The 242,606-nt window shown below is 37.9% G+C and overlaps 2 protein-coding genes, 2 non-coding genes and 2 pseudogenes across 21 annotated transcripts; 5 read left to right on the top strand and 1 right to left on the bottom strand.

Moving 5' to 3' along the window:
• Positions 1 to 8,293: 8,293 nt before the first annotated feature.
• Positions 8,294 to 186,762, bottom strand: Acbd6 (acyl-CoA binding domain containing 6). 18 transcript variants are annotated; one of them, XM_074047315.1, is made up of 10 exons: positions 185,973 to 186,762; positions 178,564 to 178,628; positions 174,791 to 174,887; positions 124,324 to 124,406; positions 99,023 to 99,128; positions 88,307 to 88,357; positions 86,338 to 86,427; positions 42,936 to 42,988; positions 25,862 to 25,894; positions 8,476 to 8,580 (listed from the first exon to the last, which is right to left on the bottom strand). In XM_074047315.1, exons 1-9 carry the CDS (start codon positions 186,174 to 186,176, stop codon positions 25,888 to 25,890), a joined length of 756 nt encoding a protein of 251 aa, XP_073903416.1. In that variant the 5' UTR covers positions 186,177 to 186,762; the 3' UTR covers positions 8,476 to 8,580; positions 25,862 to 25,887. The 18 variants fall into 18 exon arrangements, 11 of the variants coding, with proteins under 11 accessions (XP_073903413.1, XP_073903415.1, XP_073903417.1 ...); XM_074047312.1 differs by lacking the exon at positions 42,936 to 42,988 and having other exon boundaries at positions 8,294 to 8,580; positions 25,862 to 25,892; positions 185,973 to 186,759; XR_012438800.1 differs by lacking the exons at positions 42,936 to 42,988; positions 88,307 to 88,357 and adding an exon at positions 96,812 to 96,899 and having other exon boundaries at positions 8,475 to 8,580; positions 25,862 to 25,892; positions 185,973 to 186,759.
• Positions 46,925 to 46,997, top strand: Trnaa-ugc (transfer RNA alanine (anticodon UGC)). Its single transcript has one exon. It is a non-coding gene; the product is annotated as a tRNA-Ala (tRNA).
• On the top strand, positions 95,504 to 96,369 carry LOC109685828 (T-complex protein 1 subunit eta pseudogene; annotated as a pseudogene).
• A 25,147-nt stretch (positions 186,763 to 211,909) lies between the features above and the next one.
• Positions 211,910 to 212,936, top strand: LOC109687246 (mitochondrial carrier homolog 2-like). Its single transcript, XM_074048950.1, has one exon. It carries the CDS (start codon positions 211,925 to 211,927, stop codon positions 212,858 to 212,860), a length of 936 nt encoding a protein of 311 aa, XP_073905051.1. The 5' UTR covers positions 211,910 to 211,924; the 3' UTR covers positions 212,861 to 212,936.
• Positions 212,937 to 234,929: 21,993 nt separating this feature from the next.
• Positions 234,930 to 235,324, top strand: LOC109687247 (small ribosomal subunit protein eS24-like; annotated as a pseudogene).
• Positions 235,325 to 236,093: 769 nt separating this feature from the next.
• Positions 236,094 to 236,277, top strand: LOC141414213 (U2 spliceosomal RNA). The gene has a single exon (XR_012439289.1). It is a non-coding gene; the product is annotated as a U2 spliceosomal RNA (small nuclear RNA).
• Positions 236,278 to 242,606: the final 6,329 nt, after the last annotated feature.

Below are 242,606 nucleotides of genomic sequence, written 5' to 3'. Positions count from 1 at the left end.
GGGGGAAGTACGAGCCTGTAGGGGAGCACAAGGGATGCTGGCCTTAAGAACCATTTCTTTTTGTTAGCCCAGTCTCTTCGGTGGTTGTTAGTCACAATGTGACCGTGAAAGGTTACGTGGATACTCATCTGAGCATTCCTGGGCATTAGTAATGGGGCTAAGAATTCTAGCCAGAGTATACAGCAAATACGGTGTCCTAAGCAGACTAGTTCATGTTCTGTTCTCCTTATCACCCGTCTGTCTGTATTTTTTGCTTTCAAAATATCAATTGTTTTAAGACTAGTAGACTGATGATTATTGGGACAATTTCCACTCTATGCTGTAGTGTACATAGCTCCCACCACAATGTTAATCTAGCAACTTTTTGGAATTACTGAGTATGTCCTCAGCTCACACAAGAGAGAGAATCTGGTCTTTTTTTTTTTTGGTTTGGTCACTGGAAAGCAGCTTCTGAGTTGTCTGGTTTTGTATCTGACAGTGGCTTTCTAGGACAGCTGCTTAAAGAATAATAAAGGAAAGAAATCACTGGCCAGAAAGCATTAAGTAACACCCACTCAAGGGAACAAAGAGAAGTTTAACCATTGCTTCCACATCACATCTGCCCTTCTTTCTTCTTGGACTTGACTTTCTACTCAGCTAAAATCACAAAAGGATAAAACGAAATCAAAGGCAAATGCTGGTAAGTCATGAGAGAGATGATCCTTGATATATCTGAATGTATTTCCTTACATCTGAAACTTGAGACCTGTTTTAATAATTGTTTTTCATGCTGGGCACCAGCAGTTCATTCCTGTAATCCTAGCTATTCAGGAGGCAGAGATCAGGAGGATCACAGTTCGAAGCCAGCCTAAGCAAATAGTTCTTGAGAGTCTATCTAAAACAAAAAAACCAATATAAAACAGGGCTGGTGAAGTGGCTCAATAAGAGTGTCTGCCTAGCAAGCCTAGCAAGCATGAGTCCCTGAGATCAAGCTTTGGTACTTCCAAAAAAAAAAAAAATTATCTTTCATGGTCCAAAAGGAAAACTGTTTGCTCTCTTTGCTACACTGCCTTAGAAAAACACTACCTCAGTTTTATCATTTGGTGTCCCTGGTGCCTTTCTTCATACAGTCCCTCTGCCTGGCTGTGCAGTGAGCAGTGATCAAGCTCAGCCTGGATAATTATTTAGATCATGGCTGCTGAAGGGAGGTAAATAGTGTTCAGTTACTACTCTTGGAAAAGTACTATGAATTAGGAAAGGGGAACACAATGTTTATAAAATGGGCCAAATTGTTAGGAAGAGGGAAATTTTAATCATTCTTCTAAAAGGAGTTAAAAATGAAACCATTTCAACTATTAAATAAAGGTCTTTGAAATGATGAGCCTCTGTCCTAACCTTTCAGAGAAAGCAGGTGGGCTTTTGCATGGAACATTTGTCTATGACCTTTTCATTCACTTTCTTCTCTTATTTTTGCCAATGTGGCTTTCTAGGATTTTTCAGAATTTTCCTTTAGTACCCTTTCCTTTTGGCAATTTTTTTCTTTGGTCATCCCCCCAAACATAAAATTGAATTTAGATATACACAAACTGGTATTCTGTAGTTAAGTGGAACAAGTCAGACTATATTTAATAGGACGCACATTCTCCCTTCTCAAAACGATGATATGGTCAAGAACAAGCTTCCACATGACACTCTGGCTGCTCACAGGTCCACTGGACTGGCCAGCACTTTCAAGGCTGAGTTATCTCTAGAGGTATAAACACACCCACACACAAAGATATACCCGTCTCTCACTTGCCAACCCTGGACCAGTATTTCCTGTGGTTGGGAGGGTCTTGATTTGGGAAAGACCGGAAACTACTTTATGAAAGATAAAATATAGACCAAAAAAAGTGGTCTTGGCACACAAGTTGAGGTTTTTTTTTTTTATAAAAGCCATTAAAATGGTAAATAGGTTTCAACAGATGGCTCCTGCACAACAGTAGAAAGCCCAGGCAAGGACTTTGGGGTTAAATCTCATATTTTAGTCACCTGGGACTAGTTTATTACTGCAGAAAAACAAACATCCATAAACTTGACAGCTCCCTCCCTGCCTCTAAAGTGGAGTCCTTGAAGTTGCCTGCTCACTGGCCAGCTGATGGGTGGCTATAGGCAGATAGAGACCCAGGGAATTAAAGTCTCATTTTCGACACCTGTCAACTGCAGGGCTTAAAACTCACCCAGGTTGAAGGCATATGATAACCAAGAAACCATATCGCTGGAGAGCCAGGACTTTTATACTCAATATGTGTGCTGGCTTTTTTTTTTTTTTAAATCATTTTAACATTTAATGCTTCTCAATTAGAGTGATTTCCTGGAGTGGATGCCAAGCTTCGTTTAGAATGCGCATTAACCACTTTCTGTATCAGTAGTTAAAGGCACTGAGGGATTTAAACAGCAATCCACAAGTCTGTTCAGTCAAGGTTTGGCGGAATAAAGCAGATTATAAACAATAATATATGTCTTTCTCTTCTTTTTTTGGAAGGGTTCCAAACTCACAAACAGAGCTAAAGTGCTATAAACATATCCAGGACTAAGCTTTGGGCTCTGCAAATGTACTCCATGAAAGCCACGGGCACTGGTGGTGCCACTTTTTATCCTGTGTGTGTGCCTGTGGACGTGCTTTAGAAGAGCTTTTTATTACACAAAGTGTCCATCAACTGAACTTACCTTCTAAATATTAAAATGGAAACCAGGATTGCTACACAAGTGAGAGGAAAAATAAATCCTGGCTGCAGTGAAGATGAATTTTTTGCTGCTGGCCTAGGGCAACCCACTGGAAGGTCACCTCTTTACTCCTTAATGCCTTCACAGTCACACATGCTCAGCCACTGCAGTCAGTCGACTTAGGTTCAGTTTCTGCCTCACAGAGAAACCCACACTGAATGCCCAGAAGTCCACCAGGAGGCAGATGTGTACTGTGGGGGCAGCTCCTCCTATGCTCCCACCTGGCTTTTAACCTCTGTTGCTAACTCATGTTCATCCCTTCTAAGACAGGGAGATTCTGTTCTGAATTCAAGCCCACCTATAACCTCCTCTGGTTCTCAGGGCCCAGGAACGTTTGTGTTGCTGGAAGAAGGAACACTGCCCTCAGAAGAGACTTGCCACATGCAGCCCAAAAGAAGAAAGTAACACATGTAAAATAATGACTTTGCTCCACAATTGTGTCGAGAAAAAGTGATGTAACAAAACACAGGCAAGAAAAATATGAAGAATTCATGTATGAAAGTAAAATACTAGAAAATAAACCACAAATTCCTAGTGACTATGCTGATCCGTACAAGGATCATGTCATTAAGTTCTGCTTTTCAGGGAGGAGCATGACAAGAATGTTTCAAGGATAAGTGAATACAGATTAGGTTAGATAGCTTTAACTGTTCAGTCTGTTAATGCAATGCCAATTATTGCATACTTGAAAAACTGATCATACTTGGTGCATAATAAACATCATCTGATAAGTGAGTCTGAAAATCTCTCTGCTTGGATCCAAAAATCTCTCTGGTAAAGAACTGTGAATGTTTATGGAGAACTACAGACGCTTAAGGTAAAGCTCCAACAATGATCATAATAATTTTTCAAGTCTCACAATTACAAAAGACTGCTTTAAGGAATTTTTGTGTTCTAAAGAGAAGTCTCAAGCTCAGGTTTTCTAATACTTTATTGCAAAACATAATAAGTAAGGAGCAAGTTCAGTGGGTGTACATAAAAACCAAGAGGTCCCAGGACCCTGCTTTTTGTTGTCCTTTTTCTGTGGGGGGTGGTGGTGGTACAGGGGTCCTTACACTTGTGAAGCAGGCATTACCATTTGAGCTATACCTCTAGCCTTTTTGTTCTGGTTATTTTGGAGACAGGGTCTTGCTTTTTCCCCATGCCCATCTAAACTGTGATTCTCCTATTTTTTGTCTTCCCCTGTAGCTGGAATGGTAGGCATGTACCACCACACTCAACTTTTCTGTTCAGATGGGATCTAATGAACTTTTTTTTTTTTGCCTGGGCTGGCCTGGAACTGTGATCTTCCTGATCTCATCCTCCTGTGTAGCTGGGATGACAGGCATGAGTCACCACACCCAGCTGTTGCTTTTGCTTATTCTAATTCAGAGAAAAGTTTTGGATTTGGCATCAAAAGGCTTGATAATTTCCCTGATCCTGAATAAATTAGATCATAGATGTTGAACTGCTTTATATATAATAAAGCCTATATAAAAATGGGTATTTTAGTGTTCCTAGTTGTATGACCTTGAACAATTTCTTCAAGAGTTCTGAGCTTCAATAAACAGCAATTATTTCTACTTTTATAATTATTCTCATCCTTGTAGCAAAGCCCTACACACAAGTGTAACTGCTGTTATTATACTGAAGTGAAGATTATCACTGATGGTAAGCTACACTAGTTTATATGTCACTAAGAAAAAAGAAAGCCACCAGTTGAACTATGATGTACCATAGCCTATAAAAGGCATCCAATTTTGGATATGTTAATGTGAAAAATTTGTATCTTGGAATTGATCTAGTATAGTATTCTAAATACTAAATACTATGAAAACATTTGACTCAAATCACCTTAGGAATTGGGATTTTAGTTAATAAATTGGAACTGGTATGTGACTTCAGCAGGTGTGTGACCTAAACATTTATGAAGGGATTTTTTTTTTAGGGGTTTCAATCAATCAATCAATTAAAGATTGATTTTAAAAAACTTCATGCTTCAATTTTAAAAATATAAATGCTTAAAAGTCTTTATGATGCATGTATTTGCTTGGACACTAAACCCTTCTGCAACCCAAGCTCAGGTCTGTCACAGCCACACACCTCATTCATTAATCTCAGGGATGATGTAGTGTACATGGAATAATAACCCATAGCCAAGTAGTTAAACCTGGCAGGAAGCTAAGAAATACTTATTTAATAGAAAGGTTCACTGGATTATAGCAACCTTTTAGCTAGAAAATGCTGAAACATTAAAAAAAGATATAATAGATAACAATTCCAAATATTATGCTTTGGTTGTTACCCTTCTACCTGACAAGCATAAGAGATAACAACATGTGGCCAGCTGGCTGACTCCTTTCATCGTTATTAGAGGTATAGTCATTGTAATACTTTTCCAGCTATCTCATGCAGTATTTTGAGGCATGTTTAGTTAATTCTAAATATTCATGCTAATGAGAAAAATGAGTGCTCTGGCCTACAGCAGTGGCTGTCATTAGGAAGCTCTCAAGACATTTCCACAGGTTGAATGAGAGCCTGAAAACTTTAAGAAGTTTTGTGGCCGAGGAGAAAGGACTGGGATTCAGCAGACTTGATCCTGAATGTGGTTCTATTAACAACTCTGCTATCTTGGATAATTTAATAGAAAATACAACAAATCTTTTCTTTTTTTTGTAAGGACATGAGAAAATGAGGCTAAGTATGTTATGTGTGGATATATATCCACAGAAGAGGCTGCCAGGACAAGACAGTAAAAAAAATGTAGAATTGAGAATGAGTTAAGACTAGAAAGTTAGTATGCACACAATCTAGAAAGTGCAACAGGAATGTAGCACAAATTTCTTTAGTTACCACTTTATAAGTATTCCTGCCAACCAGTTTCTAGGAACAGAAAACTGTGGCAACTCAATTTTTTAAATGCTCACATGCATCTAAAATACTGTATCAGAGAGTTTGAGCAAACAATGAGGTAAACTGAATTCCAACCAAAGTAAGTATTAAAAATCTGAATGATTATTTTAAGGCTCTTGTTGACCTATAATCAGAAATGAGCCTCCAGAGAGGTTCTCTATGATATTTTCTAATAGTAATTGTCTTAAACATTACTAATCTGTTCAGGAAAAAAGTTATACACAGCAGAAACAAGCTTCTATTAAATGAAAGTTTAGCTGGTTTCATCCAGCCAAACTATTTGAAAATATGGTTCACCACATTTTCACCAGTGCTCCCTGTATCAGGAAACTGTGTTCTCTGGTAGTAGGATCTACTGCATCTCTCGGCCATGAACTGACACATCAGGATCTGACTGATGTGTGGAGCTCTAGCATAATTCAGTAATTTAAAGGGAATGAAAACAGCATGACCCAATGTTTTCTCAAGCTTATGGATGAAACCTTCTCTATGTATTTTGGTGGTGAAAATGATCCTAGATTACTATATGATAAAAAGGTTTTTGAAAATTCAGATACTGTTGAAAAAAGAAAAGATATCTGAAATAGACTTTAGATTACACTAGAAAATATTAAGTTAGTTAATTCTATTTATTTATTTATTGATGAGACAGGAGTCTTTCTATGGAGCCCAGGATGGCCTAGAGCTTGTGATTCTCCTTGCCTCAGTCTCCTGAGTGCTGGGAGTAAACCACTACATCTGGCCTCACTGGTGGTGATTTTCAGTCAACTTTGAATGTAAAATTAAAAACTTTAAAATAAAATTAATACAAAGTCATATCCTTTGCTTAAAAATAATCCGCATGGTTTTGAGTGTGGTAACACAGGTAATAAAAAAACTTATTTAATATCAAGCTCAAATTGCAAAAGAGAGGTAGATTTTTTTTTCTGGATAGCATCTTGCTCTGATAACTACTAATAAATTTGAAAAAAAAACTTTTTGATTTACTAAAGTAATATCAATGAAAAACTGCACGCAACATCTTGGTCACTTTTGCCGTAACTAATGTATGTTTCTTAAAACACATTTGATTAATGTGAAGCCTGAAAGAGTTTAGTTAAATCTAGGTTGCAATGCAGGGAGGACCTTGGTGAAAGAACAGATAATGGAGAGAAAGCAACTAGAATTACAGTGACACGTCTGTATCCGCTAACCTACATATCACTTCCCCTGTTAAACTATTTCAGAAATGAATAGTTGTGCTTAGTGGTTTTGCTTTACATCTCAGAAGATATGAAGATAGCTCTATTTAAAAAAAATACAAAACAAGGAGCACTCAGATACCTCATTTCTGATGTGGAAGGGTTCGTTCCAGAAGGTTAGCTCAAGCTAATGAAAATCTTGTCGACTGGTGTGGGCTCCACTATGCAAGTTTATTATTTGTTATCTTAAATAGCAACACTTGTTAGAAAAATTTTTTTAAATGGCTAGGTTGCACCTCAACCTATTTCTTAGTTTCTCTTCTTGCAACAGCTATCTATTTTCCTTAATCTTAAGAATGCCAACAAATTCCCCAGACAAGTTCTTGAGGCTTAACAGGAAAAACGCAGGGAGCCAGGCTCAATAGTAACACACTTGCCTATCTTTTCAATTAAAATAGTGGCATACTTGCCTATTTATCTATGTATCTAATACAAAACAGACACTTTTCTCATATCCAGAAATAACTCCGACAATGACACCTTAGATAGAAGCTAACAGGCCTGAACTTTTAAACAGACTACTGCTGCACATGACAAAGACAATACAGCCAATTAAGAGCCTAGGAGGAAGCCAGGTGCTGGTGGCTCATGCCTTTACTTGGGAGGATGAGAATGAGAGGATAGTGCTTCCAGGCCAGCAAGGGTAAAAAGTTTGTGAGACCCCATGTCAATGGAAAAAAAAGCTGGATGTGGTGGTTCATGCCTGTCATCCTAGGTAGGGTAGGAAGTGTAAAACAGGAGGATTGTGGTCCAGGCTGTAAAGGGCTGAAGGCGTGGCTCAAGTGGTAGAGCACCTGCCTAGCAAGCACAAAGCTGAGTTCAAACCCCAGTATTGCCAGAAGAAAAACAAAAAGCCCTAGGAAAATTTCTCTCCCTTTTTGTGAAGGTAATTTTGAGGCATCCTGACCAAATTGACTAATTCTCCAGAATCTCTGTCTCAATCCTAGGGTAAGGTTGCTGAATATTATTCCAAAATGCCCAAAATTTTAAGGTTTTTCAGTAACTGGTTGTTGAATCCTTATGTGACAAAATTCTGCCCTTTCTCTCTTTTACTTTCTTTTTCTTAATAGCGCATTTCATTCTTATCTTCAAAAGTCTGTCTGTTCTCTATTCGGACTTGCTGTACAAAATGCTGCAAGATCAGTTGCTCTCCACCACACTGGGATTTCCTGAACTTCCCTAATTGCCAGGGTAGTGCTGATGGGCACATTTTGCTTCTGTATGCTTTTTTTTTTAAGGCAGCCATGTTTTTAGTATTGTGAAATATGATCTGTCTGCACCTCTCCCCACCCTCTAGAGCAGTGATAAATTTCAGAGGACAGAATTGGATTATATTATGCACAGTACACATGTTCATCACCAAAACTGTATCCCCAGAATGTATGCATGTAGAATGAATTGCTGAGACTTCAAAATTCCACTTCCTCAGAGCTGATTTTATTAGCCAATGCATACCGAAGATGAGTGGTAAAAGAAGTATTATTTTTGCAGTTTCTTTCGTCCTGAAACCCTTTCCTATCATAGAATGTGGTTTTCCAGACTATTGATTAAGCCTTGAGAGCTGTATGCCGCTGCAGCACCAAAGAAACTGCTTTGCAGCCTGTCACCTCTTCTGGCAGACAGCCGTCTTGGTCTCGGAGAGTGGGGTCAGCGCCAGACTGGAGTAGCAGCTCCACAATGTCCAAAAACTCACAGGCAGCAGCTGAAAGAAAAATTGACAAATATGAAAGCAAGTTTACAGTGAGACAGAGAAACGACTCCACTTGAGCAAGCAGAAAGGCTGAGCAATAAGGAATACTGAACAGTGAGCAACTTCAGTGGCTGAGGACGATCACGCCTTGCAATGAGAACTGTGGCGTGACACTAGATTTCAAGACGGGAAAATCAAGCTTACCTTTCTGGTCGCCTAGGAACACTCAATCAAATGTATTTTTTTTTTTAATTGTGAGGCTTTTTGGCTCTATTTCTTAAGGATAGAATGAAGGCAAAGAATAAAAAACAGTGTTTGGGATGGAGGCGTGGTTTAAATAGTAGAGTGCTTGCCTAGCAAACACAAGGCCCTGAGTTCAAACCTCAGTACTGTCAAAAAATTATTTTTTATCTATATCAGACTAATGATAGGTGTATGCCAAAAGGCTACAAGTACTGTGTCAAAGAAAACATTCTGTTTTTTCTTGGAAGATGGGATACTTATATAACCAACTGAACTTTAAAATTTAGATATGGGAAAAAAGCTGGTCTAGTAATTAGACCACTGCTCTGCAGAATCTTTTAAAAAGAAAGGAAGAAAGGAAGGGAGGAAATAAAGGAGGGATGGAGGGAGAGAACCAAGGGCCTATAAATATTAAGAATTATTACAAAGATCGTATGCTATTGCCCCAGGATGGACAAACGGACCAAAGAGTTCAAGCAGAGAGTTATCTATTCTTTTACCATATATGGAAACTTGATTTCTGACAAAGTTGGCATCACACAATCAATGAGGAAACAAAGGTCTAATAATTAGATGGGCTGAGCAAACTGTGTTGAAGGCAAAAATATGCATTTCACACAAAATGAAACAAATGGTAATAAACAGATGAAAAGATGAGCGATCACATTAACAATCAGAAAACTGAAAATTAAAACCAAGAGATACTACTTTATACCCATTAGATTTGTGAAAATGAAAGCCTTTAACAAAGCTGAGCATTGAGGAGACCCGCAGCCAGGGAAACTCCCTTCAGACTCTCAGAGTATGCATGGTATTACAGGTTAGACCTAAACATACACATACCTCCAACCTGGGGTTACAACTTCCAGTTGTAATCTACAGAAACTTCTGCTTGTGTTCTCTAGTAAATATTTGTAAGAATGTATATATAGTACAGCCCAAATGCTCACAGTTCATAACATAAAACACTGCTCACTTGTAGAGTGAAATCCCACACAACACTGAAAACAATGTTGGAGGAAAAAAATAAACCAGAAGAGTACATTCAGTATGATTCTGAGACATATGAGTATGTAGTGAAACTGTAAAGGAAATCATTAATAAAAAATGTGGGAAAGTGTAATAGTTAGGGGTGCTAGGGAGGGTCATGTGATTAGAGACACAGGGGCCTTCAAAGATGTCATTGGTGATATTCTATTTCTTAAGCTAGATGTTGGGTTCAATTTTTAAAAATTGAGCTATGTTTCAGAGTACTCATCTACATTTTATATACTGTTTTGTAATGTCACACACTATATAACAAAAGGTGTTTAAAAAGGTAAAGAAAGAAGGGTATAGAGCCTGATTCCGTGGCCATTTTTATTGAGCAAATACTGTGCCAGTCATGTCAAGGATACAAGATACTGCTACTCCCATTTTGCTGTGTTGATTAATCAGAAGTTGAATTTTGTCAACAGCCTTTTCTATATATATTGAGGTGGTCATGTTTTGTTTTGATGAGTTGATATGGTGTTATTCAATTATTTTCAATTGCCAAACCAACCTTGCATTTCTATGATATACATATTTGACCATGATTTATTATCTCTTTTCTATCTAGCTGGGTTCTATTTGCTAATATTAAAGGTTTGGTTTTTTTTTTCAGGGCTAAGGGTGTGGTTCAAGTGTTAGAGCATCTTCATAGCAAGTGTGAGGTCCAAAGTCCAAACTCCAGTACTGGGAAAAAAAAAAAAAAAAGCACCTATAAGGGATCTTGACTTATAGTTTTCTTTTTTGCTAAAGTTTTCATCTTGTTTGGTATCAGAGTAATGCTTACAGATTAAGTTGAGAAGTATTCTCTCCTCATTTTCTGGAATAGTCTGTGTGTAGAATTTGCATTTATTTCTTCTTTAAAACATTTAGTAGGAGGGCTGATAGAGTGGCTCAAGTGATACAGTGCTTGCCCAGCAAAACCTAGTAAGCATGAGGCCATGAGTTCAAGCCCCAGTACCACAAAAACAAACAAAAACAAAAACACATTTGGTAGAATTCACTACCAGAAAAAAACTGAGGCCTGGCAATTTTAGTGTGGGAAAGTTTTAAGCTATGTTTAAAGTTTTAAGAGATTCAATCTCTTTTAATAGATATAGGGCTATCCAGGTCCCTTTTTTTTTTTTTTTTTGAGAGAGAGAGAGAGAACTTTAGTAGTCTATTTTCCAAGAAATTTGTCCCATTTCATCTGAGCTATTTGTACAAAGTTGCTCATGCTTCCTTATTCTCTTTACAATATCTGCAGGATACATCTTGATGTCTCCCTTTCATTCCTGACACTGATAGTTTGCTCCTCCTCTTCTTTTTTTTTCCTCTTTGAGTGATATGGCTAGAGTACTATTGATTTCATTAATCTTTGTACAAAGAACCAGTTTTTTTTTTAATTTCACTGGTTTTTGGTTTTGCATTTCAATGAGTTCTCTTGTGATTTTATTTTCTCCATGTGCTTTGTGTTTAATTTGCTCTTCTTTTTATAGTATTTTTAAAAGGTGAAAGCCTAGGTTGCTTATTTGACACTTTTCTTTTCTAATAAAGGCACTTCATTTCCCTCTAAGCACTGCTTAGCGGTATCCCACAAATTGAGTATTTTCATTCAGTTCAAATTTTATAATTAATCTTGGAATTTCTTTGACTTATGAATTATTTAGAATGATGTTGAAGTTTCAAATAATTGGGAATTATTCCAGATAAATGTCTGTCATTGATTTCTAATTTATGTGGTGGTCAGAGAGCAAAGTTTGTATGATTTCTACTAGTTTATATTTATGGAGATTTTTTTTTCTGTTTTTGTTTTTTATGAGACAGGCTCTAACTATTTAGCTTAGGCTGGTCTCAAACTCATCACCTTCCTGGCTCTGCTTCCTGAATGCTGAGATTACTGGTGTACACCACCATGCCTGGCTTGTGGAGGTTTGTGTTTAATGGTGAATGTTCCATGTGTACTTGAAACAATGTATATTCTGTTTATTAGGTAGAGTGTTCTATGTCAATTAAATGAAGGTATTTGATAATATTGTTCAGTTCTACCATATCCTTACTGAATTTTTGTCTACTTGAAGTCTATCAAATACTAATTTATTGTTTGACAAAGGATTTTTCTTACTTTTTTTATCTTATAATTTTTGATTGAATGCAAAACATTGTGTATAGGAGAAAGTAGAGGTTGAGGTAAATCACACAAGCTACATTCAGAAATGGGCATTATCTCTTCTGTCAGGCCATTAGTGGGGCTTTTGGGTCAATTTCGTTAGTACTTGGATTGGGCTTGGGGTTATTGTTGCTGTAAGTAACTTTAGTGCATCAGTCTCCAAATTTCTCTAATGACAGGGTTGCTCAGGCTTAGTGCCCATTTTTGTGTCAGTACTTTTCCTCTAGCTTTGGCTTTAGCAGTCTGCACCAGAACCGCACAAGCTCTGTGCTCTGACCTCTGCTCCATCAGTAGACTGCAATTACTACTCACAGACAGGCTCATGGTAGGGATGAATAGGGAGTTCTTTGTCCTTTTGCACTGGTCTCACTCTCAACCAAGCTTCAGGGGCAGGGATTTCTCAGTACTCCACTCTCTCTCAATTCCTCAAATGTCAGCTGATCTCTGTCTTGTGTATGTGTGTTGGGGGGGAGGGACTGAGGGTATCTTGGGTTGGAGATCTTCCCGCCCTGCCCTAATGGCAGGACGCCTCTGCTTGTGCATCAGTGCTGGGTCCTGGGCCTATGGGGTCCCGTGTCCTTCACCAGAAGTAAGTTTTCCTTTTACTTTTAGCCCAATGGCAATGGCTATCTGCCTAGGCCAAGGGACAGGAGGAAAGGACAAAAGAAGAGTGTTCAGTTCTTCTTTCCCAATAGCTTAAGGATTTTGCTTTGTATGAAATAAGAGTAAACGATTTACGATATGGTGACACTAGTTAATAATTATTATATTCTTGAAAGTCACTGAGAGTTCATTTTAAGTGCTGTCATCACAAAAAAAGTATGTGAGGCAATATATGTTAATTAGCGCAATTTAGGCATTTTACAATGCATACATAATTTAAAACACCATGTTGTATGTGATAAATATGTACAATTTTTGTGTGTCAAAAATTGATTTTTTAAGGCTGGGTGCCAGTGGCATATGCCTATAATCCCAGTATTTGGTTTAAGGATTTCTTTTTTTTTGGTTGTTCTGAGGTTTGAACTCAGGGTCTTGCACTTGCTGGGAGGGTGCGCTACCACTTGAGTCACTCTGCCAGCTAATCCCAGCATTTGGGAGGTGGTGGCATAAGTATCGTGAGTACTAGTACAGCTGGCTACACAGAGAGACATGGTCTCAAAACATACCAAAAATAAATAAGCTAAAAATTTAAATAAATTAAATGTTTAAAAAAGGAAAGAAAGAAATAAGGGTCCAGGGAGGAAGGAGGGTTTTGTGCCATTGTGCCAGTGAGGTGGGCTCCTTCTCAATTCCTCTCATGAGTCCCCAGCTAATGAGGAGAGAATGTGGGTAAGGACTCCTCATCTGGGGCTCCCAGTTAATCTAAAATATCATGGCAGCTCAGTTTGCTACTCAGGAAAAAGTAAAGTAATTTTGCTGGCTCCCCTCACCGTCTAGACCTCAAAGTGAGTGCTTCCAGTTCAGAACCAACAGCAGAAACCAAGTTGTAATGGGCTAAAAATCTAAAAGCTTTGGTGATCTTTTACATTACTTATCCTGACAAACTTGGGCACCATGCTGTAGTCCCTAACTGCATAGGCTCAGAGGTGATTCTAAATGAACCAAAATGGAGGGCAGATCAAATTTGCTTTCAGCAGTGTGGAATTTCTTAGAAGACTACTAGATCTAAAATGTTCAACTAATATATGAAGAATAAATGAATGGAGAACAGAAGAAAATGCAGAGAAGTGAAACTGCCTATTTCAATGTGGGGCAGTTGGTGATTGGCTGAGATAATATATTTGGGGAGCTCAAGAACCATTCTGCATCTTGAGGGATGGTACAGGGAGGAGAGTAGAGACAGGACCATCTTTGTCAAAGCCTAGGATCAAAGAGCAAGTATTTAGGAATTTTTTTTTTTTTGGTGGTGCTGGGGATTGAACCCAGGACCTCACTCATGACAATCACACACTGTATACCACTGAGCTACAATCCCAGCCCACCCTCCTGTAAACTCCAGCTTACATTGAGAATTTAAAGTTGCCTCCTCTCTCCATTTTTTGGGGGTATATTGAGGATTGAACTCAGGGCCTCACTCCAAAGTAATTTTAAATCAACATTTTAATATTAAATTTTTGAAGAGTTTTACCATGCACAGTGCATAACAAATTAGAGTCAAATGGAAGATAGTCTCATAAAATAGAAGAAAGTTAAAGATATACTGTTTAGTATCAAGTAGCTGTGAGACAGTATATTTACCCTGCATAGAACTAACTATATAAATAACATGTGTATTTAGAACAACAATCACTTAACCTTTGTACTACAACTATCAGTCTCAACTTAGTGTGAGGAACACTTGGGTAACTTTAAAAAATAAGACCTTTTTAAAAGCAGTGTCAGAGGAATAAACTCAAAGTATAAATGTGTAACTCAGGATAGTAAGCAACATCCTCTATCAGATCACACTTGGCTCAAACCTAACCCAACGCTTACACATGGGGTCGGGGCTAAGGAAGTGGATGATAAAACTGAAACACTAAAGGCGGCACTCTCAGATCAAGAGACAATGACATAACCTTTTCAGCAATGAGAGATGATATACTCTATGGATACCAACCCAGAAATGGAGCTTAAAATTTAAATTATACATCTAGCGGACTATAGTCAAGCAGCTAACAAAATGCAACCTGAGTTACATAACAATTGTGAATGTAAATAAAATGTGAATAAAATTTTAGCTCAAATCCAAACTATAAAATGAGATTTATATTTTGAATTAAGAGTTGCAAAAACAGTACTTCAGAGCAAGGACTGTGGTATTCATATAAAAGGAATTTTATCAGCGAGTGCCTGGGGTTTAGGCAAAGACAGACTCACATGGAAGTACAAACAAGCAAGATGTTGTAATAGAAAGGAAAAGGAGACCCACCGACTTAAAGGACAGTGTCCTTCCTCTGAAGCCACGCAAGTGAATCTTACCCTGGTATGAAGAGGGCACTTGCAGTACCTGTGTGAGATTGGCCCACGTTGGTGCCCAAAAAATAGCTGTTGAAAAGAAATACTTGGTATCTCTAAGTTGATGGCGAGCTACTTGAGTATGTGCTTTTCTGTATTCCCCATTACATCGAGCACAGTGCTGACAACTTTGTATTTGCTCAAACATCATTAATTGGTTTCTCTGCCTTTGGCATCTTCAGTCAAGCACAAGTCACAAAGTCGAGCTGTATTTCAGAAATGCATAAGCTGCCCACCCCCTCAAGACAAAGGCAAACAAAATGAGAGAGGGATGAGAAGGAAAGAGTGCTAACATTTTACCAAATTAATGAGGGGATATATTGGTGCCCACAATGTGCTGGGAAATACAAAAACAGTCACAAGCCCATCTCGGAAAAGCTTGAGCAAGTCTATAGGGACTAGAGCAGTTGCTAAATTTATGGTACCCTGGAAACCTCTATTTGTTAAGTGCCATAGAGGCAGCCCTGACATTGGCACAGGTGAAGATGAATTTTTATTCTGAGCAGTGAGCCTTCTGACTCCATTAATCCTCAGGGTTTTGATGATGAATTTCTTTCTTTTTTTTTATTTTATTTATTTTCACTCTAATGCCTCCTCCTACTGCCCTGTAACAGTGTGGAAGGAATAGAACAGATGGTGCTTTACGTGGAAGACCCAGAGCTCATGAGGATACAGAGCCTGCCCACTCTGCAATCACATGACTACACGTGCAAGGAAAAGCCTTGATTTCCCCTGGGAGACACAGATGCAATGATATTAGTACTCCCAGTGGAGGAAGGGGGGGGACCGCTAACAGGCTATTTATAAGGAAGACCTCACTTACACCAATATATTCTTCAGCAAAGACCATTGTTTAATCACAAAATAACAGAGAACTAACACCTGAAGATTCAAAACACCCAGGCAAAATGTAGGCAAATAAGAGTTTTAATATGCCTCTACATAAAGACCATTTAGAACCAACCAGTAAGGACATACATACAGTAGTACAATACTGGCCTCTAGTTAACCTAGGATTGGCTCTGACCCAGTTTTAATCGGAAGAAGCCAGGATTTACAACCTGCTTAAGGATGGAGTTTGACAACTGCTCTAATCAGAAGGGCTGTCAACACAAGGACAGCTGTCAAGCTCAGCCATAATTCATAAAAAATAATAGCTAAGCCTCCAAAGACCTCCCCAGTACTGTCTGCACTCACTAGATTTAACCATACTTACAGTTTTTTTCCCCCATACTTAAAGTTTCATGAAAGTTTCAATACTAGGTTAAGGGCCCTAAAATCAAATCAACAAATAGCTATTGAGTGTCTACTAAACAAAAAGGGTTGAGTAATATTAACCATGTTATGACATCCTGGTATATAATATTTGCTTAATAAATGGTTATTATTATGATTATTATTATATGTAAAACTGTTTTGGATACCCTAAAAAGTGGCTAAAGTCCAGTGTAAAAAAATAAGAAATTAAAAGTGAATCACTCTAAAAGTGATTACTAATTAAACTTAAAATATTAATTTTTATGAAACATTCCTGAGTTGTCATAATATTTTAGTTTTATATGCTTATAATACCAAAACCTCTGACTAATGAAACTATTTTAACATTTAATTTTCATGATTATAACATATATGGCATTTTGTTTTTTCCACAATGGTTAATATAATGTGAGAGACAGAAATACAGGTTGTTTTAATAGACCAATTTTGGACGAGGTTCTTTAATGAAGGATAATTTTTATTAATGTCTCACCTTTTAGTGAACAGAAATAAGAATATAAAAGCACATAAAACGACAAAGATACTGATACATTTTTACTCACAAATAGTGTCTTGAAAATTAGCTTTGACTTACTGATCAAGGTCACCAAGGATAAAGGATATTCCTTTATTTCTTTAAAAGATTATCTTCCACAAAATAATGTGAGTTTTAAAAGAATCCAGGATTGTAACTATTTATGAAATTATGAAATGAGGAGTGGATATAGAATCAGAAGACCAGCACCAGTGTCTTGGCTCTGCTACCTACAACATAATTACCCAGTTAAGATCACACCACCTTCTGGCTTTCAGCTTTTCATCTGCAAGTGGGGGAAAACAATACCTAAGTTCAGGCATTTGGTGCAAAGATGGAAAAATAGAAAGTAACACTACTACCTCATCTCTATTTAAGGCTTTTTCTTGTATAAACTTTTTATTAGAGTCCAAGAGTACCAAAGTCACACATACAAAATTTCTTAGGATGAACCCATCCATACATGGATCAAAAACCAGATCAGTAGTACAATCTCAGAAACAACACTGCCCAGGTGACCCTTCCAGTTCTACCTGCTCACTTCCTCCAGAATAGTCACTCTCCTGTCTACTAATGCTGGAGATGAGGTTTTCCTGTTTTGGACCTTTATATAGATAGGAAGCATACTGTATGTGTCCAGCACCCTGAATGTCACAGTATGCTTGTGAGATTTCTCCAAGTTGTTGCATGTGGGTATAATTAATTCTCATTGCTACATGGCATTGCACTGGATGAAAACTTTAGATTAACCTCATTAATTCTGGTAATTCCTGAACTTGAAAATTCTAATGTTTTATCAATTCTGAAAATTATCAGTGAATATATTCTCATATATTGATTCATCTCTCATCTCTCCTTCTGTAACACCCATTAAAAATACTGAAACTTTCTCATTTAAAAAAAAATAGCAATGGGATTAAATCCAAGGCTTTATATGTGCTAGACAAGTGCTCTACCACTGAGCCCTTTTAATAGCCTCTGGTTCCACACTTAATGTCTCTAATACATTTTCTATCTCTTTGTTTTTCTGTGCTTTTTTTTTTTTTCCTTTTTTTGGTGATTTCTTTAGAAATAGCTTTCAGTTCACCTTAAAAAAAAAAAAAGTGCCAGTTGTGAACTTTAACCTATCCATTTTAAATTTTCTATATTTTAAAAAAATGTATTGAAGTTCTCTAATTGGATCTTTTTCATATCTGCCTATTATTTTTGAGTTTCTTGTTCTTGTGTTTTGATTCCTTGATTTTATACTATATTATTCTGATAATTTTTATCTAGTAGTTTTACTGAAGTTCCTCAATCTAATTCTGCGGTTTGCCAGGCCTGCTGATATTCACCTAAGTGTATTTTGTACTTTTGGATGATGGGCTTATTCACTTAAAGGTTTCATTCTGTAGGATAATTTTGTACTACTGGGTTGAAGACATGTCCTTTAAGAAACGTTTAGTAAGTTTAGTATTCACTTCTGTCAGGTCCTGGGTTGGGATGGGGTAGATAAACCAGACTAGTACTCTTTATGTTAATTTCTTGACCTGAGGATTTCCCAAACAATCAAAGAGTATAAATTTGAACCCCAAACTTATATGCAATGGGGCATTTTTTCCATTTAGACATTGGTCTCAGGGAGATCATTTTCTTTGTCTTTCTTCCTTGTACTAGTGGGCCAAATCAAATCCCCTTTTCACATTTAAAAATGTATGTATGTATCATCTATCATCTATTTATTTTTGAGATGCAGTCTTGCTTTGTTGCTAGGCTGGCCTTGAAGTCGTGATTCTTCTGCCTCAGGTTCCCAAGTAGCTGGGACTACAAGTGTGCAGCACCCAGCCTGGCTCCTTTAAAAAACAAAATAAAACAAAGCCAATAACTGAGGGAGTAGCCCTTTACAGGCACTAGCTCATGTGCAAACTTTCCTTTCCAACTCCTCATTAATTCTGGCGAAAGGCCTTATATCCAGGCAATACAGGCGTTGTTCTCCCAGATCTGGTGTTAGCTCACACACTTACCACTGTGCTTACTGGGTCCTTCTCTATTGATGGAAGGAAGAGAAATCCAGGGACATCTCTTATTGTAAAAGGATGGCTGGTATATTTTATACAGCAAATAGATACTCAGTAAGTATTTGCTGAATGAACGAAATAAAATTAAGGAGGTAAATACAGGCCAGCTGTGGTGGCACACACCTATAATTGCAGCACTTGGAAAGGCTGAGGCAGGAGGACTGGCAGTATGAGGCCAGCCTCATTATTAGCTTTTTGTATATCTACTCACTGTAGCTCACTATATTTACTGTTCTGTATCTTAATCTTTCACTCAACAGTATATCTTAGAGATTTTTCCGTGTCAGTATATAAGAAAATATAATTTATTTTGAAGCCAGTCAGGTCTTTTGATAAATCCCTATCCTGTTGCTACCCATAAATGCATTTTACATATATCAAATTTAAATGGACATATTCCCATATCTATAAGGGCATTCACCCCTGATGGTTATCTAGCAATGACAGAATAACTCATCTAGATTCTCAAGGGCACATTTAGTCTGGTTTAGTTGTTGGTACAGTTTCTGGAAGGGAGAAATAAAGGGAAAACACAGCCTGTGCCACAGAGAAGGCACTAAGAAATGAAGGAATGAAGGGATGGAAATAAGAACTGATTCAGTACAGCATGTGGCACAAAGTCAAGCTTGTCTTGAGAGCAGAGGAAAGAACGCTAGACCTTAATATTTGGAATAAAAGAAAGTTGAAGACTGGGCTGAGTGCTGGTGGCTCTGCCTGTAATCCTAGCTACTCAGGAAGCAGAGATCAGGAGGATCATGGTTCAAAGCCAGCCCAGGCAAATAGTTCATGAGATGTTATCTTGAAAAACCCTTCATAAAAATAGGGCTGGTGTGGCTCAAGGTGACGGTCCTATACTGCAAAAAAAAAAAAAAAGAAAAAGAAAGAAAGAAGACTGGCACGGTGGCTCACATCTGTACTTCTATATACTTGGGAGTTGGAGATCAAGAGGATCAAAGTTAGAGGCCAGGGGCAGAAGAAGAGGGAGGGGTGGAGGTGGGGATATTTGTAGACCCATCTCAACCATAAAAGCTGGGAGTGGCGAACATGGGCCTGTCATCCAAGATAGGTGGGAAACATAAGTAGGAAGACTGGTCCCAGGCTAGGCATAAATGGGAGACCCTATTTGAAGAACAGCTAAGGCAAGAAGGGCTGGGGGCATGGCTCAAGTAATAGAGCACCTGCCTAGCAAGCACAAGGTCCTGAGTTCAACTCCTAGTACTATAAAAAAAAAGTTGACGTCTTAAAGCAAGCCATCAGGAAAAAGGAGTAGCTCTGATTTTGTGCTAAAGACCTCACAATCATTGTGAAAAGTTTCTTCTTTCTCTTTTCTGCCTCTGTGACTGTTTGATTTATACCTAGTTATCACAGACTGTCATCACAGCTGTGGGGGTGGGGGTGGGAGAAATGTTTTTTTTTTTGACTTAAAAGTTAGGGTTTAGAACAGTCAGCTTTTGAAAAGGTTAGAGGAACCGTATGACAGAAATACTACATAAACAAGTCTGAAGAGTGAGTTCTGTGGAAGGAAGTTTAGAAGGCACTCATTTTTAGTAAATTTAGAGACATGGGTTTGAACTTCTGGTTCCCCCAGGCAAGTTTATTAACTCCTTTGAGTTTTTTTTTCCTCATTTATAAAATGGGGGAAAACAATACTTTATAGATAGCTGTTTATAGACCAAAGAGTCTATGGATTAGTCTACACTGTACTGTATATACACATTTTTGTTACTGTGTGTGTATGTGTGTGTGTGTGTGTGTGTGTGTATGTCCTGGGAATAGAATCCTGGATCTCATGCATGCTAGGGAAACACTGCCACTGAACTACATGCCTAACGCTGCACATATACATTTTACTGGTTCTTTCCAAGGTATGTATATATGTATATTTGCATGTAATTTGAATTTACAAACACTTGAAGCACAGCATACAGAGGAATATAGGGCCAATAAAACAAAATCTTGCCTGTTACAAAGAATGCTGCAATAAATGTTCTTAACCATATTTCATTACTTATATGCTTGGGAGTTTTTCTAGGGTGTATGTCTAGAAGTGGAATAGCTGAGTTGTAAGGTATGTGTGCCTTTAACTTTACTAGGTTTTGCCAAACTGATCTCATAGTGGTTATAAAGTTGATACCCCCATCAGCAGTGGGTGAACGGTCTTGTTGCTTCACATCTCAATACGAACACTTGTAGATGTTTACATGTTGCCAGTGGACCACAGTGAAAGTGCCCATCGTGTAAATATTTTAGTATGAATTTTCTTGGTAATTGTTAGGAGACAGTTCTCCAAGAATCTTACGTTTCTACATGTCTTAGAACAAAGGTACTGACAGTGTTTATTCCAGAGTACCTTTTCAAAGATGCTTCTAAACAGAACAACCTTGGACAGTAAGGGATAGTCTTTGCTTCCACAGCAGAAGGCTGCCCAGAATAATAAAAATAACAATCTTCCGGGTAAAAGTCAGGCAGATTTGCTTGTAGCTCATTATAAAATCTTAGCATTGCCTAGCTTAGGATTCCAAAGTTATGGCACACTGTGTGTATAGTTTACCTGGGTTTCTCTGCATTACTCCTGTGGGAATCTGGAGGCAGTGTAAATGACGAAAGCATCAGACTTATGCTGATTGCTATGCTATGGATAATAAAGTCTTGTCTCTGATCCAAAATTTTTGTGTCTTTTGTCAACAACCATGAAGCAGTGTGGGGCTAACTTGTTAGAATGCAAGTAGGGGAGAATCTCAAACCAGTCACAATTCTTGACAGCTATTAGTGAAGTTGGACATCTTTCCCTGTTGTTTTTGGAATATCTGGGTCTTTTCATTTATGAACTGACAACTTATGTTTTTAGGTCTATTTCTCTATTTGGGTTGTCTTTGTCATCGACTGAGTAGATGTTCTTTATATATTCTGAGTACTGATCCTATGTAGGTTATTTGCATTTTAAATATATTCTCTCAGTCTTTAGCTTGTATTTTATTTTACTTATATTACATTTCAAGTTACCACAATTTATAGTGTGTACTTTGTGTTTTGTTAAGAAACCGTTTCCTAGCTGATATTTTAAAAGTTTAAACTTTTGCTTTACCCTATTTATGTCTTCAACCCTTCTCCAGTTGACTTATGTGTGTGGTATGTTGTTCTGGTTTATCTACTGTTGCACAACCAACTACTCAAAATCTAGACACTTAACTACAAGAATGTAGTATTCTTTACAATTTTATGAGTTGAGCAGTTGTTAAAAAACCTATTTTTGGTTTTGCTGCTCTTCTGTATTGTTTTTCTATTCCGAATTTCATTTGTTTCTACTGTAGTCTTTATTATTTCCTTCTTTCTGCTTTACTTAGGTTTAGTTTGCTATTCTTTTTCTAATGTCTTAGCATGGAAGGTTGACTTATCGATTTAAGCTTTTTCTTCTTTCTTAAATAGGATACCAGCTATCTATTTCCAAATAAGTACTGCTTAAGCTAAATCCCGTAAGCTTTTGTACATCTTCATTTTGATTCAGCTTCAACTATTTCATAATTTCTTTTTGATTTTTTCTTTGGTCCATTGTTTAAGAGCATGTTTGCTTAATTTTTATATACTTGTGAGTTTCCAAATTTTCTTCCTGCTCCTGATATCAAATTTCATTCACTGTGGTTGAAAAACATACTCTGCATTACTTCTTTCATTTTAAATTTATTGTGGTTTGCTTTATGGCCTAGTATATAGTCTATCCAGACAGACATTCTAGGTGTACTTGATAAGAATTATATATTCTGTTGTTGGGGGAAATGTTTTAAAGATATGTTAGGTCTGGGTGGTTTATAGTGTTGTTCTATCTTCTTGTTTTCTTCTGTTTAGTTGTCCCATTCATTATTGAAAGTGGGATACACTGACACCTCCCACTAGTATTTTTGAATTATCTATTTTTCTCTTCATTTGTTTCATATATTAAGATGCTATTACTAGATGCATATGCTTATAATTGTTATTTTCTTGATGTTTTGATTCATTTGGCATTATAAAATATTCTTCTGTACCTATGGCAATATTTGTTCATCTATTTTGTGTGGTATCAGCATAGTCACAGCACTTTTCTTACTTTTCTTGTGATCTTTGTTTATAGAACTCTATTTGTATCTTTGAATCTAAAGGGTACTCCTAGAAACAACATATAGTTGGATCATGAAAATCTCTACCTATTATTCCTATAGCTGAATTTACATCTGCCATTTGCTTTTCCTTTCCTTCCTTCCTTTGTACTGGTGATTGAACCTAGAGTCTTGAACTTGAGCTACACCTCAACTCTTTTGTTTTTGACATAAGTTCTTCTAGTCTTCCTTTACTGCTTTGTTTTTGCATTAAGTAAACAGTGCTCTACATTGTTAATGTAGTATTTTAATTTTGTTAATGATTTTTTTCAGGTTTTTAAAAAAAGTATTTTCCTGCTGGTAGAGTGGCTCAAGTGGTAATAGTGCCTGTCTAGTAGGCATGAGGCCCTGAGTTTCAAACCCCAGTGCTGCCTGCCACCCCCCACCACGCCAAAAAAAAAAAGAAGTAAAAAGTTTTTTCTCTTTAGTAGTGTTTACCACCCTGATTTTATCAGAATCAACTTCAAATTTAAACTAGCTTAATTCCAATGATATAAGGACACATTACTCCTATATAGCTCTCTTTCACTGATCCTCTTTTTTGGTGGTGGTATTTTACATATATAATACCTACTATGAACTTAATGCTACATGTCTAGATTGTTAGAATTTATATCATAAAAGTAAAATCAGCTAACATATATATATATATATATCAGGTGTCAGACATTGTTCTAAGTACTTCACATGGATTAACTTACTATACTCTCATAATAAACCTCTGAGACTCTTTTTCCCTATATCATCGTGAGTAAACTGGAACACAATGAATTACATAATCTGTCTGAAGTTCAGCAGTAGAACTAGAATTTAATCTAGAAGTTTGTCTTAATTTTTCTGTACTGATTCTAAGGATGAGTGATGAATTTCCTCAAAGTCCTTCTCTTCCTTTGGTTTCACCATACAGTTTTTCACCTAACTTGCAAAAAATTATATTAATTAATAAGTTTTTAAATGTTATAGCATTTTTTACATTCTGAGATGAACTCAACTTTGTTACGAGTTATCTTGCTTTTTAAAATACACTGACAGACTTCTTTCTTGCTTGCTTGTGATTCTGGGACTTAAACTCAGGGTCTTGTGTTTTGCTAGGCAGGTGCTCTATCACTTGAGCCATGCCTCCAGTCTCTTTTTGTTTTAGGTTATTTTTCAGATAAGGTCTCACATTTTGTCTAGACTGGTCTCAGACCATGATCATTCTACCTATGCTTCCTGTGTGGCTAGGACTATAATTATGTACCATCATACCTGGCTTGTTTGTTGTGATGAGGTCTCACTAGCTTTTTTTGCCCTGACTGGCCTCAAATCATGATCCTCCCAATCTCTACCTCCTGAGTACCTGGGATTACAGCTGTCAGCCATTGCAGCTAACATTTATATTGAAGGATTTCATCTGCAAATATTATCCTTAGGTTTTTTGTTATCTATGTTCAAAAGTGAAATTGACTCACATATTTTCTACATCCCTGCTGCTTTTATTGGCCAGGTTATACTCGGTAAACTCATAAATGAGTTGGGGCAGACATTTCAATCTTCACTGGCAGGCTGATTATATGGATAGCATATGACTAGTCCAACAGTTTAGGCTCCTAAGTAACTCAGTGAGGTTCCTGATACCCAAACAAATGCTAAGCAGTGGACAAGGTGTTCCAGGGTCTATGAGCCACTTGTTACTAACTGGCAGTGTAAGAATGCCAAAACTGGCAAAATGACCTAATGCATTCCTTCCCAAAATGTCTGGTGGTGGTTCATTCTTAATCTGGCTTAAATATTGATGGCTTCCTTTTATTCAACCATATTTACACCCAAACAGAATCTCTGGGTTATATTTACTAGTACTCAACAATTTATGAAATAATTTAATATCTTTTATTTCACAGAATTTATTCAATAATTAAGAGTTATAGCATTAGTTCTACCTTATGGATTACTTGTACTGTTTTACTGATTATTTAAATAAAGATTACTTAACTAGGCTAATCAGTTAGTAGGGGGAAAAGAGTTAAAAATCAGATTTATTTTTCAGCTCTAGTAGCTCCCCTTTATCTGAGGGAATATATTCCAAGACCTTCAGTGGATTCCTGAAACCTCAGATAGAACCAAACCCCATATATACTATATATTTTCTCCCTATGCATAAATACCTATGTACAGTTTAATTTATAAACTGGGCATAACATAACTGATAAGAAAGTAGAATGATTATAACCACGTACTGTAATAAAAGTTATATGAATGTGGTCTCTCTCAAATTATTTTATGGTGCTATATTTGCCACTCTTCTTGTGATGATGTGAGATGATATAATGCCTACGTGATGAGATGCAGTGAGGTGAATGACACAGACATTGTGACATAGTGTTAGAATACTACCAAAGTGTCAACTGAACAGAAGTACTACGATGATTCATGTCCCAGGCAGGTGGAGCAGAATGGTGTGAAATTTCATTCAGAAAAGCATGTTATTTAACATCTATTAATCATTTATTTATGGAATTCTCAGCACATTTAATATCTTTGGGCTGCAATTAAACATGGGTAACTGAAACTGCAGAAAACAAACTCACAGATAAAGTATTTCTTATAGGAGAGATACTAGAGTCTATAGTGACAATGATTAGCATCATATGTGTCACTGACAGTACCAAGAATGAAATGATGAACCCTCAACAGAGGGTGGAAGGACTCTCCATCTCTGATGACAATAGAGAAATGCTTAATTTACTAGAAGTGTGTCTGTAAGAATTTTAACTAATCTCCAATAAATGTAATTGTATTTCTGCTAGGTGCTGGGTACTTTGGTAAATACTGCCTACAACCAGACAGGCAAAACTGAGATAAAGAGACAATGTTCAAGTATGATTATTTTATAATTTTGAAACCATCTTACCATAATGAAGAGCTGTCTGGCCTTCATTATCCTATAAAAGAAATAAATAATACATTTTAGAAGTCTATTTAATTACAAAAGTATGAAAACATATGAGCTATAGCAAATATTTCTGATATAAAGTTTTGTAGGGGATGTGAGGGTATCTGGTTGCGACATCTGTCACCCCATTGATTGCCAGGATTGATTCGGCTGATCTGGCTGGTAGGCAGGTGTCCTCTTCCTCCCCCACTGCTCCATGTGCGTCCCTCCTGAAGCTGCATGCTCGGTTGAAGAGGACGACTGTAGAGGAGGACTGTTCTTCCATCAAGGGTGTACGAGTAGCTGCGGTCCCCTGCTAGAACCTCCAAACAAGCTCTCAAGAAATTTCATAGGTTTATCAGACACAGGAAAAAAAAGATCATTTTTTTTTTTTGTCACTCACAGTAGCTCTGACCAAGCTATCTGTCTTGGAGAATGGCAACTAGTGCATTTCAGCAGCTACAGTAGGAGAGGATAAAGAGATCTATAGAGACAATAATCCAAAGAGAAACCCTTAAAATGAGGCAGTTTGGTTACCCAATTAGTGGCAAAAAATTGATACTACATTAATTATCTTGGGCAGTATTACAATGCTCAAACTTAGGTAAGTTTGGTCCTCAAATCTAAGGAATCTGTGATTTACAGTAAGAATTAACAGCTTTTTAGTCTTTTCAAAGACAAATTCTAGGTTAATGGTACTAGCCTACCCAGATCAAATATCCTAAGATGTATGACTTTAAGTGTGCAAGTTCCAGAAGTTAAGAAGGCTAAGAGTTCCCATAGGTGACTCAGGAAATGCCAACATTTTTTTTTCTTTTAAAACCAAGATGTTCTAACAAAATATATTAGTTATAATAGCACAGAAGAGTAGTTTTTAGCAATGGTACCTCTTAAATTGAGAGCAGCTGATCACAGTACACAACAAATAATCAGGTAAAGCGCAGGGGAAAACTAGAATTTAGTAATTAACTTGATATGCAGCTCCTAATATGTATGGCCACTATTATGCCCCTGGTAATGAAGAATAAATGCTGTTTATGAGTCCATGGGAGAAGGTGATATTCTGACTTGAGCCAAACTATTTTTTAGTACCCCATGTCTGTCTTTTCCCCTTCCTAAAAGCTGAGTGTGGGGGTGGGGTTGGCTCCAGAATCTTTGGCTAAGGGTCTCCCTATTTAATCTCCTAGGATGATAAGCAAAAAACTGCCACAGGGAATTTATTTTCTGATTCAGATACATAGTAAGAAATAAGTCATCTCTACGAACTTTTAGCACCTAGAGAAGCCTGGCAGCTGGTGGGGCAAGGGAATAAGCTTGATGCAATGCAGTTTTCCTACTAGGGAATGGAGATTCTGGATGGATTTAGAGGTGAGATGTATATGTGTGTGTGAGAGGAGACAGAAAAGAAGTAATTTAGAGGGCGCAGATAGGGTACACTTGTAGAGGTGCCTCAATGGCTAAGTTTGGGAGGTCTGTCAAACATCATAAGGATAATAAACTATGGAAAGTAAAAGATGGGAAACAATACCAAGAAGTCAGGAAACATTAGAGATGATTTTTGCTTACTTTTTTTTTTGTGGTACTGGGGTTTGAACTAAGGGCCTCACACTTCATAGGCAGGTACTCTACCACTTGAGCCACACCCCCAGCCCTTTCTGTTTTAGTTATTTTTCAGATAGGTCTTATGTTTTTGCTCATTCCAGCCTGGATCATGATCCTCCCACTTATGACTCCTGTATACCTGAGATAACAGAGGAGTAATCCATGCTCAGCTTTGTTGTGATGGAGTGTCACTAACTTTTTGCCTGGGCAGGCCTTGAACCAGCTGCCTACATTTTTGTCTTTTTAGAAACAGCCTCTACATTGCTCCCATTTACCTTACCCTGGCCTTGAGATTAAGGATAGGTAGGGAAAGAGAGCTGAGGCAGCCACAGTGAACAGGATCTGAGTGATGGCAATACAGAGCAGCATGTCTTGCTTAGAGATAGCTAAAGGCAACCTTGAAAGACCAGAACTGATCCTAATGGTTTAAGACACAAATTTACTTTTGCTAGTTTCCATTATTAGTCAGTAAAAGTTTATGTATGTACATATGTATGCATGTATGTATATATGCATCTGATGGGTTTATACAAGTTATAGCTTAAGTACAAGCATCGAGCAAAAGAAAGCAATTCCAGAAAGGGCTTAGTCTACTACAATTTCAGGACTCTATTTATGGATCCATCATGAAAGGTTGTATTTATTATCCATCTTTTAAAAGTGTAGTTCTCTTGCTATTTGGGCAAAACTTCCATGTTTAATCACTGTGTTCTAATATATTCAAAGTTCAGTCCCTCTCAATTTCTAATTCCTTATCTTCACTTGGGAGTTGGTAGAAAGTATAATTAATTTCTTCAAATTGCTTTTACCAATGAATACTTAGTACATACCTCCAGTCTAATTTCTAACTAGTTAATTAAAAATATTTGCTGAGTTCCTATAATGTCCAGTCACTGTTCTAGACACTAGGAACACAGAGGTGAAGGAGACAGAGAAGCCCTCTTATGTTATAAATCTTATATTCTAATAGTGGGGGAAGCTATAAGCAAATAAACATACTTAATAATAGGCAGGGAGCTGGGCATGGTAGTTGCATGCCTATAATCCTAGCTACTTTGAGGGCTGAGACAAGAGGCTCACTTGAGCCCATGAGTTTAGGACCAGCCTAGACAACATAGGAGACCTCATCTCAAAACAAACAAACAAACTGGACTCAGTTATCTTTTCTCTCTAAATTGCATGCCTTGTCAAAGAAAAACTTTATTTTACCATAGAAAGTATTGATGAAAATATCAGTATTTGGTTCAGAATTAATTCATAGGAAATAACACTAATTTTAAACCTTTTACTAAACCACTGATTGTATTGCTATCTCCTATGCACAAAAACCTGTAGCCAGTTCTGATTTTCTACTGGTAAATGTATTTTAGTAAACTGAACCAAAAGCCTTATCTCCATGACCATATATAAGTGGAAATAAAATGCTTCCAAACTGACTTCTGTGAGCAGAAAAGTCTCTTGAGTGTTACTGGGTTTCTTTCTCTTCATCTTAATGATTCTGATCCTCCAATTCACCATCTCTACTAATGCCAGTTCTGAAGGTAAGAGTATTTGTGCAGTATAAAGAGAAACAGTGCTACATAGAGGGTTTGGAGCTTTCCATGGCATGGCTAATGAGAAAATTTTTTCTATCCAGTAATTTGATACTTAAAATATAAATTTTACTTAAAAACAGTGCTTCAAGTGAATATAAAATAAGGGAGGCACTCAGGCAAATTGGTTGTAAGGAATTGTAGTGATAAAATTTTTGAGTTACTAATATAGTTTAAGGTAATTTTTAATATTATTTCTAAGCCTGGAATGTAGCCTCTCTGGGATCTGTGATTAAAACAGAAGATAATTAATTTAGAAGTTTGGAAATACATTTTATGGTATTTTTCTAAGAAGTTTTTCAGATACATAAGCTTTCAGTTTTAATTTTGGGCATACTCCTTTCTTCACTGGAAAAAAAAAGGGTTCTTTTGAATTTCCATTTTGAGTTGTATCTTTAAGAGAATGAGGCAGTTTATGTTAGTAGGTTTTTCAAATAATTGGAACATTACCCTCTAAGCTCCAAACATTAAAAATACCACCTTTATGAACTTTCTTAAATATAATTCTTCCCAAAGCATGTTATTCACTTATCACTATACATGGAGAAAAAAGAAGATGATTTAGTCCTTTCTTGGAGACTTAGCATCATAAACTGACGGTGCCCCTCAATGAATGGCACCAAGTAAATGTCTGAGTACAACTGAGCAAAAACATCATTTACTATAATGCTACTTGACCTTCACTAAACAGCCCCAAGCTGGTTTTGTTCTGGGTTGAGTGTGATTTCATTTTTTTTCCAAAGTAGTTTTCACCAGCCACAAGATTATTAATTACCAATTATCCTTTATTGTTGTCAGTGAGTGTGAACCCTTTACATTTTCTATTTCTCATCGGCTGAGGACTGGACATTAGACAAGCAAGTTCCTCAAGTTGTGTCTCAAAATAAGAAACAGTTTCTGCATGACAGTTTGGTAATGGTCTCACAACAAGATCTGTAGTTAGTTTTATCCTGGATCTTTTCATGTTAGTTTTAGCCTATATCCTAATATGGCTAATTTTACTTATTTATAATTCAGTTTTACTTATTTATTTTATGTCATGGAATAGACTCTGGAGAGACAAATAAATGAAGTGAGTATAAAAGTGGTACTGCCCTGGCTGAGAAAGATACTGACCTGAGCCCCTGCTCACTTGGAATTCCTGCTTCTCTACCAGTTAGCTGCGATGTCAAGCAGAAGGGCCAAAGGCCTTCCCACAGTGCAGAGTGTGAAAATCACTTTTGAGATGTGAGGAGGCTGGGTAACAAATCTTTGGATAAGTTAGATGTTATTTTCACTGGCTCTCTTTCTGTTTTTGGACACCTGTCTAATACTCCAGAGAATGGAAGTAGCTTATTAATAATTTAAGATAATTTTTCTGACTAGCCAATTTATTAGTTTTCTTAATGGCTCTTTCTGAATATAAAATTTTAAAAAGATATATATCCAAAAAAGATGGCAGAATACAGCAAAATACAAAGACTTGATTCTCTGAAAAATTTTCTCATTGGGTAAACAGCAATTCAAGTACGAAAACTTCACTTGAATGCATGAGCACACACCTATGACTATGGAAAGTTGGGTATTTTCAGCCATACTTTATGTCATTATACCTTTAGTGCAGAGAAGAAGTTTGTTTCCCATATGGTCCACACAGTAAGAGTTTCAATAGATGATATGCAAATTGATAAATAACCACTGTAAATAGGACAGGCAAAAAACTGAAAGGAAAACAATCAAAGGTGGCATCTATTGATTACTGATGTCCTCTAAGGCAATGGAACAGTTTCACATCTGTACAAATGTTCTCTCAGGAATAAGTCTGCTTTGGGAATTGCAGTTAACTTGAACTTCATGGGAACATTGCTGGAGAGAGAGGACTGGAGTAAAATGCACACAGTATAAATAAGCAATTGAAACTGAAGAATGGATAGTGTATGTCCTATGTCCACAAGGAGGTCTCTTTAGGTTCATCTTATCATTCAGATTCACCAAGGCTACCACAGCAGCACAGTTAGCATAGTTATTCAGGAAGATTTCATACAGAAACCACTCAGAACTTGCTATGAGGTTGGAGCCAGACTGGAGTCCTTGAGTAATTCACGTGACTGCTCACCCTCACCTGGCCACCCTGGAGCTACCTTCTCTCCAAGAGATATAACTTAGATGTAAAGAGAAGAAATCCCTATCAGTAGGTATGGGGTCTAGCTTGGGTTAGGAGCCCTGCTGCTTCATTTTATCTTCTAACAGTATTTATCAGGTATAGATTCCAAAGGTAGATACCACTCCTTTGCAATTGCTTCCAGTCTGGATTAGTAATTACAAACAATTTTACTTAATATAATTTAAATCCTTGCCTTCAGCAGGTTACTCGGGACATTTTTATCTAAGATAAGGGAAACTGTAGCCAATTTCATCATATATTAAACTTATATAGCCAGAATTTCCATCTAGGAGCTTAATTTGATACACTTATGGTATATAATAGGACTATGCCAATCTTACTATCTGTTCCACTCTGGCTACAATAATTTTTTTCCCATGGCACATATTCTTTGTTCTTTTTTTCCATTTGCCTAAGTATTAGATATCTTAATCTAAGATATTAGATTAAGTTCAAAACCTAAGATAATTAATTGGGCAACAACATATTCTGATTTTTTAAATCAGAAGGATCTTTTAGAATACTGAGACAATACTATTAATATTAAGGTGCATTTGGAACAATAGATGCATGAGGACATTTAAGAAATGGGGGCCTTGCAATTCCACTTTTGGGAATTTAACCCACAAGAAAAATGATACCACCCCTAAATCTTCATGCTAATAAATGCCATGTCATTTGGCTCTAGTATTTACCCAGTGCTCAAGCCAGAAATGTGAGCTCTCTTTAAATTCTCTTCCTCATCCTCTACATCTGATCCATAACCAACACCTACAGGCTAGTCCAAAATACATGTCTAATATCTACTAATTTTTATCCACTTCTTATAGGTTAAGTTGTATCCTTCCAAAACACACTGAAGTCCTAATTCCCAGTACCTTGGAATGTGGCTTTATTTGGAAATAGTTTGGAATAATGAATTTACAAACCAAGAATTGCAACTAACACGAGAAGTCAGAAGAGATAAGGAAGGATTCTCCACTATAGGTTTAAACAATACATTTCTGTTGTTTTAAGCCACCCAGTTTGTGGCATGTTGTCACAGTAGTCCTAGGAAACTCACACCATATCAATACAAAACCCCAGCATTTCGAACCCGGACTAATGCAACGTACTTCTTTTTATTCCCCTCCCTATCCCACTGTGGCCCACTCCAATCCATTTTCAGACAGAAGCCAGAGTGACCTTTTCAAAGGTCAAATTAGAACCTTACCATCTTGCTTTGCAAACCATTCAATGGCTCCCACAGATATTAGATTAAGTTCAAAACTCTTGCTATGGGCTAAGCCAGTAGTTTTTAAGCTTTTTTGGTCTTGGGACCTCTTTAAAACAATTCTTCAAAATTATTGAGGATCTCAAAGAGATCAATATTTTTCACATTAGAAATTAAAGCTGAGAAATTTTTAAAATTACATTTCTTAAGATAAAAATGAGAAAACAAAAACTTAGGAACAATGGCATTTTCAAATCTCTTTATGTCTCACTAAATAGAAAGTATATATATATATATATTTTTTTTAATATTCAATCTGTTGTGATAACATATATGATATAGGGCCTTTGGAAAATGCCACTGTGTGCTCATGGGAGAATGAGTATGGAAAAGGCCAATAGTATTAGAATTATTATAAAATAGTTCTGATCTCATGGACTCCTGTATGCAAAAATTTTACTAGTTAAATCAACACATGAATCCTAGATTTCTATAAATATCTGTAAGGATGTTCACTGCTTAAATTAATTAAACAAATAATTACTATGTCCTAGGCACTATTCTAAAGTTTAATTAACAAAACAGATAAAAATCTCTGCCCTATGGGGAGAGTACAGAAAATGAACAAAGCAAAATAAATAGTATGTTAGATGATGATAATTGTTATAGAGAAAAATGAAGGAGAAAGAAAGACAGAAAACACTGTGAGGCAGGGTAGAATGGGTATGAGCATAAAATAAGGCAGTCAAGAGAGGGTGAAAAAAACCAATGGTGGTCAGGAAATAGCTGTACGAATATCCAGGGGGAAATAATGGAGAAAGATGAGCAAATTCAAAGGCCTTAAAATGGTTATGTGCTTGGCATATTTGAGGAACTGAAAAGAAGCAGGATGGCTAGAGCAGTGAAAACAAGTTAGATCAGCAGGAGGTGAAGTGAGAGAGTTAAGAAAGGACCAGATGGCACAGTACCTTGTACAGGTCAGGTAGTAAAGGCCTTGTAAGCCACTGTAAGGATTTTAACTTTTATTTTAATTCAATGGGAGACCACTGGAAGGTTCTGAGCAAAATAGCCCGATTTCACTGATGGGTTAAGAGCAACACTTTGGCTCCTAGGGTGACTGAAGGGTAGCCAGAGGATCAGGCAGGAAGCCATTTCAGAAGGCAAAGTGAGAAACAGTCAGATTCTGGACCTATTACAAATGCAGAAGGAACACGATTTGCTGATTAATTAGATGTGCATGTAAGAAAAAGAGAAACATTAAGGATTCCACCAAGAATCTGGTCCAAGCAACAAGAACATAATTGCTATTAACTAAGATGGAAAAAACTTGGGAAGAAGCAAGTTTATGGGTAAGATATAGAGCCTGGTGTTAGGTATGTAAAGTTTGGGATGCCTACCAGACATCCTTGGAAAAATGTCAAATAGGTATTAGATACATGAGTCTGAATTTCAGAAGAGGTAGGCACTAGAGATAAAAATCAGATACTGGTGAGCATATATGTAAAGCCCAGTGACTGGTTGAGATCTTCAAAGTGTTGGGCCTAGAGAAAAGAAGCGATCCAAGGACTGGGCTCTGGGCCATTCCAAGGGGTCAGCAAAAGGAATGAGTGAGAGTGTGAGAAAGAACTAAGGAACTACAAAAGTATAATAGGGATGAAGGTCAGAAGACAGCAGAAAAATCAGAGAAGTTAATGTCCTGGAACATTAAGGTGCTTCAAGAGGGGTTAGATATGATAAAATAGAAGCGGTCATTGGATTTAGTAAAGTAGAGACCATCGGTTTCCCTGACAAGAACAGGAGGAACGGTGGAAGTAAACGCCTGATTCAAGTGGGTTCAAGAGTGTTATGCTTTGGATCTGAAATGTCTCCTAAAGCTCATGTACTGAAGGCCTAGTCGCCAGCCTATGGTGATATGTGAGGTGGTGGAAACTTTAGGAGGTATGGTCTAGTAAAAAGAAGGGCGGTCATTAGGGGCCTGTCCTTAAAGGGCATATTGGGATCCTAGCCCCTCCTCTCTCTCTTTGTTTCTTGACTATTTCCTCACTTCAATGGGAAGGAAGGTGATCAGCAGAGAATGAAATGTTTGACTTTTGAGAAAAGTTTCATCTAACATAGTAGGACAGTTAATGGAGTAAGGAAATGTGTGACTGCTGGGCAGAAATGATGGCCTTACTGGAGTCAGTGATTAGAAACTTGAAGTGAGCTTGGTTGTGTATTTTTCTCCAGTCATGCCAGTTGCATGGACAGAAGTATGGAAGAGTAAGAAGATGCATTTAAAAACCTACTTTTTGAAAGCCCATGCCAGGAACACAGTAATAAGCAAGCCAGTTATAGTCTTCACCTTCATGCAGTTTACAATCTGGGTTATACACTGCAAAACAGAAAGAACCTTAACACTGGCATGACTACAGTGTATCTGTCTGAGAGAATACCAGGTGGCTATCAGAAATTATGTTTAAAAAGATTACCTATGACTATAAGAAGACAGTTATACATTAAATAAATAAAGCAGGTTATAAAAGTATGTACAGTATGGTCCCATTTTGGGGATCAAAATGTGTATCTACAGAAAAAAAAGAAAGCAGAATGACAGGAATTTATCAAGGGCAAGATTATGGATGATTAATTTTTTTCTTTATACTTGTTATTTGTAGAAATTTCTAAAGTTATTAATATTTCTTTTGTAATAAAGTTACTATGAGATTCATTTGCACCCTAATTTATTTTTTGGTAGTATTGGGGGTTGAACTCAGGACCTTTTGCTTTCTAGGAAGGTACACTGCTACTTTAACCATTCTGCCAGCCTGTACGCTCTCTAAATTTGAAAACAATCTATGTGTACAAATTATCATTCAGGTATGTAACTATTTTCAAGCTCTTTCTAATAAAAACTAACCAAATCAGTTAAAATCATGGTTACTTAGAAATAAATGACTTTTCACAATACAAGCATAATAGGTTACCTACCGCCTGCCAATCCATTTCTTGCTTGCTATATTCCTTAGATCGCCGTGCCTAATTTGAGGGTTTTGTGTTCAGATGCTGTGGGCTGAAGTGTCCTAGTATTTAATGTGAAATATTGAGATTTTTATCTTTCAACTTAGGGCATGTCCACCTAGAAATCAATTAGTGTAGGGACATGAACATAAGAACCATGACTTCTATCAAAGAATTGATTAGCAAGTGGGGCATAGGAAGACAGAAGGGCAACCAGGCTGCTTTCTAATTCTATTTTCTGTCTTCTAGGAATACTAGAAAAAAGAAGCAATCTTTAAAAATGACATTAAGAATTTTCTTCAACTCTGAGTTATTTGTATGTCTAAACACCTTGATAAGTCTAAAGAATGAGCATTTGGACAAAACAAAGAAAAGACAATTAATTTAAGTTATTCTTTACCTATTTGTAATCTTTTAAGGACTCAAATGTAAACTCTTCTTCTCGAATTTACTCATCTTTTGTATGCCTAACAAATAATAAGCACTCAAGACTATGTTCAATCAGTGAACTATGTATTTGGAATGACTATGATTCACTAAACCCTGTTTAGTTTTTAATCATTATTAATAATTACTTTAAATCAAGTATATCATGATATACTATAATAATTATGATGCTTTAATACAAGACATCATTTTATAACTGTAAAATCTTTACCTCTATTATTTCTCTGTGTGTTAAAATGGAATTTGTATTAAAGCATGAATATAAGTCTAATTGTTTTTTCTCAGTAACCTCAGAATAGGATATAGGAACCCAAACCTTTGTCCTAACAGACATTCTATTTTAAAATATATTATGAAAAATAAATGGAATTGAATGTCAAGAATGAGTAAGTGAAAGCTTTTACTCATCTGGTTTACAACTTATATCAGCTAATTTTTCTAGATTTAAATTGATTAAATTTTTTGGTTGTTTCATTCCAAATGACCACACCACAAGAAGGCTGTTTGTCATGGTTATTTATGCTTTTCCTTTCTGTTTCAGTTTAAAGGAAATGTTCAAATATAATAAATACGGAGTTAGTATAAAGCACAGTCAAATCTATTCCAATAAATTAGAATTGGTCATATGCTTGAAATCTTTGTAAGGAATTATACATTAAGGTAAAATAAAAATATCCAGTTGAATTAAAAATAAACAAAATAACATAATAATGTTAAAATATAGAAAAATTCACCAGTGCTTAAAATTCAAATTACAAAGGTATAAAAACATGGCAGCACCTACACATACCTTCTATATCCTTTGTTTCCAAATAAATAATAAAAGCTTATAAGGAAACTAAATGAATGACAATATGGGAAATTTATATACCCTGACTGTCAAATGAGAAAAGAAAAAGTGTACCCATCATGCTCTCAAATGATTCCTTACATTACTTTTAACATGGCAGAGAATCATGAAAGCTCCATTCTACCTAGCATATTCTCTGTTCTGACTCTACACCCACCGCTCTCAGATTGGGTTCCAAAACAGTCATTCTTCTTTATAATTTAAAATAGAACCTTGAGTCTTCAGGGCCCTTCCCTAAAACACTCTCCCTGCCCCTACTTTCATCTTTTACCTATATTATTTGTGAATATATCTGTCTTCTTCTGCTCCCTTGAAGGCAAGGACTATGGCATTACTTAATGTTACAGACCCTTATTTCTTTCATTCTTTCTAGTCAACACAAAACTCTTCATATAAATAAAGTTAAGTAAGATTAAGGAAAAATAAACTATTGGTAGGAAAATCAAATATGGTTGGTTTTCCTGATTAATGGCATTAAGTATCTGGCATAGAGCCCAGAGTTATGAGGATAAAAGGTTAGTAAGGACCATAGTAAACATATTGTGACTGGTTGCTCACTTCATGGAAGAATGGTAGGTGGGTTGGGAAAGCTATGAAAGGTCAGTCTGTGCCTATGAAAAACATTAGATGCAACAGGAGGTAAAAGAGACATGGAAAGTGAAAAGTGAAGGAAAGCAAGGAATAAAGAGCAAGAATAGTTAAGAGGGGCAGCAGAGCCTAATGGTAATTAGAAGGAATTGGGTAGCAATAATAGCAGGCAGCAGAAATTAGAAGCTATAAGAGAGGTGGCAAGTTGCAGATATTTTAGACCACAGAGAATAGACAGCCATAAAGAGGACTGGGCTACATGCCAACCAGTAGATTTTTGCAATCTCAAGAGAGAAACAGAAGATTTAGCCTTATGTCTCACAGAATCTAAAAATACCCACAGTAAAGAACAAAAGGAAGGAAGCAATGGAGTACAGAATGTGAGGTTTTTACGGAAGCAAGATCTAAGATACTAGTGTGCAAGCAAGTTAAAATGGAGTATAAATGAATGCAACCAAAGTTGAGGTATTTCAAACAGACCAAGACTAGTAGGTGTTAGCATGAATGTTAAACTGCCTGAAATACACAGCATAGGATAGACGACTGGAGAGGGAAACTGTAAGCCTCTGCCTTCCATTAATTAAAAAATTCAATACCAAAATCTATCAATTTAAAAATGGTATAATTTGTGTTTTATGTACAAATGTTGCATATTTATTGTCAGCTGTATTCCACAGCCTTCTAAACATTTGTTTTCTAAATTTATTCTACTTTCACTAAAAATCATAATTATGACAGCCAGGCACTGGTGGCTCACTCCTATAATCCTAACTACTCAGGAGGCAGAGATCAGGAGGATCATGGTTTGAAGCCAGCCCAGGAAAATAGTTCTTGAGACCCTATCTCAAAAAATCCATCACAAAGAAGGGAAGGTGGAGTGGCTCAAGGTGCAGGCCCTGACTTCAAATCCCAGTATAGCAAAAAAAAAAAAAAAAAGATCTTATGAAAGACTTACTGGATAATACGTAACAAATAAAACCCAAATAGGCTTTCTTTTTGCACTTACATTTTTTAAATTTTTTCAGTTCTTGAGTTAATAAAACAAAATTTATTGGGGATCAAAAATACTTTTGTAAATCATGCTTTTTCACTAAAAATCTTATATTGCTTATAAATGAAAAAGCAAAATTTATCTGAGCTTTTTTTTAAACTGTTTTAGGACATTGCAAGAACATAACTTCTGTTTAACAACTTACTTTTTGTCTTTCAATTAATTTTAATTAATTTCTTCTTAAGAAGTTACTGTTTAAAAATGGTTTCAATTCTTCAGTTAACTGATAGAACGTTGTCAGACTAACATGCTAAAAATTTCATCACATTACATACTCACTTTACGTGCACACACAGGCCAGAAAAGTCTGAACTCCTTAAATCTGAGCATTTATGGCTTCCAGTCTGCCTGAGCTGTTTCTGCTACCTACCCCTATCCTCATGCCACTATCTATCAAACATCACCCAGCATTTATAGTTCAGGCCACAATTCACTCTAAAAGATGTCTCAAACTACTGTGGCTACTATTACTCTCCCCCATTTTCTCAATCACCATTCTCAAAGTACCTTCAGAGTATCTCTCATTACATCACTTGATTACAGACTAACTTGTAATAAACTTCATACTGTCTCAATTAGACAGTAAGTGATCTGAGGGCAGAACCCAAGGTTTATACTTCTTTTATGTCTTGTTATATCCAGGTCATGAGGCAGTTAATAAAAATATTTGGACTAAACTTAATAATCTCAGGGCTGTTAATTTTGTTGACTTTGTTTTGTGATAGTGTATATATTAAATTTCTAGTAATTACTCTCCTAACCATCATAAAGAATGCCATGAAATGTAACATAGATGAGTTGTATCTATTCCCATACAAAAATGAAAATAATATAAAGGTTTATTCTTGACTTGGACATCTTTACATCATTCCATAACTTACATCATTTGCTAGCTAGCCCTTGAATATGGGTGCCCTGTCAGTTATCTGCCAGGTATTAATTTTTGATGATATAATGAGATGCCACTTCACACCTGCTAAGAATGCTACTGCCAAAAACATAGAAACTACAAGTGTTGGCAAGGATGTGGCAAGCTGGTGGGAATATAAAATGGCCCAACTGCTGAGGAAACAGTATGAGTTCTCAAATTTTATATGACCCATATGACCCAGTAAATCCACTTTTGGATATTTATTCAAAAGAACCGAAAGCAGGTACTCAAACAGGTGTTTGCACACTGCATTATTTGCTGTATTATTTGTAGCAGCATTATTTACAATAGCCAAAAATGAACCCAAATGTCCATCATTAGATGAATGGATAAACAAAATGTGTTATACACATACAACTGAATATCAAAAAGGAATAAATTTTGACACATTACAGCATGGATGAACACTGATGACATTATGTTAAATGAAGTATGCCAAACACAAACATGGTATGACTCTACTACATGAGGTACACAGAACAGTCAAATTCAGATAGAATGTAGAATGGAACCTTCCAGGAGCTAGTGTAGGTGGAAGATGGAAGGGTAATGGGAGCCACTGTTTCCTAAGTAGAAAGTTTCAGTTTGGCAAGATGAAAAAATTCTGGAGACAAAATGGGGGTCACAGTTGTATAACAATGTGAACATTCTTAAGCCACTGAATTGTTCACTTAAAAATGGTTATAGTGTTAAATTTTATGTACATTTTACCATAATAAAATGCACCTAATAATAGAAACAAACAAATATAAGTCCCTGAAAGAATATGTTTTAAATCTGTAAGGCTACAACCTTATTTTCTTTTATTCTGAAGAGCCATTATTCATTAATTTAAAAGCCTTTTATGTTTATTGATTGATTGTGCAGTGCTGGGGACTGAACCCACAGTTTTCCAGATGCTAGACAAGGATTCTACTAATGAGCTATATTCCAAGCCCTTGGTTTTTTGAGATAGTGTCTTGCTATGCTGCTCAGGCTGGCCTCATACTCTCAATCCTCCTGCCTCTGCCTCCTGTGTGCTGGTATACAGATATTCATCACCATGCCTGTCTTGACTTAGTTCTGAACTGTCTGGTACTAATACAAATACAAACACAAATGGAATCAGATTTTGTGGCCTTGCTGTCTTTTGCTACACAAGATACTAAAAGCTGGGCACCAGTTGCTTACGCCTGTAATCCTATCTAGTTGGTAGGCTGAGATCAGGAAGATCAAAGTTTGAGGCCAGCTCAGGCAAACAGTTCATAAGACCCCATCCCCAAAATAACAAAAGCAAAATAGACTAGAGGTCTGGCTCAGGCAGTACAGCACCTACTTAGCAAGTGTGAAGCACTGAGTTGAAACTCCAGTTCTACCAAAAAAGATGCTCAGGTACTTAAAAATAAGCTGTACTTCAAATCTTTAGGTAATGACTTCAGGCTTATTTTTCATCTGTTTGAATTTATTCTATAATTTCACTAGATTTACTGGAGGAATTTTTATGATTTTTTTGGCTTTAATTTGTCCAACTGTGTGTACACTAGCAGTAAAGCCTTGCTAAAATGGCTTTATTTTTTTTACTTATTCATTAAACTGTCATATATTTGTGAGTACATGTGCAATTGTTTATTTTTGTTCATGATCAAGAGAAAAGACTGATAAAAATTTAGAAAGACAAACTTACATTTTTATAATTTTATGTGTGTCAAGAACTATGTCAAGCATTTCTACAAACATAATTTAATCCACATAGAAACTTTGAAATGTCATTATCCCAATTTTATAAAAGTAGAAATGCGACTCAGAGAGATTATATAATTTGCCTAAGTCACATGATCAATAAGTAGTAGAATCCTAATTTGAACTTATACTTTGATCTTTGAGACCAAAAAATCTATATGAAAATGTGGTATCTATACACAATGGAATTTTATGCAGCCATGAAGAAGAACGAAATGTTATCATTCGCTGGTAAATGGATGGAATTGGAGAACATCATTCTGAGTGAGGTTAGCCTGGCTCAAAAGACCAAAAATCGTATGTTCTCCCTCATATGTGGACATTAGATCAAGGGCAAACACAACAAGGGGATTGGACTATGAGCACATGATAAAAGCGAGAGCACACAAGGGAGGGGTGAGGATAGGTAAGACACCTAAAAAACTAGCTAGCATTTGTTGCCCTTAACGCAGAGAAACTAAAGCAGATACCTTAAAGCAACTGAGGCCAATAGGAAAAGGGGACCAGGAACTAGAGAAAAGGTTAGATCAAAAAGAATTAACCTAGAAGGTAACACCCACACACAGGAAATCAATGTGAGTCAATGCCCTGTATAGCTATCCTTATCTCAACCAGCAAAACCCCTTGTTCCTTCCTATTATTGCTTATACTCTCTCTACAACAAAATTAGAGATAAGGGCAAAATAGTTTCTGCTGGGTATTGAGGGGGGGAGCGGGAGGGGGTGGAGTGGGTGGTAAGGGAGGGGGTGGGGGCAGGGGGGAGAAATGAACCAAGCCTTGTATGCACATATGAATAATAAAAGAAAAATGAAAAAAAAAAAAAAAAAAAAAAGAAAATGTCTAACAGGTCATTAGACATACAGATTTGAGATTCAGGAGGTCTGAACTACAGATACAGATTTGAAAAATATCAGGCCAGAGGGAATAATTAGAACCACAGGTGTTAATGAGGTAAGCTAAAGAGTATATGAATGAGAGGTGTGCTGAAGATGGAACCTGTTGTTTATACAGCAGACAGAAGAAAACGAACCTCATAAGGATTATACAAGTCAGACATGGTGGTGCACACCTGCAATTCCAGCACCTGGGAGGCTGAGGCAGAAGGATTACAAGTTTGAGGTTGGCATAGACCATATGATGAGTTTGAACCTGGGTCACATAGTGAGACGGTGTCTCAAAAATCAAAACGAGTCATACAAAAAGTGAGAGAAGAACCAAAGGAGATGTCACTACTGAAGCCAACAAAGAAAGTGTCAAGGGAACAGTGGCCAGAGCATGAAAAAGTCAAGTAAGGTAAGCCAAAGTACTGCCGCCTGTGAAGCTTCAGTACAAAACAATTTGCTTTCTGGCTTGGCAGCCAAACCACTTTATGTGTATTTCTATTACAGCAATCATCCTTTTGTATCTGTTAAGCATGCTTGTCTTTCATTCCAGGTTAACGTGTAGGTACACAGTGGAAAGGGTTCAGTCTTATTTGTCAAAACCACAAAATAGGTCTAGATCACAGGCCCTCTCTTCCTACCATCTGCTTACTTATCCATCCATCCATCCATTCATCCATCCACACATACTGGGTTTAAATATACACATGCTTAAATACTCAATGAATAAGCTCAAAATATTTAAAAACCCAGTGGGTAGCATTAAACAGGACAGAAAGCAGAGTCCCTGCTCAAAGATCAGAAGCCAATACTCTGGGTGACATACTAAATTCCCCAGTGCGACACTCTATCTGCTCTTAGCCTTGTCACTTTCCTGACAATCTTTTCTGTTAGTAGATTCCTAGCTCCGTCCCAATGGCTTGTCCAACTTTCTCTACAGTTTTTTGAATACTATACAAAAATGCTGAACATTCCAATATTAATAGTTGAATGTTGAATGGACAGGCGGGGAACCAAGTCATTATATTTATACTTAACTTTTGTGTTTCCGGCCTCCTGGTAGGACAAAGATACTTCTCTACAGAATTTGGACTGAAAGACAAAAAAAAAAAAACCAGAATTTGGACTGATACCCACTTTACACACAAACACACACATACACATGCGCACACACACACACACACACACACACACTCTCTTTTCACTGTGTGAACATTAAGGTAGAAATTGCTTTAAATTTTATTGTGTTAGGGGCCAGATAGCAAGAAGTTGTCTGAAAAATGTAACATTCTATGTGCTAGAGATATTTAATGATTAAAGAAACTTCCTTTGGTGAAACACAGCATCTAAAACTAAAATGGTGCGTAGGGGAAGAAGAGGTTTGCCCCATTTTACACAAAAGACTTATTCCTGCAGATTCAGGTGCATATCAAGTCACACTCTAAATGTGCTGGAGAATGACAATGTTCACTGATACATTTTTTAGCATTTTTATAGTGCAAATAATTATCCTTTATCAGTCTGGTAAGGCACTGTTTTTCAACCTTTACATATTTATGCTCCCTTCAGATAAACATAAAAATCTCATGCTTTCCTAATATTTTATATGAAAACTTTCACACATACCCAAAAGAGAATATGAACTATATCACACATTTAACAAGTACAAAAATTTTGCTACATATTTTATTTCTTTTTTCCTTACTAAAATACTTTAAAGCAAATTCCAGATTTTACTATTTGCCCCCACACACACCTCTGAAAGAACCTAGGAATTTACTTATGCATCTACAATGCCAAAAATTTTCTGATTGTGTTTAAAAAAATGTTTTCTTTTGCTTTTTTGAGACAGGGTCTCATATGGTGGCCAAGCTGGCCCCAAACTTACTACGCAGCCCAGGCTGGCCTGCCTCAGCCTCCCAAGTTCTGAGATTACAGGTGTATGCCAATACATTTTCTTATTGATTTTTAGTTGATTAGTAGGAATAAGGATCCAAAGAAAGTCCATGCATTACATTTGGTTGTTAGGTCCCTTAAGCCATTTTCCATCTGAAGCTCACCCCCTATCCAACTTTTAAAAAAAAATACCACTGACTTGTTAATAGAAATAACTTGTTCAGTACAAAGTCTCAGAGCATGGATTTGTCAATTTTCTTTTGACGTCATTTCCATCATTATCACATGTATTTTTAATAGGCTTTATTAGATTTGGATTCAATTTTTTTGTAAGAATATTTTAGAAGTGCTTCCTTCTGAGAAGGAGTCTTGAAGAAAGGATGATATTTGAGAAAGTGGGGATGAAAGAATGAGAGGATAAAGGTGAACATTTTAAGCAAAAGGAAAAATATGAAGAAAGCCATGGATGGAGGTAGGTATGTATGTGATATGTTCAAGGGAAGAAACGCCATGATTTTCAATATTGCCCATAGAACAGGCTTCAACCTACTGAACCAGCTTTATTTTTATAAAGTTCCTAAGAAAATTCAGGTGTTTTGCCAGGCCTGAAACTTACTGGCCTAGGGAACACTGTACATATTTACAAGTAGCTTGTTCTTGGCATCTCAAGCTCATTCCTCTTTTAGGTTAGGGAATTTTAGCATGGCTTCTCTTCATTAAACTTGCAGCTTAACTGTTTTCTACTCAATAAAGTCTTACACTATTACTGTTCAGAATTACCAGCCACTTTATCTGTTTGCACTTATCTGATATTATTTGTTTGCTTTTGTTTGTTTTCTTCACTAGAATGGAAGCATCAAAACACCACGGGCTTTGTCTTGTTCACTGTGGCAATTCCAAGGCCTACAAAGATGCAGGTGTGTAACAGGTGGCAACTAAATATTCACAGAATGAACAGATAAATCTGGTAGATTTATGAAACTGTTTTGAAGTATTCTTATGTAATATATTTTAAAAAATAATGGAATTATTCTTCAAGCTTGTCTTCACTAAGATAGGGACAGTAAATACCTTCCTTGAGAATGCCTCTTTGCCAGTTTGGATATTTTACAGAATATAACTGCAACTCTGAACATCTATCTTAATCAGTTCAATAATAATTTCCAAATGTACTTAATGGACTATTAAATCACTAATTAGAAATCAAATTTTGCTAGGCTGCAAAAGATGTCAAAATTATGTATGCTCAGACTAAAGATTTTAAAATTAAAATTTTATTTAATTAGCATTCCTCAGAGAAAGATATTTAAATTAAAATTTCATTTAATTAGTGTTTCCATAATCTATATTAAAATTTATTTGTACCCTGTGACTTACAAAAATACATTCAGGGTAGGAGAAATATACAGAAAAACTTGTGGTTAACAAAATTCAATGACATAATACAGTAAACAATCAAAAAAAAAAAAAAAAAAAACCCAAAAACCCAACCCAGCAAAGAAAATGATTTAAGGTTTAAGGAGCAGGAAAAAAATACGAATAAAGAGGAAAAACTTTGCTTTGTGGGGTGTTTGGAAACATTCCTTCCTTTCACCCAGTTTTGTTGAGTTCAAGTTAATGGATTTCTATTGCATTCCTGTTGTCATTACTGCCAAATGCTTTCGTATGGATGAGGCAGATACCTGGTTATTTAAGGAGCAGGATAGATGGGCCAAGCCAGCTTTCCCTATCCCCAATTCACCAGGGAACATTTGAGAATTCCACCTGACACGAGGACAGCACAGTGCTCTTAAACAATCTGGAGTTTGATCCGATTGTCCCCCAGTGGGGGAGGCAGGCCACAGCTCACTCAAGAGTCATTGATTGGATTAACAGCCTAATTCCCAACAGATGAATAGAATACTGATGTCTTGTCAGCCCGGATCACAAAAGGAAAACGCAATCTGCGTCTACAGCTCAGAGACTTAACCCTCCACATACCTTCAAGCTACAATTTGTTTTGAGTACGGTAATTTCTTCAGAACTCTTTGCCTACAAATATTATCAAACACAGTTTTATCACCATCTATAAGCATTTTTTAGGGAATTTTTTTTAAATGTTTAAAAATTTAAAATATGTTTACAATTAATTTTTGTGTCCAGTTTAGTAGTCTGGCTGCTGAAATTCTTTCCTGGGCTTCCATAAGAAATGTTAAGTAAGCTGCTTTGTTTGAAGACCTAATAAAGTAAGCCATAATAGCCCATGGAAAAGAAAAGTAATGAACCCCCTACATTCAAAGATAAAATTATTTTTGGGCTATTTTTTTCTGGCATAAGTGACTGATTTTTATTAAACATTGAATGAATGACTGTAAATGTTAGCTTCAGTTATTCCTCCATTCTACCTTTACTTCCCAATCCTGTGTAATTTATTAACTTTTGTATATGGTTGTACAACTAAGAACTAAATAAAAAACTCTTATTTCTGATAAAAGTTTTTAAAAATAAGAATTCTATAAAGATATATGCACTATCTTCTTGACTTAAAACAAGATGCTATATTTCAGGCAACTTGAATAGTACTTTATTTTGTATACTATTTTGTAAACTGTATGCTATCTCCTTATGTAACAAAAAGAAGGGTTTTTTCAGTTGTGAGGAAAAAAAAATGATGGTAGTAACTAATGCTGTCTACTGCAGTAGGCAACTGACAGACACTCTTATTTAATCCACTTGACAATTTCATGAAGTAGGTATATACCTCACTTTACAAATGAAGAAACTGAAGCTCAGTTAGGTTAAGCAACTTGTCCAAGGCCACATGATTTGCAAGTGGCAGAGTGAGAACTTAAAATCAGGTCTCTAGTTCCAAAGCTTACGCTGTTAAACACTACTAGGACATTATGAGTTTCTGTGTGTATCTTTATATTTATGTGGAGATTCTTTAGTATTCTGAGGGGTTAAGATTAAGGTTCATCTTGTTTTGTAGTCTGTCAGTATGCTTTTAGCAAAACACCTCTACAGTACTGGCTTTTCTTTTTCTTTAGAAACTCACAATAGCACTAGAAACTCTTTTTTTTTTTTTTTTTTTTGGTCCATGGCTTTGAAGTCATATTCAATGTCTACCCCCTTTTAAAATTTATCTTTTGGGCTGGTGGCATGGCTCAAGTGGTAGAGCACCTGCTTTGCAAGCATGAGGCCCTGAGTTCAAACCCCAGTACCACCAAAAAATAAAATCTATCTTTCATTAGTGAGGTTGACTGAATTTTTTCATACTATATCTCCGATTCCTTCTTTTTCCAATAGTAATGAACTCTTTCCAGGCTCTAACCTCCTAATCCACTAACTCTTATAAGATCCTCCCTACGAATTTATCTGGTCTTCTGTCCCTCCTGCAAGGATTTTCCTAAATATGACAATCTACTGTTTAAAACTTTGAAGTGGATTCCAATTGTCTTCAGGTCAGATAGGAATTTCTAACTATGGATATCCCTAGATTTGATTAGAATTTAGCACATTGTTAAGATGTTATATTGTATAAGTAACACAGACTATTTACATTAGGTATTATTTTATATTAGACTATAACCTAGTTCTTTACGGTTATATTTCTATAACATCAATTACATAGAAAGATTTAGTTACTTCTCTTTGTGGTACTGGGGATTAAACCCAAGTCCTCATGCATGCGAAGCAAACACTTAACAACTAAGCTACATCGCCAGCTCCAAAAGATATTTTTAAAAACTAACAATTACAGGGGAGAGAGGATTATATTGTTTGGGAACTGATAAAGTTCAGCTAACATGAATTTCAAAATTAATCACAAAATATAGATGGCATAAAAGATATTTCACTATACTATCTAACCTCCCACAGGTTTTTGATACAGATACGCCTTTCTTTGAGAAAATAAAAATGTATATTTGTATATGATTTTATAGAAAACTTTCATATATAATTTTTTTTTTTGTAACTAACATCCTGAAGTAAGTAGGGTAGGTATTCACAGATCCATTTTATGAATAAGGGAACTCAAGGCCAGCAAGTCAAGTAACTTGGCCAAACAATATAGTAAGCCAAACTGCAGAATCAGGACTTAAGCTTATGTTATCTATACATAAGAATAAGCAAAGAAGTGGCAAGTTTTGAGATAGTAATGTCTAATTCCTGCTTATAGAGCAAAAGAAAAAGTTATCATTGAAAATAACACATTAGTTACTAATATTTTACTAATATTAGTTACTAATCAAGAGTCCTTCCCTACCTCTAAGAGGAGAGAGAACAAACTTAGCAACTAAAAAGAGTAACGTCATACTAAAAATGATCTAAAACAAGTGTTGGGAGATACAAGTATCATGAGCACATTCTGAATCAAGACAGGTCCTATTAGAGGTTCCCAGAAGCTGGGAAACCCTCAGACAGATGCTTCCCAAAGTCGTCTTTTTCTCAGTATCTCATACTCTGATGCCAGCAGAGGGCTTTTCATAAGTTCTGGTAATTCTTTGTTCCTTCATACTGAATAAACTCTTACATTCTGAGAAAAATTTTATAGTCCTCAATAAGATAAATTAGGCATACTGAAATCTTTGTTTTGGATACCTTGGTAAGGCATAAAATTACCTAGCAATTCTGGAAAGCACAGTAGGCATATCTACTAACCACTGTTTTAAAAATAATATCCCAAAAAGCATATTCTTTTTAAATAACACTCAAGAGGTTTTCACATTTTATGTGTCCTCAACTTAAGAATTATATCATGTAATACAAAAAACCAGCACTTTAACAGATATTCTAAAATAAGTCATAACAACTTTGGTTATCTTCAAAAAACAGTAACATTAGCAATATCATATAAAAAATCAGTAGCCAAAACAAAACAAACAAAAATTCCAAAATAGGGCTGGGAATGTAACTTAGTGGTAGAATGCTTCCTAGCATACCCAAGGTTCTGGGTTCAATCCCCAGCACGGCAAGAAAACAGAACAGAACAAAAAAGCAAAATAAAAACAAATAGTAATAAGGAAAATCAAATCAACAGAGTATCTTTAGTGGCACCAAAAATACTTGTCTGATTGTGGAAACCAGGTTAAAGATGAAGGCTTAGACAGTTGTCCTGAAACTAGCAGACTGCAGGCTTTATAAATACATACAGAAATAATTAAAATATAAGGGGTTTAGAGGGCTTAATCTTCTTTAAATAATCTCTGCTACAAAGCCTGTAAAGACACTGCTGGCACCAGGCCCACATCAGACCAGCTGTCGGATATCAGAGCAGCAGAGAGATTAACTGCCACCACTGCACTGACCTCCTCTATGCAGTCTTCTCTGGACTCCATCTTCAGTGCTCGCTGCACCAAAGGGAAAGCGCAGCTTAAAAATACTTAGTACAATGTGGGATTATCATTTGACTTGATTTACCTACCCTTAGCTGAGGAAAAAATAAATGAGAAAGGTGGTGCTGGAAGCAAATCACAAGATCTGCTCAAAGGACTCTAGGGAAACGCAAAAGGACTCCAGAGCAGTGATTACCTGATTCCATTCATTTAACCCTTGGCAATTTCAAAGTCACTTTTAATTATTTTCAAGCTGAGTTTTAAGGAATGCAGATAGTACCTTTACTCCCAAAGGAAAAACAATAGGGTAGCTCTTTAAAAGCAACTATTTTGCTTCAAAGCTAGCCATGAATTTAACAAATATTTTAAAAGTTGACAGTGTAAATGAGTAAAACAAGAATATCTATAATGAAAGATATTCTCTCAGAGAGATATACTGATTAGACCCTTATATCTGTTTTGTACAGGAGTTCCATGATTTTAAAAGGAAACCATTAAGAAATAGCTTGGAGCATATCATAAAATCAATGCACGTAAGACCTGTTTAAAAATGTTATGGGGGAGTGTTGGTACACGCCTACAATCCCAGCTTAATGGGGGGAAGGGAATCGAGAGCATCACATTTTGAGGTTAGCAGGGCAAAAGTTAGTGAGATACCACCTCAACCAATATGCCAAGTGTGGTGGCTCAGGCTTGTCATCCCTTATAGGAAGGACGCCATATGTAGGACTGTGGTCTGAGGCCAGCCCTAGGCCAAAAACCAAAAACAACCAAAACAAAACTCCATGAGATCCTACCTTGGAAAAAAAAAAAAAAGGTGGTGGGAGGGGGCTGGGGCAGGTAGCCTAGCAAGCATAAGGGTTCAAACTCCATTACTGCCAAAACACATACATATAGTGTTTATAGCTGGCTGAAGTAGAACAGGCCTATAATCCCAGCACTTAGGAGGCTGAGGTAGGAGGATCATGAGTTGGAACTAGCCTGGGGTTAGAGCAAGTTCCAGGCCAGCCTGGGCTATATATATAGCAAGACCCTGTCTCAAAAAAAGTGTATGTGTGTACAGTGTTATGAGAATATAACATGTCCATATTATTTTACGAAAAGGATTTGTTGGACTGAGAGAAGAAAACAGAAGTGTGAACCAGAAGGACTCTGTGAATCTCCACAAAGCATTTAGACACTGTAGGCACAGAAACACTTGTACTTATCATCATATGTATTCTCTACCAGAAGACAATGAAACTGGCTGCTGGACCAACATCCTTCAGTAGTGGGCTTTCTCCAAGGTTCCTAGACCTCTTTCATTCTACTTTTGCTGCTATGACTTTTGGTTAAGTCAGCAAATTTCTCTTTCATAGTATCTTCTTGTCAAATAATGGTGATTTTTTAAAACTTTTATTTCATAAGTGCATTTCAAGGATAGATGAATAAATAGGACATGTCTAACTCTCTAACTTGAGCGTAAAAGTAGATTATTACATTAATTCTAAGTATTCCAAAATAAATATTACTGATAAAGCTAGAGAATGTACTATTGTATTTTCTACACAAACATGATCAATTTTCAAAGAATGAGAATATCAAAATACTTTTTAAGCTATTTAATAGGTAAGAAGGTGCTTTGGGTTTGTGATGGTTAAGGGCAGAAATTCTTATCTAAAGAGAAATTTTGATATTAGGATAAAAACAATAGCTTCATTCTACCTGTATGCAACTAGTCATAGAAAACAAGTTCAGTTTCTATTCTTTTAAAGAACACATAGAGGCCTATCTTTTCTCTCCTGCACCTTTTCTAAAATGAAAGTTCTCCCTTTTGACTGAGTTCTTAAGACTTGCCAAAGAAGGAACCAGATGTCAAATAAATGCTGTCGTGCAAGACTGTTCTAGTATCTGTACTTTTTCCACACTAAATTAGGCTGTGCTTGGATCTTGATAACTCTTCAGACTAAATGATTTGATTCAAATTTTGAACCACTGATTGATCTAGAGGCAAGTATTACCTTCTCATTCATCTCCAAGGCCAATGGTTCCCAAGTGTGGGCCCCAGACCAGGAGAACCAGTCTCACCTGGGAACTGAAAAGAATTCTTGGGTCCCACTCCAGACCTACCCAATCAGAAATTCTTGGTGGTAGGCCTAGCAATTTGCTTACCAAACTCTAAGGGATTCTAACAAAAACCACTACGCTGTGCTAATAGATTCTCTGTAAATGAGCACCATCTTTTGGACAAACAAAAGTAAATATGAGCCCTGGTGAAGTAATTAAAAATGGCAAAAAGTTTACTAAAACATTATTTTGAATGATTTATCTTATCCCTTAGTTTTTAAATTTAAGCATACTTGACAGGATTTCTTTTCATTTTCAAGTGAAAGGCTGCCCATCAGGGAGACCATTATAGTCTGATGCACTGTTTTTATAGTTTATAACATAAACTGACATTTATTGGAGCTTCACATAAGACTTTTCCATCAACGGATGTGTTGGGAGAGCAATAACCAAGTATGCTGTGTTGAGCAAATACCTACACATCAGGACACTTTTCAAAGCCATCAGGGAAAGGGGGTCAGTTGAATTTTTTTTTACGGCACAGCTAATGCTTTGAGAGTGTCTTGATGGAATAAAGGAAATTGGATTGTCCCCCCATTTGCTGGGCTAAAACAAGCCTTTTTTATTTATCCCATTAGAGGAACACAAGAGAACCCTTTTAAATGTCACTAAAAATTTCCCTGCATTGCAAAACCCAGTCAAAAGGGTTTTAATTTTCTCTGAGAACTCTTAAGTAATGCAGTATGTCAAGGTTTAATAAATTGTAGGTAGGGATAGTTTGCAATGAAGCAACTTTTTTTTTAAACAGGTGCTTAGACATGCTTAGGCTTCTTTATATGGACAAGGTGGTCTGTGCCAGAGAACTCAACTTCAGTTCAAACAAATAAATGAATCATAACAGAATCTTCAAAAAATATCTGAAACAAATATATGGACACTTTTACAAGAGAAAATGATTTAAAATGTATTGAAAGTAATGGTTGGACTTTTTATAAGTGACACGCTGTTGAGATTCTTGAGCAATTTCTTAAGAAATATGGTCTTGAATAAAGCCAAACCCAGAGGACAGCACAGATATTAAGCATTCAACAGTCTTCCAATAGAAAGAGCAACTGCACAACAAAACCAGATACTGTGCATTCCCATCCCATACAGGAAATGACTCCTATTTACTTACAATGGGGTAAAACCCACACATTTTACAACTTTTAAACATCAACTCACAAAGCTGGATTGATTTGTATGTTATATGGATTACATTTATCCTCAGAAACATAATAATGAGGTATTCTGTGTTTATTTCTTATGATTATTTATTTTTGTTTGTGCATTTATTTGCAGTACTAGGGTTTGAACTCAGGGCCTCATACTTGCTAGGTAGGCACTCTACCACTTGAGCCATTTCACCAGCCCTTTTTTTGGTATTGAGTATTTTCAAAATACGGTCTGTGATCCTCCTGATCTCTCCCTCCTGAGTAGCTAGGATTACAGACATGAGCTGCAGGCACTCACCTGGTATATTTTTTGAATAGATACAGACATTAAACATTCTGGGATTTTTATTGTTGATTTTCACCCTTCAATAAAATATTAAGTTATTTCTAGCTACAAAACAAAATATTATGGAGAGAATACTAAAACAGCATTTTTACCCAGACTCACAAGAGAGACATGTACCTTATTCTATTCCCTAATTTTCTTCCCAGAGGTAGGGGAGAAGAGAAGAAACCATGTCAAAGACAGTATTTTGCCAGGCACTGGTGGCTTATGCCTGTAATCCTAGCTACTCAAGAAGTGGAGATAAGGAGGATTGTGGTTCAAAACCAGCCCTGGCAAATAGTTCCATGAGACTCTATCTTGAAAAACCCTTCACAAAAATAGGACTGGTGGAGAGGCTCAAGGTGAAGGTCAAGCCCCAGTACCATAAAAAAAGACAATATTTTTAGTATTATGAAAATAATTAATAATTAAAATGTATCAACTACTTTTCATTATTTCTTTTACAAAATACTTCTATCAGGGCCAGATGGTATACAATTCTATGGGAGATCCTTCAGGTTGCTAGTGCCATGTCACTTTTATTTTATTTTATTTTGAGACAGGGTCTCACTATGTAGTCAGGCTGGCCGAGAAGTTGAAAACCTCCTGCCTCAGCCTCCCTGGTACTGTGATGAAAAGTGTGCACCAAAATGTCCAGCACACTGGCTGTATTTTGAATGTACCCTATGACCACAGCTATTCCAGAGGGAGGCTGAATAAAGTGCCAGCTGACAAAAGAGGTGGAAGCAGGCTGGAAAAAGAAAGATTACCTTTTATCATCAGCTATCAGCTATCTTCATCCTTTAAGAATGCTTTAATAATAATTAGAACTTAAAGATTATCGTCTTTTAAAGAAACTCCAGTTTTATTATTATTATTATTACTACTGCTACTACTAATTTTTTTTGGCAGTTCTACAGTTTTAAACTCAGGGCCTCCCACTTGCTAGGCAAGCACCCTACCATTTGAGCCATGCCCCCAAGTTCCTTTTTGCCTTATTTTTCTAATAGGGTCTTGCATTTTCCTACAGACCCTCCTGGACTGAGATCCTCTTATTGACCCCTCCTACACAGCTGGGATGACAGGTGCACACTACCATGCCCAGCTCATTGGTTGAGATGGCGTCTTGCTAACTTTTTGCCTGGAATGGCCTCAAAGTGCAATCCTCCTGATTTCAGCCTCCCAAGTAGCTGGATTTTAGACACAGCCACCACACTTTGCTTTCAATGTTTTTATTTACACTTGTAACAACTTAATGCATTTCATTATTGATCTTCTATCCTTCATATATAGGAAAAGGTAGTTTTCTTTCTTAGCTGTTAGGAATGACAACTCAGAAGCTCTAGGTGAAATTATGAGTTAAGCCTTTAAAGATGAGGTAATCATGGCTGGCAGAGTGGCTCAAGTATTAGAGCACCTGCCTAGCAAGCATGAGGTCCTGAGTTCAAACCCCAGTACCGCAAAAAAAAAAGGTTGAGATAGTCAAAGTCTTTGAAATCTGTCAACACTTGTAAAAGTATTATCAACTGAAAAAAGAAAGTAATTAGAACCTAGGAGGAAAACAAGTTGAACACAGAAGGTAGGATTTAAAAAAAAAAAATCCTATAATGAATCTTTAAAATATCTGCCATTGAGTTAACTTAGCATCGTTTCCCTGGGAGACCTTCAGTAGTAATCCCATATGCTGATAGGTGAATAGAAAAACAGAGAAAATTTAATACTCTTTCCTAGAAAGCAGATATTCTTACTCTGGATTCTTGGATTCTAGACATCCATGGAAGGGCATGTAAACCTACTAAAACTGTTTGCAAAAACTCTACTCATATGTCCTTTTCCTTTGGTGCTCACAGTCCTCATATTTTCCACAAAAAGGTTAAAGACTACTATTGTACAATAACAGTAAAGATTAAAAGAAGTCTGTTCACAAATTGGCAATTGCTGAAACTGGATGATGGGGTATATGGAGGCTCATGTATAATGACTTTATCTTTACTTTGGCAGGTATTGAAGTTTTTGTAATAAAAAGGTATTCCCTGTGAAGGGAATTCATTATGCACAAACCAAGACTTGATGGAGGATTGTGGAATGACACCTGCCAATCTAAGAGATATAATCCTACACTTCCTATGTCATAAGTCAAAATGAACATTGTGTTAAATAAGGCAAGTTACTTTTCTTTTGAATTCCTTACTATGCTTCACAAACTGTGAAAAGTTGACACAAAAGAAAAAAAAAGGAAGAGAGAAAAGGTGATTGGCAAAGCAAAACTACTACAAAGACAAAGAAGGTGGTTTGGTGCTTAAAGAGGGAGGGGAAGTGAAAGGAATAAAGTGGTGGGTCTAATCAAATCACTTTAAAAAGCTGCAGCCTCTCAGAGTTAACCTTGCCAATCAGAGCAAGCAGGAGCAGGAGTGGGAGCAGGAGCATGTTCGTGCACATTAAACTTCGCGTGTGTCCTTGAACCTATGGTGCACTTCCTCCTCCCACTGCAGCCTGGGAAGCCTTCATAATGCTCACCCTTAGAGAGAACCTTGAATTCCATTAAAAGGCTCCACAGGAAAGAGTGGCAGCTTGGACCACACAGACAGCTCATACCCTTTACTGATATTAGAAGTGAGCTCATGGGATTAAGTCTGCAAGTCCCAGAAAATTAAAAAGTATGAACACACTGACAAATGCCATTATAACAACAAGAACACAAAGTATGTCCAAACATTTTCTTTCTTTTTAAAAAGATGGCAAATGTTTAATTCTATAATAAAGACTGGGTATGAAGTCTACAGAGAAATCTAAAACTGCTCTAGCTAAAAGCAGACTAATCTGTACAATGCTTTGCTATCATTCACCCAGATGACCCAGCATATTGCACAAACAACCTATGTTTTGGATAAGAGCAAGTGTGAAAGTGAGTACTTTGCCTTTGATGTTGCATCTATTACATTATTATAGTTCTAATGAAAAGACCCCTTATATAAAATAGTTTTAGTAGTACATGTTTAAGAAGGGACACTGGTGAAACTACTTAGTTTGGAGAAGATTTAGGAAGAAAATGACTACTGTTTTTAAATACCAGAATGGTAGTCATATGAAAAGGAGATCTGGCTTTTCTTCATAATTTTAAGAGAATTAAAACCAAAGAGTAACTTGTGTAAGAGAAGTTTCTAATAATTAGAGCTCTGTAAAATAGAATAGGCAAATGAAATGTTCAAGCAGAGGCTAGCTGGGTTAATTATTAGGTTGGAAGTGGAACCAGATAATCTTTGAATTTCTTACTACCTTTAAAATTTACCATTATTCAAGGTTACACAGAACAGAAAATGAAATACAGGTAACTTGACTGCAAACCTAGCTTTTCTAAGCACAAGTTTATAAATCCATCAAATATCTTCAGGCAGATACCAGAGTGAGGTCAACTGCGAAAGCAACAGTGGGATTGTGGGAACTGGACAGCTCATGGCCTGTCAACAGAGGGCAGTAGTTACTCAGCTGTAGCTGACTTGGTGCCATGGGGGAATGCACCCAGTACTGCCGTATTTTCAGATTTTTCAAGAGAAGCAAAACCTGTGCTTTTATGTGAAATTAACTGCCAGATAATTACAAATAAACTGTGGGCTAATACTATAGGTGTCAAACAAAAATAGATCTCTGGGTTGCACATGACCCATGCCAGTGTGTGACCATAAGACTTTCCTCAAAAACTCCATATCCAAACTATTGATTTAAAAAAAAATCCTCTAGATTCTTCAAATTTATCAACATTCTTGAAATACAAAAATCTAAATAATCTTTATACCTTATATTAACTACAATCTAATATTTGCTATGCATATAATATTTTGCTGTGGCTTTTGTAAACTATATTCCTATCATTATACTAACTACTGTTACATTGGCTTCTACAAGATCAACACTACACTGCAGTCTCATTACTCACCTACTGTCCACAATGACTCTCAGACTTTCTCCTGATATCTTTGCGCATAATCTCTATACATGTGTACATGAATGTAGTCCATAAGTGTATTTGAATATGGCCATTAATATTCTATAGCATTAATTTTATGGAAAAAGTCATCTTTTCTTTGAAATCATTTTTTCCCTTAGTTACCTTATTCCCATCTTTTAGGCAGTATTAACTACTCTATATCAACATGATTACCAAAACAGCAAGGTTGGTGATTTCTAGAATTTATTGTTACTTAGTGACTAAGCAAGTACTTACTCTCATTTGGGAGTATTTTGTTATTTTGTGCAATTCCTTCATCTTTAATTCCTCTTCATAATGTGACATTTAGAACGGCATTTTAAACTCAGCAGCACTAACCACAGCTAAACAGATTTTATGGCATGAATACATTTAAATACTGAATCTTGGAAATCATCAATAAGCCACCATTTCAACACTGAAACAAGTTAGTTCTTTTAATGTAAGGCAGACAACTGGTCCTTTTCTGAGTTCAATGAGGAAGAATTTCCTGAATTTTTAAAAAGTCATAGAGTTAATATAATCTGAGGGCACTTAACTTTAAACACTACAAAATGTTATGATTGATGTGTAGGAAGCTAAGATATTCAGAAACCTCTAGGTGAAGAAGGGGGGGATTACCTGGAGGTTAAAATAATTCTTTTGTTTTCAAGCTTACAATAATGTAAGATGTCAACAATTTCTGGTTTATAGCAATAGCAAGAAAGAATGTAGCCAGGGGACCATTAAGAAGGAGCAATTTACTATACCAGGTCATAACACTTTGACAGTGTCCTATAATTCAGTTAGATGTAAAAATAAGATGACACTGGGTGTTCTCTGAACTCAAAGTAATTTGAACTTGATTTGCACTGTGCTGTGAGCCAGTTGTTCATTCTCAGATACAAACTTAGCAAAGGAAGTGACTACTCAATATAAAAACGACAGAAAAAATAACTTATCAAAGGGAGAACCTGATGAATAAATAATGTAAACATACAACACTTTCATTGTAAATAAGAAAACATAAAGGACACAAAAAAGCTATTCCTGCACATATGAATAATAAAAGAAAAAAATAAAAATAAAAAAATTTAAAAAAGAAAGGTTAAAAAAAAATAAATTAAATTAAAAAAAAAAAGCTATTCCTATCTTCTCATTGTAAGCATCCAAAGGCTATGAATTCTGAAAGTACTGCATCAGGATGATAGAGCATGATGACAACATGATACAAAGAAAAGCTTGGAATCTGCAGTCAAAATATTGGGGTGAACTCTGCTTATCTCACTTTTAAGTTTGGTGTCCTCGAACCCAGAGTTTTACTTTTATAATTTAAAAATGAAGACAATGCTACCCAAGACTCCAGCAAAGAAAAATGAGCATATATATAATGCACAGACACATTATATATTAGCACTTCGTAGAACAGAAAAATGGCAAAAATGTTCAATATTTAAATATTGTTTTAATAATCTTTGTTTTCAAGTTTCAGACTTCTTTGACATTGGTATTCTTAACCAAGAAAACTCTATGCTTTTGCAAATGTGGAGATTTCTTTATATAACAGAATGAATATTGCTCTCTTCATCTATTTTTTATTTACAAAATGCCTTAAAGGTCTGGAACTTAAGTAATACTAAAGTTATGGCACACAGTAAGGACTAGACTTAATTCCTACCCTCATAATCTCAATAATCTTAATAATAATATAATAATAAATAATTATATTAATATTAATATAATAATTAATTATAATATATTAATATATAATATAATATATTAATATATTATATAATAATATAATAATAATAATCTTCATAATCTCATCTTGGTTAGATGGTGAATCTAACCAAGGTAGGTTGTAAGCATATATGGAAATGTCACAATGAATGTTTTTTTGAAAAAAGAATGTCAATAAAAAAAAGTTCATAATTCATTATGAACAGAATCTTTTCAGAGATCTATCAGACCAACTCGAAGGAAGGAAGAAAAATTTTAGGCACCTTTGTGGGGATTTACAAAGTGCTTCGAAACCATTAAACTGGTAAGGAAGTCACTCCCAACATTTGTGTGGACCTGAAGCAAGAGTACAAAGGAAGGAACCTACCTCTGGCTCCATCTCACATCATAAAAGGCCTCAAATAAATAAGCACAGACACTTCAATTCACACGGCCATGCTTGATACATTCCTGCATTTTTCATCCACTTGCCCCTTCGCCACATTTCAGGCCTATAGAGACACACGTAATAGCAGTCCTTGATGGATCCTGGAAGTAACCTGGGATTGGACTCTATGTAATTTTATAGAGAAGAGATTCTCTATATTTTCTCGAACTTATTTATGGTATTAAAATATTGAAGGAAGATATTGTGTTTCTAAAATTAAGGAAATGTTTGGAAAAAGGCAATTAATAGCTGCAAGAAACAAAGTCAGTCAAGATATTTGTCAAAAACAATACCAATTCATCATGGGTATTGTGGCCATATAATGCATAACCTTTATTTAAGAGTATGTCTAATTTATCTTTAGAACAATGTCTTTAGCATTCACTGCTCAAGAATGTCTGTCTGACATGTGTCACAGTGTATCTGCTTATGTCTGTCACACTCAAATCTCTATAAAACAAATAAGCATACTAACCAGATGAGTCAAGAAATTTGTGAAGTATTCAAATAACCTTAATATCAAGCATTCCAAGTTAAAATTCTTTCCTTTTCCCCACTTTCCACAAATTTCTTTAAAAAGTCATTTCCTTGATGTACTTTTACTCTAAATATTTATTCTTTGTTTATATAAACTACACTAAGTAATATGCCCAGTAAAACATTAGGAGTTAAGAACAGAAAAAATAGCAAAGTCCATATTCTCAATGAGCTCAGAATCTAATAGAGACAATTATTATAAAGAATGATAAATCCCATCACAGATTAAACAAGCATTTTCCAACAGCACCAAAGATACAAAAATAGAATTTGAGTCCTGCACAATATTCCCCTAAACTTCTACTCTGTAGCATTATATGAAGTACATGTGAGTTTTCCTTAGAGCTGAGGTTCCCCTTCCTTAGCTTACTTGGTTAAGAATTTTTCTACCATACTTTCTCAAACTTGGGATAGACAGGATCTGCCTATGTTTGATTTCCAAATGATCCATTTAAAAACTCTACCTTTGTTCCCTCAATTTGCCATAAAAGTGGAGGGTTTTTTTAAATCATTATTATTTTGGTGTGTACATGTACTTATAAAAAATACATGGGTCTCAACTTAAGTAAAAGGCAGCAACTGCTTAAAAAGAAAGCATGCTGGAAAAATGACCTGATGTACTGCTTTGTTTATTTGTTCTGCTTTAAAATATCTTCTTCAATAACCCTTTTTTTTCCATTTTATTTTCATAAACTGAAAATTTCTACAGACAATCTAAGTATCAAAGAACAGATTTGAATGTTGACTCTGCAGTAACTGTGACTTTGGATCACTATAAGGAAGAAAATACATTTCAGATTATTATAAAAAAAAAAGAGACCAAATATGTAGGCACATCTTGAACATTTGAAAAATAACAAGTTCCAAGTTAATACAATCATATCTAAATTTTTGTCCCTCCTTAAAAACGCACTTGTATTTGGAAATTCTAAACAATTGTCAGCAATTCATTATGGGAATGAATTAATTTATTCTGACTGTTTTTTATCCTAATTCCTACTTAGGATGGGCAGCTCTGAAGGACTGGCAGGCAGATATAAGGTTTAGAATTACAAACCTGGTTTTATAGAATGGAATACAGAAGTAATGTAATTTTGAGATTCTCATCTTCCCAACATCCCCTCCTACCCAACCAACCCACTAAGTGGTAATTTCTGGAGCTGGGGCACATTTTTAGGGTATCTACAATTGATTGTGGTTATCCAGGCTTGAGATCTTCTGAGATGTACAAAGGGAATTTATCAATTTCATTCAAGTGAGGAACACTACATAAAAACATTTGGTCATAGGAGGTGGGGACTAGTCAATCACTAAAGTTGAGAACTGATCCATACCAGTAGGGAAAACAATATGGGGGTTCCTCAAAAAGCTAAAACTATAATTACCATATGATCAAGCAATACTACTCCTGAGCATACATTTCAAAGGAATGCACGTCAAGATACAATAAACACACTTGCACACCCATGTTTACTACAGCATTATGCACAACAGCCAAGCTATGGAAATAGCCCAAATGTCCTACAACTGATGAAAAAATTAAGAAAATGTGATACATATATAATATATATGTATATATATGTATGCGTACACACACACAATGGAATATTATTCAGACATAAAAGATGAAATTCAGGTAAACTGATGGAAGTGAAGAACATCATGGTAAGTGAAATAAGACGGGTTCAGAAAGATAAAGGTTGCCTGTTCTCTCTCACATGTGGAAGACAGATCCAAATACACGCACAAGCATTGTCATACACACATATATACACTGAACATGTTTACAATAGTGGGACTATTAGAGCAGACTAGGGGAGGAGGGAAAGAAGAAAATGGTAAGAGTGAATAATACCGAAATATGTCACATCTGTGTAGAAACAAGACACAATGAAATGCACTGAAAACTGCTGAACAACATAAAGTAGGGAGAAAAGGGTGAGGAAGAGTAATAGAGGGCATTAGGCTGATTAAAGTACAATATATTTACAGGTAAAACACCAAGGCAAAACCTCACTGAACATCAGACAAACAAAGAAGGACAGGAATGTAAAACAGGTCATGTAAGGGGAGGGTATGAGGATGAATATGGTTGCTGTATTTTCTACACATGTATGTATAAAGAACATGAAACCTCTTGAAGTCATTTTAAGAAGCAGGAGGGGGAAGAGGGAGAATTATAGAGAGGATGAGCCAAAGCAGGGTTGATTGTACACATATATGGAAATGTCACAACAAAACCCTTTGTACAGTATTACACATTAATAAAAATGTTAAAAAAAGAGAAACTCACTAAAGCTTTTTGATTTCAGAAATCATGTGCATACTAAAATGGTATTTAGATAATAAAGTTTAAGGAAGACTCATCTGTCTTAATTATGTAGGATCAAAAAGTCAAATAAGAAGCTGCCACAAAATATGCATGAAGGAATAAGAGTCTGGACCAGAGAAATAACAATAGGAATAGCATATACACTATGAAGTTCTTATAAGGCCAGCAACTACAGATCTCAAGAGTTCCTCTTCCCACAGTCAGATGGTAAATAGAGCCAGAGTTACAGTAATATTATTAAATGGTAAGTGGAATGTCAAAGTGTTGTACTAATAAAGTAATTAAAATAGTGTTGATGTGATAATGATGACAGAGTATAAATGCAAAAAAGAACAGCCAAGCTTTTGATAATTCAGGAATTGAAAAGTATCAACAAAATGGGGCAGATAGGGTACCCTTTCCTTATAACTAGCCTAATGGTTTTATTATATATGATCCTTTCATTCTTACTTTTTATTAAGAAAATATTTATATATACACAGAAAAGCAAGGGTTCATTTCTCAGACTTTTTTTTGCCATTTCTTTTTGTCTAAGTGGATTAAAAAATTGTAGATATCATGACCTTCTGTTTCAAAAATCAAACAGTATGTACCTAAAAACAGCATAACACTATCATCACATCTAAGAGTTAACACCAACTCCTTGATGTTAATGTAAGATTGTCCTCTTAACTTTTACAATTATATATACATCAAGACAACATAGGCTTGTTATAATCCTCCTGTACACTCTTCTTGAATTATTAGTGGAAAGGTTAGTTCTTAAGATTAATCAACTTTGCAAATCCTTTGGATCTTATTAGCAATGTGACAGAAATCCCCATCGCTTAAAGAAATGCATCATTAGAGATGTTCATTAAATGATGACAGAAGTCACTTGGAATTTCATACACACTGCTTCCATAAGACTTCACAGAGTTCTTGACAGTATTACTTCTTTCCAAGTGTCATGGGTATGGATTGAACATCAGCAAGAACCATGGCATGCTCAAGACTTTGCCCTTAACAGAACCAAGACCTCTGGCCAATGTCAGATAATCTGTCACTATAAGCTACTTGTATCCAAGCCAGATATTTATTGCTATTGATCTGCCTGGTCCTAGAAAAAGACTTTTGTTCTCCCAGACCGGGACTTTGACCTCAATTAAGTTATGAATTTCAATCCGATAGACTGCTCCACTTACCCTACTGCTCTCTCTGACTGGATTAATTAGAATTAGCTAGGCTGAGAGTCACCCCAAGCTCCTCATGGATCATGTTATTTTAATAATAAATAAAGGAATGGCAGCAATGTACAAGAAGTATTTTGAAAGAGTGCTCATCTAGGAACATCATCGTTCAGAACCTGCCAATATCAATTTCTCTGACTTTGATTACCTCATTTACTTTTTATTTCTTTCATTCATTGGAATTTTCCCTTTTATTTCAGCTTTCTAAACATTTCAGCATTTCTAAACATATGTTCTTTGCATAGAGAAATTAAAGTACTTGCCATTTTGGCACTTTGCAGCTAGCTATTTTAGGATTTCATTAGAGAGTAACTCATCAAAGCAATCATTTGCAAAAAAGTAACTTAAAACATTTAATAATCAAAGAGCATCAAGAAAAAACATGCCACCATTTAGGGGAAAGAACACCAGCTGTTAGCTAAGAGTACTTATACAACTGATTAAGGCATAAAAAAGTAGACAAATAGAATATCACTAAGAAGTCTCATAGAAAGGGGCTATGCTCAAATACCAGCTCCCTAAATACATTAGCAATGTAGGAAGAAAGTAAAGCATGAGGACTGGATTCTTCTCAATGTATGAAAGAATCAAGGCTAGAGAAGATAATCTGAAGGGGATGGCTGATCCCACTCATGAGGAAAAGAAGATCAAATAACAAAATACAATGGGTTTTTCGCAATGAGCGCCTATTTTCGCACCTGACTTTCATTAACTTGCTGTATTCTTAGTGGAATAAAAATTCTCTAGCAAATCATACAGGTGATTTAACACATTAGCCCAGACTTTTCAAGCAACTCCTTAATTAGGGTTACAAGGACAATATGTGAGGGAAAACAGGAAATTTTAATATATCTATACTTTCACTTATAGAAGAAATATTTGAAATCCAGATAATGACTTAACATAAATGGTCTTAACTCCATTAAAATCTATAAAGCAGAGATCCAAAAAAATCTCAAACATTATTTCAAAAGCTTACAAATAACAACAAAGATTAAACATTAAATATTTAATATGAATATTTAATAATATCTTAAGTCTAATGAGAAAAGTACAAACCCTATATGAAGAAAAATTTAAATATCCTTAAAATATACAAACATAGATAATAAAATGAAAAGACATTCCCTTCTTGGGTAGAATAATTCAGTATTATAAAGATGTCAGTTTTCTAACTTATAAATTCAATGCAATCTCAATAAAAATATCAATAAGCTTTTTATGGAGTCAAACAAAGTGATACTAAATTTGTGTTTTAAAAATGCAAGAATAGCCAGGAAAACATTTAAAAAGCAAAACTATGAGGAAGAAAACAGCCATTCCAGATATTTATTCCTGACACAAAGACTTTTACTTAAAATAATGTATATCAATAGGCAAAGACACTAGTGAACACTAAAGAGTCCAGAATTAATCCCCAATAAATATGGAAATATAGCATATGACCAGGGTGGCTTCTCAAGCCACTGGAGAATGGATTTCTAAGAAAATGGTGCTGGGACAACTGGGTAGCCATTTAGAAAAAGATAAACTTAGATCCATATTCTGACCCACACATTTAGGGATCTAAAATATATGAAACCATACAAGTGCTAGAAGAAAATGTTGGATTTGTCTCTACTTTTGGTTTAAAATTCAGAGCCATAAAGAGTCTGACAATCTGACTAAAATGAAATAAAAAGTTCTTGCATAGTCAACTCCCTGTATAGCTATCCTTATCTCAACTAGCAAAAACCCTTGTTCCTTCCTATTATTGCTTATACTCTCTCTTCAACAAAATTAGAGATAAGGGCAAAATAGTTTCTGCTGGGTATTGAGGGGTTGGGGGGGAGAGGGAGGGGGTGGAGTGGGTGGTAAGGGAGGGGGTGGGGGCAGTGGGGAGAAATGACCCAAGCATTGTATGCACATATGAATAATAAAACAATAAAAAAAAAAGTTCTTGTATAACAAAAGATATAATAAAAGCCAAAGAGCAAATGAGAAAATGGGGGAAAATACCTGTTTCATATGTCACAAAGGTTAACATTTCTGAAATACAGAGAAGTCTTAAAAATTGAGGCACATGGCAAAAACTTAAGAAATGCAGACAATTCACTGAAAATAGACATTAAAAATGTCCCTTAAACATATAAAAAAATATAACAACTCACTTATAATTAGAGACAAGCAAACTAAAATGTGACTAAGATACCATTTCTCTAACAGATTGTCACAAAAATTAAGAATACAATATGACAATCTATTGATGAGGCTGCAAAGAAACAGGCATTCCCATGCATTGTTAACAAGAGTGTACATCAGTAAACCCTTCTGGAAAGAAGTTTGGCAGTATCTAACAAAACTACATACCCACTTATCTTTTTACCCAGTAATTCCACTTTTAGGAGTCTACCCTGAAGGTATACCTTCACCAACAGAGAATACATGTGCACAGCTTGGTAAGACAGAATATCGGAATACAGAATACAACCAAAGTACCCATATATAGGGGGGTAGGTGAATAAACTAAGGTAATGCACACAAGAAAATGCTATGCAGCTATGAATAAAAGAGAAAGATCACTGTACAAAGGTGTGGAATAACTTCTAGGATATAAAGTTAAATGAGCAAAGTGAAGTGCAAAAGAATACCTATTAGTTTATCTTTCATGTAAGGAAGAAAGAGACAGCCAGGTGTGATAGAGAATACCTGTATTCCCAGCTACTTTGGAGACAGAGGCGTGATGATTGCAAATTTGAGGCTAGCAAGGGCAACCTTAGCAAGACCCTATCTCAAAAACAAAAATACAAACAAGGGGTTGGGGGAAGGGAGGGTGGCTCAAGTAGCAGAGTGTCCGCCTAGTGCACACAGGCTCTGGGCTCAATCCCCTATATGGCAAAAAAAAAAAGGGAGGGAGGTAGTACTATGAAAACGTACGCGCCATGTGCGCCTGCTCATTAGGGCAAAAGAAATACAGGAAGGATATGGCTACCTGTGGGGCACAGGTCAGCAAGGAGTGGCAAAAAAACAGAGAACGGGGGAAAGGGGGGTATGTGCAGGGCAGGAGAAATAAGAAGACAATTCTTTGCATCTTTCTTTTTATATCACTCTGACACATAGAACTACAGTAATGTTTCACATACCCCCAAAGTAAACAAAAAATTAAAACCAATCATGTTTGTGGGCAAACCTAAAATAGCAAACACCTGAATAATGTAACCATTATTGACTTGATACTGTAAAGCTAATGGAAAAACAAACTCTATGTAAATGTTTTAATCTTCAGTAAATGTGTCTCTATCCTAGAAGTATGGCTTAGCAATTCTGAAATTACTTTATGTGTATACTAGAATTGAACAGAATATATACGGTAAATAATAAGAGCTGAGTTCCTCATTCTTGGAAAAAAAGGTTACAAATAAGGAAAAGCTAAACTAAACTTTGGGGTACTGGATTGGAATCAAAGATATCAGTCTAAATACAGAGTATTCAATATACACACAGGTAGATACAGAGATACTGTGTGTATATGTGAATGGATTAGTACACATATATGTATTTCCTATATATACACATATACTTGCTAGCTCTGACTGCTAAGAGAACCAGGAAATGATGCCTTCCAATAGGCAGATTTTGGTTTTTAAATACCATTTACCAATAAAAGGAATCAGGGATCCTTAGAGAAATGGTTGATTTCAGGGCTGGGGTAGAGAAAATACAATATAAACCTGGAATAAGAAAATGTGGTCAGTTCTTTACTGTACATTCCAATTAACAAATGTAGAAGAAAAGAGAAAAGAAGAAATTACCATAATGTAAATACAACAGCAACCGTTGCAGACAGGATCCATGCACTGATGGATACCAAAATTAGTGGGTAGAAGTTTGAGGAGATACAGGATTTTCCTTGTCCCAAAGTATCCCAGCCCCCCCTCCCCCATTTATTAACTTCCAAGGAAAAAGAGTAGCTTTACAGTAGAGAAACTGGGCAGACACCACCAGAACAAAGTGATCAAGGTTAATATCACCAGCAATAAAACATGTTAATTTTTTTTTCTTTTGGCAGTACTGGTGTTTGAACTCAGAGCCTGGTGCTTGCCAGGCGGGTGCTCTAACTCTTGAACTATGCTCCCAGCAACATGTCAATATTATGAACCTCTTTAATATTATAAACTGAAGAGAAGGCAATGTCACTTTTGTAATATTCTTGCCAAAATTACATAACCCATTCTAATCAGGAGAAAACATTAGATAAAATACAAATTGAGGGATACTCTAGAAAATAACTAGTAAGTTAACTAGTAAAAGTGCCAAGACCATGAAAGACAAGGAAAGATAAGGCACTGTTACAGGAAAAACGAAATACAAATTGTAGCTACATTTAACACACGTTGAAATTCAAATAAGGTTTGTAGTTTAAATGATAGTATCATACCAATGTTAATTTCTTGATTTAGAGAATTGCAATAAGTTATTAGGGAAAGCTAGGTAAGGGGTATATAGGTACCCTCACTGCTTTTGCAACTTTTCTGTAGAGTTAAAAATCATTTCACATAAAAACATTTTTGTGTGTGTGGTACTGGGGTTTAAACTCAGGACTTTGATCTTTCTAGGCAAGAGCTCTACTGCTTGAGCCATGCCTGCAGTACTTTTTGCTCCAGTTATTTTAGATATAGGGTCTTGCGTTTTGCCCAGGCTGGCACTTGACATCACTGAGATGACAGGCAGGAAGCAACACCATGCCCAGCTTTCTTCTCCTGAGATGGGGTTTCATAACCTTTTCTGGCCTAGGCTGGCCTAGAACTGTAATCCTCCCAATCTTAGCCTACCATGTTGCATGAGATAACAGGTGTGTACAACTGCACCCTGCTGTTGGTTGAGATGCAGCCTCACTAACTTTTTGCTCAGGTTGGCCTCGAACTGAGAACCTCCAAGCAGCTAGGATTACAGGCCTGAGTCTCAGGCACCTGGCTCCACATGAAAAAACCATTAATGTTGGATTCAAACAGAAATAACTTTTCCTTGAAGAAGTTCTCGCTCTCTAGATCTCTAGATCTCTCTCTCTCTCTCTCTCTCTCTCTCTCTGGAATAATGGTTGGTTATTCCTCTAATGATGAAACTAAAAGGAAAACCCAGAGAAATCACCTAATCTCATTCCTAATCATTCTGCCCTCTTCTTCCAACCTTTTTTTTTTTTCATTTTTCTTTTATTATTCATATGTGCATACAAGATCCTTCCAACCTTTTAAAGTCATCTCACGTTTACCTGTACTAACTAAGTCCAAGGTTTTTCTTGATGGGAAGAACAGGGAGAAATGAGTCTTGTCTGGAACTGAAGACCCCTTATCTTAGCATTAAAGAAATACTTAATAATAATTTTAAACAATGTTTTCAGAGCATAAAGAAGAAAATTTTGGACTGGGCATGATGGTTCACACCTGTAATCATAGCTACTGGGATGGCGAAGATGGCAGAACTGTAGTTTGAGGCTATCACAGGCAAAACTTTGTGAGACCCTATTTCAGCAAACAAGCTGGACATGATGGTACACATCTTCAATCCTAGCTACTTGGGAGGTGGAGTCCGAGGCCAGCCCCAGGCAAAAGCACAAAAGCCTATGAGAAAAATAAACTAAAGGGAAAAGATCTAGGGGCATGGGTCAAGTGGTAGAGCACCTCCCCAGGAATTGCAAGGCCCTGAATTCAATCCCCAAAATGACAGAAAGAGGGACAGAGAGGGAGGAGGAAGGGAAGAAGGACAGAGGGAGGGGGAGGGGGGTGAGAGAGGCAGGGGGAGGGGGGGGGGAGAGAGAGAGAGAGAGTGATTTCTACCTGGTTTTAAGAAACTAATATAACAGTGATAGCAAAACCTGACAAAGCTACAAAATAAGTTAATATTTCTTAAATCTATTAAGGACAGATGCAAAAAATCTAAATAAAACATTACCAAACTGAATTCAGCAAATGAGATTTATTCCAAGAAAGCAAGGCAAGTCAAGTGACTACAAACAAATAAAGCCCAATACTATACTTAATGGTGAAAGATTGAATGCTGTCCCATTAGCTCAGGAACAAGACAACGATGCCTGCTATCATTACTTCTATGAAACACTATACTAGAGGTTTTAGGTAGTGCAGAAGCAATAAAAAGAGGTATGTATGGAAAGCAAAAAGTAAAACTGTATTTGCAGATGACATACTCTTGCATATAGAAAATTATAAGAAAGCACTAACAAACATTACAATTAATAAAAGCATTCAGAAAGGATGCAGGATACAAGATCAGTAAAGAATCAATTGTATTTTTATATACAACAAACAATCAGAAAAAAGAAATAAAATACAAATTTAATTTATAATAGCATCAAAAAATATTTAGCAATATAGTTAACAAAAAAGTGTTGTACACTGAATACTACAAAACACCATTAAAATAAATTCAGACCTAAGTAAAAGGACATTTTATGTCATGGATTTAGTATTTTAAGATGACGCTACTCCTTAAATTTACCTACAGTTAATATAATCCTTACCAAATTTGTGGCTGCCTTTTTTTTTGAGGGGGAGGGGGACAAAAATGGATAAACTGGTCTTAAAATTCCTATGGAAATTCAGGGACCCAGGATAGGCAAAATAACCCTGAAATAAATAGGAGGACTCACAGTTCTCAATTTCAAAGCTTACTATAAAAGTTATGGTAACCAAGACTGTGTGGTCCTGGTATAAAGACAGTTATACTGACCAATGAAATAAAATTCAGACTGTAGAAATAAACTTTCACATATAGCCAACTGTTTTTGACAGTGGTACTACAACAATTTAACAGAGGAAAAAACAGACTTTTCAACAAATGGTAAAGCAACTGGATATCCACATATAAAAGAATGAAGCTGGACTACAACCTCACACTGTGCACAAATAATTCAAAAGGAATCAAAGGCCTAAATGTAAGCTATAATGCTATTAAAAAGTCTTAGACTAAAAGGACTTAATTATCATAATCACTGATGAGAAAATGGTTACTTAGAAATGACACAAGTATAAACAATAAAATGAAGAGTGGGACTGCATCAAAATTTAAAACTTTTATGTTTCAAAGGATACTATCAAACAAGTGAAAAGAAAATACACTAAATGGAAGAAAATATTTCCAAATCATAATCTCAAAGGGGACTAAGATGCAGAATACACAAATAACCCTTTCAACTCTAATAAAGACAATTCAATTTTTAAAATGGGCATAGAATCTAAATAGAAAATTTCCCAATAAATACATAAGTACATGAAAAGATGCTCAATGTAATTAAACATAAAGAACCTGAAATCAGAATAATGACATGACTAGGATGTCAATAATAAAAAAGACAGATGATAACAAGTGTTGGCAGGGATGTAGAGAAATTAGAACTTTCAACATTGCTGGTGGGAATGGAAAATGATGCAACCTTGTATTTCTTACTTTTCTTATCACTGGGACAAAATGCCTGACATAAATGACTGAACAGGAGGGAAAATTTATTTCGGGTCATGGTTTCAAGGGTTCAGTCCATGAACGCTTTAACCAAAGTACTTGGAAAGAAAATTATGGTGGCTAGAGTGGGGAGTAGAGGAGGTTTTTACCTCATGGCAGACATGAAGTAGAGAGGGAGACAAGGGGCCAGGGAAAAGACACTCCCAAGAGCCTGAATCCAGTGGCCTGCTTCCTGCAACCAGGGCCCACCTCCTAAGTTTCCATAACCTCCCAAAATGACACTACAAGCTTGGCACCTAGGCTGAACACATGAGTCTGTGGGGGATGTTTGATATTCAAACCATAACAAGCCTCTTTAAAAACAATAGGAAGTTCCTTAAAAGGTTAAACACAGCGTTGCCATATCACCCAGCAATTCCACTCCTAGGTATGAATACCAAGAAGAATGAAAATGTATCTGTATATATCCACATTCAAGAAAGTTCACATCTTCATTATTTATGATAGCCCAAAACTGGAGGGTAGAAAAGAAAAACCCTGGATGCTCTTAACAAGAAAATGGGTAAGTTATAGTATATGTATACAATAGAATGATACACAGCAATAAAAACAAAGAAACAACTGTTATATGCAACAACATAGATGACTCTCATGAATATTAAATTGAGCACAAGCCTAATCCAAAATCTATATGCTATTTCAAGTGTTTTAACTTCAATAAGAGTTAGAAGTAATCTGTGATCATAAAAATCAGAATAAGAGTCACCTCAGAGTGGTATGTGAGGTTGTATATTAATAGGAAACAGCTTAAGGGAAAAACAGTGGTGGTCAAGGCATGTTGCAAGTTGATATAGGTGGCAGTTACATGGGTGTGTGTGCATATATGTGTAAAATGCACTGACCTGTACCATTAAGATTTGTGTTCTATGTACCTCACTGAATTTATACCTCAATAATTTTAAATGAAGGAAAATACTTTATGTATAAAAATATTATACTACATAGATTTAAAACATGTCACATACACATATGTAGGTGTATATATGGAAAGAGAGAGAGAGAATGAAGTATTTTCAAATTTACCATGCAGAGATTAGAAGCCTGGCCTTTGGAGTCAGAATAGCATGTTTAAATCTAGGCCTTCTCACTGACTTTGTGCTATGACTTCTCTAATCTTCATAAATAAGATGTGGCAGTAATAATGTCTGTTATGGGGCTGGTGTGATGAGTAAGAGACCATGCACTTAGCACACATGGCACATAGCAATACTGAAAAACTATTTAATATTCACTTCCTTCCTTCCCCCCCGCCCCGGCACATGCACATCCTTTAATGGGATTACAGATGGTTTTCTTTACTGCTTTGTACTTTTTCTCATGTTTTAAAACTTTTTTTTATAATACATAGATACCCACACCAAGGTGTTCACTGAGAAGGCATACTACTCTATACTATTTTATAAGCCAAAGCTTATATAATTAGTAAATCATAAAGTACTTAAATATTTCCATCCCACGCAAATAAAGTATTTGTCTTTTGACCTGTGTATCTAGCACATAGAGCAGACATCCACACCACAGGCATTTCTGCCCATCCCTGCCCCAAATGTTACTTTACAACAAATCTGAGTAAACCTATTAATGAATCTTTGGCATCTAAATACCTTTTACTGTACCTTGGGGTTAGTTTTAATCACTCATCAGGAATTGAAAAATCAGTTAATCAAGAAGTAGAAGGGGGTGTGTGTGTGTACCTGTGGGTTGAAGTGATATCCATTTCCCAAATGTGGTATAAATCTAACTTCCACAGTTCAACTAAATATTAAAACTAAGCAGTGCAAGAGACAAAAACTGTGCCCACAATACTGCAAGATAACAAATGAAATCCATAAACATTTTTTTTCTTAGAAATACAATTACAAATTCCAATTCCATCAGAGTCACAGAACATAGAGACTGCAGTACAATAAAAGAATGCATGATATATACTGGAGAGTAAAAATGGCAGGAACACACAGAACAGACTTTGACATATCTCTAATTACTACTTCATTTCAGACTAATGGTAAAAATTATTCTTTGGACAGTTGATAACATCAGCCTGCCTGTGCTGGGTTGGTACCAAGATCCATGGCCAAGCAAATAGTTCTACTAAAATTGATTTTCCTTTTTTGGCAACCAATAGGCCAGTCAATAATAATGTTGTTTAAGAAAGACTGAGTCATGAGGGAGGCAAACCTCTCCTTCCATTTATTACATTTGTATTGTCTATATTTGAAAAGCATTTTTCAATAACGAAACCAAAGAAGAACTTATAAGGGGAAAGCCGCTCTGTGAGCTGATCTCCAGGAGCCCTTTGACTTGGAAGCACGTTATCAACTCAACTGACAAGGCCGAAAGCATTCCCATTAATTTAAGTTAGGGGCTGGAGGTGTGGCGCAAGTGGTAGAGTGCCTTCCCAGCAAGCACAAGGCTCTGAGATCAAACCCCAGTATCACCAAAAACAAACAAAAAACTGTTAATTTAAGTAAGACAGTTGAAAACATGAATATCAATAGCAAAGGAAAACCAAGGCTTGGGCAACAGAAAAGTCATGTAAATGCAAAGGGTGTCAGGAAACACTGTGCCAGGTGGCAAACTATCCTAACTATCCATCCTAAAAAGCTATATGAACATTCACTTTGCAATTAAAGCTGGTGTTCAGGAAAGTGTGTTTAAAGCCATATAAGGTAGTTTTGGGATTGTTTGCCTCATATTATCCAAAGAGAAACAAGACATTGACAACACGAAAACCTCAGGCAATGCCTACCTTGTGAACATTTCATCAAATACACCCCAAAACAATGCAAATCAAATGAAAGACTTGAGTACACCAACAGGTTTTTATTGCTGTTTTTGTTTTAAACTAATGGAGATGAAGGTTCAGGAAAGCAGAGGTTGAAAAGATGACTTCAAAAGTTTACACAGAAAAATAAAGATGCTAAAATAGTAGGAAAGATTCTGAACGAGTAGTGAAGAAATCTGCTAAGCAGATTTAATAAAATGTTTTGAAACCACAATCTTTTAAGGTACATGAACAGAAAAACAGCCAACAGAATGGAAGAACAAGCCGGGAAATAGACTGAGACACAAAGAGGAATTTAGACACTTCAAGGAAAGACACTTCAAACACCAAGAGAAAAAATATCAACTGCTCAATGAACATTTCTGAAAAAATTGGTTAGTTATCCAGACAAAAAGTTTGCAGCATCTGGACAAAAGTAAAACTCCTACTGACATACACAAGACCCAAAGTAATTCTAAATGGATTAAGGAATCCATGAAGTGCTCTCAGTACGAGAAGAAGGCACGGAGAAGCGTTTCAAGATATCACACAGAAAGTATTGGATTTCCATAATATATAAATGATTCCGGTACATTAAGAAAAACCCATCAATCCCATAGTAATGTAGGCAATACACATAAACAGATGGTTCACAAAAAAGATAAGTTGTTCTTAAATATATGAAACGATGCTCAGTATCTCTAAATATGAAAAATGAAAATTTAAAAATGTTTAATTATTTCTCATTCAACAAAAGGAGAATAGAAAGTATGATGGACTATTTTAGTAAGAGTAAACAAAAAAGAATTCTCTCATATATCTCTGGTGAAAGTATATAAGATACTAGCTAATTAAATTATGATATTTCTCCATAAAGGAGTACTATGCAGCCATTAAAAAGACTAAGACAGCACTATTATAGAACACTCTCCATGAAAAACTATTAAATAAACCAAGTTATAAAACAGTATCTATAGTTTGTTATCATGTTGCTATTGTATATGCTTGCACAGGAACAACTCCTGAAAGGATACCTATAAATCTGACAATAGGTATTGCTTCTGGAGAACAGAACTGGGTAGCTGGAAATTAAAGATGTAAGAAAGCTTTTAAATCACAGTCTTTGGTACTTTTTGAGTTTTTTCCTTTGGGTACGTACTACTAGTTAAAAAAACAAAAAAAACTATGTATGTTTCAAGGCAAGGTTATGACCTAAAGCTATCATCTGCCTTTATTGACTCAAGCCAGAGAATTGGCCCAAGAAGGCAAAGCAGTACAATGTGGAAAGAATTATTTCTTCTGAAAACAAGAAAATCCCAAAGATTCTGGTTGATACTTAGGTCTTTTCCAATTCTTGCATTCTATTTTCCTAACATTTTGTCAGCTTCTTCATTAGTTTATGTTACTTTGTTCAGCATTTAGTTACTGAGTCCCTTCTACATGTCAGATATGCAGATATGCTAGACACCAGTGACGGAACCAAACTCTGTTACCTGGATATTATGGATATTATAGCTAATTATAAACCTGTAATCCCAGCACTTGGTAGGCCGAGGCAGGAGAATCAGGAGTTCCAAGGCAGCCTTGACTACACGAAGAGACTGTCTCAAAAAACAAAAATGAAAGCAAAACTAAGACCAAAAATCAAACCAAAACAAAAATGTTCATCAGTTACTCTGATGAACAGCAAGCTATAAGAGACAGTTGGGATATCCAATTGGCTAGAATGCATGAAGCTACCTGAAGGAAATGATGGCTAAGCAAAAGCCTAGGAAGGAGAAAGAGGAGAGAAATAAAAGCCAAGAAGTGATAGCAGGTCATGTTCCTCAGAATGAGTGGTGCTTGTAGTACCCGGAATAAGACATCAGCAAGAAAGTGCTCAGAACAAGTAGAGAAGCTGGCAAGGCCCAGATCATGAAGGACTTAATAGCAAAAAACTGTATTTTGATTTTATCTTAGAAAGCAAGAGAATACTTAGAAATTTTCATTTTAGAAAGCCTCTCTAAATGAAATGTGGGGAATATATTATTGTACAGCGTTGAGATAAGAAATAGAATGTACTTCAGAGTTGTTGAAATAATCTAAATGAAGCTTGAATTAGCATGTCATTAGCATTAAAACAGAGAAGTGGGTTGATTTAAGACTAAAATTATTTAGGAGGCAGAAGCAAAAGGACCTGAATAGGTGTGAAGATGAGAGAAGAATCAAGTACGGCTCCTGGTACCTAGCTGGGAGATGGTGGCAATTACAGTGAGTTGGGGTGGGGAGAGGGGCAGGCAGCTGTTGAGAGGTGGTAGGCTCAGTGTTAGATAGTGTGAGTTTGAAGTGTCTAAGGGACATTGAAGAAGATATATAAATAGGTTGGTGGAGTGGCTTGAGCGGTAAAGTGCCTGCTGAGCAAGTGCAAGGCCCAGTATCACAAAAAAAATGAAGATATATGTATATGTATAGAGCTCTAGCTAAGCTCTGGACTGGTGAAAGATTTCTTCTCTTTTCTCTGTGAAACTGGATATGTCTGGAAAGAAGACAAAGGAGAAGATTTGCCAGTTAAAATTAATGAAAGATACTATGATTTAAAGCAACATCAGGGTTGTATTTTCCAGCTTTTCCCAGAACTCAACTATGGATACATAGAAGGCAGACGACTGGATTGATCATAATTCGAATTTTGCCGGATGGCTATGACAGCTGAAGAACAGAAAATGGAAATGGGGATAATAGTAATGGCATGAATAAACTGAACTGAAATGGGAGAAAATGCTAATGTTTAGATGTGGTTTGTCCCCCAGGGTCAATGTGTTGAATCTGGTCCCCAGTGTGGTAAGGCTAAAAGACAGTAAGGAGGACTTTGCAGGCATAATCACCGAGAAAAGGCATAACTTTGACTCCTCCACATCTCCAGCCGGCGCAGAGAATCTCCACTTCACGTTAAACGGAGAACCGAGGAGGCCCCCGGGCCGCCAGTGGCCGGCGCCCATACGGCTTGGGAAGACGCGGACCAGGTGAGCTTCGCGGTACCGCGGTTCCCCCACAGACAAGCCTGGGCCAGAGCAGCATAGCCCCCTGGACAGACTGACCTCCACCCGGGAAAAAAAGAGAAACTGAGTACTAAGCAATAAGAACAGTTAAGACACGCTGGAAAGAGGGTGGGGCGCCCTGAGCGCTGAAGATTGGGGGAAGGGAATCCTTCCCGGGACTGGAAATAAACGAGCCGGGCGGGCCGGAGAGGCTCTGGCGGGAGCGGGGCGCGCCCAGCAACCAGGAGCGGGGACGCTTGTGAGAGGAGGGAAGACCCACTTCCCACGTGAACTGTAAATAAACACGCAGGCCTGACAACGCGGGGCAGTGTCGCCTTTCCCAGTGCTTGGAAAGGGAAAAGCCTGTAGCAGAGGCCCCCCTCCCCCGCACAGGAGAACTCTGAGCAAACAAAGCCTGTGGGACCAGGTGAGTGCTAAGCTCACCCCAGAGATCTGCATAAATAACGCCGCCAGCTACAGGCTGAGAGCAGCAGGCAGGCAAGCCACAGTTGCAGATACCACTCTCAGAACTGCCTCCGGACGCTTTTTTTTTCTTTTTCTCCCTACCTTTGATGAGAGAACAACCGAATTACAACTGCAAGCCGAAAAACTTACTGAAACTGTATTGCATTTGAACTGGGGACACTTGGTGGGGCTTTTTTTTTTTTTCTTCTGTGTGTGTGTGAGTGTAGTTTTGTTCTACTTTATGCATCCCCTTTGATGAGACAACTACAGAACAACATCTGAGGCACCAACTCCAGGACTGGAGATTGAGACGGACATCCAAATTATTAAGACTGAAATTGCATTGCATATAAACTTGGAAGTTTTTTGGTTTTTTTGTTTTTTTTAATTTTCTAGTTTCCATTTTATTTTAATTCATTTTTATAAATAGATATTACTTTCATATACTTATTTTTTATTTTTTTTATCTTTGATTTTCAATCCTCTCTCTGTCACTCTATTGTCTGTTCAGCTTACTGTCGATTAGTACACTAACACTCCCTGTTTATACCTTTGAAACTCTCTTGTCTGATACCTTGTTCTGCTTTCTCCCTCTTGTCTGTATATTTGTTCTCCCCTTTTCTTTAACTTCTTGCTTTACATCTCAGCTCACTCTTCCATTCTCAATATTACCATTGTTATTATTACAAGCTAGAAAATACTTAATTACACACAGTACAGGGACAGTAACAACACCAAGGACAATGACAGGAAGATAGAAAAAACAAGGAAACCAGTTTCCCCACAGCAAAAAATTAGTACAGGAACCAGAGGGGAATGAAGAGAACAGAAACTCAGAGCCAGACTCCAACAAAATGAAGATAAACTATGCCAAAGGACCCAATGAAGCCTACAAGAATAATTTAAAAGAAGACATACTACAAGTACTCAATGAGAATTTTATAGAGATGATACTGGATAGGGTCAACCAAAATGTACAGGAGACACTCAAGAAATTCCAAGACAATAAAAATAGATAATTTGAAAAAGCAAAAGAAGAAATAAAGGAAACCATAGAAGCACTGTATAAACACCAAAGTGAAAGAGAGAACACAATGAATAAATGGATAAATGAACTCAGGACAAAAATAGACAACAATAAAGAAGAAAACAGCCAGGATATGGAAAACCTCAGAAAAAAGAACGAAACAGAACTGCAAAACAAAACGGAAGGCCAATCCAGCAGAATAGAACAAACAGAAGACAGAATCTCAGAACTTGAAGATGAAATGGTAATTAAAGGAAAAACTGAAGAACTACTAATTAAACAACTCAAGACCTGTGAAAAGAAAATGCAAGAACTCACTGACTCCATCAAAAGACCAAACTTGAGAATCATGGGCATCGAAGAAGGAGAAGAGGTGCAAGCGAAGGGAATGCGTAATATATTCAACAAAATAATAACGGAAAATTTCCCAAATCTAGAGAAAGATATTCCCATACAAATGCAAGAGGCCTCCAGGACACCAAACAGACCAGATCAAAATAGAACTACTCCACGACATATCATCATTAAAACAACAAGTTCAGAAACTAAGGAAAGAATATTGAAGGCTGCAAGAGAGAAAAAACAAGTAACATACAAAGGTAAACCCATCAAAATCATAGCAGACTTCTCAACAGAAACATTAAAAGCAAGAAGAGCGTGGGGTGAGATCTTCCGGGCACTGAATGAAAATAACTTCAACCCCAGGATACTCTACCCAGCAAAGCTATCATTCAAAATAGATGGAGCAATAAAAGTCTTCCATGATAAGCAGAAACTAAAACAATATGTGACCACAAAGCCACCATTACAAAAGATTCTGCAAGGGATCCTGCACACAGAAAGTGACACCCAACTTAACCATGAAAAGGCAGGCAGCACCAAACCACAGGATAAGAAAAAGCAAGACAGTAGAGAGTAACATCAAGTTAGGTACACACAATCAAACCTTCAAACAACTAAGATAACTAAATGGCAGGAATCACCACATACCTATCAGTACTAACACTTAATGTTAATGGACTTAATTCACCCATCAAAAGACACCGTTTGACAAAATGGATTAAAAAAGAAGATCCAACAATTTGTTGCTTACAGGAGACTCATCTCACCGACAGAAATAAGCATAGGCTTAGGATGAAAGGCTGGAAGAAGATTTACCAAGCCAATGGCCCCCGAAAACAAGCAGGAGTAGCAATACTTATCTCTGACAAAGTAGACTTCAAACCTACATTGATCAAACGAGATAAAGAAGGACATTCCATACTAATAAAAGGGGAAATAGACCAAAAGGAAATAATAATCATCAATCTGTACGCACCCAATGTCAACGCACCCAATTTCATCAAACATACCCTGAAAGACCTAAAAGCATATATAAACGCCAACACAGTGGTTGTGGGAGACTTTAACACTCCATTATCATCAATAGATAGGTCATCCAAACAAAAACTCAATAAAGAAATCCAAGATCTAAAATATGCAATAGATCACGTGGACCTAGTAGATGTCTACAGAACATTTCATCCAACCTCTACACAATATACATTCTTCTCAGCAGCCCATGGAACCTTCTCCAAAATAGATCATATCCTAGGGCACAAAGCAAGCCTCAGCAAATATAAGAAAATAGAAATAATACCATGCATACTATCTGACCACAATGCAGTAAAAGTAGAACTCAACAACAAAAGTAAAGACAAAAAACATGCAAACAGCTAGAAACTAAATAACTCATTACTTAATGAACAATGGATCATCGATGCAATAAAAGAGGAAATTAAAAAGTTCCTAGAAGTCAATGAAAATGAAAACACAACCTACCAGAACCTATGGGACACAGCTAAGGCAGTCTTGAGAGGAAAGTTTATAGCCATGAGTGCATATATTAAAAAGACTGAAAGATCCCAAATCAATGACCTAATGATACATCTCAAACTCCTAGAAAAACAAGAACAAGCAAATCCCAAAACAAATAGAAGGAGAGAAATAATAAAAATAAGAGCTGAAATCAACGAAATAGAAACCAAAAAAACCATACAAAGAATTAATGAAACAAAAAGTTGGTTCTTTGAAAAAATAAACAAGATCGATAGACCCTGGCAAACCTGACTAAAATGAGGAGAGAAAAAACCCAAATTAGTAGAATCAGGAATGCAAAAGGGGAGATAACAACAAACACCATGGAAGTCCAGGAAATCATCAGAGACTACTTTGAGAATCTATATTCAAATAAATTTGAAAATCTAAAAGAAATGGACAGATTTCTAGATACATATGATCATCCAAAACTGGACCAAGAGGAAATTAATCACCTGAATAGACCTATAACACAAAATGAAATTGAAGCAGCAATCAAGAGTCTCCCCAAAAAGAAAAGTCCAGGACCTGATGGATTCTCTGCTGAATTCTATCAGACCTTTAAAGAAGAACTGATACCAACCCTCCTTAAACTGTTCCATGAAATAGAAAGGGAAGGAAAACTGCCAAACACATTTTATGAAGCCACTATTACACTTATCCCAAAACCAGGCAAAGACACCTCCAAAAAGGAGAACTATAGGCCAATCTCCTTAATGAACATTGATGCAAAAATCCTCAACAAAATAATGGCAAATCGAATTCAGCAACACATCAAAAAGATTATTCACCACGACCAGGTAGGCTTCATCCCAGGGATGCAGGGGTGGTTCAACATACGAAAATCAATAAACGTAATAAACCACATTAACAGAAGCAAAGACAAAAACCACTTGATCATCTCAATAGATGCAGAAAAAGCCTTTGATAAGATCCAACATCATTTCATGATAAAAGCTCTAAGAAAACTAGGAATAGAAGGAAAGTTCCTCAACATTATAAAAGCTATATATGACAAACCTACAGCCAGCATTATACTTAATGGAGAAAAATTAAAACCATTCCCTCTAAAATCAGGAACCAGACAAGGATGCCCACTATCTCCACTCCTATTCAACATAGTACTGGAATTCCTAGCCAGAGCAATTAGGCAAGAAGAAGGAATAAAAGGAATACAAATAGGTAAAGAAACTGTCAAAATATCCCTATTTGCAGACGACATGATCCTATACCTTAAAGACCCAAAAAACTCTACTCAGAAGCTTCTAGACATCATCAATAGCTATAGCAAGGTAGCAGGATATAAAATCAACATAGAAAAATCATTAGCATTTCTATACACTAACAATGAGCAAACGGAAAAAGAATGTATGAAAACAATTCCATTTACAATAGCCTCAAAAAAAATCAAATACCTAGGTGTAAACCTAACAAAAGATGTGAAAGACCTCTACAAGGAAAACTATATACTTCTGAAGAAAGAGATTGAGGAAGACTATAGAAAGTGGAGAGATCTCCCATGCTCATGGATTGGTAGAATCAACATAGTAAAAATGTCTATACTCCCAAAAGTAATCTACATGTTTAATGCAATTCCCATCAAAATTCCAATGACATTCATCAAAGAGATTGAAAAATCTACTGTGAAATTTATATGGAAACACAAGAGGCCACGAATAGCCAAGGCAATACTCAGTCAAAAGAACAATGCAGGAGGTATCACAATACCTGACTTCAAACTATATTACAAAGCAATAATAATAAAAACAGCATGGTACTGGCACAAAAACAGACATGAAGACCAGTGGAACAGAATAGAGGATCCAGATATGAAGCCACACAACTATAAGCAACTTATCTTTGACAAAGGAGCTAAAAATATACGATGGAGAAATAGCAGCCTCTTCAACAAAAACTGCTGGGAAAACTGGTTAGCAGTCTGCAAAAAACTGAAACTAGATCCATGTATATCACCCTATACCAAGATTAACTCAAAATGGATCAAGGATCTTAATATCAGACCCCAAACTCTTAAGTTGATACAAGAAAGAGTAGGAAATACTCTGGAGTTAGTAGGTATAGGTAAGAACTTTCTCAATGAAACCCCAGCAGCACAGCAACTAAGAGATAGCATAGATAAATGGGACCTCATAAAACTAAAAAGCTTCTGTTCATCAAAAGAAATGGTCTCTAAACTGAACACCCACAGAGTGGGAGAAAATATTTGCCAACTATACATCAGACAAAGGACTGATAACCAGAATATACAGGGAACTTAAAAAACTAAATTCTCCCAAAACTAATGAACCAATAAAGAAATGGGCAGGTGAACTAAACAGAACTTTCTCAAAAGAAGAAATTCAAATGGCCAGAAAACACATGAAAAAATGCTCACCATCTCTAGCAATAAAGGAAATGCAAATTAAAACCACACTAAGATTCCACCTCACCCCTGTTAGAATAGCCATCATCAGCAACACCACTAACAACAGGTGTTGGCGAGGATGCGGGGGAAAAAGGAACCCTCTTACACTGTTGGTGGGAATGTAGACTAGTACAACCACTCTGGAAAAAAATTTGGAGGCTACTTAAAAACTGGACATCGATCTACCATTTGATCCAGCAATACCACTCAAAAGACTGTTACTCCAGAGGCACCTTCATACTCATGTTTATTGCGGCGCTATTCACAATAGCCAAGTTATGGAAACAGCCAAGATGCCCCACCACTGACGAATGGATTAAGAAAATGTGGTATCTATACACAATGGAATTTTATGCAGCCATGAAGAAGAACGAAATGTTATCATTCGCTGGTAAATGGATGGAATTGGAGAACATCATTCTGAGTGAGGTTAGCCTGGCTCAAAAGACCAAAAATCGTATGTTCTCCCTCATATGTGGACATTAGATCAAGGGCAAACACAACAAGGGGATTGGACTATGAGCACATGATAAAAGCGAGAGCACACAAGGGAGGGGTGAGGATAGGTAAGACACCTAAAAAACTAGCTAGCATTTGTTGCCCTTAATGCAGAGAAACTAAAGCAGATACCTTAAAGCAACTGAGGCCAATAGGAAAAGGGGACCAGGAACTAGAGAAAAGGTTAGATTAAAAAGAATTAACCTAGAAGGTAACACCCACGCACAGGAAATCAATGTGAGTCAATGCCCTGTATAGCTATCCTTATCTCAACCAGCAAAACCCCTTGTTCCTTCCTATTATTGCTTATACTCTCTCTACAACAAAATTAGAGATAAGGGCAAAATAGTTTCTGCTGGGTATTGAGGGGGGGAGCGGGAGGGGGTGGAGTGGGTGGTAAGGGAGGGGGTGGGGGCAGGGGGGAGAAATAAACCAAGCCTTGTATGCACATATGAATAATAAAAGAAAAATGAAAAAAATAAATAAATAAAAATAAAAGACAGTTAGGAATTTTAAGAGGTGAGGTCTAGTGGGAAGTAAGTAGGTCACTGACACTGACACTGACACTTTCAAGAGAAAACTGATACTGTTATCGTGGGACCCTGGCTATTTCTCTTCAGAGGGCTGTTATAAAAGTGACCCTGAATTGCTCTCTGGCTCCATGTCTTGCCATGTGATCTCCCTCTTACACACTTTCCTGCCATGATGCCACCTACCATGATACAATGTAGACAGAGATCCTTCAACACAGCAGGTTCCATGCTATTTGGACTTTAAGCCATCAAAACTGTGAACAAAATAAACCTCTTTTCTTTTATGTCACCCACTTTTAGGTATTTTACTGTAGCAATGGAAAAAGGGCTAATACAGTAGATCAGTCAACAGAGGTAACTCCATAGGGTCAAATAAGAGCTTCAGAGTCAGGAATAGTTAGAAGTGAAAATCTCAGACTTGATAAGATACAGGGCAGGCCCCAGGGCCTGGGGAGATTAGTCTGGAATGTATCTATATGGCAATGAATATTATGTAAAGGAAAAGCATTTTATATCTAATGTATTAATTAAAAAGCAAACTTCAGGAATAAGTTAAAGGTCCCCCCCTCCTTTTTTTTCCTTTTATTTAACATGGTGTTGGAAGTCTCAAGAGGTAGAATGCCTGCCTAGAAAGCATAAAGTCCTGGGAGGGAGGGGTGGGGAGGGAGGGAGGGAGGAAGAGAAGAAAGGTGGAAAGGAGGAAAGGTGGCTTAACAAGAATATAGAAAAACTGGAACATGTGTGTATTGCTGGTGGGAATGCAAATTGGTATAACGGCTATGGGAAGTAGTGTAACAATTCCTCAAAAGATTACACATATCACATGACTAGCAATTCCACTTCTAATATATACTCAGAAGAAGTGAAAGTGAAAGCAAATTATGTGTCTATTCTAACTAACAAACTGTGGTAAGTACATTTAATAGAATATTATTTGTCTTTAAAGAGGAAGAAAATTCTGAAAAATGCTACAATAAAAATGAAAGTTGAAGACATTAAGGAACAATATGGTGGGTATAGTGGCTCACTTCTATAATCTCAGCTACTCCACAGGCAGAGATGGGAGGCTCACAGTTAGAGACTAACCTGGGCAAAGAATTTGTAAAATCCCAGTCTCACTAGGTGTGGTGGCGCAAGTCTATCATCCTAGCTATGAGGGAGGCATAGGCAGAAGGATGATAGTCTGAGGCTAGCCCTGAGGCAAAAAGGGCTGGGGGTGTGGCTCAAAGTGGTACAGCACCTGTCTAGCAAGTGGGAGGGCCTGAGTTCAAATCCCAATATGGCAAAAAAAAAGGAACAAATATTATATGAATCCACTTATGTAAGGTACATAAAGTAGCCAGATTCATAGAGATAAAAAGTAGAATGGTGACTGCCAGGAGTTAAGGGAAAGGGGAATGGGGAGTTAAGTGTTTAGTGTGTATAGTTTTCAGTTTGGGAAGATGCAAAAGTTCTGGAGATAAATGGCGGTGGTGATTGCTCACAATATGAATACTCTTAATGCTACTGAATGTACATTTAAAATGGTAAATTTTATGCTATGTATATTTTGTTACAATAAAAAAGAAAGAAAACACAGGAGCAAGTCTTTTTTGTTTGATTTTCTGAAGTAGGGCCTCACTTTATGTATCCCAGGCTAGATATGAACTCATAATTTTCCCACCTCCACCTCTAGCATGCTAAGATTGCAGGTGTGTACTATCATGCCCAGCTTATAGGAGTAAATCTTATTGACCTTAGATATGGCAATGGTTTCTAAGGTATAACATCATAAACATAAGAAAAAAGTAATTAAATTAGATATCATCAAAATTAAAAACTTGTACATTGAAGGACATTATCAAGAAAAAGGGACAATTAATTTAGAAAGTAACACACATGTACAGGAAAGCAATGCAAGTCAACTCCCTATATAGCTATCCTTATCTCAAATAGCAAAAACCCTTGGTCCTTCCTATTATTGCTTATACTCTCTCTTCAACAAAATTAGAGATAAGGGCAAAATAGTTTCTGCTGGGTAGTGAGGGGTAAGGGGGGGTAAGGGAGGGAGCAGGGATGGGGGTAAGGGAAGGGGTGGTGGTAAGGGGGGAGAAATTACCCAAACATTGTTTGCACATATGAATAAAATAAAAATTAAAAAAAAAAAAAAAGAAAAAGGGACAACCCATAGAAAGGGAGAAAACATTCTCAAATAATACACCTGAGAAGGGTCTAGTATATAGAATTTATCAATAACTCTTAGTCAACAACAAAAAGTATCTCACTTTAAAAATGGACAAAAGACTTAAATGGACATCTATCCAAAGAAGTTATCAAATGGTCAACATGTACATGAAAAGATATTCAATGCCATTAGTCATTAGGGAAAGGCAAATCAAAATCATGCCATGATGAGGTACACCTTAACATTCACTAGGATGGCTATTTAAAAAAAAAGAAAAAAAAGTGTTAGTGAGGATATAGTGAAACTGGAAGCATCAAATACAGCTGGTGGGAATGCAAAGTGGTGGAGCTCCTCCAGAAAACAGGTACAAGGTGCTACAAAAAGTTAAACATCAGCTGGGCACCAGAGGTTCATGTCTGTAATCCTAGATACTCAGGCAGAGATCAGGAGGTTCCAGGTTTGAACCCAAAATGGGCAAATAGTTCAACGAGACCCTATCTCAAAAATGCCCAACACAATAAAGGACTGGTGGAGTGGACCAAATGGTAGAGTGCCTGCCTAACAAGCACAAGCCCCTGAGTTCAAACCCTAGTACCTACAAAAAAAAAAAAAGTCAAAAAACAAAGTACTATTCAGCAATTATTCCACTCCTACGTAAATAACAAAAAGAACTGAAAATAGGTGCTAAAACAAACAAAATGTATCAATGTTTACAGCAGCATCAGTCACAACTGTCAATAGGTGGAAACAACACAACCGCCCATCAGAACATACGAACAAAATGTGGGATATCCATACAATACAGCCATGGAAAAGAATGAAGTACTGTTACATGCTCCAACATGGATACCCTTGAAAACATTATGCCAAGTAAAAGAAGTCAGTTAGGAAAGACCACATATTCTATGATTCCATTAAATAAAATACCCAGAATAGGCAAATCCATAGAAAAAAGAAAACAGACTAGTGGTTGCCAAGGTCTGGGGCTAGAGGAAAATAGGAAGTGACTGCTTAATGGGTACAGTTTCCCTTTGGGGTGATAAGAATGTTGTAGAAGTATATTAGTGACTGTATGCTTTATGATGGCTAACCTCATAATTTTCTTATGTTAATTTTACTTTGATTTTAAAAAACATCCCTCTTATCACTCTTACCTGACAATTAATGTCAGCATTATACTGTAGCAAGACTGTGACTAGCTCCTTATGTCCTCGATCACATGCCCAGTGAAGGAGAGCTCGGCCCTAAGAACACAGAAAAAGATAAGTGAATTTGTTAATACAGTTGTGGGGCGACATAAAAATTGTATTACCACAGAAATATATAAAATTGTAGGCTAATTATTGTGAGAATGATTGATATAAAAATACACTATGAGAAAAGCATCAGCTGGATGCCCTGAGTTGTTTCTGGATCCATTACATACTAGTCCCATGACTTCTTTCAGTCTAATCAGTTTCCTCACCTATAGAATGGAGACAATGATAACAAAAACAACAATAATATCAATCTTATTTGCTGAATGAACTACAAGAAAATGCTTTGTAAATTTTAATTTCTTTACAATTAAAATATAGCTTAAAAAAGTTATATTTGCCTCTTCTGGCAACAAAAATCCTGGAATTTTTTTTTGGGGGGGGTGGGACTGGGGTTTTGAACTCAGGGCTTTGCACTTGCAAAGCAGGCACTCTACCACCTGAGTGACACCTCCTGGGAATTTTAGATTAAAAGAAAGAAAAAAAGTACTTAACTTAGGTAGAACTCATGATATAAAAGCCTTAAATCTATTCCTTAAAAAGGAAGGCTAGCCAACCATTTCCAATTAATACTACACATTTACACTTTGATATATCTGAAGAATACTGGTATAATATACTAGTTTATTATCAAATGGTTGGCAATGAAAGGCACTTATAAAACAGAATAGATAATTAGCTATTAGAATAAAGTACTAAATATGATATTAACTTTAACCCTTGTCTATGAAAGACTCCAAGTTACTATTAGTGTTATTTCAACTTTTGACTGTCAAAAAATCTTGGTCTACCTAATGAAAGAAGCCTACTTGGCTCAAAGAACAAACACAACTCTCAACACTCAGTGCTATTCTGGAGAAATGAGTGATGTTTTAATACTACTGTTTAAGGGTGGTAATGATGTTCTCATTTATGTTTTTCACAGTAAGTTGAAATCCTTCCTTTATGTCATCGTAGGAAAGATTTAAATGGATATAAGCTGGGAAGATGCTAACTTTAAAGTGAAAGCACTTCCTCCCCTGATCCCAGTACGGGGGTTTTGAAGTCAGGGTCTCTTGCTTACTAGGCAGGCGTGCTCTCTACCACCTCAGCCAAACCCCCAAACCTTTTTTCTTCTATTTATTTTTCTGATAGGGTCTCTCACTTTTTGCCAAGGGCCAGCCTCAGACCACAATTCTCCTACCTATGCTGTGACTGTGATTATAGCAATGTACCACCATACCTGACCTTCTAAAGGTACCTTTCAAGGAAGCTTCAATAAATCTGCCTAAGCACTTTTTATTATTCAGACTTGCTTCACACAACTATTGGTTCAACTAATTAAGACCAGGATCTATTCTTGAAGCAAAAAACTGAGTAGGAAAAATTCTTTCTTAAAAATTGTCCTTTTGTTGTTTCATTTGCTTTTATTTACTTACCTGTGAATATCTGTTTTTTAATAGACAACTTGGAAATGTGGGTAAACCATTCACAATTTGTTATAGTAGAAAAATTATTTTATTATACTTTATCCAGAGCCCACTAAGGTTTTTTTTTTTTTAAAGGAAGCATTCATAAAAGTTCAGTTTTCAAAAAAAAAAAAAAAGTATTGTTGAGTACTGGAGCATTTGCTGTGTTAGAATTTCTATAGCTGTAATATGTACTGACCTGCTATTACTAGGACACCAGTTAAAAATCCTCTACAACGATGGATATTTTAATTAGACTCTGACTGCATACCAATGTATAAAATATTCTACAGTTCAATGTAATAGTTCCACAGCTTTCATATTAATAAAATCAGATAAAATTTCCAAGTCTATTATTTTTTATTCTAATTTAAAGTATACACTTTATGGCTACTATGCTAATTAACAAAAATTACTACCTGGTTATGATGATGTGTGCTATATGTATGAAGGGCACAATCTAGAAGTACCTAACAGTTAAGTAAGAAAACATAATATTAATACATCTGATACTTTTACTACAAGATATATAGACAATTTCTACTTCTCAACCAGGTTCATGAGTTTTCCTTAGGTTTGACCCACAAGGGTTATGCCAACTAATGTTAAAATATAAATCCTTGGTTGTTTCAATTTGAGAGCAGACAAGCAACACATTTTAGTGTTAATGGGAGTTATATTTTAAATTTGTCATATGTGGTGCCAAAAATTTACTTTAGGGGAAACACCTATGACTGGACCTCAGCGGTGATTTTCATTTTAGATATATTTTCCAGAAGGATGGCACACATATAGCAATGTCTAAAGAAGGATGATGTACTTTCAGACATTTACACTATGCTTCTTAACATATTTTGACCTACAATGTAATTAATTTTTGTAACACATTATTTTAATGGTACACTAATTAACCTTGAATTAGAATGAATTCTTTGACAATGACTTTCTATAGAAGTACTAAAGATATCTACATTAAGACCAGCTATGATTAATACTTTATGCAGTAGTAAAAGGCACACAAACAAGAGTAGGATTAAATATACTTGTAAATAAACAAAGAGAAAACAAATCAGGCTTTGAAATTTTTACCTTCATGATGCTCTGTATTTAAATGAACAAAGTCTAGCACAACAAATTATGAAGTTCCTGAAAACATGCTCTGTTTTAAGATTATTGTTCAACTAGTTAACCAGTGATACACAAAGATGTTATCCTTGTAACTAATTATGACACAATCAGGAAATAAATACCCACGGTTTCTTTCCTTTCTCTTTGTTAATCACAAACATACCTAGACCCCACACTAATAGAATATAATCGTTAAATTATTTTAGGTACAAGATTCCATACTCTCTCCTCCAGAAGGAAAACCATGAATTAGCTACATATTAAAGCTACATTTGCTTAAAAACTTTATCCAAATTTATGAAATATTTTACCTGATTGTACATATAATATCTTACAAATTTTGAAGTTAAATATATTTTTACTGTTACCTCAAAACATGACAATTTTTTGTCTCTAGTTTTTAAAAACCCTTCTGGAAAAATATCCCAGAAGTATTAGGAGATCAGGGGTTATTAAAAGGAAACTGCTAGGCCATCCACAGACTAAAGACATTATTTGGAGAGCTCTGGATAAATTCTGAAATTTAAAAACAGGGGGGAAAATGTTCTCATCTATTAACCAATGGTGTTAATACTGTCCTACCTCAGACAGATGAATAACTCTAAAGTGCTTTCAAAGTGCAAAGTAGCAACTAACCTATTAAGTGATATTACTTTCATACCTTCTAGAAAATATAGACAGTGGTTCTTAATATTTTAAATGCTTCCTTGATATCCTTAATTACTTCTCCTTAAACCATGCACAATTTTTTAAAAATTGAACTTTTTTCCTGGATATCACAAAATTAAATGAGTCTATTATAAAATGAGTTTTGATGTCTTTATGGTACTTTGAGATCAGATGCAAAATATATGTTCCATATAAATACCTGATAAAAGCATGGCAAAGTTATTCTGTTTAAATTTCTGAGAGTTGTCACTTTGTCATTTTATTAAAGCTATGTGGTATGGCACAGTCTAATTAGCAAATGAAATAGTACAAAACGGGTTGGCCTGAATTTCCCTCTGCAAAAACACTTGGGTTACTATTTAGAATTGTAGCAAAGATTGACTGCAGCTGCTAGCAAGGTGGAACATCTCCATATCCTCCCTCTATCCTGTCCCTATCTTCCATTCTTTGTTGCTACTGCTGATAATAACCGCCACAGAAAGAACTCCAACCTGCAACCACCAGAAACTACACAGTGCCTCCAACTTCCACTGCCCTCTCCACAGTGAAGCAACAAAGTTGTTTCAGAAACTAAGAAAGGAGGAAGAGTGGGAGACAGTTTAAAATCTCAAGATATTGCTAGCACAGAAGCCAATGGCTTCCGTTATCTGAAGATCCTAAAAGGCATCAAAAATAGGACAGGTTGAAGAATGGATACAGGGATGAACAGACATGGATAAAGCAAGCATAGTAAATTGTTAGTGGTAGAATGTAGGCAGTGGGGATACAAATGTTCAATGAAAAATGTATGCTTAACATTTTTCATAAGAAATTATTGGAGGAAATCAAACAAAAACGTGTGTACCAATGTTTGTAAAAGCATTATTCCTAAGTCAAAAGGTAAAAACAAACCAAGTAACCACAGGTGGACATTAAAGTAAACAAAACTACAAAAAAAAAAAAAGTTGAATCAAACCATAATAAAAAAGGGCTGGTGGGGCTTCCCAATGGTCAGAGCAACTGCCTAGCAAGCATGAGGCCCTGAGTACAAACTCCAAGGCCACCAAAAGAGAGAGAGAGAGAGTGTGCTAAATTGATAGATTATTAGTCATTTGTAAAAAGGAAGAAAATTCTAACACATGCTACAATATGATGAACCTTGAACATGTCAAGTAAAATAAGCCAGTCAAAAAAGGGCAAATATTTTGTGATCTGATATATGATACGTAGAGCAGTCAAATCACAGAGATAAAAAGTAGAATGGTGGCTGCCACAGGGTGTGAGAAGGGAGCTACTGTTAAATGTGTACAGTTTCAGGTGGAAAATATAAAAGTGTTCCGAAGATAGATGATCGTGATGGCTGCACAGCAATGTGAATGTTCTTACTGCCACAGAACTGTACACTTAAAAATGATTAAAATGGGATGCATGCTTTACTACAACTTAAAAAAAAAGCTGTCAAAGCTCATGAGATTTAAACTACTTTTGCTATCCTCTGGTTCTGTATTAAATATTGGTTTCTGATGCAAAGTAGGACCATACATTGTTTTCTGATGCAAACGTGGCCATTGATTTTTAAATGGTCTTGTTTCCATCCATGCAAATGAGCATAATTAGTTTATAACGTATATCTCAGTAATTAGTGGGAATAAACAAAGTCCTTCAAATTAATACCATAGTCAACTACACAACCAAAATAACATGCACTTTTCTAATGTAGAAAATTATTTAAGGAGATGTATGTCTCTTCCTTTCTCAAATCTTAACTAAAAGCATAAATTTAGCCTCCATATACTGACCCTGACTCTTAAATCTCTTGTTTGTCTCACGTGAATACTATGAGTTTTACTAGAGTCTGCAAACAGTTCCTCAAGCTCCCAAACAAGTAAAATGTATCCTGACATGAGCCACAAATTAAACAGATGGGAGTTAAGAGGAAGGTAACTTTCTTCAGGATGTGTGAAAAAAATCAAAAGACATATGAAAAGGTTGATGACAACAAGTGTGGCTTCAAAAAGATAGAAATAAAAAAACTTAACAAAAGCAGCAGCTCAGTGAAAAGAGCGTCAGAAAGGAATCTACGGAAAAATCAATGAGCTATGTATGAATACTTTTAGGGGTTTACAGTAGATAATTGCATTGCAGTAATATTTTGCTAAAATAATACCCTACTACTTTTGTTCTAAATCAAATTTAAATTATCATAAAGGTATAAAATACTATTTAAATATCATAAATAAGCATGTATTTAGCATCTATTATTTATGGCACTAATCCAAGAAATAATGTGTGTAACAAGAATTATGCAGATACAACTTATACTTGATGATAAGTAAGAAATATTCTGCTTACATCTTAAACATACTTTGTAAATTATTTATATCATCCTTTCCCTTAAAAGATACTTTCTTGGAAGAACAGTAAATACTTGGCATATATGTGTGAAGAACAATAGTGAATTGGCTCAAACATAAAAATCAAACCAACATTTAAAAAATAAATAGGCTTTAAGATCTTCTTCACTTTTCTCTTCATATTTTCTACCTCAATCTCCAAGCACTTGCAAAGAGTTAAAAATATAATAATTTTCATTTGTATAGTGGTGAGAAAAAAAATAACAAAAGTTGTAATGTAAATAGAAAGTCAGTACATATAATTCCATGCTGCTATAAATTTGGACCTCAAATCACCTGATACATTATTTCCTGAATAGTAAGTATAACTACAAAACTTTTTCTATTATATAAAACACCATGTCCTAATTATTATATCAGTAGAAACACCACAAAATTGTCTCAAATTAGAAACATATGCCTTAGTCTGATAATATAGCCCAGTGGTAGAGCACTTGTATAGTATGAGCAAGACCCTGGGTTTGATTTCCAGCACAGAAAAAAAAGATAGTCAGATCCAAATATCTGCATTTCAGATAAAACAATAAATTATAAATTTATAATAATAATGCAATGTTTTATTGCAATGCACGAGAATAAAAATTACCATGCATTCTTATCAACTTTTATGACTATTATTAAATATCTCTATATACTCATAGCAAATTTTAAGTGTAATAAATGTAAGTTTTAGTCATGTAAGAGCAACAGTAAAGCTGTCTGAACCTACTAGATAAACATTTTAAATAAAAACATATTATTCCAAGGAATCCTATGCAATTGATACAGAAATAGCTCAAGTTCAAATATCAGATAAACACAAAGAACTGGATGCCCTTTCAAAACTAAAATTGTTATCCAAGTTATAAAAGGAAATTTCTTTTAACTGATAAGGGACTAAAGGTATTTAGCTAAAAACTTAAATTTGGAGGTTATATACTTTAACTCCACCATCAAGGCTCACCAAATGGATTTATTTGTTAGAACTTTAAATGTCATGAAGCAGTACCATTAATTTTACTTAGAATGTTTGATTCTGATCTTAACCTCCATCTCCCTTATGTTCTTAAATTAATTCATACAAATCTCTGATTAATAATAAAAGGGCTTGACATCAGTATTCAAAGCCCAGCCTGAGTTGTCATGGCTGAGAGGGCAGAAATCTGCTTGGAGCAATGACAGAACCCAACTGAATTCTTGGCGTCTCAGTCTATGAATGTGTAAGCACTTCATCTGTTCATGGAAACACAATGTTCTGGCAGGCTGGGGGTAAAGGTAGCTGCATGGATAACAAACTGGAAGAGCTGGGAAGCAGCACTACATCAAAGTTCTAAATGGTACAAACAAGACACTATATAAGTGCTCCTTTTATTTTCACAAAAAAATTGTATTATTTACAATTTATAAGCTGTTTGTGTTCGAGACACTTACTCCATCCTTATTACTGCTATCCATTCAATGATCATTGCAGAAGTCACATGAGGATCTGACTTTTAGAACTATTTTATGCCAATTATACTTTTTATTTTAGTGGTGCTGGGACTGGAACCCAGGGCCTTGCACATGCTAGGCAAATGCTCTACCACTGAGCTACATCCCCACATCTTTAGAACTATTTTATAAAAGAAAGTTTTGCAAATCAGAGCTTAATACATGCAGGATGAACTGAAAATTGCTTATCCTTCTAAAACTCATTGGTGAGAACACTCTCCCTGACCTGATTTCCACTTTGCAGCTATACAGGTTTGAGGAAGTAAACATATATATCTGAATGTTAGTTCATGTCTGTAAAATGAAGATAGTATTGATTTTAAAGGACAGTGGTGGACAAATATGGTAGCAGTGATAGTACTCTATAAACTACAACACACACTATGTAAAGTATTTTTTGTTACCTGGAAGACAGAACTATTAGTAGAGATCATATAGTACATACACAATACTGTTTTAGTGAAGAAACAGCGACCTTGAAAAGTAAGTAGTTTCTTCTTTCATTTCTTCATTATATTATCATTCTTCATTCTTATTAAGAATAATCAAAACAGCTGAAATTTACTGAGTGCTTACTATGTGTATGTCAAGTACAATTTACATGCTTTATATATATATTAACTCATCGATGCTCAAAATGATCCTGAGGCAAGTACTATGATTACCTCCATTTACATATGAGTCAACTCAACTGAGCCAGAGTCAACTTGACAAAGATCACATAGCTAGGAAACAATAGTACTAGGACTTGAATCCATCTATATAGTCCATATCTTCATCATTATACTACACTTTCTACCTATTCATTAATTCATCAAATATTTAGTAAGCATGTAGTTCATAGCAAGAACTCTAATATTTTGTTGAAATAGTTTCAACAAACATTATCTCAAAACACTTACCTTTTTCAGGAACCTACTAGAGGAAATGATCCACCAAAACAGGGAAATAAGTAGTAAAAGAGAAAGGTATGGGAGAAGATACTCCATTAAAACAGGGAAGTAACAAAAAAAAGAGGAAGACAAGGGATCTAGAAAACAGGAGAATCCAGGCAAAAAGAGAAGAGAATTTCTAGGACAGTAATAAACAGAAATCCCAGGATAACATTTATTAGCAGGCCTAGACAGCAACCAGTAGAGACTAGAGATGAGGAAGGAAGGAATATTCCAGAAGGTATATATTTAAGATAAATGTGGGATTTATTTCTGATGTGTTTGAGTGCACTGAGGAGAGTTTTACAGCTGTGTTGGGTAATTTGAAGAAGGAATTAATAATAGGAACAGTATAAAAACAAAAAAAGAGAGGCAATTATTAACTTTACAAAAAATGAAATATTGTATCATGATAAGTAGATGTTATTTATTCATAATTATATAATTAATCATTCCTTTCCCACTCTAGCCTTGCTTGCTCGTAATCAGAGTGTATGTCCTACTGAAATGATCTGAATCTTGGTTTCATGAATGTTAGTAGATGTAACACATAACAGTTCCAAGTAAAATTTTTAAGTGTTATGTTGTAGTCCTGGCTCTGCCTGCCTTTAGTTCCTGCCCCAGAGTATCTATTCATGGAGAGTGTATCTCAGAATGAGAAGACAGAATGAAATCAAGAGGAACTGAACCGAAACAAGACTAGCAGAACCCTTTTGACACATAAGATAACAGAGCAAGAAATAAAGTAAAAGAATATCAAAATATCTGAGATGTCACCCATGATTGGGTGGTGATATAAGCAACAAATAAATGTTTGTTGTTATAAGCCTCTGAACTTTGGGGATTTTATGGCTGCAGCAAAAGCTAACTAATACACATAGTATAGTCCACAGCTCAGCAATGAGTATTTACATAGTCATAATAACATAAATACTGGTTTAATAAAAATTCAATCAGAAAGCTGAAATAATAAGTTGTGATATAACTGTATTAAGAGGTAGGTCAGAGAAAGATAGAGGGGGAAGGTGATTAAAATAGTTAAATCCAAATGTAACACAGAAGGAAACCAATGACGTCTAATGTTGAAAAATCAAGAGACAAAAGTATATTATTTAAAATTATAGGCTGAGTGATATAGACAGGGAGAACAGAGACCTGCTGAGCTATGAACAAGCTTCCAAAATAATGTCCACACCAGTTATCTTGTTGAAAGAGAGGACTGAAAGCTTCCAAAACATCCCTCAGCTTGTGAGTAATATCAGTGCCTGCCAGGTGATTCCTGAGGCTGTAAGAACCACCATGTGTCCCCATGGCATGGATAAGCTTATTGCTGATGGCCAAGGCAAAGCAACAATTTCTAATGATATGGGGGCATGATTCTGAAACTTCTTGACTGTCATCCATCCTGCAGCAAAGACTTTAGAGAATGATGATAAATCCTAAGACACTGAGGTCAGTGCTGGTATCACCTCAGTGACCCTGCTGGCTGCAGTTTCTAAAGCTTGTGAACTCACAGGTAGAACAAAGTCTATACCTTCAAGTCATCATCCCAGCTTTCTGCACAGCCACACAGTTGGCAATGAACAAGATCAAAGAGACTGCTGTCATCATGAACAAGTAAGATAAAGTGGAACTGAGAAAGCTGCAAGAGAAGTGTGCATGATGGCTCTGAGCTCCAAGCTAACCTCCCAGAAGAAAGCCTTCACTGCTAACATGGTAGTTAATGCTTTGATGATGCTGCATAAATTGCTGCAGCTTAAAATGATCGCAATCAAGAAGGTACAGACTGGAGCCCTAGAGGAGTTTCAGCTGGTGCTAGAGGAGTTTCAGCTGGTGGCTGGTACGGTGTTCAAGAAGACCTCGCAGGGTGCCAGTGGCTCAGGCCTGTAATCCTCACTACTCAGGAGGATCACAGTTCAAAGACACCCCCAGCAAATAGCTCTTAAGACCCTATCTTTAAAAAACCCACCACCAAAATGGGGGGGAGCAGTGGGCTGGTAGAGTGGCTCAAGGTGTAGGCCCTGAGTTCAAACACCAGTACTGCAAAAAAAAAAAAAACAAACTCTTATGCAACCCAAGAAGTACCATAACCCCACGATTGCCCTTTTAAATGTTAAGCCTGAGCTGAAAGCTGAGAAAGATAATGCTGAAATCAAGAGTCCACACAGTGGAGGATTACAGGCAATTGTTCGTGTCAACTGGAATATTCTCTGTGCCAAGTTAGAGAGGATTCATTATTCTGTAACCGAAGTCATCTTGTCCAAACTCCCCACTGGGGATGTGGCCACCCAGTACTTTGCTGATGGGGACAAGTTCTGTGCCAGCTATGTACCTGAGGAAGAACTGAAGAGGTCAACGATGGCCTGTAGAGGCTTGGTCCAGGACATGGTGAATGTTCTGTCTCTGGATGTGTTGGGGCACTGCCAGGTGTTTGGATTGGAGGTAAAAGATACAATTTCTTCACTAGTACCCCAAGGTCATGACTTGCACCTCTATCCTCCATGGATGAGCAGTATATGGAAGACCCAGAACAGTCTGTTCATGATCATCGGGGAGACCATCAAAAATGATTCAGTAGGGGAACAAAAAAAGATTCAGTAGTGGCTGGTGGCAGGGCCATTGAGATGGAGTTCTCCAAGTACCTACAGGACTACTCAGACTATTCCAAGGAAAATAGTAGCTGCTGATTGGGGCATATGCTAAGGCCTTGGAGATTATCCCACACCAGCTAAGTGACAATCCTGGGTCTGAGGCCACAAACATCCTCAACAAGCTTCAGGCTTGGCATACTCATAGTAGCAGACAACTTTGAGGCCTTGTGGGAACAAGTTATGGTGTGGGCCAATGTCTGACAGGGCTCTCTGAGGCTGTGTGTTGTATATGTTGATAAGATCATCAAAGAAGCCTCCCCCTCCACTGTGGTAATGCCCCTGAGCAGTTGGCCAGGGCCAAGGCCGCCTCCACTAAGAAGCATCACATCCTGGCTGGCAGGTTGGCTGCAGGTATGCTTATCTTTCCTGGCTTGGTGACTGGTATAAGGAAGGGGTAGTAATTGGCCCACTCTGTTCTCACCAGAGGTTATTTATTCTTTTTTTTTTTTTTAAGGTACTGGGATTTGAACTCAGGGTCTCATGTTTGCTAGACAGGTGTTCTATCAGTTGAGCCACTCAGCTAGCCCTGACCAGAGGTTATTAAACTAAAACTTAACATTTAGAAAAAAGTAATAAAATAAATAAAAATAAAATTACATATGCAAGTTGTAAAAGAAACAACTAAAATAACTGAAACTTCCCACCTCAAGGGAGTTAGAATCAAATATGGATGTAGGTGAGGAAGTACAGTTTTTGTTATAAAACATAAAAAAAAATACAATCAATCTAAGCAGTCATGTTTGATTATTTTTTTTAAGGATTCTGAAAGACAAAAACAAGCAACACAAAAAATACAAAAATAAACTAAAAACCCTAATTGTAATCAGAAGACCTAAAATAATAATAATTATTATTATTATTTACACTTTGGCTTCTGTTTTTCTACCATATCTTTCTCAGCTTTGTTCATTTCATTACTTAGTGAAGAACAAACAAACAGTATTATTGGCCCCCACGTACTGTAGTGTTATAGCTTCACATTTTCAATTACACATGCTATTGACAATATTATAAGAAAGATACTGCCTAGAAGAAAGATATTATTGAGGGCTAACTTGCATGGGGAGCTCTTAATTATACAAAAGTTGATTAATTGTATAGTTGACAGATTATATATGATCACTGCATATCTTCTTCCTAACAATTGCCATTTCAATAATCTTTAGCAGAATCACAAAAGAATGAGAAAAATGAATGAAGGTGAATCAGAAAATTTTGCTTCTTTCAACAACTATAATTTAGTGACAGTTTAAGCTCGATATGTAAACACTTTTATTCACAAGTAGGAAATAAAATATTCTACAAAATAATTTAGTATAGGGCCCACTTAAATAGAGAGCCAACAATTGAGTTACTGGATTTACTAAAAGTCTGACACAGTTTTCTAGAGACATATTTATTGAGTAAAGGGTAGTATCCCAATAAACCACTTATGATATAATGACAGATGATTGCTATAGCAGTTTATAAATGGGATTTTGCTATCACTTTTAGATTTTACTTACCACATGAGTAGTCTCTTCCTCTTATTTTTAAAAAAATTTTCATTTCTTTATTTTTGGCAGTACTGGGGTTTGCTAGGCACGTGCTCTACTCTTTGAGCCACACTTCTAGTCTCTACCTTTATCATAAAGAAATTAAAGCTATTTGACTGTAGTCAAATTTTAGCTAGTAACAACACGGATATAAATATGATGGATATAGATACATACAGTATCTTCACTGGGTGACATCATCTCATTTTGATATTCTGAAATGCTCCTAACCATCCTATACATTGAACTGGGGCAGATCAGTAAAGCATAAGAAAAAGTAAACTAGCGTATTTTATAACCAACAAGGGTATAGCATTCATTCACCAGAAATCAAAATAATGTGGCATGTTTTCATACCTCTTCATCTTTCATATTCACTTCCACGTTTTTCGATTTGATGGCTTTGGTTATATGGTCAATGTTGTTTTCCCTGCAGTAATCAAATATGTTTTTGTCTTCTTCCCTAATTAAGAGTTAAAAAAAAAAAAGAAGCCGTTTGTCTTAATGGATAATACATATTTTTAACACAACCTGTTTACTGCCAACAGAGTGATTAGTGGAATTTGTTTTTTATTAAAAAATTTACATGAAAATAGATTTCCAATAGATATCCAACTTCCAATAAGACTAAAGTTCTTAGCAACCATAATGATAGGAGAAAACATCATCTGCTTTACCACATCTTTAAGTACCCTTTACCCAGTTACTTTTATATCCTGATAAGCACAAAGTTCTTCTGACATGAGATTTTTCAATTAGAGGACTGGAGGAGTGGCTAAAGTGGTAGAGTGCCTGCCTGTCACTTGTGAGGCCCTGAGTTCAAGCCCCAATACCACAAAAAATAGAAAGAAGAAGAAGAAGGAAGAAGGAAGAAGAAAGAAGAATAATAAAAGGTGAAGAAGAGGAGGAGAGAATTCCAAGATGGCGGCTAGAGGGAGGAAGCAGAAAGCGAGCCTCCTACAGTGAAATCTTGGAGAAACGCTGGAGACACACCTGGCAGGCAAGGCCACCAAAAAGAGGCAAAACATTGACCCCTCCACGCCTCCAGCCTGCGCAGACAATCTCCACTTCATGTTAAAAGGAGAAACCAGGAGGGCCCCTGGCCGCCAGTCGCCCGCACTCAGACGGCTTGGGAAGACGCAGACAAGGTGAGCTTAGCAGTACGCAGTACTTCCACAGACAAGCCTGGGCCAGAGCAGCATAGCCCCCTGGACAGACCAACCCCCACCCAGGGAAAAAGAGAAACTGAGTAATAAGCAATAAGAACAATAAAGACATGTGGCAAAGAGGGTGGGGCGCCCTGAGCTCCAAAGGGGGGATAGAGGGGAATCCTTCCCGGAACTGTAAAAAAACAAGCCAGGCGGGGCTGGAGAGGGCGAGAGAGGGGGCACGCGCCCAGCAACCAGGAGCCGGAAAGCTTGTGAGAGTGGCGCAGGGGGGAAAACTCCACAGGAGAGGGGGGAAGACCCACTTCCTACGTGAACTGTAAATAAACATGCAGGCCTGAGAAAGCAGGTGCAGTGTCACCTCCCGCAGTGCTTGGAAAGGGAAAGCATGTACCAGAGGCTCACGCACAGGAGAAATCTGAGCAACAAAGCCTGCGGTCCAGGTGAGTGCTAAGCTCACCCCAGAGATCTGCATAAATAATGCATCCAGCAACAGCAGGCTGACAGCACTGGGCAGGAAAGCCACAGCTGCAGATAGCCATGCACAGAACTGTCTCCAGACTCTTTTTTTTCTCTCTCCTTACCTTTGATGAGACAACAACCGAACTACACCTGCATGCTGAAAAATTTACAGAAACTGTATTGCATTTGAACTTGGGACAACTGGTGGGTTTTTTTTGTGTATGTGTGCAGTTTTCTTCTACTTTATGCATCCCCTTTCATGAGACAACTACAGAACAACATCTGAGGCACCAACTCCAGGACTGCAGGCTGAGGGACGAACACCAAAATTATTAAGACCGAAACGTCATTGCATTTGAACATGGAGGTTTTTATTTTTTATTTTTTCTTTTCTTTTCTTTTATTTTATATGTATATTTTTTTCATTTACTTATTTTTTTATCTGTACTCTTATCTTTACTCTTTTTATTTTTTATTTTCAATCCTCTCTGTCTCTCTAATGCCTTTTCAGCTTACAGTTGATTAGTACACTGTCTCTCCCTGTTTATATCTTTGAAACTTTTTTTGTTTCTTTGTTTTGTTTTTTTTTCTACTTGATTATTTGTTTTTCCCGTTTCCCTTAACTTCTTTGCTTTCCATCCTCTCTCACCTTTCCATTCTAAATATCACTAGTGCTATTATTACAAGCCAGAAAATACTTAATTGCACACAGTACAGGGACAATAACAACACTAAGGGGCAATGATGGGAAGACAGAAAAAACAGGGAAACCAGTTTCCCCACAGCAAACAATAAGTACAGGAACCAGAGGGAAATGAAGAAAACAGATACTCAGATCCAGACTCCAAAAAAATGAAGATTAAACTATGCCAAAGAACCCAATGAAGCCCACAAGAATAATTTAAAAGAAGACATACTACAGGTACTCAATGAGAATTTTATAGAGATGATACTGAATATGATCAACCAAAATGTACAGAAGACACTCAACATATTCCAAGACAATAAAAATACAGAATTTGAAAAAGTAAAAGAAGAAATAAAGGAAACCATAGAGGCACTGTATAAACACCAAAGTGAAACAGAGAACACAATTAATAACCAGATAAATGAACTCAGGACAAAAATACACAACATTAAAGAGGAAACAACCCAGGATATGGAAGACCTCAGAAAAAAGAACGAAACAGAATTGCAAAACAAAACGGAAAGTCAACCCAGCAGAATAGAACAAACAGAAGACAGAATCTCAGAACTCGAAGATGAAATGGCAATTAAAGGAAAAACCAAAGAACTATTAATTAAACAACTCAAGACCTGTGAAAAGAAAATGCAAGAACTCACCGACTCCATCAAAAGCCCAAACCTGAGATCACGGGCATTGGAGAAGGAGAAGAGGTACAAAAAATGGAATGCGTAATATATTCAACAAAATAATAACAGAAAATTTCCCAAGTCTAGAGAAAGATATTCCCATACAGATACAAGAGGCTTCCAGAACACCAAATAGACCAGATCAAAATAGAACTACCCCAGGACATATCATTAAAACGACAAGTTCAGAAACTAGGGAAAGAATATTGAAGGCTGAAAGAGAGAAAAAATAAATAACATACAAAGGTAAACCCATCAAAATCACAGCAGACTTGTCAACAGAAACATTAAAAGCAAGAAGAGCGTGGGGTGAGAACTTACGGGCACTGAATGAAAATAACTTCAACCCCAGGATACTCTACCCAGCAAAACTATCATTCAAAATAGATGGAGCAATGAAAGTCTTCCATGATAAGCAGAAACTAAAACAATAAGTGACCACAAAGCCACCACTACAAAAGATCCTTCAAAGGATTCTGCACACAGAAAGTGAAACCCAACATAACCATCAAAGGGCAGGCAGCACCAAACTACAGGAAAAGAAAAAGCAAGAAAGTAGAGAGTAACCTCAACTTAGGTACACACAATCAAACCTTCAAACAACTAAGACAACTAAATGACAGGAATCAACACATACCTATCAGTACTAACAATTAATGTTAATCGACTTAATTCACCCATCAAAAGCACTGTTTGACGAAATGGATTAAAAAGGAAGATCCAACAATTTGTTGCTTACAGGAGACCCATCTCACCGACAGAAATAAGCGCAGGCTTAGGATGAAAGGCTGGAAGATTTACCAAGCCAATGGCCCCCTAAAACAGGCAGGAGTAGCAATACTTATTTCTGACAAAGTAGACTTCAACCTATATTGATCAAACGAGATAAAGAAGGACATTCCATACTAATAAAAGGGGAAATACACCAAAAGGAAATAATAATTATCAACCTATGAAAATGAAAACATAACCTACAGGAACCTATGGGACATAGCAAAGGCAGTCCTGAGAGGAAAGTTTATAGCCATGAGTGCATACATTAAAAAGACTGAAAGATCCCAAATCCATGACCTAATGATACATCTCAAACTCCTAGAAAAACAAGAACAAGCAAATCCCAAAACAAATAGAAGGAGAGAAATAATAAAAATTAGAGCTGAAATCAATGAAATAGAAACCAAAAAAACCATACAAGAATTAATGCAAAAAAAAGTTGGTTCTTTGAAAAACTAAACAAGATCGACAGACCCCTGGCAAACCTGACTAAAATGAGGAGAGAAAAAACCCAAATCCGTACAATCAGGAATGCAAAAGGGGAGATAACAACAAATACCATGGAAGTCCAGGAAATCATCAGAGACTACTTCGAGAACCTATATTCAAATAAATTGGAAAATCTTAAAGAAATGCACAGATTTCTAGATACATATGATTGTCCAAAAAATGTACCAAGAGGATATTAATCACCTGAATAGATCTATAACACAAAATGAAATTGAAGCAGCAATCAAGAGTCTCCCCAAAAAGAAAAGTCCAGGACCTGATGGATTCTCTGCTGAATTCTATCAGATCTTTAAAGAAGAACTGATACCAACCCTCCTTAAACTGTTCCATGAAATAGAAAGGGAAGGAAAACTGCCAAACACATTTTATGAAGCCAGTATTACACTTATCCCAAAACCAGGCAAAGACACCTTCAAAAAGGAGAACTATAGGCCAATCTCCTTAATGAACATTGATGCAAAAATCCTCAACAAAATAATGGTAAACCGAATTCAGCAACACATCAAAAAGATTATTCACCACGACCAAGTAGGCTTCATCCCAGGGATGCAGGGGTGGTTTAACATACGAAAATCAATAAATATAATAAACCACATTAACAGATGCAAAGTCAAAAACCACTTGATCATCTCAATAGATGCAGAAAAAGCCTTTGATAAGATCCAACATCATTTCATGATAAAAGCTCTAAGAAAACTAGGAATAGAAGGAAAGTTCCTCAACATTATAAAAGATATATATGACAAACCTACAGCCAGCATTATACTTCACGGAGAAAAACTGAAACCATTCCCTCTAAAATCAGGAACCAGACATGGATGCCCACTATCTCCACTCCTATTCAACATAGTACTGGAATTCCTAGCCAGAGCAATTAGGCAAGAAGAAGGGATAAAAGGAATACAAATAGGTAAAGAAACTGTCAAAATATCCCTATTTGCAGACGACATGATCCTATACCTTAAAGACCCAAAAAACTCTACTCAGAAGCTTCTAGACATCATCAATAGCTATAGCAAGGTAGCAGGATATAAAATCAACATAGAAAAATCATTAGCATTTCTATACACTAATAATGAGCAAACGGAAAAAGAATGTATGAAAACAATTCCATTTACAATAGCCTCAAAAAAAATCAAATACCTAGGTGTAAACCTAACAAAAGATGTGAAAGACCTCTACAAGGAAAACTATACACTTCTGAAGAAAGAGATTGAGGAAGACTATAGAAAGTGGAGAGAATTCCATTGTGTATAGATACCACATTTCCTTAATCCATTCGTCTGTGCTGGGGCATCTTGGCTGTTTCCATAACTTGGCTATTGTGAATAGTGCCGCAATAAACATGGATGTGCAGGTGCCATGAAGAAGAACGAAATGTTATCATTCGCTGGTAAATGGATTGAACTGGAGAACATCATTCTGAGTCAGGTTAGCCTGGCCCAAAAGACCAAAAATCGTATGTTCTCCCTCATATGTGGACATTAGATCAAGGGCAAACACAACAAGGGGATTGGACTATGAGCACATGATAAAGGCGAGAGCACACAAGGAAGGGGTGAGGATAGGTAAGACACCTAAAAAACTAGCTAGCATTTGTTGCCCTTAATGCAGAGAAACTAAAGCAGATACCTTAAAAGCAACTGAGGCCAATAGGAAAAGGGGAACAGGTACTAGAGAAAAGGTTAGATCAAAAAGAATTAACCTAGAAGGTAACACCCACGCACAGGAAATCAATGTGAGTCAATGCCCTGTATATCTATCCTTATCTCAACCAGCAAAACCCCTTGTTCCTTCCTATTAATGCTTATACTGTCTCTACAACAAAATTAGAGATAAGGGGAAAATAGTTTCTGCTGGGTATTGAGGGGGGGAGCGGGAGGGGGTGGAGTGGGTGGTAAGGGAGGGGGTGGGGGCAGGGGGGAGAAATGAACCAAGCCTTGTATGCACATATGAATAATAAAAGAAAAAAAAATAAAAAAAAAGAAAGTGGAGAGATCTCCCATGTTCATGGATTGGTAGAATCAACATAGTAAAAATGCTGATACTCCCAAAAGTAATCTACATGTTTAATGCAATTCCCATCAAAATTCCAATGACATTCATTAAAGACATTGAAAAATCTACTGTTAAATTTATATGGAAACACAAGAGGCCACGAATAGCCAAGGCAATACTCAGGCAAAAGAACAATGCAGGAGGTATCACAATACCTGACTTCAAACTATATTACAAAGCAATAACAATAAAAACAGCATGGTACTGGCACAAAAACAGACATGAAGACCAGTGGAACAGAATAGAGGACCCAAATATGAAGCCAAACAACTATAACCAACTTGTCTTTGACAAAGGAGCTAAAAATATACGATGGAGAAATAGCAGCCTCTTCAACAAAAACTGTTGGGAAAACTGGTTAGCAGTCTGCAAAAAACTGAAACTAGATCCATGTATACCACCCTATACCAAGATTAACTCAAAATGGATCAAGGATCTTAATATCAGACCCCAAACTCTTAAGTTGATACAGGAAAGAGTAGGAAATACTCTGGAGTTAGTAGGTATAGCTAAGAACTTTCTCAATGAAACCCCAGCAGCACAGCAACTAAGAGATAGCATAGATAAATGGGACCTCATAAAACTAAAAAGCTTCTGTTCATCAAAAGAAATAGTCTCTAAACTGAAGAGAACACCCACAGAGTGGGAGAAAATATTTGCCAGCTATATATCAGACAAAGGACTGATAACCAGAATATATAGGGAACTTAAAAAACTAAATTCTCCCAAAACTAATGAACCAATAAAGAAATAGGCAAGTGAACTAAACAGAACTTTCTCAAAAGGAGAAATTCAAATGGCCAGAAAACACATGAAAAAATGCTCACCATCTCTAGCAATAAAGGAAATGCAAATTAAAACCACACTAAGATTCCACCTTACCCCTGTTAGAATAGCCATCATCAGCAACACCACCAACAACAGGTGTTGGTGAGAATGCGGGGAAAAAGGAACCCTCTTACACTGTTGGTGGGAATGTAGACTAGTACAACCACTCTGGAAAAAAATTTGGAGGCTATTTAAAAAGTGAGACATCGATCTACCATTTGATCCAGTAATACCACTCTTGGGGATATACCCAAAAGACTGTTACTCCAGAGGCACCTGCACACCCATGTTTATTGCGGCACTATTCACAATAGCCAAGTTATGGAAACAGCCAAGATGCCCCACCACTGACAAATGGATTAGGAAAATGTGGTATCTATACACAGTGGAATTCTATGCAGCCATGAAGAAGAACGAAATGTTATCATTCACTGGTAAATGGATGGAATTGGAGAACATCATTCTGAGTAAGGTTAGCCTGGCCCAAAAGACCAAAAATCGTATGTTCTCCCTCATATGTGGACATTAGATCAAGGGCAAACACAACAAGGGGATTGGACTATGAGCACATGATAAAAGCGAGAGCACACAAGGGAGCGGTGAGGATAGGTAAGACACCTGAAAAATTAACTAGCATTTGTTGCCCTCAATGCAAAGAAACTAAAGCAGATACCTTAAAAGCAACTGAGGCCAATAGGAAAAGGGGAACAGGTACTAGAGAAAAGGTTAGTTCAAGAAGAATTAACCTAGAAGGTAACACCCACGCACAGGAAATCAATGTGAGTCAACGCCCTGTATAGCTATCCTTATCTCAACCAGCAAAAACCCTTGTTCCTTCCTATTATTGCTTATACTCTCTCCACAACATAATTAGAAATAAGAGCAAAATAGTTTCTGCTGGGTATTGAGGGGAGGAGAGGGAGGGGGCAGAGTGGGTGGTAAGGGAGGGGGTGGGGGCAGGGGGGAGAAATGAACCAAGCCTTGTATGCACATATGAATAATAAAAGAAAAAGGAAAAAAAAATCCCTATTTGCAGATGACATGATCCTATACCTTAAAGACCCAAAAAACTCTACTCAGAAGCTCCTGACATCATCAACAGCTACAGTAAGGTAGCAGGATATAAAATCAACATAGAAAAATCATTAGCATTTCTATACACTAATAATGAACAAACTGAAAAAGAATATATGAAAACAATTCCATTTACAATAGCCTCAAAAAAAAATCAAATACCTAGGTGTAAACCTAACAAAAGATGTGAACGACCTCTACAAGGAAAACTAAACTTCTGAAGAAAGAGACTGAGGAAGACTATAGAAAGTGGAGAGATCTCCCATGCTCATGGATTGGTAGAATCAACATAGTGAAAATGTCTATACTCCCAAAAGTAATCTACATGTTTAATGCAATTCCCATCAAAATTCCAATGACATTCATTAAAGACATTGAAAAATCTACTGTTAAATTTATATGGAAACACAAGAGGCCACGAACAGCCAAGGCAATACTTAGTCAAAAGAACAATGCTGGAGGTATCACGATACCTGACTTCAAACTATATTACAAAGAAATAACAATAGAAACAGCATGGTACTGGCACAAAAACAGACATGAAGACCAGTGGAACAGAACAGAGGACCCAGATATGAAGCCACACAATTATAACCAACCTGTCTTTGATAGAGGCACTAAAATTATACAATGGAGAAAAGACAGCCCCTTCAACAAAAACTGTTGGGAAAACTGGTTAGCAGTCTGCAAAAAACTGAAACTAGATCCATGTATATCACCCTATACCAATATTAACTCAAAATGGATCAAGAATCTTAATATCAGACAATAAACTCTAAAGTTGATACAGGAAAGACTAGGAAATACTCTGGAATTAGTAGGTATGGTAAGAACTTTCTCAATGGAACCCCAGCAGCACAGCAAATAAGAGATAACATAGATAAATGGGACTTCAGAAACTAAAAAGGTTCTGTTCATCAAAAGAAATGATCTCTAAACTGAAGAGAACACCCACAGAGTGGGAGAAAATATTTGCCAGCTACAAAGGACTGATAACCAGAATATATAGGGAACTTAAAAAACTAAATTTTCCCAAAACTAATGAACCAATAAAGAAATGAGCAAGTGAACAGAACTTTCTCAAAAGAAGAAATTCAAATGGCCAGAAAACATATGAAAAAATGCTATCCCTAGCAATAAAGGAAATGCAAATTAAAACCACACTAAGATTCCACCTTACCCCTGTTAGAATAGCCATCATTAGCAACACCACCACCAACAGGTGTTGGCGAGGATGCGGGGAGAAAAAGGAACCCTCTTTCACTGTTGGTGGGAATGTAAACTAGTACAACCCCTCTGGAACAAAATTTGGGGGCTACTTAAAAAGCTAAACATTGATCTACCATTTGATCCAGCAATGCCACTCTTGGGGATATACCCAAAAGACTGTGACACAGGTTACTCCAGAGGCACGTGCACACCCATGTTTATTGCAGCACTATTCACAATAGCCAAGTTATGGAAACAGCCAAGATGCCCCGCTTCTGACAAATGGATCAAGAAAATGTGGTATCTATACACTACAGAATTTTATGCAGCCATGAAGAAGAACAAAATGTTATCATTCACTGGTAAATGGATGGAATTGGAGAACATCATTCTGAGTGAGGTTAGCCTGGCCCAAAAGACCAAAAATCGTATGTTCTCCCTCACATGTGGACATTAAATCAAGGGCAAACACAACAAGGGGATTGGACTTTGAGCACATGATGAAAGTGAGAGCATACAAGGGAGGTGTGAGGATAGGTAAGACACCTAAAAAATTAGCTATCATTTGTTGCCCTCAGTGCAGAGAAACTAAAGCAGATACCGTAAAAGCAACTGAGGCCAATAGGAGTTGGGGAGCAGAAACTAGTGAAAAGGTTAGATCAAAAAGTATTAACCTAGAAGGTAACACACATGCATAGGAAATTAATGCGAGTCAACTCCCTGTATAGCTATCCTTATCTCAACCAGCAAAAACACTTGTTCCTTCCTATTATTGCTTATACTCACTCTTCAACAAAATTAGAGATAAGGGCAAAATAGTTTCTGCCGGGTATGGAGGGGATGGGGTGGAGAGGGAGGGGGCGGAGTGGGTGGTAAGGGAGGGGGTGGGGGGCAGGGGGGAGAAATGACCCAAGCATTGTATGAATAAAACAATAAAAATTTTTTAAAAAGAAGATTTTCAATTAGAACATCATAGTAAGATGACAGTCTAGAATACCTTATTTACTACTGTCTATATAGAGGTATCAAAAGAACAGGAGAAAACTTACAATTTGCCTTACAAGGTAACAGAATTGTTACTAAAGTTTTTAAAATACATACACAAATGTAATTTTCTTAAAGGAAAGAAAATTAGCCAAAAGGAGGTATTACAAAATTCAGAAATCCTTTATGAGACAACAGAATCAGGAACTGGGAAGCATACTATGTACTCAACCTTATTCTAACTATATTCCATGTGTTAATTCACTTAATCCTTAATCCAACATGTTTGCTTTACAGGCTAGGAGGGATTGAATGACCTAAATAGTACCACATTTATCAAAGGTAAAAAAGAGCTAGAATTCATTCAGACCAACTGATTTTTATATAGTACTTTTTTTTCCTATTACATTACAGTGATGTCTATCCCAAAATCTAAAGCAGATGTTCTAAACACACATTCTATGAACTCTCTAAAATAGTATTCAGAATTCTCTTTGTGATGAATGTGCACTTTCTTGGGTTTGGGGTAGGGAATAACTTCCATCAGATTCTCAAAAGGAACAGTGACTCCCAAAGGATCAGTAATTTGGAATATTACAATGAAACTGCTTCATATGTGGACTGAATTTTATGAACAGGTATAAAAGAATGTATTTTGAATTCCAAGTATGTTTTATAACCTGCAAGACCACAGATCTTTTCTGATCAGAGAAAAATCAAAATACCTGGCCTTGGATACATCTTTCTAAAAAGCCAATTAGAAAACTGATGTGATGTAAAAAGTATTTCTAGTCATAGCTAATTATCTTAAAACAATTACTATGGCACCAATCACCTAAAACTCTCTTTAAGCATCTAGTATTTTTTGAGCACTTACTACATACAAAGTACTGTGCAAGATTCTATTCTGTCAATAGCAGATATAAGGCAAAACAAGAAAGACTGCCTTCAATATACAGTGTGGTTGGGATGATAAAATCTATATACCATTAACAAAAGGCAGTACTTGATCTTTAAAAAAGGACTACCAGAGAACCAAAGAGAAACAGCCTACTCCATGCTAGAGAAAATGAGGTAGGTTTTAAGGAAGAAATCACATAAAATTTGGAAATGTTCTGTTTTGCAGAAATGAAAATGCATTTCCAGGTCATTCATTCTGTAAAAAAAATATAGATGACTGAGACCAAAACCCTAGAAAGGAACCTGATTTTTATAACTAGGGCTTCATATAATACTACTTTAGTTATGTTTAACTACCATGGAAAATGTTCTTTTCATGAAAGAATACATTTACATTTCCAACTTGGGAAAAATAGGGATCAATTGTCCTCCAATCCAGTAACAGGGACCCCTCTAATTCAAGAGGCAATAACTTCAACCATGAGACAAAGCATTATGTTGTTTAAAGTCAAAAACACAATATGTACCAATTGTTTTGAACTTGAAAACAATAGGGAGTTGGTGATGAGGCACAGAAAGAAAAGGAGGTAGACCCTAGGAATGTGGGTTAGCCATACCCAGTAATAATTAGGGATTACTCATAGATGAAAGGACCAGTGATCCCTCTTCCTGCACCCAACTTTCAAATGTGCACATACATCTATGCCATAAACAGCAAACAGAATAAACACATTAAAATTTTTATTTTGCTTAATACACTTTTGATGTTTCTCAGATGCATCAACTAGATCAGTTATCTTGCTTCGGTATGTATATTTTTTAGAGGGCAGGGAGCATGAGTTTATTTAAATACATGTTTGTTGTATATAGTTCATCAACTCTGAATGTTAGGCACAGAGATATTTATAAAATACTTCATGGTATGGATATATTATACCAATTTTTGACTATCTTAACTGCCAGCAACCAAGCTATCTTTATATAATGTCACCACTTAGTGGCCAAAATGGAGAATGTCTAGAGCAACAGTTTTCTACTTCTTGCCACCAACAAAATTATATAGAACATACAACTCAAACCTTCTTCTCTTCCCCCTTCTTCCTCCTCTTGTGCTTGGAGGCCAGCTTGGGCAAAAGTTAGCAAGACCCCATCTCAATCAATAAGCTGGAAATGGTGGTGCATGCCTGTGACCCCAGCTACACATGAGGCCAGCAAAAATGTGAGACCCTATCTGAAAAATAACTAAAACAAAACAGGGCTAGGGGCATGGCTCAAGTGGTAGAACACATGCCTTAAGTTCAAAACACAGTAACAAGAAGAGAAGAGGAGAGGAGGGGAAAGAAGAGAAAAGAAGAGGAAAGAAAAGAAGGGGAAAGAGGAGAAGAGAGGGGGAAAGAAAATAAGAGAAGGGGAAAAAAAAGATAAAAAGGAAAGGAAAAGAAAAGAGATGCCAATAGCCAGGCATCTGGATATTGCAGGTGATACCTGCAATTCCAGCATTCAGGAGGTTGAGGCAGGAAAACTGCAAGTTGTGGCCTGCCTGAGCTATGCAGCAAGTTTCAGGCCAGCCTGGGCTACATAGTAAGACCCTGGTTTTTTTGTTTTGTTTTTTTAAGCCAGGTATAGTGCTTCACACCTGTAATCCCAGCTACTGGGGAGGTAGAAACAGGATTAGAGTTTGAGGTCAGTCAGGGCAAAATTTGTATGAGATCTTATCTGAAAAACAAACTAAAAGCTAAAGAACTGGGGGCGTCGCTCAAGTGGTAGAGTGCGTGCCTAGCAAGTTCAAGGCCCTGAGTTCAATTCCCATTACCTCAACCAACCAACCAACCCACCCCCCAAAAATCACCACCCAAGTATTTTGCACCAGGGCAGTAGGAAGGGTGCCTTGAGGATGTGATAATTGGCCAGACCCCACCTACTCCAGACTTAACAATGTAAAAGTATAAACTTTTCATTTGAGAAGAGAGCCCCAGCTCACAGACAGCCACTTAGGGAACTATCTCACTCAAAGTTCTTTCCTGTGTTCATTCATACAGGAACTCAGAGACTGCTGCCGTCATGGTCTCAGGGCCCCAGCTACTACTCCCACTAGCAGCAGATCTTGGAATAATCCATGCAGTGCTGGCTGCAGGCATGCAGAATGCAAGCATTAAGGAATCATAGGTGCTTCCACCTAGCTTTCAAAGGAAGGGGTGGGAGGCCAGACGATGAGTTACAGGGCCAGAAAGGGGGATATGTAAAGCTATGAGAGAGAAGCAGAAGTTGCAATAGAGACCTCAGGAAGTTAGAGAATCCAGGAATGTGGAACATTTGCCAAGGAAAGGCAAAGGCAAGAAGCAGAGCCAGTCCAAGAGAGAGACCATGTGGGCTGAATACAACAAAGCCACAGAGGTGGGGTTGCCCAAGTCCTTTGATGCTCACATCACACATGTGCTCCAGATGCTGAAGCTACAAAATTCAACATTTGCCCTGCTAGGTTTTGGTCTTGCTTCCATTTGATCTTTTCTTGGTATTCTTCTATTCTTCTTTTTGAATGGGAATGTTTACCCTGTGCCAGTTGCAGAGGAATGCAACTTGTTTATTTTTGAATGGGAATGTTTACCCTGTGCAAGTTGCAGAAGAATGCAACTTGTTTATTTTTATAGGGGCTCACAGCCAAGATTTGCCTTGACTCTGAGAGAAGACTTTGAACTTTGGACATTTGAAGAATACTAAAAATAAATGTTGAGACTTCAGGAACTCTTGCCAATGGACTAAATGCATTTTGCATTGTGAGACACACATGAACCCTTGGGGACAAAGGACAGAATGTTATGGTTTGGATATGAACTGTGTCTCCCAAAAGGCTCATAAATTGAAGCTTTAGTACCCAGCTAGTGTTGTTGCTGAGAGGTGATTGGATCATGATAATGCTAACCCACGGATGAGTTCAAGTTCAAGATGAACTATTAGGAGTTAGGCCTCGCTGAAGGAAGTGGGTCACTGGGGCATACCTTTGAAGGATACGTCTTCTCTCCAGACATTCCTCTCTTGCTGCCTACTTCTTGGTTATCATAAGGTGAGCAACCTCCCCCACCTCACATTCCTGCTGCTGTGATGTCCAACCACAGGCCCACAGAATGGAGCAAGCTAAGCATGGACTGAAACTCTGAAACTATGAGCCAAAAAAATCTTATCTTTAAATTTTCTTCTCAGGTATTTTGTCATAGTGATGGAAAGTGAACTAACACAGTTCTCTTCCATCACAGGAAGATTAATCCATTCCTAATAATGCTATTTATATCATTTTCTACACAGACTGCATTTTCCTATCAAAAGAATATTTCAACTATATTTTACAGTAAGCCACACAAAGTCCACTTAACTACTATTTTTTTTTCTTTTATTATTCATATGTGCATACAAGGCTTGGTTTATTTCTCCCCCCTGCCCCCACCCCCTCCCTTACCACCCACTCCACCCCCTCCCGCTCCCCCCCTCAATACCCAGCAGAAACTATTTTGCCCTTATCTCTAATTTTGTTGTAGAGAGAGTATAAGCAATAATAGGAAGGAACAAGGGGTTTTGCTGGTTGAGATAAGGATAGCTATACAGGACATTGACTCACATTGATTTCCTGTGCGTGGGTGTTACCTTCTAGGTTAATTCTTTTTAATCTAACCTTTTCTCTAGTTCCTGGTCTCCTTTTCCTATTGGCCTCAGTTGCTTTAAGGTATCTGCTTTAGTATTTTTTCTACCTCCTAAAATTAAATACATTTATGAGACTAGCTCAGAAATATAACTAACAAGTACATTCAACAAATATTTAAATTCAATTCATACATTTATCAGGCAACTGAAAACTGATGCAAAATACTGTATTCCAATAAATAGACAATGAATAGTTATGCATTAACTAAATTAAAAGCCAGAGAAAGTAAGCCAATAGCCACAAAAATACAAGCAAATGTCATTAATTACTCAAACTAAGGACCCTGGAATATACAAAGACCTTCAAAGAGCTATACAGGTATGAATAATTTTAAGTGAAGCAATTTCCAGCTTGTCAACTTCTAAAGAAGCACACTCTCTCCTAACATACTATACCTAAACCGGCTCCTGGGGTAAACATTTCATCATCATTCCTCTTTTCCACATTCCCTGTACTCAAACACTCTCTTCTTGGTTTTCAAAAGGCATATAAACTTCTCTCATTATATTCTAAGTTCCTAAGAAGTATAACCAAACGACTTTAGTAATATTAGCAAATGACTATTAACTCAGCCAACCTGCTACTCTTTTGCTAAAATGTATTCTCTTTAATATACTGAGAAAGGTTTGAGAAAAATCAATCCCAGGTTATAATGCCCAAAGATATAAAATTCTCCATGGTAATAAGCAAAGAGAAAATGTTGGGGGAAAACTGGCATTAGGAAGCCTCCTATAACTGAAGGATGGAAGAGATGAAATAAATAAAACAGAACACAGACTTGATGATGAACTCTTCTCATTCTAATAAAAAATAGTATTTGGGCTAGGAGTGTAGCTCATTGGTAAAGTGCTTGACTAGCATGTATGAGGTGCTAGTTGATTCCAGCATTGCAAAAAACTTTTCATCTGTTGAACTATTTTTCAAAGTCCCACTCATCTTATTAAGAGATATATTTCCAATAATATTTAAATTATGATTAATAATTACTTAGCAAAACTAATAATGAACACTGTTTTGATCAACTCTACAGAATAATTATAAAGGTAGCAAAAGTGAGAAAAAAAATGAATGCTTAAAACTTTTGGGTCTGCCTAGCAAACACAAGACCCTGACTTCCAAACTCCAACCCTCCTCAAACACCCCCTGCAACCAAAAAAAAAAAAAAGGTACATGGCTTATACCTAATCTCAGTTGCTCAGGAGGCAGAGAAAGGAGGATCGAGGTGCAAGGCTAGTCCAAGGAAAAGTCAGTGAAACCCCATCTCAACAAATAACCAGGGCACAGATGGCACATACTTGTGGTCCCAGCTACTTGGGAGGTAATATGGTCTGAGATCTTGTCTGGAAAACAAAAACAAACCAAAAAAATCCTTAAAGCTAAAAAAGGGCTGAGGGAGTGGCTAAAGGGATAGAGCACTACCTAGTAAGCATGAAGCTTTGAGTTCAGACCCCATTACTGCTCCTCCCAAATAATAACAATAAGACAAAAACAACAACAACAAAAATACTTTCAGGTCAAAGAAAATAAATTTTTAATAATGTTAATTTATATGGATATTTTTGTTGTAGAGAATTGTGAAAACATGGTAAGACACACAGAAATACATTACTTCCAAATGAAATTGTACAGAGATGAAAAAAAGAAAAAGAAAAAGAATGATATAAAACTTCTGTTATGGAGTAAACTTACCTACTTTTAATCAAGATCAGAATCTTAATTTCTTCCTTTGAGACAACTGAAAACTCATATGCATATGTGTGCAATAATACAGACATTTGTCTAGTTTTCCTCAATGGTAACAGATTCATGTATTTTAAAGGTAGATCATCGTTCATTATTGATACTCTTTTAGACACATTTAAAAGGATTGATATGTTTATATAAAAATTGTACTATTTATAAAATGCCAGAAATGATATCCTTTATAATTATTTAAATGTTTGAAGAAAAATTTTAGATCTTTAAAACATAAGAGGGAACATAGTTTCTCAAATTCTTCAGGACTACTGAATACTACTCTAACCTGATATTCTATCTAATACAGGCCAAAAGCAAAGAGTGGGCTAATATCCAAAATATATAAGGAACTTCACCAACTCAATAGCAAGAAAACACAGGGGAATAAAGAGCAAGTAATAGAGGGAATTATCTGTTTAAAGTATGATATATACATGTGTGAAATACCAAGTCAAAATACCCTTGAACAATCAACATATATACTTAAGAAAATAAGGGGCAGAAAGATAAAAACAGATCCTGTCCAGGCATAGGCACCAGCGGGAGGCAGGAGGGTAAGTGAGGGAGATGAATATGATGGATATACTTTGTACGCTTACATGAAAAAAGAACAATGAAACCTATTGAAATTGTTCTAAGAAGTAGAAGAAAAGGGATGAAGGAGAATGATGGAGGAGGTGAATCTAATTAAGATACATTATAAGCACATATGTAAATGTCACAATGAAGTCCCTCCCCTCTACAACTAATATATAGTAAAAAAATATAAAATTTAAGAAGGCAAAGGATCTAAATATTTCTCAAAGTGATGTGAATGGACAACAGAAACATTAAAAATGCTCAAAATCTCTAATCACCAAAGAAATCTAAATTAAAACAGCAGTGAAATATCACCTCATACCTGTCAGACTGTATCACTGTCAAAAAGACAAAGGCTGACAAGTGTTGACAAGATATGGAGAAAAAGGAACTCTTATATGCTGTTGGTAGTAAAGCTGTTTGAAAAAGTATGGAGGTTCCTAAAAATCAAAATATAAACAGTTTTTTTTTTGTTTTGTTTTGTTTTTGTGGCACTTGAGTTTGAACCCAGGGCTTCACAACTGCTAGGCAGGTACTCTACCATTTGAGACACTCCACGAGCTCAAGCTTATCTTTTCGAGGAATCTAAAAAGTCCATTTCACATAAGAGCAAAAAAAGTAATTATTAAAACTAGAAGAGAGGGAAGGTCAGAAAGGGAGATATGGAGAAAGGAAAGATGTCGGTCAAAGAATACAAAATTTCAGTTAAATTGGAGGAATACATTTTAGTGAACTATTTCACTACCTGGTGACAGTTAATGATATATGCTACAAAACTGATAGAACAGAATTTTAAGATATGTTAACTTGACTGAATCTTTCTATACAGTATTAATTACAATGTAAACCATAAATATGGACAACTATTATTTGTCAATACAATAAATTTAAATAAAAACAACAAGAAGGATGGCCAAAGCATCAGAAGATGAGCTGACAAACAACCCCATTGGGTTATTGAAGGATTCAAATAATAGGAAGAATGGTGAAGAAAGGAGCTCCAGGAAGTTACAACCAACTGGTCTTGGCAGGGTGCTGGCAAGTAGTGTAGAGGAACAGGCAGAGCAACAGATCATAGAGCCTTAGCATGCTGCTTGCAATGTAAGGAACTTAATGGAGGAACAAAAGGTACATCCTACAGGATTACAAGTCAAGATAAAAACAGAATTGTCCTCTTTCTCTTTTCTTTGGTTATTTTTCAGATGGTTCTCACGAAATCCTTCTTGGGGCGGGCTTCTGACTGGAATCCTTCTACTATGTCTCCAGAGTAACTGTGATCAGAGGTGTGCATCACCACATCTGGCTTCTGGTTGAGATAGGGTCTCACGAATATTTTTGCCTGGGCTGGCCTCAAACAGTGATCACCTCCTGATTTCTGCCTCCTGGGTAGCTAAGATTACAGGCACAAGCCACTGTGCTGGCATGATTTCCCTCTTAAACAAATGAAGTGAGTATTAGCGAGAGGAAAAAGGAATGTCTCCTACATACCTCAGAAGCTTCTTGGTTCAGACACTAACCTTAACACATCCAAAAAAAATAAGTAAATAAAGACAACTTACCGACAGTAGGAAATATTTACAAATATTCAGGCATATTTTAACTTTTACAGGTGCTTCTCTAAGAGAAGAAACAATCTATTCTATTCTAACTCCAAGTTTGTTTGTTTGTTTTCATTTATTCATATGAGTATACAATGTTTGGGCCATTTCTCCCCTTTACCTCCCTCCACCTGCCCCGTCCTTCTCCTTCCCACCCCCTCGATTCCAGGCAGAAACTGTTCTGCCCTTATCTCTAATTTTGTTGAAGACAGAGTATAAACAATATAATAAGAAAGAAAAAGCATTTTTGCTAGTTGAGATAAGGATAGCTATATAGGGAGATTCCTAGTGTTTCTTCCATGTACAAATGTGTTACATTCTAAGTTGATTCTTCTTGAACTGACCTTTTCTCTAGTTCCTGATCCCCTTCTCCTATTGACCTCTGTTGCTTTAAAGTGTCTGTATTAGTTCCTCTGCATTGAGGACATCAAATACTATCATGTTTTTTGGGTTTCTTACCTATCCACAAACCTCCCATGTGTGCTCTCACCTTATCATGTGACCCAAGTCCAACCACATTGCTGTATTTGCCCTAGATCTAAAGTCCACATATGAGGGAGAATGTTTGATTTTTGTTCTTCTAAGCCTGGCTAACCTCGTTCAGAATAATGTTCTCCAGTTCCATCCATTTACTTGCAAATGATAAGATTTCATTCTTCTTCATGGCTGAGTAGAATTCCATTGTGTATAAATACCACATTTTCTTAATCCATTCATCAGTAGTGGGGCATCTTGGCTGTTTCCATAACTTGGCTATTGTGAATAGTGCTGTGATAAACATAGGTGTGCAAGTGCCTCTGGAGTAACCTGTGTCACATTCCTTTGGGTATATCCCCAGGAGTGGGATTGCTGGATCATATGGCAGATCTATATTTAGATTTTTAAGAAACCTCCAAATTTTAACTCCAAGTTTTTTAATTTATCTAGGTGGAGCACAACAGGTAAGGCCAACTCTTAATGCAAGGATTAAATAGTCACAACTTACAAATTTAGCACATTAAACATACCCACTTCTAATTAATATGTAATTAACACATTAATTTTACATTGTTTTTTTACTCAATCTTACCAAAGACCATAAATGACCACAATCCTATGATCCTTAGGAAAAATCTTAGAAATAATACCTCCTTTCTGAAATACCTTGGTTGTAAGACCAAGAGGCTAAGATCTAGAAGGGATAAAACAACGGGCAGTAACTACGTTCAAGGAATCTGGCATTCAGATCAAACCACTTAGAAAGTATCTGGTTGTTTGGTATGTTATTTTCAAAATAGTTGTTGAAATGCTACATGACAAATAGACATTTTGGAAAATTAGTTGTGCTGGAAAACTTAACCATGACTTTATAAAGACACCAAAAAGGAGCCTGGGCTGCTTACTGGGAGACTGAAGCCTGTGGCCCAGGTTTCCCCTGGGCAACAAGATATGGCCAGAAGGAGAAGAGCATTGGAAGCAGTGTACAGTTTGGAGGGACTGAATGACAGGCACGCAAGAAACAGTAAAACTTCTGAAAATAGGCAGTGATTCATTCCACAAGGAGTACTTGCTGGATCAGTAGCAAATGTTTACTTAGTTGTGTGATATAAACCAGAATGAAAACTGAACACCTACCCCAAAAAAGAAAAAAACAAAAAAAGACACTGGATGCTAAGAATACCTTATCACCTCTTAAAATATGCTAAACAAAATTGGCTGAAAACTTCTGGTACTTTAAATGCCTGTAAGGAAAAATGTAGTTCAATTTTGATCAAAATCAGTGACCCCAAAGAAAACTCTGCAGACCAGCTTTGCTACAAGGCTTCTTTACAGAGCTGAATTACAGTCTCAATCATTAAGGTAAGTCTAAAAATCAATAGAACAATTAATCCAAAGGAAACATCATTAGTATAGTGATAAATGAAAGACTAGTCTCTAATTTTACAAGTGAATCTCATCTTAAGGAACAGTAAATGGAAAAGGGATTTAATTTTAAATATTTAACTGAAAATATTAAGTATGTTAATATAATAACAACTATCTATTCAATTAGAAATTACAATGATTCATCAACCATTTCAGGAGCTGGTATGCACATTAATTAAAAGCAGAGTTAGTAACCATGTGACCTGGGGCAAGTAACTTACGCTCTTTGAATTTCAGCTGCCTCATCTGTAAAACAGGGATATTAATAATATCCACAGGGCCATTCTGAATATTAAGCAAAATAATACATATTACATAATATGGTCATGAGAACATAATAAGCAGTAGATACATGGTAGCTGTCATTATTATCTGAAGAATTTAGCATATGTTGTAAGCTGGGGTCATTTTTCATACCTGGACTTAACACTATCAACTAATTTAACAAATATTAATTATACCTTCAAAGAAATAAAAATACGCCAATGTGATTTGAGCAGAATAAACAAAGGGGTAAGAGGCAAACTGGCATTAGATGAGATTGTGAGGGGCCTTGCTCATATTATTTGTAATAATGTAAATGTATACTGTCTCTTATTATAATGAATATAGTACCCTGACAACTGTTTCTTTATATGTGCACCACACCAAACTTTGTAAACAAGTCCTAATCCTAGCATTAGGATCTAGAAGAGAAGGTAAGGATTACGAGTGGAAAGAAAGAACAAAGTAGGGGTAAGGAAGAGAAGAAAGGAGAGAGAAGAGCGGATAATGGTTCTAGCTGATTAGTGACTCCTTGTTCAGGAAGGGCTGCTGATCTGCAAACAGGTGGATTTGCCTCTATGCTTGGTTGGTATCATGATACTGAGCACAGGAGGTAAATGAAGCACATTAGAAAAGGGTGAATATGAGAGCCAAGAGACTCTTACAACACTTACTGTTTATGTCAAGACCTGCTTGTCCCAAGGGACCCATTTTCACATAATCTATAATTATCTCTTTGCTTTAATCGCCTTGTCATTCCTGAGGCTCTCTTGGGCACTGGAAGAGGAAAAGCTCATTAACTAAACCTTTTCTCCTCTCTCTAGCCACCCATGGCTTTTAATTGCTTGGTGTGTTATTATCCAGGAGTGCAACTGGGATCATTTTCATAAGAAAGGGAGGTAGAGAGGAGGAAAGGGGCCATGAGTCCCTGAGGTATGCACCACAGACAAACCTTTGCTTTCTCAATTATTTATACCAGCTGAGGTTTTACAGGCTGAATAAATCCATAACTCAAGTTCATTCTGAGCAGCCAGATCCTCAAGGGAGAGTTGCCCATTTGCCTATACACACTTGTGTAGTCCTCAAAGAATAACCAGAATGTAACAAGACATATGTCATCTAATTTATCACCTATCACCAAAGTATTAACACAATGTTGACCACAGGCAACAGTGAAATAGGAAAAGATTCCACTACCACCAGTCAAATAGGTGGAGGGAAACTCTTAGGACTAAGGACAGTGGTGTCACTAGGATAGTGGTATCCCAGAATGACTTAGCCTGTTGAAAGCATAAAAATCCAAATATTCAATTTTTAACATACAAAGTAAGTTTAGCACATACCCTTGGTGCTTCAGAGAAATAGATTTGTTAAAAACAGGTTACTGCCAGGCGCAAGTGGCTCATGCCTGTAATCCTAATTACTTGGGAGGCAGAGATCAGGAGGATCATGGTTTGAGGCCAGTCTGGGCAAATAGTTCTTAAGACCCTATCTCAAAAATACCCAATGCAAAGGAAGGGCTGGTGGAGGGGCTCAAGTGATATGTACCTGCCTAGCAAGTGGGAGGTCCTGAGTTCAAACCCCAGTATTGACAAAAAAAAAAAAAAAGGTTGCTACTGCTACCTATTAATGTGAAGCTTTGAATAAACAGCTAAAGAATTTTAAACCATCTATTTTGTAAATGACTTAAAATAAAACCATATGTGCTCTGCAGTCTTTTATTCAATCATATCTGTTTCAGGAAAATTTTAGAGTATAATTTAGGTATTATAGGTTTTTATGCTACTTTCATTCTAGTTTTTATTTTTACCAAGAATATAAAATTAAAGCATAAAACAATCACTTTCATTCTAGCTTTTTACTTATACTCTTCCACTTTATAATCAAGATTAAAAAGCAACAAATGAAAGATACTTTATAAATATTTCCAAAATCCATTTATGTTTAAAAACCGAAACTTTGTAAGTCAACAATAAAAGCATCTCTTTGAAATTCTACAGGCTTTTGTGTCTGACCACAAGCAGCAACCTCTGGTATTTTCTGCCAAAACACTTCATTTGTCTCACCGAACAACTAATCAATTCCAGAACCCATCAATCATTTTAGTTGTATACTAGTCTGGTCTTGCTAAGAGAAGGTCCAGATGGTTGCCTGTGTAAGTGGAATTAATAAAACTCTGATAGATTACAAACAACAAAATACAACAGAGAAGACCAAATCTTATTGCAGGGTAGTATGGGTACTGCACACTTTTCATTTATTATATTTTCAATTCTTGCCCTAATTTCTCAATGTATATGTCAACTTCTAGATGAAACCTAAGAATACAAATCACCAAAAATGATCTCTAAAGTATGCCAGTATGCTATTGCACGCTTTACAAAGCTTAAGCTTATTACAGCACTTTTATGTTCCCTTGCAGTGTAAATGAAACACAGCTGATTTCAAAACTATAGGTAACTGAGTTAGAAAATTTGTTACACTCATTTCTATAGTTCCAAATACAGATCTAGTAGACTCTCCCTTCCTTGTCATTCATTTTCTTTTGGAAAAGCAAATAATTTCACTTAGTTTTTGGGCTTTTGTTGGGGAGAGGGGATTGGGCTCTGAACTCAGGGCTTCATGCTTGCAAATTGGAGAAAGGGTCTCACAAAGTATTTGTCTGGGCTATCCTCAAACTGCAATCCTCCTGATCTCAGCCTCCCAAGTAACCAGGATTACAGGCATTAGCCACCAGTGCCCAGCTATTTTACCTAGTTTTATAATCAGACTGACCTGTGATTTTAGCTCCTATCATCAGCTCTTGGTCTTCTCTGTGAAAACTCCCTATGCTGAGTAATAATACCAATATAGTTTATACTTATACAGCAACTTATATTGTACCAGATAGTATTCTAGGACACCTGTGTTTATGTACTCACATAATCTATGTGAAGTACCACGTGAAATGGTGCTACCATTATTCCTATTTAACAGATCAGTAGATGCTCAAGGTCACAACAAATGAATGGTAGAACCAGCATTTCAATGCCCATGACCCGGCTCCATAATTTTTTGTACTTTATTAGACTCATGTTATACCTCTTCTATTATATTACAAAGTAAATAACTGGCTTCAGAACGAGAAATTGGTGTCAGGACTCTACATTCTGTACCTGTGCTTTTGGTAGTGTAGCCATTTTTACAATATTGATTATGCTGATCCATGAGCAGGAGACATTATTCTATCTTCTGAGGTCTTCTTCTATTTCTTCAGTAATTTATAGTTTTCATTGTAGACATCTTTCACTTCCTTCATTAAATTTATTCCTAGATTTTTTTTTTCAGGCTACTGTGCATGGGATTGTTTTCCTGATTTCTTTCTCAGTCTGTTTATTGTTGGTGTATAAAAAAGCTATTGGTGTTTGTATACTAATTTTGTATCCTGCTACTTTGCTGAATGTGTTTATGATGTCTAAGAGTTTTTGATGTTTTTCCATTCTTTTAGGTAGAAGATCATATCATCTGTAAATAGTGATAATTTGACTTCTTCCTTCTCTATTTGAATCCCTTTTGTTTCTTCCACTTGTCTTATTCCTCTGGCTAGGTACTCCAAAACTATATTAAATAAGAGTGTAGTGAGTGAACACTCTTGACTTTAAAGGAAATGGTTTTAGTTTTTCCCCACTTAGTATGATGTTGGTGGTTTGTCATAATAGGCATTATTATGTTGGGGTATGTTCCTTCTATTCCTAGCTTCTTCATGAAAGGATGCTGAATTTTGTCTAGGCTTTTCCTGCATTTACTGAGATGATCATATGAGTTTTGTCCTTGACTCTGTTTATATGATGTATTACATTTATCATTTGTATATACTGAACCTCCCTTGCATCCCTGGAATGAAAGTGACTTGATCATGATATGTGATCTTTTTGATATATTCAATCTCATTGCTTGTTACAGATCTATTTAGGTGGTTTATATCCTCTTGGTTCAATTTTGGTTGTTCAAATGCATCTAGAAATTTCTTCTAGATTTTCCAGTTTATTTCAATGAAGGTTTTCAAAGTACTCCCTAATGATCCTCTGAATTTCAATGTTATTTGCTGTGATATCCCCCTTTTCATCTCTAAAAAAATTAAAATCTTTAAAAGAAATAGTGGTATTCCAAGGAAAATTAACAACAATCCATAGCTTTAGATCATCTGAAACACAAAACTTGCCCCATCAAATACGTATGTGTGGGAAAGGCATTGATTCAGACCCTGATGGTAAGCAATAAATGATTGTATTTTTACTTTTTCAGACATTTTGGCACTGGTTCACACACTTAATGATTTTAAAGATTACACCTACAAAATTCTTTCCTACCATTTATTATCCTATTAGAGATAACACAAGTCAGTTTCATGTTAAGAAAAGTGCTTCACAAATTGAAAATTTCAAGATTTTTCACATATATATGTATTACATATATATATACACACACACATATATGCGCACATACATATGTCAACATATATGTATGCATATTTCTGTTATCAAATGTCAGAGGAGAAATTACCTGATGGTTTCTTCATGATATAGAGAACTAACAACTGGCCCACCAAAACCACTCTTTGCTTCTTTTCCTTTCTTCTCTGGTATCTGTAGAAGGAAAAAGAAGTTAGAGAGAAGACATATGGATTAAAGCAACATCATAAGCAGTTATAAAAGATTACTTTTCTGAGCTGGGGTTATGGCTCAAGTGGTAGCTCCTAAGTTCAAAACCCCAGTACCAGGAAAAAAAAAATTACTTTTCTAAGAAACACTAAAATTTTACTCTCGACCATTTCCTCATCACTAGTAACAATTTTAAGGTAGTACCAAAAAGGCAACAGGACCTTCAGGCATCACAGTAACAGAATATGCTACTATACTAATGTTGGTGGTCTGAGGTCACTCCACAACTATCTTTTGGAGCCACATAAAACCAATAACCTTAGCTGATTGCAACTCTAACCTCTATAGAAGCCTACATCTTCTGAAATATGAGATTTTAGGTTAGGACACCCTGCAGAAAGTCAAAACTCTGAATGAACATAAATATGACTTGAGAATCAAAATTAAATTATTTTATTGTTGACCATGCAAAGACTAATTTTACTTAAAACAATACAAGCAATCTCATCAAATTTTTCTGTCCTTTAAGGGGTTTTATTTGGATTTGTGAACTACTGGATTGAGGGAAAAGATCGTAGAGATCGCATAGCCTATCAGTTATTAAAACTATATAAGATTTCTAGAAATGACAGAAATTCTAGAGATGATTCAAGTCACTTATCAATTTTATAGAAAGAAAATTACAAAATCACAAATGACAACTACTAATGTGATTAAATGGTGAAGTATATGAAGGATACTAGTAAATGCTGGCAAACAGCAGCACTAGGCAAAAACCAGATCTCCTATCCTCTGGGGACCATCCTTAGAGAATAAATGCTGCAAAGAATTCTGGGATTGAGAATTCTTTTCTCTATGCAAGAAAAAGTACAATGAAAGGGATAACTTATTTAATACATCTATCTTTCAAATACATGCTCTACTAGTAGGATACTAGTAGAAACGTTGAAACGTAGTTGATATTCAAGCAATGCTGAAAATGAGAAAACTGGGTACCAAAGAAAAGAGAAAGAGAGTCAGGATCAAGTATGGGTGTTAAGTACAGCTTCTGTTAAAATACAAAAAAACTGACTCAAGCTGGGCAAAGTGGCAAAAGCCTGGAATCCCAGCTACTCAGGAAGAGGACATGGGGAGAATCACATTTGGAGGCCAAACCGGGCAAAAAGTTAGTGAGATTCCATCTCCACCAATAAGCTTCGTGTAGTGGCATACACCTATCTTCTCAGCTACAGAGAAAAGCACAGATAGGAAGATCTTAGTCTAGGATGGGTGGAGGGAATGGAATGCCCTATTAAAAAAATAACACAAAAAGTGGTGGATATGTGACTCAAGCCAAAGAGCACCTGCCTACCAAGTGTGGGTCCTGAGTTCAAACCCCAGTACTGCCAAAGAAAAACAACAAAACAAAAGCAAAAACCTGACTCCTAGAAGGCAACATGAGAAAGCCTAGATGACCATAGATTTGATAATGATTTTTTAGATACAACACTAAAAGCGTGATTCATGAAAAAAAACTGATTACCTGGTCATCAATAAAATTAAATTCTGCTCTGTCAAAGACATTGTTTAGATGATGATATGATAAGCCACAAACTGGAAGAAAATATTTACAAAACACCTCCTAAAGTACTGATATTCAAAGACGGATATTCGAAATTCTTAAAAGTCCACAATAAGAGAATAAATTACCCGACTAAAAAAATGAGTAAAATATCTGAACAGACTCCTTATCAAAGAAGACACACAGATGGCAAGTAAACAAATGAAAAGATGCTCAACATCACTGAACTTGCATTAGGGAAATGCAGATTAAAACAATGAGAAACTACTACATGCCTATTAAAATGGCAATAATTCAATAAATCCTTCAACAGATAAATGGATTTAAAATGGTACATCTTTGGATCCTCCATATATGGGACCAGGTCATCTGTGAGCAGTAGACAATTTTTATTTCTGCCTTTCTAATTTGGATGCTATTTGTTTCTTTTGCTTGTCTAATGCCCTAGGTGGTGAAATCAAGCACCCGTCTTATAGCTGATCTTAGGGGAAACCTTTTCATTTGCCATACAGTGTGATTCCATCTCTGGGTTTTTCATAAATGCTCATTATAAGGAAGCTTCACTTTCATTTTTGAAAGCTATCTTAACTGGGTATAGAGTTACAGTTTGCTAGTCTTTTCCTTCGAATGCCAATCTATTGACTTCTAACTTCTGAAAAGAACCCTGGCATAGTTCTACCTTTGTTCCTCTGCATGTTTTTAGTCTGGTGCTTTTCAGTTTTTCTCTTTTTCACTGATCTTCAACAATTCGATGATGATGTGTATTTGCTGTAGTCTTCAGGTTCACTGAGCTTCATGGATCTGTAGAATGATCACAGTGATTCCCAACAAGGGGTGACTTTAGCGCCCCCAATCACCCCCACCTCCAGGGTATTTGGCAATATCTGGGGTAGTGTTGTCATAGCAGGTAGTGCCACTGGTATCACTATGTAGTGAACAGAGACCACACTTGCTGCTAAATGTCCTACAATGCACAAGATAGCTATCTACACACTGAATTTTCTAGTCCAAAATATCCTTGGTTAAAGATTGAAAATTTCTGGCTTATAGTTTTTAGCAAATGTTTAGAATTTTAGCTATTTTTTCTATCTTCTTTCTTTCTGTTACTTCAATGATGTGTATACTACACAGCTCCATATTTTCCCAGAGCTGACTGGGTTCTCTTCATTTCTTGATTTTTTTTTAATGTTCTGTGACAAAAGATTATATCTTAGGTATAAATAATACTTAAAGATAATCTGCTATTACCATACTTCATCAGAATAAAGCTGCCAAAGATACATTAGTTATCATTTCCATTCATTTCATCTATCAGAAAGGGTAAACTCTCGCTACTGTACCCTCTTGATTTCCACTCTGATGAAATGTCTCTCACATAGGCTTAGAACTTTTCTTCATTTCTCTCAACTCAAAATCCATTAAATTATTTTCATGTTGCATCAGCAGTTAAAGAAAGAGACTCCAATTTTGCAATCAATAGGACAAAACTTGCCAATTCTTAATATTGCTTAGGGTACATATTATGTGAGACACTGAAATGCTCCTCCCTCTGAAGAGAAAGGATAAGTGACTGGACAAATGTCTACCATGTGCTTCAGCAGGCATCTGAGCTGGGGGTCAAGACTAAATCCTTTATGACACTTTCTTTTATATCTGAAAAAGTATCTATTACAAAATTATCAGGTTATTATATGCAAAGAGGAGGGATTTTGTTGTTGCTGTTTGGTTTGGGTGTTTTGCTTATACAAGCTCCATTTTTTTTAAATTCTTTCCTACTGGCTTGTTTATTTTGCTTGTAAATCTAACTATAGGATTTTGCTTATAGGATTTTGTGAAAATTAAACTCCCTGTCTCACTTTCCTGATTTGTAAAAATGGGAATACTACTACCTATGTCATATAATCATTCTAAGGGTTTTAAATATATGTGTAAATAGAATAGTGTCTGGCACGAGTCGACATTATATAAGTCAGCTAAGATAATAATTATTACCCAAAATATGACCATTTCTCTAAAGCAAAATGCCTCAACAAAACAAATACAAGATGTTTTGATGTAGAGACTTAAAATACTGAGCCATGAGTTTTTTATTTTTATCTAACAGTTCTACACTTCTGATTCTCTTTATAAAACAACAGATAATCCCAAAACCAACCAAAAAACTTAACCTACCACAGAAAATGAAAATAAGTTTAAGGAATATCTTCTATGTCTAAATTATCCAATTTCAATTGGATAAAGCTAGCTAGCATTATCACTTCTAAAAATATATACAGCACTATCAATTCTCTATAGCTAGGATTATTACCATATTTCATTTAAGACACTGACAATTATAAAAAGTATGATTATTTTATGCAATGTTAAGAAAAACACTGACAAATATAGCATCAATTTTAACACACTGACATTTCAAAAATATTAAATCCTCAATAAATTTTCATCTTAGATCTCATTAAATACATCTCCATTTTATAGATCAGAAGCTTGAAGATGGGTAAAGTATCCATCTTCAGTTGTACAGCAAGCAGTATAACTAGGACTCAAATCAAGAACCTCTCTATCCAAAGTTTGTGCTCTTTCTCTTAAAGTATACTACCTATCTATGCTTCTTTGGAAACTATTACTTTACACTGATAGTATCCTCAATAAAAATTATGTCCTATTTCTTAAGTGTACTCTCTAAAAGCACTTCATTTGTTTAAAGAGAAAAGTTTAAAATAAACATATAACACTTTAAGTTATATATAATTTGGTTAATAGCTTAATAGTGTAGTTCTAAACCATTAAAAAATTTTTTACTAATAATCCTTTAAAAATAATCAACTATTGGTGTTTTTTCCTGAAACATGAATGGTTCTTCATTTCTACCCAGGAAAATAAGATTACTGATCTCATTCAATCTACTATATGTCATTACATAAACTTTACCATGAAAATACTGTTAATTGCCAAGTGGTACAATTTACAAATTTTCTCAAGAAACGAAAATCCTCATGGAGGAGTCCAAGATGGCGGCTAGAGGGAGGAAGCAGAAAGCATGCCTCCTAAAGTGAAATCTTGGAGAGAAGCTGGAGACACACCTTGCAGGCAAGGCCACCAAGAAGAGGCAAAACTTTGACCCCTCCACACCTCCAGCCTGTGCGGAGCATCTCCATTTCACGTTGAATGGAGAAATCAGGAGGGCCCCCTGGCCACCAGATACCCATGCCCAGATGGCTTGGGAAGACGTGGACAAAGTGAGCTAAGCGGTACACGGTACTCCCACAGACAACCCTGGGCCAGAACAGCACAGCACCCTGGACAGACCAACTCCCAACCAGGGAAAAAAGAGAAACTGAGTAATAAGCAATAAGAACAATAAAGACACGTAGCAAAGAGGTTGGGGCGCCCTGGGCACTGAAGGTGGGGAGGGGAATCCCTCAAAGAACTGTAAATAAATAAGCCAATCCTGACCAGAGAGGGTGGGAGCGGCTGTGCGCCCAGCAACCAGGAGCAGGAAAGCTTGTGAGAGTGGCAGTGGGAGGAAAACTCCACAGGAGAGGGCGGAAGACCCACTTCCCACATGAGCTGTAAACAAACATGTAGGCCTGAGAAAGTGGGTGCAGTGTCACCTCCCCCAGTGTGCTTGGAAAGAAGAAAGCTTGTAGCAGTGGCATTGTGCACAGAGCTCTGAGTAAACAAAGCCTGGGGGGGGGGGGCAGGTGAGTGCTAAGCTCACCCCAGATATCTGCATAAATAACACCTCCAGCAACAGCAGGCTGAGAGCAGCCTGCAGGCGAGCCACAGCTGCAGATAGCCATTCACAGACCTGTCTCCAGACTCGTTTTTTTTCTCTCCCTACCTTTGATGAGAAAACAACCAAACTACACCTGCATGCTGAAAAACTTCTTGAAACTGTATTGCATTTGAACTTGGGACACTTTGTGGGGTTTTTTTTGTTTGTTTTGTTTTGTGCGGTTTTGTTCTATTTTATATTTCCCCTTTGATGAGACAACTAAAGAACAACATCTGAGGCATCATCTCCAGGAATGGAGGCTGAGGGAAAACAACAAAATTATTAAGACTGAAACTTCACTACATTGAACTTGGAGGTATTTTTTTTTAATTTTATTTTTTATATATGTTTTTTCTTTCATTTACTTATTTTTTATTTTCATTCTTATCTTTATTACTTTTATTTTTATTTTCAATCCTCGCTCTGTCTCTCTAATGCCTTTTCAGCTTACACTTGATTAGTACACTGTCTCTCCCTGTTTATATCTTTGAAACTTTTCTTTCTTTTTGTTTTGTTTTTCTACTTATTTGTTTTTTCCTTTACCCTTAACTTCTTTGCTTTCCATCCTCTCTCACCTTTCCATTCTAAATATCACTAGTGCTATTATTACAAGCCAGAAAATATTTAATTGCACACAGTACAGGGACAATAATGACACCAAGGGCAATGATGGGAAGAGAGAAAAAACAGGGAAACCAGTTTCTCCACAGCAAAAAATTAGTACAGGAACCAGAGGAAAATGAAGAAAACAGATACTCAGATCCAGACTCCAACAAAATGAAGATAAACTATGCCAAAGAACCGAATGAAGCCCACAAGAATAATTAAAAAGAAGACATACTACAAGTACTCAATGAGAATTATATAGATACTGGATAAGGTCAACCAAAATGTACAGGAGACACTCAAGAAATTCCAAGACAACAAAAATACAGAATTTGAAAAAGCAAAAGAAGAAATAAAGGAAACCATAGAGGCACTGTATAAACACCAAAGTGGAACGGAGAACACAATTAATAACCAGATAAATGAACTCAGGACAAAAAATACACAACATTAAAGAGGAAACGACCCAGGATATGGAAGACCTCAGAAAAAAGAATGAAACAGAATTGCAAAACAAAACAGAAGGCCAATCCAGCAGAATGGAACAAACAGAAGACAGACTCTCAGAACTCGAAGATGAAATGGCAATTAAAGGAAAAACCAAAGAACTATTAATTAAACAACTCAAGACCTGTGAAAAGAAAATACAAGAACTCACCAACTCCATCAAAAGCCTAAACCTGAGAATCATGGACATCGAAGAAGAAAAAGAGGTGCAAGCAAAGGGAATGCGAAATATATTCAACAAAATAATAACAGAAAATTTCCCAATTCTAGAGAAAGACATTCCCATACAGATACAAGAGGCCTCCAGAACACCAAACAGACCAGATCAAAATAGAACTACCCCAGGACATATCATCATTAAAACAACAGGTTCAGAAACTAGGGAAAGAATATTGAAGGCTGAAAGAGAGAAAAAATAAATAACATACAAAGGTAAACCCATCAAAATCACAGCAGACTTGTCAACAGAAACATTAAAAGCAAGAAGAGCGTGGGGTGAGAACTTACGGGCACTGAATGAAAATAACTTCAACCCCAGGATACTCTACCCAGCAAAACTATCATTCAAAATAGATGGAGCAATAAAAGTCTTCCATGATAAGCAGAAACTAAAACAATATGTGACCACAAAGCCACCACTACAAAAGATCCTTCAAGGGATTCTGCACACAGAAAGTGAAACCCAACATAACCATCAAAGGGCAGGCAGCACCAAACTACAGGAAAAGAAAAAGCAAGAAAGTAGAGAGTAACCTCAACTTAGGTACACAATCAAACCTTCAAACAACTAAGACAACTAAATAACAGGAATCACCACATACCTATCAGTACTAACACTTAATGTTAATCGACTTAATTCACCCATCAAAAGCACTGTTTGACGAAATGGATTAAAAAGGAAGATCCAACAATTTGTTGCTTACAGGAGACCCGTCTCACCGACAGAAATAAGCACAGGCTTAGGATGAAAGGCTGGAAGAAGATTTACCAAGCCAATAGCCCCCTAAAACAGGCATGAGTAGCAATACTTATCTCTGACAAAGCAGACTTCAAACCTACATTGATCAAACGAGATAAAGAAGGACATTCCATACTAATAAAAGGGGAAATACACCAAAAGGAAATAATAATTATCAACCTATGAAAATGAAAACATAACCTACAGGAACCTATGGGACACAGCAAAGGCAGTCCTGAGAGGAAAGTTTATAGCCATGAGTGCATACATTAAAAACACTGAAAGATCCCAAATCCATGACCTAATGATACATCTCAAACTCCTAGAAAAACAAGAACAAGCAAATCCCAAAACAAATAGAAGGAGAGAAATAATAAAAATAAGAGCTGAAATCAACGAAATAGAAACCAAAAAAACCATACAAGAATTAATGAAACAAAAAGTTGGTTCTTTGAAAAAATAAACAAGATTGACAGACCCCTCACAAACTTGACTAAAATGAGGGGAGAAAAAACCCAAATTAATAGAATCAGGAATGCAAAAGGGGAGATAACAACAAACACCATCAAAGTCCAAGAAATCATGAGATACTACTTCAAGAACCTATATTCAAATAAATTCGAAAATCTTAAAGAAATGCACAGATTTCTAGATACATATGACCATCCAAAAAATGTACCAAGAGGATATTAATCACCTGAATATCTATAACACAAAATAAAATTGAAGCAGCAATCAAGAGTCTCCCCAAAAAGAAAAGTCCAGGACCTGATGGATTCTCTGCTGAATTCTATCAGACCTTTAAAGAAGAACTGATACCAACCCTCCTTAAACTGTTCCACGAAATAGAAAGGGAAGGAAAACTGCCAAACACATTTTATGAAGCCAGTATTACACTTATCCCAAAACCAGGCAAAGACACCTTCAAAAAGGAGAACTATAGGCCAATCTCCTTAATGAACATTGACGCAAAAATTCTCAAGAAAATAATGGCAAACTGAATTCAACAACACATCAAAAAGATCATTCACCACAACCAAGTAGGCTTCATCCCAGGAATGCAGGGGTGGTTCAACATACAAAAATCAATAAAGGTAATAAGCCATATTAACAGAAGCAAAGATAAAAACCACTTGATCATCTCAATAGATGCAGAAAAAGCCTTTGATAAGATCCAACATCATTTCATGATAAAAGCTCTAAGAAAACTAGGAATAGAAGGAAAGTACCTCAACATTATAAAACTACGAATGACTAATCTACAGCCAGCATTATACTTAAGGGAGAAAAACTGAAACCATTCCCTTAAAATCAGGAACTAGACAAGGATGCCCACTATCTCCATTCCTATTCAACATAGTACTGGAATTCCTAGCCAGAGCAATTAGGCAAGAAGAAGGAATAAAAGGAATACAAATAGGTAAAGAAACTGTCAAAATATCCCTATTTGCAGACGACATGATCCTATACCTTAAAGACCCAAAAAACTCTACTCAGAAGCTTCTAGACATCATCAATAGCTATAGCAAGGTAGCAGGATATAAAATCAACATAAAAAATCATTAGCATTTCTATACACTAATAATGAGCAAACGGAAAAAGAATGTATGAAAACAATTCCATTTACAATAGCCTCAAAAAAAATCAAATACCTAGGTGTAAACCTAACAAAAGATGTGAAAGACCTCTACAAGGAAAACTATACACTTCTGAAGAAAGAGATTGAGGAAGACTATAGAAAGTGGAGAGATCTCCCATGCTCATGGATTGATAGAATCAACATAGTAAAAATGTCTATACTCCCAAAAGTAATCTACATGTTTAATGCAATTCCCATCAAAATTCCAATGACATTCATTAAAGAGATTGAAAAATCTACCATTAAATTTATACGGAAACACAAGAGGCCACAAATAGCCAAGGCAATACTCAGTCAAAAGAAACGCTGGAGGTATCAAGATACCTGACTTCAAACTATATTACAAAGCAATAACAATAAAAACAGCATGGTACTGGCACAAAAACAGACATGAAGACCAGTGGAACAGAATAGAGGACCCAGATATGAAGCCACTCAACTATAACCAACCTGTCTTTGACAAAGGCACTAAAATTATACGATGGAGAAAAGACAGCCCCTTCAACAAAAACTGCTGGGAAAACTGGTTAGCAGTCTGCAAAAAACTGAAACTAAATCCATGTATATCACCCTATACCAATATTAACTCAAAATGGATCAAGAATCTTAATATCAGACAACAAACTCTAAAGTTGATACAGGAAAGAGTAGGAAGTACTGTGGAGCTAGTAGATATAGGTAAGAACTTTCTCAATGGAACCCCAGCAGCACAGCAACTAAGACATAGCATAGATAAATGGGACTTCATAAAACTAAAAAGCTTCTGCTCAACAAAAAAATGGTCTCTAAACTGAAGAGAACACCCACAGAGTCGGAGAAAATATTTGCCAGCTACACATCAGACAAAGGACTGATAACCAGAATATATAGGGAACTTAGAAAACTAAATTCTCCCAAAATTAATGAACCAATAAAGAAATGGGCAAGTGAACTGAACAGAACTTTCTCAAAAGAAGAAATTCAAATGGCCAGAAAACACATGAGAAAATGCTCACCATCTCTAGCAATAAAGGAAATGCAAATTAAAACCACGCTAAGATTCCACCTCACCCCTGTTAGAATAGCCATCATCAGCAACACTACCAACAACAGGTGTTGGCGAGGATGCGGGGAAAAAGGAACCCTCCTACACTGTTGGTGGGAATGTAGACTAGTACAACCACTCTGGAACAAAATTTGGAGGCTACTTAAAAAAGCTAAACATTGATCTACCCTTTGATCCAGCAATACCACTCTTGGGTATATACCCGAAAGATTGTGACACAGGTTACTCCAGAGGCATGTGCACACCCATGTTTATTGCAGCACTATTCACAATAGCCAAGCTATGGAAACAGCCAAGATGCCCCACTACTGACAAATGGATCGAGAAAATGTGGTATCTATACACAATGGAATTTTATGCAGCCAGGAAGAAGAACAAAATATTATCATTCGCTGGTAAATGGATGGAATTGGAGAACATCATTCTGAGTGTGGTTAGCCTAGCCCAAAAGACCAAAAATCGTATGTTCTCCCTCTTATGCGGACGTTAGATCAAGGGCAAACACAACAAGGGGATTGGACTTTGATCACATGATGAAGAGAGAGCACACAAGGAAGGTATGAGGATTGGTAAGACACCTAAAAAACTAGCTAGCATTTTTTGCCCTCAACTCAGAGAAACTAAAGTAGATACTTTAAAGCAACTGAGGCCAACAGGAGAAGGGGACTAGGAACTAGAGAAAAGGTTAGATCAAGAAGAATTAACCTAGAAGGTAACACACATGCACAGGAAATCAATGCGAGTCAACTCCCTGTATAGCTATCCTTATCTCAACTAGGAAAAACACTTGGTTCTTCCTGTTATTGCTTATACTCTCTCTTCAACAAAATTAGAGATAAGGGCAGAATAGTTTTTTTTCTGCTGGGTAGTGAGTGGTAAGGGGGGTAAGGGGGGTAAGGGAGGGAGTGGGGGGGCAGGTAAGGGAGAGGGCAAGGGGAAGTGGGGAGAAATGTCCCAAACATTGTATGCACATATGAATAAAATAAAAATTAAAAAAAAAATACATGATTTGCAGAGTGCAAGGGCTCACATCTGTAATCCTAGCTCTTGGGAGGCATAAATCAGGAAAATCACAGTGCCAGGCCAGCCTGGCCAAAAAAGTTCAAGAAATCCCATCTCAGCCAACAAAAGCTGGGCATAGAAGCAAGCACCTATGGTCCAGCTACTCAGCAAGTGTAAATAGTTAGGACTGTTCCAGGTCAGCCTGAGCATAAACACAAGAACTTATCTCAAAAGTAACCAAAGCAAAAAGGGATGGGGAGTATGGCTCAAGTGGTACAGCACCTGCCTAACAAGTATGAGGCCCTGAGTTCAAACCCTAGTACTGCTACTCCTTCCCCCTCCCACAAAACAAATGCATTATTTTATGAAAGATACAGGGATTGATAAGGCAAGACAAGTTTAATATACATATGATGTGGGGCTATCCAATGTCTTCTGAATACTATCCCAACATTTAATAGGTTCCCCATTGTAAACTCTTAACTTTTCAAAAAAGAATTCTCAAAATTCTCAGACTCTCTTGCAGCTATGATGCACACAGACTCTTTATCAGGATTCCAACTAAATGCACAAAAAAGCTACTTGGATATAGAATGGAGCAACATATCACTGACCCACAATTCACATTCTTTGTTGATTTCTGGTGGTACTAGGGCTTGAACTTAGGGCCTTGCTCTTATTAGGCAAGTGGTCTACCACATAAGCCACACCCTTTTAGTTTGTTTTTGAGATAGGGTCTTGGGCTAACTTTGCTCAGGGTGGGCTTGGACTTCAATCCTCCCACCTCTGCCTTCAAGGTAGCAGGGATTATAGGTGTGAACCACCACACCTGCCTAACTTTTTCATTTAGTTTAGTAAAAAGAACTGATTCATATCTTTTTTGTGTGTCATTCTTGACAGATTTTAGTATCAAGCTTATTCTGGCCTTGTCAAAAGAACTTGGAAATGTTCCTTCTTTTCTATTTTTTTCTGAAGAGTTTATGTAAGATTGATGTTATTTCTTCCTTAAATAATTAAAAGAATGTACCAGTGAAGCCATCTGGACCAGAAGTTGTCTCTGCAGTAAAGTTTTTAATTAAAAACTTGATTTCTTCAATAGTTATGGGATTACTCAGATTTCCCAGTCTTACTCTGTTAGTTTTGGCAATCTATATTGTTTTTGAGAAATTTGTCAATTTCTTCTAAATAATCAATTTGGTTGGCTAAAGTAATTCATAAGATTTACTTATTAATTTTTGATTCCTCAAAGTACATAACAACAGTCTTTTTTTTTTTTTCCTCTTCTTTCTTAGTCTTTGAAAAGGTAATTTTACTTATCTTTTCAAAGAACCAACTTTTGGCTTTGCTGATTTTTTTCTAGTCCACATTTGTTTTCTATTTCATTGGCTTTTTTTCTCATCTTTTTTTTAATTCACTTTTAGTTCTTCCTTGACTTCTTGAAATGGAAGCATACTGTATTATGTCCTCCTTTGTTTTGAACTCAGGGCCTCACACTTGCTAGGTTAGCTAGGCAGGTATTCTACCATTTAAGCCACTCTGCCAGCCCTGCTCTGCATGAAGTTTCATTGAGATAGGGTCTCCCAGAAGTATCTGCCTCAGGCTGGCTTCCTGATTTCTGCCACCTTAGTAGCTAGGATTTACAGGCATGTGCCACCAGCACCCAACTTATAATGTTCTCTTGAGAATTCCAAACCATTCAAGAGGAATACTTATTCCTAAGTATTCAGAAATATTCTTAATTTTTAGTGGATCCATTGGCTTCCCCTGTGCGGGTAGGGGACAGGGAGAGTGGAAGGGAGAGGGAGAGAGAGAGGGAGAGCAAGAGGGGAAGGGGGGGTTGTGTCATCAAACACTGAATGACATTGTTCACAGAAATAGAAAAAAAAAATCCTAAAATTCATACAGAAGCACAAAAAACTCAATAGCCAAAGCAATCCTGAGCAAAATGAGCAATGCTGGAGGTATCAGAATACCTGGATTCAAATTTCAAACTGTACTACAGATCCATCGTAACAAAAATGGCATGGCACGTGCACAAAAACAGACACATACACATCAGTGGAACAGAAGATCCATAAATAAGTCCAATCAGGTAGTGCCATGTAATTCTTGACAAAGGAGACAAAACCTACACTGGAAAATACTCAGTCTCTTTAATAAGTGATGCTTAGAAAACCAGATATTCACATGCAGAAGACAGAAATTGGATCCCTGTACAAAAATCAACTCAAAATGGATCAAAGCCCTTAACTTGAAACTTTGAAACTACTAGGGGAAAACAATGGAAGATCTATGCACAGCCAAGGACTTTCTGAATAGGACTCCAACAGCTCAGGAAATAAGAGCAAGAATTGACAAATGAATTGTATCAAATTAAAAAGCTTCTGAACAGCAAAAACAGAGTGAAGAAATAGTCTACAGAATGGGAGAAAAATCTCTGCCAACTATTCATTCAATGGGGAATTCCCAGGATAGATGAAGAATTCAAAAAATTAACAACCAAAATAACAATCCAATCATAAATGGGCAGATGAGTTGAACTGATACTTTTCAAATGAAGAAGTACAAATGGCCAGTCAATATATGAAAAAAATGCTCAAGGCCCTTAACTATCAGGGATATGCAAATCGAAACCACACTGAGATTCCACCTCACTCCAGTCAGAATGGTGAACCTCAAGAAAATAATTAACAAATGCTGGTGAAGATGAGGGGAGGGAGGGGAAAGGAACTATTACTCATTTCTGATGGAAATGTAAATTGGTTCAGACACTATGGAAATCATTATGAAGGTTCCTCAAACAACTAAAAATAGAACTCCCATATGATCCAGTCACACCACTTCTGGGTATATACCCAAAAGAATCAAAGTCAGCTTACAACAGCTGCACACCCATGCCTATCACAGCACTATTCACAAAAGCCTAGGTACCCATCAGTGGATGAAATGGATAGAGAAAATGTGGTAAATATATACAATGGAGTTTTACTCAACATTAAGAATGAACGTGTGTCACTGGCTGGAAAATTAATGGAACTGGAGATCATCATATAAGTGAAATAAGCCAGTCCCACAAAGATAAGTATCATGTTTTCTTTCATTTGTGGAAGTTAGGAGGAAAACAAAAACAAAAGAAATCATGAAAACACAGGGAGGGCTACTAGGGAGGTGGAAGGGAAAATGAAAAGGGGAAGGAAAGCCAAGAAGAGGATAAGAAAGAGCAATGAGGGGTGAATATGATCAAAGTACATTGTATGCATGTCTGAAAATGTCATAATGAAACCCCATACTATGTACAATATATACCAATTAAAAAACTGCATGAGTTACCACACATATACAATCACCCAAAAGGCAGAGATATCAAGAAATTTTATGTTTCACAAATGCAGATGTAAAAAAAGGAAATCTCTTCATTTATTGAGGAAATTTCATGTTTTTACATATGTGCACAATTCAATATGGAGAAGGGCTCCACCTCTTTAATCCTAGCTATTTGGGAGGTAGAAAGGGAGGACTGCCATTTAAGGACAGCCCAGGCAAGCGAGGCCCCATCTCAACCAATAAGCCAGGTGTGTCGGTGCACCCAACTATGCTGGAAGTGTAAGTAGGAAGACTGCTGTCTGAGGATGGCCCTGCATAAACACGCAAGACCCTACCTGAAAAATAACTAAAACAAAAAGAGGCTGGGGCATGCTACAGCATTTGCCTAGCAAGTATAAGGCTTTGAGTTCAAATCCCAGTACTGCCAAAAAGTGCACTTTCATAGTCTTATTTGCAAAAAATGCATAAAGTGAGTAAAAATTCTTGTCTTTATACAATTTATATTTCCAGTATTGGAAATGATGTGTATATAAAATATATTGTATAGAAATTATAAAAATAATGCAGACAACTTAAATGAGGGGAAAAATACTAACAAACAAAAAAACTAAAAAGAAAATTCAGCATATGAAAAGTGAAAAGTGAGATTCACCTTTTTTTGTAAGAGATTACAGACAAGTGCATGGAGGTAGTCCATAAGAGCTGGCAAACTTCCACAATCACTAACTCTGCATTTTAATTCTTGCACTGCAATGAATAGCTGCTTCCTCCCCATAACCCTCTTTTAGGGCATGGTTCTCCTTGAGGAATATATCTTCATTTACTTTCCTTATGGTGCTGCTCTTTCTCACATTCTATGATTCAACACAACACGATCACTTTCTATTAACTTTTCTTATATTCTCTTCTATGCCGTGCTTCTGTGTTATTTTTTGGTATACAGAAATATACTCTACTTGTACTAATATACAAAAAAAATTGGCATAAGCAATACTGTTAAGCAAACAATATGTTAGGTGTCTTCCTTTAAACCAATCAGTAACATCAATGGCTTCTCTGGACAGATGAGGTTTTAATTTATTTAAAAACTCCTGGAATTTAAAGCCAGAAGGAACACCAGTGCATGAATGGACAAACAAAATGTAGTATTCCCATACAACAGAAAACTATTCAGCCATAAATGGAATAAAATACTAGGCCATGCAACAACCAAGAAGACTTTTAAATACAGAATAACAAAAGAACCCTGTCACAGAAGACCATATATTCTATTAGTTCCCTTGAAATGTCCAGAATAGGATAATCTATTCAAACAGAAAGTAGATTAGTATTTACTTAGGGCTGGGGGAAATGAGATGGAAACTGATAGCTAAAGAGTATGAAGTTCTTTTGAAAGTGTTCTAAAATGGATTGTGATGACCGTTGTACCACTTTGTGACTATGCTAACAAAAATCCATGATATATTACTTAAATGAATGAACTATATGATAAGTGAATTATAGCACCCAAAAGAAGTGAAAGTTCAGATATAGCAGATGAAAGGTTAGAAAATCTATACCCTAACTAGCCTATAAGCTAGTCATTAGCACGACAATTAGTAAGCATAATGATAATCCTGGAGGTTAGAAGAATGAAAAAATTTAGTAAACTAAATTTAAAGAAACTAAAAAACTTATAACCACATTAGAAAGAATTTTCACCTACAAATGAAAAAAAAATAGGTATCGAGAAGGGTAGATATGGTTAGTGAAAATTTCTCTTGTGCAGTATACTGTCATGCACAGAATAACGTTTCTGTCAATGATGGGCCATATATACAAGATGACATCATCTAGAATCACAAATGCCTTAGTCTGTATGAGGATTCTCTATGATGTTCATACAATGACAAATCACTGAACAATGGATTTCTTATAATGTATCCCTATTGTTAAGCAACAGATGACTGTAAATTTTTTTTCCAGATCTGAGTGAAGGAGGCATCACTGTAATAGGCAATCCCCAATCTGGAGTCCTATCACTACAACCACAAAATTTAATTACTTCTAGGTTATATACTACATGTATACCTTTAAAAAGGTAATATGATCTTAGAATTGCATTTCTTGAACTACGGCCAATATGGCAGGAATCTATAAAGAAAATATATTCATAATTAATTCTTCAGAAATAGAATTATAATCAATGAACCGTCAAATCTTTGTTGTTATTCTTATTATTACTGTCAGACTTATGTGGTCTTACAAGAAGTAAACAAGGCAATGTAATTTTATAGCTTTAACTTTTCAAAGGTTTATAAGCAAAAGTTTCAGGAACTCTCTTCATTTCTAAATCTGTATCAAGGCATGGCACAACTGCCCCCAGAGAAAGAAACTTGAGCAGACAGTAATTGTACTTGACAGCAGCAATTACATGCAAGGTTGGAGATTAGAAGGCCATTAATGTGTGTGCAGTAATTGCTCTGGTTTTTCTGTTACTACTGAAGGTCAGCTGGCAGAGAATCCTTAGAAAACTTCACCTAGGATGCAGCTGGTCCAGAAACTCCACTCTTAAGAAAGTGCATGAAAAGTGTCAATGCACTGGTTATGGGCACAGCAGGCACACAGAACATTCCTTTGATGAAGGACTGATAAACTATCAAGTAGGAAATACTGTGCAATTCTAAAAGATATTTCCAACTTTCAATTAACTGAAGGGGGTACGGGGAAGGTGGAAAAACAATGTATACACATGTAAGTAAATGTAAAAACGACAAAAGGAGAAAGAAAAAAGTTAACTGGAGTATCAGAAAAACTCAAGCAATGAGTGTGTCTAAATGTTGATCTTCAATAAGAAGCAAAAAGAAAATTGTATTTCATAATACTACACTATAACAAAAGCTTACTCAGTATTCAAATATACTAAATAAGGAAACTGGAAACCTAAAAACATCAGTAAGACAGTAGAAACACAAACTTTTCCTAGAAACAGTAATAGGAAGAGAGCAGACTAAACATATATCTATGGCTCCCACTGCCTTGTATGGCTACCACATTAGAGCAACTCAACAACTAAAATAAGCCTAGAAAAAATCATGAAAGCATACCAGAGTAAAAGATCCACAGGCCCAAAGGTGGACAGAAACATACTCAGACAGTAAAATCTGAACTTTCAGGGGCCCAACCACCTAGTGAAGGTAGACTCCCTTGGCAAGTGGACAGGGGCACACTGGTCACATTTTATATATGGTTGGTTTTTGGTGGTTTTTTTTTTTGGGGGGGGGATATGGCAATTCTGGGTTTGAACTCAGGGCCTCACACTTGCTAGGCAGGCATGCTACTACTTGAGCCACTCTGCCAGCCCTTTTTTGTGATGGATGTTTTTGAGAGGGTCTTTCAAACTTTGCCCAGGCTGATTTTGAACTGTGATCCTCCTGATCTGCCTCCCAAGTTGGTAGGACTGTAGGCATGGACCACCAGCACCTGACTATATGGTTCTTCTTCATGGTATTTCCTGTTTGTTTGGGCAGTTACAAACCATTCCAGTAGGATGAATCTCTACTTTTTCTCAGTATTCACTTGGAGTCCTAAGAAAACAAAGGTCTCTCTTATTCCATCTCATCTTATCTAAGTAGGCAGATCAGGTTATTAGCTCAATGGTCCACTAGCCTACTACAAAACTATACTCTCCTTTGCCTGTCAATTACAGCTCTAAAGACCTCAATAGCTAGATTTACTGCTACAGAAATCTACAACAAATAGGCAAAGAAAATTTACAATCATTTAAGGGAAGCAAGAGGCTAGGACAACTCAGAATGAATGACTTCCTTTTAGGGAGGAAAGTTAGTTGAAGAAACAAAATAGAACCTTTATAGAAAAGATATATTCACTCACATACATACATATATGTATATAACACTAAAGTCATTATTCCATATTGATAACATAATCCCACTTTGATATATCTCCTACAGCATGGCTCAAAATAGCCATCCAATCAATAAGCATAATTCAGCAACTATAAGGTTTTCAAAAAGACAATAAAGAGGGCTGGCAGTATGGCTCAATGAAAAATACTCATACTTGCCAGAATCAAATTTAAAAAGCATACGTGTCATAGTCTGAGGCATAACTTATGTTAATAAATATCTCGAACTTATTTCTGTCAACTCAATTCAACAAGTACTTTTAAGCACTTGCTCTCTTAAAACACTGAAAGATGTAGTAATTAAGGTACCTGTTATCATAAAGGAAACGCAAATTAAAACCACACTAAGATTCCACCTCACCCCTGTTAGAATAGCTATCATTAGCAATACCACCAACAGGTTTTGGCGAGGATGCGGGGAGAAAAAGGAACCCTCTTACACTGTTGGTGGGAATGTAAACTAGTACAACCACTCTGGAACAAAATTTGGAGGCTACTTAAAAAGCTAAACATTGATCTACCATTTGATCCAGCAATACCACTCTTGGGGGGATATACCCAAAAGACTGTGACACAGGTTACTCCAGAGGCACCTGCGCACCCATGTTTATTGCAGCACTATTCACAATAGCCAAATTATGGAAACAGCCAAGATGCCCCACTACTGATCAATGGTATCTATACACAATGGAATTTTATGCAGCCATGAAGAAGAACGAAATGTTATCATTCGCTGGTAAGTGGATGGAATTGGAGAACATCATTCTGAGTGAGGTTAAGCCTGGCCCAAAAGACCAAAAATCGTATGTTCTCCCTCATATTCGGACATTAGATCTAGGACAAACACAACAAGGGGATTGGACTTTGATCACATGATAAAAGCGAGAGCACACAAGGGAGGTGTGAGGATAGGTAAGACACCTAAAAAATTAGCTAGCATTTGTTGCCCTCAATGCAGAGAAACTAAAGCAGATACCTAAAAAGCAACTGAGGCCAATAGGAGAAGGGGACCAGGAACTAGAGAAAAGGTTAGATCGAGAAGAATTAACCTAGAAGGTAACACACATGCACAGGAAATTAATGAGAGTCAACTCCCTGTACAGCTATCCTTATCTCAACTAGCAAAAACCCTTGTTCCTTCCTATTATTGCTTATACTCTCTCTTCAACAAAATTAGAGATAAGGGCAAAATAGTTTCTGCCGGGTATCGAGGGGGTGGGGAGAAGAGGGAGGGGGCGGGGTGGGTGGTAAGAGAGGGGGTGGGGGCGGGGGGAGAAATGACCCAAGCATTGTATGCACATATGAATAATAAAACAATAAAAATTTTTAAAAAAAAGATCAGTTTTTGCTATTGAATACTAAAAAAAAAAAAAAGGTACCTGCTATCAAGACATTTAACATCATCAGCTAGGATATACTGCCACATTAAACAGGTAAGAAACACTAAGACAAATAAGGTTAGGTATTGAAAAGTATACCAAAAAATAAATGGTGATACTTAGGAAGGGAGAAATTAGTGTGAACAGGAAGTCTTCCTAGAGTAAACCAGAATTAACCAGGGCTCAAACAAACAAACGAAAAACATAGGCAGGAATAGTACAGAAGGCATGTCAGGAAAGAGCATGAATAAAGAAAGGTATAATCAGGCTAGGCTATAGCTCCGTAGTACAGCTCTGGTAACTTACACAAGGCCCTGGGTTTGATACTCAGCTCTGGGGGTGGGGGAAGGCATAATAAATCCACCATATGTGAGGGGCAACGAGGAGGCATGTCAGATGGGAGTTAAATTTGTGATGTATAAAGTCAGAGATTAGTTTTGGAGTCATAACATTGTAAAGGGAAATACAGGTTACAGAGGTCCATGAAAGTAAGAATTTAAAACTTAGGTTCAAGTTAATGGTATCTAAAATTTGGTCTAAAACTAATTTTTGTCATTTTCCTTTTAAATTTCATTATAAAGAAGACCATATATTTTAGTATAAAACTGTTCATTTCTCTATGTTATACAATCACACTCAGGTGTACCAAATTCTTAAAAAGTTCTATGAAAATGTTTTATTAGAACTCAATGACATTTTTCAAGATCTCAGTGTATAAAGCACTAAGAATAATTTGTATTATAAAACACTACAATTATTCATAATATTAAGATACTCAAAGTAACAACTTTGATAATTTAACAGAAAGTTTAAAATATTCCAGTTATTAAAGAGAAATCTCTAAAAACTTTAGTAACTTGACTACAGCCCTTCTTAACATTTCTAACTTTGAAACCATGGTTAAAAACTTTTGAACTTTCTCTATAACTACAGTTTAATGTTCAATTTACTAACCTTTCCTTCTGATCATAACTACACAATTTGTTAAAGGTATCTTTGCAATATGAACAGCAGCTCATAAAGCCACAAACTGAAATATTCAATCCTGGATTACCTAAGGAGACTTAGAGCTCAAATTAGCTAGTACTCACAGCTAGCTAATGAATATCCTTATGATGATAGGCAAAAAAGAAGACAAGTCCTTTGTAACTATTCTATTTTCAGTGTAAAGTTCTATTTACTAGGGAATAGCTGTTAGTACATTTTAAAAAGTGATCTCATATATTATATTCATTGTAGTTAAAATATAATACACATAGCAAGAGGAATTTGGCATTTACCTGCTATGATACATATGCAATGCTAACTTTCTCAAGCTTCATGGAAAAGTAGAAAAATCAAATTGTTATTTACTCCATAAATTCTTACAAAATCATTAAATTCTTATTCTGAATTCTATTAAATGAGGGATGCTTATACAGGGAAAAGACTGTTACATAATCTAGTTGTATTCATACAATACTATCAAAATTCACAAAGGGAAAAATCAAACATAACCTTGAGAAAACATTTAAAGCTGATAAACTGCATGTGGTTACTTAAGCTTTGACTTAAAATATAAGCTCAAACAATTAGCACGTTCTTTATTATAATTATATTCAAATTTTAAAGCAATAAACTAAAAACATAAATTTGAAATGTAAATATAGTATATTTGAAAGGGATATCCAGGGATTATTTATGATCATAGTTATATAAAAATATTTACTAGGTTATTTATGATTTATAGGTTTTTAATGCTTTTTCAAAAGAATACAAGGAGTTCCCAATATTGTTTTCTTGACTTATTAAAGAAAGAGGATAGATTACTGGATACAGTTAAAATTTTTAAAATACTTTTTATTATTACTAAAACAATTATGATAAGTATTCATTAAAATATACCTTTAATTAATAGTTTGTCTATGCACAAAATGCTCATTAAATCAGTCGTGGATGGCAAAAGCTTAAAAAATATTTCATAATCAGTCCAGAAAACATGCTGCTTCTAAGTGATTAATTTTTGTTTTCTAGTAGTTACAATCAAATTTAGGTTTTATTATCGAAAGTGCAAGTTGAAACACTCATACAGAGACTATAAATAATTTAGACCACAAATCAGCATAAAAGAAGTAACAATCCTCAAAGAACAGAAAGAAACTTGCCATCCATTTTATAGGTATTCTTTATTCCTGACCCCATCTAATTACTTGTGGTCTTAAGCTACTCATTTATAAGTTGGCTAAAGTAACCAGTAAATACTCCTTTGGGGCATATCATTTGTAATACTGATTTATTGAACTGCTGCCTCCCAGTATAGAGGTCTGACCCCGTGTTTATAATTAGGCTGCATAATGTGGAAACAGAATGATGGTTCACCATCTTGATTTATGAAACAGTATGGACAGTATGATACAGTTTAAATAGAGTATGGGTTGTCCCTAAGTAGTTTGAAAATGCTATTTTTAGCAACATCGTAAGATATATCCAAACAGCTTGGTAGCTATGATTCTATAAATGACCTTGGAAACAACTGGCACACTTCACTGTATGTATGTCCTTCCCACTTATAATTACCACATCCTAATTGGGAATAGTGGTGACCCAGACACATATGTTTTCTTAATCTTGTGGAGCTTAAAGTCTAGGGGAGAGAAGAGGCAAGTAAATAGTCAATTACAATGTAAGTAGATAAATATTATGTAAAAGTATAAGCTACATAGTTTTAAAGGTGAATTTCATTAGTTTTCTTCCAAATCCTATATAATAATATTCTCACATATGGTTGCTATGAATCAACTCTGGCTCACAGTTTGCAGCCACAGATTTGCCCAAAAGAAAGTTCTGATTTACTAATGCAGTGCCCTGTTCACAGTAGTTCTGAATATGCACTGTGAGTATTCAATAATTATTAACCACTAATGAAGAATAACAAGTGACTAATAGAAAACACAAGACTGTACTTCTTAGAAAAATAATTCATTGCTTACACTTAGATGAGTCTAAGTCATCAATCAGTAACAAAACTATTAAAACTTGGCCACTAACTGCTAGGGATTCATCCTCAACAAATAATTAGACAAGTGTGCAAAAATGTAAGCAGAAAGATGTTTATTGCAGCATTCTCTTTATAAGGAAAAAAGCCAAAAGCAACTAAACAGCCAAACATAGAATACTGAGTAAATTGAATAGGGTTTATTCATACAGTAGAATTATATTCAGCAATTATAAATCATGTATGTGTATACTGACATGGAAAAAATGACTGTAATTGCTAAGGAAAGCACATTTTAAAAACTCATTTAATAATATGATCCCATTTGGGAGAAAAATAAAATTCTAACTACATGCATATGCAAACAGAAACAATTAAAAAAAAAAAAAGCACCAAGATGTTAACAATTTTTTAACACAATTCTTATTTTCAACCAAACACTCCTCTGTATTATCTGAAAGTTTCTACAGAAAGTATATTATTGGAGGTTTAGATTGGGAGGATCGCAATTCAAGGTCAGCTCAAGCAATTAGTTCATAAGACCCCCTTCTCCAAAAAATAAACCAGAGCAAAATGGACTAGAGGTATGGCTCAAGCAGTAGAGTGCCTGCTTTGCAAGCATAAAGCTGTGAGTTGAAACCCCAGTCTCATTACCACCAAAAATCAAACATAAAAAAATTATTTTCCAGGGATAGGGATGTAGCTCAGTGGTTAGGCAGCAGACTTAGCACACATGTAAGGCCCTGGAGGTATAACCCCTAGCAAAAAAAGAAGGAGAAAAGCATATTATTTTTACAATCAGAAAAAAAAAGGCTATTTCCACTTTGGGGAGAAAATTCTTTTTTCACCCACAAAGACAACGAAACTTGGCTATTTATGTTGTAGAATATTTAAGCAGCTTTACACTCAGATCATATGTAGGTTGTGATAGGTTCCACAGAGTGGATTAGATGGAAGCAGTACTATTAGAAACTCTGGCTCTAGAGTGAAAAAAAAATTGCATTAATTTTCTAATCTTCATTATTAAATCTATAGGACCTCAGACTCAGGTGGGATTTTTGTTTTGGTTTTCTTTTTTAAAGTTTTCTAGGTCCCGAGTTCCTCAAGAATAATAACAACATTTACCTCAGAGTTGCTGTGACCAGTAAATAAGATAATATAAACAAAGAAATCAGAATATTGCCCCAGCTAATAGTAAGCACACATATGTGTATATATGTACATGTACACCCACATAATACAGTTAAAATTTAGTTTCTACGTGATTCTCAAAGATTAAGATTGGATGAACTACACACTCTATTATGTTTTCTGTCTCCTAAACATGTATGTTCTCCATCTTAAATAATTTTCCTAGTATATCATATAAGTTGCAAATTCTTTTTCCATTGTTTAGCAGAATTATATAAGGTAAAAAGTATACACAGAAATATATAAAATGAAAGTAAAACTCTCTTTCATTATTCTTCCCAATTCCACACCATTTCTTGCCCATGCATGTATGTGGGCAGAAGCATACCTGACTCATTTGGGAACTTAATTCCCCAAAATGGGAATTAATTCCCCAAAATGCACTGACTGGCTCTTTGTCTCAATATAACATACAGTTTATTTTCCTTACCATTCTTTTTACTACTGGATAGTATTCCACTGTATAATGTTATTATTTCCTTACTGAACACTTCTAATTTTTCAGTAATGCAAACCATGTTGCAGTGTACACACCCTCCAGAACTTGTGGGTGCTTTTATAGAGTCTGCCTCAACTTCTGCGCTTGCTACTAATCCCATTAAGCAATGACTGAAGTGGAAAGCTTCTGAGCCCAGAAGCAGTAGGACTCAACTGCGAAGTAGTTCTGGTGAAGCTGGCCTTCACACCAAAGGAGACAAGTGGGCAGATGACTTAGAGAGGTGAGAGAAACATAGACTGCTGCCAATTTACACTCCACTAAAGCTGCGTGACTGCGTGTTTCTTCATGCTCTGCCAACAGCTTTCCAATCGTCAGATGAGAAGTAGTATACACCCTGTTTAATTTTATATTTCTTCATTATTTGTGAGGTTGAGCATCTTTTCCTGTCTACTGGCATTTGTTATTTCTTCTAGAGATATCTTATTCTGAAATTTCAGCTGTAATTTCTCACCCCTCCATTACAAGTCAACAATTAAACTATAAGATTCTGCTAACCTTAATTCTGCCCTATTTCCTAAAATTGCTTCAAGTTACCTATAAATCAAACATTTAAGGTTATCTGTTAGCTTAAATACAACACCATAAAGTCTTGATGGCTATTCTATCCACAGATGCAACAGAAGAGGACATGGCAAAAATGTGACAATTGCCTTATCCCAAGTTTCCATAATCACATTTTGCAGGGCCAGGGAAACTTTGGCATACAAGAAAAATGTGCATGTGCATTCCTAGCCAATTTTCCATATGTCCTCAACCTCTGGCCAGAATGCTTCAGTATTAAACACAACAATGACACCTGTCTGTAAGCCAATGGAGCTGCATAGCTAGTGTCCAATTCAAATTTCTTTTTATCACTCTAAGGTTTTGACCATAAGATAATCAGAACCATCTTTAACAGTATAGAAACATTTTTCACACAAAAATAGGCACTGAGATATTCAGATCCAAATTTATAATAACATCTTTTCTTTTTTCTCTCATCCTCATTTTTCAAGAAATTACCGACCGTGTCTTGGATTTGGTTTATGCATTGTACCCAATGCTCAACCCATCACCTAACTCTCTACCTTCTCATCTTTGCTATTTTCTAGAAACTAAAAGCCTAACAAACATAATGTAGCTTTGACTGGAAAGTTGTATATTAATAATATTTTTGCCTTAAAATAAAAATTGTATCAAATACATTCAAGTCTTACTCCATATGCACTGTTGAGTAAATAAAACTGCACTGTCCCCAGAAGAGGAATACTTTATAATGTGCCTAAGAACAATACAGTATTTTGACAGTGGTTTAAATAAAAGACTGTAATAATATTTTCAAAAAAAAATACATCTATTTTCAACTTAGTTAATAAAATGTAATTCATGCAGCTGATAGGTTCAATATAGAGAAAAACTATTTTCCAACTCTAAATTAAAGGGATAGGATTCAGCCTTAACTTAGTCCTATAAGAGTGAAGGTTTCCTACAAAACAGCGAGGGAAAGGAAATATGTTCATTTTTCCCCGAGTAACTCCTCAACCTACTCATTTATTCAGAACAGGCTACTATGTGCTGTACTATCACTCACACCAGCAAAAATAACACTGCACTCCATTAATTTTTTGGTAGCATATTAATAAAATTCTTGCCTCTGTTAAGTATTACATTTGATAGAACAAAAATAATTTCTATTTGCATTGCACTCTACAATTTACAAACTGTTTTCTACATATCTCATTTCAACGAGTTATAACTTTCCTTCACAACTTTAAAACATGACAAGATACTATTAAACTTTCAGAAGTAAAACATATTGAATACTGTAAATAAGATTTTAATAATTAAAAACTAGTAGAAATATAAGGAAATTAACCTGTCATGTCCTTCTTCCCTTGCTTTAAAACAAATGCACATTAGCACTGTTGGCTCATTTTCCCAATCTGAGCTTTTAAAAAATGCATACTAAATTTCCCTATATTGTATTTCAATCAATTGCCTAAGCTGAAACTACAATGTCGTAAATAAAGAAAGCACCCCATCATAAATTTCAATAGACATAAAATCAAATATACCCAACACCAACAAATTAACTGAGGGGAAAAAAATCCCACGAACAATGAAAAAAAGTTAATATATGAAATTCCAACTCACCAGTTAGCTGACTAGTCTATTATGAACAAATTTAGTCTTTACTCACTACACTGCTTTTAAGATTACAACCATGTACCAAAATCATCTTGGTTTAGTTTTTTTTTCTCATTTTTTGTTTTCTTATAAATTATGGAACTATGCGGAAAAAGTCAATCACCTTTCAGATGCAAAAGCACTACTTAGAATAGCAATGATGTGAGTTATTTAAATACAGGATGCCACATGAAATGAGGGTGATTTGTAAAACAGCACATATTTAAGCTAGGGGATATAGTACAACATTTCAAACACCTAGATGATATTAAGCTTCCTGTGATTCTATATTTATACAACTAACAAGAAACTCCAGTACACACAGGTTAAAATTTTTTTAAGGTCCAGAAAAAAAAACACCAATAATTTTTATTATTTTCATACAAACAAGAACTACATTCACATATAGGCATTAAGAGGACATTTTGTATGTGCTCACTACAAAGCATTTTTTTAAAATATGAATTTAGACTTTAATGAACTCAAAAAAAAAAATGTATGAATTTAAAACTAACTGGTTCTTAAAAGATATGATCAAAATGTCATTTAAAACCAAATGCCACTAAGCACAGATGGGTATTTTTGTCAAGATAAACTCATTTCTTGAAGCTGGATGTAGTTGCACACACCTCTAATTCTAGCACTTGGGAGGTGGAGGCAAGAGAATCCCAAGTCCAAGGTCAGATAGCCAGATTCTGGGTACATAGCCAGATTCCGTCTCAAAACAAACAAAACATGTTATTCAAATAGAAGCATAGTGTTCTCCAAAACTTCAGAACCTATTGCATTAACCTGTGATTGTAACTTCTCTCTCACACACATTTCTAACACAGAAAAATGTTTACATCTCTAATCATTAAATTTATGCATTTAATGATATTTCTAAAATGCTGACATTTTAGAAACACACATCTGCTTAACATTAAGTCCTGATCTGTGGAGTTCCAAAATACCTTTGTGCTCCATCTACCTTGCTAGTCTTAACTTACCTCAGTATCAAATCCTTCCTTTAAGTTAAGAGATGTTCTTCTGGGATCATTTGGGTACAAAATATGTTAATTCTTCAATCACTTCATTGCTCAAAGGTGATCCATATGATTAGGTGATAACTGACAAAAAACTAGGCTATGGAAAAATGGTACATGCCTCACTGACAGACAAGAATAATTCAGTATCAGAAGACAACAGCATCATAACTTAGGACCACTTGGCTGAAGGGAGCCATCAGGCACCCCTGAAAATTCTGGATGATAAAGCCAACAGAGATTAGTTATTGGCCTAAAGAGAAATTTTCCTGATTTAACTTTCCATAGAAGACACGTGCGTGTGCATCTATGTGTGTGTATGTATTCCCTTTTTCTGCACCTGTAAAAAAAACAAAATCATGAAATCTTCTAAGTCAGGTTTAAAGTCATAGACCAATGACAAAGTAACTGAATTGTATGATTTCATGATTTTACACTGATCAGCAGAAATGCTAGAAGTAGGAGCTAAGAGTTGAGTAATTTGGCACTTTGAGTTTACTGGGAAAAACACATTCCAAAGAACATAAATTCTTTGAAAATTTGAGAAGATGACATATAATTAATCATTATTATTATAAGATTTCAATAGGATTACAGCATTAGTTTATGCTAAGTAATGCAGCCAGAAGAGGCTCAATAAATCTTAACTGAACTGATTCTCAAAGGATGAATTAATAGTTACCCTCAATTTTACAACACAAATAGATATAAAAATAAAAACTATAGTATTCGGAAATCAAGAAATCTAGTAGACTACTACAGAAATAAACAAGAATATAGAGTACTGTAACAGAATAAAACATAAACGAGAGATATTCTGTGGACTATAAAACATGTAGAAAGAGTACAAAGATCAAAATAGTGGCAAAAATGATTTAATCAGCTATTATACAAATATTAGACATTTTAAACCATCTCTCAATATTTAAAATTTTTGCACATAAGACAAATATGGCAGGTGTAGGTACAGGGAGGGAAATCAATCTCCAAACCTCTCCATCAAAATGTTAGTTCGAGAAGAATTAATTTAGAATGTAACACATATGTACAGGAAAGCAATGTGAGTAAACTCCCTGTATAGCTAACCTTATCTCAACTAGCAAAAACCCTTGGTCCTTTCTATTATTGCTTATACTCTCTCTTCAACAAAATTAGAGATAAGGGCAAAATAGTTTCTGCCTGGTAGCAAGGGGGTAGAGGAGTAGAGGGAGGGGGTGGGGAGGAAAAGAGAGGCGGCAAGGGGGAAGGGGGGAGAAATGACCCAAACATTGTATGCACATATGAATAAAAGAAATAAAAAAAAAACTTCTCCATCTAGGTTTATAATACAAAACTTTAATATTCAAAAATGTTAAGAATTTTTTTTAAAAACTTAAAAGATATACTAAGCTCTGAAAGCACTTAAAAATATAAGCAATAGGGATAAAAGCACTTGGAATTCAATGTTAATGACATATATAGACACAACTTTGTTTTTTAAGGCTTAATGTACCTAATTTCTTAGTAACACCATTAAACTCCCTTTGCTATAGTTACTGATACTGAATGCTACATGATAGCATAATAGATTAAACACATTCACACATATTTACACATGTGGCTTGCACACACAAATAACCACCACCATTACCACTACCAAAACAGGAGTCCTAGACTCACTTCACTAAAATATTTCTTAACCCTTTTACTTATATTAAAAAGTTAAGGAATGTACATATCAGTATCAGTCTACATATACACACAGTCATTCTTATACATAATAAGGTTAAAGTTATGAAATTGTAATATTCATTCCTTGTTGAGATTTCTTCTCAATGTATACTTCTAAATGATAGATTACACTTCAATCAGCATGAAAAATAAACAGTAAGACGACATTCCCATTCATTTACAAGTTCCAGTTTATTAACGACTCCACTAATTTTCCCTTATAGCTAATGAGATATACAATACTACTCTATTGTCAAGGTAGAGTACACAACTATAACCCATCTTTAAACAGATCTCAATATAATTCTCTTTAAAAAGTTATAAAGTGAGGTGTATTAGACTCGCTTAAAGTATCACTGAGATCTATACTTGCTGTTAAAAGGCAAGGTAGTCTTAGAAAGGGACATTGTGCTCCAATACTAATTGAGCCAAATATCTCATAAAGCTTAATGAAATAGAATATAAACCACTACACACTTGAAAAGCTAATAAAGTCTTATAAAATATTTTAAGAAACATGGTGTGGGGAAAATAACCCAGAAGCCTAAATCAGGCAAGCCCAGGTCTGAAGTCTTGCTTTTATACTTTCTAGTTACGGGCTGGTTATTCACGTTCTTAGTTAAGTTACTTAACCTCTCTGAGCCTTAGTTTTCTCATCTGTAAGAAAGGGATAATAATATTTACTCTACAGGATTTTTGGAAGTACTAGGTGAAATTAATAAAATTTTTCACTCTGAATTTTATGCATATACATTAATAGGTGAATTCATACAAAAGATGTACAGAATTTAGGTACAAAGCACATCAGAATAGGACTAAGACATTAAGGTGGTAGTATATAAGTTCACTGACATTTGCACCACCATATTTTTTAAATAAATGGAAAATAGAAAAATTATCTTCCTTCACTGGGCTTTCAGGCACTACATTTAAAATAATCCAGTGTTGTAAACTACTATATGATAGAAAAATGTTAGGAGAAAACCTAACTGTAATGTGTAAAAGAGCAAGTGAGCACATATCATTCTAAATGAAAACTTTTTTTAACTTTCCCAGGTTTAGTGCCCTTGTTCATAAATCAGAAGCACGAACATTTTATTCTATGTGAAACTCACCCTAAGGGGAAATGAACACTGGGAAATGGCGATGTTTATTTGCCATGTCTAGCTAGTTAGGGATTCACTTTGGCTAGAAGAAAAATCAAACCAACAATTCTCATAGACTAAAATCAGAATCTGGTTCCAATGCAATCTGATGGCAACAGCAACGAACACTCTAGAGGTTTATCCCCAACCAACACTACATGACATCTGTGGTGAAAAATTATGGTGTTACTTAAAAGATGGAAGGTGAGGCCTGAAGCCATTTACATTTGTGTTTAAGTTACAAATGAAACTGTCACTCAAATGTTTATACATATACACATATAGGCCAATATACGACTTCCTCTGCCACCACTTGAGAAGCAGAGGCAGGACTGCAAGTTTGAGACCAGCACAGCCTACGCAGTAAGAACAGGTCTTAAAAACTAAACAAACCAAAAAACCTCAAGTTGCTTTTATATGAAAATAAATGATAAATAGTTTACTAAAATGATCAGGAAAGGAATTATTCCTGTATTATTTCTTTTGACTAGTTCTTTAACAATGTAATTCAATTGGTATATGCAAATATATAATTACTTAAAAATCTTATTTTAGACTGAGTGCAGTGGTACACATTCATAATTCCTCCTACTTGGGAGGCAGACATTGGGAGAATCGCAGTTCAAGGCCAGACTGGGCAAAAAGTTAGCAAGACCCCATCTCAACAAACAAGTTAGGCATGATAGTACACCTCTGTAATCCCAGCTACATGGGAGGTGTAGGTAGGAAGATCACAGACCAAGACTTGTCCAGGCAAAATGAGAGGGCCCATCTGAAAAATAACCTAAAAGCAAAAAAGAGCTTGAGGCTTGGCTCAGGTGGTAGAGCACCTGTATAGCAACATGGGGCCCTGAGATCAAACCCCAGTACCGCCTCCCCTCAAAAAAAATCCAAATTTATTGAACAAATAAAGTCTAAAGAATTCTTTTGCAAATGAAAAATTGTAGTTACATAAGATACTAGTTTTCTTCAAGATTTCTAATAAATTTAGATTATCAGGTAAAATGTTTTGCTTATTTTTCTTAGTTACAAGAAATTAAATAGGAAAATAAAATCTTTACTAATTTTTAGCACTCATCTATGACCCTGAGGCTGTAACATTTTTAGATGTGAAGATGTCCTTTCTTCAAACTATCTTAATCTTTCATTGAAATGCTATATTTTGATTTATTAAGTACAGCTTCAAATTTTAACTTCTAACCTTACAGTTATTTTACTGTGTGTTTATAAGTGAAACAAACACAAAATAAGCAGAGTATATTTTCATAGAAAAAAAATCACAGTAACATTAAACTGTGAAACACTGCCCTCTATAGGACATAATTTTAAATGACATTGAATCAAATGACAATTTATTCAAATCATAGTATAAATCCAGCCTAGAAACTTTGTATTTTTCTGTCTTGTTCCTGAAGCAAAATTCTCCCCCTCAGAGCTGGGTCTGCAGCTCAGTGCTAGGGCACTCGCCTAGCATCCACAAGGCTCTGGCTTTGATCCTCAGCACTGATTTAAAAAAGCAAAAAAAAGCTATTACTGGGTGTCAGGGGTATGGTTCAAGGGGTACACCTGCCTAGCAAGTGCACGGGCCTGAGCTCAAACATTAATAACACTAAAAAAAAAAAAAAAAAGACTTTCATGCGATTAAATTAAAAACAGGTTTTTACCAGACAAATATGCTTATTTAAATATTCTTCAAACTCATCTAAAGTGTCTCCTTCCCTCTTAGCTCACCCAAAGCAATTAAATATGGCACTAACTTTCATGTTCCTGCACAAAGATCACAGTACTTAACCAAAGTAACTCAAATAATTTACACAGAACATATATGAGAAAACACGGACATAACCCCTATCAAAAAAGGAAAAAAAGAGACCAAATTCAGAATTCAACTTACATAGGTTCTTAACCCAATTTTCTATTAACTTGCGCTATTATAATTGGGAAAGCCATATAAATAAAAAATCAGCAAAAGTATAGCATAGCCAAGTACTGAAATACTCTGGACAAGCTGCACCTCTTGCTGTATGGATGCAAGCTCTTCTCCAACCCTTCCTCTGCACCACACATGACCTGACTGCCAGATGAGTTCATTTCAGTTTAACATTTATTGATATAAATCTTTAGCTTCAGTGCTGCTGCTACAAGGAATGTAAATATGAATAAAATATATTAATTCAGGAAATTTTACAGCACAATGGGAGGGAGATAATTTTAATTCAAAGTGGTAAGTACAATGGAAGCATGGACCCCAAAGAACAGATACCTTGTAAGATTTCTGCAGGTGAAAATGCCCTGAACTGAGTCTTCAAAAATGAAAATACATTAATCTTGTAAAGAGAAAACATGGAACTAAAATCAGATGTGAAACAAGATATATGGCAGCAGATAATAACAACTCTATGCTGTGCTTCGAAATAACTTGTTTTTCAAAATAAAAGCAAAACAAAAATGGTTGCCAGAACATTGTTCCAGTAAATCTGAGTAACCCAGGAGTGAAGCTTGAACATCTGGATTTTTTTAAAACTCCTTAGAAGGCATTCTGATGTATGGCCAGGATGGTGAAACAATAAGGTAAGGAAACAGAGGCCGTCTGACAGTACTGGAACCTAAAATAAAAGATGAGGAAGGGAAGGGATAGGACTCAGTTGTGGATATAAACCACATAACCACATTATAGTAGACTAATATGTCACATTTATTTATCCTAGAAGGGAATGATTTTTAAATGAGGAAAACATGGTTTTATATATATATATATATTCAGACAAGTCATTTTTAAAGTAAGATGGAAATACAGACTTCACAGACCCAGATTCAAAACAAGAGAACACTTAAAAAGTAAGAGATGATGATATACTACAGACATGGGCAGTAGGGTTGGAAAGAAATTGGTGGAAGTAGAAAATTTAAAAAGTAAAATCAGTAAGACTTGGTAAATCATTAATGAATTACTAAGAAGTGGTAAGGAAAGATTCGGAGATTACTCATAGGTTTCTCATTTAAATAAACTAGGTATATATATGGCATCTGGAGAAAAGAAACCCAATATAATACTAACACCTGATGGTTATGAAAATTAAATATGAATGACAAGAAAAATCAATTTTTGACAAAAATAAACATAATTGCCTAATTGTTTTTGTAGAAGTTGCAAAAGTTATGATTGTCTTTATAGGAAAAAAAAGTATGTACTATATATTTGAACTGATCTACTCAGACTTCCAATGAATTTTAATAGGTACAAGTAGATAGTGCTATAAAAACAGATGAACGAAACCAGGTTTTGCAAAAGACCAGATGGCTATCAAGCAGATAGATTATCATTTATTTGGTTATTAGAACAAAAGAGAAGAGAGTCATCTATGTGATTTATCTTTCTAGATAATACAAACATAAAACAATGGATGCTAGTCTAAGAGTCATCAGACCAGTGAAGTAAAGAGAAATGAAGTTATTAATAAGATCCTGAGTAAACATAAAAGATCTCAACACCTAAGGATTTAAAAAAAAGAAAAAGGAAAAAGGCAACAATAAGTGAGAACTAAGGTATTAATACCACTGAAACACATAGAAAACACTAGAAACTGTATCTTATTTACAATGAATCTTGCTCCCTCTGGTGGTCACAAGAGGTTTTACTAGGTATGAGTAGGACTGGAGGTAGGGGACAAAGAGAAATGAAATTACAGAAACGTTTCTGGTTAACCTTCATTTACGTGTCAGACAAATAAATGTCAATTTACAGAGAACACTTTTTGAAATAAACAATTTAGAGTGTTATAAAGGGAGCTCTGCAGAATCACAGAACAAGTGGAAAGATAACTCTAGGAATAAGACTAAATTGTATGTCTGTGGACCAAGGAACTAAGTTTCCTCTTATACTCTTCTACATTGTTTAATATTTTTATTTTCATAGGCCTCTATCGATGTCATTAAGATATTATTTATTGGGTAATGTGGAAGAATATACCTTTTCACAACTTTACAGTTGGAATATTTCCCTTCTCATTCAGGGTAAAAGCCATAATCCTAACAATAGACTATACCATAACCCTTATTTTCTATTCCTCTGGCCCTCACTCCCACCCCCATCCAGCCCTGGCAGTCTCTAAAGCACACTAGGTATGACTGCCTTACAGACTATTCCCTCTACAGTCTACTGGACGTTCTTCCCTCTGTATAGCTCACTCTTTCACTTCCTTCAAATTTACACTCAATGTCACCTTCTCATGAGCCTTCCTTTATCATTGTATTTAAAATTGCAACTTAATTTCCTGTATACCCTATCCTTCTCCTCTGCATTCTTTCCACAGTATTAACCACTTTCTAATATACTATAATATTTGCTAATACACTCGTCATACTTATTACGTATATATTACTTCTTCTTGCCAGACCATAAGCTCCCCAAATACAGAGAAGTTTTACCGTATTCACCAATTCCTGTATATATAGCTCTTCAAAAGAGCTATGGAAAATATCAGGTGCTGGTGTCTCTGTTGGGGTACTTTAACTTGCAGCCCACCTAGCCTAAAAATCAGCTATAAATGGCATGACCCTTGGGTAACCTTGTGAAGAGGAAGATAGCCTTGAAACAGGGTTGTAAAACATGGTAAACTGTCAATTAAAAGCTGTAACCTCGGACAGAGCTGTGAGGAATTGCCCATTAGAGCCATGCAAAAGTTCGGGACCAAGATGAAAGGCACCATGCAGAGATAAGCACCCATTCCTGCCTTTCTTTGTCTCCACTTGTAAATAAACTTTCCAAAACAGGACTCCCCTGCTGTTCTTATCTAAACCTTAGGTTTCTATTCCACTACCAGCCCCTAATTTATGGGAGAACACATTCCTTGTAACCTGATAAGTAAACCTCTGGTGTTTCCCAGTTCCCAATAAATAATCTTACCCCACCACCAGGATGTGGGCAATGTCAGGTAAATGTGACCCCAGGGGCGTGAGGAATTCCTATGTGACAATGATTGATGCTTTAAAGAGTATAAGACCTGCTTAAACTTTGCATTCAGGGTCCTTGTTGAAACCTGCTGCGACAGGCGGATGCTCAGACCCTAGCTAGGTAGAAAATAAACCTCGCCTTGTAACTTCCTTTGTCTCGAGTGTCCTTTGTCCTCTCAGAAGGTAGCCGGCCTCTTACCCTAACAGCTGGAGGCCCCAGCAAGATCGGCCCCTCCCTGAGAGGAACAAACGACCTCCGATACCAAGGTTTAATTGGGAAAGACTGCGGAAGGAGGACTGGCCACCTCCGTTTGGAGGGACTTAGAGAGTCCCCATCTGAATTTGGTTGAGAATTCTCATTGAGTGGAAGGAAGGGGTCACAGTCCTAGAGGCTTCACTATTGGAAGTCGTGGGAGACATCCCCGACAGTCAGGAGCCACACTGACGTCCTCAGTGGATGTCGTTTGGGTGGTCTTTGGGTAAGGATCCTGAATCTGGTTTGAATGGAAGTGCACCTGTGAGAGTAGTCTGGTTGACCGGCCGGTACTTGAGTATGTTGGAGAGTCCTGTGCGAATTTGTTTGTCTGCTGGAATTGTCTCTTTTGTTCTTTGTTGTCTCCTTTGTCCATCTCTTCTGATCATCATGAGACAGGCCCAGGTAACTCCTAAGACCCTTCTTCTGAGTCATTTTTCAGAAATCCGCGCTAAGGGACACAATTATGGCATGGAAATTAAGAAAGGTAAGTTTGATGCCCTTTGCTCAGTGGAATGGCCAACCTTTAATGTAGGCTGGCCTCCTCAGGGTACCTTCTCCTTGGACATAATTGAGAAGGTCCACGATGTCATTAATAAACCTGGTCTTCACGGCCACCCTGATCAATATCCCTACGTCCTTATGTGGCAGACTTTAGTAGAGGACCCTCCTTCCTGGCTGCGGCCATTTATCCATGAGGCACCTACAGATCAGCCCACGATACTGGCTGTGTTGGGGAACGCCCCCACTCCTGTTAATTCCCCTAAGAAGCCTATTCTGCAGGAAGAACCGACTTCCCATCCATCCTTGATAGAGTTAGATTTTGAGGCAAGCCCCCCGCCATATGCCGCTGCCATGCCACTCCAGCCACAGGCAGCTGCCCCCCCCCCGAACCTCCCTATTCATCAGCCTCCCTGTCTGCACCCCCCACCCCAGTCTCCAGACCAGCGAGGGGACTCAGGCCCTGTAGGCAGCGAGAAGAAATTCCGGAGGAGGAGCCCTCCTCCACTTCCACCGCCCCCCCCCCATCCTCCCGGTGCAGGCTCTGGGCAGTGCTGGTCCCGATGGGGGACATGTCTATCAGTATTGGCCCTTTTCTTTATTTTTTTTTCTTTTATTATTCATATGTGCATACAAGGCTTGGTTCATTTCTCCCCCTGCCCCCACCCCCTCCCTTACCACCCACTCCGCCCCCTCCCTCTCCCCCCCACCGCCTCAATACCCAGCAGAAACTATTTTGCTCTTATTTCTAATTTTGTTGTAGAGAGAGTATAAGCAATAACAGGAAGAGACAAGGGTTTCTGCTGGTTGAGATAAGGATAGCTATACAGGGTATTGACTCACATTGATTTCCTGTGCGTGGGTGTTACCTTCTAGGTTAATTCTTTTTGATCTAACCTTTTCTCTAGTACCTGTTCCCCTTTTCCTATTGGCCTCAGTTGCTTTAAGGTATCTACTTTAGTTTCTCTGCGTTAAGGGCAACAAATGCTAGCTAGTTTTTTAGGCGTCTTACCTATCCTCACCCCTTCCTTGTGTGCTCTCACTTTTATCATGTGCTCATAGTCCAATCCCCTTGTTGTGTTTGCTCTTGATCTAATGTCCACAAATGAGGGAGAACATGCGATTTTTGGTCTTTTGGGCCAGGCTAACCTCACTCAGAATGATGTTCTCCAATTCCATCCATTTACCAGCAAATGATAACATTTCGTTCTTCTTCATGGCTGCATAAAATTCCATTGTGTATAGATACCACATTTTCTTAATCCATTCATCAGTGCTGGGGCATCTTGGCTGTTTCCATAACTTGGCTATTGTGAATAGTGAGTATTGGCCCTTTTCAAGTAGTGACCTGTACAACTGGAAAGCCCAGAATCCTTCTTTTTCTGAGGATCCTAGAGGCCTGACCGATCTGTTCGAGTCCATTTTACATACTCACAGTCCTACATGGGATGACTGTCAGTAGCTCCTTAAGACTCTATTCACCACTGAGGAACGGGAGTGGATTCTCACTGAAGCCAGAAAGAATGTCCCCGGCGACAACGGACGACCGACTACCCTGCCAAACCTGATTGACAACCGTTTTCCCTTAAACAGACCCAATTGGGACTATGGGAATGCAAAAGGTAGGGAGTGTCTGCGGGTCTACTGCCAGACTCTTATGGCAGGCCTCCAGGCGGCAGCTCGCCGCCCTACCAATATGGCTAAGGTAAAGACGATAGTGCAGGGGGAGAATGAAAGCCCGGCCACATTCCTTGAGCGCCTTTACGATGCATACAGACAGTATAACCCCTTAGATCCACTAGCAGAGGTGAATCAGTCAGCCGTGATAATGTCCTTCATAAACCAGGCTGCCCCTGATATTAGGAAGAAACTATCTAAGCAGGAAGGACTTGGGGAAATGACTATCCGGGATCTGATGAAAGTAGCCGAAAAAGTTCTTAACACCCGAGAAACCCCGGAAGAGCGAGAGGATAAAATCAGGAAAGAAAATCAGGAACTACAAGAAAGGATTCGGAGGGAGGACAGGTAACACCAGAGTAAGGAAAACAAGAAACAGCAGAAGGAAATGGCTAAAATATTGCTAGCAGGGGTCCAAGGTTTGGCTGGACCAGGCTCTGGACGGACTGGCTCCCCCCCCATCCCCGAAGAGATCAGCCTCGGTTAGGCCAGGGACAGTGTGCCTATTGTAAGGAATATGGACACTGGAAGAGAGAATGTCCCAAGCTCCAGGGTTGCTTGAGGCCAAATAGCAGGTCCAACAATGACACCTGAGTCCTGTTAACTGAAATGGAGAATGACTAGAGGGGACGGGACTCGGAACCCCTCCCGGAGTCTTGGGTAACCATATATGTGGAGGGGGAAGCCTGTGAGATGCATGGTGGACACAGGGGCTCAATATTCAGTTCTAAATAAACCTACTGGGCCACTGTCTCAGAAAATTAGTCTCGTGCAAAGAGCCACTGGGTCCAAGACATATCAATAGACTAGCAAGCCTCAGGTGGATTTGGGCCAGCATCAGGTGACCCATTCCTTTGTGGTCATTCCTGAATGCCCTACCTCCCTTCTAGGACGCCATCTGCTAACTAAGGTGAGGGCTCACATTCACTTTGAGCCGGATGGAATCAAAGTGATGGATGGACAAGGACAGCCCCTCCAAGTCTTGACTGTTTCTCTCAAGGATGAACATCGCTTGTTCTCCTTGCGGGACCCTCCCCCGAAACCTACTGAGTGGTCCCCTGAAATGACTTATTGGATTCAAACCTTCCCCCAAGCTTGGGCAGAAATAACAGGTGTGGGGCTGGCGAAACATCGAGCACCAAAAATAGTAGAAATCAAGGCTTTGGCTCAGCCCATCTGAGTCCGTCAGTATCCCATGTCTTCCGAGGCACGGAGGGGGATTGCCCCTCACATTAACCATGTCCTGGAAGCCGGAATATTACGGCCCTGCCGTTCTGCTTGGAACACTCCACTCCTCCCCATTAAGAAACCTGGGGGAAAAGACTATAGGCCAGTCCAAGATTTAAGGGAAGTAAGTAAGAGGGTCGAGGACATCCACCCCACAGTCCCCAACCCCTATACCTTGCTGAGCCATTTGCCCCCTTCCCATGTTTGGTATACCACTTTGGACTTGAAAGATGCTTTTTTTAGCATAGCCCTGGCACCCAACAGTCAACACAGTTTTGCCTTCGAATGGCATGATGAAAATACAGGAACCCCTGGACAGTTAACATGGACTGGACTCCCACAGGGTTTTAAAAACTCCCCTTACTCTGTTCAATGAGGTTCTTAATCAGGATCTGGACTCATATCGCCGGACCCACAGTTCTGTCACACTTTTCCAGTATGTAGATGACTTGCTTCTGGCAGCTGCATCTGAAGCTGAGTGCCAGCAAGCCACTGGAGACCTCCTCCAGGAGCTGGGGAAATTGGGCTATCGGGCCAGTGCAAAGAAGGCTCAAATTTGTAGACAAACAGTCACCTACCTGGGGTATGAACTAAAAGAGGGAACCAGATGGTTAATGAATGCTATGAAAGAAACTATTATCAGACTCCCCGTCCCCACCTCAGCTCGAGAAGTTCGTGAGTTCCTGGGGATGGCGGGCTACTGCCAGCTGTGGATATTGGGGTATGCTGAACTGGCAAAACCCTTATATGAGGCAACTAAAGATAAGGCTCCGTGGGTCTGGGGGCCAGATCAACAGAAGGCCTTTGAGGAGCTCAAGACCGCCCTCCTAAGAGCTCCAGCCCTGGCACTGCCAGACCCTCTAAAGCCCTTCACCCTCTTTGTAGATGAAAGGAGGGGAATAGCGAAAGGGGTACTAACACAACGCCTAGGGCCCTGGAAGCATCCAGTTGCTTATCTATCCAAAAGGTTGGACCCAGTTGCAGCAGGCTGGCACCCATGCCTGTGGATCATAGCGGCAGTTGCCCTAATGGTAAAGGACGCAGATAAGCTCACTTTTGGGTAACATCTGAAGGTGGTAACCCCCCACACAGTAGAGGGGGTCCTAAAGCACCCTCCAGGTAGATGGATGACCAACGCCCGAATGACTCATTACCAAGGGCTCTTGCTGGATGCCCCCCATATCCTCTTCTCCAAACCAGTCTCTCTGAACCCGGCCACCTTGCTGCCAAATCCAGACCTCAAAGCCCCCCTATATGACTGTCAAGAGATCATAGCTGAAATCACCCAAGTGCACCCCAATCTTCAGGACCTAGCCCTACCCAACAGCGAGCTGGTATGGTATACAGATGGAGTAGCTTCGTCTTGGATGGGATGCGTAAGGCGGGGGCAGTGGTGGTGGACCAAGGTGGGAACATAATTTGGAGTGCCCCGTTGCCCCCGGGGACCTCAGCCCAGAAGGCCGAACTGATCGCGCTGGCAGAGGCACTCGAGCAGGCTGAGGGAAAACGAGTGACTGTTTATACCGACAGCTGCTACACTTTCGGCACCGTCCATGTACATGGCGCTATCTACTGGGAAAGGGGTTTCATTACAGTGGAAGGAAAGGAGCTACGTAACCTCCTGGAGATCCAGAGACTACTGATTGCGGTGCACAAGCCTCAGGCTGTGGTGGTAGTACATGTTCCTGGTCACCAGTCTTCCCAGACTCCGGAAGCTATGGGGAACCGGCGAGCGGACGAAGCGGCCCGAAACGCTGCTTTGGCCTCCATGACCCTAGCACTGACTTCACCCGTGCCCGAGCTTCCACGCTTGCCACCGCAACCCGAGTAAACCTCGGAAGACAGACAGTGGATCCAAGGTCACCGATGCCCGGAGTCCAACCAGCAAGGCTGGTATCATGATGACCAAGGGTGACTGATCCTTCCTGAAAAGTTAGGACTGTTTCTCCTCTCCAACCTACATCAAGCCAACCATTTAGGCAAGAAAAAACTATCGGCCTCTTCGAGTCGGCCCACCTCCATTTCCCACACCAAACAGCCCAGATTCAAAGGATTGTGGACCAATGTGCCGGGTGCCAGGCTATGAAACCCAGCAAAAAGGGACTCCTACATACAGGTACATGGGTACAGGGCAGGGCGCCGGGACAGAGCTAGGAAGTGGATTTCACTGAGGTGAAGCCGGGAAGGTATGGGTATAGGTATTTGTTGGTTCTGATAGACACTTTCTCAGGCTGGGTGGAGGCTTTTCCTACAAAATGAGAGACTGCTCAGGTTGTAGCTAAGGTTTTGCTGGAGGAAATCATACCCAGATATGGCATCCTCGAAACTCTAGGCTCTGATAACAGTCCGGCTTTCATCAGTAACGTCCTACAAGGGCTGGCTCGGGCAGTGGGGACTAATTGGAAACTGCATTGTGAATATAACCCCCAGAGCTCAGGGCAGGTAGAAAGAATGAATCAGACCCTGAAGGAGACCCTATCTAAATTAGCCATCGAGACTGGCGGAGACTGGGTGGCCCTCCTACCCTATGCCATCTTCCGGGTTTGAAATTCACCATATGTACATGGATTGACACCTTTTGAAATTCTATATGGGGCTCCGCCTCCCATTGTTGTCCGAACTCTACCGGACCATGACCCCAGTATGGCCCCAAATTACTTGGGTAGCTTAAAGGCTACCCAAAGTAGCCTTTAAGATCTGGCCCTTAGTGCGCTCCTTGTATGAGACCAAAGATGCATCAAACCCGGAACATGGCATCGTCCCAGGGGATTGGGTATGGGTAAAGAGACACAGAGCCCGCACTTTAGAAGAAAGATGGAAGGGCCCTTACATGGTCATTCTGGTTACCCCCACTGCTCTTATGGTTGACAGCGTCAGGCCTTGGGTCCATCACTCCCACGTGCGTCAAGCCAGTCAGCAGGAACAGGAAGAGGATAGAGAGTGGATCGCACCGCGACACCCCAATAATCCGTTAAAACTGAAGCTCATCTGGCCCAGGAGACATACAGAGCGACTCTCAACGCCTCCCCCCCCCCCCCGCAGTGACCTCCGGACCAGGGCAGACCCCAAGGTCCATTAGCCAGCAAGATGATAAAATTCCTCCCGTGCATTCTAAGCCTTCTGTGTCCATGCTGGGTGGGACCTGCTCAGAACCCTAATTCCCACCAGCCCTACCACCTCACCTGGGTGGTCATAGATACATCCACAGGGGAGATTCTCACTCAGACCTCCAAGGTGACCCCTCCCAACGTCTGGTTCCCCGATTTAACTTTTGATCTGACAAAACTGGTGGCCCATGTGGGGATTCTAAAGGATAATTTTTACATCTGTCCAGGACACCTAAAAGGTAAAAGTAATAGTAAACAGTGTGGGGGGACATCGAATTATTTTTGCTCTTCCTGGTCCTGTGTGTCCACTGGCAACATCTGGTGGCCACCCCCTGAAAAAAACAGACCTAATTACCATGTCTAAGGGCTGTATAACAGAACAAAGAAGCCACTGGAGGCCTCGCTGTGACCTTGTAAAAATCAAATTTACAGAAAAAGGTAAAGCTGACACTCAATGGATATCAGGCCTCATCTGGGGAATTCGCCACTATGACCCGATGAGGCTCGGGGCCCAAGACCAGGGAGCCCTATTTACCATCCCGCTCACACAGCAACCAGCCCCTACTTGGGCAATAGGCCCCAATAAAGTACTTAAGCTGCCCTATGTGGAGCTGCCTCCCTGACCTCGCACAACCTCGGTCCCTTCCCAACCTCACACAAATGCTAGTATTACAACTCCAGGACTGCTAGGAACTGGCACTTCCCTGGGAAGGCCCAGCCCCTTTGGAATTTGGTAAATGCCGTATTCCTAGCATTGAACCACACCAGCCCTAATATGACTACCTCCTGCTGGCTGTGCTATGATGTGAGGCCCCCATTCTATGAGGCAATAGGACTAAATGCCACCTACAATGTCTCGACTAGTGAAAACCCCACTCAATGTTCCTGGGGAAACCATAAGAGAGGTCTGACCATACAAGTGAGCAGCCAAGGAACCTGCTTAGGGAAGGTGTCGGCGAGAAAACAGGACCTATGTGCTGTTGTAGATAACAACCCCACCTGGGGCAATGGTATTAAGTGGGTAATTCCAAAAGACAACGGATGGTGGATATGCTCACAGTCTGGGCTCACCCTTTGCCTATCGACTAATGTCTTTAACGGCTCCAAAGAATTCTGTGTCCTAGTGACTGTGCTGCCCCACATCATCTATCATTCTGAGGAGAGCCTATATTCACACTGGAATACAAAAACAGGTGAAAGAAAAAAGAGAGAGCCTATTTCTGCATTAACCATTGCTACCCTACCTAGCCTAGGAGTGGCTGGAGCAGGAACCAGCATACCTTCCCTTGCTACTCAACATAGCGGGATGTCCTCGCTGCGCATGGCCATAGACGAGGACATAGAGAGAATAGAAGCCTCCATTAGTCACCTAGAAAAATCCCTTACCTCCCTATCTGAGGTAGTAGTTCAGAACAGATGGGGGCTAGACTTATTGTTCCTTCAGCAGGGGGGAATATGTGCTGCCTTAGAGGAGGAATGTTGTTTCTATGCTGATCATTCGGGAGTAGTTAGGGAGTCTATGTCTAAAGTGAGGGAAGGACTGGCAAAAAGGAAGCGGGAAAGAGAAGCCCAAGAAGGTTGGTTCGAAGCTTGGTTCAATAGGTCCCCCTGGTTTACTACCTTGGTCTCCACCCTGGTAGGTCCCTTGGTTATACTGCTGCTTATCCTAACTTTCGGTCCATGCATTCTGAAAAAGCTAGTGACCTTCGTAAAAGATCGAGTTAGTACAGTCCAACTCATGGTCCTGAGACAGCAATATGAAGGGCTACCTAGCCCTGAAAATGTTTATGCGTATCATCCAAATGAGCATGATTTCTCATTATGAACATCTAAAGGGGGGAATGTTGGGGTACTTTAACTTGCAGCCCACCTAGCCTAAAAATCAGCTATAACTGGCATAACCCTTGGGTAACCTTGTGAAGAGGAAGATAGCCTTGAAACAGGGTTGTAAAACATGGTAAACTGTCAATTAAAAGCTGTAACCTCGGACAGAGCTGTGAGGAATTGCCCATTAGAGCCATGCAAAAGTTCGGGACCAAGATGAAAGGCACCATGCAGAGATAAGCACCCATTCCTGCCTTTCTTTGTCTCCACTTGTAAATAAACTTTCCAAAACAGGACTCCCCTGCTGTTCTTATCTAAACCTTAGGTTTCTATTCTACTACCAGCCCCTAATTTATGGGAGAACACATTCCTTGTAACCTGATAAGTAAACCTCTGGTGTTTCTCCAGTTCCCAATAAATAATCTTACCCCGTCACCAGGATGTGGGCAATGTCAGGTAAATGTGACCCCAGGGGCGTGAGGAATTCCTATGTGACAATGATTGATGCTTTAAAGAGTATAAGACCTGCTTAAACTTTGCATTCAGGGTCCTTGTTGAAACCTGCTGCGACAGGCGGATGCTCGGACCCTAGCTAGGAAGAAAATAAACCTCGCCTTGTGACTTCCTTTGTCTCTAGTGTCCTTTGTCCTCTCAGAAGGTGGCCGGCTTCATACCCTAACATTTCATGCCTATAATTCTAGCTACTCAGGAAGCAGAGATCAGGAGGATCTCAGTTTGAAGCCAGCCCAGGCAAATAGTTCGAGAGACCCAATCATAAAAATACCCATCACAGAATTGGAGAACATCATTCTGAGTGAGGTTAGCCTGGCCCAAAAGACCAAAAATCGTATGTTCTCCTTCATATGCGGACATTAGATCAAGGGCAAACACAACAAGGGGATTGGACTTTGAGCATATGATAAAAGCAAGAGCACACAAGGGAGGTGTGAGGATAGGTAAGACACCTAAAAAATTAGCCAGCATTTGTTGCCCTCAACGCAGAGAAACTAAAGCAGATACCTTAAAAGCAACTGAGCCCAATAGGAGAAGGGGACCAGGAACTAGAGAAAAAGTTAGATAAAAAAGAATTAACCTAGAAGGTAACACACATGCATAGGAAATTAATGCGAGTCAACTCCCTGTATAGCTATCCTTATCTCAATCAGCAAAAATCCTTGTTCCTTCCTATTATGGCTTATACTCTCTCTTCAACAAAATTAGAGATAAGGGCAAAATAGTTTCTGCCGGGTATCGAGGGGATGGGGTGGAGAGGGAGGGGGCGGAGTTGGTGGTAAGGGAGGGGGTGGGCAGCTGGGGGGAGAAATGACCCAAATATTGTATGCACAATAAAACAATAAAAATTTAAAAAACAAATACCCGTAACAAAAAAAGGGCTGGTGGAGTGACTCAAATGGTAGTGCCTGCTTCACAACTGTGAGGCTCTGAATTCAAACTCCAGCATGGCCCAGAAAGAAAATATGGGGGAAAAAATCTAATTCTTTCATTTTGAGAATAGCCTCTTCCAAAACTGTTAATATATGTATCAAACTATGAAAGTACATCTTTTTTTGTCCAGGGTGGAAAGCACACTAAAATTACTATGGGACTTACAGTTTACTGGTCTTGCTTTACATGTGTTATTTATTTATCAGCAAGACAGCTACTTCAGAACAGGGTTACTTATGATTCAGAACATCCACATTACAAAGAATCTTAATCTCCCAGTGAACAATGAGTTAATCAAGTATCAGAAAAAACAAGCTGACTAGGATGCAATTATGTTCCAATTTCACCAAAGTTTTTATAAAACTGTCTTACATATTCATCAAATTACACACTTAAGATTTGTGCATTTCACTGTGCTTTTCACAGTGACATAGATTAGCAATTCTGAAATTACTTTTTTCCTACTTTAGACTGAAGCAAACACATTAATTATATTGAGGATACAGACAGCGAGGGTTCTTTAAAGGAGTTACAAATATGAGAAGAGGGAGACAAGAATCCACCTTACAGTGCTGGGCTTAGAATTAAAGGTACCAGTAAGAACTTGTGGTTTTTCACTATATAAGATAAATATATATTTATATAGGATATGACATGAGAGTTGTATAAGTGTATAACACATTTGTGTCTATGAGTATGTGTATGTACATAAACTTACACAAAGATAGAAGTATAAGCACTTGAATCTATGCATAGATTCATGTATAATATCTATATACATATATCTACATATCTATACAGACATATACACATTTGAGTGTGTTTATTATTCAGGTATGTCTGCTGAGAAGGCCAGGAAGCAATGACACCAAAGTAGCAATAAGCATACCCAACATTTAGACCTTCATTTGTAAAAAACATTCTCTATTAAAAGGAACCAGGGAGAAGCAGCTGATTCCAGAGCTAGGACAGAGAAAGCATCAGATGAGCCAGTGCAGTAGGTAGAACTGTGTCTTGCAAAAAGATATGTCTAAGACCTAACCTTAGGTAACTCTGAACGGACCTTACTTGGAGATAGCCTGCGCAGATATAAGGTGAGGTCATACTGAATTGGAGGGGGTCCTAAATCCAATGACTGGTGTCATTATAAGAGAAAGAAAGGGGGCGGGGGGGAGGAGAAATGAACCAAGCCTTGTATGCACATATGAATAATTAAAAAAAAAAAAGAGAGAAAGAAAAGTGAGGGCTGTGGGTGTGACTCAAGTGGTGGAGCACCTGCCCAGCAAGCATAAAGCCAAGTTCAAACCCTAATATACCTAAAAGGGAAGGGGGGGGTGGGCAGGCAGTGGAGGTAGAAGATTAAATATAAAAACACAAGGAAGAACATGTGAAAAAAGCAGATATTGAAGCTAGGCTGTCACAAGCCAAAGAAGCCAAGAAGCTGGAAGAGGCACAGAAGGATTCTTCTCCACAACCTTCACTGAGAGCAATCAGACTTCTCTCCAGAACTGAGAATAAATTTCTGTTGTTGTGGTACTTTGTTATATTAATCTAAAAAAACTAATACAGCTTGGAACATCTTGTGTCAGAAAGTGAGAAAATTGGGGGCTGGGTGTGTAGCTCAAATTAAACCTGGGGCCTCATATGACAGGCATATTTGTTTAGCACAGGAGAGGTCCTGGGTTCAATTCCCAGTACCAAAAAAAAAAAAAAAAAAAAACAGAGAGAGAGAGAGAAAATGGAAGCAAGGCATGACAGCAAAAGCCTACTGTTCCAGCAGAAAGTTGAAGAAGGAGGATCATGAGCTTGAGGCTAGCCTGGGCTATACAGTGAGATCCTGTCTCATTAGCACAGGAAAAAAAAAGGTGAGAAAATGCTCCAAGAATGATAAGGACATATGAAAATAACAGGAGCCATCTTGAAGGATCTTTTAGTGGCCAAATAAATTATTTTAATGGATTATATTCCACTGAATAAGATAGAAATCCATAAATCTATACTGATATAAACACATGAGTATTGGGAAAGGCAATCCACCATAGGCCTTCTTATTCAGTAGACCAGGCCCTGACCACTGACTACCTAGACCATTTCTCAGAATTGTGCATGCAGCAAGCCACCTTCAGGGATAAGGTAACATCTCTCCAGGCCCTGTCAAAGAACAAGCTTGCCTCCACCTGCTATAAAAGTGATGAATATCCATAGCTTAGTGCTCCTTCCCTATAGCACAACCCATGGCATATGCAGAAATCCAAATGACCCACCTGTGTTATCCCTGTGGGACTTGGGGGGCATGAGAAATCAATGCAAACCAAATGACATTCATGCATTTTGCTGTACCATGAATAATAAAGTCTTTTGGCTCCAACCCAGGGGTCTTATCCCTCCTGACAGCATCTAAGAAACAGTTAATAGGCTAACTTAACTTGTAAGCAGGGTAAAATCTCAGACCTTTCATAATTCTTGACAATGAATAAACAAATGGTGGGAGGAAAAGGGAAAACCTCTCCTTACAGTTGAATGCTAAATAATAAATGCAGAAGAAATTATGAAGTTATAAAATTAGAAAGTGATATCTGATAGGAAAATAATACATATATAGTCTCAAAGTATCTTCCAACAAACTAGTCATCAATTACAAAGAAAAAAAAACAGGAGGTTTTTGGTAGAGAAATCTGGCAGATACCACCATTACTCAAGTGATCGAAGTTAATATCACCAATATTGCAACAAACAGATATTATGTATTTCTGGTATATTATACTGAGGATACAATTCTGTTACTCCTCCTAAAAATGTACAGCCAGAACCTAATTATAAGGAACTATCAAGCAAACCCAAAATAAGGGACACTCTTAAACAACTGCTCTATGCTCTTTGTAAATACCACAGGCAAGAAAGAGAAAGCCTGAGATTCCAGATCAAAGGTGATAAAGACACATGACAAATAAATACAATGCATGAACCTAGATTAGATCATAGATTCCAGCTTTAGGAAATAACTACAAAGGACATTATTAAGTTAAATGATAAATCTGAATATAGCCTGAAGATTCAACAATAATGCTGAATCAATGTTGAAAATCCTGATTTTGACAATTAAAATGCAGTTACATAAGGGAAGGTCTTTGTTCTTAGAAGTTATGGTTATATAACGAAAGGTCTTAGAAAATACTGAAGTATTTAGTGGTAACAGGACATGATTATTTTCAACTTATCTCAAACAGCATAGAAAAGTTTATAAATACATGTGTGTTACATGTATGTGTGTATGTGTGTCTAAATAGGGAAAATGATAAAGCAAATGTAACCAGTACATCTAGATAAAGGCCATATAGAAATTCCTTGTACTATATCAAAATTAAAACTTACCTTCCACTGTCAAAAAAAACAAAAAAGGCAAAAGAGTTGTCTTGATTATGTTACACACTGAACAACACATAAGATAAAATGCAAAATAAAACACAGACAAAGATAGCATTTTAAACTTCAGGCTATCAGGTAGCTTTGACAAAAGTAATAACTACTTGAATTTTTATACACATATGGACACATAAGTTTACATGGAATATATGTATATGTGTACATATATGTATTTCAAGTGTCAACTCTAGTGAGCGTCTGACTCATTTAATGTTAGGTCCAAATCTCAATGCCATCATTTGTGACTTGCTAATTTCAAGCAAGTTACTATTCACTGCCTCAATGTCCCAATTTTTAAAATGTAAACAATAGTAGTTTCTAACTCTTAAGATTTTTATGGCAATCTCAAAGAACAACACATGTAAAGAACTCAGCACATTTACAAGTGTTGTCCTTATTTCATTTTTTTTTAAGTAAATATAAAAAGAAAATTATTCTTTTTGTTTGTGTTGGGTATTGGAAGTTAAACCCAGGGCCTCAAGTTTGCTAAGCAAGTTCCTGATCATTAAGCTACATCCTCTGCCCATGAAAATTATCTTTCTGATACTGAGGTTATGATATGCCTCCTAACAGTCTAAAAGCAAAGAGGGGAAGAAAGCTGAGACAAAAACAACCTCAAGCTGTATTAACTGAAAATTAAAATGCATATGAAACATAAAATTTCTTGTTACAACCAGATCCCAGTGTTAAAATATTATTAGAATAATATATTATTTTTTAGTGGTATTAAGGTTTAAACTCAGGGCTTCATTCTTGCTAATGGTTCTTACCACTTGAGCCACTCTGCCAGTCCTAGAATAATGCATTAAATAAGTCATTATATTCAATCCCCAGCACCCCTACCAAAAAAAAAGAAAAAAGTCATTTTTTTTCCTCTGGAACTGGGGTTTGAACTGAGAGCATCACCCTTGCCATTGCTTGAGCTATGCCTCCAGCCCTTTTTGCTTTTGTCATTTTGGAGATAAGGTCTCACTTTTTGCACAGGTCAACCTGAACTGCAATCCTCCTGTTTTATGTTTCCTGCAGTTGCTGGGATGACTGGCACACATCACTATACGCAGTTTTTTTTTTTTTCCACTGAGAATGAGAACTTCATTGCCCAGACTGGCCTGGAACCACCATCCTCCCATTCTCAGCCTCCCAAGTAGCTTGTCATGACAGGTATATGCCACTGTATCCAGCTATTGAGATGGGATCTCACAAACTGTTTGCCCAGGCTGGTCTTGCTTAAACTCGCACAGAAGGTGCTCATTAAAAAAAAACCCAAAAGAAATTTTCCTTTTCCCAGGATAACAATGATCTTAAGATAAACTCTTTCAAATTCTGAAATGAGTTGATTTTAAAAGTTTCTCTAAAATTCAGAGTTCTCAGCCCTAGTAGCTGGTTATGTTAATATTTAAACAACAGTATCCTCATATAAATAATGCAATAATGTCATAATCTTTTGAGAAAGTAAAATTTATGTCAAAACTTAAGTTTTAAACATTTGTTTGAGAAAAAGTTAGTGTTTAGAAAATATTATGTATAATCATTAAGTCTTACCTGAGGATTCCAACCTGGATCTAATTTCTTAACTGCTGCAATATATTCCTGCATTGCTTGGCTGGGGCTTGAGTCACCAAGTGCTTTCCATGCTTCCCTATAGTACAGAATATCAAAAATGGCAAATAACATAAACAGTGTATTTCTGTTTATTATTAAAATTTTGCATATACATTACAACGGTTTGAGGATATAGATACAATAAGCTATGCATAGAGGATCCCTCTCTTTCCACATTTACATTGATCTACAGCAATATACAACTTATCCCTTCACCTATGAAGTCTATTTGAAAAATTTTTTTCCTAATTGTCCTCTCTCATGAAATTTCCATAACACATACATTGGACATCTGTTGAATTTTGTAAGATCACAGACCACTGTAATGTAAGATTTTAATCACTTCTCCTAATCCAATTTTCACCCCTATTGAGAAAGAGCCTACAGAATAATAGAGGTAATTCCCACCTTAGGAATTAACTATGCTTATGATATGTCGGTAGTCTGGAAACTAATCTTCACACAAGAAACAATAGTCCTGGGGAAAATGAATCAAACTCCTTACTCAAGTTGTGAGAAATCCATCTTTCCCTTCTGCTGTTATCTCATCTACAAACTACTAGAAGCCCATTTTGAGGCTTAGGTTAGCATCTTCAAAAGTGAGAGATGGTGACAGCAGAATGAAGAATACTGGTGAGTACGGAGGAAGAAATTTTTGATAGCATAAACACCAAGAGTAACATTTTGGTCCTGAGCCCTTCCTTCTTCTCTGCAGACTGCCAGGACAGGCCTCCTTGGTTTTCCCTACCAATCCTTTCTACTTCCAACCAGGTTTCTCTCTTTTACTGATCCACTGTAAAACAGAACCTAGTCCACGTTTCTTATTATCTTTCTACTCCTATGATGAAAATGACATCTCAGGTTTTTTTTAGGGGTGGGGGGGCAGTGTGGTACTGGGGTTTGAACTCAGGGCCTCATGCTTGCTAGTCAGGTGCTCTACTACTTGAGGCACTCTGCCAGCCCATTTTTTGTGATGGGGTTTTTCAAGATTGAGTCTGGCAAACTATTTGCCCAGGCTTGCTGTGAACCATAATCCTCCTGATCTCTATCTCCTAATTAGCTAGGATTACAGGCATAAGAAATAGGTGCCAAACTAAATTTTCTTTCACTGAATCTCTTGATATTTACTTGTATACATCGTAACACTTCATCCCTAAATATATCAATTTATATCAAACACATGAAATTTACCAATACTATAATATAGAGACCAAATATTCAGATTCTCTGATTATTCAAATGTCTTTCTTCTCCCAGACTAGAAGCCAATCATGATACACATAGTGTTCATATATCTTTTGCCTTTTTGTCTTTTTTTAGGAATCAAAACCAATTGTTTTATGAAATACCCCTCAATGTGGATTTGTCTGATTGTTTCCTCATATACAAAGTATTCTTGAGAAAATGATTAATTATGACTGAAATCAGGCAGACATTTCAGCAAAAGCAACATATAAGTGACATGTCCTTTACAATGCATCACATTGTGGGTACCTGATGTCAGTCTGTCCCATCATTAATATGACTGATGAACTGGTGATAATGGCATATTTGCCAGTTTTTTCCTTCATGATTAATAAGAAAACTGTGGGTCAGACTGTATAAATATTCTTCTCCAATAGTGTTTCATATAATGTTTTAGCCTTCCATGAAGATTCTTGCCTCAATTATTATTAAGATAGCTATAAAATCTAAACTTTTTTAATTTTTAAAAACAATGGAGAGGATTGGAGATGTGGCTCAAGCAGCATAGCGCCTGCTATGCAAGCGCAAAGCCCTAAGTTCAAAACCCCAGTACTGCCAAAAAAAAAAAATAATAGTGAAGTTATAAAACAATAAAACTTACAATAACAGTTATATCAGGTATACGCTAGAGCAGTCATAAAATGCCAGAGAACTGTTTATCACCAGCAAGGAAAACTTGTACCAGAATGTAAATCAAAGCACTGCTTTCAATACCACTCTTGGGGATATACCCAAAAGACTGTGACACAGGTTACTCCAGAGGCACCTGCACACCCACGTTTATTGCAGCACTATTCACAATAGCCAAGTTATGGAAACAGCCAAGATGCCCCACTACTGACGAATGGATCAAGAAAATGTGGTATTTATACACAATGGAATTTTATGCAGCCATGAAGAAGAACGAAATGTTATCATTCGCTGGTAAATGGATGGAACTGGAGAACATCATTCTGAGTGAGGTTAGCCTGGCCCAAAAGACCAAAAATCGTATGTTCTCCCTCATATTCGGACATTAGATCAAGGGCAAACACAACAAGGGGATTGGACTTTGATCACATGATAAAGCGAGAGCACACAAGGGAGGTGTGAGGATAGGTAAGACACCTAAAAAATTAGCTAGCATTTGTTGCCCTCAATGCAGAGAACTAAAACAGATACCTTAAAAGCAACTGAGGCCAACAGGAGAAGGGGACCAGGAACTAGAGAAAAGGTTAGATCCAAAAGAATTAACGTAGAAGGTAACACACATGTACAGGAAATCAATACGAGTCAACTCTCTGTATAACTATCCTTATCTCAACCAGCAAAAACCCTTTTCCTTCCTATTATTGCTTATACTCTCTCTTCAACAAAATTAGAGATAAGGGCAAAATAGTTTCTGCCAGGTATCAAGGGGGTGGGGGGGAGAGGGAGGGGGCGGAGTGGGTGGTAAGGGAGGGGGTGAGGGCAGGGGGGAGAAATAACCCAAGCATTGTATGCACATATGAATAATAAAAAAAAAAAATTTTTTTTAAAAAAGTACTGCTTTCTTCACTGAGAATGTTCTATAAAAACATGACAGCTGAACTAAAGAGTACGGTTAACAACATAGCAATTTATATCCAGCTTTAAATTTGGTTCCTCCTTACAGCGGGCAGACAGTTAACTTGTCCAGGGTACCACATATCGTGCTCAACTATGGTAGAAGGTAGAGTCAGAATCCATCTTTTAGCACTTTCTCTTTCTACGATCATTACTTTTTTTTTAAACTCTACCCTCAATACTTATTTTAATTCCAGGACAAATGCTGCAAAGTCTTTCCTTCTATAACTAAAGTTTCTATCACATATAATTTCTCTTTTTCACTTAAACCAGGTTAAGAAAAAATAAGGCCTCACAAATGAGATGAGGGAACCTCTAAATTGTGAGTTTAAAGTTGGGGAGAATATAATCTTTACGTATTCAGAAGTGTAGTGAGTCAGCATCTGGCTCTGGATTTTTCCCCCTTCTTCCCAAGAAATTATTATAAGCATTTCTTTTCTATGGTGTGGGTAAGGCAAGGAACAGAAGAATGGCAAGTTAAGAAGACAAAATTGGGTTAGAGGAGAAGAGGATGAAATGGGAATTTATCCCATTCTCACCTCCATCCTCTTGACTTTCTCTTAAAGACTCCTCCAGAAGGGAGAGTAGTGATCTACTAGCAGCTACATAGGAGGAGAGAAAATGCCAAAGCAGTAGTCCTTACATATTCTTGTATAAGGAAAGCATGTCTTTTATAAGCTACCAACATCATTGCACATGAATCCTTTAGGAGACTTAGCTAAAAGAGGATTCTTTTAATCCTTCTCCCAACTGCCTGCCCTCTGCACAGACAACAACAGAAAGATTAATGTAACAATCACTCTTTAATCTGCTTCCTTCTTTCTAATTCCTAAACACCTAAATCATTTCCAACAACTTCATTAAAGATTCCAAGAATTTCTTACCATTTTTGCTTTCCTTCAAAATCAAAGAAGCTTGGTTTAGGAGTATTGCAATTCCCAACTTTGACCTAAGAGGTGGGGGGAAAAAGAAATCAAGAACTTATTTTTCCAAGAATTGTCTGAAAACATTTTCTTTTCAACCTGAGTATATATAATTAGTAACTACAGTTTAGAAAATATTTGCATCTACAAAGACACAAAATTTAGCATTTTTGCAAAAGTGAACAAACAAAAACTCCCAAACAAACCAAACTTTAAATTACAGGCAGCTTTGCCTTACTATATAATACAACTGTTATCTAAATACTATAATACAGAAAAAAATGAGTGACAAAATAGTTGCATTTCTAAATTAGACTGATTATAAGCCAAATTATAAATAGATTATGGCCTTTATTGCCATTATAATAGAGAAGAATTTTTAAACATAGCAACTGATAAAACTTTATAAAGTTCAGTTTTTCAGACTGGGCACTGGTGGCTCATGCCTGTAATCCTAGCTACTCAAGAATCAGAGATCAGGAGGATCAAGGTTTGAAGCCAGCCTGGGGAAATATTTCCAGAGACCCAGTTTAAAAAAAAAAAAAAAACCACACACAAAAAAAAGGTGCAGTGAGGTTGGGGGGAGGGGGGACTGGTGGAGTGACTGGAGCCTGTAGGCCCCAGTACCACAAAAAAAAAAGTTCAGTTTTTCAGAATTTATAATACTATTTCTTCATGTTGATCCTCATAACACTAGTAGCTTTTTCTCTCCCTCAAATTCCAGGAGAGATATTTTTACAAAGGGCCCTTCTATGAAACTTATAGATGCCAAAATCCACACACAAAAAATTTCAGGGATCTTAACAACAATATAAATTCTATCAATTTCACAATAATCTTCTTTCCTGTTGGTCAATACCTGTTTTTAATCCTCAAATGATATTTATGGTTAAATTATAGATTATTTTTATTGTGATTACTGCAAAAATGAAATCCACACAAGTGCAAAATAAACTATACAAGGCCCTGATTGCCACTGCCAGAAGTAATCTCCCCTCTTTATGAACTTTCTTTTTTTTCTGTGGTACTGGGGCTTGAACTCAGGGCTTTCGTTTCCAAAGCAGGTGTCCTACTGCTTAAGCCATACCTCCCGTCTGTTTTGTTCTGGTTATCTTGGAGGTGGGGAGAGTGGGGGTCTTGCAAACTACTTGCCCAGGCTGGCCTCGAACCTCAATCCTCCCAATCTCAGCCTCCCAAGTAGCTAGGACTATAGACATGAGCCCCTGGCACCAGCTCCTTATGAACTCTTAATAGTACTTACTCTATACATCTCTTATGGATTTTCACATTTTCTACTTGTGTTGGAACATTTTATATGAAGTCTCATCTATTATATCAGAGCCTCTAAGAAACCGTCTTTAACTCACCACAGCACCTACCTACTTCTCAGGAGACTTCCCACTACTTCCTATTACTTGCACGCTTGAATTCTGCTAAAAACCAAACCAATACCTTCATTTAAACATACTGATCTGTATACAACTCACTGCCTTAGGGACTTTCAGTTCTGTGTTTTGCTCCTAGCTCCTATTGTTCCACTCAGCTGAAATGCCTTGCCTTCGCTTTTTTCCCTCAGCAATTTGTGTGTGTGTGTGTGTGTGTGTGTGTGGTATTGGGGTTTGAATTCAGGTCCTACACCTTGAGCCACTCTGCCAGCCCTTTAGGATTTTTTTTTTTTTTTTTTTTAGATAAAGTCTCTCGAACTATTTGCCCAGGCTGGCTTCAAACCACGATCCTCCTGATCTCTGCCTGCTGCAACAACTCCTTCCAGTCTCACTCAAAGTTCAGATTCTAAGAATCTTTTCAGTCTACCATGATTTCATCCACCTCCGAATTCATTTAAGAAAAAACAAAAACAAAAAAAACTTCTACCATTTCCTTAGCAGTTCCTTCTATAGGAACAGCTCTGTTATGATGGGATGGAGAAAAGAAAGGATAAGAGAAAAAGCACTGTATTTCTTGAACAATCACCACAGATCAAACACTGTGCATGTTACCTCAAGCGCCACACAATAATCCTGTGAGGTACGCCATACAAACTCATGAGGAAGAGGTGTGGCTGAAGCAGCAGAGTGCCTGCTTTGCAAGTGAGAAGCCCTGAGTTCAAACTTCAGTTCCACTAATGGGGTGAGGGAGAGGGGGAGTAATTCATAAGGATAAAAGAAGTCCAAGAGTGTTATCTCAATTCACACATTAGTAAATCTTGAGTACACAGTCAGGATTTGAATCCAGGCCTGTTTGACTCAGATCTAAATTCTAATATCCTTTGAAGTCTAACATTCCTTCATTACTTCATCCTGCCTTACATCTAGATTTCAGTTCTGGCATCTCTAAAATTATACAAACTACTAGACTGGTAGAAATATGAAATGAGATAAACTGTACAAACTGTAAGACATCACAAAAATAGCAGTTATTACTATTTTTGTTTTGGGTTCTGTTTGATCCAGACACCAGTCAGTAGCAGAAATAAATACAGGTATCTGTTATTTCTCCTACAGTGATGGTCTCAGCTGCCACAGGTCATCCAAATGAACAGTACCTGAGGCCAAACAACTGCTGTCTAAATTCTAGGAATTAGATGCATGTGAAAGCTATAAAATATTTTCCTTAAAAAAAAAAAAAATAGGGGCTTGTCCTCCCCTTTTCCTTTGCCCTGGCAAGAACACATGTATAATAAGCCTCTCTCTCACAATCAAAGGAGGACTTGGGGCAGGAGTTCTCAAACTTTTTGGTCTTATAATCCTTCTACACACTGAGAAATTAAGAGCTACCAAGAACTTTGAGATATATGGATTATATCTATCAATATGTACATATTAGAAATTAAAATGAACATTTAAAAATACATATTCATTTGGAAAAAACCTATTACATGTTAACTTAAATAACAAAATTTTATAAAAAATATCTAAGCTGAAAAAATAGTGAGAAACAGCACTGTTTTACATTTTGCAAATCTCTTTAAAGTCTCACACAGTTGTAATTGTCATACTTCTGCATCCAATCTATTGCTATTTAATGCTTTGGCTGAAGTATACAAAGAAAATTTGGCACCAAACAAATACATTGTTAGAAAAGAGAGAAGTATTTTGGTAGCATTTCCAGATCACCATGGATATTCTTTTGTATTACACCAAAACTCAACAAGTGATAGTGTAAGGTCAGTTACAACGTGGAATCTGAACTTACATCAAAGTTTTCATTCTGTTACACTGACAACCACTGGTCTGGTTTGCACTTTGAATGGATCTTTTACCCACACATGATCTATAACATTACCTCATGAAATATTTAGAAAATACAGTTTACTGAGTTATGCAGACTTGCCAAATGTTGACATATTTTATTATTCATTAGCAAAATTGCTACCACTTACCAAAAAAACTTTTTTTTAAGTACTGGGAAGCTGTTTGAGCTCATGGTGGCAGATACAGATTTTCCAAAGTTCTAAAATTTTCACTTAAAGACTCAAATGTTATCACTGGCAACAATTATTTATAGTTGTTTTCCTTTAAGAGACAGGTTTACATTTTTCATTCTCAAGAAATTCTCTGCTGAATACCCAAATTTGAATAGACATAGTTTATATGAATTATTCTGTTAAGTACAAATGATGTACCATGGGAAAAAAAGTGGATTGTTCAGTTTGCCACTCAGAAATTATACCAAAAACAGCCAATGTGTTCAAACACCAGTCCCATCAGAAACAACAAAAATAGCCCATGTAATTCAGTATGCAGAAGTGCCTATGTGCACCTGTCATTTTATCACACACAATGTTAAAAATGTGTACTCAAGGGTTAATACTAGGGCTGGTGGAGTGGCTCAAGTGGTAAAGCGTCTGCCTAGCAAGTATGAAGCCCTAAGTTCAAGCCCCAGTGCCAAGGGAAAAAAAAAAAAAAAGCCAAGGGTTAATACTAAATAAATAACTTTTATTGCTTCAAAACATTTTAAGTGAAACTGGCATTTTTAGTTTTCTCTGAGTACATGGTAGTAAAAAAATATGACTACTAATATAGTTTGGTGCAACCACCTAATGCTAAGACATCAGCAATTTGATCCACCATGACAGGAGAGAAAAGACAGTGTCTTCATATTATTGTGAAAATAGTTTTGACCTATGGTCAAGATTTCCCTGAGGAAATCTTGGGATACATATGGATCCACGGACTACAATTTGAGAACTGCTGCCTTAGGGGATGGCTAAACTATAGACAGAAAAGGCAAAAGCCCTAGATGATCCATGAAGCACAGCCACCAGACCAGCTCTACATCTTCCTCCAAATCACTGTGTGAGATGAAAATAAAGGCTAACCCTGCATCCTAACTGAAATAAAAGCTTCTATAATTCACAAGTTCAAAGAATTGTTCTCCATCTAGAAGACTAGGAAAATAAGACTCAAGATTTTAGGACATCATGGACAGCAGTTTCCAAATCATTAGATAATGAATCATGAACTACAAAGCAGAGGTATATTCCACTTTTTACCAGAGCATCTAAACTCTGCTCTGAGATAAAGACAGGTATACAGATGTAAAATGTATCTAAGAGTCCTTGAGACAAAATACTTCAACAAAGGTTGCCAATGACAAATGCCAGAGAATCAGGTGTGCCCAGGTTAAAATAGAAGGATATGCAGGGCATCTTTACTTGTGCTAGTGCTGAAGGCTTTTATAAAATGAACCCAACAAGAATTTGAAATGTTCATTACCCTATGGTTTCCACAGGTGTCAATTAGTTAATCTTCTGCTGAGAGACTGTAAGCTAATACATAGAAGGAAACACTGTTAACTGGCTTGATCTTTTTGAAACTTTGGTTTAAAAAGATGATTTCTGAAGCCATGGGCATACCTGACTAAAAGAGCTATTATACTAGGTTACTTTGGAGCTCTGCCTAAGAAAATAAGGTTCAGCTCTCAGTTTATAACATTTCCTACCAATAGTCTTACCTCATTTAGCCTACAAAATAAAGTGTTAATCCAAGCAGGAAAAGTTAAAATTTTATGGGAAATTTTGATCCATTATATAGGAATTACTTGGATTTTCAACTTTAGTACTCTGTCAAAGATGCTATTTTAACACTATCTCAGAATCCTATCAAGAATAAAATATTAGAAGAGATTGAACATTATGAACGATCCCCCCCAATCATATCTAAGGAAACACATATTCTTATTCTCTAATAACAAATGAATTTTGTTTTCAGATTTACAAACTTCTAAACATCCTAAGGTGAAGTTCTTGAAAGAGTGAAGGACAGTCCTCCTTCAGACTACTTTATATGGATGAAGTGAGTACACCTGAGACAGCTGACAAGTAGGTGACAGGTAGTTCACTTACAACTTGAAAATCAGATGCTGAATCGTGACACTAACAAAAATTTGACAATAAATAAAGATATGTCCAAAGAAAATAATGTTCTCTAGGAAACTGGAGTAAAATTAGTCTTATACTGCCCAGAGAATCATCTGTCAGACATGCTATAGGTCCTAGCACAGTGCTTAATAAATAGTTGTTCAATATTCAAAGGTTTCTTTCTAATGTTATTAGGACATCATAAATAACCACAAAGAAAACAGACATGTAGAACTTTGGCAAGAAAGCTAATTCCAAGGCCAGTTTGAGACTGACTTTCACTGAATGCTATAATTTATACCACTTGTACCTGCAGCTGTATCTCTCAGGTCATATTTACTGACAGTTACATTACTCATCAGTCTTCAAATAAAGATTTGTTTCAATTCAAAACATTCTGCTTAAAAATACAGGAGAAGGGCTGGCAGAGTGGCTCAAGTGGTAGAGTGCCTGCTTAGCAAGCATGCGACCCTGAGTTCAAACCCCAGTACCACCAAAAAAAACCACAAAAAACAAAATTTAAAAACTACAGGAGGATCCTACACAACTGTGTTTAAAAAAAAAAAGAATACAGGGGAAAATAGGTAATTATACCGAGAGGCAAAAACAATTCAAATTTTTAAATAAAACAAGTAGTCTATTATCCAGAACATCATTTCCTCCAGTATCCCAAACAGCTGGAGGTTTCCTATGCTGTTGTAAGTCTTGCCAGTGATTTTTCACATCTTTAAATCTAGATTCCTCCAGTATCTTATAAGCCTCTTAAGGGCGTGTCATGATGCCTTTTTTCTTTTCATTCTCTGTAGATATAATAACCCAAGTGTTTTCCACATAAAAGATGAACAATATTTGTTGACTATAATAAAGCATTTTTCCTTCTGATACTTAACCAATGACTACTTTTTTGGTTCTGGTGGGATGGGATTTGAACTCAGGACTTTGTGCTTGCAAAGCAGGTGCTTTACCACTTGAGCCACACCTCCAGTCTCCAATGACTCCTTGAATGACAAAGATGCCTTTTATGGGTCAGTCACACATTTCCATGTTTCCAGGTAAACCTCAAAGCCTTAGAAGCTATAATCTAGTTCTGGCTGATATGTGACTCTAAGCAAGTTGCCTACTCTTCTGGTTTTGTTGTTGTTATTGATTTTTTTTTTTTTTTTGTAAAAGAAGGGGATTCAGGAGGCTGAGGATCAAGGAGGATCACTTGAGCACAGGAATTCAACATCAACCTGAGCAACACAGTGAGCAGTTTCTTAAAATGGGATTATTTCATCTGATGTTCACTAGCTCTAAATATTTTTTTTGCCTTTCAAAAAAGAGTTTAATAAATATACAGTAGGTAGAGTTATAACAGAAAAAGTTTATGATTATATACAACAAACAGAAACATAAGATACTTAGGGTTTAAAAATAATCACAGTAAACCGGTGGCTCGCACCTGTAATCCTAACTACTCAGGAGGCAGAGATCTGGAGAATCAAGGTTCAAAGCCAGCCTGGGCAAATAGTTCCCAAGACCCTATCTCAAAAAATCCATCGCCAAAAAAAAAGGCTGGTGGAGTGGCTCAAGGTGTAGGCCCTGAGTTCAAACTCCAGTACCGCAAAACTAATCACAATAAAAATAACAATATTTTATTTATTACAATCGTTCTCTTAGGCCTTAAAAGTATTTTTATTAACATTACGGTATTTACTTCCATATGCCCCTCTGGCAAGAGAAAATAAATGGTAAATCTTATTCTATCATCCTCATTTTGCAAAGGTTCAGAGTTAAGTCAGAAAATACACAGAAAAACTGTCATTCGGTGACCAGCTAAATAAAAACCACTCCCGGGATGGACAGGAGTCAGACCTTCTCCATGTCCACAATGATGCGGACGGTCAAAAGTAAAGCAAAACACATACACAAACTTCATCCCACACAGCCATCAGCCATGCACGTCTGTTCCCAGCCTTTGGAGGAGGGAAACCCGAGTCCCCATTGCACCCAACCCTGTCCTCCTCCTCACCTGCTTGTACCTGGCGTACAGGTACAACAGCTGCTCCCTGCTGGCCACCTGAACCAGGCCCTGGAGGTGCACGGCAGCCTTTTCAAACAGCTCGGCCAGGGTCCTGGACGGGTCGGTCTCCATGTCCCCAGAGTCGTCCCCTGAGCTCAGCTCTCCACCACTGTCGCCCGTGGTGGCCCCCGCGGGCAGAAGCGGAGTGGCCATGTCTCAGATCGGGTGCGACAGCGGCTGGCAGGCCTGGCCCACAAGTCGGGGTCCGGAGCCCGAGCTCGAGTCGGGACCCCAACTCGCTCAGCCCGCGCTCCCTCACGGAAATTGCTGCCTTGACACTTCGGCTTCCCGGGCGCGCAGGGCCAGCCCTACTCCCGGCTCTCTCCAGTTGCCTCGGTCTCCTCAGACTCTGGGGATTCCCGGGGGGTGAGGGTGGGGGTCCTCGGACGACTGCGGGATCCACAGACCGCTCAAATGGGAGCTAGAGCAGCACGCTGCGGGGAGGCGGGCCGGCGGGGCCGGGCTCGGCGGCGTGAACGCGGGGCGGCGCGCGCCCGAGCACGCACCCGAGCACGCGCCTGCGGCTCCGCGCACCTGAGCTGCGCCGGGAAAAGAAGACGTGAGACCTTGCCGGAGGGACGCTGTTTGGGGAAACTTCTCTTAGACGTTGGGGTGTCCGTTAATCGTTTCGTTGAAATTAGTAGTCTCAAACTCCGGAACCCGTTACCGGGGCAGGCCACGGGGGAAGGGGAAGAAGCCGACCCACTCGCTGGTGTACCACTAGGAACGGAGTCGCGGGAAACAGGAAACTGAGGACAAAGGTTCCGCCCGCTCCTGACTACCCCGGATGATGTGCCAGGAACCAGCGCGCGTGCGCGTCGGATGCCTGAGAGTTTGATTTTGAGTAATAGTGGCTCACTGGAGATGGGACCTTCATTGTCCTACCGTGTGAGTGACTGGAATTACTCCTCTCCGTGTCTTGCTCCTGCAGACCCCTCATCTCCCAGGGCTCTGAAAAAGGCTCTACGGAGACTCCCACCGCCTTCCTTAGCACATCTTCTGATCTCAGCCATGCTTGAAGACACCTTAACGTGAAACCCAGAACACGGAATAGCTCTGCCCCAGAGGAGCTAACAGACCTTTTCTGTTACCAGAATTATGCTAATCACCAGCAGATGGTCAAAAGGAAAAGCATAAAATACAAACTTCTTTACCCGCCTAGCCATTAACCATGCACGTCGGCTGTCAGCTTCTGGAGGATCCCCGTGTAAGAGATAACCTTCCCTACAAGGGACCTCTGGGACCTCACTGGCAAGGCACTTCTTGGAGAAACTGCCCTCAGGCATTGGAGTGTCCGTATCTGTAACATTGACAGAGTTAACATTTAAGAGTTACTATTATGTCCTAAATGTTGTAAAAAAAAAAAATTCATTTAGCACTTAAAACACCAAGCACCACAGGATGTAACAGGTACCTAAGTTGCTTTTGCTGAAAAGCACTAACTCCCTACTTGGTCCCACGAGTTAACTAAAAGCAGGAGAAAAGCTTGGCAATCCTGCCTTTGTTTTGTATTTGTCTTTGCTCCTCTGCAGTCACTTTGCAATCATCTTGGGTTCCAGAAACATCGCCTTGGGTTCAATAACATCTGTAGGACAAGAGACTGAAAACTATCCCTAAGGAACAGCAGCGCCTTGCAGGATAGACCACCCCCCCTCCCAAAAAAATGAGGGCAGTTACCTATGATGTAGAGGCTACACCCTGGCGCAGTAGTAATCATCTCATGGGAACCAGGCTGTTCTTCTCAAGTGATGACAGAAATAATGACTTCTCCCAAACCTTTGGAGAACCAGAACTGAGATAATAACCAATCAACACGTTTTCTTTCCTTTTTTTTTTTTTTTTGGTGGTACTGGGATTTGAACTCAGGGCTATCATATTTGCAAGGCAGGCACTCTACCATCTGAGCCACTGTGCCCGCCCTTTTTTGTGGTGGGTATTTTCAAGATAGGGTCTGGGTCTTTGTCTTATTAAATTAAAGAGATTACTTGTGTAAACTCCCAGGCCTTGTTGATATTTAGGGTGTGGATTATTCTTGAATAAAGAAAGGGTTGAGCTTTAAGTAAGTGGCTGACTTTAAGCATCTTGTGATATCCCCTGGCCTCTGGCTACTTGATCTTTTTTTTTTTTTTTTATTCATATGTGCATACAAGGCTTGGTTCATTTCTCCCCCCTGCCCCCACCCCCTCCCTTACCTCCCACTCCACCCCCTCCCTCTCCCCCCCCCTCAATAACCAGCAGAAACTATTTTGCCCTTATTTCTAATTTTGTTGTAGAGAGAGTATAAGCAATAATAGGAAGGAACAAGGGGTTTTGCTGGTTGAGATAAGGATAGCTATACAGGGCATTGACTCACATTGATTTCCTGTGCGTGGGTGTTACCTTCTAGGTTAATTCCTTTTGATCTAACCTTTTCTCTAGTTCCTGGTCCCCTTCTCCTATTGGCCTCAGTTGCTTTAAGGTATCTGCTTTAGTTTCTCTGCATTAAGGGCAACAAATGCTAGCTAGTTTTTTAGGTGTCTTACCTATCCTCACCCCTCCCTTGTGTGCTCTCGCTTTTATCATGTGCTCATAGTCCAATCCCCTTGTTGTGTTTGCCCTTGATCTAATGTCCACATATGAGGGAGAACATACGATTTTTGGTTTTTTGAGCCAGGCTAACCTCACTCAGAATGATGTTCTCCAATTCCATCCATTTACCAGCGAATGATAACATTTCGTTCTTCTTCATGGCTGCATAAAATTCCATTGTGTATAGATACCACATTTTCTTAATCCATTCGTCAGTGCTGGGGCATCTTGGCTGTTTCCATAACTTGGCTATTGTGAATAGTGCCGCAATAAACATGGGTGTGCAGGTGCCTCTGGAGTAACAGTCTTTTGGGTATATCCCTAAGAGTGGTATTGCTGGATCAAATGGTAGATCGATGTCCAGCTTTTTATGGCTACTTGATCTTAATAGAGAATAGTGGAGTTGGGAAGTTTAATTACAATGATTTTTCTTTCTTCCTCTTGGAGCCATCAATTATGTCTAGTTGCTCTGGCTTTTTGGTTGTACTTCCTTGTTTTAATGTCTGAGTCTAGCCCTTTGAATATTTATTAAAATAATATAATTTTTTTATCTCCTCATCTATGTATCCTCATTGATCCATCCATCACTCATCGCTAATTGCTGCCTAACACTTTCTCTACCCTTCTCCATTACCACAAGTAGATAGACTTGGTAGACTCCCAAGAGTTTGGGCCTAAGGCCAAAAACTTCAGTTTCAGGTATGATCCAAAGAAAGTGTTTCAAAGCATGGTTATTGACCATGTGGGGTTAGGTTTTAGACAGGTAGACAGAGGGTAGACAGGATGAGGGAACAATGAGAAAAGGCAGGAAGGTGGAGAAGGTTGCATCTAGACTCAACAAGCATTCCTAAAGTATCAAGAATGGTTCCACTGTTAGTCCCTGCTTCTCACGACCACTGTGAGCAGGTCTCTTGACCTGACTGGGAGCGACTGGGAATTGAGAAAAAAGACACAAAGACAGTCATATAGAAAAGCTGGGATAGGGTGGGTCCAGCACTGCTGATGAGAGATGCCAGCAACCCCCTCCGCCTACAAGCACATTTGTTTATAAAGTAGGTGTGGGAAAGCTGGGTGAAATGCAGGTTGAGTTCTCATGGGTCCAGTCACATAGGAGGCAGGAACAGCACAGCTGTGGCATGTTGTTATTTACCACAGACTATCTTAACTATGTCAACACGCCCTTTTTCCCTGCAAGGCAGCCTTGCTGAACCTTGCCTTCCCTTCACTGGGTCCATGCGTGTCAGCCAAGAGGCCCTTTGACAGAGCCATGCTCATGCCAAAGTCTATCTCCACTGCCTCAGTCTCCCTACTTGCAAGGCAGCCTTGCTGAACCTTGCTCACCTCCTTCGTGCTGGGGCCTTACCTTCTCAGCACAAAGGTCTTTGATACAGCCTTGCATATGTCAGAGTTTCTTCTCAGTCTATTTAGTTACTGGTGTCCCACACCTGCCCGCAAGGGATGTCCAATGACCAAATTCATGCAATTAAAATATAACAATAACTTACTAGATCTCCTATGGTTTAAGGAACTTAATCCTCACTACATAGAGAACAGGTACTGTCATTTCCTTATACGCATAGGAAACTAGCAAACGTGGCTAAGAACTTGCCCAAGGCTGCACAGGCTGAAGTGGAGGAGCGAGGAAAGTCAAAGCTGTCATCCTGCAGGTGGGGCAGTAAGAGGTGATGAACCTGAAAAGTGGATTGACAGAGAGAGGCATTGGCTTTTATATCCTCTTTTCCTAGGACTTTTATCAGAAGAGGAACTTGAATATTGTCAACTGCTTTTCTGGCAGCTCTGGAGATTATCTGGGTTTTCTCCTTTAATCTTTGAAAAGAAGTATATTCACAGTTTCTGTTTTAATGAATTATATTAACAACAATGCCAATGAGTGAATAGATATTTAATGAATTAATAGGAATGCAATAACTAACATTGGTAAACTTCCTATACTTATATGAAATAGAACAAAGGGAAAAAACTAATATGAATTTAAATGTATTATATTAATAGACTGTCTAGTTTTGAAGGATACTTTGATTACTGGTATAAACCCATTCTGGTCCTGCTTTTGTTTTTAAAATAATTATAGATTAAGTTTGCTAATATTTTCTTTAGCATTTTTACATCTCTGTTTAAAGGTGCCATTGGCCAGGCACTAATGGTTCATGCTGTAATTCTAGCTACTTAGGAGGCTGAGATCAGGATGATTTTGATTCTAGGCTAGCCCCATCCGGGAGTTCGAGGGACCCCATCTTAACTGATAGCTTGGGCACAGTGGTGTGCATCTGTCATCCCAAGCTATGAAGGAGGTTGAGATAGGGAGGATTTTGGTTCCAAGCCACCCTGGGCAAAAAATGGGAAAAAGCTAGGCATGGTGGCGTGTACCAGCTACAGTGGGAAGCCTAAAACAGGAGGACCACAGTCCAGGCCAACCTCGGGAAAAAGGAAGACCCTATCTCCAAAATAACCAAAACAGAAAGGGCTAGAGGTGTGTATCAGGTAGTAGGGCACCTACCTACAAAGAGTGAAGGGAGTTCAGGCCCAGTACCATTAAAGATGTCATTGACAATTAATTTTCTTTTTTGTTCTGTATTTTCTCAATTTTGATCCAGAGTAATAGTAGTCTTGGATAATTCATTCAGAAATTTTCATCCTTTTCTGTCTTCTGAATCAGTTTGAGTATCATGGGAAATTGAGCAAGGAGAATTTCTCTGACACTGCTGGTTCAAGTGTAAATTGGTACAACCATTGTGGGAAAATATTTGGCACTACTTACCAAGCTGAAAATAAACATACAGCATTTCTGCTCCCAACCAGTTAGAATGCATACATGAGTTCTGAACAAGAATGCTTACAGAAGCACTATTCATATTGCCAAACACCAGAAACTTCCAAACACCTGTGCATCCACAGCAGAATGGACAGACTGTGGTGTATTTACATGATGGAATACTACTTAGTTGTGGGAATGAACTAGTTAAAGTGACACAAGAATAAACTGGTGGCTCACGCCTGTAATCCTAGCTACTCAGGAGGCAGAGATTAGGAGGATCACATTTTGAAGCCAGCCAAGGCAAATAGTTCTCAAGACATTATCTTGAAAATATCCAACACAAAATAGGGCTGTGGCTCAAAAGGTGGAGTACTTGCCTAGCAAGCTAACTCGAAAGGTACACAGAGGGGATTTCTGAATATTGGTGATGTTCTCTATCTAGAGCTGAATTCTGGTTACACAGGTGTGTTCACTTTATGAAAATTCATTTAAGTCGTATGTACTTTTCTGTATGTACATTCTATTTGAATGGAAAAAATTTTTTTGACAGTACAGGGGTTTGAACTCAGGCTCTCATGCTTACTAGACAGGCACTCTATTACTTGAGCCACTCCACAGCCCTGTTTTGGGTTAATATTTTTGAGATAGGGTCTTTTGAACTATTTGGCTGGCTGGCTTTAAACAGTGGTCTTCCTGATCTCTGCCTCCCAAGTAGCTAGGATTACAGGCCTGAGCCACCAGCATGGGGCTGTGAATTTAAAAATTTAAAGTATTATGCAAAAGGGAAAAAAAGGAACCCTTGGCATTTAGAAGCTGGCCTGTTATTCTTCTTTCCTTGACTTTAGTCAAGGTCACTCTGAAGCCATACTAAAATGATACAAAGCAAAACACTTCATTAAGTTCGTGTAAGCACAGACAAAAACAAGGTCACTCTGCCAAATACAAAATACGAACATCCTTCCTCTTGGCCAAAATGAGTATTTCTTTACAAATTATGGCTTTATTTGCAGGCTTGTCTTTTCTCCCTAGAGATAAGATTGAGCTGCCCAATTACAAACATGCCCCAGTTTTCTGACAGTATCCAATCTCAAGCAAATCCCTGCTTCGTTAGCCCCTCCCTCAAATCACCATCCAAGGCCAAATCTTGTGATAAGTTGTTTCTTAACACCTCATCCAGACAGCCCATGGTTCCCCAGGCTGTGTGTTTGTAACTGCTGCAACAAGTTAGAATTGCAACTTGGTAAACTATATGTGTATTCCTGGAGGACTCTGGCTAAAAGTACAGACCCCTGAGAACATTTTGTTTCTGTGCTAGAAGTTGAACCTAGGGCCTTCTGCTTGCTAGGCAAAGACTAGAACGCTGAGATGCAGCCTCAGTCCTTTTTTTTTTTTTTTTTTTCCTTATAAAATATTTTATTTTATTTTATTTTGGCATTTTTTTTTCATTTTTCTTTTATTATTCATATGTGCATACAAGGCTTGGTTCATTTCTCCCCCCTGCCCCCACCCCCTCCCTTACCTCCCACTCCCCCCCCCTCAATAACCAGCAGAAACTATTTTGCCCTTATTTCTAATTTTGTTGTAGAGAGAGTATAAGAAATAATAGGAAGGAACAAGGGTTTTTGCTGGTTGAGATAAGGATAGCTATATAGGGCATTGACTCACATTGATTTCCTGTGCGTGGGTGTTAACTTCTAGGTTAATTCTTTTTGATCTAACCTTTTCTCTAGTTCCTGGTCCCCTTCTCCTATTGGCCTCAGTTGCTTTAAGGTATCTGCTTTAGTTTCTCTGCATTAAGGGCAACAAATGCTAGCTAGTTTTTTAGGTGTCTTACCTATCCTCACTCCTCCCTTGTGTGCTCTCGCTTTTATCATGTGCTCATAGTCCAATCCCCTTGTGTTTGCCCTTGATCTAATGTCCACATATGAGGGAGAACATACGATTTTTGGTTTTTTGAGCCAGGCTAACCTCACTCAGAATGATGTTCTCCAATTCCATCCATTTACCAGCGAATGATAACATTTCGTTCTTCTTCATGGCTGCATAAAATTCCATTGTGTATAGATACCACATTTTCTTAATCCATTCGTCAGTGCTGGGGCATCTTGGCTGTTTCCATAACTTGGCTATTGTGAATAGTGCCGCAATAAACATGGGTGTGCAGGTGCCTCTGGAGTAACAGTCTTTTGGGTATATCCCCAAGAGTGGTATTGCTGGATCAAATGGTAGATCGATGTCCAGCTTTTTAAGTAGCCTCCAAATTTTTTTCCAGAGTGGTTGTACTAGTCTACATTCCCACCAACAGTGTAAGAGGGTTCCTTTTTCCCCGCATCCTCGCCAACACCTGTTGTTAGTGGTGTTGCTGATGATGGCTACTCTAACAGGGGTGAGGTGGAATCTTAGCGTGGTTTTAATTTGCATTTCCTTTATTGCTAGAGATGGTGAGCATTTTCTCATGTGTTTTCTGGCCATTTGAATTTCTTCTTTTCAGAAAGTTCTGTTTAGTTCACGTGCCCATTTCTTTATTGGTTCATTAGTTTTGGGAGAATTTAGTTTTTTAAGTTCCCTGTATATTCTGGTTATCAGTCCTTTGTCTGATGTATAGTTGGCAAATATTTTCTCCCACTCTGTGGGTGTTCTCTTCAGTTTAGAGACCATTTCTTTTGATGAACAGAAGCTTTTTAGTTTTATGAGGTCCCATTTATCTATGCTATCTCTTAGTTGCTGTGCTGCTGGGGTTTCATTGAGAAAGTTCTTACCTATACCTACTAACTCCAGAGTATTTCCTACTCTTTCTTGTATCAACTTAAGAGTTTGGGGTCTGATATTAAGATCCTTGATCCATTTTGAGTTAATCTTGGTATAGGGTGGTATACATGGATCTAGTTTCAGTTTTTTGCAGACTGCTAACCAGTTTTCCCAGCAGTTTTTGCTGAAGAGGCTGCTATTTCTCCATCGTATATTTTTAGCTCCTTTGTCAAAGATAAGTTGCTCATAGTTGTGTGGCTTCATATCTGGATCCTCTGTTCTGTTCCACTGGTCTTCATGTCTGTTTTTGTGCCAGTACCATGCTGTTTTTATTGTTATTGCTTTGTAATATAGTTTGAAGTCAGGTATTGTGATACCTCCTGCATTGTTCTTTTGCCTGAGTATTGCCTTGGCTATTCGTGGCCTCTTGTGTTTCCATATAAATTTCACAGTAGATTTTTCAATCTCTTTAATGAATGTCATTGGAATTTTGATGGGAATTGCATTAAACATGTAGATTACTTTTGGGAGTATCAGCATTTTTACTATGTTGATTCTACCAATCCATGAGCATGGGAGATCTCTCCACTTTCTATAGTCTTCCTCAATCTCTTTCTTCAGAAGTGTATAGTTTTCCTTGTAGAGGTCTTTCACATCTTTTGTTAGGTTTACACCTAGGTATTTGATTTTGTTTGAGGCTATTGTAAATGGAATTGTTTTCATACATTCTTTTTCCATTTGCTCATTATTAGTGTATAGAAATGCTAATGATTTTTCTATGTTGATTTTATATCCTGCTACCTTGCTGTAGCTATTGATGATGTCTAGAAGCTTCTGAGTAGAGTTTTTTGGGTCTTTAAGGTATAGGATCATGTCGTCTGCAAATAGGGATATTTTGACAGTTTCTTTACCTATTTGTATTCCTTTTATTCCTTCTTCTTGCCTAATTGCTCTGGCTAGGAATTCCAGTACTATGTTGAATAGGAGTGGAGATAGTGGGCATCCTTGTCTGGTTCCTGATTTTAGAGGGAATGGTTTCAGTTTTTCTCCGTTAAGTCTGCCCTTGTTTTTTTTTTAGACAAGGTCTTGCTTTGTATTTCAGTTGTCCTCAAACTTGCTATGTAGCTCAGACTGGCCTAGAACCTGAAATCCTCCTGCCTTAGCTTCTCAAATACTGGGATTACAGGTGTGAATTACCAAGCCTGGTGAGAACATTTGATCTTTTTTTGTGGTACTGGGGCTTGAACTCAGGGCCTCATGCTTGCTAAGCAAGTGCTTTACCACTTGAGTCACTCTACCAGCCCAGAAGTTTTTATTTCTTGAAGATTAAATTAAAAGCACTAAATTATCAGGATCTAGTAACCTTGAAAATATAGGTCTTTTACAATTTCTTTTTCAGTTCAGGCATTTCTTTCCTTTTTTTTTTTCTTCTTTGTTATGGTTCTGGGATCAATCCCAGGTCCCTGTGAATGCTGGTTCTTCTATTGCTAAGCTACATCGCCAGCCTTATTTCTTGGGAACAGCATATGTTTTTATGAATCTCAGACATCAGGAAGCCAAACTAAAATATTGCAATTCTCCAGCAGGAATTAAAGTTTAACAATCAACATAGATTACTGATTCAAGTGGGCCCACTGCCAAGTCAGAAGCAATAATAGGAAACACTAACTCATCGAGTCTAAAGTGGACCAGAAAAAGGAGCAGACAGAAGTGGCCAAGATCTCATCCATCTGGCTTGTGATAGTTGCCGTATTATATATGTGTGTCCATGGCCCATCTTCTGCTAACAGTGAGTCATTCTTGCAAATAAAATAAATACTGATAAGATGATATGACTGGTACCTTTTAAACAAACTTCTAGGAATGATGTTTGTCTAAGACATAACAATTTTTGGAAACAAAAACAAATCCTTCAGTTAGCCATTTCTTTAACTGATTCTGAGTAGGAGGTGTTAACCTTGTCTCGAACATGAATGTATGTGATTAGACAGACCACTACCCACCAACATTTGTGAACATTTTCCAGTGTTTGTATTCACTAGAAGCTACATTCTTTCTAAGCATTTTGACAGAACTGCAAAAAGAAACAGATGTGAATGTTGTGAAATATTTCCAACATGACATCCTGAATTGATCTGAAAATCTGAATGAACACAAGTTCTATCTACTTCAATGGCATAGTGAAAAACAAAATATTTTCACTGTTACAAAAGTAACTGGGCTGGATCCAGTATAATTTGGGTTTTGTGAAATATTGGCCTTTTTACATTATTACTCAAATATTCATATATCCATAAAAAATATGTTAATTCCTCTAGGTAATCCTGGTTACTCAGGAAGCAGAGATCAGAAGGATCAAGGTTCAAAGCCAGCCCAAGCAAATGGTTCTCGATACCCTATCTTGAAAAAGCCTTCACAAGAAAAGGGCTAGTGGAGTGGCTTAAGGTGTAGGCCCTGAGATCAAGCCCCAGTATTGAAAAAAAAAGTTAATTCCTAGTATGTTTCAGACATGGTACTAAGCCTGAGGACAAGATGAACCAAATTATTCTTTCCCTCTCTCATTTCAATCCAGCCCCTGGGCCTTTCTACAAATCAGTCATAATCCAGTATTCTCTCCCATTAGCACCTTTGCACTGCTGTGCTGTCATTCTGGAATACTGTACCCCCAAATAGCCAAGTAGTTTGCCCTTGTCTCTTTCAGGTCTTGCTCCAATGTCTCATTAGTCAAAAATTCCTCCACACCTTTCTAAAAGTTATGACCCTGCCCCCCACACTCTCTGTACTCCACAGAGAGTGTGGGCATTAATCACCATCAAATATACAATACGTTAATTTATTTGTTACATCTAGTCTACATAAGTTCCTTGAAGGCAGGGATTTTTTTTTATTGCTGCTGTATTCACCACAGCAGACACACAGTTAAATCTTTATTGAATTAATAAACGAATAAATGTGTGGAAGATACTGTTGTTATTCTTTAAGGATTTATGAGTAAATGCAATAAAGTATTGCAAATGATGCAGAGGGCAACCAGCATGGACAAAGCACAGCAGTGAAAAATAGCAAAGGGCATTTTCAGTTAACAAATCAGATTCGATGAGAAAACAGCGGGGTATACTTGGCTATTTGTTTTTCCCCTTAGCATAAACTAAATGCTAAAACATACGTCCATTTGCTCCTAACACTAGAAACATCACTTACTAAAGGTTTATTTTTCCTTTGCAAATATTTTAAAGAATAGAGTTGTTATAGGTCAGTGACTTATTTTTAGGTCACTAAATCAAATTGGCAGTATTTACCTATGACATATCTTCTAGGAAATCATGGCCTTTAATCCACCTCTTTAAGCACATTAGCAGGACTCTAGATTATGGGCAGATAAAACAGTAAAGATATAAGATAGTATTATCTAATTTGCATAATCTTTAAATTCCTATGTCTACCTTCAAATAAATAATCAGCAGAATTTTATTATGTGCAATAAAGGAATCACCACGGTTGCTTGTGCTTGTTGTTCTAGCTACTTGGGAGGCAGAAATCAGGAGGTTTGGAGTTTGAGTCCAACCCAGGCAAAAAGTTAGCAAGATCTCATCTCAAAAAATAAGTCAGGTGTGAAATGACACATCTGTAATCCCAGACACGAGGGAATCGTAAGTAGGAGTCATAATTATAGTCTGAAGCCAGCCTTGGCAAAAATGTGAAAAAATAACTAAAGCAAAAAAGGGCTGGGGGAGTGCTTCAAATGGTAGATCACCTGCCTAGCGAGCATGAAGACCTGAGTTCAAATCCTAGTAACATCAAAAAAGAAAAAAAGGAAACACAACAGGAAAACCAGAGCCCTGACCTTGGAATCTATGAAATCTGTGTAATGAACAAATATTAATGGAAAAAAATCACCTCTTCAGATCAATCATTAGAAATTACCTACTAAAAAATTAAGAAGAAAAATTATGGTGTCAGATGCCAGAGGCTCATGCCTGTAATCCTAGCTACTCAGGAGGCAGAGATCAGGAGGATGGCAGTTTGAAGCCAGCCCAGGCAAATAGTTCATAAGACCCTACATCTCAAAAAACCCATCACAAAATAAAGGGCTGGCAGAGTGGCTCAAGATGTAAGACCTGAGTTCAAGCCCAATGAGACCACCTCCGCAGAGGCTGTTTAATAACAATAGACATCCTAACCCAAAACAAGTAACAAAGACTTCTGGGGAATGCATTTGTGGTTTCAGAAACTAGAATCTTGTATAATGTTACATATCTTTACATGGTACGATAGAGGGGCAAATTTTATGCTACAAAGCAAAATTGGATTCAGTAGTAAAAGCCTAGCATATTCATAGGCCTGAAGATGTCCATTGTGTGGATAAAGCTGGAACCACTGAGCAAATTAGAAAATCAGTGGGCTCAATTAAGGGCAGACTAGCAACTGACTTCTGTCCACATCTGCAACGTTACTGTTCTTGGTGTTAACACAGTAGCTAGTACATTCGTGGTACTTAGTGAGTATTACATATTAGAAAATATACAGTATTTTTAAATTTTCATATTATTATTTTGACTTGCTAAAAATTAATCTACAAAGAGTATTGCATGCTAACTCATTCATCTTTCAGATAATGCAATACAGTTGACAGCTCACATGCTGGGGAGTCTGATATCAACTTGCCATCAGGTAGGTTTAAATTTTTGTTGGAAAAACAAGATCAATATTCATAAAACAATGAGAAACTCAAGTGAGACAGCAAAATTAAGCAGTAAGTTTTATGGTAAACTCTGAAGTCAAATAGCAGTATGTGCTTCTTTTCTTTAGCTGGACATCTTCCTTATAAAATTCCTCAGGTAAGCCCTAGTACTTTCCAGAAGAGGTCCCTTGAATAGTATGTGACTCAAACCGGACACGATGACTCAAGTTTGTAATCCCAGGTACCGATGTAGGAGGCAGAAATCAGAAGGATTTGGGTTCTAGGTCAGCCCCAGCAAAAAGTTCACAAGACTCCATCTCAACAAGTGACTGGGTGCAGTGGTCACCCAGCTATGTGGGGAAGTACAAATAGGAGGATTGCAATCCAGGTATGCCTGGGCATAAAATGAGACCCTATTTCAAAAATAACCAACTCAACAAAGGCTAGAGTATGGCTCAAACGGTAGAGTGCCTGCCTAGCAAGTAGACAAAGGAATTTGTGATTTGCCTTAGGACTCATATTTAAGTGAGTAACTGCCACATCTTCTAAGAAACCAGGGCCTTTTGTGTCTACTCACAGATTCTGCTCAGGATTCATTAAATGGAAAGGGAGCTATTAGTCCACTGGAAGAAGTTAATATTGAACTATTTGCAGGTGCATTAGAAGTAAACTCATTAGCCAGATGTGGTGCCACCTCCCTGTAAATACAGCACTCAGGAAACTGAGAGGTGGGAGAATCACAAGTTCAAGGCCAACCTCAGCTATATATCGAGATCCTATTCAAAACAAACAAAAAGTAAAGACCCTTAGAGAAAACGTTCCTGAACTTGAAACTGCATAATTTCGTAATTTTTCCAGGTTTTGGCTGAAGAACAAAGACTCCATGAAGTAAAAACACAACAAATACATCATGCCATCATAAAATATAATTTCTTACATGAAAAATGAGTCCTGTTAGTTTGAGTTCTCTTTTTCAGCAGTTCAGCATACCCGTCTTGCGGGGGTGGGGTGAAGAGGACATGTAATATACGTATTGACACATGATGGCAACATAGAGCTAAGTTTGTGTTCTGGCCCTGTGAAAGGCTGGCTGGATTAGTTTTGTTCTTTGGGTCCTTTGCTTAAGAATGACACAGATCTTGCACTTCCGATGTTACAATGAAAGCAACAATGGTCTATGTAATGATATTGTTACTTTAAACAGCAACAAAAATCCCAGTTTTGTTACTTCTTTAGACTTATCACCCAAGAGCTGAGAGTAAAAAAAAAAAAAAAAAAAAAAAAAAAACAGGCTTTGTCAAGATGTGTAGTGGCTAAAAAAAAACAAAAGCTCTGACAAGTCCACTTATTTTGAATGCCACAATAAGAAATAAAAGTCACATGACATAAACTGAGATAAACTTAGCTCTGGATCTACCTCATTACCCCCTCTTGATTGTTTGTTGTTCAATTTTTGTTAGGATATTCTTTTCTTATTTGTGTGTTAATATTTCTACTATCTCCAAGTGCTCTGCCTTACCCCTCTTCTCCCAGATAGTTGGAGAGCCTTAAATTTCAAATTGACATTCTGAAATATACAATAAAAGAAAAAATGTTGCCAGGTTCTGGGTGGCTCACTCCTGTAATCCTAGCTACTCAGGAGGCAAAGATCAGAAGAATCTCGGTTCCAAGCCAGCCAGGGCAAATAGTTCCTGAGATCCTATTTCTAAAAAACCCATCACAAAAAAGGGCTGGTGGAATGGCTCAAGGTGTAGGCCCTGACTGGTTTCAAACCCCAGTACCACAAGAAAAAAAAAAATGATAAAATGTTTAGCATGTGTATTGGGGCATATCTTTGTTAGTTTAAGAGACAGCAAATTAAAATGTATCAAATTTTGAATTTTTCATGTCTCAAATTTACTTTAAATTTACATTCATCAAAATATCCCTTCTTTGTTGATATTGATGTCCAAGCTGAGCATTATCCTGAAAGAAAGCATGACTTTAAATAATTTTATGGCATTTATGCTTGCACGAGCTGATTTGATTAGCAATCAAAGCCAGGAATGATTTTTATCATCAAGAAAAGTCTGGTCAGAGAGACTCAATCGGATATACATAATATCATTTATGTTACCTTAAAACAGGAAATAGCATTGAAATAATTTTGAACACAGTAAATTTTTCCAAAACTATCTTTGGGTTAAAAGTTGTTACTCATTTGTTTTTCTCATTGCTATCTGATTATAAGATTTGAATTCCCATGTCTTTGAATGTGAAATGACCATGAATACCTGTAGGCCATTATTTCAGCTATAGAATTAAATCTTTCTTTCCTCAACCTCCAACTGAGTGAAGAAAATAGTAACATTTATTTGAGTGCATCAAAGATGGCTTTGAAATAACAGCCAATAAACCTCACAGACAGTAACATTGTCACACACCACTATCACATTCATGGTATGCACACACACACACACACACACACACACACACACATACAACTGGCTGTTTTAGTTGATCTGAATATTGATGGTTCTGCTTTTGATTTTCTTATGACCATTTTTAATCAATCACATATTATGAACATTTTCAAATGTACAGAAAAGTTGGCCAAATAGTAAGCTGTCACTGAAATGTCTGCCTCCAGGATTCAATGATTGTTTACATTTTGCCATATTTGTTTTATCTATCTATCAATCCTATTGTTAAGAAACATTTGAAAGCCAGATGCCGTGGCTCACGCCTGTAATCCTAGCTACTGAGGAGGCAGAGATCAGGAGGATAGAGTTTTGAAGTCAGCCCAGGGAAATAGTTTGAGATACCCTATCTCTAAAAACCCTCCACAAAAAAGGGCTGGTGGAGTGGTTCAAGGTGTAGACCCTACGTTCAAATCTCAGTACTGGAAAAAACAAAAAGAGAGAGAGAGAAAATGAAACATTTAAAAGCCAGCACCACTGGCTCATTCCTGTAATCCTAGCTACTCAGGAGGCAGAGATCAGAATCATCCCGGCTAGAAGTCAGCCCTGGGCAAATAGTTCGAGGGACCCTTTCTTGAAAAAACCAATCACAAAAAAAAAAAGAAGAGCTGGTGCAGTGGCTCAAGGGGTAAGACTGCCTCCCTGCAAGTGTGAGACCCTGAGTTCAAACTCCAGGTCCACTTAAAAAAAATTGAAAATAAGTTGCAGACATTGTGATACTGCAATCCTGAATAGCACACTATATCTATTCCAAAACCATAATGCCTTGAGAAAATGAGCAAATACCAGCTAGTGTGCAGTCCCTTGTATTCAAAGTTCCCCAGTTTTCCTTAAAAAGTATATATAAATATGAATAAGTGCGTATATATATATAAAAACACACTCAAATCATGTAAAACTAAAATACATGGATGCATATACAGCATAAGTAAAGTTAGCTTGTAAAAACCAGAGCTCAAGTTCAAAAAGCCTTGGTCCAGAAAGCCAGCTCTCTGCATAGGGACGGCAGATGATCAGCCAAAGGATGTTGATAACTGCCACATGCCAATGAGAGCTCTGAGTCTATGGGTACACAGAACTATCAAAGCGTACAGCCTACTTTGTGCTAAGGGCATGTCAGTAGAAGGTCCCCCAAATTATTATTATTATTATTATTTGCATTACTGGGGTTTGAACTCAGAGCCTTCACCTTGAGCCACTCCACCAGCCTTGTGTGTGTGTGTGTGTGTGTGTGTGTGTGTGTGTGTGTGTGTGTGTGTGTGTGAGTGTGGTGGGTTTTTTCAAAATAGGGTCTTGAGAACTATTTGCCCGGGCTGGCTTCAAACTAAGCTCCTCCTGATCTCTGCCTCCTGAGAAGTTAGGATTACAGGTGTGAGCCATCTTTTTAATTGACATGCTTTAAAATTGATCCAAAGAACCCTAATTCCACGTAAAATATCCGGAAACTAGATATGAACTATATTTGTGGTTTTCTAAATGTATAGTTTGTGCTTTTATAACTTTTTTTCTTTTTTGGGGAGCACTGGGGATCAAACCTAGGGCCTCAAGCTTGCTTGCCAAGCAATCTACCATTTGAGCCACACCCTCAGTCCTTTTGCTTTTGTTTTTTTCAGGAAAGGTCTCAAGCTTTTGCCAGGGCTGGCCTTGGATCACAATCCTACTTCTGCCTTCTGAGTAGCTGGGATTACAGTGGTGCTCCACCATGCCTGGCCCTTTTCTAACTTTTAAACAGTTAAATAGCCTTTCATAAGATGGTCATCATGGCTCATGCTTTTAAGGAAGGGCATGTTATCAATCATAAGTAAAGATAATATTTGAATTATTCTGGGTATATTAAGTGGTTGTGCCCTTTTGCTTTTAATAGTAAGGTATGTTTCATGTTTTGTTTCTGTGCATGGTGCAGTGTAAAGTTGTGCAGAAACTAGACACAGTAAGAAGGGATGAGAAAGAAAAGAATTCTTGAGTTATGCTCAGACCTGTGTAGCAATTGGGGAAGAATGAGGTTTTAGCCATTCTATAATTCAGCACTAAGTGGTGACTTAGGACAGGTCTGCTACAGGAATTCAGGAAAGAAAATTGGTGATACTTGAGTTAGGAGACAGGTCCCAGTGCTTCCCAGAGAGGAGAGCTGAGCTCTGAGGGACATCGGGACATCGGCTTAAATAGGAAAAAGGGAAAGAAAGGGCCCTGCAGGTGACTGAAGCCTTGTGAGGCCAGCCATTGTGGCAAACTGATAAGACATTGGTTTGGGGAAAGGAGAATTGATTGCAAAGAAGGGAGGAAAAAAGAAAGGCAGGGTGTGAAACACTAAAACCATGAAAGAATAAATGTTTTTCCCAAGACACAGGAATAGTCTGTTCTTCCATTTGTACCCCACCTTGCCTGAGAAATTCTTTTAGGTGGCCATAGCAGGCATTATGGAATTGAAGGAGGAGAAGAAGAAGGTGACAACAGGTGATATTGGCCTTTTAAGGGGTTGAGAACAGGAAGAAGATGGGTGAATTTGACATGAATCTAACTCAATGGCTACAGTCCATTTAAGTGGAATTGAGCTGACTTGGCTTTCATGCTTCCTTTTTACTTTTATCCATTTGCTCTTCATAATATCCTTGGGGTCTCATTGCTGAGTATTGACTGACCAAAATAAAATTGTATTACCTTTCTCATAGTGAAGTATTTCATGGTCACCCAACGTATCTATTACAACAGAGTAGTGCGAATAGATATATTCACCATAGTAGCTTCTTACTAAAACCTTCACAGTCTCTCTACCCTAACCTTGGCCTCTCTGACCTGGCTGTCTTTGAGGAGCACCTCCCATTCATCTGAGAACTCTGTCGCATGAACACTGAACATGTTGGGTGATTGATTAATAGGAATTAACATTAAGAATTCACTCCTGATACCAGCCAGGTCAGGACAGGCTGTGTGGCAGTAACTGAAAAAACTCCAAGCTTAAATGGCTTACCCCCACAAATCTCTGATTTTCACCCACACTTAGCTTCCCAGCTAATTGGAATCACTCAGGGACCATCCCACACTGGCAGGACCTATCTTGACACCTGCTCTCACAATCTCTAAGGTAGCAATGAAGGAGAACATGGCAAATTGTGCCCTGGCATATAATGACAGAGGTCACTTTGACATAGGTCACTTCTGCACACATTTCATTAGGCAAAGTAAGTGATACCATCATACCCAGCTTCAGAGGACAGCAAAACGCAAGCCTACTATGTTCCTGGAAAGAGAGGAAAGCCAGACTTTTGTGAACATCCCTAATAACATTCACACTATCTTAATCTTTTTCTCTCCCTTCCTTCTTCACTAATATTTTTGAAAACATATTAGATTATTTAATAGGAAACTCCTTCCCAGGAGAGGCTCACTTGCTAAGAGATGGGCTGCTTCATTATTACTTTGAAATTATTTATTACTTTGAAAGGCAATTCTGTGCAGTATTTTATAGACTGAGACATAACTTCTGCAAATATAGCCTGATTCAAAGACCATCTGTAGTTTATGGAAAATATGAACTTTAGTGACTATAGTTGCACTGAGTCACATATCAGTAGCACCCTTTTTTTCATGGAAACATGAGACATTTTGCAATTTACCAACAAGTGTGCTGCCCAGATTAGAGCAGAAGGCTTATTCCAACTCGCTGTGCTTGTCCAGGCATGGGTTCAATTATCCCTAATGCTGGGAGGGAGTAACTGTGAATTTCCCACTCCCTGAACTTCAGCTACTTGTAGAGTAGTGGGCAATGTGTTATACTGTCACCATTCAGCAGGGTCACTTAAGGATTTTCTGTTTTCATTATGGAGAAGACAAGCATGTCTTAGCAGTTTGGAGGAGTTGATTATCTGATACCACAAAGAGCACTGGCCTTGATATAGGAAAGGCTTTGCCACCCACCTGGGCATATATCTACTTACTTTCTGCTTTTATTTATTTATTTATTTTTGCAGTGCTGGGGTTTGAACTCAGGGCCTATACCTTGAGCCACTCCACCAGCCCTTTTTCGTGATGGGTTTTTTTGAGATAGGGTCTTGCAAACTATTTGCCTGGGCTGGCTTTGAACCGTGATCCTCCTGATCTTTGCCTCCTGAGTAGCTAGGATTACAGGCATGAGCCACCAGCTCTGGCTTACTTTCTGCTTTTAAAATGATTTTCTATTTTGTTTTGCAATTTTTACACCTATGTGTTTGTAATTCCTTCTAAACACTATGACATGATGATAAAGAAACTCATAACTGAAGACTGTGAAGACCACACTTTGAGTTGTTTTCCAGGAGGGAATGCATGTCTTGTTTGCCACTGAATCCCAAGTACCAGGGATTGGTCCTGGCACATGGTACATATATATACTGAATGAATGAATGAAAAATAGATAGAGAACATTATTGGCTCACCTACACGACAGTTATTTTTCTTTTGATCAATGGCAAAAAATTATAACTACTTAACTGGACTGGAATGAGAGCAGCAAAGACCTTTGCCATATTAAACTAGCTAATGAGTCTGCAGTTTTGCTCACTAATTCTTCTACTTGCTAGATGATTTACATCTCCCACCAATCCCTAGTCATACCCAACTTTCCAGCCAAATAGAACTATTAGCTATTCTCACAATGAGCATGCTCCTTGTTACGAGTTGAATCGTGTACCTTCAAAAAAAAAAAAAAGATATGTTGAAGTCCTAATCCTTAGTACCTCAGAATGTGACCTTATTTGGAAACAAGGTCATTGTAGATGTAATTAGTTCAAATGAGGTCATACTAGATTAGGATGGGCCCTAATTCAATATGGCTGGAGTCTTTATAAGAAAATGGCCATGTGAAGAGAGACATACAGATAAGACCATGTATCAATGCAGGCAGAGATTGGAGCTCCAAGCCAGGGAATGCTAAACACTGCCAGCAAACCATCAGCAGCTAGAAGAGGGAAGAAAGGAATGTCCTAGGGTTTCACAGGGAGCCAAGTCCTGCTGATGTCTTAATTTTGGACATCTAACCTCCAGAACTCTGAGATGAAAAATTGCTGTTGTTTAAGGCCACTCAATTTGTGGTACTTTGTTTATGGCAGGGAGTTGCAAAGTGACTGTTACAAAGGTATCACTGGTGAGTTAAAAGAAATACAATGAGAGAGTAAATGAAGTAAGTTAGAGGAAAAGCATCTGGGACATTGAGAATCAGTAGGAAAGCAAGGAGAGGAAGCCATGCATATCAAAGAGCTTGACAGGCAGTGCAAGGGCTCTGGGAAAAGCCAGTTGAGCTGCTACCTTCCTGCATTTCCTGGAAAACAGACCAGACCTCCTCTGTGAGACTGTCATGAGGAAGATGGCTTCAGTGGAAATAATAAAGACGGAGCTATGAATGGTCCAATAGTTCCACTTGACAGAAAGGAAGTTCTGGGAAGGAATTTAGGGAGGATATACCACAAAGAATGAAGTCATGAGAAAAGGGTTTTGAGTAATGCATAAAAAGTAAGCCCTTGTTTGCACTTTGATTTAAAAAGAGGAGGGAGAAGAAGAAGAGGGAGAAAGAAAGCAGGAGGCAGGCAAGGACAAAGAGAGAACTCTTGTGTGTGGGCCTGTTATTTCTCTCTTGGCCTCTGGTCACATCGATTAGGTGATAAATTATGCATAACCGTCTCTGCTGGCATTCAAACACTTGCAGTGAGAAATGATGGAAATTCTGGCGACCCGTGTAATTTGTTTGGGTTCAGAACAATTGTGTCAGCCTGTTGCTTAAGTCATTCTCTCTGTCCCTAGTGTCAGTGGGAGGGTTAAGCCTGGCTAGAAGGAGGAGTAATGTTAAGTAGAGTTCACACATACTCCTGGTGCAGTGCTTGTCACTGGGTGCTTTAGTCATCATTGTCAAAAAAAAAAAAAAACCAGCAATGTGTAGCGATCAATTCAATGACAAGCAAGCTGTAAAGACAAAGCAAACACACAGAGAAGAGAAGAGGTGGGTTTATTTTACTGGGGGAAATGAGCAAAAGAAAAGCCTGTGGTAAGCCCACCAGCTGTGCTGGCCCCACATTCTACAAGGAAGGCTGAGCCAGGAAGCTGTGACTGGTCTGTCTTCACAGGCCCTGTGGGTTAGCAAAGCATGGGACATCACCACTAGACAGCTCTGAGCACCAGCAAATCTGGCCTCCAAAATACTTAGGGAAGCCAGGCATGGTGGTGAACATCTGTAATCCCAACTACGTGGGAGGCAGAGGCAAAAGGATCACAAGTTTGAGTGCAGCCTGGGCTAAGTTAGCAAAACCCTATCTCAAAAACAAAATACAAACAAAAAGAATGGGGGTGTGGCTCAAGAGGTAGAGCACTTGCCTAGTGTGAGGTCTTGGGTTCAATTCCAACTACCATACACACACACAAAAAAATTATATTTACGGACAAGAGGAGCATTTGGCAGCTCCAAAAAAGTATTTAAATGATAGTTTTTTGGAATTTATATGCATCTTACAGTTTTTAACTTAAATTTAATAATTTCCTTACTTTTCATTGCTCAGTTTTACAGGTTAGGGTGCTCTGTCTAAAATGATGTTGGGTTCACTTCCAACACGGACGGAAAAAAGCTGAGGTAGCAAATCAAAATCAAGGGAGAGTAGAAAGGGAGTGGGGAGGCTGAGAATAACAGATAAGTAGCAAAGTGAACGAGTGGGAGATGGTCTGGAGATGTTCTAGAGACTTTAACACACAGACACCTGCAAAGACTCTCAAGCCACTTATGAGTATGAACTGGGTATCTACAAAGAGGCAGGAAATGATGGAGGGTGATGTCCAGTTCTTGCCTTTGATGGTACTACGTGACAAAGAGCCTGAGAAGAGCACCCTGCAAATGAGGGTGGCTCTGCTCTGAGCCACAAATGAACGGCTGCTCTAGAGGCAAGCCAAGAAAGGGCAGTGAGCCTAGTGGCTAAGGTGTCACCTGGGGGGGTCTTGTGAATTATTTCCTTGGTGAGTGCTGGAGAAGCAGTCAGTACTGCACTCTGGACACAACACAACAGCAGTCGTGAGCCATCCCTAGAAACCCTGTCTCATTTTGAGCTGAATCATCTTTGTGCTATTATTCATTTGCATCCACTTATGCCTAAGGCTGGTGACCTGGGGAAACCTTCCTGTCACACAGAAGGATGACCCCCCAATGATGCTGGTCTTGTAAACTCAGAGGTTACAGACTAACTAGAATGTGCTAGAGTGACTCCAGGTGAGTCACCTAACATAATCAGAGTGACACACTGCCACTGGGCAGGGGGCCAAGAAAACCTTCTTATCAAGTCTCAGTTCTGGGTTGATTAGTTCAGTAACTAAAGGGATTCCCCAATTTCTTCTCCCTGTGGCCATTGTGAGCATGTTGGCTAACCTGGACGTTACTAAATTTCATTTCTCTTCTAAGGCCTCTTGCCTTTGCTATTCACGGCCACCCTTCTGCATGTCAGCTCTGGCTCTGAACTCCTGCTTCCTGCTCAATCTTGCTTGGTCTCTTCCTTCCCACTTGATACGAAAGCCCAGACGTAGCCTGTCACCTTTCTGTTGTAAAGCACCACTAACAAAAAGCAGCTGCACATACACACTTTTCAGAAGATGTTGCTTATGAGAACAGACAGAGTTATTGCCTGGAGCAGGAAATAATTTCAAATATGCAACATCAGATGTCTTTGTTCCTAGAAAAGCACTGGGCATTTTCTCTACGAGGAATTTCTTTCTGTGTCCCTCCTTGGCACAGCCAGAGCTCTCCAAAGAAGTTGTCTAAAAAAGAAGTTAAGAAATATTCCATTTGTCCATGTGATGGAATTGCTATTTATTAAGTACTTATTTTATCTCACCTAATCCTCTCTGTGGTTAACATTCTTCTTTTGCAGATGAGGAAGTTGAGTCTCAGAGACAGTAATTGGACCAGGGACCCACAGGTGACATTTGAACCCTGCTCCTTCTATTCCCGCTCCTCCCAGCTACACTTGCTGTGTCCCTATGCAGCCCCAGTCTTCCCATACTCCTTAGCTCATCAGAATTCAAATCTATTGCTTACCCCTTAACTCAGCAAATTTTTCTGTAGAGTCAGGCAAAAAATCCCCTCACATTTCGCCTGTGCAATTGAATCCTTTCTCCAAGAGCTCTCTTGCAAAAGCGACCCTCCATCCTGAAGAACTTTCATATCCAGAGTCACTTGTCCTCCCAGATCTTCTAGATAAACTTCTGCTGTCTCTGTCCCCTACCTACCCCCAGGGGCAGCTCTGCTTTGCCAGCTCTTCTAAGGAGAGAGCCTCATTTAATAATTATAGGATCCACTCGCCCCACTGCCCCATCAATAAGGCAACAACAGGCTGTTTGGCTCAGCACTGAATCTCCCATGTGTTTTCTCTAGTGGCTGTGGGAGAGGAGGGCCCACCCCAACCCGAAGCTGTATTTCCTTCCTCTTATCTCCTTGGCCTTCTCAGAGCTGGGCTTGGCACTCCATTAAGCCAGGATACTCAGTCCTCCTGAATCCTCATAATTCTTTATTATGTCCTTGTCACTGGGGGGATAGCTGCAGATAAGAGGGAGCAGACATTCAAATGGAGTTACAAAATAAACCCTGTGGTTCTCTTGCCTGACCTTGCTGTGAGAGATAATAGCATCAGGAATCTACAGTCCCATAGAGGCCTTAAACTAGAGGGCAGTGAGAAAAAACAGCCCTGCTGTGCTAGCTAGTGCAAGTGGCAAGAGACTGCAAGTTTGAACCAATGACTGAGCTGGGGTGTACCTATTTGGTATGAGGCACCCTTTCAGGGAAATAAGACAAATTTTTTAAAGATGAGAGGAAAGAAAGCCATGCCTGTACTCACACACTTACAGCCTATTCTCAATGATAGGTAGGATAGAAAAGATAATTATTCAGAGCAAAAAGGGGGTGCCAGGTTATAACTGTGTTGGGCAGACAGTGAGTTCCAGGAGTTTGGAAGAGGAGACAGCACTGATTTGGGAAAGGAAGACAAGATTTTGAGAACTGGAAGAATGGCTCAAGCAGTAGAGCACCTGTTTTGCAAGTGTGAAACCCTGAGTTCAAATCCTAGTACCGCCAAGAAAAATAAAAAGATTTGGGGGTTGAGCTGAGACTGCATCCCCATTACCTTGTACCCTTCCTATGTAGTCCAGGCAGAGAGGGAGGGCAGGGCCTGAAGGACAGCACAAGCCAAGGTATGGGGGCCAGAATGAGAATGATGTGTTTAAGGGATGAGTCACACTCTTGGCTTTTGATATAGCACAGCTGCCACATCTTAGTAGGTATATAACAGGTTATTATTATTCTCCCCTTTTGTAAAAGGCTTAAAAACTAAAGCAAGAGATGTACATTCTCGATTCAGAAAATATGCCTGTTATGTCAGGGCTCAGTAACTGAGCAGGTGAGAATCCCTGAGCCCAAGGTGAACCTGAATCCTAACAACATTCTCACCCGCTTTTGCTGGATTCTGTTCTTTGAAGAATCTAAAAATAACCTGGTCAAAACTTGCCTCAATTACTAAGCACAGCGTCAGCAATGATTTTGACTTTGTCATAATTGATCACAAACTTTTCCACTGTCTTAAACAGTTTCAGGCTGTCCGGAGCCAGGAAATGTCTTTCTGAAGAAACCAACCCTGGCAACAGTACTACAACAAATGTCTTAGTGGTGTCGCTTTGGCAGTGTTGTGGTATGTCTGTTAGGAAGAATTTCCTGAGGATTAGGGTGCCATTTCTGATGAGATCCACCTGTCTGTCTAAATTTCCTGGTATGTATTCATAGTGACAGGTTGGGGCCAGGTTCCCAGGCCAGCCTGAGACAGTCCTACCTCCAACACAGAAACAGGAAGACTTTTTACTTTTCTAGTATTTTCTATTAAAGATGTGTCAGCTTTTCTAGTATTTCCTGTTAAGGAAGAATGGCTGCTAACTAACTCAAAACTTATAGAAATCACTCCTTTATTTATTTTATCATTAAAAAAAAATTTTAACCAACTTACCTTTCCTAAATGATTACTATATCTTTCCAGAGTATTTAGAAAGGCAATTATTTAATGATTTCAGCAAAACAAAAAGCAAAACAAACGTTATCAGAGTACCAAAGGAACAACCACTTGAGACATTGTGTTCTCTTAGTCATAGGCACATACTAGGAAAAATTCAACTAAGCCTCACTTGGAAGTTTTAAAATAGCCTTTTTCCTAGCTCAGAATCACATTTCAAAGGGTTCCTAGGTGCAAAGCTATGCCAAGTATAACCTAGCCACAAAAGGGTGCCAAGGATAATACACGGTTTCCCACTTTGTTTTAAACAACAAAACACAGCATGGAGCAGCGAACGTGCACAGAACCAATAGTGAGCAAACCCGGGCTGTTGGGAGCTGGTGACCTTGAACAAGTCATCAAACTGCTCTGGGCAACTTCGTTTAGAGAACGAGGAGGAAATATCCATTGCTCCTCAGCACATAACAGTCACATGAAAAAATATATGCAAATGCACTTTGTAAACTCCAGGGTGTTCCTATAACACTTAAAGGAATCATAGAAGTGGCTATTTGGGGACCATGAGATATGTGCAAAGCTTTGTTAAAAAAAAAAAAAAAAAGAAGAAGCAACTTTAATATCTGCCATTTTATGTGATTTAAATTCAGCAACTAGGTCTGTCCGCGGGTGCCATCATGGCGGACGCGGCCAGTCAGGTGCTCCTGGACTCAGGTCTCACCATCCTGTTCGTGTATGTGGAAGTGCTCATCCAGGTGGGATTTGATCCTCTTCCTCCAACAATAGGACGAAATATTTTTGGGCGGCAAGTATGTCAGCTTCCTGGTCTCTTTTGTTATGCTCAGCACATTGTAAGCATTGATGGGAGGCAAGGGTTGTTCACTGGCTTAACTCCAAGACGGTGCTCAGGAGTCCTTGGAACTGTGGTCCATGGTAAAGTTTTACAGCATTACCAGGAGTGTGACAAACCTGAGGATTCAGGATCTGGAAATATACAAAAAGAAGGCTCATCTTTCTTTGACCGAGTTATCAATGAGACAACTCGAGAGATGATTGCTCGTTCTGCTGCTATTGTCATCACACATCCCTTCCAGGTGATCACTCTGAGATCTGTGATACAATTCATTGGCAGAGAAGCCAAATACTGTGGACTTTGTGACTCCATAGCAACCATCTATCGGGAAGAGGGCATCCTAGGATTTTTTGCGGGTCTAATTCCTCGCCTCCTAGGTGACATCATTTCCTTGTGGCTCTGTAACTCACTGGCCTACCTCGTCAATACCTATGCACTGGACAGTGGGGTTTCTACCATGAATGAGATGAAAAGTTATTCCCAAGCCGTCACAGGATTTTTTGCCAGTATGTTGACCTATCCCTTTGTGCTTGTATCTAATCTTATGGCTGTCAACAACTGTGGGCTTGCCGGTGGATCCCCTCCTTACTCCCCAATATATATTTCTTGGATAGATTGCTGGTGCATGCTACAAAATGAGGGAAATATGAGCCCAGGAAATAGCTTGTTTTTCTGGAAGGTTCCCTTTGGGAAGACTTATTGTTGTGACCTGAGGATGTTAATTGGAAGATATGGGGCAGGGGCAGTGACATTTCTGTAGTCCCAAATGCACAGAATTATGGGAGAGAATGTTGATTTCTATACAGTGTAGTGTGCTTTTTTAATAATCATTTAATCTTGGGGAAATGGAAAAAAAATTAAAAAAAATAAATTCAGCAACTAGAGATCATTAATGCCCTTAGAAAATATTGTTACACTGTTACTGTCTTCCAAATGAGACATTTGTCTTTGTACTTGTCTTTTGAAATTCTCTTCATGGAACAAAAGTAGTTAAAAGACAAATTACCTGGAAGGTAATGGGGCGAGATTTTTCTAAGTGTCTTCGTCCTGAGACAAAGGGTTTTCTCTGCTCTACCTCAAGTTCACCAGTTGAGCACAGTGATCTATTTGATGATGTAATACATTTTTTCACATGAAGTGTGGAAATAGAGATTGTTGCATCACGTAAGCTGGGGGAAGGTGTAGGGGAACAAGGAGAAAAAAAGACTGAGAGCAGCTGGCTGAATGAACAGCATAGAGGAATTGCAGTTGGATCAGCAAGGGCCCTCCCAGGCAAATGGAGCACTTGGCAAGTCTCCATCAGCCCAGGAAGGTGTCTGCTTGGGTCTAGACGGAAGTACTGAGGAGACTGCCCCCCCCACCACTCTGCTCTCTTTTGAAAGCCCATTGATAAGAATGTCACAGGGCTCTTTTATAAGAAGGCCATATCTGTTATTCAGGAAATGAGGGAGGCCTTCAAGGTAGAGTCGATACCCCAGTCTCCCAATGACCTGCTTTTTTGCCTGAAGTGTGATGTGCCCCAAATACCCAATAGCGCGCTGTCCCCACCTGGAGCTCACTTCTAACTCATTTCCATTTGAGGCAAAATCATTACAACAGTTGATTCTAATATGATGACAATTTTGATCCCAACTTTGCCAAATGAAATATTATTGCTCAGCTAATTTTCAACATTACTTAAGAGTTGCTTTCACCCATTTGCAGGAAACCCAATTAACCCTAATCCTGACCATCCCCACCACAACTCCCAGTGCCTTGTCACACAGTTGTGGGGTCCCATTTGCCATACTCCCAGCAAGCACAATGTTCAGTCATCTCTGAAACTCCCTTTTGACCCTGCATTGTGAGGGAACTGCTGTGTCACAATGTAGAAGGCAGTGTGTTACCCAAGTACCACTCTCTCTTGTCCATCACCACTCTCATCTCTAACTGCTGGATCTCATTTCCACCGGAAGTCTCAGGTTCTGATTCTGAGACAGCAGTAGCACCTCTGGGACTGTTTTTTTTCTATGAAAAAAGTAGAGAAGGAAGTTTTTATTTGAGAAAGATTTTGCCTAACAATTGGACTATGTGTGAGGTTGTGACATATTCCTGTGTCTTGCCTGTGTCGATCGTTTCCTATACATCATGAACAAATCTGGGATAAAGCTTGATGGGAAGGAGGAAGTTAATTGATGATGTTTATTGAAAGCTTCAAAGCTAGAGCTGGGCATGGGTGCAGGTGTGTGATCCCAGCACTTGGGAGGTTGAGGCAGAAGGATGAGGCCAGCCTGGGCTACATAGCAAGATCTTGTCTTAGAAGACCAAGGACTTGAGACATAGCTCAGTGGTAGAGTGCTTGCCTTGCATGTGTAAGGCCTGGGCTTCTATCTCCAGCACCACAAAAAAGGAAAAAGGCTTCAAAGCGGATGTTGCTTAAGGACCTAAGTACCACCAAGTACCTCTTCTGAACCACATTGTTTTTTTTGGTGGGACTGGGGTTTGAACTTAGAGTTTTGTGCTCTACTACTTAAGCCACATCTTCAGTCCATTTTGTTCTGATTATTTTGGAGATGGGATCTTGCAATCTATTTGCTTGGGCTGGTCTATACTGCAGTCCTCCCAATTTCAGTCTTCCAACTAGCTGATTACAGGTATGAACCACCAGTGCCCGGCCTGAACTACTTTCTTAAATCCCTCTGCCTCCTCATTCAGCTAACCAACACCACCACGTGCAAAAAGCCACAGAGAATAAAACTTTCATGGTCAAATAAAGCAAATATATTATTTCACCAATGTATTTGACAGACATTTGTCAACTACTGTGAAAGAAAACTGAAATATAGGTGTCTTGGTCCCCTAGGAACTTACAAATCTAATTGGAAGCAAAAATGCCCCTTGCAGAAAATTGGAGAAATAGGAAGAAATATGAAAAGTAAAGTAGCCAACTGTTCATAGGGCTCCTCGATAATATTTTTCTTCATATTTAAGTGTTTTTCAAAATAAAACTGATATCCTAGTGCTTGGAAAGCTAAGGCAGGAGGATCACAAGTTCAAGGTCAGCCAGCACTAGTGATATCCTGTCTCAAAAAAAAAAGAAAAAGACAAAACAGAAACAGCAACAAAAACTCTGGTATTCTATGTAGACAGTTTTATATTCTCCTTTTTCCACTTAATTTCACCATAAAAATTGGAAAAAGAGGAATGTTGAATCCCTTCCAACTTTTCAATGTACATGAAAAACAAAACATTAATGTCATACAGATAAGTGCTCTTACAAATTAAGAAAAAAAAATGGAGCACCTTGAGAAAGATGGGCAAAGAACATCGTGAATAGAGACATCACCAAAAGAAATACAAATGACCAATGAGCATTTTTGAAATCCACTAAAAAATTCAAGAAAGGGTTAGTAATGAATGAGATCTCATTTTCACCATAAAATGGACAAATGTTTTATATTTTGGAGAAGTGGGCATTTCTAATGCTACTGGAGGAATATAAACTGGTACCACTCTCAAGATGGACATTAATAACATGAGTCAAAAGCCACAAAAGGTTCACAGCCTTCTCTATACTGAGATTTTTATACTTCAGAAATAAGCATTATATTTTATAATAGGTAAAAACTGGAAGCAATCTAACTGCAAAACAAACTAAATGTCTAATGATATAGCTTGATTAAATTATTGTATATTCATTAGTAAAACGTGCAGAAATTAAACTTTTTTTGTATGTGGAGGACTGGGCTGTAAACTCAGAGCTTCACACTTGCAAAGCAGGCTCTCTGCCACTTAAGCTACACCTCCAGTCCATTTTACTCTGGTTATTTTTTTCATTTGAAGTTTTAGCAAGGATTTATTTTAGTATAACAGGATAAAGTATAGACAAGGGAGGGCAGGAGAAAAAGAGAGAAAAACATTTCCTATTCCCCAAACAGGAAATAGCAGCTAAGACTCCTGCTCTGGTTATTTTTAAGATGGGGTCTCATGAACTCTTTGCCTGGACCAGCGCTGAACCATGATTCTTCCAGTCTTCATCTCTCAAGTAGCTAGGATTACAGGCGTGAGCCATCAGCACCCAGCAAACATCATGTTTTCAAAAACAAATTTCACACTATATATATGGATAATTATCAATGGCTATTTCTGTGCTTTTCTAGAATATCTAAAATTTATATTGTGTTATATATTTTATATGTGGATATATATTTCATATATGTATATCTGGATATAAAATATCCAAGTTTTATATTGTGCTATATTACCTATCACTTTATGATTAGGAATAAAAGCAACTAATTCTATTTTTTAAAAACAGAGGAATATCAAATACCCTATTAAGGCCTGATTTAAACCTTTTTTTTTTTCTTTTTAGCAGTACTGGGGTTTGAACTCAGGGCCTCATGCTTGCTAGGCAGACACTCTACGACTTGAGCCCCGATTTAAACTTTTGTTATTAGTTTTTTATTTTATTTATTCATTTTGTGGTGCTGGGGATCGAACCCAGGGCCTCACACATGCTAAGCAAGTTCTCTACCATGGAGCTACATCCTCAGTCCCAAGTGATGTCTTGACATGCCAATCTTACTCAACCTGACCAGACACAGGACTATCATGTTTCAAGTATCAAGGATGAAAATAACAAACTGCCATTCATTGAGTGCTTGCTCTGTGCCTAATACAGATGAAGAAACTAAGATTGAAAGATAGAGAAAGTGAACACCTGTCCTGCAGGTGGTGCTGACATTTGAACCCCGGCAGGCTGGCTCCAAAGCCTGCACTCTTCACATCTTCTTTACCAAGAGAACCTGGAAGGCACAGTGAATTCATGAACTTGGTCAAACCAGGCTTGCTGAATAGAAAAACGTGGAATCTGATATAGGTTGCTTTGGCTTTTGCTCTCGAGTCTACTGAAGACTCCCTGACTTCCCAAGTACACAGCAGCATGTAATGAGCTGGGGTTTGAACCTGGGAGTCTGCCCCAGAGCTAGAATATTTCTGCTTCTGCATGTCCAAGTCCCATTTCTTGAAAGTCGTAGGAGAGAAGAGATGTTCTCAGAGCACTTCAGTGTGGTCTTTTGATATCTCTGTTTCCCGACTTGGCAGGATTGTGGCCCTCTTAAAGCTTTCATGCATCCTACTCCATTTGTAAGGGTTCACAATACACCAGCAACCCTCTTTCCCACCCCTGACTTCAATTTTCCTCCCATCAGTTATGTCACTTGACTATTAGAAATCCAGTCGGCATCTCAGCATCCCAGAAATTGATTGCATTGTCTGGTGAGGCGTGAGAAATTTGCTCTTGAGCTTAAGGGTCACTGTAAGAAAATATTAGTGTTTAAAATTAGAAGCTAAAGAATCACACATTTCCAAAGGAGGAAGCCCTAATGCTTTTCTGAATGCACAAATGGCAGCTTAGGCAAAGCTTTTAAAGTGCCTGCCTGCTAACTCTAAAGGCCCGAGGTTTGTTTTCTTTGAGGTTTCTTAATGGAATCTAAACACATCATTGTGCTCCGTGGAGCAGTGAACAGAATATAAAGTGTCAGGCCTTAAAAGGACAGCCCGTGAGCTGGAGCACAGTTTGTGTGAAATACATTATTATTTTCTGATTTTTGCTAGGTATTTGAATGTTTTTATGAGAGATGAGTATGACCTCTTCTTTTATTTTTCACTACAGGTCACACCATCAGGGTCTCCCACCACCATTCAGGTGTTGAGCCCAAATTGCCACTTGGGGGCAGACGAATGCCTCCTTCCATCCCCATCGCCATTTTCCCTCCTGCCTTTTCTGCGCAGGATTCTTAGCTTGTTGACCTGGTTTCTGGCCCTTAAACCTGGTTCTGAAATGGCAGATTCTCTGATTCCTTGGCCAGTGCTCTTTCCTTGAACCAACCTGAAATAAGAGCCAGCCTTCATTCTGCAGGCAGACTATCTTTTAATGAAGACTTCAAAATGACAAATAGCAGTAAAAATAATTTAATAGAAAAAGGAAATCACATAATCATATTTACTTTTCTCCGTCTACTCATAAAGGAAGAAATCATAGTCCTCTTTCAAAGCTTGATATAAATTCATTTAAACATAGGAATAAACAGCTTGCTGAGACCCTCTCTCTGCCCTTCCATCCTCATTAGGCGATTTAATTAATGGGCACACAGCCTGATGGTGGATTTTTCTGATGCAATGGCATGAAATGAGTAAGATCCATCTTCACACATAGCTCTTTGGCACATTACTCTGGCTCCATTACAGAAACAGAACCAAGTCGTATGGTTCCTGGAAAGTACTTATTTGGCAGGGATCTACCCTTGGATGGATCCACAGAAAAAGGACTCAGGTTGCCCTTCCTCGTGCCAGGGCATGGGATGGATGGCAGAGTATGTGTGTCGAAGGTATGTTTGATGGTGTGAACTCCTGAGGTGGGGAGGCAAGGCATCGCAGGGGAACGCAAGCAGAAAGAACAAGGCTTTTCTGTTTCCTGTGTTCCTGTAATCCATTCATTAACCATCAAATGTGCCATGACATCTCCTGCACACTCAACACTGAGCAGAATTTTGCCTAAGAGAATAAGAGATCAGCTTTTTGAAGGATTTTTTTTAAAAAAGGTATATGCCTTTGATAAACTTCCATTTCAAATAAGGAAGTAATTTTTTAAATAACTTATTCAACAAATGCATATTGAGTTTCTGCCCTATGCAATGGGGAATACCTGACAAGCTTCAAGGTTCCAAATTAAAATATTGATATATTACAGTGTAGAGGAATAGCTTTTCAACACCCAACTTATTTTTATCTATTTATGGTGGTACTGGATTTTGAACTCAGGGCCTCATGCTTGCTAGTCAAGTGCTCTACCAGTTCAGTCACAACTCCAGCCACTCTAACTGATTGACAACATGGTCAAGATTATACAGATGAACAAAAGAGATAAGGTTGGGAGGGGCACTGCTTTTATTTTTCCATTTTTTCACGGTTAAAAGGACCACTGGCGATTGGCAGGCGGTTCCACGGGCAGGCGGTTCCACGTACGTGTGAGTAGGTGCTCTCCTGAAGCAGCTTAACCCCTGCAGCCACATGCAGGCCTGACACCACCTTTAAAACTGCTCCCAAGATCATGCCCAATGTCAAAGTCTGAATCAACTGGAATTGGCTCAAGGAATTTGCCAGAAGCCTTTCCAGGATTTTTAAAAAGGATTGGGCAGATGGATAAGCCTCCATCTCAGACTTTTGGTAAATTAGGCATTTGCCCTATTTACTCCAGAACTTGCTTTGAGGGATGCTGCCTACTTCCCCACCCCACCCCACCCCCAACCGCATTTCTATGTCTCTACAAAGGAGTGGGTCAAATAGGAGCTTCCCAAATAGTCAGCACTGTGTAACTGCAAAACAGAAATATCCTTAGCATCATGGTTGTGGCTTCCATGCCCCTGTCTAATCCTAGTGATTGACAGGAGCGGCTCCTCTGTGGTCCTAGGATTCTCCTCTCACATGAAAACGTCTTCAGGAGGCTGAAGACCCTGGCTGTGCTCTTACATCTAGCGCACACCACTGGAATGTATGCCTCTTATTACAGACAGGAGCTGGTCAAGTTCTCAGCCATGTCCTGTCTGCCCTTGTAGCCTCCTGTTCCCCTGAGCTTGGTCCTCTGGATACTGCTCCAGGGTGCCCCTTGGCTGCATCTAGCCATCAGTTCTCCAGGCATAAATTTTGTCCTGTGGTGCAGATCCAGATCTCCTGACTGTCATACAGTGATTATGATAGCCACTGAAGAAGGAAAAGGCAAGGCTACCCAAGAGAGCTTTGGTTGCTTCCCCACACACCAGCATTGTCCATGAGCTTTCTGTGAAATCCAACCCAGATTCCATCCAGCTGGACTCACAGGCCTTGAAAATGGCCCTCTGCAAGAGAAAGGTCTGCACAGAGAGCAAAACACACCTTGGTTCCCCCCGCCCCCATCCCTAGCCTTGATTTTAAGCTGTTTATCCTCTCTGGGGCTTCTTTTCCTTATTTGTATAACAAAAGGGTAGAATGATCACTTCTAATGTCCAGTTCAGCTCTAATTTTTCCTATTCTGTGTATGCAAAAACCAAAGGAAAAAAAAAAAAAACAGGCAGGAGGCATTAAGAGTCACCACTCTGTAGCTGAACCAAGAGAATCAATGCTAATAGTTTTCAGGCAATTATCACAAGGGCAGCATAATATTTAGTTGTTGGTGTGCATAGAGAAACTCTGGACTCCAAATCAAAAAACACGAGTTCAAAGCCACCCACTATAGTTTGGATCTTGAATGCTCCCCTCCCCTGCAAAGATGCATGAATTGAAGGCTTAGTCCCCAGCGAATAACACTATTGGGAGGTGGTAGAACCTTGAGGAGGTGGGGCCTAGTGGAAAGAAGTTAGGTCATTGGGAGCATGTCCTTGCGGGGTATATTGGAATCCCAGCCACCATGAGAAGAGCAGCTTCCTTTGCCACACACTCCCTACCACAGTGTACCGCCTCACCACAGGCCCAAAGGCAACTGGGCCAAGCAACCATGGCCATCTCTGATGCCAGGAACTAAAACCTGTGATGGTTAATCTTGACTGTCAAGTTGACTAAACTGACACATACCTAGTGTAAAAGCATACTTCTGGGTGTGTCTGTTAGGGTGTTTCCAGAAAGGATTATCATATTGGAGAGCAACTGAGGGAGAAAGACCTAGCCAGAGCAATTAGGCAAGAAGAAGGAATAAAAGGAATACAAATAGGTAAAGAAACTGTCAAAATATCCCTATTTGCAGACGACATGATCCTATACCTTAAAGACCCAAAAAACTCTACTCAGAAGCTTCTAGACATCATCAATAGCTATAGCAAGGTAGCAGGATATAAAATCAACATAGAAAAATCATTAGCATTTCTATACACTAACAATGAGCAAACGGAAAAAGAATGTATGAAAACAATTCCATTTACAATAGCCTCAAAAAAAATCAAATACCTAGGTGTAAACCTAACAAAAGATGTGAAAGACCTCTACAAGGAAAACTATACACTTCTGAAGAAAGAGATTGAGGAAGACTATAGAAAGTGGAGAGATCTCCCACGCTCATGGATTGGTAGAATCAACATAGTAAAAATGTCCCAAAAGTAATCTACATGTTTAATGCAATTCCCATCAAAATTCCAATGACATTCATTAAAGAGATTGAAAAAATCTACTGTGAAATTTATATGGAAACACAAGAGGCCACGAATAGCCAAGGCAATACTCAGTCAAAAGAACAATGCAGGAGGTATCACAATACCTGACTTCAAACTATATTACAAAGCAATAACAATAAAAACAGCATGGTACTGGCACAAAAACAGACATGAAGACCAGTGGAACAGAATAGAGGATCCAGATATGAAGCCACACAACTATAAGCAACTTATCTTTGACAAAGGAGCTAAAAATATACGATGGAGAAATAGCAGCCTCTTCAGCAAAAACTGCTGGGAAAACTGGTTAGCAGTCTGCAAAAAACTGAAACTAGATCCATGTATATCACCCTATACCAAGATTAACTCAAAATGGATCAAGGATCTTAATATCAGACCCCAAACTCTTAAGTTGATACAAGAAAGAGTAGGAAATACTCTGGAGTTAGTAGGTATAGGTAAGAACTTTCTCAATGAAACCCCAGCAGCACAGCAACTAAGAGATAGCATAGATAAATGGGACCTCATAAAACTAAAAAGCTTCTGTTCATCAAAAGAAATGGTCTCTAAACTGAAGAGAACACCCACAGAGTGGGAGAAAATATTTGCCAATTATACATCAGACAAAGGACTGATAACCAGAATATACAGGGAACTTAAAAAACTAAATTCTCCCAAAACTAATGAACCAATAAAGAAATGGGCAAGTGAACTAAACAGAACTTTCTCAAAAGAAGAAATTCAAATGGCCAGAAAACACATGAAAAAATGCTCACCATCTCTAGCAATAAAGGAAATGCAAATTAAAACCACGCTAAGATTCCACCTCACCCCTGTTAGAATAGCCATCATCAGCAACACCACCAACAACAGGTGTTGGCGAGGATGCAGGGAAAAAGGAACCCTCTTACACTGTTGGTGGGAATGTAGACTAGTACAACCACTATGGAAAAAAATTTGGAGGCTACTTAAAAAGCTGGACATCGATCTACCATTTGATCCAGCAATACCACTCTTGGGGATATACCCAAAAGACTGTTACTCCAGAGGCACCTGCACATCCATGTTTATTGCGGCACTATTCACAATAGCCAAGTTATGGAAACAGCCAAGATGCCCCAGCACTGACGAATGGATTAAGAAAATGTGGTATCTATACAAAATGGAATTTTATGCAGCCATGAAGAAGAACGAAATGTTATCATTCGCTGGTAAATGGATGGAATTGGAGAACATCATTCTGAGTGAGGTTAGCCTGGCCCAAAAGACCAAAAATCATATGTTCTCCCTCATATGTGGACATTAGATCAAGGGCAAACACAACAATGGGACTGGACTTTGAGCACATGATAAAAGCAAGAGCACACAAGGGAGGGGTGAGGATAGGTAAGGCACCTAAAAAACTAGCTAGCATTTGTTGCCCTTAACGCAGAGAAACTAAAGCAGATACCTTAAAGCAACTGAGGCCAATAGGAAAAGGGGAACAGGTACTAGAGAAAAGGTTAGATCAAAAAGAATTAACCTAGAAGGTAACACCCACGCACAGGAAATCAATGTGAGTCAATGCCCTGTATAGCTATCCTTATCTCAACCAGCAAAAACCCTTGTTCCTTCCTATTATTGCTTATACTCTCTCTACAACAAAATTAGAAGTAAGGGCAAAATAGTTTCAGCTGGGTATTGGGGGGGAGGGGGCTGAGTGGGTGGTAAGGGAGGGGGTGGGGGCAGGGGGGAGAAATGAACCAAGCCTTGTATGCACATATTGATAATAAAAGAAAAATGAAAAAAAAAAAAAAAAAAAAACTGAGGGAGAAAGACTCACCTTAATGTGAGCAGTACCATCCAATGGGGTGGTGATCCAGATGCACTCAAAGTGGAAAAAGAAAGTCAGTCAGCTGTGCCAGCTCCATTCTTTCTGAGAGACTGTGTCCATGATTGCGTCATTGCCCTCGGACATCAGACACCAGCTTCTTCATCCCTCAATGTGAATTCACACCAGAGACTCGCCAGGAAGCTTCTAGGCCTTCCACCTTGGGCTGGGGCTGCATCATTTGTCTCTCTCGTACTGGGGATTCCAGTTTCTACAGGGTTTTCTGGCTTTGTAGCAGGCAGATAGATATTGTTGAACTACCCAGCCTCCAATTATGTAAGCCAACCCAAAAAATCCCCTTTTATAATTCTGTAAATGTGTATGTGTGTATTCTATTAGTTCTGCTCCTCTACAGAACCCTGAATAATATAAAACCTCGCCTCTTTTTTTTTTGGTTGTTGTTGTTTTTTTGGTGGTGGTATTGGAGTTTGAACTCAGGGCTTTGTACTTGCTGAGCAGGTGCTTTACCACTTGAGCCACACACCAAATCCTTTTCTCTTTTTGATTATCAAACAGATTTTGTCACAGCAACAAAAAGCTGACTACATACCACCAAAGAAGCAGTATGCTCTATGGAAGTGGAAAAAAAAAATCATAATTTGAACTGAGTTCAAATTCTGGCTTCATTACTTGCTGTGTAACTGTATGAGTTTCTTAGTGCTTCTGAGTCTTCCTTCATCAGCAAATACAAAAAAACGTATTTTATAAGAGAAAGGGTTAAAATTTAGAGACACAGAGTTTAAGGTCTTGTATTGTAGGAAAACAATAGACAGTTCAAGGAAATTTGTTTATTTCAATGGCTTTTCTAAGATCTCCCAGGGAGGGGAAGCTCACATACCTTGAATTCCAGCTTTGTTCCAGGAACTCCCATGACTTTATCATTTAATCTTGATGAGGTAGCTGCTGTTATCTAAATTTAACCTAAATTCATTTTCCACAGTTGTAAAATGAGCTTAATAATACTTTGCTAATCTAGCCAAAGAATTCTTATGAGGATTGAAAGAATTTAATGTGAAAGAACTTTGCAAATTGTTAATTTTTCTCTAAGTGTATATTATAATAGCTATTGTCTTACAAAGTGCTCTTTATGTTATCCTGTGAAAAGAATGTTCAATCACCCCAGCCCCCATACTTTTATTCGATCCTACTATTTGGCCATTTATACAGACTATGGTCTTCTGTGCTCAGAGGCTTTCTAACCGGGAACCCCAAATAACATGGAGGAAACCAGTAGGAATAGTTAGAAAGAGGTGAGCTGCCACTGTAATAGAAAAGAGATCTAATGCTCTGGCTTAAAGGGTGAAGAGATTGAGGGAAGACATTTTATATAAAAGAAATAGGATGAAAATAGGAGCAGATGCCGAAAAAAAATCTCTCTTCTGAAACCCGTGAAAAAATTAGGATTTTTGCTTTCGTAATTTACAGGAACATGAAGTCTTGAATTATTCATGCAACAAATATTCATTGAGGACCTATGTGCCAGGCACAGTTCTAGGTGATGGGGACATCAGTGAGCAAATTAAAAGACTGGATTTATTTCTAATGGGTGAGACTGCCAATCAATACAATAAGTTAGCAAATTATAGAATGTTAGAAGTTGACAAGTGCTGCTGAAAAAAATGTGGAATAGGGGATGTCATGAGTATGGTTGCAGGTGGCAATGTTAAATAGGGGGTGAAGCTGGGTTACATGGAGAAGGTAACTCCTGCAAAGACTTGTGGGAGTGAAGGAGTGAGTCAACTAGACAGTTGGGAGGAAGAGCTTCGGGCAGAAGGAATAGCTAGAATGGTGATTCTTTAAGTGGGATTCTCCACCCAGATAGGCAACTTTAATACAGCAGGGAATATTTTTAGAAATGCACATTTTTAGCCACATTTACACCTTCTGTGGGCCCAGCAATCTTCCTCAGAGTATTCTGATAGTCCCTAAAACTGGAGAGTTGGTTTGTGCCATGCTGGGCCAAGCTTGCTCAAGGCCAACTTGGCTAATGTGCAAATCCAGAGGGAGAGGAGTTTCTACCTATGTTGTACTTTAAGGAGGGTCTCACCCAAGGAGGAAAACATGGATGGGAGCATTAGCCACCCCTCCTCAGGATACATGACAAGAAGCCTCAATCATAGAGGAGAAAGTGTATGTTACAGAGGAGCTAAACACCTCACTATAATTAACTGTTTTATCAGTTGCTTTGAAAACCTATCATTGAGAATTTCCAAAAGAAAAAGACTTGCCTTTCCTAGCTGAGACTGTTTGGAACCTGGTCTCTGGGGTTTCCACAAGCCAAGCTATCATTAAAAATTTCTACCCCTGAAGGAGGTCATTAGGGGGAGAAGCCCATTGGAGTTAAAGTTCTATTTATTTTGGTCAATGATCTCTATATAGATTTGTGCCCTTGAGGCAAAAAAGAGAAGATAATGGCATTTATAAATTTTTTTTTTTTGCAGGGGGTTTCTTGGGACTGAACCCAGGGCCTTGCATATGCTAAGTAAGCACTCTACCACTGAGCTATCCTGTAGCCCAGTGAATCTTTTAAATATATTTTTTTTTCCTCAAAGATTGAAATGGATAGAGTCAATCAAGCCACCACAAGTGGTGGAAGTTCATACCCAAATATTTTGTCTGAACAATGACTTCTTGTTTTATTTCTCAGTTATTAAAGATGCCTAGGACTGTCCAAGATAAACAATTTGTCCTACCTTCTCACCCACCTGGCCATACTGCAATGTTCAGCTCCATGCAGACACAACAAGAAAGGCAGCTAGGGGCAAAGGCAGTTCTATGGGGAAGGCCCTGGGTTCACAGAGCAATTCCTTCAAGGTGGATGAAGACTGGCTATGCTGTCAGTTCCTCTGGTCTTCAACAAGGACCAAATAGGGAATTTTAATTGGTCTACACTGACTGGTGCCACCTTCGTTTTATGCCTGATCTTCTAGACATCTTCTTCCAGCTTGATTCTCAGGTATACACTGGGATGATACACCTAGGATTCGAATTAATGCAGGTACCAGATCTTGGACAGCCTCAATTCTGGTTTCACAGATTCCATTCTAGACCCAACTTTTTTCTAGCATCAGTCTTTGCCTGCCCCAGATTTTTTCTTCACAGTGTCCCAGAAGTCAGGGTCCCCTGTGAGTCCCTTACCCTTACATTATTCATATTTGGCAGTGAACAAGACCGTTCAGCCTGGTACGTTCACAAGCTCTGTGACCCATTTAGATAATTTCTCACCAACTAAAAAAAGCAGCACTTAGCAGAACCCAGTGAACTTATCTTTTAAAAATTAGATAATTACATGTACAGCCCTTAGAACCGTGCCTGGCACATATTAAGCACTGAATACATGGTAGCTGTAATTAATTATTTTTGTCTCTGGTCCCTAGTGCCATTTGTCTCTTCAGATGCTAATATCTTAACATACCCCTCCATCCCTGTACACACACACACACACAGGTCTCACTCAATGACAAACAACAGCAAAAACTAACCCTAAGTGTTCTAATCAAATATTGCCACAATCTGCTGTTAGGTTTCTTTTTATAAAAGTAGCTCAAAACGAACCTATTCAGGGATGGGGAAATTAATATTAAATCTTAAATGCTATCCAAATGTATTGTGGAGAGTTTGTTTGGGTCCTGATTCAAGCAAACCAACTATGAAAGGACACTCTGGAGGCAATCAGGGAAACTTAATTACAGACTGGGTGGTAGTCAATGACACCAAAATGCTGTTGTTAATTTTGTTAGGTGGGATAATGGCATTGTGGTTACGTTTTTTAAAACGTCAATATTTTGAGAGATTCGAGGGTGAAATAATATGATGTCTGGGATTTGATTTAAAGCGTCTGAGCGAATAAAGAGGTGTAAGAGGAATACAGCAAGTCGGTGTAGTGAATACTTGTTAATTATTGAATATGGGTTTATAATATTATTTTCTCTTCTGAATTGGCCTTCATGCATCAAATGGTGTTGTTGACCAAAAGTTGTCCACTGTAGAAGCCCCAGGCTATGAAGCTTTGAGCAATGAATTGACCAGCTGACATCAAAGTTGCAATGAGGGATGTTTGAAGCCTGGAGCAAAGGTGAAAGTCCTAGGGTTGTGGGTTGTAAGGTGTTTTGGTAAGACTGAATTCTAGATCTCTGGTGTCCAGGGGGATAGAGCAACAGGTCAGCTTTTTGGCAAGGATTGGGAGAAGAGGTGGCAGAGCCTGATGCAGGAGGCCACTGCAGCTTTCAGGTGGCTTCTTGGCCATTGTATCCCTAGTCACTCCTGAGAATAAGCCACTTCTCTCCAGAGCAGTGGTACTAGTCCTTGACTAGCTTTTCTCCTGGGAGCGGAAAACATATAGGGAGAAAAATTAGGAGTTACTGCCCTTTGAGTCCCCAATGCCCGAAGATGGTAAGATTCCCTTAATAAAGCTCGATGCGACCAGGAGGCTTGTAACAAGCTGTCTCTGCTCCTGAGCTATTTCGCCTCCCTCTCTTTATCTAAAATTTTATCTAAAGGGTCATGCACTTTCTTTTCATCTTCAGAGTTAGGTTTCCAGTTCAAAGTATCGGGCTGTGACTGCAGCTTATTCACCACAAAGTGGAAAGGACAAAGACCCATTCTTGCCTCCCTTGCTGGGGAAAGTCAGAGACAGCAAGGAGTTCTGGTCACTGGGAGAATGAAGACAAACTTATAAATTACCCAAGTCCACCCTCAGACAGCATGCTGATGAAGACTGGTGGAGATTTCAAGAGGACATACATTTTATTCATGACCCTGCCATCTTAGACACCTCTTCTGTCTCGGGGCACAGGCAGAAAAAATGTCACATGCTTTCTACATCCACAGCAACCAAGAACTCAAGAACTGTACTGAGAAAGAGGGAGAGGGAAGAACTCTGCTTCTGTGGTTACGTCTTTCACTCCGGAAGTTTTAGAGACTAAATAAAATAGTGACTACACTGTCCTCCTGGAAAAGGACACCTCTAGAGGAGCAGGAATGACGTCATTTTCTTTACCTAGTTTCTCAGTTATCTTCTCAATGAATCACTTGATTTTGAGAAGCATAAAGGAATTCAGCTTCCTTTCTATTTTAGTTCATTATTGTCTGACCCAAGTGTAATTTTACAGAAAAACTAGGTTGAATTACCAGTAGCAGTTCAGTAGAGCAGTGTTCCAAGTGAGTTGTAGTAAAATAATGTTCATCCTTTGCATGGAACAAAGGGAAACAGAGTATCCCTTTGTTGACCTTCCACTGGCTGCAAGGAATCTTACGAAAACACTGAACTTGGGTAGGCAATGAGAGAGCATTGAGAGAATAGGATTTCACTCAGAAATGACCACTCCCCTTTAATTTTAATTTAATTTGATTTACTTAATTAATTTATTTTTGGAGTGTTGGGGATGGAACCCAGAGCCTTGAACATGCTCTACCTCTGAGCTATATCTCCAGTCCCTCTTTTTTTTTTTCTAAATTTTGATAATGTCCCCATTTCTTTAGGGGCTCATCCCTCCTTACTCACTCAGGTCCTAGAGAAGCTGTCAATCCCTTTCTCTCTTGGCTCCCTTGGGGAACACACCAACCTGAGTTGCCAATCAAAGTACATTGTCATTCTGACAATTGTCATTAGTTCCCAAACAGGAAAATGACCCAATCAGTCCCATCAGGCAGTCAGAGCTGGCACTGCACAATCCCACAGAGCTAGTTTTCTATGCAGAAAAGTCCTTACTGGTTCAGACCCCTATAGCCATGACCCCTGGTCTGCCTTCTAGGTACGTTCACACGTTTGATGGCCAGCCAGGGCAGCTGCATCCTTAGTGGCATCCTGTCTGGGTCTTATGCTAATCAGAGCATAGTCAGGCTTCCAGGGAAATGAAGCCTCCTGTGATTTGTCAAAGTCAGACTCACACAACACTTTTTGGACCTGCTAAGTAGGGGAGGGATGAATGTATCCACCTGTGAAGAGAGTGCTCCTGCAACATAATAAGAAATATACACATAGGTATGTATGTGTGTACATGTGTATGCGTGTATATATATAGTCTCTGTCTTCCCTCAATTAGAAACTTGGGACTTGCAACCCTAATCCCCTCATCCTACAAGGAAGAGAAAGGAGAGGAGCATAAGGTTATGTTGATAATCAATCGTACCTAGATGATGAAGTCTCCATAAAATGCCTGAAGTGTGGGTATTGGACAGATTGGTGAACAAGAATGCATTCATGTGCCAGGAGAGTGTCACAACCCAAAACTCCACAGGGATATTGGCTCCTAGCTCAGGATCCTACAAACTTTGCCCTGTGAATCTCTTCATGTGGCTGTATCTTTGTATTCTTTAGTACAATCCTTTGTAATAAACTGTAATCTAATATGAGCTCTTATAGCAAGTGATTAAACCTGAGGAGAGGGTCACGAGAACCTCTGATTTGTAGCCAAATCAGTCAGAAGTTGTGGGTGACCCATCACTTGCAATTGACATCTGTAGCTGGGGACAATATTTTGACCAAGCCATTAGCTTGTGAGATCTGACGCTAACTCCAGGTTTTTACTGCAAGAATTGACACTCAGTCAGTGTCTGTTGAAAAATGGAGAATTGGCTGATGTCGGGGGGAACCCCCCCACATCTGGTATCACAGGTGTTCAGTGTTGAGTATGAAGATAGAGAAAAGCAGTTTATTTCTCCTGCATGACTCACAAAAAGAAACTCGTTAGAATGGAAGGAAGACTTGGAGCTGGAGACTTGAGCCCTGTGCCAAGATGTAAAGAACTTTAGGAAAAAGTCACACTGATGGGCTTTGACAGGTCACAGAAGGACCCATATAACCCTTCCCCCACATAATAGAAGCTTATGCTACCCAGCAAGACTACGCAAGAGAGGAAAAAGATGACCTGCAGTCTATACTTGGAATTGACTGTCACATCTTTTAAGTACATCTCTCAGGACCCACAGTGTTTATCCCAGCCGTTTCTACGTGACGTGAATGCTTCAGAAAATAACAGTTTCACCGGAGACAACCTGCTATCCAGAAGTGGAGGGGCAGGGCTCTCTGGACCAGCATGTACTTGGCATGAAAAATACTCCAGGGCAGACCAAGAAATCTGGGAATCCCAGGTGGGTTAGGAATTTAGTGCCTTTCAAATAAACTTAGAACTGGTGAGAGCTACAAGACGTAGTCTACTAGAGTAAGTAAGGCCAATTGACATTTTAACCAGTTCTAGGTGGAGACTTGGCTTGAACTTACCTGATAATATATTTCTACTTTATTCTGGAAAGTACTCTTCAGCAATTTGCACCTAAGGTAACTGCCTAGGCTGTCCTTCAATTCATTTCTATATCTGTGGGCTTCTTTGACCTACTTTAAATAGGTTGTGCTATCTCCCACCTGAGGGCAGTGGAATGTATTAAAAACAGATCAAGCCTCTGCAGATAAAGCCTGATGTGCCGTTGTCACTGTTACCTGCAGTGGGTCTGGAGCCTGCCTGCCCATTGACCTGTCTCCTGAGGCCTCACATCTCTAGGTCCTGCCAGCGATTGTACTGCCACCCTCAGAGCCTTCTGGATTTTTAATCTTGTAATGCTAATGAAACTTTATCCAATTTACGGATGACATTCCTCTACAGAAATGTTGGCGTGCATGATGCTTTTTTATCCTCATGGCTGGTGATAAAATAGTGTGTGATTCTAGTTGGAAACGATTTTGACTCAAGGGATTTCTTAGTCAGAGGTAAATTGTTTCATTCTATCTATCCTGGTGGCCATCTGAATTTTATATGTTTAAATATTCTCATAGCAGAGAGAACAAACCAGATATAAAGTGTGACCTTTGGCCAAGGTATCCTAGAGAGACAGAGAATGGTATCTGAGTTGATTACTTAATATAAAAATAAAATTATATCCTCTTACTTGTATTTGGCTTTCAGCCACCTTTTTGACACATAACGTCAAAAACATTTCAGAGGTCAGCAGTAGGCATTTGAATTCCCTAAAATGGAACAAGATTGAACAATCAGGTAGAAAATATTATTTTGAAGGATTTTTATATGAAAACGTGGTAAAAAAATCAGTTTTCGGCTTTACTTTCTGAAATATAGCAAGATAAAACAAATTAGGATAAAAAAAAAAAAAGAAACCATATTCATTTAAGATATGCAGACAGAAGTGGCCAAAAACTAGCACGGCATACAGGCCATAGGGTGACCAACTATCCAGGTTTGCCAAGGGCTCTTCCATCCTGGAAGTCCCACATCCTAGGAAACGCCTCCACCCCAGGAAGACTGGAACATTTGTCACCCTAAAGTGTGCCGAATCACAGATCTCTGTCCATGACCAAAATAAATAGACCAACCAGATGTTTTTATGGGTAATGCCTAATACTTGTCTTCATTTCTTTGTGTGTTAGTAAAAGAAGGGTTAAAATCTTCAACCTCCCACTCACAATTGTTCTAAGAAATGGCTTCAATTCATCACTAGGCAATTTGCAAATGTGAGCTACTATAAAATTATAAATAATAGCTTGGAAGTGATTTTAACGTAGCTAGTAGACCTAACCTGGCTGATGCCAAGGTCTTGCTGTGTAACAGTAAGAGCTTTTCCTATAAGAAAATCTAGTCCATTGTGAGCAATTTCACATTTCTTTCATTCCTGCTAATGTCAAGCCAACTCTCAGGACAATACACGGCAACCTTGGCTCCAGTTTTGTTTAACCCAGCTGGATGTAGCCAAATTATGGGCTTCTTTTTAGGTGGAGCCTATTTTTGCGGGCTGTAGGAGACCTGTAATTCTTCTTTTTCTTTTTTTTTTTCCTTGTACAACACCATTTATAGCTTTGGGTGATGTAAAATCCACAGGGTGCCTACAACAATGTCATGCAACCAAAGGGCTTCCCACATGATCCATCTGCGACACAGTGGAGCCAGGACCACGCCCTAGTCCCTGTCCACCCATTCTCCACTCTGCCTGGCCCCACCCCAAGCAGGGCAGCAGCCTACAGAACCTTTTGCTTCTGTCACTGCTTGTGGCTCAGAGATCTCAATCACCAGCCAGGTTTTCTTTTCATGGAGAGCTATTGTTTGATGCTGTGTATCCATAAGCACCTCAAATCTGTCTCCCTCTAATGCCAGAGCCATGGCAACAACATAGTTTTGTGCAAGAGTGCTGGATTCAGAGGCAAAAGCTCATTTTTAGGCCCAGCTTTGTCTGCCATGGCCTTGCTGCGATATCTCAGGCAAAATTGCCCAACCTTGCTAGGCTCCTGTTTCCTCATCTGTCAAATGAAAGGGTTGCACTGAATTGGCTCTAAAGCACAATTCTAAGATTCAATGCAAGGGTGTTAGCCAGTGGGGAAAAATGTGAAAGGAGGGAAATATGCAGAAAGGCCTAAGAATGGTCCAGAAGCGCCAGAGTGAGATCCTCAAAGGGCTAGCCAATGACCAATGACCGTTTGGCAGAAACCACACAGAGGAAAGATTACCATAAAAGTCCAAATGACATTGAACAGTTGTTTCTAAGGAAGTAACTCAGACGCTTTTAAACTGAAATCCATTTACAAATAGCTCACTTTCTTCAAAACAAAACAAAACAAAACAAAACCCAAACTATACTTCTATAGCTCTCAAGGAGAGATCTCCTGCATTAGCAAACAGGTGGTGCATATACATGCAGGTTCTTAGAAATTACTACTCCCAGCCTGGCTGCCCTTAGAAGCAGCATGGGAGAACAAGCATCCCTGTTGCCTGGACTGGCCCTCATTCTGAACTCTACAGCCTGGCTCCTTTCTTCTTCATTCTGGGAATCCAGCAGTTCTTCTTTACTGGGTTAAATAATTCCTATGATAATAAAAGATCTTATTAACGGAAGCAGACTCCAGAGGAAGGGTATTCACACCAGAATGCTTTAGTTCCTGCAGTTATATGTGGGCCTCAATTACTGAGACTCCCTTTACCCTAATTAAATTCTTGGATATAGTCCACAAAGGAAAATAACAGTATGTAGTCTATTTTAGATTCTTTTATCCTGGGGTCCCCAATGGTATGCACAATAGTAATAAAGATCTGAGAGCCCCTTTTGCCATTTTCAAATTCATGTTGGCAGTTACGAATTTCCCTGTCTGTTCTATGCCTGAACCTTTGAATGTTGCTACTTTCACATTCCTGTGTATAAGCTGGTGCATTAAGTAATGCTCGTCCAGGAATTTACTCAGGTCTAATCTCTGTTGCCTGCTTCATCCCAGCTTTGTAGTTCTGACCTTCTGATCACTCCAGACACGTGCACTCCTTATCTTGCCTGTGATCTCCACCATTTAAAATATTTTTCCTAGAGTCTCTACTCCCGTTTCCCGCAAGGGAGCAGGAAATGTTTCTCTACTTTTTGTCCATTTCTCCCCACTTTTATCCTGTTGTAGTAAATTCATTTCCTAATAAACTTTACTATATTATTTTTACTACACCTTTTGGGTCTTGCTTAAATTCTTTTCCCGCCAGATGCAAGAACCAAGGTATTTATCAGTGCTATTTTTCCAGAAAGATTTGGTACTATGACCCAGATACTAGTTCTATCACATCTTGGCTTGGGTCCAACACATCTAGTACATTTGTTTGTGCAAGAGATCATTTATGTGGTGGTCATTCCAGCACAATACTCTTCCACTTACACTGCTGTCCAGTTTCTCCAATGACCTGAACTTCTGTGCTATAGATAAACATCTAGCTTCCACATATGAAGGAAAACATCAGACCTTTGTCATTCTGAGCCTGGCTTACTTTTCTACATGATGATCTCTAGTTCCATCCATTTACCTGTGAACAACATAATCTCATTCTTCTTTATAGCTGAATAATACTCCATTGTGTATATATACCATATTTTAAAATATTTCTTAGGTAAATAAGAAAAGATAAAAATAAAATAAAGTATTTTTCCTTTTCTTAAAAAATGTTTTAAATTGACATGTAGTAATTGTGCATACTTACAGAGTACAGTGTGACATTTAATACACATATACAATGTGTGAAGATCAGGGTGAGTGACATGTCTATCACTCAGACATTTATTTCTTTTTTAAACTTTTTATTACAGAAAAATGCATAGAAATAGATAGGATAATATAATAAATCCCCAGCAGACCAGGAACTAGAGAAAAGGTTAGATCAAGAAGAATTAACCTAGAAGGTAACACACATGCACAGGAAATTAATGTAAGTCAACTCCCTGTATAGCTATCCTTATCTCAACTAGCAAAAACCCTTGGTCCTTCCTATTATTGCTTATACTCTCTCTTCAACAAAATTAGAGATAAGGCCAGAATAGTTTCTGCCCGGTATTGAGGAGGTGAGGGGGAGAGAGAGGGGGCGGAGTGGGTGGTATAGGGAGAGGGTGGGGGCAGGGGGGAGAAATGACCCAAGCATTGTATGCACATATGAATAATAAAAAATAAATAAATTAAAAAAAAAAAAAACCAGCATCTATCACCAAGTTTCCATGTTATCAACTTCTTTGGTGCCCAACTATCTTTGTAGCCCAGGGCAAATTATTTTAAACATTCCTCTCATTCAGTGACATTAGTTTTGGTAATATTTGTGAAATGAAGAAAAAAATAGTGCTCCCAATAGAAATGCAAAAGGTGAAAATTTTCTTTTGTTGAACTTCATATATACACATATATGCCAAGCATGGTGATGCATGCCTATATTCCAGAACTCAGGAGGTTAAAGCAAGAGAATCTTGAGTTCAAGGCCAGTGTGGGCTATATAGTGAGACGCTGTATCAAAAACCAAAACAGAGCTTTTTCCTCCCTGACTGCCTGAGGATCACCCGCCATCATGAATAACACAGTAACTATCCAGGAAATTCATGACCAACCCACTATTTCATAGGAAACAAATGGTCATCGATGTCCTTCATCCTGGGAAGGCAACAGTACCTGAGACAGAAATTTGTGAAAAACTAGCTAAAATATACAAGACTACACCAGATGTCATTTTTGTATTTGGATTCAGAGCCCATTTTGGTGGTAGAAAGACAACTGGCTTTGGCATGGTTTATGATTCCTTGGATTGTGCAAAGAAAAATGAACCCAAACACAGACTTGCAAGACACAGCCTGTATGAGAAGAAAAAGACTCAAAGAAACAGTGTAAGGAACGTAAAAATAGGATGGAGAAAGTCAAGGGGCAGCAAAGGCCAATGTTGGTGCTGGCAAAAAGCTGGAGGAATAAGGATTCGACAATGACTTTAACTGCGATGATTGTGCGGGTTTTCCAGGAGGATTAATAAACTGTAAACACCTGCGATGGTTATGGGCTTTTCATGAGGATTAATAAACTCAACACTTTCATGTGTCTGGCTCTGTGGGAAAAAAAAAAAAAAAAACCCAAAACGGGATGGCGATGTAGTTTAATGGTAGAGCGTTTGCCTAACAAGCAAAGGCTCTGGGTTCGATCCCTAGTATCTCAAAAAACAAAAAAAAGCAGGGTACAGTTGTATGCTCCTGTGGCCCCAGGTCCACTGGGGCTGAAGCTGGAGGATCTCTTAAGTCCAGGAGCAAAGACCAGTCTGGGCAACATTACATGATATCATCTCAAAAATTAATTAATTAGGTAAATATTATAGTACTAAAAAAGATAAGGGTATAATATTTATTTTATAGTGTTTATATGTACCTAATAGTCTGAACTTTGATCCTTTGGTTATAGTCTGATATGATAATACTTTATGTACAGTAACTAGTAAGTGACAAAACTAATGTCTAGTAATTGATAAATAACTATTAATAAAACTGAAATATTTACTTAACAGATTCAGTTGAGGCAACTACTAAATGATAAGATAAATGTAATGTTTTTGTTATCTTGATTCATTTTTTCGGTTTTAAAATAATAATCAGGGCTGGTGGAATGGTTCAAGTGGTAAAGTGCCCACACAGCAAGCATGAAGCCCTGAGTTCAAACCTCACTACCACCCAAAAAAGAAAAATGAAAAGGAGAAATCTCTTCTTGGCCTTTTGGCTAAGATCAAGTGTAGCATCTTGGTCTCATCGGTTGATGCGTCTTCCATTTGATGACAGTCCATCGAATGGACTTCTGGAGCAGGGAGATGGAACCGGAGCCTCCTCCGTCCACTCCACGCATCAACCCGGTGTAGCAGTGCCTCCAGGAATGGTGCACCAAAAGTAAAGTAACCGAGAAAGAAAAAATATGTTCCAGTTATAAAAATTTCCAGAATCAGTATTATGTTTCATGTCTGAACTAAAATTTTTATTTATCAATAATAATATTGTAACTTGCAGTCATTTTATTTCATTATTTTTCAATTTTTTTTTTTTTTGTGGTCCTGGGGCTTGAATTCAGGGTCTTCACTTTGAGCCACTCCACCAGTTCTTTGTGTGAAGGGTTTTTTCAAGCTAGGGTCTTGCAGATTATTTGCCTGGGCTGAGTTGGAGCCACCATCCTGCTGATCGCTGCCTCCTGAGTAGCTAGGATTGCAGGTGTGAGCCACCAGTGCCTGACTCTTTTTTTCAATTTTAAGCCCAAGTAAACACCCAAAAATATCACACAGAATGACAAAATTGAAGAAATTCAAGTTCTCTTTCTTTTACTTTTACAATTGCATTAGTAATATCCTAGTTAATTTCAAACCTACTTTTTAAAGACAGGACTCAGGGTTAAAGATGTCAATTGCAGCAGAAGTGAGCTTAAATGATTCCAAAGTGGTATAGACTTTTAATAATATTTTAAGACTCTTTACTGACAATGCATCCCTTTATTGTCCCTTTATTGGGGTGATCTGCTTCTGCCACCCTTACCCTTGGCACGCCATTGCTCCATGTATTTTAACAGTCTGGGCATACATTATATACTTGCCTATGTCTATCGAGTAAGTGGCTTCATTTCTGCATCCCTTCCATTACTTTGATTCCTCTGTCTGTCATCCTTGACTTGTTGACTGTTCTTTGGACAGTACCAGAACCTTCAGCTTTGGCGATTTGGCAAAGTTCATGGTCTTTTGGCCATGCAAAAGGGTCTCTGACAAGTAAAGGTGTCTAATTTTCCCTTCTGTGTTCAGATGGGCCAACTAAAATATAAGTTTGCTCAAGGGGTAGAATGCCTGTCTAGCAAGCTCAAGGCCTGTGTTCAAATCCCAGTACTGCCAGTAAATAAATAAAATAGAAGTTTGCTTCTTCTGACTCATTATTGAAAGCTTTAAGAAGCAGCCAACATATACAAAATCCTACCTGGTGCCTTTTTTTTTTTTTCAAAGTGCTCTAAATCTCCAGCCTTAGTAAGCATATTGTCTGAACCCCATGAGATAATGGGAAATAATTTAAACAATTGTGGGGGGTGCCATAATTGCCTGTTATTTTAAAAATACCACATGAGAATGAACCAGGACATCAAATGAAAGAAGAGGAATTTTGGTCATAGCTGAGACATGGAGAAAATCAGTTGAAAATCATGGCTATGATGTAGACTGAGGACAGAAAGGCAGAATTAAATAATAACTTTGTCTCTCTTCAAACTAGTACTCCTTAAATATTTATTCAGTGTTTATTTAGTGGGCAAAGAATGTTTTAAAATTACTATCTAGTTTGATGAGAGTACAACTGCATTACATGTTAGCCAGTTCTATAGAAAAATCTCTTGTGGAGACCTGCATTAATTGACACCAAGTAGGCAATGTATTCTATTGACGTTTTACTGCCTACTTATTAATTGATGCTCTGGGCATCTACCCAGCTGGTTCACTCCCTAATCCAGAGTTTGATCAGAATAAAAGAAACAGTAATTAGGAGCTCAGGGTGGGAGAGCAGGAGAAAGGCTGATGGACAAAAGGCTACTGCTTTGTTTTTTTGTTTCTGTTCTTTTTCATTTTCTTTCCTTTTGTTGTTGTTGTTTTAAGATTTATATTCTATTTTTGTGACTAAACCCTTTACATACAAAAACAGGCAGTTAACATGACCACTATTAAGAATACTGGAAAATGCTGCAAGCTAATGTTAGTTTTTGTTTTTTTTTAATTCCTTTTCAAGGTTGGTTAGATGTATGCTACAGTTTTTTAGGGTTTGATTCCCCTAAAATTGATTTTATGTGCTCCCTCAGTTAGTTTCCATATCTAAGCCAATTTATAGGCCCACAGCCCCTTGTGTGAAAGTGAGATTGGACCATTTTAGAAAACACTACAGCATTGACAGAAAGACACTATACATCGCCCCACAAGCCCTCCATAAAGGATCTGTGTTCCCTACTAGATTGCACATTAGCAAAATGGGAAAACCCATACTTTCATGGACTTAGGAGGTACTGAATCTGTAATATTTTGAATATGTCCCCCTAAATTCACATTTACCTAGAACCTCAGAATGTGATCTATTTAGAGATAAGATCTTTGTATAGGTGATGATAAAGTAAAAATTAAGACGAGATCATACTGGCTAAAGTGGAACACAAGTCCAGTAGAATTGTCCTTATAAACGAAAGAGACAGTGAAGACGAGGCAGAGACTGGATTTACAGCGTAAAGCAGGAACAGCAGGGTACACAAGGAGCTGCCAGAAGCTGGAAGGGGCAGGGAGGGATCCTTTCTTGGAGCCTTTGCTACTAGCTTAATTTTGGACCGCTGGCCTCCAGAACGCTGTTCTTTAAATCTACCTCATTTGTAGGAAATTAATATAGACTCGAAGTTGGTGTTAATCTCCGAAGACTCAAAAACTCAAAAAGGGTATTTATGGAAGTGGCAAAGGACATTTTAGCCCAGGTCAATCCTACAGTGAGCCTAATAGGTCCACGGGCCCCCAGATGGTTATTTCCCAAGTTCCTAAATTGGAGTGGATATGATAGGCAAGAGACAGAATTGTCACATTGGCTTTTTGGCCCATGGAGTGGTAGCTATTATGACCAGCTAATTAAAGTATTTTGGAGCATCCTATCCTTATTAGAATATAAACCAAAAACCAATACTGCATCCTGGGGGAGAATTTCCAGTTTTAGTGACACCATCAAAGGAAGATTCCAAGACAATGAATACCCCCATTTGACTCACCGGTTTGCACCATGCAGGAGGTGAATATGGGTCAGTGTAGCATTATCGTACTACTCAGATGTTCTCAGATGTTCTTCCCAGAGTGTCTCAATGAAAGAAGAAACACTAACCGGTGGGTCAGACCAGTAATCCTAGCTACTTAGGAGACAGAGAATCAGGAGGCCCCAGGTAAATAGTTCAAGGGACCCTATCTCAAAAAAAAAAAAAAAAATCACAAAAAAGGGCTGATGCAGTGGGTTAAGCCATTAGCAAGCGTAAGGCCCTGAGTTCAAACCCTAATGCTGCCGAGAAAAAAAAAAAAAAAAAAAAGAAAGAAACACTAGAAGTTACATTTAGAGAAACCTGGCATTCGGATATTAGGCTATACCTCAGAGTCCAAACGAAATAAAGATATGACTTTATTCTCAAAGACTACTGAAATGCTTTTATTTTATAGTTTTCCATGGTTGACATAGATAAGAATCACTTTATATAATCTATTCCTTTACTGGCTAAGTGAATAGAGAAAACGTTCTACCTACTAAATTTGCAGTTTACTTATTTTACAAGGTAAAACTTTGCCCTCCAACAAATTAGGTTAGTATCTAGCTTACAGAGTAGTTAAGCTCCCTTTTAAAACTGCATTTATTAATGTTTTTGGTAAGTTAAATTATGTTTTAAATATCTGCTTACTCCAATTCAGATTTTTTTTAGTGAAATGAAATGACACTACTCATAAAAAATTTTTTAAGATTTAATATTGTGAGTCATCTTAGGCTCGGGGAATCTGTATTGGCTTTTCTAGGTTTAGTTCAGCAATGGGGTTTGAGTCACCATGTTCTAGCCTCTACCAGCTGGTGATAAGAGGAAAGGGCAGAAAGGTTATCAGGAACCAAGGTTATCTGGTACATTCGATCTGCTCAGCTCTAACAGTGCTCAGTGGTTGCTCCTCCTCTTTGCTATCTGTCTTGGTTTGTTGTTTTGTTTTGTTTTTGTTTTTTCCCAGCATACAGCTGAAACAGGAGCTCAGAAGGTATTTAGCTAAGGGCTATTTGGAAATACCAAACCTTAACCTCAATGGTAGGCCAAGCTGGAGAATGTCCTTGATAACAGAGGGTGGTGTAGGCCCTGGAGACCTGGCATGGGTTGTCAGGATAACCCAGCCAGGGGAGCAGAAGGTACTGCAGGAGGTTGGTGGAGTACACAGCAGGGATTTGGGGATAAGAGCTCTATGGAGATCTATACATGCAGAAGGCATCAGCATCAGGCTGTTTGGCCGCACAGAGCATAGGCCATATGGAGTGGTTGTGTATTCAGTCTGGTTGATGTTATCTGGGAGATCCTTTCCAGTCATGGTCCATCCTGATCTATGAGATGCTATAGGTGACCAGATAGCTAAGTATGAAAATGACAACACAGCAAGTCAGTCCGGCAAGTCAAAGGTCAACTAGTGGGTATAGGCACAGTAATTTAAAATTTTTTGAACTAGAGTTCTGTTTCCCCTTTGACCTTCCTAGATGGTCCAGGTGTCAGCAGCAAGACCAGTCATCCTCTTCAACCATGGCAGCAAGGCTGTCCTGGCAGCCCAAAGACTAGCAAGTGTGGAGACTGGCTTGCAGGGGTGCACCAGAGATCTGAGTTTCTTTTCAGGAGACTGATACACTGGCCAGGGAAGCAGAACTGACTGCTATTCCGGGTGAGAAGAAAAGTGACTATGTATGGTTCACCTAAACTGGCGAGGTCTGGGATACTTGAGTTAATTGACTTTGCCCAGTCGTTAGGTGACAGAAGGAAATGAGAGTGCTGAGGGTCTCAGGTAGAATGTCCTAAGGGTCCCGTGAGACCACAGATAACGGAGGGTATATATATCTTCTGCATCTTAGAGCTTTAAGAATGCTATATACCTCAGGATCAACATAGTCCTAAATCAAACCGAGGAACATGTAGAGGGAGGGGAAAGTTGGATAAACCAAAGAAGAAAGTCTGGTGACCACAGCAAAGAGAGGATGGAGGCTGAGATTGAATGGTAAGCACACAGTGAGGGCACAGGGAACACCTGTTGTTCAGCAGTGGATGGGCTATGCACTGGGAAGGCAGGCTGGACTTATCAGTGAATCAGGGCTGAGTGGGATGCATGGGCGAGGCACCATAGTTAGAGGGACACAGACAGAGGGACAGAATGGAACAGCAGAGTTTGTTTAGTGCTGAGTATTTTCAGCTGGTGAAAGAGTAGTTTCCTAGTTCCAAAGTAGAAGTAAGAACATGTTCTCTTTCCTTTAATCAAGTGGTCCTTCAGAGAGACTAAAGATACCCGTCAGAGCTAAAGACGAACACTACTTCACTGCTAGGTCCTGAAGGGCTCAGATGTGGTGGGCAAGTTAAGAGCTGTCCCCTGGCCCAAAGGAGAATGAAGGCTTGCAGTGCTTGCCATGCCCAGCGGGGTGAGGGGCTGCTCAGGGCAGAGGGAGGATTTGCCATCCCAGCCCCTGAGGCCCTTGGCAGGTAGCCTGGGCCACCTTCTCAGTCAGAGAAGAAGATGAGTCAGCAAGTCAGAACTGGTTTAACAAGAATACCCAGGAGTTCTGTGACCTCCGGCCTCCAGAATGAAAACCAGAGATTGTCTCTTTTAGGAGATTAACCAAGTATTCATAGCCTGGGCCACCATGTATGGGAAACATATCAGTTACCATTCCCCTAGACACTTCTGAGCGTGAAGGGGGTACTATCAGTTAACATCTTAGACAATCAAGGCATGTGCTCCCACCCCAACTCATGCGCGCAACCCACTTCTTTCAATTCTACTGTAAAAACAAACCACACACACACACACAAACTAGTCATGTTCTTAAATTCAAACATACAATTTGTGTCTAAAGTATAGATAAAATACAAGATACTATTTTTTATTTTATTTATTTATTTATTTTTTGCAGTACTGGCGTTTGAACTGGGGCCTACACCTTGAGACACTCCACCAGCCCTTTTTGGTGTTAGGTATTTTCAAGATAGGATCTCGCTGAATTATTTGCCCAGACTGGCTTCGAACCTCGATCCTCGTGATTTCTGACTCCTGAGTAGCTAGGATTACAGGCATGAGCCACTGGCGCCTGGCAGAAGATACCATGTTAAATTTGAATTTCAGATAAAAGAATACATTTTTACTATAAATATGTCACTAGATATTTTTTGAGTCATACTTATCCAAAATTTTTTTTTGCTGAGTATAGTGGTTCATACTTGTAATTCCAGCTAGGGGAAGCAATGAGAGGATTTTGAAGTTCCAGTCCAGCTCAGGCAAAATAAAGTTAGCAAGAGCCTACCTCAAAAACACAAGCTGGGTATGGGGGTACACATCTGTAATCCCAGCTACTTGGAAGGTAGAGGTAGGAGGACTGAGGATTTTGCCAGACTTTACCTGAAAAAAAAAAACTAAAGCAAAAGGAGCTGAGGGTGTGGCTCATGTACTAGGGTGCTCTCCTAGCAA

This window comes from Castor canadensis, chromosome 11, assembly GCF_047511655.1.
Source record: "Castor canadensis chromosome 11, mCasCan1.hap1v2, whole genome shotgun sequence".
NCBI lineage: Eukaryota > Metazoa > Chordata > Mammalia > Rodentia > Castoridae > Castor > Castor canadensis.
This window is presented reverse-complemented; position numbering and strand designations above follow the sequence as displayed.

What these genes read in the sequence shown, in the direction of transcription:
- Acbd6 (XM_074047312.1), bottom strand. Translation starts at nt 186,176, where the DNA reads ATGGCCACTCCGCTTCTGCCCGCGGGGGCCACCACGGGCGACAGTGGT. An exon ending in TTTGAAGGAAAGCAAAAATG is followed by an intron (nt 174,888 to 178,563) that starts GTAAGAAATTCT and finishes TCTGTACTATAG; the next exon opens with GGAAGCATGGAAAGCACTTG. An exon ending in TATCATGAAGAAACCATCAG is followed by an intron (nt 99,129 to 124,323) that starts GTAATTTCTCCT and finishes ACTCTTAATTAG; the next exon opens with GGAAGAAGACAAAAACATAT.
- LOC109687246 (XM_074048950.1), top strand. Translation starts at nt 211,925, where the DNA reads ATGGCGGACGCGGCCAGTCAGGTGCTCCTGGACTCAGGTCTCACCATC.